This window comes from Macadamia integrifolia, chromosome 14 (genome assembly GCF_013358625.1).
Source record: "Macadamia integrifolia cultivar HAES 741 chromosome 14, SCU_Mint_v3, whole genome shotgun sequence".
Lineage (NCBI taxonomy): Eukaryota > Viridiplantae > Streptophyta > Magnoliopsida > Proteales > Proteaceae > Macadamia > Macadamia integrifolia.
In genome coordinates this window covers 4,756,384-4,967,708 of record NC_056570.1, presented here as the reverse complement: position 1 = coordinate 4,967,708, position 211,325 = coordinate 4,756,384, and the positions used below count along the sequence as shown (strand labels likewise).

The 211,325-nt window shown below is 40.5% G+C and overlaps 6 protein-coding genes and 2 long non-coding RNA genes across 13 annotated transcripts; 4 read left to right on the top strand and 4 right to left on the bottom strand.

The window, feature by feature from the left end:
* Positions 1-21,336: 21,336 nt before the first annotated feature.
* Positions 21,337-124,742, bottom strand: LOC122061708. Its single transcript, XM_042625126.1, is given in 28 exon segments — positions 21,337-21,714; positions 21,918-21,977; positions 23,520-23,638; positions 36,572-36,673; positions 37,050-37,239; positions 37,329-37,425; positions 40,692-40,750; positions 40,850-40,973; positions 74,037-74,164; positions 74,238-74,380; positions 74,617-74,863; positions 75,434-75,561; positions 88,715-88,769; positions 88,858-88,953; positions 89,140-89,340; positions 89,447-89,770; positions 90,676-90,846; positions 90,849-91,080; positions 103,513-103,585; positions 117,192-117,295; positions 117,407-117,498; positions 117,999-118,052; positions 118,258-118,342; positions 120,271-120,380; positions 120,382-120,408; positions 122,148-122,203; positions 123,726-124,564; positions 124,630-124,742. Coding segments are annotated over 28 exon segments (4,134 nt in total). The 3' UTR covers positions 21,337-21,609.
* LOC122061783 lies at positions 124,618-147,439 on the bottom strand. Of its 6 annotated transcripts, none has more exons than XM_042625249.1 (6): positions 147,044-147,420; positions 145,587-145,782; positions 144,912-144,991; positions 142,542-144,293; positions 142,238-142,406; positions 139,438-140,264 (listed from the first exon to the last, which is right to left on the bottom strand). In XM_042625249.1, the coding sequence occupies exons 2-6, from the start codon at positions 145,657-145,659 to the stop codon at positions 139,627-139,629; spliced, it is 2,712 nt and encodes a 903-aa protein (XP_042481183.1). In that variant the 5' UTR covers positions 145,660-145,782; positions 147,044-147,420; the 3' UTR covers positions 139,438-139,626. The 6 variants fall into 6 exon arrangements, with proteins under 6 accessions (XP_042481187.1, XP_042481183.1, XP_042481182.1 ...); XM_042625248.1 differs by having other exon boundaries at positions 147,053-147,420; XM_042625253.1 differs by lacking the exon at positions 139,438-140,264 and adding an exon at positions 124,618-124,811 and having other exon boundaries at positions 144,912-145,782; positions 147,309-147,439.
* On the top strand, positions 126,987-127,580 carry LOC122061784 (metallothionein-like protein 4A). The gene is made up of 2 exons (XM_042625254.1): positions 126,987-127,121; positions 127,218-127,580. Exons 1-2 carry the CDS (start codon positions 127,036-127,038, stop codon positions 127,396-127,398), a joined length of 267 nt encoding a protein of 88 aa, XP_042481188.1. The 5' UTR covers positions 126,987-127,035; the 3' UTR covers positions 127,399-127,580.
* A 20,060-nt stretch (positions 147,440-167,499) lies between the features above and the next one.
* Positions 167,500-169,291, top strand: LOC122062082 (trans-resveratrol di-O-methyltransferase-like). The gene is made up of 2 exons (XM_042625724.1): positions 167,500-168,285; positions 168,720-169,291. The coding sequence occupies exons 1-2, from the start codon at positions 167,536-167,538 to the stop codon at positions 169,029-169,031; spliced, it is 1,062 nt and encodes a 353-aa protein (XP_042481658.1). The 5' UTR covers positions 167,500-167,535; the 3' UTR covers positions 169,032-169,291.
* An 11,119-nt stretch (positions 169,292-180,410) lies between these two features.
* On the top strand, positions 180,411-184,523 carry LOC122061334. The gene is made up of 4 exons (XR_006134625.1): positions 180,411-180,448; positions 181,012-181,083; positions 181,940-182,093; positions 184,396-184,523. It is a non-coding gene; the product is annotated as an uncharacterized LOC122061334 (long non-coding RNA).
* Positions 184,524-190,887: 6,364 nt separating this feature from the next.
* On the bottom strand, positions 190,888-191,493 carry LOC122061707 (cytochrome P450 89A2-like). The gene has a single exon (XM_042625125.1). It carries the CDS (start codon positions 191,491-191,493, stop codon positions 190,888-190,890), a length of 606 nt encoding a protein of 201 aa, XP_042481059.1.
* A 1,108-nt stretch (positions 191,494-192,601) lies between these two features.
* On the bottom strand, positions 192,602-194,137 carry LOC122061706 (cytochrome P450 89A2-like). The gene has a single exon (XM_042625124.1). It carries the CDS (start codon positions 194,135-194,137, stop codon positions 192,602-192,604), a length of 1,536 nt encoding a protein of 511 aa, XP_042481058.1.
* An 11,508-nt stretch (positions 194,138-205,645) lies between these two features.
* LOC122060501 lies at positions 205,646-206,129 on the top strand. Its single transcript, XR_006134429.1, has 2 exons — positions 205,646-205,816; positions 205,900-206,129. It is a non-coding gene; the product is annotated as an uncharacterized LOC122060501 (long non-coding RNA).
* Positions 206,130-211,325: the final 5,196 nt, after the last annotated feature.

The following is a 211,325-nucleotide window of genomic DNA, read 5'->3' as shown; positions in this document are numbered from 1 at the left end:
GCTTGATGCTTCTTGTATCTCACAGATGATGAAGTTCAGAAATGACCCTCAAGTTATAAAATCTCTTGAAGATCAACTGAGAAAGCAAAGTGAGGTGTGTACCAGGCTTGAATCAGAGAACTTAGCCTTGAGAGAGAAAATAGATGTGCAATCTCGAGTGATTAAAAGAGGTAGTGAAATTTCAAATGATTTTAAGAAGTTAAACAAAGAATTAGAAGCAGAGATCATTTCACTACAAACACAGTTGACTGAGTTGCAGATGAGACATTCAGCCACTCCACTTGTGGTTACAGAGATGGATAGACATCTAGCTCAGTCTGCAGAATGCCAGAGACTATCCATCATCAGCTCTAGTTCTATAACAGAGCAGGGTGAGTCATCAGGGAAAGCTATAGAGACAGTTGAGATCAGACCACAGAGACAGACTACAGGAAAAACACAGAAGAGAGCTCAGATGAGACAAAGGAAGAGAGAGGAGATACACAATAGTGAGATGAGATCTCCTACACATCAGGCACAATGTGGAGGTAGTCCACAAGATACAAAGAGTAGAGGTAAAGGCGAACAAACAATCCAAATAGGGAACATAATCAGAGTTGGTGGTTATGACAGAGCTTACCAGCAGAGACCAGTTGAGTATGGCAGGTTCAACAAGTTGAATTATCAGAGACCTATGCAGATGATTCCCAGGCAGAGTCAGATGGCTCCTACCAATAGACATAATGCTTCACCTAGTTTGCATAGACAGTTACCAATGATGCAGTCATATTTTCATGGGTATTGTCACAGGTGCAGTGAGTATGGACATAGGAGAGCAGAGTGTATATCTAGACTAGACTCCAGCTATGAAGGGAGGATTCCTATAGCACCACTGGGTAGACAACTAGTAGAATGTCTTAGATGCCACCATCATGGACATTGGGCCAAGCATTGCAAGGCAGTGCTCTCCCCTCAGCTTGTACAAAAGGAGAGAGACTATCAGATCTCTAGAACCAGAAAGTTAAGAAGTGGTTGTAGAAGGCAAGTCAATGAAAGACATTCTAAGAAGCATCAGTCACAATCTAGTGGTGAGTCTCAGGTGGCTTTGTACAGTGTATGGAAAGTGAAGGATATACAAAAGGCTGAGACAACAGTAAACAGAATCTGGAAAACAAAGGGAGATGTCAGTTCTACAGTTGTGCAGGAAAGATTCAGAAAGGGAAGACCATCAGTTGGAAAAGTAAAAGAGAGGTCTACAATTGGGTTGGTTGGACAGAGGCAGAGACTGAAGAAGACAGTAAGTGAGCAGAAAGAAAAACAGAGTAGTAGGAAAACTTATGGTGAGAAGCAAATGCATAGGACCAAGGCAAGTGGTCAGTTAGTTTGGAGAGAGAAGCACATAGAGGTGTGTGCAGTCACAGTCACCACCCTCCCACCACCTAGACAAGGTATAGGAGTGGGCACACCTCCCAGGCACTAGGTGTACTCTGGTGCACAAGAATGGGGAGCTCACTAGATGGATATTAGTGCCCCCAGCAGGACTTAGATTATGACAGTAAAGTTCCTGCAATAGTGCTTGGATTAGAGACATCAGTTGAAACTTAGTGTAGTTCTCTTGAGTATTTGCATCTTAATGGAGCAATCACCAGATGAGCAGTTCAGTGTTAGTCAGAGGGCAGAATAGTTGAGGCTGTCAGTAATGGTCAGAGGTATGCAGTTGTGAGTATGACAGCCAATATTTCGCTTTTGTATGCATCAGTATGGGTCAGAGATTCAGTTGGTATCAATCTCAGTGGTAGTTGTCAGAGTGCAATTTTTTGTGATCATGGTGATTGTTTGACTTCGACAGAGTTAAATATTTCAGCACTAGTGACAGAGAGAATGATATGTTGACTGGATGAAGAGATTTATGACAGGAAGCTCAAGAAGCCGGTGAGTTGAGCAGTTGCGTACTGTAATTTGTAGTTCATGATGTATATCCAGTCGAGGCAACACTTATCTGATGAGCAGTGTTGAAGAAGATATGAGGTCAGTTGAGTAATTGAGATTTCAACTCATAGGATAGGGAAGATGCGTATGGGCACTCCTATGTAGTTTGAACTCTCACATCTGTAGGATTGGAAAGATGCATATGGGCATTCCTATAGATGCTTGTATCCCACACTGGGAGAGATTACTTTAGAGAGAGATATTATAGTTCTTTGATATTGAAGTCAAAGAGGGAGAGTGCTCAAGTGGAAGGCATTGATTTTGAGAAAACTTTTGCTCCAGTGGCAAGACTTGAGGCTATCAGAATGTTCTTGGTTTTGTCAGTGTACAAGGGGTTCAAGGTCTATCATATGGATGTCAAATCAACTTTTCTAAATGGAAACTTGGAAGAGATAGGTTTACATAGAGTAGCATGATGGGTTTTAACTAAGTGAGGACCCCACTCTTGTGTGCAGATTGAAGAAGGCATTGTATGGTTTGAAACAAGCTCCAAGGGCATGGTACTCCAGATTGGACTCTTACTTGTGCAAGTTGGGTTTCAAGAAAAGGCTTAGTGGACAGTAATTTCTACATCATAACTGAAGAAAGCAGTTAGCTTGTGGTGGTTGTGTATATAGATGATATCATCTTTGTGGGTCACAAAGATGAGTTGTGCAAAGATTTTGCTATGAGGATGCAAGATGAGTTTGAGATGTCCATGTTGGGTGAACTATCATTCTTCTTGGGTTTGCAGATCAATCAAAAGAAAGAAGGTGTTTTCATATCTCAGTCCAAATATGTGAGGGAGATGTTAAAGAGATTCAGTATGGAGGATTGCAAGCCAGTTAGCACACCTATGATGACTGGGTGTAAGTTGAGCAAGGAAGATGACTCTCCATCAGTTGACCACACCTCGTATAGGTCAATGATTGGTAGCCTATTATATCTGACAGCTAGTAGGCCTGACATCTTACAAGTTGTGTGCATGGTAGCCAGATTTCAAGCAGGACCAAAAGAGACACATGTGGCAGCAGTGAAGAGAATTTTCAAATATCTGAAAGGGACTAGTGAGTTTGGGTTATGGTATCTGAAAGTCAAGAGTTTTAGTTTGTCAGCTTTTTCAGATGCAGATTGGGCCGGATGTGTAGATGACAGGAAGAGCACCAGTGGTGATGCATTCTATTTGGGGAGCAGCTTGGTGGCATGGCATAGTAAGAAGCAAGAGTCAGTCTCTCTTTCAACTGCAGAGGCAGAATACATTGCAGCTACATCTTGTTGTACACAAGTGTTGTGGATGAAGCAGATGTTGAAGGATTTGAGTGTGGAGGTTGAGCAGGCAGTGCCACTATATTGTGACAATACTAGTGCTATCAATATCTCCAAGAACCCGGTGATGCATTCTAGAACGAAGCACATTGCTATCCGGTATCATTTCTTAAGAGACAAGGTGATGGAAGGTGAAGTAAGGATGGAGTTTGTTCCCACAGCAGAGCAGGTGGCTGATATCTTCACTAAACCGCTTCCCAAAGATCAGTTTGAGTTCCTCAGACAGAAGCTGGGAGTGGTGGTTCTTCCAAAGCACTAGTAGCATTGGGAGAGGGGGAGCAAGTTGCTTGATGTTGCTACCCCCATATTGGACTCAGGGGGAGTCCATTGGTTCCACCCTTTGTACTTGTTGTCAAAGGGGGAGAGAGTTACTCATCGGAGCTTTAGAGTGTATTAGTGATGAGGTGGTTGCCAACAACTCCAAAGGGGGAGATTGTTGTTTTATGGTTGTCCTTGTTGGCAACTCGGCCACGTGGCGGTGATGACGTGGTCAGTTTGGGTGACGTGGATGAAAATGATGACATGGCAGTATCCAGTGTTACCGATGAGATAACAGAGCAGCTTGGTATGCATGGAGTGGTTTAATACATCATTAATAGGTGGTGCGGGTTTCTGGGTCAAAACTGGCAAAATTGGCCTATTTACGATTGAGGGCATTTTCGGCAATGAAAATGACATTTTTGGAAGATCGGTTCTTCATGAAAAATATAGATTGTAATTTTCCTAGTCCAGTGCATTTGATTTCGTCACATTCCGATACCGTATGAAGAAGTTACGGCATTTATGGCAGTCAAGGGCAGTTTCGGCATTGAAGATGAATTTTTTAAAGGAAGCGTTCTACATGTAACAATACGACAAAAATACAATCTTTCCAACGGTTCTGATTTCATCGCATTCCGATTCCGTATGAGAAAGATACGTCATTGGAAAGGTGTAGGGGCATTTTGGTCTTTTTACATGGATGATTCAGATGATTGAGTCTTCTGAAAAGTCGTAGAGCATCCAGTTACGATTCCAACGCACTTCGTTTCATCTCGATCGGATATCGTATGAAAAAGTTATAAGCGTTTCCGTAAAGTCGGTTCGAAAATCCAAACCGAAAATCCATCAGTTGCTCTCGGTGTTGGGTGGATTTTTCGGAATTTATTTTTGAAATTCGAAGGGCTTTTGTGTAATTTAAAGATTTTGAAGGTCTGAGTTGCAAGGGGTCTTTAAGCACTGAAACATATGGAGGCAGGGGCTTGATTGTAATAAAGAGGAGTAAAGGGAAGTGAAATGGACGGCCAAGATTCGACCACGTAGGCTTGATGCCCATCCAAAGGCTGCTGAGATTTTGGTGTGATATGGACGAGATAGATGCTTGCGCGTGGGATTTGATTGGTTAGATGCATAATTCTTGATGCACTGGCACTACACTATATCAAGGTATGTTATTGTGTTTCGCGCGTGTATAGAAGGTATAAAAAGGATTCCGATCTAAATGATATCATGAAATCTGATTAAAGCCATCATGGAAGATTCGGATCCAACGGTCAATATGCATTTTCACTTTTGTGAGTGGGAGACAAGCTCCCTTAAAATCCGGAAAAGCAACCAATTATAGATCGACAACACTTCTGACGATGTCAGCTCCTACGTCATGATGACGTCATCGAGATTCAAATCTAACGGTTTGGATCTGTTGTCCGTTGGTTTAATCGGACGGATTGGATTATAAGATCTCTTATATGAGATCTACGGTCAGATTTCGCCCCTGTTGCGCGCACCGCCGGTGTAGCCTACGCCACCCGTACGAAGATTCCATTTCGGGCTATCTCATTGCTCCAACTTCAAAAGGTCATATCTCCCTCATTTTAAGTCGGATTTGAGTGATTCAAGTTGGAGATTCTTCATCTCTCCGAGCTCTACACATCTGAGGGAAGAAATCAGGCAGAGAGGTTTCTGAGGTGGTCGGAAAAACGAGTTGAAGCTCGTGGAAGGCTAAATGTTTGAATGAAACACTTCCATCCTCTTGCACTTCATCCATAGCCACCATTAGAGGCTTAGGAAGCTGCTGGAAACCAAGGTAGAAAGTCCTATTGGTTGTTGCCAAGAGAAAAGAAAAGAAAATAGAAGAGAAGAGAAGAAGAGGGAAATAGAGAAGAAGTTTTTTCCTCTCTTTGTGTGTGTGTGAATGTGAATGTGAATGCCATTGTTACTCCATGAAAGTAAAGACAAGGAAAAAAGAAAGAAGAAGAAGAAGAAGAACCTAAAATTTGGTTCTTGTGAGTTGCTTCAAGAAACCCAAGTGCCAACCGGGGTTGAAGCATTGGCGGCACCGAGACAACGTGATTGTGGTCCGCATCAAGTGGAGATCGACATTATTGCATCTCCGACGGTTACTCCTTGCCAAGGTAACCTCACTTTTGCCAAATTTCCATTATTATAAATCATTGTAGGCAAGATGTTTGATAAAATGCCTAAGTGATAGTTGTAGTCTATTTGGGGGAAATTTGCATGTATGAGTGCTTCACTATAGGGCATTGTTATAAGACCAACTTTATTTTATTCGTGTTCAGTGGGTGCTGGACACAGGGGCTATGTGTTCCTTGGTAGGTACAACTACCTAAACCTATTTGCCGTGGGTGCGGCCTCTCAGATCATTCTGAGAAAACTAGGGTGAAGATCTAGCCATTGTATGTCATTGGTGGAAACTGGGAATGTGTTCCCTTGACTGTGGGTGCAGTCATAATTAGTATTGAGTAAATGCTGAGCCCGACAGTGGGCATTACTCCGTGCATGTAGGCAACTGGCCGAAGCACGTATTTCTTGTGTTGTGGATGTGTATGCTCGTATTTGTATTGTGGATTGGAGTGCTTGGCTGCAGAATGGGTGTGTACATCTGGTAGACCTGACCACTTGGTGGTGCAGTGTGGATGTGCATACGACTGTGTATGTATGTGACTGTGATTACTGTGTGAGGTTTATAAGACAGCTCTGAGCAGCAATACATGTTATGTGAGTAAGTTTCATGCAACAGTAAGAATGGTCAGTAGTATACATAGCAGCTCTGGGCAGCATCAATAGACTGTGCTATTGAAGTGAAAATAGTGATTGCCACATCAGGGGTACAGTTGGAAAGTGAAAAAATATTTGGCACACTGATTCACCCCCCTCTCAGTGTCAATCGGGACCTAACACCTACTAGTACATGTAGTTGTAGGAAGTTTGAGACTTTTGGAATTCTATGCTAACATGCTTTGAAAATATTTGAGATGTTTGATATCAAGTAGTTCAATCCTGCAAATTATTTGTTGAGGAGATGGACACAGGCATGATAGTGAAAGGTGATGATGGAACCCGAGTTTAAGAAGATGTTAACCTAGATTGTACACAATGTTATAGGCTTTTTTGTCCTAAACTAGTGAGGATAGCCTCAAAAGCATCAAATTTTTCTGAGGGATATGCATTGGTTGCCAAAGTTGCTAATGATTTGTGTGCAAAACTTCAAAATCTTGTAGTCGATGCTCCTCCAATAATTGTCTCAAGTGAGTACTCTAATGTGAACAAAGTAAAAGGATAAAGAATAAATTTCCTTGCAAAGGTGGAAAGCATCATAAGAGTTGGGTGGAAAAGCAAGGAAATAAAAAGAAAATGGTTAAAGCAAATACTTCCCAGGCTTCTCATTTAATCCAACCAAGTGTACCATCACATTTAAGTCACTGGAATCCACCTGGTGGATCACATGTAATGGATAATGACAACATTTCTTGCACTCACCTATTAATGGTAAAGAGTTTTGATTTTTTTTTTTTAGACATGTGTATGATTTTGATAATTGCATTGTCAGGATTGTGTAGGAATCTATTGATTATTCTCAATTCTCATTGTTCTCTTCCCAATTCTCAAGCAGAATATGGTTGGGTTTATTTGCTTCAAGCTGAATAAAGAATATCAATTAATGTGTGAGGGTTAAACATTATCTCATTTAATAAGTTTAACCTTATTTTTCTTGAAATCCAAAATTAGTGAACATCTTTTAGTTTATTTACTTTACCTGGTCTCTCACATTGTGGTTGTTCCTTGTATCTATCCTTGTTCCAATGTTTTTGTTTCATTTATTTTTTATATTTGGATTAGACTAACATGGTTTATGTTAATAGGTAAGTCTTTTAGCTCAAAATGGAAGAGCAACTGGGGTTACACCCAATAGATGGCGGTTCAAATCCATCAAGATTTTTCCATGTGATGCTTGGCTAAATTCAGTTTGGTTAGAGAAAGATAATGAAGGAACTGGTTTTTTAGGATTGGCTGCCACTCATCTATACCAACCAATTTGGATAGACATGTTACTAGAGATTGATGTTTCTCTATTATCAAATCTCTAGAAGCTTAAAGTATTACCAAGCCATTATCAGTTAAATGTATTATTGTTCTTATTTTGTTCTCTTGGATTTGAGGAGTACTAAGAATTTATATTACCATTGCTTATTTGAAAGAAAAAAGTAAGACTAATCTTTACATTTTAACAGTTAAAGATTAGTTGAATGTTCTAAACATTGTTGAACAGTAATCATACAATGAAGTTTAGGAGGAAAAAATCTAGTGGGAACCTATAATATGATTTATGTTTTCGACCCACATCCAAAATCTATGGGCTGCCACAACTGAATATCAATGACACAAATCCTTACTGAGGTTATCTTCTGATAATGCTATGGCATAATCAGTTTTGTTTAGGCAGATCTGCAATGACATTGAAAATAGGTTCAGCAATGAAGGAGCCATGTCAAAAATAAAATCCTACAATCAGATCACTTTCTACTTTTTAGCATGGAAAAAGGCAAGGCTGAGCCTAGCTTCATGCCTATGAGGTTGGAGGTCAGTCCAAGTTTAGAGCTGAGAAATAGAGGAGAAAATTTATCCTTAAAGCTTATTGTGGCAAAAGGAATTAAATGGGTAAAGAGCTTGAAATTTCTGGCCTTTTTTCCCCTTATGTTTTCAGTACTTGATCTCAAATTAGTAAGAATTGAAGATATTCAATGGAAACCATTGGGTATACATTAACCAGATAGCTACACAAGATAGTGCAACCTCCCAATTCACAATTTCTGTAATCCCATTTAACATGAAAGCCTTAATGGATTTGAACCATCATTGCCTAGGAACAAACCCAGGTGCTCTTCCTTATTGAGCTAAAGACTCACCAACCTACATAAACCATGTCAATTTAATCCAAATACAACAGCCAAGCATAGAGAAAGAGATAGAAAGAGAAGAACAAAGTGAGTTAGAGAGAAGAAGTAGAAGAAGAATAAATCTGGAATATTGTATTAACAGATTAGGCAGTTGGGTTATTTAGCTCATGGAACAAACAACACCAAGTATAGATTTTAATTCAAATCGGCCAATTTGACCCCTCTGCTCCTATCTCTTGAACGATGCCTGAAGTACCCCCACCCCTCCTTTATAGCTTTTAAGATTTAGCTACAAAAGCCATGTCTTCTGAGAGTTATGCTAGGGAAGTACTTGTGAATAAAGGATGGAAATGCATCAATTTCTCTTGGTAAGTAAGCTAAATTAGTTGAAGTTAAGTAATGACCTTCGACGTCAGGTTGAATAGTTTGGAATATAATTCTTTCATGTGATTGGTTAACCTTGGCATGCTCTCTCTGTTACACCCGTGCCCTAATCCGGTCTAATTTAAACTATTGTGACAGACCTCGGATCGAAGATCGAAAGTACAATCGGGTTTTGGCTCACTGCTACGCATTGTCGAAGGGGTAAAGATGACCCCCACATGTTCGTGCATTGCGTGCCTATCTAACTGGAGGGGATTCGTACCATTCGATTCTAAACAATAAGTGACCCAACTCCCCGGACTTGAATTCTGGCACGTATAAAAAATTACCGAAAGGCCTTGAGCATGTCTGAGGGCAACCACCCGTGCGAGACCTGCCATGGGACAACAAACTATCTTGACCACTGGAAACAAGCCACCGAAAGTAGCCTAGGCCTAGATCCAGTGCCTGTTTCCCACAGGCTGCTGTCAGGGTTCCGATGCCCGTGGTTCTTGCCACTCGCATCGTAAATGCTTCCCGATGATCCCAAATCATCATCCACACCTTCCTCATGGTGTGAGCACTTTAGGGACCTAAATAGTCGGGTCCTTGTGCCTCGAAATTCATTTTAACCCGATTAGTCCAAAAGGGGTCCAACGCAAACGGACCCTAAGCTCCACTTAAGTTATAAGTTCGAAAATGAGGATTCATTTCCTCATTTTCCTTATGCTCAACATAGGAGAGGAGAGAAAGAGGAGAGGAAGGAAGAAGAAGAGGAAGAAGGAGAAGGTTGGAGGCCTACCTTGGTGTCGACTGTCGCCTTGTGGTCAGAATCGTTGTCAGAGGTAAGTACAACCTCCCATACCATTCTCTCTCTTCATCTCAACCTAGAAAAAGCTAGGTATGGGTGGAATCTTAGTGTGCAAACCATGTTAAGATTGTAGAATGCGTGTTCTACCCTCCCGGTGTTGTTACCGAGCTCGAACCAAGCCCAATGAGCTATAGCAACATGTATTGCCAAAAGACCAAATAAGGTTTCGATCGTTTGATCAATGTATCTCCCAAATGGCTCTATGGAATTAAAATTTTATTGGCTTAGAATGATGCTAGGAACATCCCCTACAAACTCCACGGAATAAATCCCGATGATCGACCTCGAGCTGAAAAGCTCCAAAATGGGTGGACTATCCTGAATCACCACTGGAAAAAGCCCACCGGATCCACTAGGTCTGCTTTCGGTGGCATATTTTTGATGGACATATGGACCTTATGCGCTCTCTGACTTCTCCACCGGAAACAGGATTGAAATTTTCGATGGAAATGCCCTGTTTTGGGTGGGTGACTCCAGTGACAGTACTGTCACTTGGGGACAATGTCTATATCCTTTGGGGGTGACCTGTGTGGGTCCCTCCTGATGTTTCCAATGCATACTGATGTACAATTCCCTTTGTGTCTAGGACAGTGATGCGCACGTGCCCCGAAGCCAGAATTGAATTGAACGATCGGTGGCTGTACTTGAACCCAAACACACTTGATCGTAAACCAAGTGAGGGATGGACTGTGTTTATTTTTAGAATGTTTATTATTATTAAATTGCTCACATGCTTAGAATTATATGTTTAATTGTAATTGCTCAAATACGATAATGATATATTACATTTGTCATTTTACAATCATGATATGAACTGTATGGAGATGTATGACGGGATCCGGTGTGGCCGAGGTGGTGCCAGTACCGTGATCACCTTGTGTTTGATTGTGCATGTGAGACGGAATTCGGCGTGGCCGAGGTGGTACCGGTGCTGTGATTGTCGAATGTATGTTGCATTCATGCATTGATTATGTGCATCAGAGTTAGTTGCAGTTGCGGGTTACACTTTGTGGCCAAAGTCTCACTGGTATCGTGTACCCCAAAACTGCATTTGGAAATGGATATGCTTCGTGGCCGATGATTGGTACCAATGTCACATAGTCCATATTCAACTGTGATATGTATGCTAGATTAAGTAAATGGTCTCGGGTTTCACTTTGTGGCCAAGGTCTCACTAGTATCGTGTACCAAGGACTGTATTTGGAGATGGATTACACTTTGTGGCCGAGGTCTTACCGGCATCATGTAATTCGTACTAACTGTATCACTATGAAGGCATGTAGCGTATATGTGATTAGGTATCACTCCCTATGCTACAAACCCTTACCAACAAGGGTTGAGGTGTTGGATAACCCATTGTGGTATGTTTGATGTGCCTTTCCAGAATGCCACACCCACGGTACGATGTTATTGTAGCTGAAGGCGGGAACCTGTTTGGTGTGGCCGATGTGTTACCGGTGTAGTGACTACTAGGAGGGGTTATTAGGGATTTTCTGGGTGACCCATGGACTCATATAGGGACCGACAGGCTTTTATTCATGGCTAGGGTTTGTATCCTTGCGTAGTCGATGGCGGCTCCAAGATGAAGGATACAGCCTAATGCACCGTAGTTTCATTTACCATACTTAGTTTGTATTGTTAGGTGGATAATAAATAAATGAACTGCATCACGAGCATCATAGACTATGTGATTAATTTCTGCAATCATGTGTTATAAATTATTACTATTATTGTCTTGCTTGGATGTGCTTGACCCCACCCCTCACTAAGGGAGTTGGAAAGCTCACCCCACGTTTACACACTTTTTAGATGATGATGCAGGTATGGTCGTGCCTATGGCTAGTGACTCTTTTTCCTCCTGATCTGAGTACGGAGTGAGCAACTAGTGGATGTCGGAAGAGGAGGAACATGGCCATGACTATGCTTGTGACTTTTGTGCATACGTGGCGCCATGAGGTGTTTGGCGTATTTTTGATTATGTTGATACAGGTTTGTGAATATTATATTTTAAACTTGATATATATAGGTCTTGAAGGATTGTAAACAGAATAACTTGGTTAATGATATTATGTTTATCGTTAGATGTTTCCCCATTTTATTTATGATTCCGCTGCTTATGTTGGTTTATGATGTAAGATTGTAAAAATGTTAAGGTACTGCTATCAGAGATCCTGGTAAGTTTGTAAGACAGGTACGCGTCTTACTCACACCACCGGTATTCCTAATGGTTAGTTGGGTCTACTAAAATTGGGGTGTGATAGCTATGGTATCATAGTGCAATGCTCTACCTTAACTCACAATCTCAGCCTAACCATAACTTGGGAAAATTAGGATTTAATAAGAATCTCAAGACAACAATAATAGAAATTGCACAATTAGGAGACATGCATAGGTGTTAAAGCTGTTTCATTATAATAGAGAATTTGAATACACAACTTACACTTTTCATAAGAAAATAAAGTACTGAAAGTAGAAAATCCTAACTAACCTAAGTCTAAGAAATTAAACAACTGAAGCAAATGACATAATATAAAAGTTTAACTAAACCTAAAACATCAAAATCAAATAAAACATGGATAGGGAAATCCTAAAAGCTACAATGGCAACCATGCCACTACTCTTGCTGCTCTTACCACTACTATTGCTAGTTCTGTCCCTAGCCCTGAGCCTGGTTCGGACCATGCGTTCCTGGAGGAGGCACCGGAATACCAAGATGAAAGACCATTGCCTGCATCTGTGCCTCTAGGGAGGCCACTCTATTGTCCATAAGACAATAGGTCATGTCTATGCTGTTGAGGCAGCCATCTATGCTCATCATCAGAGATGTGGTGTCTAGGCGGGCCATAACATCATTGGGACCGTAAGGCCTAGTGCCGCTAGTGCCTCAAGAAGTAGAAGCAGCCATAGAACCCATAGTCTGGGGGGATCAGGTGGTGGAGCCCCACCAACCCCAGTAGCTTCTCCTCCTGCACCACCAACACCTACACCAACATCACCAACACCTCCACCAATATTACCGGCACTGCCACCCTCTACCTCCGTAGGCTGCTAACCCTCTCCTGGAATAGGAGTCACCTCCCTTAGATCTTTGGTCATCTTCCTCAGAGAATCTTGGTTGAAGTTTGTGACCTCTTTACCAAAGCGTGCCTCTCCCTCCAAGTCCACCCCAAAGTGGCGAAAGATGCTAGTAAGTATTCTTCCATAGCACAGGCTTCCAGCTCGGCAGTCCACTCCTTCAGACCGAAGTACCATGGTCCACATAAGGAGGTAAGGAAGACGTATCTGTGCCCCTATGAACATGCAATAGGTCATATAGGCTTACTATGCGGATACCTCATCATAATGTCCACAAGTGGGGAGGACATTTAGCTGAATCGCACAACAGACGACCTTTGGAGTAGCCAATTAGTTGACTGAACGGTTCCATCCCTTGGCCTCCTTAGTCAACATGTCGATTATCTCCTGAAAGGTATCGGGACTCTAAAATTCATATGCTGGAGTCTGAGGTGGGCAGTACACTAGGTCACCAGCATTGCTAACCATCAGGATATTGGCCAACTGCCCATGTCAAAGGAGATCTCCACCCCCTTCACATAGGGGTGATCCGCATCTCTTCGGTACCCCACTTCACGCATTGCAAGTTAGAGCAGAACAACTTGACCAATGTGGGGTAGTAGTACTTGTTGGGTTTTAGATACGGTACCACCCAACTTCGTCAAACCATTGATGGAGACGGAATGCATGGAAGTCATTGGTCTTCACATGGACTCCTGGGTATACATTGCAATGCTTGAAGAGTTCCCAACGGTCTCGCTCAGCCACAGAGCGGAACAAGATGGGGTTGAACTGAGCAGCGGCATCTTACTCCTCTGGTTCAATGGCATGTCGGGTACGTATACAACATCTAGACATCGTTGCAATATAATTCCTAAGGATTTAAGATGAAAAAACTAGATTTAATGGCTGAATGTAAAGCTCACAGAGAAGAAAATCACAAAACTAGGTTACAGAGAGGAGGAACATACCTTTGGTGCGAATGCGGTGCCTATTGATCACGAAATAGCGAGAGGAAGGTAGGGAATGGGTTGCAAAGTCCTCCTTGGCCGTTTCCATAATTTTTTCACAAGTGAAAATAGGGTTTTGTACAATAAAACCCAAACCTGAGCCTATTTATAGCCATTTTGGTGCCACCGGAAATAGCCTACCAAAAACACTGGGCATGCTTCCAGTGCCTGTTTCCGGTGAAGTGAAAATTTCATATTGGCTCTCTATTTTGCCCATCGGAGATAACACCGATATTTCTGGTGGATTAAACCATATTTTCAATGATAAGTCTCCCTGTTTTCGGTGGACTAATTTGAAAAATAAATTATTTTTGTTTTCTCAAATCTAATTTTTATTTTGTGACTTTAATGGTGTGCCCCTTTGGGATACTTATGTGATCGGATCCTAATATGTGTGGACCCCACTTATGCATGCCCTAACCCTAATTTTGACTATCAAATACATGTGGGACCCACTATGCATGCATGTGTTCCAGTTACATGCAACCTAGTATATGTATATGCACTAATCGGATTCCTCTACAGGAGTCATGTCACACCGGAACACCCAATCCCGATCCCAATCATGCCCGTCACCTCCCGCTTCCCCTACACAGAATCGGGGTAGACCCCGTAATGCACCTCCAGCTCCACCTATACTTGCAGCCCAGGATGTAGCATCTATCATGAATAACATGATGCGGGGAGTTGAAGAAAGGTAAAATCAGTTTATGGTCGGGATCGATAATAGAATCCAATCGGCGATAGAAGCTCGTAATGCACCACCCATACCTCCTACTCCATGGCACCCATTCCAATACCCGTTGGATTGGCTACCCTTCAAACATCTAGTGGGGCACAAGTGCATGGGCAGGTGCAAGACCCAATGTCGGATCATGCCCAAGCCCATGTAGAGGGATGGAAAATGATGGAGAAGTTTCAACAGCTTAGGCCCCTATGCTTCTCCAAGGTGGGCCAAGACCTGTTGTTTCCATCAAGATGGATTGGTGGAATGGAGAAGGTTTTTAGACTGATAAGTAGAAAATTTTGTGTGCAGGTTATCAGTTACAGAATGAAGCTGATGATTGGTGGAGTGCCACCGAGCCTATTCTGAGGGCTAGTAACCCAAACCCCACTTGGGCAGACTTCAAAGGGGCCTTCTTTGAGAACTATTTTCCAAAAAGCTTCCAGGATAGGAGAGAGAGTGAGTTCTCTTAGTTGGCTCAAGGTTCTCGGTCTGTGCTCGAGTATCAGTAATACTTCGAGGAGCTATTCCATTTTGCTCCTGAGCATCTCAGAGGTGATAGAGCTAAAGCAAAGAAGTTTGAGAAAGGGTTGAGGCCAGGTATTGGGTCAATCATTGTGGGGTTGAAACTGCAAACCTATACTGAGGTGGTCTAAGTGGCCAAATCTATTAAAGATCGACATAGAGATAACTTCATGGCCTAGCAAGGGACTGGAAAGAGGCCAATGGGATCTACTAATTCTAGGGGAGGCAGCAAACCTTTTCGAGTGCCCTATGTCAACCCAACTTTAGTGTAATTTAGGAGGCCGATGCTAGTCAGACTTCCTAGTCCTCCTGATCTAGTGCTGTATCTCAGTCTTCGGGATCGAACTCGAGATGCTTTTATTGTGATCAGCCAGGCCATATGGAGAAAACATGTCCCCACCGAAGGCCAGGTGATGCACCTACACTATGCCACCCAGGCCTCAGCAAACATATTCAGCCCCTAGACCAGTACAGCTCCTACAGGGCCAGAGATCATAAGGCAGAGTGTTTGTTATAACTGCAGAAGATGCCGAGACTGCACCCGGTGTAGTAACAGGTACATTGTTGATATCATTATTACCCGCACATGTATTATTTGACTCAGGAGCCTCGCATTCATTCGTGTCATCGGCATTTACGAAGAAGATGAGCATTTCACCCAAGAGACTAACTTAATGTTTGGCTGTGAGCACCCCTACAGGAAGTGTAGTGGGCTTGAACTATGTTTATAAGCCTTATCCAGTGACCATAGGTGATCATAAGTTGAATGCTCACTTGATCGAGTTGGATATGACCGACTTCGATGTGATTTTAGGAATGGAATGGTTGTCCGCGTACAGAGCCAGTGTGCTATATGTAGAGAAGATTATCATTTTTAGACCTCGTGATGATGATGAGTTTGTGTTCCAAGGGGATAAGCCCAAGAAACCCAAGAAAGTTATCATATCCACACTCTAGATAAAGAAGCTACTGGATAAGGGATGTCAAGGCTACTTAGCATCTGTGATGGATACTGAGATAGAGATTAGGTCATTAACTGAGCCAGATGTCGTGAGGGAATTTCCTGATGTATTCCCAGATGACTTGACAGGCTTACCCCCGGACCGAGATAGAATTTGCTATAGACCTACTCTCAGCTCGGCACCAGTGTCAAAGGCCCCTTACCGCATGGCCCACATAGAGTTAAAGGAATTGCAAGTGCAACTTCAAGACCTTCTGAAGAAGGGATTCATTAGACCTAGTGTGTCTCCATGGGGAGCACCAGTATTGTTCATCAAGAAGAAAGACGAAAGTATGAGATTATGTATTGATTATTGGGAGCTTAATAAGCTAACCATTAAGAACCAGTATGCATTGCCAAGGATAGATGATTTATTTGGTCAGTTACAGGGTGCCAAGGTATTGTCCAAGGTCATCCTTAGATCGGGCTACCACCAACTCAGGATCAAGGATAGTGATGTCAGTAAGACAGCCTTCAGATCAAGGTATGGACATTATGAATTCTTGGAAATGTCATTTGGGTTGACCAATGCACCTGCGGCATTTATGGATTTGATGAACCGGGTATTCCAGGATGCCCTAGATAGGTTTGCAATAGTATTCATTGATAACATTTTGGCCTACTCCAAGAGTGCAGAGGAACATGCCGTTCACCTAAGGTTAGCACTGCAATGGCTGAGGGAGAAGCAACTCTATGCCAAATTCAACAAGTGGGAGTTTTGGCTATCACAGGTGGCATTCATAGGCCATATTGTTTCAGACAAGGGTATAGAGGTTGACCCAGGCAAGGTGAAGGCAGTTCTAGAATGGGAGACTCCCAAGAGTGTAGCAGACATACGTAGTTTTCTGGGATTGGCCGGATACTACAGGAGGTTTATCGAGAACTTCTCTTACATTGCTACTCCGATGACCTGACTCACATGAAAGGGTGTAAAATTTGAGTGGTCTGAGGCTTGTGAGAAGAGCTTCAAGGAGCTAAGGCAAAGGTCAGTATCAGCTTCAGTTTTGACTATTCCGACCTGTACAAGTGGTATGGTTGTGTATAGTGATGCCTCCAAGCTTTGATTGGGTTGTGTATTGATGCAGCACGAGAAGGTCATTGCTTATGCATCTCGTCAGTTGAAGGATTATGAGAAGAACTACCTAACCCATGATTTGGAGTTAACAGCTATGATTTTTGCACTGAAAATCTAGAGACACTACCTGTATGGTGAGAAGAGTGAGATATTCAGTGACCATAAGAGCCTCAAGTACTTCTTCACCCAAAAAGAGCTCAACATGAGACAGAGGCGTTGGTTAGAGCTGATGAAGGATTATGATTGTACTATCCACTATCACCCAGGAAAGGCTAATGTGGTAGCTAATGCATTTAGTAGAAAATCCTAGTCACTGACACTTGCATCACTGACCACCAATGAGTTTCTCCTAGAGGAGGCTAGGAAACTAGACTTGGAACTATTAGAAGAGGGTATCACTTTGTCACTATCAGCATTAGTGGTGTAACCTAGTCTGGTGGATAGAATCACTGCAACTCAGGTTACTGATGCAAATTGCAGAAGTTGATAGCAGAATGCCAGGAAGGAACCTAAAAGGACCCAGATTTCTCTGTAACTGAAAGCAGAATTCTCAAGTTCAAAGGGAGGTTGTGTGTGTCCAGTGATGGTGATTTGAGAGACAGTTTTGAGATAGGCACATTGCCCTCCATACTCCATTCACCCTGGCAGCACTAAAATGTATAAGGACCTCAAAGGCTCCTACTGGTGGAAAGGAATGAAGAATGATGTGGCCACGTATGTGTCTAGATACCTCACATGCCAGCAAGTCAAGGCTGAGAGACAAAGGCCCCATGGGTTATTATAGTCCCTACCTATTCTAGAGTTGAAATGGAAGAATATTACCATGGACTTTGTCATAGACCTACCCTGTACACAGAAGGGTATGGATGCCATTTGGGTAGTTGTGGACCACTTGACCAAGGCAGCTCACTTTATCCTAATCAAGATCACATTTTCTATGGACAAGTTGGCCAAGTTGTATGTTGATAACACTATCAGGTTGTATGGTGTGCCAGTTAGTATTATCTCTGATCGAGATCCCAGGTGCACTTCAAAGTTCTAGACATGAGTGCAGAAGCCTATGGGCACACAGTTGGCTTTCAGCACTGCCTTTCACCCTCAGACCGATGGTCAATCGGAGAGGACTATTTAGACATTGGAGGACCTACTTCAAGCATGTGCCTTGGATATAAGTTATAGTTGGGATGAGCACATTTTCCTTATTAACTTCTCCTACAATAACAGTTATTAGGCCACCATCGAAATGTCCCCATTCGAGGCATAGTATGGCAGGAAGTGCCAAACTCCACTCTATTGGGATGAGGTTGGTGAGCGGCATATTTTGGGTCCAGACTTGATATAGGCTACTAGTGAGAAGGTGAATATAATCAGAGAAAGGATCAAGGCATCTCAGTCCAGGCAGAAAAAACTACGCAGATGTTAGGAGGAAACATCTGGAGTTTGGTGTTGGAGACAAGGTGTTTTTACAGATCTCCCCAGTTAAAGGGGTGATGCGGTTCGGCAAGAAGGGAAAGCTTAGTCCAAGGTTTATGGGACCGTATAATGTACTGGAGAGGATCAGACGAGTAGCTTATCAGATAGCTTTACCGCCAGAGTTGGAAGGTACACACGATGTCTTCCATGTTTCTATGTTGAAGTACATTTCGGACCCCACTCACGTCTTGACTTACATACTCCATGAGTTGGATGAGGATTTTGCCTACGTGGAGTATCTAAAGAAGATTTTTGATCGGAAGGACCATGTTCTTTGCAACCACACTATTTCTTTCGTCAAAGTGAAATGGATGAATCAAAATGAATAGGAAGCATCCTGGGAGCGAGAAGATGAAATAATGAAGCAGTATCCTGGATTGTTTGATTTACCAGGTATGTTCAATTTCGATGATGAAATTCTTGCAAGGTGGGGGGAATGTTACACCCGTGCCCTAATTCAGTCTAATTTGAACTATTGTGATAGGCCTCGGATTAGAGATCGAAAGTACTATCGGGTTTTGGCTCACGGCTATGCATTGCCAAAGGGGTAGAGATGACCCCACATGTTCGTACATTGCATGCCTATCTAACCAGAGGGGATTCGTACCTTTCGATTCTGGACAATAAGTGACCCAACTCCCCGTACTTGAATTTTGACACGCATAAAAAATTATCGAAAGGCCTTGAGCATGTCCGAGGGCAACCACTCGTGCGAGACTAGCCATAGGACAGCAAGCTGTCTTGACCACAGGAAACAAGCCACTGGAAGCAACTTGGGCCTAGATCCGGTGCCTATTTCTGGTGGGTTGACAGGCTGTTGTCAGGGTTCTGATGCTCATGGTTCCCACCACTCGCATCGTAAATGGTTTCGGATGATCCCATATCATCCTCCACACCTTTCTCATGGCGTGAACACTTTACGGACCTAAATAGTCGGGTCCTCGTGCCCTGAAATTCATTTTAACCCGATTGGTCCAAAAGGGGTCCAACCCAAACAGACCCTAAGATCTACACCTCTCTTTTTTAGCCTCACTGTTCCCCTTAAATCTAGACGTTGGTCCTCTTACATGCTTGAGGTCTCTTATGTTAAAGGACTGAGTAAATATTTGGGCTTACCAATGTCTTTCGGGGTCTCCAAAACTATGCTGTTTTAGGACATTACAAAGAAGACTGGCAAAGAATTAGTGGTTGGAAGAATCGGTTGTTATCCCATGCCGATAAGGAGGTTATAATAAAATCAATAGCCTTTTCTTTATCCAGTTAACTTGTTCCCACTTCGAGCTTCCTGAGTCACATCACAATCATATGAGGATTGAGGAAGGCTGCAACAAATTTCTTTTGGGGAGATGGTACAGATGAGAAGAAGATACATTGGGTCTCTTGGAGATGACTTTATCAATTGAAGAGTAAAGGAGGGCTGGGGTTTAGGGATCCGTCCCTTCATAACCAACCTTTGTTGGCTAAGGTAGCTTAAAAGTTGTGGAACGAATCAGAGGTTGCTTGGGCATGTTTTCTTGAAGCCATCTATTTTCCAAAATTGTAACTTTTTGGAGGCCTCAATAGGCTCTAACCCATCATAGGCATGGAACAACATTATGGAGGGATGCAAAGTGCTTAAAGCTGGTTTACTTTGGCGTGTTGGAACGGGAGAAAGTATTCAGAATTTGGGAGAGATACATCATTGACTAATACTTCCATCCTGTAAACCGAGCTACTTCTATAAAATCCAATTGGGGTTGTTTCCACCCCAAGACCAGCAGGTGTGGGGAGATTTGAAGCATGGAATTTTTATTGTTAAGATGTCTCAACAACAGTTTCGAAGGAGATTTGGAGCTGCAACACCTAACAAAAAATCAAGGGTTTCATGTGTAGGGCATCTGTTGATAATTATGCATGTTTATTTCGATGCAAACCAATTACTTTTCCCATGGCGCAAATTCTAAAAATGAATGGTGAAGTTGGTGAACTTTTTTTCTAATCCACGAGTATATAGAAGACTTGTTGGAGGATTAATTTATCTCATAGTTATGTTGTGTTGTGACTTCATGGTCAATTTGTGGCAAAAGCACGAACACCTTATTTAGATGTTGCATGATGGATTTTCCACCAGTTAAAGTCATGCTCAGGGAAAGGTTTTCTAATGTTGTTTACTAGCAGTCTTCATGTTTATGCCTACAGTGACTTGGATTGGGCTAGTTGTGCAACCTCTGCAACCTCTCTTCATTCTACCACAAGGTACTATGTCTTTATTGGATAGTCCATCTCCTGGAAAAGCAAAAGACAATGGATTTTTTCCTGATCTATTGAAGCCGAATACAATGCCATGGCTAGTACAACTTGTAAGCTTTCATCAACAAGTGAAATATAATGAGATTTACCATCAATGTGGTTCGCAAAAAATTGAAGCTCTACAAATTTGGACAGTCTATGTTTCATCCAACTAACAAGTGGCCAGATATTTTTACCAAAGCTCTTAGTGAAGAACAATATCATTTTCTCAAGTTGAAAATTGGGCGTCCATAATGTTCCCTCCTTCTCTAATGCATTTAAGTACGTCGTACCCTGAGAAAGAAGTGAAGTCAATGAAGTTGTTACTCTCTTTCAAGTTGGAGCATGAATATTTTGAGCAGACGTCTTAATACCCCCCCACCCCCTTTTTCTCCCCTCAAGAAAACCCAAATGGGCCTAAATGGAAAGGGGAATTATACTTTTATTGTGGTACATTTGGGAACAGTCTCTTACACATCCATTAAATTTGTATGATTGAATAAGAAATCCCTGTCAAATCTCCTCAAACCAAACAACTCAGGATCCACTACATTTCCCATTCCATTCTCTCAAGTAAATGGTGAAAACAGGGGAAAAAAAAACTTTGTTGGTATTCTCCTTTAAGACTCGTTTATACTATATATATATATATATATATACCCATGAACATTTACATCCAGAAAAGAACTTAAAAAACAATCGCATGCCCATTAATCAGTCACAAACGGTATACCAAAACAAACCCCCTCCCTCAAAAAAATAAAAAAATAAAATAAAAAGTCAACATCTGTAGGACTTATGAACTCTGCCTATCGTGTTCAGCAGTTCGCAGTACCTCCTTTGCCAAGAGTGAGAAAGATTGAGCAGTATCCTGCATCTCTGCAGTTCGATTGTTGATGCCCTGCCCAAGAAAGCAAGATTCCAGTTAAGTAAAATTGTATGAACTAAAACAATTTTTTCCTCAGCTAAATGAAACCAAAGTAACCCAAGTAAGACGAGACGATGTATCAATAAACATCTATTCAAAGATAGCTGCTCTATTCTCTTCAGCTGGGGAAATAAGACAATCGAAAGTTGTGAAAATTTTAATAAAAAGGGAGTTACCTGCAACTTCTTCAAATTATCCTGGATCTTGTTTTCTGCCATCTTAGCAGCAGTTGTTTCCTACACCAAAAGAAAGTATCTCACTAAGAACGATACCAAAGATAGAGTAACTTTTTTTTTCAAGAAATACCATTTTCTTCTGTGCATTGATCAGTCCTCTATCATTTAAATAGTGTAGTAATTGAATCAAAGTTTCTTCCATTCATATATTCAATGGGAATGGACATGTCTTTATACAAAGATAGACTACATCAACAAGTGGATATTTATTCACGTTAGGAGGTAATGTTGTTTCTTGATATTCTAAGAAATAGACATATATTGCATTATCCACTATGGAAGCTAAGTAAATTGCCATGTCTCAAGTGGGGATAGAATTGCCATTGTTGAGGGGATATTTGAGACATTCCTTTTAGCAAAACTCTTTTACAACCAATGACTATTTATTGGGATAATAAAGTGGCAATACATATTGCAAAGAATAACAAATTCCTTGGTAATACTAAAATATTGCAATGAGATATAATCACATCTATAAGCTAGTTGAGAAAGGTAAAATGATTTTGAAATATATTCCTGGTGATGAAATGCTAGAAGTCCCTTCACAAAAGGTTTGTCGGGTGAATAGATTTACAAAACCTTGAGAGGAATGGGATTATTACCAATCTAAAGAGATCATCTTGATTATAATCCACTCTAACTTCTAAGTTTCATTTCAAGAAAATCAAGTGAGTGAGGTATCTTACAATTGTAATAAGTGTTTACGAATGGGCTGTATTCAATTTTATTAGAAACATGTGGGAATGTTGAAATTGTTCTTAATAAAATCTCATTCCTATAGGTTAATGCACCTTATTTTTATATATGGGAGGTTAGAAAGTTTTCTTTTAACAAATCCATAGATATTTTGGAAGGTAAAATGAAATCCTATATTACATAAACCGCATCTAGTATTGGATCAGTTCCAGTCACAGCAGATCACTGATGCCACATGATTTGAAGGTTTGGAAATCAAAGAGAAAGACAATGATGAAGAAAATGACCAGCAGATGCATGGTTTATGGAACATTTAGGTCCAATTAAGGTTTAAAATCTCTGCCAACTGCCACATCATGTCATACTGTGGGTCTGGCTTGTAATGTTTGAACCAGAATGAGACCAATGGTTTATAGGGCAATGAATATTATAACTTCCCTACTTACAAAACAAAGACACCATAGTTTTACATTTTCTGGTCATGTCCAATGCATATGAACACAGATACAAGTACTAACAAGCCAGGACACCACGACAGCATTTTTCCTCATAAAAAAGAGATGAATATACATTACTACAGTATTTTTCCTCATAAAAAAAAGGGATGAATTAATATTGGACATTGGCACACGAGTGTCCAATTCTTAATTGATATATTGATCCATGGAGTAGATTTCTCTAAGTGCTCATTCCTACACTTGTTATGTTCTTCAACCCCCTACCCCCTACCCCACAACCCACACCCCCCCACCCCAAAACCACACCCACCCAAAAAAAAAAAAAAAAAGGGTACTAGAGAAGCAATGAGTAGTCTAAATTGAGCAAAAGCATAAAGTATATACTTACCCCATACAAAGGGAATCCGTACTTCTTTTTAATTTGATCAACTGTACCAACCTTCTCATCTTCATGCTCCTCGTTTGCTGGAGTTTTATCAGTTCTGACTTTGATCTGTTTCAATTTACCTGCAATTTGAAACTTTAATCCAATGATGGATGGAATAGATAAAAGGCATAACTTGAAGTTCATTGCATCATGGACAATGATTCATATTTCAATATTGGACGATGAACCATATTTGAATATTATCTGCTACTTTGTTAGGAGGAAATATTAGGTTTGGGGCTTCTAGAATGGAAGTATTAATGACAAGAAATGAGAGGAGGAGGTCCATCAGTACTTTTGTTCCACCTATGAGGTAGCGTGCACTGGAGTTCCAAACATGTTGAGTTTGACCAATAATATACTCTAGGTAGAGACCAGGTCAAGGTGGGCCACCTGTGTTGTATGCATAGTTGTCACGGCGTCAAGGCGAACCAAGGTGGCGGAGGGTTGTCTAAGCGCTTAGGCGCCCGCCTTAAGGCGAACTACGGCGAACAAGTGTTATTTTTTATTTTTCCTATTTTCTAACATTATTTAGTAAGTTATATATACCTTGTATCATAAAAAATCAAGATTAAGCCACATCAAGTCATTACAAATCAACATTTAGCCACATCAAATCATAAAAAATTAACATTAAGTCATATTAAGTTATAAAAAAATCAACATTTAGAGAAATGCTCTTATTCTATAATAAGTTTGACTGGTCAAATGATTTTATTTTTACATGAGACTTTTTGTATTAGTTATAATATAAAACCAGCTTTCTAACAAGTCTAAGATTACTTAAATCTGAGTTGCAATGACAAAGTTATGCTTCAGTCAAACTTATTTTTAAGTGCGCGAATACTGTTAAAATCTCTTGAATGAAAATAATTTTATGAATATCAAAACAAAATATTTTTTTACCGGACTTTTGGTTTTTAGCAATGTTTTAACATGATAGAATTTATAAAATTTTCATAATTGAGAAAAACCCTAGCATTTAAAAGCTGAAAATCGTCCCTATAACCAAAATCTAGTTTTTGTTCTTAGACTGGGGGGTTGACTTTTTATCCTTTTGGAATTTGATTTTTAAACTATTTTTATTGGATTCAAATAGGAGGTATTTGCTTATTTATGAATAATATCTTAAGTAAATGAAATAACAAATATTAAAATGAAATAACATAACAAATATTAAAATGAAATAACAAATATTAAAATAACAAATATTAAAATGAAATAACAAAATATTAAAAACATTTACTTGAATGATATTTGGCATAAATAAGTGCCGAAACATAAGGTGACATGCAGTGCAACAAGGCGGCTGTCGCCTAGGCCCCAGGCAAACCGCCTGGACGCCTAGTCGTCGCCTAGGCGACGCCTTGACAACTATGGTTGTATGTGACCCTTAAATACATCTTTATAGACTACATTGGCAAATGTAGTCTATTTAATTATCTTCTTTAACTGTCTGAGCTGAGAATCTGGTTTGCAAGTGAACTGCCTATCAAGGATCATTTCCAATTCTTTTCTTATGGCAGAGATTGAGCACAATCTGTTTTTGATAAATTATGACCACCTCCTAGTGAAAATGGAAAGATATAATTATTATAGTAATTAATGAATTTTAATAGAAGTCTCCTTCTCTCTCTAAAGTATTTATACTCACATCCATGGTTTAAAGTATCTCTGATACCGATACGATACCCTCAGATACGTATCTTAAATTTTTGATACGCACAAATTGACAGCCCAGTGAGATATTGACACGTGGCATCCAACTACGTACCCAAATAGAGGAGAAATTTGAGACATCATAGGAAGACGAGGACTTCCGATGCCAAGTAACGAGGAGACTTGAGCCCTCCTTTAGTAATAGTCATAATAGGACTCTACCCACCTGAAGGAAAGATGATCCCTAAAGGATGGGATTATTCCCTATAGAAAGAGGAGATGTGTGAGATGGGATCCTCCAAAACCGCCCCAAGCTCATCAAAAGCAAAAGGACAATTCCTAATAGGACTCTACGGGATTCGATCCTATAAAAGAGAAATAAGGGGGTAGCCAGAGGTAAGTTGACTAACTCGCTCACCATTGCTCTTTGAATACTGTTGCACGGGTCTCTAACTTGGGCGTCGGAGGACTAATCCTGGAGCCATCTCCGAGCCTTTGCCTTCTGTGCTATTGCAGGACAGACGCTCAATCCTTTCAGATTCTCGGCAGCAATAAATTGGCAGATTGGCGCCGTCTGTGGGAACCGTTAGAGTAATGGTGAAGAGAACCTACCATAGGAAGACAACACAAGCACGAAATATGAATGTAGGAGAGCCTTCGGCACCCCAGCCGCCCCTGGTTGCCGAAGATGAACGATGGAATGATAATCAGGATGGTCCCCTAGGCAATCAGCACTCAACTGGAAAGCAAAAACATAGGGCTGCCAACCCACCGCCTGTCCCGGCTGAAGGACAAGAACGTCACCAAAGCTCAGTTTGACACGCTCCAACAGAAGTATGACTGACTGGCCGATATAATGCGAGATGTCTCGAAGGTCATAACCCAGATGAGTAACAGAACGGCAAGAGACCCTAGTATCCAGTTGGAACAGGCTTGGGATGAAGACCAAAGCAGCTCGGGGTCGGTAAGGTTCGGGAGAAACCCTCGGAGCCGAGTGGCAAGAGAGAAACCAGTACCCAAAGAGGGGGCGCGACATGCCACAGAAGCAAGACAAGAGGAACCACGCTGGGGGGATGAGGATCAGGAGTGGAAGTAGATGATCCTCGACCTCAAGGATGAAATTCCAAAATGGCAGATAATCAGGCAGGAACGTATGAGCCAGATCTCACTAATGACACGGCCTTAGCTGACGAAGTCATGAGGGATCCGTTCCCTGCTGGGTTTCGCGTGCCTAAATATGACACTTATAACGGAATGGGAGACCCTGCTGATCATCTGGAAGGAGTCAAGGTCGCGATGCAGTTCTATCGAGTCTCGGAGAACATTATATGTTGTGCGCTACCCCTAACCTTCAGAGCTACCGTAAGGCTGTGGTACAATCATCAGCCGCCAAAGTCGATTCATAGCTTCAACGAATTAAGCCATGTCGTTGTAAAGGGCTTCTCAAGTAGCTAGCCCCTTTAAAAGACCACATATAATTTGCTGAATGACAAGCAACGCGCGGGAGAATCCCTACGGGCCTATATTAAATGCTTCCACAAGGAAAAGCTTGAGATCAGAGGCCTGGATGCGAAAGAAGAGTTCACGGCCCTCCTGGGGGTGTCAAAGATAAAGAATTAAAGAAATCCCTGAAAAAAGCGCCCCAAGGAACTTGGCCGAGCTAAAAGTCCAATGTGAGAAGTACATCCATATGGAAGAGACCCTGGAAGCCGACAGAGAAGTCGAGGAAAAGCCTGGAAAGAAATGGACTTCAAGAGAGGAAAATAGAGCTTTTGAGGAGAAAAGGCAGCATTCGGAACGTGACCGTGCACCCAGTCCACCAAAGAAGTTCAAAAGGTATGCACCCCTCACCCGAAGAAGAACTGATGTATTGATGCAGATAAAGGGTTCTTTGGACACCAGGGTACTCAAGTGGCCAGAAGAGATGGGATAATACCCCAAGAGGCGTAACAGGGACATGTACTACCACTCCCATAAAGATCATGGTCATAACACTGAGGATTGCTGGCACTTGAAGGGAGAGATAGAAAGTATGATCCGAAGAGGATACCTGGGTTGATTCACTTGGGAGAAAGAAGATGCCCAGGCTGATATTGGCGCTGACAAAAGAGACCGCAAGGACAATCGCTAGAGAGAGAGAAGGGGTCGTCGTGAAAGGAGAGAACCAGGTCATAGAGACAACCGAGAAAGGTGAAGAGGACAAACACCTGAGAGGGCAGAACCTCATCCTTAGGATAATCACTGCAGCCCAACTCGAGTTATAGCCACTATCAGCGGAGGACTGGCCGCAGGGGAAAGCTCCCTCTCAATAAGAAAGGCCAAGGCCTACGACAAGAGCGTGCATGTTATTGAATGGGCGAACAAAAAAGCAAGAATAGGGGCAGTAATCTCCTCCTCGGATGATGACTTGGAAGGTATACAGACACCCCATGACGATGCTCTAGTGATAACTATGACAATAGCTGATTGAAAGGTGAAAAGGATTCTAGTGGATAACGGCAATTCAGCTGATATCCTGTTCCTTGAAGCTTACCAGAAGATGGGCCTGAGTAAAGAGAAGTTAAAGAAAGTTGAGCACCCTTGCAAGGGTTCTCTGGGGCCTTGGTAAAACTCGAAGGGTCAATTGAGTTGCTGGTAAGAGTTGGAACAGGAGATCGCCAAGCTAACAGTTATGATAAACTTCCTGGTGGTTAACATTACCTCTACCTATAACGCCATACTTAGAAGGGTTGACTTAAACCTGCTAAAAGCCATTGTCTCTATGCCCCACCTCAAGATGAAATTCCCAATGAAAAACGGGGTCGGGGAATGCCGAGGTGACCAAAAGATCTCTCGAAAGTGCTATGCTACCACATTATGAGGAAACAAAAAGGCAGGCAGGGCGTTACCTATAGAAGACCTACGTGATGACACTAATCGCCAAAGAGGAGAACCAGCTGAGGACCTTATCTAGGTCGACGTCTAAGAAGGGGACTGTACCCACCAAATCCATGTCGGTGCGTCGATGCAAAAGAAGCCACGTGACGAGATCATCTCGTTCCTCTGAGACAACTTTGACATCTTCCCTTGGTCAGCCTTAGACATGCCCGGGATAGCCCAAGAGGTAATAGAGCATCAACTGATCCCACGAAGAAGCCTATACATCAGAAAAAGAGGACCTTCGCCCCCAAACAGCAGCAGAAGATAGACAAAGAGGTAGAAAAATTGCTGAAGGCTAAGTTCATCCGTGAAATCCGGTATCCCGAAGGGATCTCCAATGTGGTGATGGTTCTGAATGAGAACAGAAAGTGGAGAATCTGCATAAACTTCACAGATCTGAACAAATTCTGCTCTAAGGATAGCTACCCTCTCCCGAAGATAGACTTGCTAATTGATGCTACTTCAAAACACGAAGCATTGAGCTTCATGGATGCCTATTTAAGATACAACCAAATCAAAATGTGCAAAGATGACGTCCCAAAGACCTCCTTCGTAATAAAAAGCAGATTGTATTGTTATGAGGTGCTGCCCTTCGGGATGAAGAACGCAAGAGCCACCTATCAAAGACTGGTAAATAAGATCTTCAAAGAAATGATCGGTAAGACCATAGAGTATGGGGATGATATACTAGCCAAGAGCTTAAAGGCAGAGTACCACATCCGGGACCTAGACCAGGCCTTCCAGGTACTGAGGAAATACGGTAGGAAGCTGAACCCTACAAAATGCGCCTTCGGTGTCACATTAGGAAGTTTCTGGGCTTAAAAGTGTCAAAAAGGGGGATCGAAGCAAATCTGACGAAAATACAAGCCATCCAGGAGATGATATCCTCGGGAAATATGAAAGAAGTGCAAGAGCTAACGAGGAGAATTGTCGTATTGGGCCACTTCATGTCTCGGTCGGCCAACAAATGCCTCCCATTCTTCAAAAGCTTGAAGGGTTCAAAGAAGTTTGAATGGACAGAAGAATGTGAAAGATCCTTCGAGCAGTTAAAAGAATACTTAACGACATCACCGCTGCTAACAAAGCCAAATATAGGGGACACCTTGTAACTGTACCTGGCCGTGTCCGCCATGGTAATAAGCGCAGTCCTATTAAAGGAAGAAGGGAAGCAGCTTTGTCGATCGAGGGCCAGTGATGGCTTTTTCTTTCTTTTTTATGCTTCTATGCAGCTGCCCTTGTTGGGTCTCTTTTCCCTCCCCCTCCCCCTTCTTTTTTTTTTTGCAATTATGGCCCTTCGGCCCCTTTTTGGCTGTACTTGCCCATTTGGGCTCTATTTTTTTATGAAGTGTTATTTTTGTTTCTTTCTTGAATGTCGTCTCTTCTTTTTTGGCTAAGTGTGTTATTATTGTTGGACTCCCTATCCGAAACTGAAGGTAAGCCTTGCGGTCCATTATCTTAGGTTTTGGCTTTATGAAGGTCTTTTGGGCACTCCCATCCATCAAGACCCTGGCTTAAATGTTCTTGTTGGGGGCGAGTTCTCACTTTGGTTGGCTGCTTAACCAAGGTGGACCCTTCGGTCGTGTTTACTCGGCCTTGGTCTGAGTTCCCACCCAAGGGAGGACCCTTCGGTCAGGTCTGCTCAGCCTTGGCTTGAGCCTCCAACCAAGAGAGGACCCTCCGGTTAGGTCTACTCAGCCTTGGCCAGAGCCTCCAACCAAGGGAGGACACTTCGGTCAGGTCTACTCGGCTTTGGCCTGAGCTCCTAACCGAGGGCGGGTGCTTTGGTCATGATGTTTTGGTCTTAACTTGGATCTCCCTTGTCCAATGATGAGTTATTTCGACTATGTCCCCAGGATCTTTGTTTGGGATTTCGACCTCTAGGTGCCATACTATAGTATGAGAGCTAAGTTAGTCGAAAACCAACTTTTAACTCACTAAGATCCTCTGAAATGTTCGGGGAGAAGGAATTACAACCTAAAAATTGAAAGTCCTAACTATGAAACTTAAAAAGTACTGAATACGAAAAGTGCTAAAACTACAGGAAGTTATAAAAGTATTAGTTGCTACTGGTAGAACTTCCTCAGGTTCTTGGAGTTCCAGGACTGGGGTACCCAACCTCCCCCCATAGTCTTTAGGTGGTATGAGCCAGGTCGTATCACTTTGGGGACTATATAAGGCCCTTCCCAATTGGGTGTTAACTTCCTTAGTGTCTTGGGTTTGATACCTCCGTCTTTCGTAGGACTAGATCACCAACCCTGAACTCATTTCTTCGGACATTGGAGTTGTAGTACCTTGCCATTTTCTGTTGATAAGCTGTCATCCTCTCTTGTGAGCTCTCTCTTATCTCATACAGTAGGTCCAGGTTAGCTCGAAGGCCTGTCATAACTCCAATCTCGAATGGTAGTATAGCTTCAGTGCCATAGGTCAGAGTGAAGGGTGTCTCTCTTGTGGCCGACCTGTCTGTTGTCCTATACGCCCAGAGGAAATTATGCAGTTTGTATGCCTAGAGTCCTTTGGCATCATTTAGCCTCTTCTTTATTCCTTGTAGCAGTGTATGGTTGGTCACCTATGTCAATCCATTAGTAGGTGGGTATTCGCAGAATGCCCCAAAGGTTGGGTTGGCGACCTGAGTTTGTTGGTGACTACTATCTTGGGTATCTCGAATTGGTAGACCATTGCTCTTTGGAAGAAGTCCCGGATATTCTTCTCTGTTATCGTGGCTAATGCTTCGGCCTCCGGCCACTTTGTAAAGTAATCAACCATTACCACTGTAAATTTCCTTTGCCTTGTTGCCAGCGGGAAAGGCCCTAATATATCCATTCCCCATATGGCAAAAGGTATTGGGCTGGACATGGACATGGACGATAACTCTGTTGCATGCTGACGAGGCACCGGTGCAAACAACTAGCATTTCAAGCATTTTTTGACGAACTCTTCGGCGTCCTTCCTCATCGTTGGCCAGAATAAACCTTGTCGTAATACTTATTTGGCCAACACCCTGGAGCCTAAATGTTGGCCGCAGATCCCCTTGTGCATATTCGGCATCTGCTGGATCGAGGCATTCAAGGTAAGGTACAATAAACCCTATTTTGTACAAGGTTTCACCGTTTAGCAAAAAGTGGGTGGACTTGACCCGTGTTTTCCTTGCTTCATCCTTGTCTTCTGGGAGTATCCCTTCCTTTAAACATTTTATTATAGGGTCCATCCAGCAAGGGCGGCCTTCTTCTATTGGCAGCATCACTTGGCATCCTTCGGTGCTTGGATGAGGCAACACTTCGAAGTATACTGATCGTCCTAGTTTTATGAAGTCCAAAGTTGATAGCTGTGACAGTGCAACTGCACTGGTTTTCTCTGTACGTGGTACATGTTTTACCTCAAAATCCTTAAAGTTTATAGCTTTTTTTTGCACTTTCTTCAAATACTCTGCCATCCTGGGCTCTTTTGCTTTGTAGTCACCATTTATTTGGTGTACTATAAGCTGCGAGTCGTGCACTATCAACCTTTGCACCATCACCGCTTTCGCCAGATTCATTCTAGCTATCAGGGTCTCGTACTTTGCCTCATTATTGGAAGCATTAAAATCGAACCGTAAGGCGTACTCAATTTTAAATCCTTCGGGACTGGTAAGGATGAGTCTAGCTCCGCTCCCTGCTGCATTAGAGGCGCCATCCACATTAGTGTCCACGCTATGTCCATCACCACTTCAGGAGGCTCCTATTCTTCTGGGAATATGGTTTCAGCTATGAAGTCGGCTAGTGCTTGAGCCTCATATAGAGGTTCTGGGTTTGAATTGGATGTTGAACTCTCCCAACTCTATAGCCCAATTAACCAGTCGACCTGATACATCTGGTTTCTGCAATATCTTCTTCAAGGGTTGGTCTGTTAGTATGCAGATTGTATGTGACTGGAAGTAAGGCCGTAACTTCCTTGCTGCTATTACAAGTGCATACCCGACTTTTTCCACTCTCCTGTGCCTTGTCTCCACATTGAGTAATATCCGACTAATGTAATAGATTGTGAAAAACCATCACTGGCCCTCGGTTGGCAGAGTTGCTTCGTTGTTGACATAGGAAGGGGCATCACGATCAGAACAGCTGTGATCCGGGGTAACAGGCAACTCACGAGTCTGCTCAACCCCGTCCTCGTCACTGTCCTCATCCTTGGCCACCTCGGTCTAAGTAGAAGTCGCATCATCTCCCATATCATCGTGGAAGATGATACCACTCCCCTCAAAGGAGATCTCTGGATGGTGCCCACTGATCCAATCTCGAACCCCAATAGCCCCCGCTGCATACCCCAGGACAGCTTTAGTGGCCACCTCCTTCTTGAACTCATCCGAGCCCTTGTACTTCTTGATGACCCTCTCCTCGACACCCCGAAGCTTGTTGGCCACCTTTGCCTTTAGTTCTGTAAACTTTTACTCGTACCCCTGGCAAGTTTGGTTGAACGCGGCCTCCAGATGCTCCACCTTCTCCATAAAAATCATGCGCTAGTTGTCGAGTGCATACCGCTCACGCTCGGACCTTTTAAGGTCCCTAGCCAGCACCTCAACGCGGATCATGAGCTGGGCAATGTGATTGTTTGCCTGCAAGACGATCCAGCACTTAGCCATTAAAAAAGGAAAGAAAAATAGAAGGGGCCAACCAAATCAAAGGGAATAAAGGTTACCCTCGCCATGAAGATGTATATGTTGGTGACCACAGCCAAGGTCCCCTGGTCCTGGACGTCCCTGGCATCCCTCGGAAGCATGCCCTTTTGTATAAGCTCGCGGGCCACCCACCCGACAACGTAAAACTCATCGTCCTTGACGGACCAGCCAAGGTTGATGCCAACCTCGGTTCGGCCCCAGACCCCACCAGGACTTTGGAAGTGGGCCTCAGTAGGAACCTGAGAGGGGGTCGACAAGCCTCGGCTAGGCGCAACAAGTGCTTGAACGGTATCTGAAGTAGGATCACTTGTCCTTGACCACCTTCTTCTTCTTCTCCTTGGAAGGATCAGAAGTAAAAGCCTTCCTCTTCTCTCGCTTCTCTCGCTTCTGGAGTTGCTCCTCCAGCAGCTGGGCCTACCTTTTAGCGACAGTCGCCTTGAACTCCGCCCTAGTAGGTTGCACTGAAAACAAAAGCAAGTGATCAGCGAAGGAGCAAAGATACCAAGTCAATAGGAAATTCGGAAAGACCTAGGACTCACCCGGGCTAAGCCCGAATCTGAATAGGACAGAATCTAACTTGAGACTATTGGATTCTACCGGGGGATACTGCATTTTTTGCTTAGCCATCTCCACCAACTCCGCATCTATCCCAAAGAGGGTAGGGGCGGAGTTCACCGTCTTCAAGTCGGGAAGGTCCCAAATAGTGCTAAAGGGAAACCCCTCCGACGACCTCACGAAGAAGTATTTAAACTTCCAACTATAGATCGACGAAGGGTAACCATTCAACAACCTAATTTCCTTTCGAGGGCTGAAGTAGTACCAGCCTGAATCTCCCTTCCTTGAAATGAAGAAGGAAACAGTTAACAAATAGAGCCAAAGAAAGGGCCCTCTAATGCAAATAGACAAACAAGATGAAGCTCAAGATCTGCTGATACCCATTAGGTGTAAGCTGGGCAGGGGAGATCCCGTAGTGCCGAAACATCGAGGTGAAGAATTCGTGGAGGGGAAGTCGAAGCCCTACCTAGAAAGCTTCCTTATAGAGGCATAACTCTCCAGGATTCCTATAGCTAGCCCTATCGGTAAGAGCGGCAAGCCGAAGGACGAGGGAGTTTGGAGCCCCATAGTAGAACCGTAGGTCCTTGAGCTCAGACTCGGTTATGGTGGACACAATTTCCCTAGCCTTTATGTCCAAAGGCATCGTCATTCTGGGATCGGGCGTAAAAAATCTCCTCCTTAAAATCCTCGCCATTCGAGTCACCGTCAGACCCTCGAGGAGTAACTAGGGAAGAAACATCTCGGGAAGATATAGAATCAGGGGTTGAGTTCGAAGACATCCCGAGTTCTTCCCTTGGGACATGACTCCTAGGGTTTGACACCATCCGCTCGGACGAAGAATCACTACTAAAAGAACTAGACATTCAACCCAACAAACACTTACTTCTGAAACGAAGGAATTACTGGTGAAAACAGAAGGGCGATGATGAATAGGACAGCCAAAGGGTAATAGCTCTACAAGACTAGGAAGAAAAGAAGTGCCAAAAATGAAGAAGACCCACTATTTATAAGTGAAGTAGAGATGGTCCGACTGCCCCTGCATTTATAATAATGCCACGTCACAAAAGGGGGATTCCCGAGGCTCCCACGAATTGACCACACGAGTGAAATCAAGGACAGAAGGAACCTTCGGTTGCTTTCGATGGGTCAGGTGTCCAGGCTAAGGCCACGCAGACCTGACTGAAGGGTCCTCCCTCGGCTAGGGGCTCAGGCCAAGGCCGAGCAGACCTGACCGAAGGGTCCTCTCCCTCGGTTGGGGGCTTAGGCCAAGGCCGAGCAAACCTGACCGAAGGGTCCTCCCTCGGCAGGGTGTCCAGGCTAAGGCCGAACACCCCTGACCGAAGGGTCCTCCCTCGGTAGGGTGTCTAGGCTAAAACCGAACACCCTTTACCAAAGGGTCCTTCCTCGGTAGGGTGTCCAGGCTAAGGCCGAACACCCTCGACCAAAGGGTCCTCCCTCAATGGTAGGGTGTCCAGCCTAAGGCCGAACACCCTTGGCCGAAGGGACCTCCCTAGGTTGGATGTCCAGGTTGAAGCCAAACAAGCAAGACCAAAAGAACCAGGTCGAAGCTAACAAATAAAAAAAAGTAAATTAAAAATAAAAAAAAAGAGAGAAGAAAGAAGAAGACCCGAGCCACCTCATGGAATATTGTTACTCCCTCTGGAAGGATTTCTCAGAGGAAGGGGGCTTCTGATATGCACAATCTGACAGCCCAGCGAGATATGGACACGCGGAATCTAGCTACGTGCCCAAATACAGGAGAAATTTGAGACATCATAGGAAGCCGAGGACTTCCAATGCCAAGATAACGAGGAGACTTGAGCCCTCCTTCAGTAATAGTTATAATAAAGGACTCTACCTGCCTGAAGGCAAGATGATCCCTAATGGATGGGAATATTCCCCATAGAAAGAGGAGACGTGCGAGATGGGATCCTCCAAAACTGCCCCAAGCTCATCAAAAGCAGAAGGACGATTCCTAGTAGGACTCTACAGGATCCGATCCTATAAAAGAGAACCAAGGGGGTAGCCAGAAGTAAGTTCACTAACTCGCTCACCATTGCTCTCTGAATACTTTTGCACGGATCTCTAACTTGGGTGTCGGAGGACTAATCTCAGAGCCACCATCTATGGGCCTCTGCCTTTTATGCTATTGCAGGACAGACGCTCAATCCTTTACAGATTCTCGGCAGCAACACTGATACATTTAATCTTTGATCTTTAGCATATCTCAGTGTATCTCTGATACGATACGATACCCTCCGGTACGATCTTAAATATAGTCGATAGATATGACGACAAATACCGATACTGTAATCCTTGTTCACATCAACATGGGAAAAATAAATTATAGAAGTTCAGCATTTTTACATAGAACACTGGAAAGGTTTTATGGGAGTCCTTCCTCTAATTACTGTAAAAAAAAAAAATCAATAGTAACAAACAGTAGATCCATAGTCTGTCTCCTTGGAAGATGGAAAAAAAAAATTATGTAAGTTCAACATTTTTACATAAAACACGAAGGGTGTTTATTTTGTGAGTCCTAATAACAGCAAAATAAATCAAGAGTGACAGAGTAGATCCATAGTCTGAGCCTCCTGGGCAGTGATTACCATCTATTAAGTGCAAAATTAATATTTAGGGAACATGGTTCAAATGCATTAAGTGCAAAATTAATATTTAGGGAACATGGTTCAAATGCATGGCTGGGAACCACCACTTTATCCATTCCACCTGAAAACATCTCCCAGCTCAAAATTGCATCCAATCAGATGGTCACAATTGTGGACAGTATGCCAAATTTTCTGGACAGTCAAGGAATGCATCTTTTTTTTGGGTGAATAATAAATTCATTACCATGAGAAAGAAAAAAGAGGGAATATACAAGCCCTAGGGCCAGAACAAGAAAAGAAACAAGTTGGCTAGCAAGCCCAATTATATGGGGGGGTTCCTTGGGGTGTCTCTCACAGAGCGAGAGGGGCCCATTCTGAGCTGGGAACTGACATCAAAGAGGAAGGCATTCCAAATCTTATCCATAAATGCATTATCTTTATTTGCATTATTTGATCAATCTGATTGAGGTGGAATTCACCAAGTGATGCATTCCAATGTCAATACAGATTTACCCAAAAGAGAAAGCCGGGACATGGTCATAAAGGGTTAGATTTGATAAACGTAACGAAGTATACACTCACTATGGAGGAACGCAGATAAAAACCTACAAGTTGGTGCTTACCTTTAATTGCTTGAAATTTTCTGGTCAGCTTCTGCTTGTTTAGAGCTGGAATCATGCCATGGGCCTTCGAACTGTCTGCTGGATCTTCAAGGTCAATATCATCTTCACAGCCAGAAAAGTCGAACCGTCAAATATAAGGAAAGGCAAAAAATGGCTAGGTGTTTGTGTTTATGGTTTTATTCAATAGAGGTAACCAACATGCATAAATTAGCCGTTAAACAGAATGAATAAAAAGTGGTTATTTCACTGTCATAATGTAGCAACTAAATTGGATGTTTAAACATAAAAAGAATGATATTCTCATTTCTTGTGCTAACATCCAAAGGTTCACACCTATCAACCTGAACAAAGCTTAGATCAGCCATACTTATGCCACAGAGTGAACAAAAAACCTTATTCTGCTCCATGATACAGAAGACTATTCGCCAAAATAAAATATGATAAAATAGAAAAAGCGGCATGATTGGGGCTTGCATACCTATATTCAGCTCAACGTCATCTTCATCCACAGCCAGGCTGTCTCTGTTCTCTACGACCGTTGGAAAATTAGCATGTGAAAATACGGTTGACAATGCTTCAATATTTTCTTTGGAGTCTTCCACTTCTGCATTTAGTCCCTGCTTCACTTTATTTCCTTTCAAATCTTTAATTACAGAGCTCAATATACCCTAGAATCCACATGTTTAAGCATTTAGTTCCCACACAACATAATAACATAGTAATAGCACAGTCCAGACAGTTTCAACGTGGTGCCTACCTTTTTCTTTTCTTTATGGATGACAGGTCTACAGACAGGACCATCTTGTAAACACACCAGATCCTTCTGGTAGACGTGGCTTATAAGGTCCAAAAGCCTGAAATGGAGGAAAAAGAATAAATACAAAATCAACTGGCCTGCCAGATATCAATAAAACTAATTCAGCTAGGAACTTTTTTTCTTTTTTGTCATTGTAATAAAAGAAGGCATAAAACATGGTTGCATATGCATCCCATGTACATGCAACAAATAGGCTGATTGTTATGATTCCCTAAGATTAGCGAAAATCCGAACTCCCACCCCAGACTGATGATTCTGGTCCCATTTTCTGTGATATAATATTTGAAACAGATTCAGACACTAGTAACCAATGCCAGCAGAAGGAAATATAAGGTGTAGATGGAGATTAGAGGAGAAGATGAGACTCACAGTTTCACTAGGGTAGAGAACTCTAAGCCATTACCTTTCTATTTATGATCCAAATATTACAAATAAGGACAAGAAATAAGTTACACAAAAACAAGAAATATAAAAACTTTAATTGGGAATCAACTCCCCCTGCTCCTCTTTCTTTCTAGCATGCTTTATTGCACGCATTTGGTGCGCTATTGAAGGTACCCCCTGCGCTACACACTTCAACACTCCCCTTCAAGCTAGAGCATGAATATCACCCATGCCCGGTGTTAAAGACTGATATCGTGAGGGGTGTTTGTTATTGTTACCGTGTGGAGGAATGTCCCTGTTTGGTTGTAATTGTTAGGCTATGAGTAGTTGTAGTTGTAGTTCAGTTTCCTTGTAATTAGATCTATATTCTTAGTATATTCCCTACTAAGAGTCAATTACTTAATGTTATAAGTATTAAGTACTGGGGATAGAACATGACAGGAAAAATACTGATTCCTATAGTGGCCTAGGATTTACTCTCCCCTTTTCTCCTATCGTCTCTCTCTCTCTCGTTTCTCTTCTCTTCTGGTTGTTAAGATCAAGTTTTGTCACATGGTATCAGAGAAATGAAGAGGAAGAAGAAGAAAAGGGCTAGAAACCCTAGTTTTAGAAGGAAAAAAAAAAAAACTAGGGTTACTGCAGTTTTGATGGTACCTTACTGTGTGTTTTTCCTGTTGCTACTGCTGATCATTCACTACCTTGTGTGCCCCTTCCTTTTATGATCATTCTCTTTCGAGTTTGGACCCACTTCACGAATCAATCCTAACTACTAACAAGCAGAAAGGAAAAGAACAGCTGCAAACAAACCCCACAATGTACTAGTCTCAAGATTCCTGAAGAAACCAAGTTATGTAAAATTTCAGAAAGAAGAGAAGATGGACCTGTTGTTTTGGGTTTAGTTCACTTTCTTGGGTCAAGTTAGGCTTCTTTTGAATTCCCAAAGGGTTATATGGGCCATGGTCTTAGTATTTTTTTAGTTCTATAAAGTAATGGGCCAATTCTATGTGATCAATTAGTTTCTAATTTGTAGTAGTCTAGAAGCTTTCTACTTTGTTTTCTCTATAACTTCATGCTTGAGCATGTAGAGTTACTATTTCTTGTAATAGTGTACAGTTAATAAAGTAGTAACAATTCTATGGCTATTATGCTGTTTCTCTCTTGTGTGAAGCAAGAACTTCTGCGAGATGCAGAAAGAACCCTAGTAAGAGATTAGCGGTGGCTGGAAACAAGCTAGCAAGGCTTGAAGGAGAAACCCTTGCCGTATATATCCTTATCATCTATTGGTTCGTTTTTATCATTTCAACTCAGTTTCTGCACATCCAAGTAAGTAGTGAGATTGTTATTTTGATTCAAAATTTCTTGAAGGTTGACTGAGGTTATAATTGGTGGTGCTACATATCTATTTGAAGGCTGAAGTTTCTGTTAGCCAGAGACTTACTGGTGATTCTCTTTTTCTGCGGCTATTTGGATGCAACTTTGAGGTACTGTTGTCATCTCAACATCTGGCCATTGGACTGCTGATGTTCATCCCCAGCCTTCAACCCAGGTTGGGGCTTGATCTGCCATGTGGATAGGAAACTACTGGTGATTACTTAATTCTGTTATCTAGCTTCTATTCTGTTGGGTTGATGAACCGTGAATTCTGTCCATTAGTTTAAGTTGATCCGTTCATATTGTATTCTATATGATGAGTGGAGAATGCGATCTTTGTTTGATGTTGCTCTATTGTGTGGTTGTCATGTTATAGTTTTGTTTCTTATTCTGAAACATAGTTTCTATTTTGATTCACCTGCCCATATCTTTGTAGGTAACCAATTGATGGGAATAAAATTAAAAGAGTTTGAAGTACTAAGGGATACATAGTTTCAGTAGTTATTTGAGACTGATCTGAGTTCTATTTTGGGAGTTATCGAAGATCTCCTACTGCTGGTTGAGTTCTGATTCCACTTGTAGGTGGGATTCTGAATTCTACTATGGTGTCAGATTGAAAATCTGTCACCCGGAATCTGGAACCACAGGCTCAGATTTTGGAATCTGGCCTTGTCTTCTTCTTTCTCTGGTACTGCCGCTGGTACCTAGCTTCTGCACCACCATGTTACATGCCAATATGGGAATGTGACAATCCTGTTCAAATGACACCCTTCATTCGATTATAGATTGTATGATCAGTTGTGAACAACTGAACTTTGGGCTACAGTATATTTGATCGACAGAGCAGCATCAGGACATTGCTGATTGGTGGCTCTGAATACTCATGAATGTTAGTGTGCAAGTGTGATGCAAAGACGTGGGATGGTTTTCCTATATTTTTTTCATGGGACTGTTCACAAGTGAAATGATGAACAAAACTAAAACCCAACAGCTAGGAACAGTGCCCATGTTGATTTTTGTGTCTGGATCCAGACCATAAAGAGCAGAATCTGGTCACCAGGGCCCATAAGCAATGTCCTACAGGTCTGGATAAGATTGGCTGATCTACAGATGATCTCCTAAATGGTTTCCTTTGATCCTAATACCAGGATTGTACATAAACCAGATCATACCTAGAACTATTTAAATCATTTATTTACTGTTTTGCCACCAATGATTCTATGCTTATATAGGTATTCAATCAGCCAACTGCCTAGATGCAATATCACAGCAATACACGTCCATCCAAGCACAAGTTATATATGCTTGATGTGATATGGTGCACATAGCATGTCTCAGGTCCACTGCCTTGAATGAATAATAATGCACTGGAATGCCGCATGCTGGAAATAGTTATCAGAAAGGGGTGCATCAATCATGCATTGCCAGTGCGCTCACATAAAAAAACTTAAGCTGTCATACGTGCCCTCTCCCCTACACATGCACAGAGGGCCTCTAGACATAAAAAACAAAAAGTCACTACTAGTTGTGCCAAGCATCTGTCTGTACCTATAGATTTCATTGCCAGAAAGAACAGACACAAAAAGGACTTCTTGATCTCCGTTCACCTGAAGCCAAAGGAAAAAGGTTTTTGCAGTTTTGAGACTTCGAGGAAACAATCCAATGAAATTAGGTACATAATAAATAACATGTAATATTGATTTTACCAGAATAAGTTCTCCATCAAATGAAGAGCATATTGGAATCTCTGTCCAAGGTGTTGACTTCGAATTTGAAAACGAGAAACCTCTTATTGAAGTTTCCTTAACAAGGGATAATTCTGGCAGAGACCTGACATTCAGAATAGAAAGTCAAAATAAATATGTAATTAACAAAAGGGAAGATGTTTTCTGTCCGGGAGCATGTCCTATGCCAGCTTTCCCTGGGCCTCTCTCCCCTCCCCCGATAGGGGGCAGAGATGTCATTTCATAGGTGGAGGAGACAGAGAGACAAATGGAAGTGCTGGCGTAGGCCACGATCTCAGACAGAAAACATTTCCCCTGAACAAAATATAAGAAACAAAATGTATCAAGCAAATAGCAGAAAAGATTACACAGGAGAAGAGCAAGAAAATGAACTGATGAATAACAAACAGATAAGTAATAAAGGGCACCAATTTGCCAAAAGAAATATAATTTAACAAAACATATATGATAGGACATAAATGTGTGATATGATACTATGGCCATTACGTAATTTTGTATTCTGTTGGCTTTTATGTCCATACGAGTATTAACATGCACTCCATTCATCTATTTTTGCTTCTCTTCTTTACCTTGAAACCTCAGAGTTAAACATATAAACTTACAACTCTAACTAAACAGAGGCCCAAATCATGCTTCCATGTTTTTCAAGTTTATAGCTGGATGCCTTATGCAATTTTTTGAATGCATGTGTGGGGGTGGTTGGGAGAGGAATGTGGGCAAGACAACCACATCCTATAAATAATGAAATAACAACTACACCTACAAAATGGAGAGGACAAAGCAGTACCCTGAAGAAAACTACATAAAATCAAATCTTTTTCGGCAGGGGAGACCAAACCATCTAGAACAGAATATGTTAACGTTTTCTTTACTTATTTGATTTTGCAAGCTAAAGACTCCCATGTAGCACATGAAGCTGGTAGATATGCCATGTGGTTCCCTTCTCTACGATTAAACTTGCATCGAGGAAAACAATATGTTTGATAGCTTCTATCCACATATATTGTAACATCCATGGAGGGTATGCATGTGGCTTAAACATATTGACAATGATAATAGAATTACATTTCTCTGAAAAATGGAGTCCATTAAACTAAAATTTCATTCTGGCCAAGTTGTTTATGCGATCCACTTTATTTAATTACACTATATATTTTTGCTCCTTTTACGTTCGAAACAAAGTCATAGAATCACATATTGACAATGATAATAGAATCACATTTCTCTGAAAAATGGTGTCCAACAAACAAAGTTTCATTCTGGCCAAGTTTTTTATGTGATCCACTTTATTTAATTACACTATATTTTTGTTTCTTGTTAGCGTATGGGATCTAGGATGTCGGAGTCTTCTTCTTCTTCTTCTTCTGAGAGGTCATCAGAGTCAGTAGGTGGGATGCCCCGTGAAATTGTTAGGGTTATCAGTGGTGAACGCCACGTTCCAAAGAGGAAACCTGCGCTCTGAGAAGACCTCGATCGAAGTTTTCAGGTTGGCCACGAGATCCTACTGTCGGTCTTTCCATCGGGGAAGTAGCTTCTCGGGTATCCCCAACGGATTTAGAGAAATTCCATAGGTTGTACTACATTCCCGCCTCTGTGCAACTCTGTGTTCCAAAAGCTTTATGTTGGGATTTAAAATGTAACCGCAAGAGTACGGATCAGTGTAGCTACGGGTCGAACACAGGGAGAGCAGCCACTTTATTTTTTTTATTTCTTTTAATAATGTGAAAGTGAACCGATTAATGGTTGTGATCTAATTCTAATTACGGTCCTAAACATATGTATCTAAAATAACGTCCTCACCATTCGTCATCTAAGAATTTATAGCGCAAGCCACGCAATTAAAATTAAATAAATAAATAACTCATGCAATTTAAACCCACGCAATTAAAAAAAAATAAAGGAAAAAAAATGCTGAAATAAAAATAAAGTAAAAGAAAGGGGAGAAAGCTAGAGAGAGACTCACAAGTAGGTTTCTCTACTTAGCCCGAGGGATGCATCATAATATGAGCTTCCCTACTTGACCAGAGAGTCACTCTTACAAGGGTTACTCTACTTGGCTTTAGGGAAAGGGGGACAATTAAAATAAAAACAATAAATTGATGGTTCTATGGCTAGGAGGGACAAAGCCAACACATACACTAGCCATGAACCTTGGGGTAAAGGGATAGCAATAATGTAACGACTGAAATGCTTGAACTTGAAAGCTTGGACTTGAAAGCTTGGGTGATTTGAGATACTATCAGTACTAAAAACCAGATCTGGAATAAACCAAATCTGAAATTTCTAGTACTAGAGAAAACAAATCTTAAAAACAAAAACTGAACTTGCAAAAAAAAGATGCTCCATGGCTCGTGATCTTGTCACCTAGATCTAAGCCTAGAACTATAATTTTAAAAATTACAACTCAATTGCATAAATCATAAACATAAAAGACTGAATAAGAATAAAAGAGTGCTTGCATTAATTGACATAAAAAACTATTACAAAAGTGATTAAAGCAAAAATAGAGAAGAACTAAAACTAAAGAGTGAGAGGGAGAGAGAGAAGAAAACTAAGTATAAACTAGAAAATAGACTAAGGGGAATAATAAAATAGGAGGGGGGAGGAAGGGGCATTTATAAGGTTTTTTTCTTGCCTCCTTCCTTCTACAAGTCTTCTTTAAGAAAAAAAAGAAAATAAAATTAAATTAAATATTGGTAAAAATCCTCATTCTCTGAGATATTGTGTGAGGAAAGAGAGAATCTGTTTCCATAATTAACAAATTCTATTCTTTCCTTACAATATTCACCAATATCTTGCAATCTTGATTAAATCAGAAAGGAATCTCTACATAGCATCTTCAAGATCTTGTGAGGCGGCAAAGAGAGAAAATAATCTTCAGGATTTTGTAGGAGAGAGGATGTGGTACCAATGAGTGGGTCCCACCTTTGGACTGGTTCTTGATTCACTTTAAGCACTTTCTCTTGTAGACTTGGAAACTAAAAAAAACAAGAAAAATAAAAGTAGTACTATCCAAAGTGGGGCAAAATGTACACTTATATCCCTAAGATTTCACACATTATTGTGCTCATCACTTTAGAAAGGGTTAACTGTCCCCGCGAAGGGGAGATCTGTGTTTATGAGTCTGCCCTGATAAATGGTTTGCATTTTCCCCTCTATCCGTTCATCTGTCGAGTGTTACGGCATTATGGGCTTGTGCCTACGCAACTTGTTCTAAATTCGTGGAAGAGTCTGCTAGGTTTTTTATTAGGTTGACAGACCTTGGGATTGAGCCTACTCGTCGGCCCTTTATCGCCGTTTACTGCTGGTTGAGCCACAACATGTTCCCTGGGTGGTTTTATTTCCGTCGTCAGAAGAATGAGTACCAAATTACCGACGGGATACCGACCTCCGTGCCTCAGTGGAAGGACGGTTTCTTCTTCGCTCGTCCTTCAGAGCCAGTTGACATCTTGACCCGGTGGTCACTGTTGAACACAGCTAAGGTGAACAAGGGACCTACTCAGCGGCTTGAGGAGAAAGAGGCCATTTCAAAACTATCTAGCCGTGCTCGAGTGGTCCTTGCTTAGCAACTGAGTTTAGACCAATACCTGTTGAGGTATGGTTTAATTCTGGGTAAGTTTTTCGAAGTCTGTTAGGTTGTCATTCTGTTTCAACCATCCCTATATTGTTGTCTTTTAGTGCTAACGCTGGAATCTTCTTTCGTGCAACACAGATGGATCTGAACTTCATGCTCAACATAATGCATCGGGCTTTAGCACAAGAGGCCAATCAAAAGCAAGGTGCTGATCCTAGCGATCAGGGAGGTGGCGGATCGGGTGATCGAGTCGACAATGCGATCCCTCCCTTTGAGGATGACCTCCATATTTCCCGGGTGGCCTCGAGGAAGCGTCGACGCAGGGAAGAGGGCTCCGACCATCCCCTGGAAAGCCAGGTCAGAGGTATTGAAAGGCGGGGGCCGAACCTCAAGGGCACTCCTCATCACATAGCTTAGAGATTATAGGCACGAGTGCTGGAGTTGGGGCAGGGCTGTCCAAGCAACTGGATAGTGGGTCGGAAAACTTGGTGCAGTGTCGTTCGAGGGGGAAGGATGCTGCGACTTGAGAATTGTACGTTCCTCAATATGGGTTGTCCACAGAGCAGTCCATCTTTGATGATCCTGAATATGCTCGCACCGTCGTTGTGGAAGGTGAGCTGCCTAAGGATAGGGCTCATTATAGGGGAACGAGGTTTTATAACCTCCTTAGTCAAGCATTCACCCACGTGGCCGAGGTAAGCCCCCCTTATGTTTTTTTTTTTATTTTTTTTTTACTGATGTTCAACTGTTGTCTCGTTCCCAGAGCAAGCTTTACTTGGGGAGTTTTTCAATCTTGCAGATGAGTGCTATAACGCGATTCAGGATGCCGAGAGGAAGGCTAACGAAAGTTGGGTACAGGCATCCGAGCTACAAGAAGCCTTAAACATTACAGAGAAGGAAAAGCAGGAGGTTAAGCAACGGCTTAGCCAATGGGATGGAGAGGTCAGTGTGCTGCTATGCCGGGTTGACGAGTTACAACACCTAAGGCTCGCTGTTGTGTCCAAGGCTTTGGCTGCTGAAGAGCAGGTAAAGAAGAATGATCTTGAGCTCCATCGATTGCGCAATGAGCTCAATACAGAGGCCAAGAGAGTTATGGTTCTGTCTACTGCTCGTGATAATGAGAGGCGGCAGTTGGCATCTCTCAAGGTGTGGGTTATGGCAGGTGAGAGCAGTGTCATAGAGAGGTATAAGCAGTCAAAGCAATACAAGCTGGATGTGGGCCTTGATGGTGTTCGGCTGTACCTCCAAGGTATGCTATAAGTCTGGGGGGAAGCAAAGCAAGTTAGCCCTGGAATTAACTTGGATGCTTTTGCCGCCGAGTGGGAGAAGGCTAGACTCCTAAAAATTGAGGCTCCGTCACAAGTGTTGGGACCAAGTGGACCAAGCGGACCAAGCGGAAGGGAGGTTACCTCTTCTAACCCACAGGGTGTTGCGTCGAACAACGTTCTTACGGCTCCTTCCTCTGAACCTCAAGCTTCGTCGGTGTTTCCTACTCCTGAGGATACTCCTACAGATGTTCGTGTAACTGATGTTGTTCCTCCTGTATCTGAAGCGATTACTGATATCACGGTCCCTCTTCCTGATCTTCCTTCAGTCGAGCCTGTTGATGAACCTCCTTTTGTTGATGAACCTTCTGTTGATTGATTAAATTTCATCCTCCCCCCCCCCTTTTTTTTTTTTAAACGTATCTTATATAGAGTTTCTTGTGATTGGAAGCAATTTAATGATGCAATGACAAACCATTGTGTACAATCATTGTGTTTGTGTTGAGTTAGATGTGTTTGAGCTTCCATCTGCGGGGGTCTCTGAGTGCTCGAGCCCCTATCTGTAGGGGATGCTCGAGTCTTTGATTGTTTAAGCTCCCATCTGTAGGGGACGCTCATGTCTATGAGTGCTCGAGCTCGCATCTATAGGGGATGCTCGAGTCTTTGATTGCTTGAGCTCCCATCTACAGGGGATGCTTAAGTCTTGGAGTGCTCGAGCTCCCATCTGTGGGGGATGCTCGAGTCGATGAGCATCTGTAAGGGATGCTCGAGTCGATGAGCATCTATAAGGGATGCTCGGAAAGCTAGGCAGAGAGCACATTGTATCCGAAATCCATTGGGACTGATCAGGATCACACCCGCGCCGCAATGTCTCGTACCTGACGAACCATCCACAAATAGATTCCATGGAGCTATAACCTCCTGGTCGGTTTTATCTCTAGCTTGTTCTTACTCGTCATCACTCTGCTCGGCCGTACATTCGACCAGGAAATCTGCTAATGCTTGGGCCTTTATTGCTACCCTAAACCCTAAACACTAAACCTTGTTCTTGGGCGGAATTCGATATCGATCTCTCTCAATTTGACAGCCCAATTAACCATTCTTCCTGAGGCATTAGAGCTTTGGAATATCTTCTTCAGGGGCTCGTCGGTCAACACCGCAATGGTGTGAGCTTGGAAGTAGGGCGGAGCTTGTGTGTAGCGGTTATCATGGTGTATGCCATTTTTTCAATTTTCGTATACCTTGTTACAAAACCAAGATCTACAACCAGTAACTTGAGAGAGTAAGAGAAGAGAGAAAGAGATTAAAAGAGAAGAAGAGAAGAGAGACTGCAAGAGGGGAGCAACCGAATGTCATCTCTAGTCCCCCCTACCATCAATATTTATTAACACCAAAAGTAGTACAATCAAATTAGGAAACTAAGTCCTTGTGCCACAAGCAAGATAAAATAGGAAGTCTATCCTAATTAGTAAGTAGAGATCTATCCTAACTAGGGAAAGAAATAAACTAAAGCAGGAAGGTAAAACTCATCCATGATAGGGACACTCCCCATATTGTGGTACGTATTTTAACACTCCCCCTCAAGCTGGAGTATACATATACTAAAAGAAAACATCCAACTTAGACCAACAAGAATAGAAAATTAAACATAACACCGGTCTTGAGCTGTAGTGGTAGACGCTAGAGAGCACAAAGAGAACTCCAATCATCCACATCATAAAGTCAGTAGCATCAAAGGCACTTCCCAAGGAAGGCAAGTAGTAGGTAGGAAGTAGCAACAAAGGGTTACGGGGGTAAGCATATATTGACATCAGGTTGTCAGGGACCAAAAAGCAACATCAGGGTGCTGAGGTAAGCAAGTATCAACATCGGGTGCCGAGGTAAGCAAGTAGTAGCATTAGGTGCCGAGATAAGCAAGTAGCAGCATCAGGTGCCGAGGTAAGCAAGTAGCAGCGTCGGGTGCCGAGGTAAACAAGTGTAGCATCGGGTGCCAGGGTAAGCAAGTAGCAGCATCAGGTGCCGAGGTAAACAAATAGTAGAATAAAGCAGATAATATAAGAACTGCAATTGAGTAGATAATAACTCCAATCTCCCTCTCACGTGTAGCATTACACGTGGACATACAATGTCCAATAATTAGCATCTCAAAGGATGAGCAGTACATAAAATCCCATAATCAAGAGCAACACAAGAAAAGAATTTCCAATCTCCCCCTGATGGTAGCAAATCTGAATAGAGAACTCCAATTGCCACATATGCAAGTACCAATTTCCCAAAAACTATAAATTCCAAATTGAGGCAATCCCAAGCCGACCATAACAATAATTTGGTAGATATATATATATATCCAATGGTAATTTTGTAATTACTCCATCAATCTCAGGTTTAAAACCCATCACTGACCACAATTATGGATCCACTTAAGTATCAAAAAACCAAATTACAAAGGAAGGATGATAAAACAGTAAAAAAAATGAACTTCACATAAAAGCACAATCCATGGCCAAAGGGTAAATTGGGTGGGAATGGAAAGTAAAATAAGGACATGAGAACTTAGTGGTAATGGGAGGGGTAAACTTGGAAGCTAAGAGCAAGGTGTAATAAAGAGGAGAAATGATGGAAATAAGAAATAAGGGAGTAACGCCAACCCACGATCTCTTGTTGGGGTTGTCTTCATTCTCTAAACAGAAATCAGAATACCCAGGCGCAAGATCAACAAGGCTGAGAGAGAGAGAGAGAGAGAGAGAGAGAGAGAGAGAGTGCTCACTGGTTTGGCCTCGTATTGGCCTGAACTTTCAGGCGAAGGGTCGCACCTTCCAGCTCTATCAAACTCTGCAAAATAAAACCCAAAATATCAAGATTATGTTCAGATTGAGATTCTGAAATCACAAGGGGCGGTAGGCATAGTTCTGGTTATGTTGCTAGTTAAGCTCTCACAGCAGGGATGAAACTAAGGGAAAGAAACACAAGATTCAGGTCGCCCTAGGGTGAGGACCCAATGCCCAAAATATGAGGAAGAAAGAAGAAGGGATGATGGAGATCGGTCCACTCCCAAAAGAGCTGCAACTGCTGCCCAGAACAGGGGCTGATAGAGACAACCAGAAAAAAAAGAGAGAACTCACCAAAACAACCTCAGTTGGACCCGAAAGTTCAGGAAAGGATGAGAAATCTGATTTGGGAGCAGCCATAGTACCGCAGGAACAGGGCTGCAACATTCTTAGATCCAAATTGCAGGTAAGAAATTTCCATGTACATGATAGAAAAAAAACCAGAACCTTGTGCAGAGAAGATTAATCCCAGCTGCAAGCTCAGCACAGGCAGAAATATTTAAGAAGCACATCCGTAGGCCATAGGGAGATCTATCTCAGCAGCAGCCGCAAGGGATAAACAGCAGCAAGCCTGCCTTTGTAAACACAGATACGAAGGAAAATACAAGGTCACAAAGGTTTTAGAAACATGTAGGGTAGCAATTAGGTGGTTGTACACCATAAACGAAGAACCCTAAAAGAGACTCAAAACAGCGAAGAAAAGAAACCATACAAAACTTCAAGGAAAGCCTAGTTCTTTCTTCTTTTTGGATGAACTAGGGTTTCACCGTAAACTAGAGAACCCTGAAACAACTCTCAAACGGGCAATCACGGAGAGAATCAGTAATTACTGGCAACCTGGCTCTGATACCATGTTATATAACCAAGATCTATAACCAGTAACTTGAGAGAGTAAGAGAAGAGAGAAAGAGATTAAGAGAGAAGAAGAGAAGAAGAGAAGAAGAGAAGAGAGACTGCAAGAGGGGAGCAGCCGAATGTCATCTCCAGTCCCCCCTACCACCAATATTTATTAATACCAAAAATAGTATAATCAAACTAGGAAACTAAGTCCTTGTGCCACAAGCAAGATAAAATAAGAAGTCTATCCTAATTAGTAAGTAGAGATCCATCCTAACTAGGGAAAGAAATAAACTAAAGCAGGAAGGTAAAACTCATCCACGATAGGGACACTCCCCATATCGTGGTACATATTTTAACATACCTCACCTCCGCATCTGCCAAGACTTTGCTTACGTAATAAATCGCCATCTGTTGTTTCTCTACTTCTTTCAACAGCACTACACTGACTGCAACCGGAGATATACCCAAGTACAACTGCAAGACATCCCCCTTCAAAGGTTTCGATAGTAAAAGAGGGGAGGAAAGGTACCTTTTTAGCTCTTCGAAGGCCTGTTGGCAACTTGGTGTCCATTGGAACTTCTTGGCCCCCTTGAGAGTTTGAAAGAAGGGGAGGTATCTATCACCTGCACTGGAGATGAAGCGACCTAAAGCTGCAAGTCTGCCTGTTAGCCGCTGCACCTTCTTGACTGTTTTTTGTGGTGCCATCTCTAGTACTGCCGGTATTTTGTCTAGATTTGCCGAATGCACACTTACTCGGGTTGAGCTTCATGCTATATCTCTTTAGGGTCTCAAATGCCTCTTCTAGGTCGGCCACATGGTCGGGTGCTTTTTTGCTCTTTACTAGCATGTCATCAACGTAGACTTCCATGTTCCTTCTAATCATTGATTTAAAAATGCAATTCACCAACCTTCGATACGGTGCTCCGGTGTTTTTCAAGACAGAAGGCATAACTTTGTAGCAGTACAACCCTTTTTCTGTAACAAACGCAATCTTTGGCTGGTCACCTCTGCTCATTTTGATTTTGTTGTATCCAAAATAGGCGTCCATGAAGCTCATGAGGTCATAACCAGCTGTGGCATCGATCAAGAAGTGTGTTCTCGGCAGTGGGTAATCATCCTTGGGACAGGCTTTATTGAGGTCAGTGAAGTTGACGCACATGCAGCATTTGCCACTGGATTTCTTCACCAACACCACATTCGCCACCTACTCAGGATACCAGATCTCCCTAATGAACCCTGCTTTAAGAAGCTTCTCTACCTCTTCTTCAATGGCCATCTGCCTATCTGGTGCACAAGTTTGTCTCCTTTGCTTGATTGGTCAAAACGCGGGATTTGTGTTCAACTTATGCTCGATCACCCGTCTATCAATGCCCATCATGTCCATTGGTGACCATGCGAATAGATCCACATTTTTCCTTAGCAGCTTTGTCAACTCTTCTTGCTCTTCTGTCCGTAAAGACGCTCCCAAGAAGAGTTGCTTGGAGGTATCTGTGTCAGAAAGGCTAATAGGGATCAACTCTTCTACCGGCTCACCTCTTTTGGTCTCTGCCTCCTTCCTCTGGTCGTCAACCTCCAAGATGAGAATGTCCTTCGGTTTCTTAGTTTCCTTGAGGGTATTAACATAGCATCTTCTTGACTCAAGCTGATAGCCTCTACATTCTCCTATTCCCCTTTCAATCGGGAATTTCATCTTAAGGTGGTAAGTAGAAACCATCGCCTTGAGGTTGTTGAGACTTGGTCTTCCCAAATGACATTATATGCTGAAGGAACATTAACCACTAAGAAATTAGCCATAACATATCTTTGTAACTCACCTGAACCGGCACGGACCTGGAGTTCTATCATCCCTTTTGGTCGAACAGGTGATCCTGAGAAGCCGTATAGTGGTGACCGGCTTTAGGTATTTTTCTTCCTTCTCCATCCTCTGGAATGCTTCCAAAACATGATATCAGCCGAGCTGCCATTATCGACCAGAACCCTCTCTACCTTAAACGCTCCTATCCGAAGATTTATGACCATGGCGTCATCATGCGGGAATTCAATTCCCCTTGAGTCTTCATCATCGAAAGTGATGACGTGGCCACTTTTGGACATTTTGGTCGGGTGCTCGGTGTAAAATACTCCTTGGGCATAGTTCTTCCTTCCTGTTCTAAAATCACCTCCTCCTGCGGGACCTCCGGAGATTGTTGTAATGATTCGGGCAGGTTGGTCATCCAGTCGGTCACGTGACCGGGCAATCTTCCTTTCGGTACCTCGACGAGACCTTGTTTCCCGACCAAGGCTGGTTCGCCATCTCTGTTGGTAACAGGCACCATCATGACATGTTTCCCAATGACTTAAGCCTTCTCTCCGCTGTGGAGCCTCTCTTCTCAGCAGAGCCTCTCTTCTTCGATCTCCTTCCTCCGCTTTAAATCTCCTCATTCTCTTTAAATCTCCTCAGATACCCCTTTTGGATGAGCTCTTCCATCGCAACCATTAGATCTCTGCAACGGTTGGTCGAGTGGCCATGGTCCTTGTGATAGTCACAGTACCAATGTTTGTCACGACCCTCGGGAGACTTACCAAGTGGCCTTGGTACCTTCATCTTTGCTCTCTTTTCTGCACTTGCATTCATCAGTACATACTCTCTAGTTGAATTCAGTGCCATGTATACTTCACGGTTTATTCTGGGATCTGCCCGATCGCTGGATCTAGGGCGCTTGTACTTATAACCCTACCTTCTCTCATTCTGCCTGAAGCTCTTTGGTCAATCAACTTGAGGGTTTGTATTGCGTTAATTGGTAGTAAGTTCTTCTGCATTACTATACCTACGAATCTTTTCCCTTAAGTGTGCCAGGGATTAAGGCTCAGACTTGGAGAGGGAGAACTTCAATCGCTCCTCCTGAACCCCTTTTTCAAGGCCATGAACTCCACAGTAGGATCCAGTCTTTTATCTCGAGCTTCTCTAGGTTGAAACAAAGTATAAACTGTCGGAGTCTTGTCGGGTCACTGCTTTACTTCCATAAGGTCCGATGAAGTCTTTTGATGTCCCTTACTCCCATCAAAGTAATCTATGAATTTCTTGCTGAGCTGTTTAAAGTCGCGCAAGGACCCTGGTTCCAAGCATGAGACCCAGGTCGTAGCCGAGCCCTCGAGGGATGCTGGGAACACCTTACATAAATACGCTTCGGAAGCTCCTTGCATGGTCATGACCGATCGGTATGACTGTAGGTGTTGGTACGGATCCTTGGTCCCATCAAAGAGTTGGAACGTAAGAATCTTGAAGCTCTTTGGTAACTGGATACGATCAGCTCCTCAGACAAAGGACTCTCGCCAAACTTTTCTAAGTCCTCCACGTCCTTTCTATCGTCTCCATCAGCCATCCTGTCAACTTTTTCCTGTAGCTCTCTCAGTTGCCGCTTCAGGAGCGTTTCTCGCAGTTCAGCCTGGACTTGGGGTTCTCCATTTGGGTCGCACTGCCCACGGCCTTCCTTTTTCCCGGCTTTTGAACTCCTGCCGCCAGCTCCGTTCCTGCGGATTCATCCCTTTACTACCACCAGAGGGGTTCCTGAAGCTACGTCAATCGGGATCTTCCTCTTTTCTTGCGTCGAGACAACCCCTCCTCTTTCTTCGTCAGAGATCCGGAGCTGCTGCCTCGGCTCGGACTTCCTTCCGACGAACTCGACCTGCTAGCAGCGGCCTTCTTTGAATCTCCTCGATTGCGGTGGCTAGGCTCACCTGCCAGGGGAGGCCTAGAAAAGTTTCTTAAAGCCTCCCGGATTAATTGGGATGCCTTTCGATGCCGGGGACATTCGCCGCATCCTTGACAGTGGGATCCTACTCTACTTCCTCTGCTACCTCCTGGTGATTTTCTGGCGGTATTAGGCCTGAGGACGGTCCTCCCTTCTTCGAGTAAGTCCTGGCAGTTTTCGTCATCCCACACATCTTAATCGTACCGACTATATTTGGACGGCTTTTTGTCTGAATTCCTATAGGCGCCACTGTTGTCGCACGGTTCCAAGCTATGCAAACCTGCACAATATAGATTAGAAGCTGGCCCAGAGGAGGCTCAGGGACCAGGCTCCAATGCTCAAGTCAGGCTCTGGGTTAATCATTCTATCAGGGTTATTCAGACGATTGAGAGTGTTACCTGTGCTGGAGAATAGTTCTTTATATAGAAGATTAGGGTCATCCTTCGTTGGTCCAACTCACCCTTCGAACCTCCATGTATTCATTCCTTGTGAACCAGATCAACCTGGGATTGCTGACCTGGCGCCATATCCTAACGGTTAACTCAACCTACGTTAACCTTTCCCCACGGCCTACCTGACCACAGTTGGATTCTGCAACAGTTAACTCAACCAGGGGTGATGGTGGTTAGTTTGCTTGGTGATCAAGTAAACCTTACCTTACCATAGTTTTGTTGACCTAGAGTTAAGAAACTGTTGGTCAAGTGAGGAACTTCCTTCGAAGTAGGTCATTGATCCGTTAAGTATGAGAGGTCAGGGACGTAGGAAATGCTCGAGGTGCCTTGGCCACCTGACCATTGACTAGCCCATAAGGGTGGTGTATCGCATGTTCGACCACCAGACCATTGACTGGTTAATGTATTTGGTGCGTCGTATGCTCGACCACCTGACCATTGACCGGTCCATGTGCATATATGGTATATCACAGTGATAAGACCCATCAATATCCAGCTTCTCTTTGATGAAGTGTCGATCGGTCTCCATATGCTTGGTTCGATCATGCTGGACAGAGTTGTGAGCAATGCTAATAGCGGATTTGTTGTCACAAATGAGCTTCATAAGAAGGGTGATAGCCAAATATGTGAGAAGGCATGAAGCTATAGGACAGGCAACCACGGCTTGCTTCTTGCTTCGCCATGCAACAAGATTACCACCAACAAAGGTATAATAACCAGCAATAGACCTATAATCATTAAGGGAACCTTCCCAATCAACATCCTAAAGGCCTCCACCAGAAGGTGATCATGAGGAGAAAAAAGGATGCCACGTCCTGGCACAGATTTCAAATACCGAAGAATACGCAGCACAACTTCTATGTGAGTTGAGCAAGGATCATGCATGTACTGACTAACCAGGCTGGAGGCGAATGCTGTGTCAAGGCACATATGAGAAAGACAGATCAAGCACCCCACTAATCTCTGAAATCTCCTCTTATCCATGAGATCACCTTCCTTGCTACTTAGGTGACTATTTGCTTTAGCAAGAGTATCTTCCGACTTACACCCCAATATGCATGTCTCCGAAAGAAGATCAACCACATACTTCCGTTGAGACAAGTGGATCCCACGAGAAGACTTGGGAACTTCAATACCAAAGAAGTAACGAAGCTATCCTAGACCTTTGATCTCGAATTCCTTAGTCATATATCTCTTGATGCGAGAGCTTTCTGCTAAATCATCACCAGTAACAACGATATCATCTACATAGACTATCAGGATAGCAATTTCCCACCAGATCTCTTGATGAATAGAGTGTGGTCGGCATTGCTTTGAGAGTAGCCTATAGAAACCATAGCCTTATGGAAACGCCCAAATCAAGCATAAGGGGATTGCTTCAGCCCATACAATATACGCTTCAGCTTGTATACCTTCCCTTAGGTTTTGGAGCAAGTGAACCCAGGAGGAATATCCATATACACTTCCTCCTCAAGTTTCTCATGGAGGAAGGCATTCTTCACATTTAGCTATTTGAGATCCCAATCTAAGTTGGCGGCACAAGCTAAGAGAATACGAATCGTGTTCATCTTAGCAACTAGAGCAAAAGCCTTCAAATAGTCAATCTCATAAGTTTGGATGAAGCCCTTGGCAACAAGTCTGGCCTCGTACCGATCCACTATACCATCAGCCTTCTATTTTATTATGAAGACCCACTTACACCTAAGTGTCTTCTTTTGTGAGGGAAGACGCACCAAATCCCATGTGCCATTCTTCTTTAGAGCCTGTATCTCTTCAACCATAGCTGCCTGCCATTATGAGTCTACATTCCCTTCCTGCCAGGTATGAGGAATGGACGTAAGGAAAGAGAAGACACAAAACTATAGTAAGAAGGAGAAAGTGAGTCATAAGAAACAATTTAAGCAATAGGATGTAAAGTATAAGACCTAGTGCCTTTATGAACAGAATTAGGAAACTCAAGAGACGGATCAAGAGAAAGAGAAGGATAATTACCTGGGTCCAAGGGGATAAGATCAGGCTCGAGAGGACAACTAGTATAGTAGGGTAGATGCTGGATGTGTAGTGCTTTGAGCCTGTTGTCAACGACTATAAACACGTATCTCTAGCCGAGGCAAAGTAGGAGTGTCAGTCTCCCCCTAATATAGGATCCTAGAAGGGATAGCAAGTTCAAGAGGCAGTGGCACATCTTCCACAATGGAAGGAGACACCCCTGAAGAATTGTCGTAGTGTAGTATGACACAGATTCATAAAAGACAACATCCATAGTCACAAGCCAACACCGAGTGGGAGGATGAAAACACCGATAGCCTTCTGAGTAGGAGCATACCCCAGAAAAATGCACCGGAGATTACGAGGATCAAACTTTCCATAAGGATGATCGCGAGCATATAAAACACTACCGAATACCTTGGGCGGAATAGGAAAAGCAACGAACCGAAATGGACCTAAGAAGGCATTTGGTTGATAAGAAAGGCAGCACTGAGAATCACGTCACTCTAGTACTGGGGAGGAACATGCATCTCAAACATAAGAGAGCATGCCACCTCATAAAGGTGGTAATTCTTCCGCTGAACAACCCCATTCTGAGCCAAGTATCCACACAACTAGTCTAATTGATCATCTTATGATCGGAAAGGTAAGCCTGAAAGGACCTTTTAAAGTATTCACGACCATTATTGCTTTGAAGGATCTTAATGGTAGCACCGAACTGAGTCTGGACCACACGATGAAACTGGTGAAAGCAAATAGAAGGTCCCGCCCTTGGTTCGCATCATATAAACCCAAGTGGTCTGAGATTGATAATCAATAAAAGAGACAAAACACTGATAACCATTGACAGACACATAGCGAGCTGGACCCCAATATTGGAATGTATCAATGAAAAAGGAATAGCACTTTTATTTCCAGAAATAGAATAAGTAATTCGAGTTTGTTTTGCCAAAACATATGCCTCCAAAAAACCTGACTCGAATTACAGTTTTTTAAAGAAGGGAAACCCTAGCTAAAGTTCCTAAAGAGGGATGTCGCAACTGACGATGCCACTGTAGTAACTCAGAGATGGGAAGTAACATAAAAGAAGTCTGAAGAGCCTGACCAGAGACCAATGTCGAGTCATCATCAAGCAGATACAGACCCCCACGCACCTTACCAGATCCAATCGTTGCCCTTGTCATTAGATCTTTAAAAATACAATGAGACGAGAAAAATGTGACTTTGCAATTAAGACTGAAAGTAAGACTACTAAAGGACAAAAGGTTAGTGGGAAAAGAAGGAACATGTATGGCCACAGAAGGAGATACCTGACCCAGAAGGGGTGGAATGAGCAGAGCTCACAGTTGTTGGTATAGGAGAGTCCGAACATGTCAAAAGGTGTGGACGGCAGTAAGCTCATCCGATGATAGCGAGGCTCCTAAGGTGCTAGGAGCAAAGTCAGAGTCAGGGCTCACATTATGGTTGGCCTTCCCAAAAGTATTAGCACGACCCTTCCCTTGCCCTTTGCTAGATGTATCAACAAGACAACCATAAAGTTTCCAACAGTTCTTCTTGGTGTGATGCTCCTTCCCACAATAATCGCACTTCAATGGAGTCTTGGAAGAGTCACTTGGCTGTGGGGCTGCAATAAGGGACTGAGTGCCCAAAATAAGTGCATATCTCTCAGTACGAGTGGCATCAAGCTGTGGAAGCATAGTGGTACATCAGTTGTCCTTAAATTGGATCACAACATAGGCTTGATCTAAGGTAAGAAAGGGGTCATGACTCAAAACCTGGGACCGTAGCTGATCAAACTCCACATTCAGACCTGTCAGAAAGTCATAGACCCGGATCTTGTCCTCTTGCTTCTGAAAACTAATGACATCTGCAGGGATGGAAGGAGTATACTCCTCATTGAAGTCTAGCTCAGTCCACAGTTTCCGCAACTCATAGTAGTACTGTGACAGAGTAAGCCCTCTCTGCTTCAGATCACGAACCTTTTGGCGAATCTCAAAGACCTAAGCATCATTCCCCGCATGGGAATAGATATCCGGGACAGACTTCCCGATCTTCACAACAGAGTCAAGGATATAGCAACATGAAAGCTGTGGCAACATAGAGTTGACAAGGAAGGCCATAAACAAAGAGTTGGCACACTCCCACTTGTCAATCTCAGGACTGGTGGTCGAAAGCTTCGTGGTTCTAGTGAAGTACCCATAATATCCACGGGACTTGATAACATGCAAACCGAGCATGACCACATAAGGTAATGTGTGCCATCAAGCTTGATAGCACAAGGAGGAAAGGTAGGAAAAGTTGTGTCTCCGCCAATAAAAGCGAACGAGTTAGTAGACATGGTTGCTACTCAAGGGGATGTGAAAATAAAAGAGGCACTAGCCAGAGATGGGGAAAGCACCAAAAAAACCAAAAATGGCTAGAAAACCTAAAAATTAATAAAGGGAAAAAACTATGAGAAATCAATTTTGGGGGAAGCTCAAGAACAGAGATCTTAAATAGAAAAGTGGTTGGTACATACCATTACAAGGATTAGGAGCACCAATCGCAACAAACATCAAGACGATTGGATCATCGAGTAGGGAAAAAGCATCCTAGCAATAAAAAATGATTTTAGGGAAAAAACCCTGAAAAAATGATTAAAAAAAAAGGTTATGGGTCTCTCAGATCATTGTAGAAGAGAGTCTGAGAGCCCAGGGGAAGGATGGGTGGAGGCTAGAAACCCTTTTGGTGGTTTAAGAAGCTCCCACCACGAGAAAGAAGTAAATGAAGAGAGATGGAGGCACTGGGAGAGAGAAACGAGAAAGAGGGAGAGCCCTTAGGGTTTCAGATCCTATGGCTCTGATACCATTTTGCATGGGGTAATGACTTGTGTCAAATATGACACCAACCCTCTTTATAGAAAGTTCTAGAGTATTACAAAGACCATTAAACCCCTTAGGGTCAGTTTGGCAACTGACACTTTCCCTAAAACCCATTGTTACAATAGTTCAAGTTTTGATCTAATGAATTCTACCAAAGAATTGTGGGATGTTGTGCAACAAACACCCAAATCAATAATTATCCCAAATTAATGAGCTCTGCCGCCAAATTCACGAAACTTCTCAAAAAGGAGTAAAGGATTACCTCTTACTATCTATTATGCCACCTTGAATGCTCTCTAGAAACAATTGAACTTTAATCATCTGGCCCCAAATTCTTGTACTACCGATGCCACAACCTTTCAGAAAGAGCGAGAAATGGAATGTCTCTATAACTTTCTTACTGGTCTGAATCCGGAATATGACCAGGTTCGTATTCATATTCTCAGTAGGGATAAGTTCCCAACATTACTTCAGGCATATAACATTAGCATGACGAGCACCGCCACTCTATCAGGACGCCTACTCTGCTTCCTCCTCACTTAGCTCCAGTTTCTACACCTACTAGTATGGACTCATCTAAGTCCATTCTTGTTGCCCATAAGGCATGAGCCAGTTAAATGTGATTATTGTGGCCACAGTTGCTATAGTCACAGGACCTATTGGAAACTACATAGTTACCCTAAAGGGGAAGGTTTTGGTGGGAAATAGGTATGTGTACGCTCCCAAGCTCATCTCTCTAAGACTACTGACAACTCTATGCTTGGACCTACTCCTCCTGTACCGGCTTTTACCTCTATAGTGCTGATGCAGCAACACTCCGATGGATCGACCCAAGCCTGCTCCAGAACCCGGATCAAGACCCAAATCCAATTTGGGTTCCAAGTTACTAATTTGGATTCTAAGTTTAATAGAATATTTAGGATTTTATTTTTATTTGAGAATATTTGTTCCCTATTTGAGTCCTTAATTGTTTCTTTATTTTGTTAGCTTAGGTGTAGGAGATTTTATTTCTATCTTAGTTTTTTATTTTTAATTAGAAGGTTTTTAATTTTATTTTATTATATATTGGACACGTAATTCATGGGAAGAATAGTTGATAAATGAAAAAAAATTAAGTTATGAAAAAGCCCTTGCGTGGCTGTCTTCTTCCCCCCCTCCCTCTTCTTCTTCTTCTTCTCTAGCCGACCCCTCCCTGCCTTCTTCTTTTCTGGACCGCTGTCTCTCCTTAAACTTCTTTTCTCTTCCTCTTCCTATTTCTCTTTCATCCTCTATTCCGAGTGACCTAACAGCATTCCAGAACTGATATTCACCCTACCGTAAGGTGCCCATTTGGATCCAAATCTGAACCTGCAACTACCGCTGGTTCCTGTTTCGGCAGCGCTCTATTGGTCTTAAGATTCTTAGAAGACGCTTGGAACCTCATGGTTCAAGCCAAGATTCTGGTCGAAAGTTATTCTCATATGGGCGATCAGAAACCCCAAGGTTTCAGTTCCTGTGTTCGACTCTATTGAGAACTCTAACTTTGATTCATGGCTGATCCTGCTACTACTGCCTCTGTCGCATCCCTATATATATTCTGAAAATCCAGCTTGCTGGTTGGTGCTCTTGTGGTTTAGAAACAGTGTAATTGAGGGTTGAAGAACTTCTTCCAAAAGAAAACCTGGATCGATTGGGGCTGAACAAAAGGGAATCCTTTTAGCCTTCAACCTCCACTGGTTTCTTCATACTTGGCTATTGGAGGTTGAAGACAACCTAATCGATGGGTTTATTTCAAGTTCTTCATACTGCCTTTCCCATTATACCCCTGTGAAACCCCTTTAAGCCATTTTTCCGTTTTGTCCTTTAACTTCTTTGGTTCCAAATCCAGCCTTGACAATAATTTAAATTCCCACTTGGTTCCTCTCCCCTAATCGACCCATTGAAACACTAGAGATTTCTGGTTAATTACAATAGTGCCATTCCACCCTAATCCTTGCTATTTCAATTGAATTACAAGTTTGCCATTACATGAGTATTTATCCCTTGGATAGGACATTTATTTACCAAATTGCCACTACTCCTAGTCTTTGATCTCTAAATATTTAATTGGGCCCACATCCAATCGGGTTGGTTCTCATGGGGCCCACCGGCCCCGCATTATTTGGTATCAGAGGCAGGTTTCTTGTCAACTCTTTACCATGGTTGCTTACACCACCTCCTCATCTGAACAGTGGACTCAGTCGCTTCAACAGAGCGAAGAAATCTTAAGAACCCTCCAAGCTATCCAGGCTGTACAGGAAGCACAAGCTGTTATCCTCCAGGACATTAACGCAAGGCTTGATGCCCTAGAGGCACGTATTCGGAAACCCGGTGGACAGCAAGGTCACGTTACTCATGATATCGTGATGACACCTCGAGAACTGTGCCACCATCTAGAGACCATTACATCAAGTTTTGTTGTCAATGTTGAAGATGAACGGGATGACCTGATGAAGGATGTTTCTGAAGAACTGATTGATGGGCCGATCTCCTTTGTGAAGCCCCACCATCCGATTCCGATCAAAGTCATATCATTTGTTGACGATGATCAGAAGATCGTGACCGTTGATCGCGAGGTGTGCTGGATCTTTACCCCTTTGGAGCCATTGATCAAGGATGGTGATCGAGTGGTGTTAATTCTCTCCTATAAAACTCGTGGACGAGTTTTTCTAAACAACAGGGGAGTTGATGCAGCAGCACTCCGATGGATCGACCCAAGCCTACTCCAGAACCCGGATCAAGACCCAGATCCAATTTGGGTTCCAAGTTACTAATTTGGATTCTAAGTTTAATAGAATATTTAGGATTTATTTTTATTTGAGAATTTTTGTTCCCTATTTGAGTCCTTAATTGTTTCTTTATTTTGTTAGCTTAGGTGTAGGAGATTTTATTTCTATCTTAGATTTTTATTTTTAATTAGAAGGTTTTTAATTTTATTTTATTATATATTGGACATGTAATTCATGGGAAGAATAGTTGATAAATGAAAAAAAATTAAGTTGTGAAAAAGCCCTTGCGTGGCTGTCTTCTTCCCCCCCTCCCTCTTCTCTTCTTCTTCTCTAGCCGACCCCTCCCTGCCTTCTTCTTTTCTGGACCGCTGTCTCTCCTTAAACTTCTTTTCTCTTCCTCTTCCTATTTCTCTTTCATCCTCTATTCCGAGTGACCTAACAGCGTTCCAGAACTGATATTCACCCTACCGTAAGGTGCCCATTTGGATCCAAATCTGAACCTGCAACTACCGCTGGTTCCTGTTCCGGCAGCGCTCTATTGGTCTTAAGATTCTTAGAAGACGCTTGGAACCTCATGGTTCAAGCCAAGATTCTGGTCGAAAGTTATTCTCATATGGGCGATCAGAAACCCCAAGGTTTCAGTTCCTGTGTTCGACTCTATTGAGAACTCTAACTTTGACTCATGGCTGATCCTGCTACTACTGCCTCTGTCGCATCCCTATATATATTCTGAAAATCCAGCTTGCTGGTTGGTGCTCTTGTGGTTTAGAAACAGTGTAATTGAGGGTTGAAGAACTTCTTCCAAAAAAAACCTGGATTGATTGGGGCTGAACAAAAGGTAATCCTTTTAGCCTTCAACCTCCACTGGTTTCTTCATACTTGGCTGTTGGAGGTTGAAGACAACCTAATCGATGGGTTTATTTCAAGTTCTTCATTCTGCCTTTCCCATTATACCCCTGTGAAACCCCTTTAAGCCGTTTTTCCGTTTTGTCCTTTAACTTCTTTGGTTCCAAATCCAGCCTTGACAATAATTTAAATTCCCACTTGGTTCCTCGCCCCTAATCGACCCATTGAAACACTAGAGATTTCCGGTTAATTACAATAGTGCCATTCCACCCTAATCCTTGTTATTTCAATTGAATTACAAGTTTGCCATTACTTGAGTATTTATCCCTTGGATAGGACATTTATTTACCAAATTGCCACTACTCCTAGTCTTTGATCTCTAAATATTTAATTGGGCCCACATCCAATCGGGTTGGTTCTCGTGGGGCCCACCGGCCCCGCATTAAGTGCCTTTCTCCTTGGATTAGTTACAGGCTCTTCAACACATAATGTCATAGCTTGGGAGTTGGGACTCTATCCTCTACATCTAGCTCTGCTCATACTTCGCATCTTGCACAGTCAGGTATTTTTCATGTATCTTCCAGTTCTAGTCATTTTTGTCTTCTTGATTCAAGAACCTCAAACCATATAACAACTTCCTTGGACTTATTCTATTCCTACCTCCCTTGTTCGGGTTGCTGATGGATCCCTATCCTCCGTTTCTGGTAAAAGTTCTGTCAAATGTTCCCCTACTATATCCTTATCTTCAGTTCTTCATGTTCCTAACCTTTGTCCTAACTTACTTGTTATATATCTTATTGTTGAATTAAACTTTTATGTCTCATTTTATTCCACCCACTGTCTTTTCAAGATTTGGTGACGAGAGCAACGATTGGATATGGTAGGGTATAGGATGGATTGTACTATCTGGATCTAGCTCTCTTATTACTATAACCCCCCATCATTTTGCTCATACTCTTCGGACTAACAGTGTTCTCCAGCAAGTGCACTAACGGCCACAATGTCTTGGTTATCCCTCTTTTCGCTCTTTAAGTTTAATGTTTCCTGCTTTAATAAAATCTTGTACTCAACATCGCACAAGTCCCACTCCTAGACACAATAATCACATTTAACCAACTCATCAAGGTAGGTCCCCTCTCCGGATAACATGTCGAGATCTCATGTTTCTGAACTGTCCTCTTTAAGCTTCCCTTTGAGATGAACCCATCCCTTTGCCGTTAGTTTCCTACATGCCTTCCAACCAGCAGAAGAGATCCTCATAAAGGAAGGTCCCTTCTCTGAATAACACTAAATCTAGTAGATCCAATACCCTCAAGGAATACCGAAGGCGCCTGAGAAGATCCTCCTCTAACAATGCCAAGGCTTCGCTCAGCTCCTCTAAGCCTTAATTCTTCTCATGCTGATCTTTGCAGTTTACCGAAAACCAGAGTTCCGGAATCTAATGCGGCTCGTATTGCAGCCTCTATAGCCCCCTCCTGGTCTTTCATCTCTAACTATAATCACTCCCCCTTAGCCATATTTGAATCCACTGGAACCCCGCCAAGCTCCAAGTCTCCACTTCCTTTTCCTCTCAATGTATCCACTCTCCATCTTTACCCGCTCTCGTCCTTTAGCCTTTCTTTCTCTGTGATTTATGCCCTCAACCCTGCCTCGGATAAAATCCATCTTTGGAATGATCTCCACTCTCTTGCCCGCTCTTTCTACTTCTCTCCCTTGGGCCCTTAGGGGAGATTTCAATGTTGCCAGATCAGCCCTTGAAAAGAAGGAAGGTTCCCCCATCAACATCCAGTCAACGCTTTTAATGATAAAGTTGAAGACATTGGCATGAATGATCTCTGTTGGTCCGGTGTCAGGCTGTCTTGACACAATAAGAGATTGAGGCCCCACAGAAATTCTTCCAAATTAGACAGTATCCTTGTAAGTAAGGATTGGTTATCCTCCTTTCTTTCCCCCTATGCCACTTTTGACCTTCCCAATGTCGATAATCACATCCCTATTGACTCCTCATTCTTCCTTATATCTCTTTGGCCCCAAACCCTATAAATTCTTTGATATGTGGTCCTCAAACTCCGATTTCCTTCCCCTTGTCATAGAAGCTTAGTCCAAGCCAGTCCATCCCTTCTCTTTCCCTCTCATTGCCTATTTTAGGAAGTTAAAGAACGTCAAGTCGGCCCTTAAGCTTTAGAATTTCTCCACCTTCGGTAATATCTCAACCAGTATCTCAGAGTGCAGAGCCAAGTTGGCTTCCATCCAATCTAGTCTGTAAGATGATATTCATAATGCCTCCCTTACTTCGGATGAGCACGCCACTTCCTTTGAGATTTCCACTCCATAGTTGTCGCTACATATGTTGGCTATGTTTTGACACTTATTTTTTTATCTTTGTTATTTCATTTAGTTCAGATATTATTAAAAAATTAAGCAAATACCCCCTATTTGAATCCAATAAAAATAGTTTAAAGTCAGATTCCAAAAAGATAAAAAGTCAACCCCCCAGTCCAAGAACAAAAACAATATTTTTTGTTATAGGTGCGATTTTCAACTTTCAAATGTTGGGGTTTTTCTCAATTTTATAAATATTATAATGGTACAACATTTCTAAAAACCAAAAGTTTGGTAAAATAATCTTTTTTTAATGTCCATAAAATTATTTTCATTCAGGTGATTTTAATAGCATTCACGCACTTTAAAATAAGTTTTGACCAGAACACAACTTTGTCATAACAACTCAGATTTAAGTAATCTCAAACTTGTTGGAAAGCTGGTTTTGTGTTCTACCTAATATAAAAAGTCTTATATAAAAATAAAATCATTTGACTAGTTAAACTTATCATAGAGCAAGAGCATTTCTCTAAATGTTGGTTTTTCTCATGACTTAATGTGACTTGATGCTGATTTTTGATGATTTAATGTGGCTTAATGTTGATTTTTTATGACTAGATATGGCTTAATATTGATTTTTAATGATACAAGGCATATGTAGCACACTAAATAATGTTACCTTAGATGCCTTGTTCACACCGCCTTGTCGCTTCAGCGCTTAGGCAGCCCTCCAACGCCTTGGTTCGCCTTGTCACTATGACAACTATGTTCTACTCTTATTTCCCAGGAAGAAAGCTTCCTAAAGCCAAAATCCAAAATCAAATGGCTTAAGCTCAGCGACTCAAACTCGACATATTATCACCATTCCTTCAAAGCCAGAACCAACTTTAACTCCATTCTTAAGCTCATTGCTAGAGATGGCTCCCCCCCCCCATATTCATCCAGATGCCATCAAGGTTGAAGCCCCTGGATACTTCTCTAACCTCTTCAACCTCCCTCATCCTCCTCCTTCCCTCCTATTGCCTTGGCCTCCTCAACAAGTCCATTACCCCTTCACCTCATAAACCCTCTCTAAGCCATCCCTTCTGATGAAGAGATCTCTGTTATCCTATCCCACACTTCAAACAAAGCCCCTAGCCCTGATGGCTTTAATATGGGCTTTTTCTTCTCCTGTTAGGACATTTTCAAGGATAACCTCTTTAAAGCTATCCGAAACTTCTTCTTTAACCCTTCTCAAATTCATGGGATCAGCAAACCTTCCTTTGCCTTATCCCAAAGATAGATGGAACAAACACTATGTTTGATTTCAGGTCAATCTCCCTCTGTAATCTCCTCACAAATTTATTGCTAAAATCCTTCCCAACACGATCCAGGTGGTCGTTGACTCCCTGTCAGCCCCAACCAGTCTACATTCATTGCTAGTAGAAATATCTTGGATAATATCATCCTTTTCCAAGAGATCGTTAGCGGTCACTCTGGTCAAAATTGATCTTCATAAAGCCTTTGATTCCATCAAATGGAGGTTCATCTCCAAAATCTTTTCTGCCATGTCCTTCCCCTCAATTTCATCCACTGATATTATTACTTTATCTCTGGTCCTCCCTTCCTCCCATCCCTCTGGGTCACCGTGGAAGAGATGATAAGATCATTTGGATCCGCTCCCTTATGGGAATTTTCACTTTTGTTTCTGCTTGGAACCACACCTGCTCAGTAGGGCCAATTGAACCCTGGCGCAGCATCATTTGGTTCAAAAGCTATATCCCTCACCACAACTTCATGGCCTGGCATGCTATCAATTAGAAATAAGTAGTACCAAGGTTAGAGATGAGGGAAGAAGATGGAAGAGAGGAAGGAAGAAGAAGGAGAGAAGATGAGAGAAAGAGAGGATACAGTGGGAGCAAAATCGTGAATGAGCAATAGCTCATCTCACCCATATTAGATTCAAATATCAGTTTAGGGAATTACATATTCCTCCCTTAGGGAGGTGAAAGAGAAATAAGGAAAATAATGGAAATTACATATAAGGACAACTTAACATAAAAACATTCCTAATGTATCCCTAATACACATATTCTAACACTATCTCCAACTTCCTTCCCACACAGTTTTTCCTCATCTCCAGGCACATTCTAGTGACCTAGTCCCCTCGTATTGCTGCCTCTGCTGGAATGGCACAAAAGATACTGACCGCCTTTTTTTCTCCTTCCCCTTTTCCTCTTCTATTTGGAAAAATGTCCTTAAATCCTATTGGCCCTCCAGCAAACGTCCTCTCCCCTTAAGCAAAGTATGGATCTGGGTTCATATGACGTTTGGTGGGTCCTCAACACTGCGAGCAAGCTCACCTTTTGTGCAACCATTAACCACCTTTGAATGGAGTGCAACCTCCGTAGATGACTTCCAACTCCTGTTCTTTCAATTAGATTTGGAAAGCCATCTACTTCGATGTAAGCTTCATGCTTTGCTACCTTCGTCATTGTCCTATTACTGACAACCCAAGGAACAGGCCTATTGTTGTCTCCTCGAGTCTCCCCCTCCCTAGGCCCCATTTTGATATATCCCACCCCTCCTCATAGATCTTGTAGTCTAGCCTTGTGCTTTATTTTCCTTTGGTTGGCTTTTGCCTTATCTCTTCCTTCCCTTCTTCCCCCCTTATATATTCTCCACTTCATTGGTGATGAATTTATTTATTCATAAAAAAAATATATATATATATATATATTCACCAACTAGATTCATTCATTATTTGCTCCCCCACTTCTCTATCCTTGTCAACGGTTTCCCTGCGGGCTACTTCCCCTCTTCGATCAGCATCAGGCAAGGCATGCCCTCTCTCTCCCCTTTCCTCTTTATCCTCTCCCTTTAAATCCTCTCCAGGTCTATTCAGTCCTCCACGGACTTCCATCTCATCTCCTCCTTCCCAAATACAAAGCCCTCAATCTCACTCACCTTGTCTTTGCTAATGATCTTATGAACTTCTCCAAAGTGAACCCCCAAATCCATCAAATCCATCCTTTCCTCCCTCCTCATTTTTGAGAGATTTTTAGGCCTTAGTATCAATCTCCTTAAATCCCACCTCTTCCTTGCGAGTGTCTCGAACGAAGTCAAACCTCCTTACTTGATATCTCTGGTTTCTCCTATTGTTTGCTCTCGGTTAAATATTTGGGTCTCCTCCTTATTGCTGCCAAGCTTACTACCCATCATTGTACCCCCATGTTTGATCTCATTTGAAAAAAGTTGCAACTTTGGAAAGGCAAACTCCTTTCCTACGCAGGTAGATTGGAGCTTATCAAATCCATCCTCCAATCTTGCTACATCTATTAGTCTGGCTCCTTTAGGCTCCCCAAATCCACCATCAAAGTTGTTGAATCCCTCATGTGCACCTTTCTATGGAAAGGCATTGATTCAGCCAAGTTCTTCCATCCCATATGATGGTCCTCTATCTGTCCCCCCGAAATCTGAAGGGGATTTAGATATTCGCAGAATTCGCAATGTTAACACTGCAGGTACCTTTAACGTCATCTAGAAGCTTGTTTCCAAGCATAATAGCATTTGAGTTTCTTGGGTCTATTCTCCTCTTATTCTCTTATCTGTATAAACTCCCTCTGGAAAGCATTCCCTCGCTCCAATGCCTCTTGGATTTGGTGTAACATTCTTAGCCATTGCTCTTTAGCCCTCCCAGCCATTCGTTCCTCTATTGTTGACTGTCTCTCCACTTCCTTTTGGATGGACAATTGGCACCCTTCTGGAGTTATCCTCCATCTTGTAAGGGGCAGGTCTACATACTCTTCGAGTCTAGATAACTATGCCTTCATCTCCTCGATCATCTCAAATGGCATTTGGATCTCCCCCCTTCTTCCTCCCCCCTATTTCCTTAATCTGGCCGACCCTCCCTCCCCTCCCTCTGTGTGGGAGTGGTGATAAGGTCATCTAGTCCGTTGACCCTACTAGCACTTTTAGCTCTTCCACTTGTTCTGACCTTATTGTCATCTAGCTCCATGGCTTAAGATTGAATGGTTCAAAGGTCACATCCCTCAGCATAACTTCACTATCTGGAGAGTCCTTTCCAACTATCTCCCACCCAATCTTTCCTCTTCTCCCGTCATACCAATGTGTCCCCTTCCTGTTGTCTCTGCTGGAATGGGATTGAAGACTCAGTGTATCTTTTCTTTCAGTGCCCCTTCTCTCCTTCATTTGGAAAAAAATACACTTCCATTATTGGCCTGGTAGGTGAAGAATTTTGCCCCCCTTAGAGAGTGGATCTAGGTTGACATGACCTTTGCTGAATCTTCTATTTGTGACATTGATGGTAAGCTCGTTTTTTGCGCCACGATCAACCACATCTGGATGGAACAAAATCTTTGTAGATAGACTTCCAGCTCTTTCAACATAATTTGGAAAGCCATCTATGTTGATGTTAGTTCCAAGCTTCGCTCTCTCCCTCATAGGCTTGGACCAGTTTGTGATTGTCTTCATTGATGACATACTGGTCTACTCAAAAAGTATGGAGGAGCATGGGGAGCATCTAAAAATTGTGATGCAGATTCTAAGGGAAGAAAAGTTGTATGTAAAGCTCAAGAAGTGTGAGTTCTGGTTAGACAAGGTTATCTTTTTGGGCCATGTAGTATCGGCCAATGGCATTTCGGTGGACCCTAGCAAGGTTGAAGCTGTTAGTAATTGGGCTAGACCCACTAATATGACTGAAATTAGGAATTTCTTGGGTTTGGCTGGCTACTATAGGAGGTTTATGGAGGGTTTCTCTCAGATTGTTGTACCACTGACAAAACTAACGAGGAAAAATGCCCGATTTGAGTGAACCGATGAATGTGAAGCGAGTTTTAAAGATTTGAAGCGAAGGTTAACAACTACCCCAGTGTTAACAATCCCCTCCAATACTGGAGGATTAATGATATATAGTGATGCATCTCGACAGGGGCTTGGCTGTGTTTTAATGCAACATGGCAAGGTAGTGGCTTATGCATCTCGACAGTTGAAGCCTTATGAGCAGAATTATCCAAAAACATGACCTAGAATTGGAAGTTGTAGTGTTTGTATTGAAGATTTGGAGGCATTATCTGTATAGAGAGAAGTGTGAGATATACATCGATCATAAAAGCTTGAAGTACATCTTCATTCAAAAGGAGTTGAAATGAGGCAAAGGCGATGGCTCGAGTTGATCAAAGATTATGATGTTGCCATCAATTACCACATGGGTAAAGCTAACGTTGTGGCAGATGCTTTAAGCAGAAAAACACAGGGATACTCTGCAGCCCTCATAACTACATAATAGCATATACTTGAGGACTTAAGGAAGATGAACATAAAAGTGAGGGTGAATCAGGTTACAAGGAGATTGGCACACCTCACTTTACACCATCACTGATAAGATCAAATCCTCTCAGGATGAGGATCCTAAATTGATGAAAATCAAGGAAGGAGTCAAGGAGGGTAAATAACACGGTTTTATTCTATCGGATGATGGGACCTTGAGGTATGGTACAAGGCTTTGTGTGCCTGATGATGCTGACCTAAAACGGGAAATTATGGAAGAAGCACACAATACCCCTTATTCTGTACACCCAGGAAGCACGAAGATGTATCAGGACGTGAAGGGTGTGTATTGGTGGAACAAGATGAAGAGGGAGATTGCTAATTTTGTAGAACATTGCCTAACATGCCAGCAAGTGAAGGCTAAACACCAGAGGCCATTGGGACTGTTATAGCCACTTCCTGTACCTAAGTGGAAGTGGGAACACATTGGTATGGACTTTATCACGGCATTGCCAAGGACGAAGAGGGGATGTGATGCGATTTGGGTGATTGTGGATCGGTTGACAAAAGCAGCACATTTCCTCGCTGTAAGGATGACCTATTCCTTAGAACAAATGGCTCAGTTGTATATTGATGAAATTATCCGATTGCATGGGGTACCAGTCTCCATTGTGTCTGATCGGGACCCAAGGTTCACATCACATTTTTGGCATAGCTTACAGAATGCCATGGGTACCAGAGTGAACTTTAGTACAGCCTTTCACCCACAGACAGACGGACAGTCTGAACAAACTATACAGATCTTGGAGGATATGTTGAGGGCTTGTGTACTAGATCTCAAGGGTAGTTGGGAAGATCATTTACCACTTGTTGAATTCTCTTATAACAATTATCAGACTTCTATAGGAATGGCACCATATGAGGCCCTTTATGGATGTAAGTGCAGATCTCCTGCCCATTGGGATAAGGTGGGTGAGCGGAAGATCCTTGGTCTTGAAATACTAAAGAGGACTTGAGAGAAGATAGATTTGATTCGAAGACGCATCTTTGCAGCACAAAGTAGGCAAAAGAGCTACGTTGATAGTAAAAGGAAGAGTTTTGATCTGAAGGTACATGACATGGTGTTTCTGAAGACTGCCCCTACAAAGGGAGTAATGAGGTTCAGGAAGAAGGGTAAGTTGAGCCCTAGGTACATTGGACCATTTGAGATTCTTAAGAGGATTAGGCTACTGGCATACTAGCTTGCTCTACCGCCTGCCTTATCTAGGGTGCACGACGTATTTCATGTATCCATGTTGAAGAAGTACATATCAGATTCTTCGCATGCTTTAAGCTATAAGGCACTCCAACTGAAGAAGGATTTGACCTACGGTTAGGCACCGGATCGGATAGTGGAACACAAGGAGCAAGTGTTGCGAAATAGGGCTATACCATTGGTGAAGGTAAAACGGGGAAACCATTCGATACAAGAAGTAACTTGGGAGCGTGACGATGAAATGAGAACTCATTAATCACATCTCTTTGACAATTAAGGTATGTGAATTTTGAGGACGAAATTTTCTTTTTAGTGGGGGAGGATGTAATGCCCCAAATTTTGGAACCTTAGATTATATATCTTTTTATGTTATTTTCTAAGCTTTGTTAAATATGTAAAGTTAGGCTTTATGTTAATGACTTAATGAGTTAGCCTAGTGGTTAGTACCTTGATCAATTAGAGGTCTTAGGTTTAAATCTTGTTAGTAGAGTAAATAAGAGAGTTTTATTAATTGAATTCTTTTTCTTTTACTTCTAAGATTCTTTTCTTTTAATTTTAAGATTCTTTCTTTTATTTTTTTTAAAACATTCTTTGTGGACCCCAATCCCATTTAGACAAAACGTGAAGTTAGAAGAGTGAGAGAGAGAGAGAGGGGAGAAATGGAAGAAAACCGTGGGAAGAGAGAGAGACATGGGCTATAAAAGAAAGAAAAAAAAATAAAGAAAGAGGAAAGAAAACAGAATCGTGAGAACGAAAAGAAGAAAGAAAAAAAAAAGGAGAGAACATAATCGTGAGGAAAGAAAGAAGAAAGAAAGAAAGGGAAAGAAAGAAAGAAAGAAAAGAAGAAAGGAAAAAAGAGAGAACAGAATCATGGGAAAGAAAGAAAGGGAAAGAAAGAAGGAAAGAAAAGAAGAAAGGAAAAAAGAGAGAACAGAATCATGGGAAAGAAAGAAAGGGAGAGGAAGAGGGATTTTGGTGCCTACTCTTCTGTTTTTCTGCCTTCTTCAAGTTGTGTTTGACTTGAGCATTCAGAGCTCAGAGGATGGAAGTAGGAGACTTGCAGGTTGAGGTAAGTGGATTATAGTGGGGTTATACCACAGGTGTGTGGTTTGATTGTGTGATGAGATCTTTTGTATGCTTGTATTTTATACTTATTCTGAATTATGTTTACGTGTGATATGAGTTCATGAGAGTGCTTGATAATTGATGAAGCTGTTTATTAGTGTGATATATATTGATGTGATTCTTATATGAAGATTTTACCTATGTGTTTTTGTAAAGAAAGTGATTTTATGAACAATGATTTTGTGAAAGTGTGTGCGGGAAAATAGACTACTCCGTACTAGAGCAGATAGGGGTGTCTCGTTGAGCCGCGGGACTTACACCCACTATGCACAGTGGTGTATATTTAGTCACAGAGTGGTGACAACAGTGTGGTTGTGTGATTGTGTGATTGTGGGGGCCATGTTTCCCTCTCGTATTATGAGCGGTGGTAGCTTATTTCCCTCAGTGCCAGCTAAAGTGTGATAAAAATAAATATTATTTTTTTATGATTTCATTTTTAATTAAAAGTGTGGTTTTAAGAAATTAAAACTATTTGCTTTAACCGTTGTTTTTGTCTGATGGTTTGCCCTGTGATGAGCTTTACTATTTTCCCTTACTAAGCTGTTAAGCTTAACCCATTATTTGAACATCACAGATGATTGAGAGGATGGTATGCGTGGAGCAGGAGTTCGAGGGTGACCTGAAGTTATTATCAGTTTATTTTATTTTGTTAGATGATTGTAGTAGGATGTGGATTTAAGTAAACTCTGACAGCGCGTTTTTATTTTAATTTGAGAATGCACCTTAGATTGCCACCAGTAAGTAAGGCTTGGGATATTTTATCTGTGAGTAGTTGTTTTATTTTGTTGACATTTGAATACTATAAGTTCTCATATGCCTATTTGTTTTGGTGAATGTTTTGGATCGTTTGATCATTGCCCGTGAGGGCTGTACCCTTACCTGTATCTAAGTTTAGGTCATGATATTTTCGTTGTATCTTTCATGGCTATTTTGCCTCTCAAAAGGCTAAGTGCTACCATCCTCCCTCCCGATGACTCTTTGTTACCATGGATATTACCTCCCATAAAGCAAAACCATATTACGAGTCATTTCTTGAGGGTGAGAATGTAATGTTAGAGCTTGCCTCAAGTCCTTTAGTTATCAACACGGTTCATCTTGAGGGGGAGAGGCCTCTCAAAGATACTAGTAAGGGGGAGGATGGTAAGAATGTAGAGATTAGAAGAGAACAAGAGAAAAAGAGAGAAGAGAACATTATTGGAGAGGATGGAAAGAGGAGAAGGAGAAGAAGAGAAATGATGAGAGAATGTTTTGTGATAGAGAATGTTCTCTACCACACCTATATTACTTCACTAATAAGATATAAGGAACTACATACATCTCCCTAGGGAAGTAAAAGGTAAATAGAGAAAATACAATAAAAGACAACTAGACAATGAACTAACTCCAAAAGTACCCTTGTTACATAAACTCTAACAAGAATATCCCCAAGATGAACTTGCTTAATACGCTCGCTGGAAGAAACAACCTACGACCGACCAGCCAGGTCCATCAGTGCTTGCTGATCCACCTCCTATGTCAAGTCTATTACTACCTTCTGAGATCTCTCTGGTTTGGAAATATTTTAAATTCAGAGAATCTGAAAATCACTAAAGTCTTGGAACATTACTCAACTGTTTAGATTACTCGACACTTTTATTCTCCAACTATTCACCACCAAGTGAAATCAGAACTAAACCTCCGTAAGTTGTGAGATGACTCGGACCATATTACAAAAAAATGTTGCTATCCTTCTAGCTTTTCTTTTTTTTTTTTTTTGGGGGGGGGGGGTGGTGGTGTTGGTTGGTGATCTGTTAAGATCTCAAGATTTTCAGCGTTACTAACCTCTTCTGATGTACATAACTAGGATACTAAGAAGATTATCCAAGAAATTGGAGATGCATGCAGGTACTTCTAAAATTAGTATAACATCTCTTTCGCAAGCAGATCTGGGTTGCAACTTCAATATTGTCAAAATGAACTTTTTGGAAGGTTTCTTTTTTATTTCAAACTGCAAAGTATCATTCTTATTACTTCCTTCAAAGAAAAAGGAAAAGAAAAAGTCCTACCTTATTTCGATTTTACCACTACTGAAAAGGAGTATGAGACCAACATCATTGTGGGGAGTACAAAATGTTGATGCCCAGGAACATGAATTTCCATGAAATTTTTTCTTGTAATTCACCTTCTTGACTCCCTGAGGCAATACCAAAATTAGGAAGCACCATTTCATAAGAAGCAGTTTCAATAACCACTGATGCTAGGTTTACCTGAACTGCATGTTCTAAGGAATACAGATAAACAGCTTTCTCAGAGCACAACAACAAAAATGATTTCTTTGGAATCATATCCTCAACACAGTTTCCTTTACTTGAATCAACACAATCAGATGGAGCAGATCCTTCTTGTCCCTCTGTATACGAATATAGGTCAGATCATTTAGCATTCTCATAAAATAAATTTATTCTTTGGAAGGATGAAGGGGTGGGGTTAAGCTTCTTCATTTGCTTAAATATGCAATCATCTTGAATAAGGAGGACAATGGTAGGCATCCTCATCCTTTTCGGGGAAAACAATTATGGAAGCTACACATATGTAGCCCATACAGTAGTACACATAACAGATAACTGCTTAAGTGAGTATAATTACCCAAAATCTGCATGAATAGAGCTCTGGATGGCTTCTTAGGATGGACCATCGTATTGCTCAATGTGTTCCCAGAGTCGCTCTCAAGAGCTATTACTGATGAGTCTTTTGTCGCTACAAACAAAATGTTCTTCTCAAAACCATGACAGCTGCAGATACCACACTGCAGAGATATCACATCTGCGCATAGTTCACTCATGACTTGTTTTTGATATAATAGAGTGGGTCCTTCCATGTCAACTAATGACACCTGTAGACACCCCCCCCCAAAAAAAAAAAAGATGTTAGCACTCATATCGTCAAAACTCAATTAGGAAAAAAAGGAGAAAACAATTTGTAGATGCTCTAACTATTGCACATGAAAAATATTCAAGCCCTCTGATCCTGTTTTAGTATATCATTGGTGACCTGACATAGAGAGAATGCTCCACAGGACCTCTTGAGACTATGGCTGACAGATCTAATGTACTCTCCAAGTTCACAGGATTGAGAATAATATTTAATGAATTAAAACTAAGAAAAATCATATATTTGAAAATGGATGGTAACATAAAAGGAATATTTAAACATAAATATAGCCTTGGTATGAAATCATTTAAGCTTGCAGCATCAAGACCTATTAACTTCATTAACTAAAGTATAAGAAATACGATAAGCATTTGCTAGCGCACAATAAGACCGAATTGCTCATTTAAACTCACATTGTTACTGAATCTTAAACATAAACCCAGAACTATTTGCAAGATGTTTTCTAAACAAGTATTGGAAACATATGTGCCTCAATAAATCAATGCTTAACTAAACAAACCATTCAACTTACATATCCTTTATCAGAACCAACGGCAAGATGTCCAGAGCCATGGTTAATGTTGATAGAAAGTACAGATCCATTAACCTTAATAAGTTTAACCTTATGGATGATGTGGCTGAACCCTTTCTTTGCAGTTCCTGTCCAAAAATTGTGAAAGGGTCACTAAGAGAGTTCTAAAATTTTATAGAACTGAGAATATTAGCGGGAAAAATCATGATGAAATTTATATAACCAAAAAACCAGGGCCTTGACCATTGATCAAAGTCATGGTGGGTATAATAGTCACTAAAATGGTGTTTTACTCACCGCATTTAATGGTTTTTTTTTAAAACGTTCCCAAATATACTATACTGTATAGAAAAACAAACCAAATAAAATTCATAAAAATTCTTCCAATAATAAAAGGGCAAAACATATATGGTCAGCCTAAATATCAGCCACTTGGCCTATCGTATGGGGACCAAAGTTTGTGGACAAGTAGACCCCTAGGCACCTTGCTCACATGTCAAGTTTCAGAAACAACAACAACAATAACTCAGCCTTATCCCAACTAAATGGAGTTGGCTACATGGATCCTTGCCGTCCAATCAGCTCTATTCGATGTCATATTTGGATACAAGGCCTAAGCTATGCATGTTTTTCCTCACCACTTCTCCTATGGCCATTTTAGGTCTTACCCTAGCTCTTTTAGATCCTTCAATATGAATCAAATCACTCCTTCGTAGTAGAGCATCCAAAGGCCTCCATTGAACATGACCATGCCACCTCAAGCAACTTTCTCATAGCTTATCATGTGCCGGAGCTACTCCCAAACCAGCTCTAATATGATCATTCCATACTTTATCCTTCCTAGTTTTATCACTCATGCATCTCAACATCTTCATCACCGCTACACCGAGTTTATCTACATGATGCTTCTTACTACCCACCATTCCGCATCACATATCATAGCCGGTCATATGGCTGTCCTATAAAATCTTCCTTTAAGTTCAAAAGGAATACGTCAGTCACACAACACTCACAACGCACCAAGGAACCTAATCTTGAACGTCTCTAGTTAATTCATCCATGTTAAGCGCAAACAAATAGGCGCATAAAGCTGATGACGCAACCTAATTGTAATTGGGAATTTACTACCTTGATCCCACCCATAGTTTTTACATTAGTCACCACACTATCATAGATATCTTTAACCATGTCCACATATTTACTTGAAACACTTCTCTACTCTAGTACTTTTCAAAGTAACTCTCTAGGGACTCTCTAACATAAGCTTTTTCAAGTTTCAGCCCAACAGGAAATTGTAAAGTGGCAAAATAGAGCTTTGAAAATCCAGTACTGTGGGAGAGTGCAAATTAGTGGTTAGAGTACCATAGGCATGTATGGACATACATGGGGATGGATGCCTAGTATACAGTGGAGTATATCGTTGAATTTGAGTATGAAATTTGACGAGTGGCCTATCTAGACCGTCCATTGTCAATCTAATGACTGAAGTAGCCACATCATCTTGTCATGTGAAAAAATTTTGTGGACCGAAGGGAAGCTTTTGATGGGGCCATTTAGTGGCATTTTTCCTGTGATACCCTACTTTTTAAAACCGGTCTAATTACACGGTTGATCCGGTTTTACCATGCAGGACCCGAACCAGAGAGGGTTAAGGCGGGTTCCTTATGGACCATGATGGCAAGGGTGACTTTGAACATAGGTTGGCCAGACAAATCCGAGTCAGTGCCAGAGGAGACGGGTGTACCCAAGCCGTGCACATGCACATATCATAAGGCCATGTACGGATAATGCTGGTATGTAGCCGTATCCTAAAGCGCATACGTATAATATACCTTGTGCCGAGAGTGAGATACATGCCGAGAGTCGAATTCCATCAAAATCCTACTTGTTGGCCAATTTTCGGCCCTCAGGTGGGCGGTCACAGCCCACCTGAGTGACCCACCTATGTGGTTAATAGATATTTTAAAAAGGTATAAATAACATTTATTGTGTTTTTCATTTTCTCATTATTACACTAAAGAGTTGGTGAGAAGAGTAAAGAGGAGAGAGAAAAGAAGGGAGAAGAGAGAACGAAGAAGAAGAAAGGGGAAGGAAGAGGAAGAAGAAATGGATTTAAGCAACGCCAAGGTTTGATCTTCCCATTCCGACGCCGGAAGAGTGATCCCCAACACGAGATCTACGATTGGAGGTGAGCAAAGGCTATGTTTCTTAAACTTTCACCAAACCCAAGTAAAACCCTTGATTTGGGTAGAGTTCTTTGAGGTCTTGTAAATCCCCGTTGAGATAGTGAATCTAAGGTTTAATAGATGGTCTATGTGTTGATTTTGAAGGATTTGAAGAAATGTTTACAAGATTGGAGAAGCATTGGTGATTTCTTGAGCTAAGAAGTGATTTTTGGGGTTTTGATAGAGTTCTTGAGCAAAGAAGGTAAGATGGCTTCTCAATCCTTAAATCTAACTTAGATCTAGGTTAAAATCATCTTATAAGACCTTGAATGTGTGGAAAATGTGATTGAAAGAGCCCCATTTGATTTCCCAAAAGTTGGGAAAAGTTTCAAGGAAGAAGGCAAATTTCCACCCTCTCAGGTGGGCCGGGACCGGTGGGCCAACAGCCCGCCTGAGAGCACCCGCCTGAGAAGGTAGGCCTTCGGGGCCAACCGGTGGGCCGACCTGCCCGCCGGTCATAACCCAGCCCTCGGTCCCTACCGACTGGTCGACCTGCCCGCCGGTCATAACCGGTGGGTCGACCGGTGGGCCGTGACAGGTGGGCTGTCCGACCCACCCGAGTGGCCCCCAACGTGATTTTTGTGTCCGAATGGACCCAAAACGGATGTGCAACCTTATTTTATGATTCTAAACATGATTTAACCATCAAATCTTGTTATTTTTTACCCCAAGGGGATGAAATGCTAACCCCCTTCACTTATGATAGGTTCACAAAAATTTGTGTTTCTTGCGCCGGATCTCACTTGTACCGGGCGGGAGTCTTTGTACACAACAAGTAAGTGGGGAGAGGACGTTTGACTTTATTTTAAAGCTTATTTGGCATCATTCAATTGTATCTAGACTAGCCATGTCATCATGCAAATTATGTGTAGCTTAGTCATCCTCATATGATTATGACATGTGTGTTGTGTTTTACTTTCTCAATACTAAATGATTGATGTGCTTATGTGATGAATGATGGGATCACTGTGTATGATGCATTATTAGACTAGATGCCGTAGTCGGCTTGGAAACGAGTGCATTGGTGGCCCGTGGAATGGGACGCGGTGGCACTATACAATCTTACTATGTCATATAGGAGCATGCGGTTTAGGATTATCATCTTCCCATGCTACGACCCTTCCCAACAGGGGTTGAGGTGTTGGGTTATCACTTGGGGGAAGCAGTGGTCGCGGGTGTCGGGTCACTGTGGCTGTTAGACATACGCCCGACTGGTCATTAGGACAGTCGGCAACCTCAGTAGTATATTCAAGAGGGCCAATTGTACTGCTTTTAAATTGCTGGAGTCAGCACCTTTACTTTCTGTCATTTAATTTTATGTTAAGAGCCGGTAGTCAGCATGCTTTACTTTTTCGAGTACTCACGGTGGGCCTTCTCCGACAGCCCTATGGGCGTATCGCGGGATGGAGTTCGCGGCTCGTACACGGAGTATACGTGCATTGTGGTTGTAGTAGCACTAAACCAAAGACTTAGTAATGTTTAGGTGGATGAGGTTTAAAATGAATTGCATAGCATGTAGTGCATATGGATGTGATTGTTGTGTGGATTGTTGTGTAGTCCTTCTTTTCACTTACTGAGCTAGTGAGCTCATCCCACGTGCGCACCTCTTTTAGATGATTACGCAGGTCACCAGCCTGAAGATCAAGGGTCGGGCCCCACAGTTGAGTTTCCCGATGAGGATTGGTGGGTCCCCAAGGAGTATGAGAACGGTACGGATTGCACGTGCGAGGGCTGTGCTGCGGGACCGCAGTATTGACGCCGTACAGGGTTTTACTTTTTGATTCTTTTGATGACCCCTTTTTGTGTACTTGATATGTGAATTGTTATTCTTTTTGTGTAAATATCATCCCTGCGGGCCCACATGTATTTATCTATATACTACGAATTGGGTATCAAGTATATTGGGGGTATTTACAAGTAAATTAAGTCTTCCGCTGAACTTTTGAACGATTATCTTAGTTGTGTGTATGCTGTGGTTGGGTACTGTATCAGATGATCCTGGCAGGTTTGGGTTAACCGGAGTTAACCCGGTCACCGGTCCGGTTCTGTGAGAACGAGGTGTGACATTTCCCCATTGAAATGATCCTAAAGAAGTTAAATCATATTTTGTTAACAGCCAAATTGGTAGAATGCTTGAGTGATCTAGCTGATCACACAAGCCCTTTATTTATAATAAGAAAAAGAGAGTCATAAAAGAACATCAAGTTATACCCCAACTACAACTATGGCCCCCATCCATCTGCCCCACTCTAAATAGGGTTGGTGGAATGGGGAAAGTACCCTAGTGCCCATGTGGTACACTTAAATCTATATACTAACACTCCCCCTCAAGTTGGTGCATAGATATCACACATGCCCAACTTGACTAAATAAGTATGAAACATCTTCCCGACTAACCCTGTAGTGAACACATCGGCTAACTGATCACCAAACTTCCACAAAGGGTACACTTTAAACCAGCATCCAAATTTATTTATGAAGTGTTTGTCAATCTACACGTTTGGTACAGTCATGCTGTACTAGATTTTGAGCAATACGGATAGCGGCCTTGTTATCATAGTAGAGCACCATAGGAAGAAGAACAAGTACACCAACATCATCTAACAGCGTGTGTACCCACAACAACTCACAAATTCCTTGTGCCATAACACGAAACTCTACTTAAGCACTGGACCTAGCCACCACATTTTGCTTCTTGGTGCGCCAGGTGACAAGATTCCCACCCACAAATGTAAAATAACCTAAGATGGACATTTTGTCAGGTGAACCAGCCCAATCAGCATTTCTATAGGCTTCAACTCTGAAATGATCATGAGGAGATAAAAGGATCCCTTTTCCTTAAGCTGACTTTAAGTACCTCAAGATACATGTAACTGTCGTTTATACCCGTACCCTAATAGATTTTTCCTTATGTGACTGAATGCTAATGAATCATAAGAGAGTGCCAATACAAATGACCATTGGTTGGCATCTGTGTTCTACCACGAGGGAAGGACTGATCCCACTTGCAAGTGTTACTCATGCCAGGACAAGTGGAAGGGCTTTAAACCACTAAAGAAGAAGTCAGTGTAAGTCCTTTACCATTGAAGAGAATTTTTTTTTTTTTTTTTTTTTTTTTTTTGGGTGAATAAATAAATTCATTACCAAGAGAGAAAAATTACAACCCCAAGAACAAAGGGGTGGAGGAGAAGAGAAAACAAAACTCAGATGAGGGTCAATCCTAATGATGGAGTTAGGCAGCTCCCAGGAGTTTACAATATGACAATTTCTAGGGGAGGGGATACATGAGGTAGAGGCCCAAGAAATTTTTGCCTTGACATCAAAAGAGATGGAGCCCCAAATCTTATCCAAAGAGTGAGAGTTGGAGGTCCATTTCATATGGTTTCTTTCCATCCAAATCTGATTGATGGTGGCGCAGAAGGTGAGCTTTCCCACTAGGTCACATATTGATTTCCCCTGAAAAGTCACATCCATCTAAATCCACTCCCTTTGGAAAGAAGGATTTTTCTATTTGCTGGCCAACATTTGGAGATAACACCTTTCCAAATGGAGTTGGAGAGAGGACAAGCGAAAAAGAGACGCTCAATATCTTCCGGCTTATTTCCACATGAGATACACATAGGATCAACAAGGATACCTGTATGGATGAGGAATGATTTCGTGGGCAAGGCGTTGTTGAAAACTCTCCAGGTCGTCAAGCTCTGGCGGGGGATGTGGTGCAGGAACCAAATGAGCCTGTGCCAAGGAGTGATAGGTCTATGGGTCCTGAAAAAATCCCAAGCAGATCTAGAGGAGATCTTTGAAGCAACTGGCAACCAAATGATAGTATCCTTTCTTTAACTCTGGGATGCTTGGATAGGAGGGAGGTCGTTCCAGATGTCAGCAAGTTGGGCCATAGAATGGCTTGGCGGGGACCAGCTCCCTAAAGAGATTATATCTGCCACAAGAGCATACTTGGATAAGCCTAAACTGTAGATGTTTCTAGCAGAAATGGTGTGATGGAGGATTCCTTTGGGGTGCCAGGGATCAAGCCAAAGAAGAGTGGAGGCTCCATCTCCAATTTTGGTGGAAATAGCTGGGGAGATAGAGAGCCGGGTGTCCAAGATCTTCCGCCAAACCCAAGAAGCATCAATATGGGTTTTCACTGTCCAGAAAGAGTCCTTTCTGAGAAGGTTTGAGTACACCCAATAAATCCATATACTTTTCTGCTTAGTGATTACTCTCCAGGCAAGCTTGATAATACCTGCAAGGGTAACATCCTTGATTCTTCTTAATCCTAGACCTCCTTCAGATTTCGAGAGACAGACACCAGCCCAACAGATGGGGTGGAGGAATCTGGAGCACTCACTTCCTTTCCACAAGAAAGCAGCAAAGATGGACTCAAACTTGGCAATGATGGATTCCAGAAGCCCATATATACCCGACCAATAAATCTAGGAAGCTTGGAGAACTGATCTAATGAGCTCTAGCCGACCCGTAAAGGATAGGAGCTTTCCTTTCCAGAGATGAAGCCTCTTCCTAATGAGATTGAGTATAGGAGCACAATGATGAGTAGATAACTATTGAAGGGAATTACCCGAACCCCAGTAGTGAAATACACCAAGAAATGGCCCACACTTGCAAACACCTATGGGACCCTCCACACTACCAACATGTCCTATTCCACCCAAAGGGGACCAAAATAACCCACACCGGCTGATGGTGGATGGACACCAACCAGTGAACACCCTCCGATGAGGGTACTGGCCAAAATCGGGTTATTTGGTTGTGGGAACCGGGCCCTCGCACTTGTGCACCTCAAACCACCTCCAATAGCTGGTACAACCTACCAAGGAGTGGATTAATGTATTGGGTCACCTCGAGGTGGGCCCGCTAGTGCCAAATTAAGGATTAACCCGATAATGAGTGAAAACTCATTATTTCCCAAATAGCACTTATATGACTTAAGTAACGATAAATACAACCTCTTGCTCACTCATTTTCATTCCTACCAACTCAAGAGCTAGAGAAGAGAGAAAGGAGAAGAAGCAGAAGGTGAGCAAGAGAGGGGAAGAAGAGGAGAGCAAGGGGATCACCAACCCAATTAAGGTGAGTTCTTCTCTCTCTACTTGCTATGTAGCAATCTCTCTCCTACCCCATTTTAAGACCAAAGCTAAAGTAGGCAAACCCTAATCGATTTCCCTCTACCCACCTACCCAACCTACAAATTGGATGGGGGAAATGGTGTAAGAGACCTAACCTAGCATGTTGGTTGCTCACATTGAGTGTGTAGACCTTCCCTATAGATAACCCCATCTCAAGTCCCCAAATTGGGCAACCCAAACCCTAGAGTGGTGACCATTGCCCAATTTTCCTGAAATTAACCCTCCCAGCCTAACATTATGTTGGGGAAATGGGATTATACATATATGTGGAGGGTTTAAGGTGATCATAGAGGGACTTGATGGCTATTGTATGTGCACTAACCAGACACCCTAATTTTAAGGTAACCTAGGCCTTTAAAATGGGAAACTAAGTAAACCTTGCACTCCTATAACATCTAAACCACCAATTTACTAACCTTAGACTAAATGAGGTGCATGATGCCCTCTAGTTGTAAACTAAACCTAGGACTAAACCCTAGTTGTAAGCCATGAAAAAGAGGGAAAAATGGGAACTTTAGATGGAATAGACCCCCTTATGGGATCAACCACACACTTAGACACTCAAGGGGACCCCCATGACTTAGGGAGCAAATCTGTGCAGAGAAGTCCCAATTTGGCTCCACCGGATGATGCCCACTGGTTAATCACCACTACCCATTGATTAGTGATTATCCACCGGTGGACATCTTGTATGTTTTGAAACCTCTCGGATCTATCCCCCAGTAAGATCATCGGTGGATCACCATCACCTGATGAGCATCCACCAGTGAAGCCTGCAGAGATTTTTGAGTTCTTTTATGAGCTCTCGGATTAATCAACCGGTGAGCTCACCGGTGAACCGTTTGAAACCTTATTTTGACCTTTTTTATTATCCTTTGACCTATAGGAAGACCCATCCCATGCTTGCCAATTGACCTAAAAATCCTTTGACTTATAGGAATAGAACTGGCTAACGGTGGAGCAGCACGGCAAGAGATCATCAGCTTTCTGCAATCAATAGAAACACAAGGTGAGTTGGTGTTATGTATGTTTTATAGAGTGTTTATAACATGTGTATCCATGCGTATGGTCATAAACATTTTAGATATAAATCTGTTACTATTGGTGAATATTGATTGTGCACAATAATATGTTTGTGTACATGTGTGTTGTGGGTTAATGGGATGCAGGGTAGCCGAAGGTTGGGTTCCGACACTGCATGCCTAGGGTGTGGATGAGTGTGTGGAGGATTGGGATGCAGGGTAGCTGAAGGTTGGGTTCCAACACTGTATGTCCATGGTGTGTGAGTGTTGGGTATAGGGTAGTCGAAGGTCTAGTTTCAGCACTGTATTGCCCACAAGGGGTGTGAGTATGATTGTGATGTGACATGTGTGACGATAGATTGCATCGGGCTAGGAAAACAACCAGGCTGCTACAACCCTTGCCAATAAGGGGATAGGTATTGGCTAATCCTACCATTCGATGGACTGATGTTGGGTACCGACGTCGTGACAAACCCTTCACCAATGTTAGATACCAGTGTTGTGGTATAACCCTTCACACGAAGTTGGATTAGGTGTTAAGGTATATATGGGGGATTATCAATAGGGGTTTGCTGGGTAACGATGTTTGGTACCGGAACCAGCACACTCCTGTCTCGCAACTAGCTTGTATCCTTGTAAGAACGATGATGGGACCTTCGTAACTGAGGATACCACCTATGTTGTAATAGACCTAAGACCTAAAATGAACTTAGAAACTCTTGATTAGCTTGCATCGGGCTAGGAAAACAACCCAAGTGCTACAACCTTTGCCAATAAGGGGATAGATATTGGCTAATCCTACCATCCGATGGACCGATGTTGGGTACCAGCATTGTGACAAACCCTTCACCGATGTTAGATGCCAGTGTTGTGGTATACCCTTCACACGATGTTGGATTCGGTGTTGAGATATATATGGGGGATTATTAATAAAGGTTTTCCAGGTAACGATGTTTGGTATCAGAACTAGCATTTTCCTGTCTCACAACTAGCTTATATCCTCGAAAGACAGATAATAGAACCTTCGTAACCGAGGATACCATCTATGTTGCAGTAGCACTAAGACCTAATATGGATCATGTCATTACATTCATTTAACCTTGGTTGATTCAATTCTGTTGTGTCATAATTGAAATTAATTAATCTTGTTGATATTATTTGTTGTATCCATACTTGTTTATGCTTGCTTGCATGTCCACCCCTCACTGGGCTTCGTGGAATCTCACCACATTTTATATATGTTTTTAGATGGTGATCCAGGTATCCCTTCAAAGGCCATAGCAGAAGTGTCAGCTCTGTATAGGGATGAGGTGTGGGCTCAAGAACTAGCTGAACACTAACCTGGTTGTGTTTGTAAGAGCTGTTGTACCTACAGGGCACTTTGAGGATGATAGGACTCATCCTTACCTTTTGATCCTTATGTGCATATACAGATTATGGTACAATACTTTAATATGTAGGATATATTGAATGGTTGATCACTCCTTTTTGTATAAATATATCAAATATCAATAGAGGTTCGCCAGTTGTAATTATATAAATGTCTATTATATACTTGTTGATTTTAGTTTAATTAATAACTTGTGAACTTAAAGTACTGCATCAGAGATCCTAGTTGGATTGTTGGATGCAAGTGTGTGTCCAAGTCACCCGCCCCTAGAAAAGTGAAGGTGAGGTGTGACACTGCCTCCATGTGGGAAGAATAGGGATCATGCATAAACTGACTTACCAAGGTAACAACCACAGCGATATCAGGCCAAGTGTGGGAGAGATAAATCAGCTTTCTAACCAACCATTAACAACGGCCTTTGTCCAATGGCTCACCCTCCTTTTCCTTGAGCCCAGTATTAGCTTCCACGGGAGTATCAGAATAATGACAATCCAACAATCCAGTTTTAGATAACAGATCAAGGATGTACTTCCTCTGAGAAAGAAAGATCCCTTTAGAAGGCCGAGCAACTTTAATCCGAAAAAAGTACCTTAGTTTTCCTAGACCTTTTATCTCAAACTCTCGACCAAGAAAGCTCTTGAGGCGACCAATCTCAATTCTCAACACTGTCGTTTCCGATTACCACAATGTCATCCACAAAGACAATGAGCATAATAACTCTATCACCCAACCTCTTAATGAACAATGTGTGGTCATTGCTCTGCCTATAACCCACAGGGACCATTGCTTTGTGAAACCTTCCAAACCATGCCCAAGGTGACTGTTTTAACCCATAGAGAGCACGCTTCAACTTAAAGACTATGCCATGAGTTCCCTTATTGAAAAATCCTAGTGGAATATCCATGTACACTTCCTCGTTGAGCTCTCTATGAAGGAAAGCATTCTTAACGTCAATTTGTTGGAGATCTCATCCCAAATTTATAGCACATAAAGGTAAAACTCGCACAAAGTCAACTTAGCAACAGGTGCAAAAATCTCCTGGTAGTGGATACCATATGTCTGAGTGAACCCTTTAGCCACTAGCCTAACTTTGTACCTGTCCACTAAGCTGTCAAAATTTTTTTCTTTATCACAAACACCCATTTACACCCAATTGGTCTCTTTCCAAGAGGAGAGTCACAAGTTCCCATGTATCATTCCTTTTTAGGGCTCCCATTTCTTCCACCATTGATGCCTTCCATTTTTCATCTGCAAACTCTTCCTGCCAATTATGGGGAACACGAACAAAAGAAAGAGCGGACACAAATGCACGATAGAAGGGAGAAGGGAATCATAACAGACAACATGAGATATTGGGTGTTGAGTACAAGTCCTAACATCTTTCCTAAGAGCAATAGGTTGGTCAGAAGGAGTTGTACTAGATGACGTGTTAGGCTCAATAGGCTTTAGATCGAGAGCTGGTGAAGGGATGTGTAAACGTGATGTAGTAGTGGTGGTGGTCTGAAGTTGCTTGTGTTCATTTTAACCGTTTCTCTTTCATCAACACCAATGTGTGCTATGATAACACATGCCATGGCCAAATTTAAGAAAAGAATTAGCACTACAGTCATGGTTTTAAGTATCAGTGAGTATCGTGCCGTTTCGGCCGATACATATTCGGTAACGGTATCGGTATCAGTATCGGTAGGCATAGGCACGATATATACCGATACGCTACAGAGAATTTTTTAACCCTCTTTGTGTATCGGTGTATGGGTAGTATCGTATTGTGCCGTACCGTATCAGTACGTATCGGTACCGATACGTACGATACTCCACGATACGAACTTTTGAAAACCTAAAAATTCCTAGGAGTATCGGTACGTATCGCACTGTATTGTACAGTATCGTACCAATAAGTACCGATACGGTACGATGCGGCTTCTTAAGTGTGGAATGTGCCTTTTTTGTTTGAAACAAACACTTCAAACTCTCTTACCATTTACCAACAGTTTTCTATATTTCTCTTCTTTTTTCCCCTTTGATTCACACACCTTTTTGGAGACTCAAATGGTAGATTGAAGAAAACATTGTGGAAGTGAATGGTTCAAACAAGACAAGGATGGTGTAACTCAACCAGATAGTGATGATGATGATCAAGACAAGGATGGTGTTGCTGATGATGATGATGATGATGATGATGACGATGGTGGTGGTGGTGGTGGTGGTAGTGGTGGTGCCCAAACTTATGTACCAGTACATTTCACAGAGGAGACTCCATTTACACATGCAACCCAAGATAGTCATCATGGTGCTCACACACAACCAAAGTCTTATAGTCAGAGGGGTAGGCGATCCCACAATCCGAGTACTACTAATGCATTGATGAGTAGCATGGAGTCAATGAGCATTAGTTCAGATCCCGCTGGTTCTTCATCCAGACATGGACACCATGTATCTTCAGATGCATCTTCAGGCTATGGAAATGGGACTTATGCAGGACAATCATTTGCCAATCCAAAGCAGTACAGAAGTTCAGATCATACTGGTTCCTCATCTGGACATGGACACCATGTTTCTTCAGGTGCTTCTTCAGGCTATGGATATGGGACTTATGCAGGACCAACATTGGCCACTCCTGAGCAGCACAGAAGATTCTACAATGAATGGGAGACCCACTACCATAAATATTTCGATTGGGGTAAATATTGTGCCTATATTCGACAAGTGCAGAACATCATCTTAGTTGCTCCTATTGAAGAAGAAGGTCCTAGCCAAGGATTTGAACCACCACGACACTCTTCATGACACTCATCACAGTGGCAATGGCAATGAGGAAAGAAAAAACTGTAAGAAACCTCATCATTTTGAACATTTTCAACTCAATATATTTGTCTATCAATACGATACCCTCTACTTAAGTATTTATGCATTCTACATGTTATATATAGCTTTTTTTAACTGTTTGCTTATGCAAAAGTGCATAAAATTGTGTTCCCTATCCATTTATGTGCGTATCTTAGCGTATCTCCGATACGATACGATACCCTCCGATACATATCTTAATTTTGACCGACCGATACAGAGACCGATACCGATACTTTAATCCTTGACTACAGGTGATATAAAATCTAGCCATAATGGTTGAAACCTGATCACAACAGTTCAATTTTTTTATTTTTTTTTGTGGGGCTGGGGCTGGGGCTGGGGCTGGGGCTGGGGCTGGGGGGAGAACATAATGTCCAAATTCAAGAAAAGAATCAGCACTACAAGTGATATAAAATCTAGCCATAATGGTTGCTCTGGGCAAACAAAATTTTTTTTTTACCAAATCTGATCACAACAGTCCATTTTTTTTTTTTTTTTTTTTTTTGGGTGGGGTGGGGAGATTGATTCACACATTTCCATACAATCACGATGTCATGAGATCTCTCCCCAAAAAAAAAATTCATAAATCTTGGTCATTTCTCTCTTAAAATGCAGGGAGACATTTGTAGAATGAATTGTGCATCTAGGCATACCTAAGAAATTGTTTTCTGAAGCAAAGGGCTCTGGATTGAATTGAAAGATACGAACCTGCATGGAAGATAAATAATGATGCGTTATATAACCACCACACAGAAATGAACCACAATTTATCCTGGTACAAAATTTAAAACTTCACCATTCCACTTTGATCTCCAGAAACAAGAACCCGGGAGTTGCTATCAAAATACAATGCTGTCACTGGAACACCACTCAAAGAGTAATCATCTTCACTCTGCATGATCAAAGCAGACAGGAATAACTATAGTCCAAAGATACTGGCCAAATAACAAGAAAGGAGTGTAATGTGGAGAGAGATCATTGATGAACCGGTATGTGTCTTCTTTACTGCTCTGGTACAGTCACACATTTACAGGACTTAACTAGAAAAAGAAAGTTATTGCAATGACGAAAAAATTACCTGTTGATTTACTGATGAAATCGGAAGGAAAAGGGGGAAAGATAGATCCCAAAAATTTATAGCTCCATTGCTGTGCCCTGTTATATACAAATTTTTAATCTTCGCAAACCCGCTGAAATGTGTTGAATATAAGTTGTTTGCATCTTTTCCTTTCACGTAAGGAAGCAATGGTATGGAATTTTTCACAAGAAAATTGTAATCCTACAGAATCGGAAAAATTATTAGACTACAATATCAGATAGTCAACCAAGTTCCAGACGGATGCAAGAGTAATGGATTAAGTAGCAAACATTCTATATTAAATTACCTCATCAGTAGAAGTTAACGGAATTGAATCATTTGTAATGATTTTTGCTATGGTGATGCTTGAATCCGCAAATGGCAGCTTTACCACTACCTCCTTTGGAACTGACATAGGTGACTTTGACTGGCACTGTAATAGATACTTTCCAATCGTAGAATCATCATAAACATACAGCTGGCCCGATTTTAGCAGGATGAGAAGAAAGTCTCCTTTTTGTTTGCTTTGGTCACTGGTGCTTGAAATGATCTCCATATCTAAACACGGTTCTGGAAGAGGAAAAATGAACTTAATTGTACGGGATTCTGTATGTTCATTCATCATAATTACCTGACACAACGGAACCAAACGTTAAGTTCTAGAAAAAAGATGACAGGGTTACAAAGTGGGAATAAGCTAGATTCAGGTAATGACATAATTGACCCATTTATGTTCTAGAGTTACATATGTGGTATCTGGTCTTTCCTTAGATCTCTGTGACTTTCCCTTTCTTTTTAGTTCTTTTTCCTCTCAGCTTTGGAGTGTATTGGATCAAACTTTTATTATCATATCATATCATATATATATATATATATATTCAACAACAACTCGGCCTTATCCCAACTAAAAAGGGTTGGCTACATGGATCCTTGCCCTCCAATCAGCTCTATTCAATGTCTTACTTGATACAACGCCTAAGCTATGCTTGTCTTTCCTCATCACTTCTCCTAGGTCATTTTAGGCCTGCCCCTGGCTCTTTTAGTTCCTTCAATCTGAATCAAATCACTGCTATATATATATATATATATATATTATCCCTTTCCTTCTGTTTAATAAAAAGTCGTACAAGATTATGCTTTTGTGTTAGAGTAGCCGTTTGTATTCATCCAACTTTACTACATTCTACAGAACATCCATATCTATATTGGAGAAGGATGGTAGAAGATAAAAACAGAATGGTGTGGTCATTCCCAGTGAAGACAGAAAGCAGACCAGATAAGATTATCCCTGTAATACAATTAAAGAGGAATGTATGCGTATTTAATAAATAGTACCCAATTGAAAAGTTCAGCTACATCAATACAGATTCCAATTTCTCAAGTATCTACGACAAATGATGGTAAAAATAAAAGATGGATAGTGGCAGTGATATGAGTCATCATGAGAGAAATTATGTTTATGAAGCAAGAGCACCTGTAGACTGTTATTTATTGAAGCAAAACATTCAAATCAAAGTAGCATGACATCCACAGTACCTGTAACAAGTTCGAGGACACAGAACTAGAGGCACCATTAACATATAATCGACTAGACTTTCCATCTGCATAAACCCATTTCAATGAAACTATAGGGATTTGGTCCATCTTATACCCGAGATTGAGTTTACAAATAGGAACATTTTGAGCAGCACACTGACATCTTTATCAGTTTGTATTTCACTTTTTGGCTCTGAAATGGGCGGAATACTCCATAGGAATATCTCTCCATTGCTGTATCCAAGAACTACTTTACTTCCAAATGGGCATGCCCAGCATGCAGAAGTTACTTTCTTTGTTTCGTTACATAATGACTGGAGCATGCTTCCACCAGTTACAAAAATGACTTTACTTTCTTGGATTCCCCAAAGGATGATAAGACCATCTCGAAAAATTAAAAGGACCCTGCAAGGACAATAAAAAAAAGAAGTAATAATTAGATGGATTTAAGAAGAGATGACAGACTATGTGCCAAGACAAAGGCAATTTGCAAAAACTAAGAAATTGGGCAGTTCGAGTATTATGGCTTCATTTCTTTTCAAGCTCAATTTCTGGGCCAAGCATTTCCCTTTCTGCAGCTATAACATTCCCCCAAAAGAAAAATCCACGATTAAAAAGAGGGGGAAAAAAGAAAGAAAAATGGAGAGACTCCAATAGTTATGTAGGTCTAATAAGGTTTGTGTTGACAGTAAAAATTGGGAGAATGCTTGAGTGATCTGACTGATCACATAAGCTCTTTATTTATAATATGCAAAATAGAGTCCTAATAGGAGTACAAGACAAAACATAACCCAAATTACAAGTATACACCTCCATCCAGCTGCCCCACTCTAAATAGGGTCCGTAGAGGGGGGAAGCCCCAATGTGCCCCTGTGGCACACTTAACCCCTATTCTAACAGTTTGTCTAGTGGGGATTTGTCCAGAACTATTTGAACAGACATAAAAGCCCCAAACTGCTGACACTCCTACAGTTCCTGGAATAAATAGACCACTTTCATGCTTTAGGTTTGAAAAATTATAGGCTTGGAAATGAATTCAAGAAAACGGCATGGCCTAAAAAATCTAAACTTCCTAGGGACTATGGATAGGGTTTCCCAGCCCATGCACCCACCCTGGACCAGCATTTGACCAACGTAATTGTTGTAAAATGGGTAAAAGGGTAGAATTGTCTTATAGGAGTATTTAGGTCATGTATTCATTCTAGATTGTTTACCTCCATATTATAAATAGAGCTGGCATTATTCAATTCAACAGTAATCAACCAAATGTTTTTAAGGCTCCGAAATGATCACATGTGAATTATTTGGGAACTTTCTTACTTGGTATAATCTATCACAGTTGTTGGGAAATAACACCAACAGATAAAACACAATTGCCCATCCATCGGTAGTATGCCTAACTGTTCCTAGTTTTTACTTTATATTTACTAGTCTCAGCCTTAATAGGAGAGTGCATGATCCAGGTGGATCACAATATGGTCACGGGATACTGGAAGTTGGCAAGGAAATTCTTGATGCATCGAGAAGATATTGACAAGATGTCAAGGAGTACCAGTCTACAAGAACAACAGACTATGGTGGCTACTTGAAGTTGTTGACCATTGCAAATCTGTTGTCAAAGAGAAACTTATTATTTATGCAAATAACTGATTACTAATATATAATACTTAAATCAAAGTGAAAAGCAAAAAAAATGCCCCCCTCCTGACCGTATGCCCCCCTCTCCCCTTCTCCGACGGCCTCTGCCGTCGGTTTGCTCCCTGCCCCCCCTGTTTCTCTCCATCCCCCTGCTCAACCACCTCCTTCCACTGCTTCTCACCTTCTGTTTCCTCCTCCCCCCCTCCTCCTCCTCCTCCTGTCCACTCGGTTGAATCTCGTCCTTAGGTCTCTGTAGGCTCCTCTGCCTCCCCTTCCCCCCTTCTTCCTCCTCCCCTCTCCCTCCCTCAGCCGGCCATTCCTTATTCTTCTACCCTCCGACCATCCACAACTCTATCCCTGTTGGCCTTTGTCCTCCTGGTCTCCTTGCTTCTGAAATCTCTCGTTGGTCTAACTGTGTTGTCAGTTCTTTTCCCCCTTCGCTGTTGTCAAAGCTTCTCTTCTGAACCAACGGAAGCCCTCTGGTTCTCTCTCCTTTTTCATGCTTGAAAATGGCCTTTGTGTTCAACTTTGCTGCCACCTCTGACCGCAGCGCTGCCATTGACGGAGGACCATGGTATGTTGGTAAAAAGCCCATTTTCCTCCGTCAGTGGGATGAATACCTTTCCTTCTCCATATCTGAACCCAAATCCATCCCCCTTTGGGTCCTTTTCCCCAATCTCCCTCTCCACTTCTGGTGCGTCAAAGGCCTTAGCCTAATTGGTTCCATCATAGGCAAACCTCTGTATTCTGACAAGAGAACCAAGGTTATGGATCGTTTATCTTATGCTTGTATCTGTATTGAAGTCCAAGCAGACAAAATTCCCCCCTCTTCTATCATTGTTATGGATGGAGAAGGTTTTTCCTTTGAACAAGAAGTCAAATACGACTGGCTACCTCCAACGTCATCTGTCAAATGTTATGGGCACAATACAGCCTCATGTGCCAAATCTAAGGCCACTGTTGATGACTCTCTCCAACCTTCAGCCGCTGTTCCAGTTGAACCTCAATTCACCATGCAGACATACAGAAGGAAAAATTGAAAGAAGAAAAATACCACCGACTATATCCAAAACATGCCGTCGGCGAATGAAAATACTGCTGACCATATCCAAAACTTGCCGCCGGCAACTGGTCTAGTCATGGCTGCCGCTAAAACTGTGCTTGGAGCTTGGACTGCTGGTCTGTTGAACGATCCTTTAACCATTGGTCACAATGTCTTCTCGATACCGTCGCCTGATGCTCTTGATGGAACTGATACGATCCCTTCCTCTGTTGACTCTGCAGTTTCCCCTTCTATCTCCCTTTCTCTACATCCTTCTGATGCTCCTCCTCGGTCCTTGGTCTCTTCTGGCTCTGCCTTACCTCCGCTGCACCCTCTCCCACCTGGTGCTCCTCCATTGGATGCCCTAGCGGTTACTTCCTCTCTCTCTCCTCCACGTTGCACTTCTTTTCGGTCTTCGCCTGCATTTATTGACCCTTTTAAACCATCTGAACCAATTGAACCAACCACATTGCCTGAACCACCTTTCTACCCTCTGAATTCTTACATCCCGGTCCAACTTCTGAACACCTTCTCCAAATTCCCCACAGATCACCCATTATATCTGGGTAATCTTTACCACCTGAACCAGGCCCCTCCATCTTGCTGCTACCCAACCTGACCATCATTCCCCAAACCAACCCTGCCTGCCCGACCCTATACCTCCTCCCTGCTTACCTGCTTGTCTTGCTGCCACCACCTCGTCCATGGATAACCCTTGTTCGCTGCTGCCTTCATCTCTGGTTTCCATGGCTACCCTGAGCTCTCTGTCGGCAACTGTGGTCTCTGACGACCCCCGTGAAGACTCCTTCGATCTGCGCCTCTTATTGCTGTTGTCCTCTGCTGTCCTCTACTGCTCCCACGAGCTGCTCATCGCCATCGCCGCTGCTGTCCTCCGCTACTCCCATGAGCTTCCTGTCGCTGATTCCTGGTGTCATCTCTCACTTGACTGGACTTCCTGTTTCTGCTACCACTGAACCGATCATCGCTAGGGATCTGCTGATCAATTCCACTATGATTGACGGCTCCCATGCCTCTCCATCAGTGCCGCTCGCCCCTACTGTTCCACCCAATGACAATGCTCCTACCACGTCTTCCATCCCTGATCCCTCGATCAGGCCTGAAGTTGGTATTTATGATGCCAGTGTCAACCGTAGTCTCCCCTCCTTTGTTAGCCATTCTCGGCCTACAGAAACGTTTGCTCTGGCCTTGGAAGGCTCGGCTGACCTCGTGACATCCATAAATAATTCCCTGGTATCGCCAATTGCTTCACAAGGATTAGTTTCGCATGACGACCCCCTGGGTCTCTCCACAACATTGAATCCATGGTTCCTACGACAAAGCTAGAAGATACCCACACTGTTGCTCAGACCTGCCCCTCTCTGGCCATTGACGATGTTGGTTCTAGTCGACCCATTGTTGTTCCTTCGTTGCCTACCCCCCAACCCCAACCCCATCCTCTAAATCATTCCCTGTTCCTTCCTCTAATATCATTCCCCATACCTCCTCTCCACCTAATCCCCCACCCCTTTCTATCTCCTGGGGCTCTAAGAAGAAAAAGTCCTCCACCTCTGTCTCCAAAGCCTCTTCACGTTCCAAATCCACCCACCATTTTAAGTCCACTCCGGCTACCACCCCTAAACTTAGAAGGAACACCCCTGCCAAGCAACCTCTTCCGGTCCTCCCTTCTGCTCTTCTAAGCATTTTATGCCCTCTTCCTCTAGTTCTACATGACTCCTTGGACTATTTGGAACGTTCGTGGCCTCAATTCCCTATCTAAACAAGCGGAGATCCGTTCCCATATCCGCTTCACTAAGTCCAACCTCTATTGCCTTCTTGAGACCCGAGTCCTCTAGGCTAATGCCTCCCGCATTGCCTCTTCCATTGCTCCATCTTGGTCCTTTGCTGCCAATTATCTCCATAGTCCAAATGGTAGAATTTGGATTCTCTGGAACCCCTCTTACCTCTTCACCACCCCTCTCTCCTCATCGGATCAAGTCATTCACCTCTCTATCTCCCACTCCTCTGGTTCCTTTATTTGCTTTCTCTCAATTATTTATGCCCACAACCTTGCCCCCCTTAGACTCCCCCTTTTATCTGACCTCCTCTCCTTTGCCCCCTCCATGGGCTCTCGACCTTGGGGGATTGGAGGTGATTTTAATGTTCTCCACTTCAGTCATGAGAAGCTTGCTGGTAACCCTATTGACCCCCTGACTATTGATTCCTTCAACAATAGTATTGATGATCATGGTCTCAGTGATCTTAGATGGTCTAGTACCAAGCTTTCTTGGCATAACCGAAGAGCTGGTAATTTTCGGGTGGCCTGTAAGCTTAACCGTGTCCTTGTCAATGAAGCTTGGCTTGATACCTTTCCTTCCTCTCATGCTTGCTTTAATCACCTAGGTATTTTGGATCATAGTCCAATTGACATCCATGTTTTCCCCTTCCGCTCCTTCGGCCCCAAGCCCTTTAAATTTTTTTATATGTGCCCCTCGCACCCTGATTTTCTCCCTTTAGTTCAAAATGTCTGGTCCATTCCCATTCCACCTTCCTTCTCTCTTCTTACTTTTTCCAAAAAGCTCAAATCCGTCAAAGTTGTTCTTAAGAAATGGAACTCCTCCACCTTTGACAATATCTCCTCCTGTGTCTCTTCTTACCGGGACAAGCTCCTCTCCATCCAATCTAAAATCCAGTCTGATTTTCTCAACCCTGACCTTGTATTAGAAGAAAAAGCCACTGCCTTTGAGCTTGCCTCTCTCCTTGCCCAAGAAGAGAGTTTCCTTTGTCAGAAGGCCCGTATCAAATGGCTTGATCTTGGTGATTCCAACTCTGCCTTCCTCCATTGCTCCCTCAAATCTAGCCACAATGTCAACACCATTCCGATCCTCATCTCCCCTTCTGGTTCTGAGCTCCTTAATCCTGAGGAAATCAAATCTGAAGCTCTCACTTTCTTAGTATTTTCTCCCAGCCGCTCCTCCATCCCCCTCCTATTCCCCCCCCCCATCTTCTCAATAAGCTAGTTCCTGAGGATCTTCTCCCCTCCCTTCTTTCCATTCCCTCTGTCATCCTCTCCCATAAAGCTAACCGTGCCCTTGGCCCTGATGGTTTCAGTATGGGTTTCTTTACCTCATGCTGGAACATCATTCGCAATAGTCTCATCCTTGCTATCAGGAGTTTCTTCTTTAACCCGTCCCAGATCAATGGGATCAATCACACCTTCCTTTTCCTCATCCCCAAGAAAGAAGGTGTTGAATCCATGAATGATTTCAGGCCTATCACTCTTTGTAATCTTCTCTATAAGTTCATTGCCAAAATTTTGGCTAACCGGATTGGGAAAGTCATTGATTCTCTTGTGAGTCCCAACCAATCTGCTTTCATTGCTGGAAGGAGCATTGCTGATAATATCATTCTCTGTCATAAGATTGTCAAAGGATTCGATAAAAAAAACCACTCTCCCTCTACCCTCCTCAAAATTGATATCCACAAGGCTTTTGACTCCATTAGTTGGGATTTCATTTCAAAAGTTTTGCTCCAAATGTCCTTCCCCCTTCCTTTGTCCACTGGATCTTTTGTCTCCTCTCCCCGCTTCTCTGTTCTAATCAATGGCAACCCTACGGGTTACTTCCCCTCGAGTCGTGGTATTTGCCAAGGTTGCCCTCTCTCTCCCTTTCTCTTCTCTCTCTCTTAAGGTTCTATCTCGTTCCATTCAATCGGCCTCTGATCTTCACCTCATCTTCCCTATCCACAAGTGTAAAACTTTAGGTCTCACCCACTTGGCTTTTGTTGATGACATCATAATCTTCTCCAATGCCAACCCCTTTTCCATCTCTTCCATTATGTCCTCTATTCACTCCTTTGAATCCCTCTCTGGTCTCCCGTTAACCTTCTCAAGTCCAATCTCTTCCTCTCGATGTCTCTTCTGAGACTCAATCCCTTCTTCTAGGCATTATATGCTTTTCCTTGGGATCCTTGCCTGTTAAATACCTAAGCCTCCCCCTTATCTCCTCTAGGCTCTCAGCCCACCATTGCTTCACTATTCTGGATCTTCTTAGAAAGCATCTCTAGCTTTGGAAAGGCAAGCTCCTCTCCTATGCTGGCCGGCTTGTTCTAATCAGATCTGTACTCCAATCTCTTTATCTTTATTGGTTTGGGATCTTTATCTTTCCTTCCTCTACTATTAAATCCATTGAAAGTCTCTTCTGTTCCTTCCTCTAGAAGGGCTCTGACTCCTCTAAGTTCCTTCATCCTCTGTCTTAGGATAAGGTTCGTCTACCCAAATCTAAGAGTGGCCTTGGTATCAGAAAGGAGGCCAACTCAGTGGGCATTCTGAAGCTCATCTAGAAGCTTGCCTCCAAGCATTGGAGTATCTGGGTTAACTGGGCCTACTCCTCCCTGCTTTCCTATAAATCCTTCTGGACTTACCCAAGGATTAAAGTATCGGTATCAGTCGCCGTATCGGTCGGTCAAAATTAAAATACGTATCGAAGGGTATCGTATCGGAGATACGCTAAGATACGCATATAAATGGATAAGGAACACATTTTTATACACTTTTACATAAAAAAACAGTTAAAAAAAGCTATATATAACATGTAGAATGCATAAATACTTAAGTATAGGGTATCGTATTGATAGACAAATATATTGAGTTCAAAATGTTCAAAATGATGAAGTTTGAGTTTCTTACAGTTTTTTCTTTCCTCATTTCCATTTCCACTGTGATGAGTGTCCTGAAGAGTGTTGTGGTGGTTCAAATCCTTGGCTAGAACCTTCTTCTTTAATAGGAGCAACTACGATGATATTCTGCACTTGTCGAATATAGGCACAATATTTACGCCAGTCGAAATATTTACGGTAGTGGGTCTCCCATTCATTGTAGAATCTTCTGTACTGCTCAGGAGTGGCCAATGTTGGTCCTGCATAAGTCTCATATCCATAGCCTGAAAAAGCACCTGAAGATACATGGTGTCCGTGTCCGTGTCCAGATGAGGAACCAGCATGATCTGAACTTCTGTACTGCTCTGGATTGGCAAATGATTGTCCTGCATAAGTCCCATATCCATAGGCTGAAGATGCATCTGAAGATACATGGTGTCCATGTCCAGATGAGGAACCAGCAAGATCTGAGCTAATGCACATTGACTCCATACTACTCATCAATACATCAGTAGCACTCGGATTGTGGGATCGCCTACCCCTCTGACTATAAGACTTTGGTTGTGTGCAATCACCATGATGACTATCTTGGGTTGCATGTGTAAATGCAGCCTCCTCTGTGAAATGTAGTGGTACATAAGTTTGGCCACCACCACTACCACCATCACCACCACTGCCACCACCACCACCACCACCACCATCATCATCAGCAGCAGCAGCACCATCCTTGTCTTGATCATCATCATCACTATCTGGTTGAGTTACGCTATATGTAGCACCTAATCTCGTCCTCCTAATATCGCCATCATTAGAGCTATCATCATCCTCTTCCATAGCTGATGGTGCTTGGGTTTCATCATCAACAATATTTTTAAAATCTTCATTTATATCTCTAATGAGGTCATCTATAATGGGATCAGGTGTGGTTTCTCGTCGATCTTCAGATAATTTGTCCAACACTAAAACATTTTCAGTCTCCTCAATCCATCCCCTAACTATTCTGCTATCCATTGTTTTTCTTTTACTTCCTTCCTTGAAATATGCATCGCTCGTGCAAGCTGTTGATCTTCATCCTCTGCCTCCATATCAGATCCTTCATAATCCTCATGATCCCTTAGAATCTCAACCAATCTATCACCTTCTTCAACAGCTTTCTTTGTTTTATCTCTACTTCCCCTTAAGTGCTTCCTCATTGCTTTGCTTATTTCATCTGGGCACTTGTTACATTTGGCAACATTAGAAAATCCTCCAGCCAAATGTTTTTTATGTCTGGTTATTCCACCTCCTAGGTGGATAGTATCACAGTAATTGCATTTTGTACACAACCTATTGTCTTGTACTTTCTTGGCTGTAGCCCATCCAATATCCTTAGTCCATTCTTTAGGCGCCATCTTCCTACAAAGATACATAATGAATCTTAATATGCATATTTATTGATTTAGTATTTAGTACATAATAGCATTTTTTTAGAAACTAAAATGAGATGCATCCAAAGAAAAAAAAAGATTTTTTTTGTATTTTTCCAAATTTACATAAACTTGAAATGCACACTTTTTTTGGAAAAAATTGTGCATCTAATTTTACATCATGGTCATTGGCCAAGTAGATTATATATTTTTTTTAAACTAAAATGAACTGAATTTTATAAAAAAAAATTGTATTTTTTTTAGTATTTTTCTAATTTTTTAATTAATTTTTGAAATAAAAAATACAAACTATTTAGAAAAATTAAATTTTTTTATAGAAGTTGTAGATTAAATGTTTTTAAAGAACATATAAAATATCAACAAAGTGTGGACCAATATATTTGAGTAGATCTAAGAAATAAAAAAAAATTTGAAACCCTCACTTTTTTGGGGAAAAAATGTGGGTTTCATTTGAAATCAAGTATTTAGTAATTATAAGTTATGACATTATTTTTAAGAGTTGAATGAACTAAATTTTCTAAAAAAAATAAAAAAATTGGGATTTTTCTTTTTTTTTTTAATTAATTTCGGAAAAAAAAATTAAGAAAATATTTTTTTTTGAGAAAAATCAAAATTTTCCATAGAAGTTGTAGAACACTTGTTTTTACATAACATATAAAAAAATCTAAACATTTTTAACCATTGAGCATGAGTAGATCTAAGAAATTTGAAAAAAATTGAAACCCTCATTTTCTCTTGAAAAAAGTGTGTAAATCCTTATAAATCCAATGATTTCATGTAATAATGATGCACAAAATGTGATTCTAAGTATGATGAACCTTAGATTTGTAAAAAAACTTGAAAATCTAAGGTTAAAGTTGAAAAAAGTGAGTAAAGATTCAAGAACTTACTATTTAAAATTTTCAATTTTCAAGTTCAAGGTTCTTCTTGGACTATGTTTCTCTCCTTCTTTGAACCATTCACTTCCACAATGTTTCTTTCAATCTACCATTTGAGTCTCCAAAAAGGTGTGTGAATCAAAGGGGAAGAAAGAAGAGAAATATAGAAAACTGTTGGTGAGAGTTTGAAGTGTTTGTTTCAAACAACAAAAGGCACATTCACACTTAAGTAGCCGTATCGTACCGATACGGTACGATACAGTTCGATACTGTTCGATACTGTACGATACAGTCGATACGTACCGATACTCATGGGAATTTTCATATTTTGAAAAGTTTGTATCGCAGAGTATCGTACGTATCGGTACCGCACGATACGATACTACCGATAAGCCGATACACAAAAGAGGGTCCAAAATTCCCTGTAGCGTATCGGTATGTATCGTGCCGATGCCTACCGATACCGATACGTATCGGCCGATACGGCACGATACACACCGATACTTAAAACCATGGACTTACCCCATTCCTTCTTATGCCTCTTGGATCTGGCATAAAATCCTTCATCTCAGGCCTCTTGCCCTCACTTCCATCTCTACAGCTATTGGTAATGGGCAGTCGACCTCCCTTTAGATGGACCCTTGGCACCCTTCTAGCATCCTCTCCTCTCTTGTCACTCCGAGGATCATCTACCCTTCTGGTCTGCCCAATTCCTCTCTTATCTCCTATATCCTCTCCCCCAAGGTTGGTCCCCCCTCCCTCCCCCCTCTTGCTGATTTATGGGCCTCTCTCCCTCCCATCCCCTGGGCACCATGGTAGGGATGATAAATGTGTTTGGCTCCCCTCTTCCAATGGGATGTTCACCTCAGCCTTTGCTTGGTCCTTTGTTAGATCATATGGCCCCACTGTTCCTTAGCGTAATCTCGTCTGGTTCAAAGGCCATATCTCCCACCATAACTTTACTACCTAGAGATGTCTCTCCAACTGCCTCCCCACAAAATCCTTCCTTCTCCACTGTCACATCCCCATCAATCCCTCATGTTGCCTCTGCCCTCTCGGTCAAGAGGATATCTCCCACCTTTTCTTCTCCTGCCCCCTATCTTTCTTGGTTTGGAAAACCGTTCTTGCTCGCTGCTGGCCTTCTAGTAGGCCTATCCTTCCTTTCGATAGGGAATGGATTTGAGTTGACATGACTTTTGCTGGATCCTCCATTTGCGATACTATTGGTAAGCTAGCCTTCTCCGCTGCCATTAATCACCTTTGGATGGAGCGCAACATTCAAAGATGGTCATCCAACTCCCGCTCCCCGGACAGGATTTGGACAACCATCTTCTTTGATGATTCCTCTAAAGTCCAATCCCTTCATTCGATCCACTCCCGCCCGATTCCTCATTCCAGTAGAAATTCCCATATCATTTCCTCCTGGAACCTTATGCCTGTCCCCTCTCCCACCCCTTGACCCTTCTCTCCTTTCCCCTTTGTTGCTGCAATGGGTGCTGGTCTCTCCTCCTTGGATGCTTGAAGTTTTGCTGTTTTGATATTTTGTTGCTTCTTGCTTTGTTCCCCCTTGGGATGGCTTTTCCTTGTTGGCTTAAGCCTCCCCTCCCCCCTTATTCCCCTTGTTTTTTCTTTCCTCTTTGGGTATAAATTTATTTATTCATCCAAAAAAAAAAAAAAATTTTACTCGCAAGGTTTTGCAGCAGCGTCAAGATAAAAATTTGATGCATTTATCAGGTAGAATATGGGCAGTAATATTGTCAAGGTATCCTTCTTATATTTCTACTTATGTACTTGTCCTTACTAGTTACTACCAAGATATGAAAACATAACTTTAGTTCAGAATCTAGAAAAGGCCTACAATCATAAAGGGGGGGGTGCCCTTGTAACTTTTTCATTAGTCAAAGGAGCAAAGAAGCCAGAGAAGGGGTGCATGTATAATGTTGTTCACGTCTTTCTCAGTTTCTCTGATTCCATTTTCTTTTCCAAATTCAGAAATTTAGAGGGATAACTTCCTCTGCCCTATGCTTCGTCCTATAAGCACCAAATCCTGAGTAGATTCTCCCGGAAAACCTAGTGAATGGCCTTAAAACAAAAGCTATAAATTTTTTGCTAAAAAAAATTCTATGATCTTAAGAGAAGAAAAGAAACAAGGTAAATATGGCTGAAGGATGAGTAACGTGAAATAGCAACTCGCTACTAAAACTGACCTACTGTCTAAATTGGTACAACTTCACTATCGTCATCAACATTTGCCGTGGAAATGAGCAGCACGGCATATTTGACAACAGCTACTTAAACAGACCTACAGTCTAAATTGGTACAACCTCACTATCTTCATCAACATTTGCTGTGGAAATGAGCAGCACAGCATAATTGACAACAGCGACATGAAGGTAACTACACCCTACAGAATACTAGCAGTGAGGCAGTCACACATGAGTCTCAGTTTCAATCCATTAAAACAGTGAGAAATCAAGATTCTTGTTCATGATGGAGCAGTTGATGTAGAAAAATTGAACAATTAGTTGGATAAAAAAGAGCATACCCACTACACGAGGCTCCCACCACTGCGGGATGTGGGGAGGGTCATAATGAACGCAACCTTACCCCCACTTGGCAGAGAGGCTGTTTCCTTACTTGAATCGGTGACCACTTGGTCACAAATCACAATGGAGCAACCTTACCACTGCAGCAAGAACTGGATAGCTGTAGTACTGGCAGTTGACAGACCCCCCACCCTCCCCCCCCCCAAAAAAAAAAAAAAAAAAAAACCTCTCAAATGAACACTGATTCTTTGTCCCAAGCTCAGGTGAAGGCAAGGGGAAATGAAAGCAAAAAAGGAAAAGAAAAGGCCCTCTCTTTGGAAAATAAGCTGGACTGAACCCAAAACCTTCTGGCTCAAATATAGATCTCTATCCAATCGAAATATAATACATTCCAGATTTCATAGTTTGATGTGTTAGTGAAACTAAATGCTTTTACCCCATTTCCTTGATAAAATTTATTGCAGGAAAACTGCACAAGGCAGGTAAGATTCTGGTAAAAAGGTGTCATACAGCACATTAAAGTAACACATGTATGATGCACTAGGCTAAAACTTTTCATACACCCAAAGAGATACTGTCTCTTTGAGTACTACATTTTATTTCCAGTCCAGAACATCATTTTCGGAGAACAAACATCAGCTTAAAGAGGATACCTCTTACTCTCAGCCATTGGTTGTGGTAATATATGCAATACAGCAGCATTATCTCCAACTTCGGTCGTATCCCCTGAAAGATAACAGCCATCAAGTTAGAGATAATGAATGTCATGGCAAAGAGAATGAATAAATGAAGTGAAAAATTCAGTTAAAATAACAAGTGTTCAGAATTTAAGAATATGAAAACAGGGTTTCCTTCTCAAATCTCTAAGTACATCAAGCAACTCTTCACTATTGATACAAACCAATTATTATTTGAATAAAAGCCACATAAAACAAAAAGACGGCATAAATGTTTTTCACAGCCCACATAGGAAGGGCTTCCTTGATGCCTCACCTTACTCTGTCATGTGGAATGACGATGTGGCAATTCTGACCATTGAATATATTATACATGGTATGGAGTTCTCGAACTAGTTTTGCCGTTGCTCTGATACCACTTAAGTAATATTGTAATTGAAGACTCAAAACAGTACCAAAACAGAATCTGTTCTAAGAGAATAGAATCCAGAATAGGGAGAATAATGATAAGACAAATCAGGTGGTCAGATTGGACCAGAACTCCAATTGAGTTCTATTCTAAGGGTAAGGAAACCTTGCTGAAACTTTCAGGCTAATCTGTTGGGTGGATCTGAAATTATGGATCAAACCTAGTTGCAATAGGATAGGGGTATAACGGTTAAATCACAGCTCAAAAATAAACTCAGGAAAACAGAATTATGATGGCCACTCGATTCTGATTATAAAAGACATCAATAGAAGCAGTAAATTGGTTCAACAATCAGATTGGTGGTATTGGCCGAAATTGAATTCTCAATTATACCCAGATCAGCAGAACTGATCAAGGTCAAATTATGGTCGAAGTTCTTTTCTATGGTGAAGAACAACCCTTCAAAAATTGAGGATGATCTGATGGCCAGATTCCGTCAAATTAATTTCAAGTCAAAAAAGACTGCATACGAATTCCAGATCAGAATATGAATTGCAGTAAAATAGAAGAAAACTAACTTGATTAACGGAGGAGAAGGAGGAGGAAGAAGATGAAAAAGGATAAAGAAGAACACCTGGGCACTCCAAAAAAAAAATTTATAAAATTTATATGTATAATAATCCAAAATGAGATTTACCTTTTTCTTAAAACCGAAAAAAGATAAAAAGATGTCCCCCTCTTCTTCTTCTTCTTGAGCATTACCAATAATATTTATGCCTTGGATTTCATATGTATTTATATGTATAGATTATTTACTATTCTATTGTATACTGCTATTATTTATTATTAAATCGATAATTGATATTTTATATGAGACCAAAAAAAAAAAAAAAAAAGAAGATCCCCTCTACACAGATGCAGAAAGCCTTAGCTACTTGTACTAAAAAACAAGGGCCTTTGCTGTTAGTCCACAGTTACAGTCTCCTTCTGTCCCCCACCCCCCCATCACTTAAAGCTCCCGTTTTGTCCTTCTGTAGGAAAAGGCTGAGCAATCAACAGTTCAAAGCAATACCATTGATGCAGTCGAGATCAGATCGGCATAGATAAAGATATATCACAATTAGAGATTCTCTTTCTATACATCTAACAGTCATATCATCCTCCGTTCTTTGCTAGCTGGTCCCATCGCAAGAAGCAGTCAGGATGCAGAGACACAGAGTAAGGACCCCTATACTGTACTTTGCCTCAGTGAGAGACCACCACCTGTACTATACCAAGGCATAGGGCCTTCTAGTCAACCGGCGTGAGCACCCAGGCTTTACACCACAAGGTGGTTGGAAGGATCAAATACCAACCAGCCTTGTCAAACACAAGGTGCCTTGATCAAACACGGGGGATCTCCATGCAAGGAAGAGAACAGCAGCAGCTTGAATTTTGGTTATTAAAATCATTGTCAAGAATGAGCCCATTATTTTCTTTTATTGACAATTAAAAGAAAGAGTTTGAGATGGAGTTGGCTTGGGAGATCCCCAGATGACTCCACATTACACAGCACAATCACTTTTAAAGTCTAAATAGCCTTTGTTGACTTTAAGAGTGATGTAGACTCTAAAAAACGTTTAGAAAAAAAAAAAAAGGACTACTTAAAAGCAAAGAAACTAAACCAAATTGAACCATAACTTACAATGACCCAAGACAAGCCAATTGCTTCACCAAGGTCTAAATAAAAACAATTAACATTGAGAAATAACTTTAAAACAACAACAAACTCAGCCTTATGCGAGGTCAGCTACATGGACCTGAGCAAATACCAAAAAAAAAAAAAAAAAAAAAAAAAAAAAAAAAAAAAAAAAAAGAACACGCAACAACACCACTACTCGGCAATATGGATCCTATCCCTCCAAACAGTTCTATTCGAGATCATATTAGGATCAAGACCTAAACTATGCATGTCTTTCCTCACTACATCTCCTAGGGTTATTTTCGGCCTGCCCCGAGTTCTTTTATTTCCTTCAACTCAAATCAGATCACTCCTCCATATTGGTGCATCCCAAGCAAGGACTAAGTATTGGTATCAGTCGGCCAAAATTAAGATACATATCGGAGGATATCGTATCGGAGATATGCTAAGATACGCTAAAGATACGCACATAAATGGATAGGAAACACTTTTTTATACACTTTTGCATAAAAAATTAATTAAAAAAAGCTATTGATAACATGTATTATGCATAAACATTAAATTGAGGGTATCGCAAATCCTTGTTCCCAACCTTGATTTCCATTTTAGTTATAGAGAGAAATATGGCTGGCAGCAACTTTGGAACAAAAACCCCTCAAAAAATCCTATTTTTCTGAAAAATGATCCATCTTGGCCATTATATGATTGTAGCGCACTGTATCGATACGTATCGTACCATATTGGTATGTATTGACCGATACATACCGATAAATACTGATATGCACCGATATGTAATTATGTATCGATACATAACGAAACGTACATTTCACCCCGATTTTAGATTTTCCATAGAGTATCGTTACATATCGGTACGTATCAGTGCGTATTGGTGCTCGTATCAGTGTGTATCGATGTGTATCGGTATGTATCGTAGGATACATATCGATATGAAAGGATTTTAAAAATTCCATGTATCGTATCGGTAAGGGCCGATACAAATACATATCGGCCAATACAGTACGATACGTATCGATACTTAAAACCATGATCCCAAGGTCTCCATTGAACATGACCATGTCACCTTAGATGACTTTCTCAGAGCATATCATGTCTTTAGTTTTGCCGCACATCCATCTCAACATCCTTACCTTTACTACACAATTTATCTATATGCGCTTCTTAATTGTTCAACATTCTGCCTCATACATCATAAGACAGTCGTACAAGAGTTATAGAATTTTCTTTTAATCTTTATAGGAATAAATTGATCACACAACACTCCTAACACACCTCTCCATTTCATTCAACCCAATTTAATTCTCTGTGAAACGTCATCCTCTATATCACCTTCTTTAGTTATGATTGAACCCAGATATCGAAAACAATCACTTTACGGTATCTACCTCCTCAATTTTCACCATTTCATTATCCATCTTAGTGTCACTAAAGTTACATACCATATACTCGGTCTTTGTTTTTCTTATCTTATAATCTCTAGATTCCAAGCCATAACTCCAACTTAGTCGTTGTTTTTGTCTCATCCACAAAAACTATATCATTAACAAAAAGCATACACCACGAAACCTCCTCTTCAATGAACCTAGTTAAATCATCCAAGATAAGCCGAATAAGTAAGGTCTTAAAGTTGATCCTTGATAACTCAATTATGATTGAGAATTCATTACCTTGATCTCCCACAGTTTCACCATGCCGTAATTCATATTTTTAATCATTCCACACACTTACTCAACACCTTTCTCTTCTCTAGTACATACCAGATGGAGATCCTTTTGCAAAATTGAAATCTTTCCATGAGCCTTCTCAATAAGTAAATAGCTTATGTCATGGATCTACTTGGCATCAAACCAAATTGGTTCTCTGAGATAGTAGTTTCTCTTCTCAGGTGAGCTTCAATATAACCTTCTCCCATTACTTCATAGTATGACTTATTAGTATTGGGACCTCATCTGGGCCAAGTGTCCTGCCTACTTTCATCTTTTTTAAGGCTTCTTTAACTTCAAACACCATAATCCTTCAAATATATCTATGGTGTGTGGCGTCTTTATAAGTAATCTAATCTTTTGGGCCACTATTACTCAAAATGTCTCCATTCGAAAGGCCATAAAAATACTTTTACCATCTCTGCATAATGTCCTTATCCCTTACTAGCACTCTATCATCATCACTTTTAATACATCTTCCATAGTAAAAATCTCTACTCTTCCTTTACCTCATTTTATCTATCTTAAGATATCTTTTTCTCCTTCTTTTGTGCTCAGATGGCTATAGAGATCTTTATACTTATTTTCCTATACATATATGGGGACAAAATAGTTAAGTTTGGCTGAGGATGAATGTTTTGGACTACTGTATTTTTCATGCTCACATTTAGTGCCATGTAACTTACCCATTATTTATTCTAGACATATTTCGTATTCCATATTTGACTTTCTATTAAAAAAATTATGACAAAGGTAGAGAATTTTGTTAGAGAATATGTACTAAGGGCAGTTTGGGAACTAGTTATGTTCCTTGTTTTCTAATATTGTAATTCTTCTTTTCCCTTTAACCTCCCTAGTGAGGTGTATGTAACTCTATGTAATATATTAGTGAAGCAATATATGTGTTAGAGAGATTATTCTCTCAACATAACATTCTACCCATTATTTCTCTCCTTCCTCTTCTTCTCCAACCCTATTCTCCCATCACTTCTTCTTCTCTCTTGCTTTCTTGGTCTCTCACAATGTTTGCAGTATAACTTGGTATCAGAGTGCACAGTCTTGGTTTGAGAGTCGAATTACAAGTTTTTCCCTTTCATTTCCTCTCTTTGGAACCCTAGGTTACAAAAGGGTTCCAAGGAAGAGATCATTATGTGAAAATCTTGCAAAAATCATGAGATGAGCTTGAAAGAAGGTCAAAGCAAACCCAAGAAGAGATTTCATATGAAAAAATAGAAGGTTGGAGCTGTTTGGAGTTCACAACAACAAAAACAAGGTTTCCAATGGCTACTGCTAGCTCTCTCTCTCTCTCTCACATCCGATAACTATTGAAGTGTTAGAGATTATGCTCTAAGGGTAGTTTGGGAACTAGTCATGTCACTAGTTATATTATATTGTAATTCTTATTTTTCCCTTTTTACCTCCCTAGGGAGGTGTATACAATTACTTGTAATCTATTAGTGAAGTAATATATATATTTATGTGTGTGTGTGTGTGTGTGTGTGTTTGAGAGGCAATACTCTCACACACACATTCTATGTTACACACGTGCCCTAATCCGGTAAAATTTGAACTTTTGTGATAGGTCTAAGGCCTAAGGTGGAAAGCACCAATGGGTTCTAGTTTGTGGCAGGCCATTGCAAAAAGGGGAGGATTGACCCTACTTGCCCGTGCATTTCATGTCTGTCCCACTGGAGAGGATTCAAGCCTTCCAACCCTAAGCAATAAGTGATCTAGCACCTCCCCACTCGAGTCCCTGCACATAGTGGGAATTGTCGGAAGACCTCGCACGCACCCTAGGGCAACCCCCGGGGGGTGGCCACAAGTGGACAGTAGACGGTCAAGGCACATCACTGATGTGGACACCGGAAGCAGCAGGGCTGAATCCGATGGCCCTTGTGGTGCTGAAATGGCTTCGATGCCCGTGGGCTCTGCTACTTGTATCGTGGCCAGCCCCGACTAACCTCCCACACTACCTTGCACCGTTCCCCATAACTTGTACACCCTATGAGTCTAAGGAGATGGACCCTCGTGTCCCAAACGATGACTTAACCTATATGAGTTCCAGACAAGTGCCCAACCAAACAGACCCTAAGGTCCTCACTTACTATAAATAAGAGAAGTGAGTTCATTTCTCACTTCTCACTTGTCCAAAACGTGGGAGAGGCAGAGAAGAGAGGAGAAAGGAAGAACCAGAAGAAGAAGAAGGAAGAGAAGGTGGGTGAGCTCCTGGCTTCGCACTTGGTTGCCAATTGTTGCCGGAGGTAAGTACTACCTTCCCCAAAACCCCATATCTTTCATTTTTTAGCTTTTACCCTTGAGCAAGTTGGGGAAATGCCGAGTTGGAGGGGTGAGCCTTGGCCCTAGTGCTTTCCAACCATTAAGATAGTGTGCAATGCACTCCCCCGTGTGTTTTCCCAACTCAAACCAAGCCGTATGAGCTCCGACAACATTTTTTACCAAATGTGGAGTTAGGGTTTCAACCGTTCGGTTGCCGTATCTCCCAAACGACTTAGTGAAAAGTTTATTTCTTCAGTTTAAATAAGAGGTGGGAAGACCCCCTACAACCTTCACGGAGCAAATCCCGGCAATCAGGCCAAAGCTGGCAAACCCCCAAAATGGTGGCACATTTCTGGGTTTACCACTGAAAATAGCCACCAAAGGTGACTTATTTCCGATGAACCAGGAGCTCTTAATGAGCTTCTGCCCAAGCCACTAGAAACAACAATCCTGTTTCCAGTGACTCAGGCCTTGTTTCCAGTGCCTGTTTCTGGTGAACAGTTTTGGACTGTCAAAATGGATTGTTCCCATGTCTTCTGGGGCAGACCTTATGGGTCCCCCTTAGGTGTTTCCAACACTTGTTGACACCCGCTTACCCTTGTACCTAGGACAGACACAAGCATAGAATGGTGAGGCCTAACGTGATTTGATATCGGGTTTACAATTTGGAATCTCACCTGTCCGACCGACAACTGAGGTGAGTGGTGGTTGACTTTGTTTTTCGGAGTGTTTAATATTATAGAACTGTGTACATGTTATAGCAATCTTGTGTAGATATTCTAAATTCTAGAATGATTTATATGAATTATATAACATATCGTGATGTATTTGAATTGTATAATATATATGAATTTGGAACTGTATATATGTTGTGAAATGTGTGACAGAATCCGGTGTGGCCAAGGTGGTTCTGTTACCATGATCGCCATGTGGATGATTTCATCATGCACTAGGTGCACATTAGAGTTAGCTATAGTTGTGGATACCTTTGTGGCGAAAAAGGTAATTCCGGTATCGTGTACTCCACAACTATACTTGGATAGGGTGCACTTTGTGGCCGATGGTAATTCTAGTATCGCGTATCCCATACTTAACTGCTTGTTGCTAGATAGGCTTGGTCATGGATGCAATGTGGGCGATGGTGGATTCCGGTATCATATTCCATACTACCTGTATCCTTATGCAAGGCATGTAGTATTTATGGTTAGGTTATGATTCCCTATGCTATGTCCCCTTGCCAACAGTGGGTAAGGTGTTGGATAACACAGCTATGTTACGTTCAATGAACCTTTTCGGAATGCCACTTCTGCGGTATGATGTAATTGTTATGGGAGGCGAAAACTAGTCCGGCGTGGCCAATAGTAATTCTGGTGCCGCAACTTCTAGGAGGGGGTTATCAGGGGTTTATTGGGTGACAGATGGTCACATTCTGGGACCGGCAGGTTCCTAATCACGACTAGGGTTTGTATCGTTAGGAGACCGATGTGTGAGTTCCGGGATCAGGGATACAACCTAATGCGTCATAGTAGCATGAACCCAACTTAATTATATGTAAGGTGGTTTAGTATAAAATGAATTGCATCACTCGCATCATGGATTATGTGTTTATTCTTACATCATTCGCATCATGGACTATGTGTATATGCTTACATGAACCCCACTCCTCACTGAGCTAGTTGGAGTTCACCCCACATATATGTTGCTTTAGATGACGATGCAGGTATTGTAGTGTCACTAGGCAGTGAGACTTCTTCCTCTATGCCCGAGTACAGAGTCGGTGACTAGTGGACACCGAAAGCTGAGGAGCATGACCCCAACTGTGCCTGTGATACCTGTGCATATGCAACACCGTGAGCCGGGTGGTAGTCTGCTATCATTTTGATACTGTATTATTGGATGGTATTCTTTTTTGGAGTTATTATATGTACGTCATGAATAAATGTACTCTTGTTATGTAATATACTAACATTAGATGTTATCCCCACTTAATTTTATGATTCCACTATTATACTCTGATTATGCTGTAATTATTATTTTGTTTGGTGATGTGTGATTGTGATGGTTAAGGTATTGCTATCAGAGATCCTGGTAGAGATGTAAGGCGGGTAAACATCTTACTCACACCGTTGGTATCCTAGTACTGGGAGCGTGGTGTGATAGTTTGGTATCAGAGCGAGATGCTCTGCCTTAACTCACAATCTACACGGACTTTCAAATTTTGGGGATTAGGATAAAAATAAAAACCTCAAGACAATCAATCATAATAATCCACAAAGTAGGAGATAAACATAGGTGTAAAAGCCGTTTCATTGATAAAGAACTTGAATACATAAGCTTTTACATAATTTTCCAAATAAAAATTTAAACGCAGGGAAATCCTAAACTAAACTCCTAACAAGCTCATAACTGACATAAAGTAAAGATAGGAGATAGAAGTCCATAAAGTAAACCTAGAACATCATAACTAGAAAGTAAAGCCTGCTATGCAAGAAAGCAAGTAAACAGGAAATCCTAAGGCTAATGGGGCACTCTAAGGCCACTACTCCTTACGAGATGCTGGGGGTTGGTCTTGTGCTCTTGGTTGTGCCATGGGAACCCCGAAGTAGAGAGCCATGTCCTGCAGTTGTTGCTCCATAGCTGCGACCCAACCATCAAGGAGGCAGTAGCTCCGGTCCACATTCTCAAGGAGGTTGTCCATCCTCCTAAGAATGTTGCTAGTGGCATTCAGACGCTCCATCACATCATTCAGTCCATACTCTATACCCCCGTGGTCCCCTAGAGGAAGAGGCCACAAAAGTCCCCATTGTTCTCAGAGGTGGGGGCGGAAAGACCCTGGCAGTGGGAGGAATGACATTATCCTGACCTCCAGGTTCATCCCCTAGCTTGCCCTCGACATCCATGGGCTGCTGGTTGTCCTCCTCAGTTACCTCGTTGAGGTCTATGGTCATCTTCTTAAAGGACTTCTGATTGAAGTTGGATCATATCAAACCCCAAGGCCTCCTCCTCAAAATTTACCCACAAGTGGTCAAAGACAGTGGTCACAGCTTGCCATAACAAAGATTTCCAGCCCGATGATCCTCAGCCTTCACCACCATGTTGCACATAATATAGGGAAGGTTGAGTTGAACTCCCATGTAAGCATAGTAACATAAGCCTACAGTATGGAGGCCTCGTCATAATGACCCCCAGTAGGTAGGATGTTCATCTGAACAATCCTGCAAATGACCTTGGGAGTAGGGTTCTGGAAGTCGTAGGAAGGAGTCCTGGGAGGAAAATAGGCTAGCTTCCCGGCATTTAACACCCTCAGAATATTCCCCAGTTCAGCCATGTTGAAGGAGATGTCAATCCCTTCACCCTCAATATGATGCGCATATTTTCGGTGCCACGGTTCTCACACCTGAGGTTGCAGTATAAGTACCTCAAAAGCCTGGGGTAGTAAAGCCTGTCCGGCTTCAAGATGCGATACCAGCCTAATGCATCGAACCTCTAGAGGATACAGAACCGATGAAAGTCCCTCACACGGACATACTTTCCAGGGTCGACATTCTTGTCCTCGAAAGCATCCTAACTACATTGTTGCAAGAGAACAAGCACCTAGGGTTTTGAATATCAAAACTTAGGTTAGAGAATGAAAATCCAACAAAAATCAAAATTTCTAGGTTAGAATCGAAGAAAAACTCACCATAGTCGATTGTGCGGCGAAGATCAGATGCAAAAACGTGTGAAAAAGAGTTCCATTAGCTGTTTCCTCTCTTGCTCCACAGAAAAGAATAGGGTTTTGTAAGGGAAGAATGAGCCACTCTATTTATCGTGCTTTGGAGGTCACCGGAAATAAGGCACCAGAAACATTGGGCAGGATCCAATGGGGCATTTCCGGTGGGAATTTTTATAGAGTTAAGCCCCTGTTTGTGTCACCGGAAACAACAGACCTGTTTCCGGTGGACATTCTAATGAGACTTTGATTTTTATTTTTATTTTAATTGTACATGTGCTACTATGTTGTGTTCCTATGTGGGTCCCTTATGCATAATCAATGGTATGACATGCTTATTGCGTATGTGTTGGCTAATGGGAATTCCTTAACAGGAATTATGTCGCATTGGAATACCCGATCGAACTTAAATTCGTCCCCTCCCGCTTCCCCTACTCGGAACAAAGGCAGGCCACCCAATATATCTTTGCCCCCACCAATTCTCACTGCACAAGATGTTGCCACAATAATGGCCAACATGATGCAGGGGATGAAATAGAGAGGCACAATTTATGGCCGCAATTGATAACCGGATCCAGGCTGCTATGGAAGCCAGGAATGCACCTCCTGCATCTCCCACTCCCCTGGTGCTAGCTCCTGTACATGCTAGCCTAGCTACCCCGCCCACACCTGATGGGCCACAGGGCAAGTGAATGTGTGGATCGACCTTACAAAGATGATGGAGAAATTATAAAGGTTCTAGCCTCCGCATTTCCCTAATTCGAGCCAGGATCAACTTCTACCATCAAAGTGGATCCAGGGCATGGAGAAGGTCTCTACGGTAACGAGTTGTACGGATCAATAGAAAATATTGTGTGTGGGCTATCAGCTCCAAAATGAGGCGGACACTTGGTGGAGGTCCACTGAGCCTATTCAGAGGGCTACCAATCCCAATCCCTATCCCACTTGGGCGGATTTCAAGGAGACATTCTTTGGGAACTACTTCCCCGAGAGTTTCAGAGATAGAAGAGAGAGTGAATTCTCGACTTTAGCGCAGGGATCCAGATCTGTATTGGAGTACCAATAGAGGTACAAGGAGATGTACTACTTTTCTCCTAAACACATTAAGAATGATAAGGCTAAGGCCAAGAAGTTTGAGAAGGGGCTTAGGCCCAGTATCATTTCGACAATTGTTGGGCTTAAATTGCAAATTACGCTGAAGACGTGCAAGTGGCTAAGTTGATTGAGGACCGGCATCGGGATAACTTTACTGCACAGCAAGGTATGGGAAAGAGACCAATGGAGTCAACGGAGTCTAAGGGAACTAGTAAGGTTTTCAAGGGACCATATCTCAGCCCAACTCCAGTTCAGTTCAGAAAGCCAAAGGCAAGTCAGACTTCCCAATCTTCCCGATCCAGCAATGTGCCTCAATCAGTGGGGTCAAACCCTCGATGCTTTCATTGTGATCAGCCAGGCCACTTGGCTAGGACATACCCTCATCGTCCGCTAGTTGATGCACCATACACACTACCCCCTGGACCACAACAGACTTACTCAGCCAATCGACCAGTGCAATCACAACATGGCTTCAAGTCTCAGGGACATGTGTTTGCTATGATAGCAGAGGATGCAGAGGCTCCTCCAGGTGTGGTGACAGGTACCCTGTTGATTTCATTATTGCATGCACTTGTATTGTTCGACTCTTGAGCATCTCGTTTATTTGTATCGCAGATATTCACTAGCAAGATGGAGATTCCACCCAAGAGCTTAACTCAATGCCTAGCAGTTAGTACACCCACAGGAAGTGTGGTGAGTCTGAATTCAATATATGAGTATTGTCCGGTAACTGTTAGTGGACATGACTTGATTGCACACTTAATCGAGTTAGACATGACTGACTTTGATGTGATTCTAGGGATGGATTGGTTGTCCGCTTACAGAGCTAGTGTACTATTTACTTGTCAGAGGCTAGTTGGGAAGCTTATCTATTTTTCTTTGACTCGTCCTAATATTACTTATGCAGTGGAGGGTGGTGAGTCAGTTTATGTATGCCCCAAATAGTGGGCCCTTGCATGCTATCTACCGCATCCTTAGGTACTTGAAGTCCTCCCTAGGGAAAGGATTGCTCTATGCCAAGCATAACCACATGAGGATAGATTGCTACTTTGATGTTGATTAGGCTGGTTCAGATTCTAACAAAAGATCTACATCAGGCTATTGCACATTTGTGGGTGGTAACTAGGTCACATGGAGGAGCAAAACACAACCTGTGGTGGATCGATCTAGTGCAGAGGCAGAGTTCAAAGCTATGGCTCATGGAGTGTGTGAACTCCTCTGGTTGAGAAGGCTAGTCCAAGAGTTGGGATTTGATACTGAGGCACCCATGAAACTTTATTGTGACCACAAGGCTGCCATAAGTATAGCCCAAAACCCTGTGCACCTACTGCACCATGACAGGACAAAGCACATAGAGGTGGATAGACATTTAATCAAAGAGAAAATTGATTCTGGTTACATATGTACACCTTTAGTGAGGACAAGAGATCAGCTGGCTGTTATCTTCACAAGGGGGCTCATCCTTCACCAGTTCACTACTCTGTTGTCCAAGCTGGGAACGTATGATATTTATTCTCTAGCTTGAGGGGGAATGTTAGAGATTATATACTAAGGGTAGTTTGGAAACTAGTTATATTACTTTTTATTATATTGTAATTCTTATTTTTCCCTTTGACCTCCCTAGGGACGTGTATGTAATTCCATGTAATATATTAGTGAAGCAATATATGTGTTAGAGAGATTATTCTCTCAGCACAACATTTCTACCCATTATCTCACTCATTCTTCCTCTTCTTCTCCAAACCTCTTTCTCCCATCACTTCTTCTTCTTCTCTTTTGCTCTATTGGTCTCTCACAAACTTTGCATTTTAAGTAATCCATGGTCTTAGAATTTGCATGCTTCTAAGTCACTCCTAAATGTTTGATTTCAAATAAATATTTTTCCTTTTTCTGTATTCAGGGGGTGGGAGTACAAAAGTATCCAACTTTTAACTGTTTATTACAACTAAATTTTTTAAGTTGCATTTTCCCCCAACAACATGAGCTATTACTTTTCTCGATTAGGGTAGTATTGAGTAAAAATTGTCTTAGGCTTTGATATTCTCATCTACTTTGATTAGTACAAGTGGTGTATAAATAAGATCACTGAACACTTACAAACTGCAAGAATGGTAAGCTCATGATATGTTTCTTGTTCCATCACTTTGCTGGTTTCAACGTCAAATTATTCAAACAAGTGGGAATTGAAAAAAAAAGTCACATTCCCTTTTCCATTTTATTTTATTTCTCCCCATGAATTTTTGAGTTCCAACAAAATATTTCTTCCTCCTTCAGTTCTTTCTTCTTCCTTCACACACACACACAATGATGGAAGCTTGGAGAGAAAGGGAGAGATGCATTTGTCCAACTGATTCAGGTACGGTAAAGAGCCCCTCTAACTTCAACCCAACAATTAAAATTCGATTCTTCATGCGATGACACCCTCATTAACCAGGAGCCTCCTTGGGGAAAGAACTCATAACAATAACAGTAACAACGAGTCAACGACAACGACAACAATGATAATGATAATGATAAGGACAATGATGATCATAATGACAACAAAAACAATCATTCGAACCTCCACAATTAAGTACTTCATCAAAAGACTATCCTTAAATGCATAATATGCAAACCCGAAGCTTCTCGTCCTCATACATAAGCATGGCAGTATGGACTACCAAACAAGCACATGCAAAACAGTAACACAATGAACAGTGCATGCCCGTACTGCAATCATTTGATTAGAGTAAATATTAAGGTTCAGGAAATGTTTCTCACCATGAGATGCTGAAAAAGGAATGCTGTATTTCATCTGTATGAAATGACATAGTTCTTGATCAAGCATCCAAACAGAAACATTTCCCAGAGAATCTCCAATATACCTGCATTCATTTGATATTACCTTATCACACTATGATGATTCCAATACTCCCCTATACTTCTGTTAAATCACCTAATGAAGTTGATGTGGCCAGAGATACACATAAACTTACACATAGAGACTCTGTTGGAGGACTGTGAAAGAGGTAATTTCTTCTTCAAAAATATGTACATAAGATAATTGCTTCGTGTATATGTCCCATACCTAAAATACAATAATCGCAAAATCAAAACTCAGAATAATGGGAAAGAAAAAATCAAGAATTCAGAAGTAATCTTCAAATACAAATATCTTCTATTACGAGCATTGTCAGAATATACAAAAAACTATTGAAATTCTCTCATGGCAATGCTCAAGTGTGAACACCCTTGTCTGGTGTACACTTATTCCAATCCGACTGTACTTTGGGGGTTCCCATGGTAAGAGGGTTCCAACAGGAGAACAGCTCTAAGATATTAACTTCCAGTTACGTTTTCCATTTTCGCTGCTCTCTCCACCCCCCCCCCAACCATTTTCCTTTTTGCGTTGCTAACTCCACCAGACAACGAAAATATTAGAATGCACAAACACAAAGGCATGCATGCATTCGAACACTCACTTCCTTTATTTGTGTTTACATGGGCTTTCTCATGAAATGAAGGGAGAAATACACACAACATCAGAAAACCGAGAGCAATAGTGATTGGCTTATTAATATGACTTACCTCAATGTGGTTTTGGGCAGTTACATTCAGAAGGATGCGTTGGTTCTCAAGAAACTGCAAAATCAGAGACAATGGAAAATTTTAGACAATTGAAATATGAAGAAACCAAGAAGGAAAGAGAAAACAAACATTAGGAGATATTGATCCAATCTTTCATTGTCTCAACAAAGAGAAGTGCCACAGAAAGGATTTTGAAACCAATTAATGATTCCCAGGACTAATTACGATGGAACAAGCTACAATCAAACAGTCAGAAAACCTGTAAAAACTTGCTCGGAACTGCATCATTAGACTCCAGTAAAGCTTGAGTGTTATCTTGTCCAAGTAGTTTGATTCGGCCATCTCTACAAAAATAATTAGTCAGAACCATTTTTCCAGGCATAGATGTTTCCGTCAGGATACAAACCAACAGAAGTAAAAAGATCTCATTGACATGATTGGTCACCAGTCATCACAATACAACAATGCTAGAAGAAACTTAGATATGCCGAAAAGAAACTAATGAGATAATCATGTAAACAGAGCTGCAAAAGTATATACCAATTGAGGAGTGAAAGTCCAAGGTGGCAATGTCGAACTACCAACCTTACATGGATTCAAACAAGTCAAGGCTTGCCAACATATAAGAATCCTTACGCAAGTGTAATGGGACAAGTGTAAAAAATAAATTGCACCCAGTGGAAGCAGGTTGGTTCACAGAATGCCAAAACCCTGAATCAGGCTGGGATTAGCCAATCCATAATCTCGAACAGGGAAATCCACAGGTTAGTGAGTTGGGCGCTTCTATTCTTGAACCCACCCACCCACAAATCTACTCCTTTCTCCCTCTTCCAGGTAAGAGGTTGAGCAACAAGAATTTACTGGACTTGGGGACTGGATTGCCACTGCCAATTCTGACATCACACGTCAATTCAGCTAATACTTGCCTGGATGAGCCGAGTTTGGGTACAACAAGCAGGCTTGGTCAATTGAGTGATGGAAGTAATGTTTGAAATCTTGTCTCGTTTTGTTGGCTTCAAAACCACCAAAATACCCAAATTTCAGCGAGATATCATCGAGTTCTTTTTTTTTTTTTTTTTTTTATATATCAAATTTTTGCTTCGGCAGTCAAATGGCCATATTATGATCTAAAACTCGGTGGGAAACTTGTTTTAAGATAATTAAACAAATTTAGAACTTCACTTTGCAAAGAAAGTAACACATGGTGGTGTTAGAGTTGCACCCTTGTTTGGCAATAACTGTCAAATTGTTCTGTATACATTATGTAATATTGCCTATTCTACACATTATTTTACTATTATAAGACAAGTATGATAGTAAAACAAGTAAATAATGCCATGAAGAAACATAATATTGATTAATTTATCCTTCTCCTAATCAGACTGGGATTCCTTAATGTTGACCAATGCCACACTTGAATGTAATGTGATCCTTTTACCCTTCTCCTAGTCAAACTGGGGATTCCTTAATACATTCCTGATCCGATCATTGGATCCGGCTAAAACTTTCTGCAAGGACTTCCTTCACTAATAGGAGAACTCGACTTGAATTTCAGGCCCATCTGTTCGCCGGATTTTCTTATATGAAAATCCTTCCAAAATCTACTTGCTTGTATGACAATACTTGGCCAACACAGCCACTATGATCCCAAATCCCTAAAAGCATGTTGACCATTTTGGATCCAATTTTAGTCAAAGTTAGCCCAATCCTATCTGAACCCTATTCAGACTTTCATTGGTAACTTTTGGGCCCCAACCCAACTCAAACCAACATGGGTGCAACACAAAGTTGCAGATTAAAACCTGCCAACCCCCGCATGGACTTTTCAAGTTATGGATTGGCTAAACCAAATCATATTGGTTTATCCGAGGTTTAGGAATCAATCATTATCCTAACTAATCCGATAATACACAGGCCCAGCCAGCTGACCCATTGCCACCTCTTAGCAAAACACCACAAGTGAGATTCAGGGATTTGTGAATTAGTCACATTCAAGAGAAAGTCAAAAGCACACATACTTTGTCATTCTAACTCTGGAGAAATTCAACCGGTATGGTAAAATTGAAATTGAGTTTTCATATGCGTTGTGTAATTAACTATTTCTCATGGGAAATTCTCCCATATATAATGTCAAGATTTATTATACTTTTCGCTGTGAGCAGGAAAATGCAAATTATGTAAGCAATCACATTTTGATTATTAAAGAGGAGAAATGAATGGTATCCAAATTAAGTGAGCAATCACAAGTAGCTGGTGGGTAGAAGGTACTTACTTTGTAGAAATTGCAAGTATTTTTTGAATCGAGTCATAAGCCAATAATGTGGATCCAGCTGGGATCCCATAGTGAAAAACTAGGCGGGGATTTATGTCATCAGCCATCAGGTCTCAAACCATTCCGATTTCCTACAGGCTGCAACAGAAAACAGTTGCAAGACAACTACCTCAGATATGAGTAGAATTTTGTAGTGAGAGGCAATTATACAAAACTAATTATTATACAGATTAAATTTTGAGTAATATGGATTCCATCCATTGCTTCAAAATGGATTTTGAGTAGCATAGTGGTAGTGCATAGTGGTAGTGCGTTCGCTTCGTCAGCTAAAGGCCGCGAGTTCGATCCTCGCCGGGAGCTTTAGTTTAAATCGATGAAATTCTTAGAAGCAGGCCTATCCCCAAAACATCAAGTGGTTTACAGGAGGAAAAGAAAAAATATTTCTGACGAACCAGGCATTTTCCTCTTTTACATTTTTTTTTCCAGATATTTATTTATTAAGTTGCCGGTCGTTTCAGTATATAGCAGACACTCAGCACCGATTCAAGGGTTTTGAATTTTGATCCAAAATTCCAAATAACACCCAGTACCCCACTTTATGGCCCCACGAGCCAGGCTACCTCTCACATACTTTGGGCCAGCCTTATTGCAGATAGAATAGCCTAGTATCCTCAATTTTGTTGTACTTAGCGGGAGTTCTACAGTTCTACCCAGTTAAAAGACCCTACATCATGTGGAAGTGATCATGTGTTATGATTTAAAAATTTCAGATGTCATCGACTACACGTGGCTATACAGCAGATTGACACGAGGACTATTCTTAATTAACTTTTGCAAAAGTAAAAGTAGCCCGGGCCCGTCCCATGGCTACGCCAAGACATTCCATTGGCCCTTCATAATTTTATATATCCTGTGTCCTTTTATTCAGGAATCTGCTTCTGGGCAGGTAACACACTATGCCACTATTTAAAGCTTTTATGATTTTACGACCACTAGTCTACATTCACTTACCCCCCGTCACAAGGAATTCTATGTTGGTCGGTGGTGTGGCCCTAATGTGGTCTTTCAACGACTGAAGGCGAAAGCCGTACGAGTTGATTATCTAATTTAAAGAACAAAAATCCGGTAAGGCTTCTCTAATTGTATTCGATACTTATCCAATGGTTCAACCAGAATGTAATACTTACCAAGAAAAAAACAGAATGTAATAGGATAATGCTAAATAAGTGAGAAATCCGATACCCTCGGTATTAATTCTTAAATTTTTGGTGGACCCAATCATACGTGACCATTTAGGATTCGACAGGCTGAGATGTTGGGGGCGGAAGAAACGGGAGCGTCCAATGTTGATTAAGGAATCGTTTGGGAAACAGAATCTGATTTTTATTTATTCAATTTCAAAAATTAATTAACTGCTAACTCAAATCAATTAGCTACCGAATTTGTTCGTTGGATTGGAATCGGAAAAGCTTCCTATAGATGTAAAGAAGTTCGTATCTTATCTATCTATTCTCAACCCTGGAACTTTCTAGCCGCCAAATCACTGTCTATTCTACATTTCTACCTCAAGAGACTTACTTCGAATGAAATATTGAAATTCTAACAAAAAAAAAAAAAAGAAGAATGAAGGATTGAAATTCTACCAAAAGAAGAACGAAAGATTGAAAGATTCACAGAGCTAGAATGGCAGATTAATCTTCTTTCAAGAGAAAGACCAAAGAAGATGCAGAAATCAAACTCAAACAACATCTTTTAGAAGATCCTAATATTTTAGCATTACGCGATCATTACTCTTCCAATGAATAAAAAGTTAAGAAAAACAAATGAAATTAATGAAGATTGGAAGAATAATACAATTAGATCGATCGGTTGCTTACCTTGAAAGCCTTTTCCACGAACTTTTTGACGAACATCTTAAGAGCACGAGTAACGCCTACAGAGTACAGATCTCACACTTTGGGAAGCAGATTGAAGAGGATCGAAGATCGAGAATCGAAATTACACAATAGAAATCTCAAATCGATCTGAAGTCGACGGCCGTGACTGTTGAGAAGGAACGAACTCTGCCTGAAAACGAAGTGAAACGGTTGCTGGTTGCGGTTTTTATTTAAAGATGAAGAAGACGAATGAGAGGATTCTCAGTGACGAACTGTTGGACAAGTGGCATCTCTGATTGGGTGATGGGGACACAGAGATGTAAGAAAGGGTCATTCAGAACAGGAATCAGCGAACAACGACGAAAAGCAAAGAAGTAGAGCTATAAGGCAAGCAACTGAGAGTCACACTCGATTGCCAAATGAAATCACACCACATGGATTTATAGTTTTCTCTGAGTTGGACCCACTTAGGAAAGTTGCTACTTGAAAAAGACGCTTCTGTTCGGTCATAGTCTCGTAGACTCAGGTGTTGATTATTGACTTTAGCTTAACACTCAAAATTACACCTACATCTATAAATAACTACACCTATGCCATCTAGCCGTTTCCTAACTTAAACTAACGCAACCAGCCCAAGACATCACATCTGCAGCGATTTGAACGGCTGGGATCTAAGCTGATTAGTAAGTCCCACATCCGAAAAAAGGTGGGTCCGCTGTGACGGCATATCTGGCCGTTCTAAAAGCTCGTGGCTGACGCTGCTCGTATCCTGGATGAATCATCCATAAAATACGGGCCCATCAGACCGGCTAGATGAGAATTGAGAACCAAGATTTTGGATCCATCATGGCATCATCCATCAAGAGACGAAACTGTAACCAAACATGAAACATGGGTGGACAAGGCTTTTACGTTTTGCCCTACCACCGACAATTTGACTTTTCTTTCTTGGCGGTAAAATTAAAAGAAGGGTTTGCTATTCTAAACCGATGGTCCTACCAAAAAAAAAAACTACACGAATAACAATTACCAAAAAAGAAAAAAAATCTACATCAATAGCATTGGAAGCAATTCCAGCACTAACAATCATATGGCTAAAGTGGAAGTATTTGGTGTGGTCCAAACTGTATGGACATACTGTCCATGTCGTTTTCGGAAAGCACAAGATAACTCTAAATTATCTATTTTTATGATTTTTCAATCTAAATCGTATTTTCCATTCAAAATTAAGAGAGCATAGTATTGTTTTGAATATTGACATATATATATAGGTATTTGATTAAATTAGACTTGAAAATTTGATACATAACTAATCTAAAATATCTCTAAGTCATATTTTCTCTATCCAACCGTTGGAATATACACATCATATGTCTATGTGGCAAAATACATCCCTTGTGAAGTTAAGGGCAATGACATACATTTCATTATGATAATAATTCACCTTCTATTTGTTTCAAAAAAATTAAATCTATTTATAAACAATGATCCTAGAAAAGCAAGAGGTGAAATGTGGGTTAGATGACTATAATGGGCCACTAAAATTTAACATATGACATATTAAACAAAGGCGATGACATGTCTCTGGCATTGTAATAGCAACAGCTTTCCCTATAAAATCCTGTTGATCTGTAAGAACTGTTTTTGGTGTTCGGCCAGACATAGCTTTTAAAAATGTTTCGAATAACCATACAAAAGTATCTGTTGTTTCATCCAAAAGCAAAGCAGCACCAAAAAATACAGTTTGTCTGTGATGGTTTACACCAACAAATGGAGCAAATGGTCGACCATACTTGTTTGTTTTATATGTTGCATCAAAACAAACAACGTCACCAAATCTCATGTAGTCTTGGATTGCCCTTCCATCAACCCAAAAAAAAATTATCATTTTTTCTTCTTGGTCAATTTGCATACTATGAAAGAACATTGGATCTTCTAAATGCTTATTTTCTAAATACTCCAATAGAGTATGAATATCTCCGCCTTTAAGATCCTTCGTACGCTTGGTACGCAAAAGATTTTTGTAGTCTAATTTTATGAATTGAAGACTTTCATGCCCTCCAGCTTCCTCACATAAAAAGTCATATCCCTCAGTAGGTGAGATCCCAGAATTATCTAAAGTTGCAATTTTAATCGCTTGTGCAAGTTCGATAACACTCTGTGACCTAAGCAAAAATGCTTTTGATTCAATTACAAGAGAATGATTGTGCCCTAATTCAATTTCACTAACCGACCATACCTCATCTTTTGTAAGTGTTACCACCATACGTGTTTTACAACCAATTCTTGTAATGGCACGACGCTTTCTTAGATTAAGAGTCTGACGATCAAATTGTCGAAACCCTTCTTTTGAACAAACAAATTTTCTTTGGCGTATAACACCTTTCCGTGTTTTTTCTAATTTGCCTTTTTGGATGCTAAAACCAAATTTTTGTGCATACAAATTATACAAATTATATTCTTGTTCATCAGAATCAAATACCTTGCATACCCTGACTCTTGAGGTTCTTTTGAAACATGTGCATCACTAACTTCTTCCAATTCTTGTTTTCCTTTTGTAGACACAGAATCAACAATATTGCCTTCTTCATCCATTGAATATTTACTATTGGAGTTATTGTCACTACTCGACTCCATTGCAGTATTCATAACTATCAAATATCACTGCAAAATACACAAGTATTGATATTTGAAAGTGGATGAAATTAAAAAAAAAAAAGTATTTACAATTGAAATAAATTTTTAAGAAAATATTCATCGGTGTACAGAAATAAAAAATAAAGAAAACACATATAACAAAAATGAACTATATATCTGTACAACAATTCTCATAAGACGATCAGACACAATAATAATACAACCAATCCCATATAACCAATCCATATTAATACCTAAGGGTAAAAGACACCTCTTTTAACCATGGGTTGGTTGTTAGCCCTTAAAAATGGTTATTAATTGAAAATTTGACATGCTAAGAGAGGGTCATGTGGTAGGAAACACTTCAAGCTATCAAAGTATCACTGAAATCAAGAAATTCTAAAAAATCCATAAAAAATATCCAGATGGAAAATGATCATACACAACTGGAGAATAACAATCGAATATTGGGTGAAGCAACTAGAATTAACTACAGAAACCAGCCAAGACAAACATAATATAATTAAAGAATAAGCAGTCCATGTTATTCACGGCAAGTTATATTGACAGAAATAAAGAATTGCAATCTTATGTACTAAGAGGTTTGACAGTCAAACCCTAGTTTTTTTTCGTGGTGAGCAAGCCCCCATCTCTTTTTTCTTTTTTTATATATCCATTTGGGGTCATTGCATGAAGGTTTTGTAGGTTACCTAAATCGGGGTTCATCCTAGTAGGTGTTGGGCTCTATGGATACCCATTCTGCAGCAGTAGGAGATGCAATGGGCATGGGCCATATATACTAAGTTCAATTTGAACTGTTAAAAGTTTAAGAGTGCTTGTAGTAGGAGATTCATCGAGCATGGCCAATACATACATTTTACTGATTTTCACTTTTAGTTAATGAAAATCGGAAAATACTCCACTATATACTTTGCTTCTATGGTGATATTATTGTTAAAAATGATTCCCAACAATATTAAAGAGTGATTATGCTGATAAATACTGTTTTTTAAAAATCCCTTCTAATATTTTCTTCCTTCTTGATTTTATTAGATTTGTTCTGCAACTTCAATTTTAAGTTTCTGGATATGCCTTTGCAGATCCATCAGACATATATTTGTGGCTAGAAATAAGCTAGATGCCGTATTTTTATTCCAAGATAAGAATTGACACTGAGTGATCTAATTCCTCTTCATGAAGATTTTGCGTACCTTTAACAAATTCTTCTCTCAAATTTTTTATGCTTCATTGTAGATAATCTTCACCCACAGAGACAATGATCAGAATGCACTCAAACACGCACATGATCCGCTACTCCATTGGAAATTTTTGGTTACTAACAGGATTGAAATTGAAGAAAACTAGGAAAAATGATACTCAAATTACTAAAAAGGTTTAAAATTGAAGAAAAACGAAGAGAGAGAGAGAGAGAGACGTGGATGATACTACTCCATTTGAAAATTTTGGAGATAAAATTGAAATATATATATATATATATATGAAAATCGGTAATAGTTTATCTTAAGAGATTGTTTTTCTAATGTTCAATTTCAATTCTAATTCCAATTAAAGTGGGATAAATGAAGGGAGATGGGTTAATGAGTAGGATTACTACAATATAAAAAGATGTGGAAGATAAAAAAAAAAAAAAAGGAGATATGTGGAAGATTAAAAAAAAAAAAATTTGAGATAATTGGGATACATATCTACGATTTGAAACTCTTCCTAAATAAAGGAGATAAAATAGGTTAATAAAATCTGAATAATTTGGAATTTCTTAAAAATAAGAAAACAAAAAAAGGAAAATTTTGAATAAATAAATTAACGGAACGTTACCTCCGTAAAGAGGTTGGACACATGGCATCTTTAAACCGTAAGACCAATTTAAATCATCGATCCGCTCTCATATAGAGAGTTGACGAAAGAACAAGGCCAGCATGCGTGGCCTTATACTGCATCAGTTTCACCCAGAAGAAAGGAGTAAGCTATACAAAATATATATAATAAGAGGTTGAAAGTGGAGGAGAAGTTCGTGTCACGCTTGGCCGATGACAAACACATACAGAGATGCCATCTGTCAGTGGGTGGTAACTAACCTGCATGTAGGAATTTATCGTGTCATTCATACCAGTGTTTGCTCTGCTTATAAAAAGGGTTGCCAGCGTGCGACAGAGAGAGATAGAGAGAGGGAGAGAGAGATTTTGTAACCACAGAGCCTCACACAAACGCACAGCGAGAGAGAGAGGGAGAGATGGCAGATTTAGCAGGAAGCAGGAGTGGAGGTTGCGACAACCAGTGCGGGTGTCCAACACCTTGCCCTGGTGGCGTAGCTTGCAAGTACGTACAGTCTTTCAGTTTCGCTTTCTTTCTTCACTTTTTATTATTCTGATGATCGTAGGGCATGGTGATGATGGTGGTTGTGTTTGGTTGCAGGTGTCGCTCATCGGGAGGGGGTGGTGCTGTTGAGGGGGAGACGCAGCACATGCAATGCTCTTGCGGGGATCACTGCGGCTGCAACCCATGCACTTGTCCCAAATATAAGGCTTCTAGCGGCGTCGGCAAGGCTCACTGCAAGTGTGGTCCCGGATGCACCTGCGTTACCTGCGCCTCTTAATCCTCAGAGAGAGAGAGAGAGAGAGATTGGTGGTCAGCATCTGGTCGCAGTACGTAGTCGATGGCTTAGTATGTGTTGTAGCATGTCAGATGTATGTGAGTGAAATACTAATGGTATAATTACGAGAATAATACTAAAGGTATAGACTTTAGACAGAGGCGTCTTCACCTTAATTATATGTATGTGTATGGATTGGATATTAATTTAATATCGGATAAAGGTAGCATAAATTGAGACCGATCCCAATTGAATTTGGATTTTCGATTATTCATTTACATCCATTAAATATGGATCTTCATCTCCTCCACGGATGTAGTTTGTTCTTAATTCATGTTTCTAGTATTGGTTCTTTTTAGATCGGATCTGGTTTGCGTAGGAGATATTTTCGTTGATCTCTGGTTCTGATATATAAAATTAGATATAAAATTGGATCAGGAGACTTCGTACATGAACCTGATGTGGCTTCTAAAATTGGATCAGGAGAATCGGTTTTGGTCTAAGAATGTATTTGTGCGCATATTGTGGAGTCATCTAGAACTAATTGGGAGTGGTTAATGTGGATAAAATTTAGCCATGTGTACATCTCTAACATTTAAGGCTGAAACCCAACCTAACACAACAAGCTCTTTCATTGATATCGTTAACTAATATTTAATTTATTTTTTATCTTTTTGGATAAAATAAAAATTAAACCTTATCTTCTTTTTCTCCACCTATTCGCCTCTCAACAGGTTCAGAAGACATCGAAATCGTAAGATCATTGGACTTGATCAATCATTGTTCATCATCATCATCAATACATTGTTTTAGATTCCCACATTTTTCTCAATTACGATCATACCAACAACCATAGTAAGTTGGGGGAACGGTAATAATAAGGAAATAGATACATACGGTATTTAAATGGGTCATACAGAAATATTATTTTTCAAAAATTTGGTGTAATAAAATACGCAGGGCAATGATATGGATACGATTGTTATACAACTAGTTGTTTACAACTACATTCCAATATCTCATTGCTTTCATGAACACCTAAATCCAGTTTAGCTTTATAATTGGGGATCATTTCTTAATTTTGTTTTTTACATCTAATATTGAGTTTAATCATGTTTATCTATCATAGCCAATGTTGATAGTTGATCCATCAACCATTTTCTATCATAGTAAATAATAATAATAATAATAATAATAATAATAATAATAATAATAATAATAATAGCATGTGGATAATTATTTAACAAATTAAAATATCACCATCAACCATTTTCTATCATAGTAAATAATAATAATAATAATTATTAATTTCTGATCAAACAAGAAAATCCACAGCAACCCCTACTAATGTGAATCCATATTCTAAAATCGGAATCAGATCGCGTATAGGTCCATTCAGATATCCAATAATTCTATCTAATAACCAATGGTAGATTCATAATTAAGGTAAGATTTTAAATTGGGTGGAAAATTTATAATTAAGTAGATTTAATAGGCGAATGGATAGGAATAAGAGGGTGGACACATAATGTTCTTGATTAATATATTTAAGATAAGCTTGAAATGAAGTTAAATAAAAGGTATAAGGTAATAAAGGAGAGAGGAAGCAACACTATGGAAAGATGGGTTCTTGATTAATAGATCTAGGATAAGCTTGAAATGAAGTTAAATAAAAGGTATAAGGTAATAAAGGAGAGAGGGAGCGACAATATGGAAAGAGGGGTTCTTGATTAGTAGATCTAGGATAAGCTTGAAATGAAGTTAAATAAAAGGTATAAGGTAATAAAGGTGAGAGGAAGCGACAATATGAAAAGAGGGGTTTGAATAATAAAATAAGAAAGGGAGACGCGTGTCATCCACATTTTTCTCAAATTTGAAGAACCTACGGAAAGGGAGAAGTGTCATTTTGACTTTTGGGGGGGTTTTTTTTTCCCCAAACTAAACATATTAATAAGAATAAAACTTATTTTTTAGATTGATACGTCAAATTATGACTTTTTTATTGAAACATTCGAATACAGCAAAAATCCGTGTATTATACACGAATTTACTAACTATGCCAACAACTCGAACTCCATGTCAACAATCGTATTTCCTCTCACATGTCCCTGATTTCCCTTCAACTCAGGATGCGCATTTCAATTGAATATTGAATAAGACAATCAGATTAGGACCCATCTCAACTGGGCATTAAATAAGACAATCAGACCTTCTATGAGGCAGATGACAAAAAGGACGATATGGAGCTGTTAATAGAATTCTAAGGTTTGTTAGAGTTAAGATTGGAAGAAGATGAAAAATGAGAGATGATTGGTTAATGGAATTTTGGTTCATGATTTTGTGTGAGTTATTTTCAAAGTTTGTTGGGTGAAGGGATCCAAACATGAGAAACAAATGGAGGGATTGGATGGATGTATTATGTAGTTAAATGATGCTGGGAACTCTTAGAAATAAGGTACCTGATCTTGAGAATCACAAGATTGATATTGTTGAGATGGATTCCTTAGCAAGTTGAGGGATCATTTGCCCATTTCTTCAAATCGAAAGGTATCATTTTCCAGTATACACTTCCTGGTACACTTAAATAAAATGGAGTTGTAAAAAGGCGTAATCGTACTTGTAAGGATATGATTCGTAGTATGATAAACAACTCATCACTGTGTGAGTTTATGTGGGGCGAAGCTTTGAAAACAACTATGTGTATATTGAATCGGGTTCCCAATAAGTCAATTCCTAAATCTCCTTATGAGTTATGGATGGGAAAGATACCTAGTTTGAGACACACGTATATGGCTGTCCAACTGAAGCTAGATTGTGTAATCCACATAAAAGAAAACTCGACCTAGGACTATTAGTTGTTACATTACTATAGAGGATGTGCCACTCCATGAGGACGTTGTCACTGAGAACATTGTGGATTTACCTCCACTCAACCGAAAGTACAGGGTAGACCTCAGAGAGTGAGGAGGTATGTTATTTCAGATGATTATATAGTGTATCTCCAAGAGTCTGAGTTTGATATTGGAATCAAGGATGACCCTTAAACTTTTCACAAGCTTTGAATGATATCGATTCTAATAAAGTCTAGGAGCTCGTTAAACTACGTTCGGGATTGAAAGTGATTGGTTGTAAATGGGTAGTGAGGACTAAGTGTGACTCGTAGGGTAAAGTTGAACAACATAAATCCAGATTAGTCGAGAAAGGTTTCACTTAAGAGGAATGCATTGATTACCATGAGACCTTCTCTCATGTTTTTAAGAATGACTCACTTAGGATCATTTTAGCATTAGTGGCTCATTATGACCTGGAGCTTCACTAGATGGATGTGAAAACGACGTTCTTGAATGGGATTTAGAGGAAGAAGTCTACATGAATTAACCAGAAAGATTTAGTGTACAAGGAAAAGAAAGTCTGGGGTGCAAATTAAAGAAATCAATCGATGGACATAAGCAAGCTTCTAGACAGTGGTATTTAAAGTTCAACCACATCATTGTGTCTTTTGAATTTGTAGAGAACACTTTTGACAAGTGTATATATATGAAAGTAAGTGGGAGAAAGTTTATATTCTTGGTCCTATATGTAGATTTTCTTGTCAGCAATGATCTTGGTTTGTTAAAGGGTACGAAAACATTAATCTCTAAGAAATTTGAAATGAAGGATATGGGTTTGACATCTTTTGTTATCGGCATTGAGATATTTTGAGATACATCTCATCGGTTGCTTGGTCTATCACAAAGATCCTACATTGATAAAGTCCTTGAGATATATGTTATGAAGACTTGCATGCCTAGTGTTGCTCTCGTGATTAAGGGTGACAAGTTTAGTTTGAGCTAGTGATCGCAGAATGATCTAGAGTGAGAACGGATAAAAGACATTTCCTATTCTTCAACTGTGGGAAGTCTTATGTATTCCATGACTTGTACTCATCCAGTTATTAGCTTTACAACTGGGATATTAGGCAAGTACGTTAGTAATCCTGGTATGGATCACTGGGTGTCTGACAAGAAGGTGTTGTGCTATTTATAGGGAATGAAAGACTACATGCTTACTTACAGAGCAATTGATCAATTGGAAGTGATCGATTATTCAGACTCTGATTTTTTTGACTGCCTCGACAATAGAAAGTCTACATCTGGTTATGTCATTTTACTACCTGGTGGGGAAATTTCTTGGAAGTCAAAAAAACAAACTTGTTTCTCCACTTCTACCATGGAAGTAGAGTTCGTGGCTATAGACACTCAATCTTGTCACCCACCTAGGCAGTGATGACATACAGGGAATGATTGAGGTTGTGCTTCACATTTGAAGGGAATCTAGGCCTTTGGAAATGATCCAAGTAATGGTAGTGATTCGAGAATCAACGCTAAACCCTAATCCTATCTGAAACCCAAAAGTGGCCCGAATCAGCTTAAAACCCTAATATAACCTGAAACCCTAATCCGGCCCCAGGCCAATTTGGGACCCAATCTTGTGGCACTCAATACTAGCATGTTATATATTGACGAATTGGTTCTAAGTACTCTCTGATTGTGCGGGAACAACATAAATAAGGATTGCTAGAAAAACCCCCAGTTGGCAAAAGGGAAGAAGTCTCCACTTTGCTATTTTTGATTTTTTTTTACGATTGAAGGAGCTTCATACCCATACCATTGATTAGTACTCGAAAATATGATTTCGACGATATATCGTACACAAAAATCAGACCATCAAATCTCTCAGAATCGATTATGGAAGTCAAACAAGGATCGACAGACCCGATTTTGACCAGATTTGACCCAGACCTGTAGGCACACCCATGGGCATGTCCAGGTCCCCATGGGCCCATCCAAGCCCTCACGGACCCGCTAATACCCTACCCAAAAAGGAAAGAAAAATTAAAAATAAATGGTTTTTAGTAATAAAAATACTTTTTAGGAAAGTTTAATATTGATGGACCAGCCAAATTGAAGTAAATAAGGCAGTATTTTGGCATTTAAAACATGGAAAATTCATTTTTGGAAGAAAAAAAATTGGCAGGCCCATGGGAGCATACCATTTTTGGATAGCAGGCCTGTGGATTTATTTTAGGGACCCTAAGAGGGCGGGGTTGATACCTATAAATAGTGTCTTTCTCTCACCCATTACACACAAGGAAGAAAGGAGAGGCAAGGCCGAGAGAGAGAGAGAGAGAGAGAGAAAAGAAGGAAAGAGTGGGAGGAGGAATTCTTTCACCTCCAACCCTCAAGAAGTGTGCCAGAGCCTGGAGAGTCACTGAAGGCCTAGATTCCCTGAAGGAGAGGAGCAAGCAGTCGAGGTCAATCCAGTCTGAGCCAGGGATCCACACCAGAGCTATCGAAGCATCAGCTGGGGTCCTTCCCCTCTTAGCCCGGAATAGGGGTCAAGGTTAGGTATATTTTCTAACAGACTAGCCATAATGTAGATCTTACATTATCATGTGTATAGTATTGTATATTAGTATTATAGCAATGCATGTGTGTTAGGACATAGAAAGGGGAATATTTGAAACCCAACATCTAATAGGAAGACCGGTTCAACTGGGTGAAGTGGGTGCCTAAAACCTTCCCAACTTCATGACATGACACTTGCCCTACTCTTTGGACCCGATCAAATTAATCTCGGGTCAGCTCCAATGGATCGGGCCCACATACCAAGTCCCAGGTCCTAACCCTAGGTGACGACTCCAAATATTTATTTTTATTCTTAAAAGATACCTGAGGCGGATAGGCCCGCGAAATATGCCCCCTACATATCCTCGAGTGAGGATGCAGCAGCGCAGCGGCCCGTTGGAGCGACCCCCATCCCCTCCACAGTGTCAACTTTGCTAGAGAGTGCCAAGCTTCCAATGTTAGATGCTACCTTTAAATGCAAGAATATTCACCTTATTGTATTTATATAAAAACATGTTTTGCTAATACATGTTTGTAATTGTATGCACTAACCGCATCATGCATCATGCATCATGCTCGAAGTAAAATCATATGGTGAGAATACTCCCTATCGTGTCCGTACCCTCGAGGAGGTCAATGCACGATATAGTAAGTATTCTGAGATCACATGATACTCGCTTCCTGTACAAGAATTCTTAGAGCATAATTGTGTGGTGAGGATGACCATACCCTCAGGGGGTACGCGCACCTTATGGCATTCTGAGATCGTATGGGAGCACTTTTTGTATTACACTTTTATACACTCACAGCACGGTTCCGTTCACCCCTGTAGCCAGTTGATTAACCTCGTGTGTAGTTACGAGTAATAGGCAAGGACGCTACCCCCTTGATACCGTACCCTTGGGTATATCAAAATGATCATGTACCTTGAGTATATAGATCCTGTCAAGGAAGCCTATATGGTCTTATTCCATCCACTGCATCCTCACATCATGTAGGAAATAGATGAAGAACCCCTAACAATGCCACAAGGTGACTGAGTAGGTTTGTTTGAGATCTAAGTTGGAGTGATCTTATAATGCATTCGAATTATCAAAAATATGTTCTCTCGCGAGTGGGTTGTCAGTTAAAGATTCTTTCTCGAAAATATGGAATGACGCCTCGATGATTTGGTATGTATGATTCTAGGACGATTCCCACCAAATTGTACGGAATGTCAAATCATCAAGGAGGTGCATTTTATGAGCATCCAGAGGGGAAAGAATCATCAAGTGGGATAAATAACAAAGAGTAGAACCCAACAACGTAGGATACCTCATAAGACCACTTTTTGCTAAGATAGCCCATGTTTGTACTAACCTTGTATGAAATGCTTGTTTGCAAAAAAAAAAAAAGAATAATATATATATTATATAAAAAAAATCATAAAAAATTTGAAGCCAAACTTCCTTTGTGGATCAAGCACGATTCCAAACCCAATAGATCCCCTGTTGTCCATGTGGACTCATCAGGGTAGCCAGTTGACCCACCTAAGTCCACTATCACCCTGGTCAGACAGTCCTTCTTCAGAGAATCAGAACCCAGTCAGGATGGAAGCGTTTGCTAGGGACCCAGTCAGTGGTGATGCACCGAAGCCAGCATGGGCTCATCCCTTGGAAACTATGCAAGTTGAAGTGGAAGAGTTTAAGAAGAACTTGGCACAGATCATACAGGAGATTAGGAACCTGTCTAGGGCTGATCTTATCCCGAATCAGAATGAGAATGTTGCTAGAAAACTGATAAGAGTGGACCCTATTTCAGGAGAACCAAAATGGTCTAGATAGCCACGCCAAGAGGAACCTCCATTATGCCCAAGGCCCCACCTAGGATTGTTATTGATGAAGAAGAAGAAGATTTTGCTGCCCATATGCAAAATGAGCTTCCAAAAACAGAAAGGGAAAAGAAGATGAGAGAGAAACTAGAAAAGTTAGAAGGCATGATATGGAGTAAGAGCTAGGAGGGGCAGTCCACGGATCCCAATGAGATAAGTTTCTTCTCTGGGCACGGGTTCCCGAAATTAAATAGCAGACGGATCGTATTGATGGGTTAGGGGACCCCAAGGCACATTTGAAGATATTAGTGAGTATCACTAAGTCATGGCATCTTACGGATGGGCAGATGGCGCAAGCATTTATGCTGACTTTATCAGGGTCAGCCTTGAGGTGGTTAACACAATTGGAACCCGCACAGACTCAAATTTGGGGAATAGTTGTGCAAGCCTTTACCAAACAGTACTCTTACAATACAGAAATTGTTGTCAAAGAACGTGAGTTGGAGACCCTGAGATAACAACCCAAGGAAGGGTTTACGACATTTTTGATGAGGTTTCGGGATAAGGCCACCAAAATGGAAAATCATCCTACTGAGGCGGAACAACTGGAGATGCTGATTGAGAATCTCTCCAAGCCTTATTATGATGTCCTTTACTACTAGCACTTGCAGACCTTTGATGCCTTAATAGCCATGGGCACTTGAGTTGAAAATAAGTTGCTAAGAGATGCCCAGTATCAGGTAGTACCCCATGACTTAAAAAAGAATATACGATTTGGGCGAGGCAAAATTTCAAAAACAGGCACAGTGAATGCAGTCCATCAATCAATACCATCAATGATAGTATTTTAGTCACAGCCGTTTACTATATAAACGGAACCTGGAACCTAAGGGGCCTTGCGGCTCAGGAGGCAGTTCACAGATTTGGGAAGATAAGGAATGTAATAGTACACCAATTGTGATAGTGTAGCGACATGGCAACGATCTCCATGTCCAGGGAAGATAAGGAATGTGAAATTTCTTGTAAAATTGTTAGTATTGAGGGGAGAGTGTTATTGTTCATGTGATACCACCTTGTTGTTTAGTGAGATATTTTGTTACCCAAGAATAGGGTATTGCTCTTGATGCTTATTGGTAGCCTTTAGTGTACCTAAAGAGAACTTTGTAATCTCATTATTTACATAGTAGAAGTTTAATCTAGACTAGGTCCCGTGGTTTTTACCTTTCTCATTGAGAGGATTTTTCACGTTAAAAATTGGTGTCTCCTATTGTGGTTTGGCTTGATCAATTTATTTGCATTAATAATTCTCTACATATTGTTGTTGTTTTGTATCTCTATTGTTTTGCACATAGGTGGTGGGAAACATATTTGATTTTTTTCCCAACAACTGCTGGCCCAGCAGGAATCCAAACAACCATAAGATCCAGCGAGGATGGTGATCTACGGGGCTAGTGGCCAAGATGTAACTTCAATCGAAATGTAGTTCCTGCAAGAGATGAAACAGAGAAGGAAGGAGAGGAGGAAGAAGAGAGAGGGAGAGAGGGGCAAAGAGAGGGAGTGAGAGGATGAGAGAGAAAGATCAAAGAAAGAGAGGCGGGGGAGCAGCCTAGCCATAAGGCTAGCTAGCTAGATTGGTCCAAGGCAGTGACTTCACTTAGGCTTCCCTTCACTTAGGGTTTCCTCGAGGGAAAGGGGCTCCACCTTCAAAAACTGTACTTGGAGCGTTATTACAAGGATTAAAAGGGTGAATGAGTAGAATATTTGAGATGATTTTTTATCTTATATGTTTTGGGAACTTAGGGGATAGAGGCAATCAATTACAGTTATGGAGTCCATTTCAACAATAAGTTTTTGCCCACAGAAGCAAAAGACAAGGAGGAGATGGGGTTTAATTTCTATTTTACCATTTTTCACACTAAGATAAGGGTAAAACATGAATTAAATATTAATTAAGAGATACGAGTGAAGGAGTTTGTTCCGTTATATTGGGCTTCAACCTTCTATATTGGACGTGTACACATGACTTATTGAGATAGCAACGTAAAGGTAACAACCACCCATTAAATTTTATCTAGTTAATGTAAGTTGGTTACATGTGTAAATGGTTAATAGTGGAGAAAAATTAGGGAATGGATAGTTCCCATAATAAGGCAAAAGTTTTTTTTAGGCTGGTTACTTTCCAATTAGTCAAGACGTATTAACGTAAAACTATTTTTTTTATTTTTTATTTTTTTCCGATCGCCTGGAAGGGAGAAAAGAAACATCTTGTTCTTTCTTCAACAATTTCTGATCTCCAGTGGAACATTCAATAGGATTCGAACCCAAATGAAGTTCTGACCATCTGTCAGAGAAAAAAGAACGAAACCCAATGCAAGTTTTTCTATTTTAACTTGCTCCCCCTCCCTGATCAAATGAGAATGGATAAGAAGCTCGTGGGATTGACATTGGGGGGCAGGGATGACTATATTTTTGGGAGCAAACTCCAGGAGAATATGATAACTATGAGTAGCTATGATATTATAAGTTTATTCCTCTTGATTGAAAATGTAACCTTCATTAGCATATTCATTTTCAGTGGTTTCCCTAATCAAACTTTCCATCTCCGTCTACCAAAACTAATGGAAATGTTTCAAAAAAAAGTAGGCATACGGCATACAAAAAGCTCACGTCCTTCTTTGTCTCTAAAGACGGGATGTCCTAATCATTATTTCTTGTTTCTCTCTCTATCTAATGATTCTAATTTCTATTCTTCTTCTTCTTCTCTCTTATTATTATTTTTTTTTTAACTAACTTACCTTGTCAACATTCTAAGAGGAAATAGATAATGCACACATTAAAATGTGAGATCGAAATTAAATAATTAGTTTTGGTATTTTGGATGAATAATCAGTTTGGGTTTTAATCTGGTACAATTTTGGTTTATTTAAAAAAAAAAAATTGGTTTTTACGATTTTTCATGTAATGAGGAAATTTGATAAAAACATTTTAAATCTTTCCTAAACAAAATGGGTAAACAATCAGGAATAGAAATTTAATAAATTTGATTTGATTTGACGTGTTTATGTTTAATTGAAAGAAAAGAAAAAGAATAAATTGTAAAGGGAAGGATAACTAATTAGTGAGGACAAGATGACACACGGCTGTAGTTCTGTTGGTCCAAAAGCATTTTATCTTAACAGAGTTTTATCTATTACAAAGGTTAGGTGTGCTTGTATGTAATATTAACCTTTGAGTTTGAATTGTAAAACATGGCAAGTTTGAGAAGTTCTTCGTTAGTTAAAAAAAAATGATGAAAAAATGAAATTTGATATTTTAAGCCAAACACTAAATAAGAGAGAAGGTTAACCATAAAACAGGAGAGGATGAATATCTAAATCCTTAAGTGCTTGTGCTTATGTCAATTTTTTACTAGTTTGAGCCATTGTAAGTAGGATCAAATCAAATAAATTAATGCAAATAATAATAATATAATACATGTTTAAACAATATGAGCATGTATTCATTATGTAACAATACATGCACTACCTAATAAACAAAATAATAGCATGAATCTTTATCATAGCTTATATGTTTTTTTGAAGCAAGTGTAACAGATATTCCTTCCACTACTTAGAATAATCAATCTCATCTCTAATTGAATACAAATCCCATTACAAGTCAGTCCCCATTGAACTAAAATCATTTTTTTTTTTTAAGGACCATTGGAGCTAACCCTAAACATTCCATTCAAACATAATCTATCTCATGCAATTGGTCCACAATTGATGCCACAATAATCATTCAAGACACAGAAAAAAAATAATAATAATAATAGGACTCTCATGATACCTTCACAGCAAGACATAGGAAAGGATCTTGTCCTATTCTAAAACCTGAAACAAAAATGGAAAATACTAATAAAAAGGAAAAACTGAAATAGCCTTCCATGGAGTTTTATACTCGGAGACTTGCCGAAAAAGAGGAGCGGTAGTCAGCCTCCGCTGCTGCAATTGCCTTGATGGAATTTTTCACTATCGATCAAAATTTAGGAAGAGGAAGGGAGAAGGGGTATTGAGTCAAGAGCGAAACAAAGACCGATAAGAAGGGGGAAAGGGTGTAAAATACTTTTACTTTAGACGTATAATATGCATATAATACACGAACTTACTAAAAGATTTGACCTAGTTGGAACTTGTCTGTGGGTGAGAATACAATTGTACATTCTTATGGGCAGGGAATTAGGGTGGTGGGAGAGCAGTAACCCAGCCCATAAATTAGCTTCTCTCCGAGTCTCTTACCTATTTGGTGCCCACGTCACGATTAATCTCATTTCCATTTTGGGAAAAAGAATATTTTGCTTATATGTTTACCACAAACGTTCCCCACGTTCAAACTAGGTAACACTAGAAAACTCCAAACGGATAAGTTAGCATTACTCTAATCATTCATCAGTTCAAAGTCTTCAGACGGTGGTCAAAAGATTCCCTCCCCCCACCAAAAGTTAAGTCACGTTTGCTGGTTTGAAACCATTGATTTTTCTCCCCTGCACATAAGGTTGTCAATTGATACGGTTTCGATAATTTGATATAATTTCAATATGATACAACAGACTAAGAGTAAATACTAACATTCTTATATTTCAATACCAAAACCTTATCGATTTGGTATGGTTTTTATTTGATATAAATATAGTATCTTATTTGAAACAAAGATGATTCCGATAGGATTTATATTTGATATTTTTATCATCTTTTGCCTTTTACGAGATATGTCATATATGATATATGTTATCAATAATTCTGTATTCAATAAGGGTGTCAACCGATATAGTTTCATGTGGTTTTGATATTCGATACGATTTTGGTATTTCATGTAATAAATAAGAATTCGATTCCATATGTCAGGAGAGCCATTTAATTGCGACTCTTTGACTATGAGAAAAATTGTACATTTCGTATACACTACTAGAAACCCAAGCTCAAATAGAAACTATGGAGAATGAATTTACAAACCACAGTTAACAAAGCCATTGTGTTCAAAGTAGCCTAAACTGCACTATGAGTACATGGTCCTCACAGTCTCCCCAATCAACTCGGATAGAATCATCCGCTCCACCTCTCTTTCTATTGCCTCAACATCACGATCCATCACCTTGCACCACCATGGTGTCACCCCTATATCTCGTGCCACCATTGAATCAATCGTATAACATGAATCATCCATTGGACGATACGAGTACCCACAGATCGTTTCAATTACACTATCCAACAATTTCTCCCCACAGGGTTGTGGAACCATGCTAGAATTAACTGTCTTCCATTTTAATCTTGAAGTCATCCTTGAAGAAGGTCTGAGCATGGTAGATAGTGCTTCATTAGTCAAATCAAACAGTAACTTCTGGTCTAATTCTTTGTCACAATGATCATCTTCTTCCTCCTCCTTGTCCCTTCTTCTATAAGATTCTCCCACTTCTTTGAAAATCCAGTTGCTTATGGGCATCCCAAGGGGGTCCCATCTAGAATAAGAACCATCATCAAACAAACCATCATAAAAACCAGAAGCAACAAGGAGATCTCGTATGTAAGCTTCTGCTGGGTCGTCTAATTCCTCAACCTTGACCTCCAAGGGCTCCTCTTTCATCACCATGTCTTCGGAGCAATCATATTCGAGCTCATTCAACTGCCTTCGCAGCTCTGGATAGTCATCAACAGAGTGTCAGATGCTTGAGCACAATGCCAATTACCTGTGAAACTGAAAACCTAACCATGAAGCAAGAGAGAAAAGAAACACATAAAGGAAACAGCAAACCACCACAATCTAAAGATATACATGGTTCAGCAAGATCCCTATTATGTCCATGGTCTGATTAGAGTCTTTATAAGCGATACGCAAAAATAGGGTTATAAAGTGAACTCTATGCGTCGCGCCTCTCTTTCTTGCAAGAGTTTTTCTGTAACCCATCAAAACCCCCAAAGTTAGCCCTAAATCCGTATGGGCTTTTAATGACCCTTTTGAAGCGGTTTACAACCCCATATGCACAAGAATGTCCATAAATGGCTAAACTGTTTCCTAAGAATACAAGGCATCAATCCTCAACACTAGCAACTCTTTCTTGCAACTTCAATAAAAAGGAAGACATTCTTGAAGACATGCTATGATACAAGATATATCCTAATATCCAAGGATGTTCTAGAAATAATCCACAGATGCAAATGAGAGAAGTCAGCACTCAAACAAAATGGAGTGTCAGGAAGGGACTTCTTGCAAATGTAAAAGTTCAAGTGGAAGGGTTCAAACCCAAAAAGGTGTTGAAAAATAAGTTGTAAAGTAAGATCAGATTCAAAATATTTCGAAGTTAAATTACAATCATTTAAGGAAAGGATTACAAAAGTTTCCACTTTAGTATTAATTTGATTTTACTTCCCTTTCTTTCATTTCCCTTGCAGTTTTCCTTTATTTCCTTTGCAACCAAACGGAGTCATTGAAATTTCATGACCATCTATAATCTATAATCTTCCCACCACTCCCCCCCCCAAAGCGGTTTCTAGTTCATCCATCCGACTTCCTGGAGGGTTTAATATGAAACAGAAGGTCACAATCATCAAAACAGGTCTACTTTTACTGTTGGAGACATGTTATAAGCAGAACAACTCAGATGTATCCCGAAAATGACACACAAACACAATATAAACAGCTCTATTGTGTATACATTGCGTTTGTAAGATGTAAAAGAGTTGAGAACTTTATTTCCTACCTCTAGAAACCACCTACTGCATATTTTCTTCAGTGTATGCATATAAACAAAACAATGTTTAACATGAAATAAGAAACTATTCCTCAAGGATTTAAAGATGAAATAAAACATTAATAAAAATCAATCTAGCTTGTCAGATTAGTTATGATGCACAAAACATTATCAGTTGAGTCCATTTTTTAATGACACACACTTCTGTCTTTAGACATACGAAGCTTATTCACTCCAAAATCTACGAAAATATCAACACATATTAGAAGACCATAGTTATCAATTTTTATGGAGACCATTGTGTCTTGACACCTCCAATCAACTTGTACTTCTATACTTTTGTGAAATGAAAGGCTATAGTTATCATGTGCGTGCGTGTGCACACATTTCATTATGGTTAAACATGCTTAGCCATATATGCATTTCATTATGGTTAAACACACTTCTGGTACATATAAATATAGATGGTTATGCCAAAAATGATGTTTAAAAGGAAACAGGAATGTTAACAGATATGTCTATGTAGCATTGATAAGCTCATTATCTCCACCTACAATACTAAATAGTTCATGCAATATAAAAGGAAAAAATCATTTCATGCTACGCCCTTTCCTCTGTGTGCAAACATGGATCTAAATTTTATTTATTTACTTATTTTAAACTCTTCCATGTATAACTTCTTTTAGGCCTTGGGCCAAAGGCAGCAGGTATACCTATATTGACCAATCATTAGTCCTGATCTACAAGATCAATATACCAACGAATGCATGCATCAAATGATTGACCAATGAACTATTATGTATTGAGCAATAATGCATGCACCATGTAGAAGGATCAGATATAAAACCAGGCACTTATGACATGACGAAATAAAACCGTGTAATATGTCTTTCTGAACCTATAAACATTGATCAATCATACCGTGAAGGTTGGAGCTTATCTCTCTGAAAACCTGTGGCACAGGACAATCATCTATCAAGGGTACATCCAATGTGGAGATTGGGCTTGGATGGTCTACTGGCCTACAGAGTTCTTCATGAGCACTGCTACATACTGATGCAGGGCTCGGTGGCACCTCAGTTGAGTTCTCCTGAGACCCAGAACATAAAGTCATAAACTTGGACGGAAAACGGAAGAAAAAGAATGCTGAAATTCAGAATGACTTTTGTTGTCATAGTATAAGACATCAAATTTATCAACTAAATTAAAGAACAACAGCACTTACATGGGGATTGCCAAAATTCGTCCCAACAGAAGGCCCACTCATGATGTCTTTCACGGAATCAGATTCACTGCTTCCTGCTTCGTCGTCTGATTGGATCTTTCTGCCAAATAGTTTACCTCTCAGACTGAAACTGGATCTGAGATTTGAAACTTTCCCTCCGAGGCTGAACCTCTCTTTCCTTATTTTTCTCACTTCCACTGAAACATTTTCAGCAGCTTCATGCTTCCTCCTGATGTGAGCCCCAGTTAAAATGTGCCGATCCTTTAAAAGTAGCTTGCCAAAGGAAGTTCCTGAAACTGGAGCTGACAAAGATCTAACTAGGTTCCTTGGGGACACTATCCCTGCATGGATCTTCTCATTGGTCTGACCATGTCTGAAAGATCTGGTTTGCTTTTCAGCTTCATCTTTCACATTTTTCAAACAGCTCCCCTTGTTCCCAGTTTTCATGACATCTCTGCTTGGTCTTAGTCTCCTCCCCTCATTGTCTAAAATAGAATCTCTTGAGTCATGAAAGCCAATTTTCAGGGCATTCACATCACTTTCTGGTTTGAGAACATTCCTCAGCCTCTCCGACAAAAATTTCCTGGTGTCTCTGTTGATGAACTCTGGAGAACTTAACCCATTGACTTGGATTTCGCTTCTACATGATCTGCTTGATTCTGATCGGAGCAAATTCACCCCAAGGTCCTTTGTAACATTTTCTCTTACCTGCTTAGCAATACTGCAGGAAATTTCTCTTGGATTTGACTGCTTTTCCCTGAAAGGGGTCTCAATTCCACCCCCTTTGACCACCATATCCCCTTCAGCATTCTTTCCTTGTAATTCACATCTCAGCCTTTCCTTCACCTCCTCAAGAAAATCTTCAATACTGCCTTCCTCTTCAACACTATCCGATGAACCAGCCCAAGAGTCTTCACTGCCTCCATTTCTATCAAGGCCAGGCTTCAAGATCACTATCTTAGTGGGTACAGAAGATTTACCAAGTTTTGGATTACAATTAATTTCGGGGACATGCTCCAAGTCTATGGTGCAATTTTGCAAATTCACATGTTCCTTTTTGCTAGTTTGGAGAGCTTCCTTCTTAAATCCATGATGTTTTGAAGCACAAATTTCTTGGCAATTTGTTTCTTGTATTGGCAGTGACTTCTGATGCTTTAGTTCTATAGGTTTCTCATTTGATGTGGATCTCCTAGAACCTGTGTAGAGAGCCATCTTTTCCTTGTTGAGATTCTCTTGAGCGAGCCATTGAGGAGGAATTCTGCCAAGTTCAACAAACCTTTCCCAAACCATGGCTGCTTGCCATGCTTCAAATTCTTTCTTGAATTTCTGTAGTTCCTCCTCTTGAGGATGTTCCCGAGGTCGTGGTTTTTCAAACTTTGGGACACAACTGGACCGGTCAAATTGTCTTATTCTACGACGGGATATAAACTTTACTTCCCTTTGTTTTAAATGTTTTGATTCTAGAGGATTAAATTCAACCAAGACATTTTGTAGTTGTTTTTCTCTTTGGGTTTTCTGTCCTGTTTTTTCATTCCTTTTCTCCTTTTCATGGATTGTCAATTTCGGGTCTGATGGTAATGCATCCATTCCCATCAAGCGAGCAACTACACTCGGCGCATTGCGTCTCGTCTCTGGTCCTTTAGATATCTCCCCGTCAATCAAATTCTTCATGGATTTCTCACTTGGATTTTCGGAGGAATTCTCACTTGGACAACTTGTTTCAGAGGAATTCTGCTTCGCGTGAAATAAATACTGAACAGCATATAATCATTTCTCAGTATCAGAGAGAGAGAGAGAGAGAGAGAGAGAGAGAGAGAGATTTTCAACTTCTAACAGAAATTGTATATTGCTAAACCATCAAAGAACACGATTGAAGAAGCTGTGCTCCAAGGTGCAGAGCTTCACATGAAGCACATCAAGAAGGTTGGCCCACCACTTAATAACCCAATTAGGAGTGTTATGTGAGAATTAACTTGGATGAGATGATAGGAAAAAACAGATACAAATTTCTCCCCACAATGCACCTATAACCATATTAATTATGTCCCCCAAAAGGACGAAATATGGAAGATGGTATCGTGCACTGTGGATTCAACCCTCTTTCCTGTGTGCCTCAGAGATAGCTCTGCCAAAGGTAGACCAGATGCATGTTTGGCTCTTTTCCTCAAAAGGTAAATTTAAGAAATAACACATCAGAAATTTTAATGTAGTTAATAACTGAAGAAGATGAAAAATGGATTCTTTTAAAAACTTTTTACTCATCTTTAAAATCCAGAAATGACATGCATAAAGGGGCTTCTTGTCAACCATAAAAAGGTGCATTTTTTACTTCCCTAAAAACTATAATACAGCACATGATGGAAAAATTACCAATATGTTGCTTCCCATAGCAGAAATGTTCTGAGAAGCTTCCGTTGGTAGTTCCATGCTATTCCAAGGGGCTTCAAAGCCTGAAGAAGAGGCAATTAACAGTATTACATTTCTAAATAGTATAGCCAAAAGAGAAATCAGATAGAGAAAACTCATTGGGCTTATTTTTCTGTGCAGCTGTCCCTCATGGGTGGATGTAGATGTCAGAGGTGGCTTTGGTGATTCAAGCCTGTGGTATTGTAATCCATCACGTCCTAATTGCATGAACTTCATGATTTTTTTTTTCTTCTTCAATGAAAGGTAAAGCTCCGTATCAGTTACAAAAGAGAAGTCCCACAGGACTGCAAGGACACAACCCTCGACATTGGTTGAATCCATTATCAGAAATGAAAGCATTAAGTTGCAAGGACTTGGAAAAGGTTCTACTCAGAGAAGGTCTTGAAATTCAGATACAACTACAGGGTTGAAATTTTAAATAGAAATTACAAAAGTTAAACAGGGAGTCACATAGGTTGATAGCATTGTCCTTTCTAAGATTCATGGATTTTTCACCTTCTGTGCCTTGCCACCATACAGACATACCAAGAAACAAAACAAAAACTGATAAGCAATAACAGACAACAGGAGCTTATAACTTCAAAAAATAAGAAATATAAAAGTAAATAATCAACCTACCATCGACATGTCTCTTACGTGTCCACAACATGCTGGACTGGCTACACTCAAATAGGTGCAACAGGCCTACCATTGTGCCAGATGAGTCCTATTGAAAGCCTGGTCTGATTAGCAGTACATCAATAGTTTATCCCACACAAATCTTAGAAGATTGTGCTTTCTACAATATAAATACTTCCAAACACCATCCCAGAACCTGCAAATCGACAGCAAAGAGTTTATAACAGTAACATTAAAAGTCGGTAAATCAGTTAAGAAAGCAGATTAGTAAAGTGGGTATTAGGGTCCAACTTTGCACCCTCTCTTTGATACTTTAAGCATGTGTGATGGATTTGAACATTTCAACTTGCATCTGTGACACATGTACTTAAGATTTCCTCAATCAGAAAATTGAGCAAATTGTGTCATTATCTCAACTGTGCCAAGTTGAAACGTCAAGTTTACACTTTTTTTCTTGGGTTGGGGGCGGGGGGGATTATGTATAAAATGTATTTGATAAAAGACAAGAGATAGCTACATAAATAAAAAGTTAAATGAGGGAAAAGCATAAACAGAAGAAGATTGACAATTTCCCACAAAGATATGCATCTTATTAACTAATGAAACAATGAAACCAACCCTGTTTGAAGCCAGTAGCCTAACTTATCAAACTCATGAGCCTAAATTATATGGATTAGATCCACAAAATTTGACTTCATTGATCCAGAACATTTGTTTTAGCAAAACATAATTTGTCTCAATATGATGATTTACTTTGTTCTGAACCATCCCGATATGGTTCTCCTATGAGACAAGTTGAGTTTCAAATCTCAGCATCCCAATTCAAAAGATGAGTCTTTCAGTCTCTTCTATTTCTGGCATATCAAACAAGACCTAGAAACTGAGAACACCAGGTTAACAGAAAACCGACAAGTATCCAACCCAGACAAGATGGTAAACCACGCTAAATTTCACAACTAAAAGGAAAAATAAAATGAAACATCAATTTAGCCAGCCGCCATCACTAACCCAGAAAGCGAATGGCCCAAAACTGTTGAGCAACCAATCCTATTGGTCAAGCCTGATTGCAGTCCTGAACAACCAGCACTAACCAAATAGAAAGAAAACTTCGAGTCATGCTTACCCAAGTAAAGGAACATTAGAAGGGGGGAGAGATTAAATTCCAAACTTTATATGCCATGCAAACCCAAGTGAAGGAAAATTAGTGAACTGTAATTATTTCATCCAATTCTCCCTACAATGTCTAACAAATCTATAAACCATACACATTCAATTTGAATGCTCTTTTGACAATTACATCTTCTTTTAGGCATAGCTTCTGACCCAGAAAAACAAATAATAAATTTCAACTATTCTGGTCACACTTGATACGATTCATTAGAGTCAGAATTCAAATATCCAATGCCCCAATCCAAGCATACAGAATCAATCTACATGAATCATGAAGAGAGCTTAACCTAACATACCATCCAGAGAAAACAAAAACGAGCGCGAACCCATCACCAGGAGCTTATCCTCCACTGCATTGATGAGTATAAAAGAAGGAATTCACAAAGAGTTGAATGGAATTCAAAGAAGTGGAGATATCGTCGAACAAATAGAAGTCGGTACAGAGTTGAAATTTAAAGCTAGGAACAGCAATTGTTTCGTGTTGGGACCCTGGAACTGGCGGAAATGTTATACTTTTAGTGCGAGAAGAATCCATGGATGGAAAATAACTACCAGAAAGTGAAAACCTCTCCTCAATTTTCTGTTACTCTTTGGTCAGCCCACTCCTTTCTTCGTGATCTTTACAGTGAAAGGGTTTTTTCCTTTTTTTTTTCTGAGACTTTACAGTGAAGGGTAACAGAAACCATCCTCCGGATCTATGCCAGCCCAGGTGTTGCCGTATTCATTATTAGGACCCACAATTCATTGGATGGCTATGATCATTATCATCATTGATTATCACAGCTGATATCTTTCACGTGTACAGAATCGATGTAGAGGACAGTTCGTTTTGGCCCTCCCTCTTCGTTTTGGAATTTCTTTAATTTTTCCTTCTTTTACATCCTAAAAAATATAATAAAAGCCAGCTCAGAAGTTAGTTTTGTATGTGCGCACGAAGCATCAACTTGGCGACCTTTTAAACCACCTGTATATAAATTTGGAGTTTCTTATTGATGGTTCTATAATGAACGCAGTGCGCAATACCCCACGTCTCATAACTTCGTTAATCCTTGATAGTCACTCCTCCCACGCCATCATGGTTTCGGTATCGTAGTAGTGGTTTTAATCGTATCGGTCATATCATATTAATTGTATCGGTTAAGACAGAACATTCAGGGATAAAATAGTAAAATAATATATTTTTCAAAAAAATCAATAACAAAAATAATCGATACATACCGATCTAGATTGATACCTAAATCTATGCACACCATAGGATAAGAGAAGAGAAGCATAATAGGAGTGTTAAGATCAATGGGACCCGAAGGACTTATCCCTATTTAAAGAAAAATATTAGTACTTTAGATCATTTTATATCTTACAAGTGAATTAATATCAAATACATAGAGATTGAGGATCAGTCTCAACTGATAATAATCGATATTGGCATTCTGATCGATCCGATTCAATTTTTAAAACTATTGTTCCACTTGGCTACTAGAATTGTATCATTAGGAACAACTTGTCTGCTTTGACTTTTTGCATCTATTGCTTAACTTTGATGCATGATTTCATAAATCACCGAGGTTAAGATAATAGGGCCGGTTTCATGTCAAAGAACTAAGATTAAGAGAAATAATAAGTGATTATCTTATTATAATTCAATATTAAGGGAACCCACTTTCTTCCATTTCCTGCCCGTGATTTATTTTTTATGTGATGCAAACGATGACTTAAAATATAAACATCCGACTCTGGAAGACAAAGGCTTGAACGTATGGATATAGTGATTTGTAACAAATAGTTCATTTTAAGTCCTTGACCAATTTCTCCATGATTAGCAATCTAGAATACATAAGTCAAATTGCAAGAGTCATGATATATTTTAATCCCATCTCTTCTAGGACTTTCGGTAGCTTCTTTTTTTTTTTTAGGCATACCAAAGTGCATGTTGAGTGTTGATGTCTTGTATTCTATAATTTAGATTGTGTTCCCTCTAAAGGGTTGTTAGGCCCGGAGGAGTAGACCCACTCCATTCTTACCTTCATTTATTGAGCCACATTGATTTAGGGGCCCATGCGGGGAGGATTCAGGGTTGGGCCACTCCCGAGAAAAATAGTTAGGCGGGTTTACATGGAGGTCAATTAAAAAATTGCATTTCTTTGTTCCCTTAAATTGGTAGCGATGAGGATTATTGAGGTCACATGGAATTCTTTGTAAACATAGAGAGGTGAGAGGAAGAGAACTTTTGACCATTTTCTCCATTGGTAGTGAAACTGTTCCTGAGTTGACGAGATCGAAGTAGTAGGTTTCCAGCCCAGCTGTTTACATAGAATACAAGGAAAAGTGTCTTCTGATCTTACAATTATACTCATCGGTCAGCTTAGATATCTCCGAATGACTTATACCCCTAGAGATCTTTGACTTCAATCTTGGAGTAGGATGATTGCTTCTTCCACCTTTAGCAGCATCCATCTGACTTCTCTGTGAAGACAATTCCCAATCCAGGAGGAGTCTATGCAAGCCCATGTTAGCCTGAATGTCTTGTTGTTTAATGTAGAACGAGAATTCTCTTAGCAGCGTAAAGTACCGATCTCTTCTCCAAAGAAGGGGAACTGAACTCGATCAATCTCTTAGGCTTTCTAGTCCTGGTCTATTATCTCAATCTATAGTGGAAGCAACCATTCGCGGAACGCCCTTGAGTTTATCCATTGATCCTCGGGGTATAGCGAACCCAAAAGAGTGATGATTTTCCTTTTATGGGAAAGGTGATGGATGGCCCGATGGACTAATGCAGCTTGCTGCTCTGCTGAGAATTCCTCTCGTGGGTGGGGGCATTGTACGATGCTTTCGAGTTCCTTCTTAGGCAGCCGTTGTATGCTATTGAGTTCCGTAGATGTTGGCACATTGTGGAACCAAGTATATCCTTGTGTTGTGGTTTCTTAATTGTTTTTCTTTCTATCATATTGTATTTTCTACATTGTATATACGGTTTCTACAACCCAAATAGGAAAGCATATAAGAATTAAATAGGTAGATTACCTAGCTTCAGTATATCAGCAAGAAAACTATCTAAAGAACAAGAAAACTTAGAAGATACTTGATGTTGTGGTAAAAATATGTGGACAGCAATAACACGGCATGTATCAAGCTATATGAAGTTGCGGGGCTAGATGAACGGCTTAGGCCCAACAAGGTCATCCATGATCCACCCAACCTATGGCAAGTGTCCAAGACAGAAGCCGACTAGCCAAAACCGTTAAGGGAGCATCAGTGGCTGAATGACTAGGCCGGTATCAGGGCAGAAGGGACATCACGTGCGTGTCACTCATATGGCTGCCCGAATCATTGAACAGGCCAAATGCATGGTCCTTGAATGAATGACAGGTTCCTAGGAACTCTACCCATCAGGCAGTAGATGCATGATTTGTCACTCGGGGCAAGTAACTCGACAACCACGCCATTTATCCTTGGCCATTTGACTCATGACCTCGATAGATCACCGTCAATATATGCCCCAAAAGAGAGATGGACAAACCTAGCTCACAGGCCATAAATTATGGAATGAATCCTAATGGGGAGTCTCACTAGAGCATCAGATCTTCCCTCAAAGGAAGGGAATCTCATCATATTCTTTGGGATATGGTCAATATGAGGGGTTCCAATAACGGCAATGTCTATTGTATTCACTTTCCTACTAGATGCCTACTATACCTAGACTCTTACCGACAACAGAAAGCTACCAAAGCGGGACTCTCAACCAATAGTCGACATCTTCAACTATAAAAACCCAGGTAAACCTCTTTCCAGAGGACTGATCTTTTTCCATTCTTACTGGAACTATCTGTTTGTGGAAAAATTTAACTTAGGCATTAGAGAGTCTCTCACTAGATTAGTTTAACGCTTACTCTCTCATGTTTATTCCTCTATGCAGGATACGAAGACCACCTAGGTGTATTTCCTGACACAACAAATTGGCACCGTCCGTGGGAATCTCACTACTAATCAAGGAATTTGCTCGAAAACATGAACTTGCACAATGGATGATCCCTGTCTCTTCCCCCTACAGCACAGGGAGGACAAGGAAAGTAAGGGGTTCCACTTGCAGGACAAGAGGACATCAGAACCCTGCTAGCAGGGTAAGCTAACATCAAAAACCTTCCAGCAAGACAGCTAAACTTTGAAGCTTTTTCCCCACCAGTAAACCATGCTTTCTTGTCTCACTCATAGCTAGTGGAGAACCAACCAACGGCCAAGCACGACAAGCGAGAGGAGGCTTACGTCCCCCTCCACCAGTCATTCAGTTGAATCCTGAGGGACCGGTAATGAATGCACAAGTAAATGATATGTTTCAGAGATTCATCCAATAGTTTGGACTAACTCTTCCCCAGGGGGGATTATCCATCATACTTCCAGAAAAAGTGTCACGACCAAAATCGATGGTCTGAAGATGAAATGGGTAGGTAGGATCCACCAATGGGCGGTGTTAGAGCCCCAAGCATGCTAGCATACAAAGAGACAAAGGAAGTCGAAAGAACCACCTAGCGGGCATCAGGGCCACAAGCCTTGGCCCTCTATGCCCATAGGTTTTCCATCAACAAGCATTCATAAGGTGAACACAGGAGCGGTCGATCGGTGGAGATGCAAATGCCACGTGGTTTCACCTAGAGATCTGAATCACGAGCTAGAAGCCCCACGCACTGGACCAATCCTCCGGGGGCTAATATCAACAGAGGACCAACCCATCACCAATGTCCAGTCCTAAGAGAACAAGTCGTTTGGGACGAAGATCACCAAAAGGTTTCGCACAGGGATGTGGGGATGGGCAGCAACACAAGCAAGAACCACACCGACCAAGTCCGCATCACTTGCCAAAAAGACTTCACTCCCCCAGGATTCCACGAGAAGATGTGCCAAGTTATGAGCGATGCGGGACATCAGGGAATGGCCACGAGAGATTTCGATCTCCCGAAGAGTCCTAAAACTCCAGGGATGTTTAGACAAGCCCCCTCCTTCCGAAGCTATCTGTCCTAGTACGGAAACAAGTCTAGAGTGTCGTGCTTGTGAACTGGACCAGAAGGTGAACAATATGAAAAAGTTGTGGCAGGAGTCTCGAACGTCCCTACTACACACAACTAATTTGTCAATTAAACTCATAGATATGAGATCCTTACAAAATTCAAGATGCCTACCTTCATTCTATACAATGGGAAGACCGACTCGATGGACAACCTCTGGCATTACAACACGGTAATGCCCATCCAAACTTATATAAAAGCAGCTCTCTATCGAGCATTCCCTATCTCACTCAAGGGAGTGGCACGGAAGTGGTACTCTACCCTAAAGCCCCAGTCGATCCATAACTATGACGAGCTAAGAACTGCTTACATCTCCAGGTTTCAGACCAGCATTTGATAGCATAAGACTATGCATAACCTATTCATCATCAAGTAGTGTCATGATGAATCACTCCATACCTATGTCTGTCACACCCTGTTCCATACAGAACTGGATCAATGACCGAGTTAACTCCTGTTAACCCAAAACCTGCCAAGATCATCTGATATAGTAACCACAACACAACATACACACACACTAAGTCAAACAAATCTTGTATTTCAGCGGAAGCCTTACATGTACATACCTATAAATACCCCAATACTCTTGATACCCAAATTGTGTTACATAATACATTTACATTTGGGCCCATAGGCATGATATATATACATATACAAGAAATACAATTTAAACCTCAAGAGCATAAAAGGGGTAACATTTCCAAATTACTCAAAAGAATCCTGAGTAGGTATTAGTGTTGCTGACTCACAACACAGCTATCGCACGGGCACTCGGCCCCATGCTCAAGATCTTCAGGGACCCACCAGTCCTCAACTAGAAACTTCACAGTGGGTCCTAGCTCTAGCTCTTTAGCCGGATAACCTGCAAGATCATCTAAAAAGTGATGCACACATGGGATGAGCTCACTAACCCAGTAAATGAAAAGAAAGACCAAACAAGTATGCACAATACAAATGAATCTATATGCATGCAGTTCATTTTATTATCTTAGTCCACTTAGACAATAATTCTAAGTTATAGGTCATGTGCTACTCGTAACCATAGTGCACGCATACTCCGGGTACGAGTCACGAACCCCATCCTGCGATAAGCCCATAGGGTTACCGGAGAAGGCCAGCCGTGGGTACCGAAAAATTAAATGGGTCTTACCCTACATTAAAGTAAAATGGGTCTTGCACTGCATTAATTTAAAAGCAGTATGATTGGCCCTTTTATTATATCAGCAAAGTTGTTGACTGTTCTAATGATTAGCCGGGCATACTTCTAACCGCCACCGTTGGTACATAACCTCAGGCTTCCCTTTAGTGATATACCCAACACCTAAACCTCTGCTGGGAAGGGTCGTAGCACAGGAATATGTCATTCCTAACCACATGCTCCTATATGAGATAGTACGACTGCATAGTGCCACCGCGTCCCATTCCACGAGCCACCAATGCATTTGTGTCAAAGCCGACTACGGTATCTAATCTAGCAAAACATCATATTCAATAGTTTAAAGTCATCCATCTCATATCACAAGCAAGAATAGGCATTTAGCAATTAAAGATGTCAGTATGTCAAATTATAATTAAATTTCATAATGCACACGTCAATGCATGCAATGGCACTCGTGGATGACTAGTCTACACAATAATAATATGATGACATGACTAGTCTACAACCAGAATGATATAATGCAAAGTCATCTTCCCACTTACCTAGTTGTGTACGAAGATCACCCTTGGTACGAGGAAGATCCGACGTGCGTTGACACGAGTTTCTAGTACAACCTATCATAAAAAGAGTTGGGTTTAGTATATCTCCACTTTAGGGTCATAACTAATAAGGTATGATGATCCCAATGTGTTTAGAATCACTAGAGAAAGTTACCCGACAATTTGGGCCAAACTGAGACCCAAGAAGTCGGATTGGTGGGTCAACCGACGGGCAAGGCACCCACCAGTCCTTGCTCGCCGCTCGACCCAGGCACTCTGCTTAGACCGATAGGCCAGGAGCGACGGGTCAGGTTGCCCACCTATCTTGCTCGCCTGTCAGGCCAACATCTTTGCTTGGACTAGCGGGCCAGGAGCAGCGGCCAGGTTACCCACCAATCTTGCTCGCCGGTCGAACCAGCAACCTACCTAAGACAGGCGGGTGGTGGATTGGTGGGTCTGATCATTCCCAGGCACCCACCAATCAGAATAGAGATTTTGTTGTTCTCTCCCATTCTTCATCCCACCTTGGGAAAACCCCCACAGGTCGATTCGACTGCATTTTTCACAAATCTAAGGCTCCAAATCATGATTCAAACCTAGATCTAAGGTCGATCCAAAGTCTTGAGCGTGGATCTTACCTCTTTGCTCAAGAACATCTCAAAACCCCAAATCTTCTCTTTAGCTCAAGAGATCAACAAATGCTTCATAAATCCGAGATCAACAAATGCTTCATAAATCTTACAAGTCTTCCTCTAAATCCTTCATAAACAATATATATGACCTTTATTAAACCTTAGATTCACATTCTCAAGAGATAATAACAAGATCTAAAAGATTCCTACCTATATCATAGGATTTCACTTAGGGTTTTGTGAGGGTTTAAGGAATACCGTCTTTACTCACTTCAAACACATAGATCTCGAGATGAGGGTTGCTAATCCGGTGTTGGATTCAAGAGATCTGACCCTGGCGACGTACAACGATCATCTTTTTACCCATTTTCTTCTTCCTCTCTCCTCTTTCTTCTTTTTCTCTCTCTTCTTTGTTTTTCTCACCCACCGTATAAAATCCTATAAAACAATAAATGAGGTAAAAGAAAGGTAATAAATACTATTTATAGTGGGGTCAAAAATATCTAATGACCAGAGTGGTAGGTCACACTGGTGGGCCTAACCCACCTATGTCCACCCACTAGTCTGTCAATACTTAGCCCAAACATTGGGATTTTTTACGGGGCTCGGCCCTAACACATATTTCACTCTTGGTAATCGATCAACACGTGTACTTGGTATAAAATATGGTTACTACCTTTATTATGCGTATATAGCCTTGTGATTCACACAAGTGCATGACTTGGGTACACAGACTTCACTAGGCACTGACTCCAACTCATTTGGCCAACCTGAGTTCAGAGTCACCCTTGCCATCATGTTCTATAAGGTACTCACCTTGGCTTGCTCGGGTTTAGGTCCTGCAAGACCAATCTGGACCAATAGGGTAATCAGACCAGGTTTAGAAAGTAAGGTATCACAATGTCACCCGCTTCACTAAAGCAATTATAGGAATTTAAGACCTAGAAGATGACACAACCTTCGCCGCACTTTACCGGGGAGTAAACCATGAGAAACTAATTGATTCCCTATCCAAGAATTACCCAACAAACCTATCAGAACTTCTAGGTAGGTGCCAAAAATATGTGACGATGGACGAAAATCTAACAGGGCATAAAGTGATGATCTAGCTGCCTAAAAAGAAGAAAAGGCAATCGTGCGACGCAAAGATGGCGCACGGGATGCAAAAAAGACAAGGGACACTAGCCCCAAAAACTCGTCGCTTGGTCAGCTTAATGGACGCCCCGTAAGGTGTTTTTCGAAATCAAGGATAAGAAGTGTTTTCATTGGCCCCATCCAATATTGTTCAAATCGGAAGAGCGCACCCAAAGAAGTACTATGATTTTCGTAAGGAAACTGGGCATTACACAGATGACTGTCGGGTGCTGAAGAAGGAGCTGGAGGAAGTAATTAAAGAGGGCTACCTCAAAGATTACCTCTAGAGCCCCAACGCCAATCGAGAGAAACACAAAGAACCGGTGGAAGGTCAGCAGTATGGTGATCATGCAAGGAATATTCAACGGATAAAGGATAACCGAGTGACAGAAGGCTAGAATACATTAACAAGTCCACTAGTCCTACTACACATGCCATCGTAGGTGGTCCGGGAAGCAAATATATAAGGAAAGCTAAGGCACACACTTATTTTGTCTTCATGGCAAAAGAACCATTAAAAGTTGCTCAGAAAAACCCAGTTATCACATTTTCAAACGAGGACCTAAATTGGTCCTACAACGATGCCATCGTAGTTTAGTTAGTGGTTTTAAATTTCCCATTCCGTTGAACTTTGATCGACTCTAGATCCTCTATGGATGTCATGTCTTACAATGCATACAAGAAGCTATTCGACTTAGGGAGACAACAAGTTTAAACATGCCACGAGCCCCTGTATAGCTTCGTTGGAATGACGACGTACATCAAGGGATGCATTGAGTTACCAGTCACCATCGGAGAGGGCCTCATTCAGCAATAGTACTCGTCAATTTTACAGTCGTTAAGATGGCGTCGACCTATAATTCCATCTTAGGCTGACCTGCTTTGAACGACCTAGGAGCCATAACCTCTACCAAGCATCTTAAAGTTAAGTTCCCCCACCAATCAGGGAATTGGGGAGTGTTGCTCGAGTCAGAAGTATTCATGTGAATGCTATGCCAACTTCGTCGAGAAAAAGTCACCAGTTCATCCCAAGCGTGTAGCATTGAATCACTAAGGCGACCAAGCAAAGAGTGTGAGAAAATCGGCGGTGGGTCTACTATATGTTGTCTTATCTTAATTTTATTCTGTCATTTTACTATTTGCAATTCTATTTTGCGTACTAGTTTCAATTTTGAACTACCTCTTTTGAATCTTTAAATGGAATTGGCATTGCGGGAACTTAAAAGACCAACTCTAAGAGCCCGTTTGGTATAGTTCATAAAAAACGTTTCTAGCGTTTTTTGGTGTTAATAGAACGAAAAAACGCTGAAAACCGTTTGGTATGTTTAGGCTTCGTTTCAGTTTTTTTGAAACTATCAGTGTCTAAAAAACGAAATTGGGTCGATTTGTCGAAACTCTCGGAGGCTGTTCTGTCGGCCATGTTTCGTTTCAAATTAATATAATTTGAAACGACCGTTCCCGATTGTCCGCGATAGAGAGAGGAGAGCAGAGAGGAAAGAAGAGAGAACCCAGCTCACATCCATGCTCGAACTGCGATTTCTCCACCTCAGGTAACTTCTTCGCCTCTTCTCCTTCTTCTCCTTCTTCTTCTTCATTTCTTCTTTTCTTCTTCTATTCAACCTCTTCTTCTTCTTCATCTATTGTAATCACATAGAGGTATTGGAACAAATTTAGGGTTTTTTTTTCTCCTTCTTCTTCTTCATTTCTTCTTTTCTTCCAGAGACAGAGATCGATAAGCTTCACAAAGTTCTGGTTTCGAATATCTTTTGGAACTCGCACAGGGAGAGGAGAGAAGAAGAAACAGGAGCTCGCCCCCTTGTGAAATCTCCTCTGCAGGTAACTTCGATTTCGGCTCTTCTTCTCCTTCTTCTTTTCATCTCTTTTAACCTCTTTCTTCTTCTATTCTAACCTCTTCTCCTTCTTCTTCATCTATTGTAATCACAGAGCAGGTATTGGGACAAATTTTAGGGTTTTTCTAGACCACCTATCGTATAGCTCATACAGAGAGGTAACGTCTTCTTCTTCTCTTCTATTTCTTCTTCTTCTATTCTCGATCTTGTATAGCCTCTGTTGATTCCAAGATGATGCTTTTCTGACACTGTTTGACACTAATCACTCATCTGAAAACCACAAATCAGTACCAATGAACCCCAACAGTAAATATGTTGGATCCATATGAATATATTCAAGTGTTTCTGATTCATCCTGCTCTGTGATTACAACTACAGAATTATATCAGAGCACAACCAGTGAATTTTCCCTGACTACTACTAAAACAATCATCAGATTTAACAGAGTAATATCGCATCTCTTTGGGGGGAAATAAACACTATATTTAGATGGACAATATGCTAAATCAAAAGGGAGAAAAATTCCCTACTGTTTAAAAGTCCTACTTGTTGAAGTACAAAGGAATGAGATTTCCTTCAACAGTGGTATTAGAGAAGGGGGAGAGAGTAAGCAGAGAACTAATACCTCTCAATGATCAAACCAAGACTGAATTCTCTTGCTCTCACCACTCAAGATCTGCAGTCGAATATCCAAAAGGAAAACAGAAATTTTCCGAAAAAGAAAGAATCATTGAACAAAGAACTAAGGATTGTCCGTATAGCAAGGGTAGGATTTGGCTGGGGAAGATGTGAGCAGGAAGACATTGGAACCACAATGTTTAAAAAATGGACACTTTTATCCAATGATTAGAATCACCTTCATCTTGAGTTTTCTTCACATTTTCAAAAGGGTCTCATCTCACTTTTTCATTAAGTACTTTTTCTTCTGTGGTTGTTATTGTTGTGGTTGTTGTTGTTGTTGGGGAGGGGAGGAGTTGGGAAGGTCAACTTTAAATTGCAAAAGATTTTCCAAAAGTACCAATGAACCCCAACAGTACCAATTGGCTAATGCTTATGTTGTAGAGGGAAATTGGAATGAGATGGGGAGGATAAGGAGGAAGATGAGAGGGAGAGAGGTCAAGAAGCTGGCTGGTTGCAGCTGGATCTATGTGGGAGACAAAGTGAACATATTCATCTCTTTGAACCTAACTTTACTCATAAATTAATTATCAACTTCTGTGGTAATTTTTTGCTTGCATGTCTGATGTGAAAGAGCTTCTGAAACATCTGTAATAGAAGTTAAATGACATGGTTCCTTCTCTAGTTTGTTTTCCTGCTCTTTTGCATGGATTGTGTAGATCTTAACAAACATTTTATAACCTAAACTATTGCGTGAGAGGTCAGATTCCATTTTTTTTTGAAATAACATTCTTCATCCACACTGGATGGAAGGCCACATTGTGAGCAAGGTATCTGTCTCTTTGGGTTATTCAGTTTGCATTATGTCAACTGTCTTTCTTCAGGAGGTCCTTCCTGGTCTCCTTCTCGTGTTTCCCCTAGCATAATTTCCTTATCATATAAATCCTTCATGGGATTCGAATCAATTATTTCAGAAGACAGTGGACATCATGACATCAGTCCCTCTTATATGACTCTGCTTCCACGCACATCGTGATTGGATTCCTCCCCCCACCAACTGTTCTCAAACCAAATTTTAATGTTAGCTCCTATGGTACTGTCCAGCTGGTATTGTCTGAATTTTTAGAGACCATGAAGGTTATAATATGTGTGTTTCCCTCCCCTGGTCCTGTTGGTGTCTATGAGTCAATCTCAACAGATCTGAAGGTGCTTATTGAAGGCCTGGAAATTGTATCTTCTTAGGGAAGGTTGGGTATTATGATTTGAGAGTGATTCTGCTCTGGACATCAAGTGGCTGAATGCTGGTTCAGGTGTTCCTTGGAGATATCTGCATGTTATTTGGAAACCCAAGAACTTCAGCATGTATTGGATTTTCTCTAGTGGAGGATGATATCAGTAAATGAGAATCTATTCATATTTTTATTCTTCTTGCTGGTTTTAGTTTCTGAGCTCAATAGGGAGTAATGTGGTTATGTTAGAAGGTTCTATCTTGTGCTTTTATTTCAAGTTTGTTCAAGACACATGCATAAAAGGTGTTAACACAGAGTACATGAACTTGATTTTCAGTCTTATTGTGAGCTATAAAACTTCTACCTGTATAAATTTTCCTTGTCTCTGAATATTTTGATAATTGACCCAAAATTTATCTGTGAATTTAGTGATAAATTTATGATAATTCATCCTTAATTTGTTATGATGAAAATTATGGTGAAATTGTAGGGTAAATTTACGATGCCTAAAGTTAGGGTTAGTCTTAGTGGTTGTTTTAATGTATAAGCCTCTAGTAGACCCTATAATTTCATAATTATTGGTGCTTTCACTGAATTTTTATGGCATTTTGAAGTATACTGGTTTTCTGAAACTAATAAGGGCATAATAGATTGGTGGTTTTTTGGTTGGCCTGAATTTGTCAGTTTTAGTGAGATTTGTTGTCCAGTCTATCATCCTGTTAATTCTAGCGAAAATTACATCTCATTGTAGTATACAGGTCACTTTGACAACTGTTGAAATTTTGTTTGTTTTGGATTCTTGTTGAACACTTTTGTGCTCAGCATATATGAGTGCTATATTTGAGATGATTTTTCATCAACCTCAGTCCCCAGCAAAGCTACCTATGTACTTCTCCAGTGTGTAATATGGGTGGAACCCAGTAATTCCACCTGTGAGACTGATTTTATATATTTGTGGAAAATCTGTTTATAGCTCATAGTGTCATGCACGTTTTTCTATTCTTTTATCAATGAAGTTTGATTAGGACTGATTCTCGCTCTCAAACTTTGGCTTCTTCCAGAAGTTTATGTTCTATTTTGAGTGTCTTAGTTTGAGGAAAAAGATAGATTTAAGAGGCAATTGCCCAAATTGCTCCTCTCTGCTAACCCCAATTGCCCAAATTCCTATCGAAAAAGTAAACGATGAGTAAAGAAGAAGCAACAGCTCATGAAACAACATAGATCAAAGGGAAGAGACTCATGAATCAAAATTAAGCCTATTGCTCCATTCTTCGCCAGTTTGACCCAAACTATGGCCTGATTTGTTGCTAGCCTTCTTGTTATTCTGAACTACATTAGGCAGCCAACACCTACTAGGGTGGGTATAGCCTTCTTGTTATTCTGAACTTATATTGTATAGCTATTATGTCTGGAAGTAGCATCCCTGCCGTTAAGTGGTCAAAATTTGAGACCACTGTTTTCATTGAAGCAATGAAAGAAGCTGTAAAAAATGGTCACAAATCCGATAATTCATTTAACAAAACTGGATGGGGGAACATTACAAAGCAATTTCAACAGGCTTTAAATCTTCCAGGTGGGAGAGAACAGTTAGCAATAAGATGAACAAGTTGAAACACGAGTATCAACAATTCAAGAGACTGCTTGACACAACTAGATTTGGGTGGAACTCAATGACAAAAGCAGTCACAGTTGATGATGAGTCCGTATGGGATAGGGCAATACAGGTACAATAGATTTCACTAGCTAGTTCAATTATTTAAAAATTAGATTACAATGAGTAGTACATCTAAGTGATACAATTACTGCTTATGCAGGCAAATCCAGGTTGGTTGAAGTACAAGAAGTATGGACTAAACAATTGGCCAGATTTGAGCATGGTATTTGGGGATGCATATGCTAGAGGTAACTTAGGGGTTGATAGTGCTCAAGATTTGGATGGCATCGAAGCTATTAATACAGTTGATATTGAGCAAGTCTCTCACTCCCCCAGTACCCCAGTGCATATAAGCATGACTGACCCCTTTCATGAGGATACTCATACTCCAACTCAGACCACCACAAAACGAAGTCTTAATAGGACACCTACGGGATGAAGAAAAAGAGCGCCAATAAGAGAGATAGCCACGTGAAGGACTTGTATGGGAAGTATTTATCTATTAAAATTGATAAAGCATCCAGTACTTCTGTTACATCTCCTGTTCGTGGTGGGGTAGGTGCATCTTGTCCTCGAGATTTCAGTGTGAGTGCATGTGAGGCGGTGATATCCTCCATACCGGATATATCAAAGGAGATATATTTGAAGGCCACCAGTCGTATGTGTACTGATCCTAGTTGGAGGGAGTTGTTTGTCTGTGCAGAGCCTGTGAAGAGGACTTGGCTTTTAGATGCGTTGGAGTAGTTGAGGTTGTGTTTGAATGCTACTTTTGATAATTTTGGATTCGAGACTCTACTTTTGATGTGTGTAATTTTACTTTTGGAGATACATTGCATGACTTGGATTTTATTTCTTTTGTGTTTTTTTCCTATTATTGATGTGTGTAATGTTGAACATGTGGTTTGGGTTGAGACGATGTGTCAGCTTGTTATGTTTTACAGATATTTGTTTCCAATTGTGTAGTAATTGTTTATTTATTACAGTTATGTCAAATGCATTATGTGAAACTTCTAGTGATGAAGAAGATATGATCATTCACATGGGAATGGAATTACTGAGTGAGGCTGTATATATTCGAGAACCATGTAGGGATAGTGTATTTCCAGGTGCTGCCATGATGCATGAGGTATTGAATGGGCATGCCAACAGATGCTATGAAGAGTTTAGGATGGAACGTCATGTCTTCCTTAACCTATGTGACTATGTTAGACATAGGGGGTGGTTGAAAGATACGACCAACATCCGAGTGGATGAACAGCTTGGAATGTTCCTATGGATTGTTGAGAAGGGTTCAAGTAATAGGGACACCCAAAATCATTTCAACCACTCAGGAGAAACAGTTAGTCGAACATTCAATGTTGTCTTGATTGCAATGCAACGCCTGGCTAAGGAGAAAATCAGACCGCCATACGTCAATATGATACCGATAGAGATTGCACAGAACCCGAAATACTACCATTTTTTCAAGGTAAATATGTTAATATGATACATGTTTGTAATTAAATATATGAATGTTTATATTCTTATATGTATTGGCCATTTAATTGTCAATATATGTCATAGCATTGTATTGGCGCCATAGATGGTACTCACATCCATGCGGTAGTTCCAAGAGAGGATCAAATTCGATATAGGAATCGGAAGGGGATCACAACTCAAAATGTGATGTGTGCATGTTCATTTGACATGCGATTCACATATGTGTATGTGGGATGGGAAGGTAGTGCAAACGATTGTCGAGTACTTGAACAGGTAAGAAGTGATCCTCGATTGAGTTTTCCACATCCACCTCCAGGTATTAACTTTAATCTAATATATTAGATTTTCATTTGAGTGTATACACAATAATATATATTATTTTTTGTCTGTAGGAAAGTATTATGTTGTCGACTCTGGGTATGCTAGCCAATCTGGATTTTTGACACCATTTAGGGGTGAGAGATACCATCTACCGGACTATAAAGGGCGTAGAAGATCCCCAAGAACAACGAAAGAGTTGTTCAATTATAGACATTCATCACTTCGGAATGTCATTGAACGCACATTTGGGGTATTGAAGAACAAATTTCAAATTTTAAGGCTAATGCATCAGTTCCCAGTGGAAGCCCAGGCATCAATCGTACTGGCATGTTGTGGGCTACACAACTATATTCGAGAAGAGCATATTGCTGATGCAGAATTCGTGGGGATGAGCGATGATTTAAAAGTTGCAGAAGATGACTTGAATCCGCCACATAAAGATTTCGTTGATCATTCTACAATACAATCAAGTCAACGAAATCGAGCAAAAGAGATGAATGCCACTAGGCTAAGAATTACAAATGCAATGGCTAGACAACAAAGGATGCCAGAACTAGTTGAAAACTAAAACCGATAACTATTTTGCCAAACTGAAAACCTAAATTGATGTTTTAACCCACGTTGTACTTGTTTTATGGTACATTTATATATGTGGTACAAGTTGATATATTATTATGAATGTCATATATTTGGATGCTATATTAATTTTTTTGATAAATAAATTTCTGTTACAGATGACTTCTTCTATACCCCCACTTATGATAGCAACTTGTGAAATTTGTGGGAAGAGTTGTGGTAAATATACAACCAAGTCGGGTAAAAATATTGGAAGAGAATTTTTCAAGTGTGAAGATTCATGTAATTTTTTTATGTGGGTGGACCAACTACGTCTATGTAGATGTGGTAAAGGTCAATGCAAAGTACGAATTGCGATGAAAGGTCCAAACAAGGGACAATATTTTCTATGTTGCCCAAGTTCAACTGGGGTAATTTATTTCTACGATTGACCTATACCTATAGATAATTTATGATTTTTGTTTAATTCGATGTTAAATTTCAACAACCCTAATCACATCTATTATTTGATATAGGCTGATAACCGTGGATGTGGTATGTTTGTATGGTTGAAAGATGAAACACATATCTCTACCATACAACATACATTATGTTCAGAAAGCTCAAGCTCAACATCAACATCATCCAGACCACTTTCCGTTTCGAACGAGTACATGAAAGGATATCTGGAAGGGACACTTAAAGGATTAGAGGACCAAACAAATAAGATGAAAGACATCCTCCATGCATTCAAGTCTTTAGACTTGGAAAAAAGTGAAAATTTGGGGAATTATGTAATAGTTAACTTGCACAAGGCATTGTTAATACTGTATTTTATTCATCCTTTGGAAACCATGTTTTTTTTCGTTGGTGTGTAATATTTTATTGTCCCAAAAAAATTTATATGCTTATAGTATTTTAATGTTATTTTTGTAATTATTGACTTAAAAGAAAAGAAAAGAAAAAAAAACCGTTTCTAAAACAAGCATTATCAAACGGTAGAAATGTCGTTTCTTGGTTCTGAAACTGTTCTAGAAACAGATTCACCAAACATCCCTAAATCGTTTAAAAACGGCGTTTTGACACAGAAACTGAAATTTCCGTTTCCACTACAGAGAGTTCATAGCTTTTGGCTGCTAAGCGTCCAGTTGTCTGGCATCCAAGTCCCCCTCCAATGCCTTGGGTTGCCTAAATGCTGTGACAACTATGCTATATTTTCATGTTTTTTCCTGCATATTTCCCGAGGCTCCGTTTGGTTGGGATGTGTTGAGGAAGGAAAATGAAATTTAAAGAAAAAAAAAATGGACAATTTTCCAGTCATTGCTGACAATAAGTATGTAAGGTAAAGGAAATGTATTAACACAAAAATAAAGTGGAAACTTTTCTGATTATTGCCCATGATTGTGTAACTAACTAAAACATTTTCCTCGTTGGAAGTGAAGGTAAGGAAAATGAAATTAAAAGAAAAATAAAATGAAAATTTTCTCTCTTTTGCATACGGCAGGAGTCCGATGAGAATGGGCTAGGGAAAGATTGAACCCATTTCCTATAGTGATGAATATAAGCACAATTGAAATTATAGGGGAGTCATAAATTTGTGTATTGATAAGACCATTCATTATTTCTTGAAGCTCAATCTCTCTCGGGTGAACAGCCAAGAGAAACCATGGACCCACACCCATGATTAAATATTTATCACTCCCGACAATGATTTTGGAATTAAAGGGAAGGAAAAAAAAAGAAAAAAAAGAAAGAGGAAACTTCTCTAATCATTGCTAACAAATTCTTTGGATTTGAATTGGAAAAAGATTCCACTTCGGAACTTTAATAATTAAATTCTTTTAATGGAGTTATTTTAGCTGGATGACCGGCATTACAGATTTTGGTTTGAGTTTTGAAATTAGAATTAATTAATTTCAAGTCACAATGTAGGAAGAAGTTGGTTCAATTCTATGTAAATGGTTGTATCTTAATGTTTTTTAGAGGACAGAATGAATAGAACTTAGAAACACAAATTTCTGTTGCTGTGACTGTGAATATGGATTTTTAGGTTCTTCTTTGTTATATTTTAATTTTCCTTTTCATTTCTTCACATGTTGCTAAAAGCCTACACGTCCAGCCATTCGAGGAAGCTGAACCCCCACCCAATCAATCACCCTGAATACATGCATACAAATGCATTTGTTGTTACTTCCAAAACTAGATGACTGCCCATCCAAAATCTTTTAGTTTATTTTTTTTGCCAACGATGGGTATCCAGGCCTTCGGCATGACTAGTCCTATGGGTTCATATTGACCCCACAACCGTACAGACCGGATCATACCGGGTTGAATAAGAACCATTCAACTTTTACTACAAGTGAAGTGCACTTAACAACGTGTAAGTATGACCCCTTTAAACCCTTATCCCTTTGTGTTTCTCCTATAAGAACTCAATTTTTTTCACAAGAACCTATCACCATCCATATGTAATTCATCAGCCTGTAAAGAAATTAGTCTCATAGCTACAACTTATTTCCTATTCCATGCACATGTTTGAAGTTATGAAATCCAAGCCTTGAACCCCAATTTCTTGAACTTCCCTTTCAAGTCTCAATCTATAACTCATATTTCCAATTAAAGGGACCGGCTAACTTTCCATGATTCCTAGAGTTTTATGGGGATGGTCCTCGCAAGTATTTGGAGCTGTCAACTAACTTTGAATTTTGAGATAAATGATAAGACTGCTCACCTGTTGTAGGGATGGATGAATCAATTATTATCTCGTGTGGGGCGAGAAACTCTTCTTAAATCTAAAGCTCTCTTTATGTCAACGTCATTTTAAATTGTCAACAACTCACCATCAGAGACTAAGTAGGGAAGCAACTTGTTTCTTTTGGGGGACAAAAATCAAGCACCTGAAAATTCAATAGATGTCTGAAAGCGCTTGTGCAGACCAAAATTCAATGGGATGTGGATTCAGAGAGCCAAAGCTTCATAAATTTAGCATTGTTTGGCCAAGGTTGAATGGATGTTATGGAGTGAGTCGAATACTTTTGTGGGCGTTGTTCTTAAAATCGATTTACTTTCCTCATACAGATTTCCTCCAAGCTAAATGCGAACAACCACGTTCATGGGCGTGGCGTAGTATCGTTGTTAGTCGGATTGTTGTTCTTGAGGGTCTTGTTTAAAGAGTGGAAACAAAGGAATGCATTAAAATTTGGGAAGACAAATGGGTGCTGGCCTCTCCGGATTTTAGGTCCAATCCTAGATCGGATGTGCCATGGCTTCCACACGTTCTCATCAATAAATTTTCTTTTACCAAGAAAATCCTTCTTAGCTTACATGATGGGTGATCCATGTTAAACCTTTAAAACTTGTAACAGCCATGGATAAAAGTGAGAGACAACAATGGCCACCATTCCTCCATGCATACCACCACAATTCCGATCATCACTTGGAACCGGCTAGAATTGGTTGAAAGCTTAGAAACTTGAATTGAGAAGAAGAAGCAAAGATTTCCTAAAAAGTCTATATTTTTGTAGAATTTTTTGATTTTCTGACTAAAAAAATGAAAATGAAACATGAAACTAGGCAATTCAAAAGATGGTTGCAGAAATCGGTTGGAATCGTTCCAATTCGAATTGGGTGATTCACCTGATTGGATTCTGATTCTTCAAATTTTGGTAGAATTAGATTTAGCAAATCCAATTGACAAAGACATGCAGTATAGTTAAATTTAACAAATTCAATTGACAAAGGCCCGCAGTATAATTAATTTAGCTATACAATTGAAAATGACACCTTTATCATATTTTTAGGCTGTAATAATATAATTAATTTAGATATAGAATTGAAAAAGACACCTTTAATCATATTTTTAGGGTATTATTATCTACAATGCACTGACAACCCTAAAGAAATTGCACCTTTTCGGATAGCACCTATTTCTATTTATAAATTATGATACCTTTCCCTTATCTTTATAGAATGTTATTTTATGTGTAATGTGTCTTCATGCAACTCAATTTTTTCACACTAGAACGTGGGTCACAGGCTGTTATTAGTTTTATAAGATCATTATTGGGTAGGTTCTTGTCAACTCAAGGAACTCATCGCCAGATGATATAGATCGCATCACCGGATGAAACAGACCGCAATAGTCATGGTTTGGAATCCATGATTTCTCTCAATTGGCATCCAGCTTAGAATCATGTACTTCTGCTCAACACCTGAATCTATCCAATTAGGTGGACCATCATGAGGCCCTGTTGCCCTCAATGTACAATTAGTGGAAAAGCAAGTGGCCCAAGGCAAAATATTGCATTTCTCGGCCCTTATCATTATATTACATGCTAGAAAGAATTGCTACCATACCACAAGCAGGTAGTGTTATCTTTTCCACAAATATCATATGTTAAACTTAGCTATAATACGAAAGGTGTAATAACGAGATAAACATGGCATACCTTTTTCCACTTTGAACTCCTATATATATGGGCATCAGTCTCATCTCTTAGACAGAACCTATAAGTGGTAAGAGCTGGGATTTCTTGAAATAGTGAGGAAATCAATGGATCACATTGAGAAAGAGAGTGCTGAAGAGTTGTTCCATGCTCAAGCTCATATATGGAACCATATATTTGCCTTCATAAACTCTATGTCACTTAGATGTGCAGTTGAGCTAGGCATACCAGACATTGTCCACAACCATCACCAACCCATCACCCTCTCTGAACTAGTCATGAAGCTTGCCATCCCAAAGACCAAGACTGCTTTTCTATTCCGCCTCATGCGCTTATTGGTGCACTCTGGCTTCTTCTGTCAGCAAGAAGAAGGATATGTGCTCACACCCTCTTCTAGGCTCCTCCTTAAGGATAATGGCAAGAGTGTATCACCCTTCTTGCAAGCAATGCTTGATCCGATCCTGGTGACACCTTGGCATTTCCTTAGTGCATGGTTCCGAGGGGATGGTCTCAATCCATTTGAGACTACACATGGGAGGACCCTCTGGGACTATGCAGGAGAAGACAATGAGCTCAACAAGTTCTTCAATGAGGCAATGGCCAGCGATGCTCGATTGGTGATAAGTGTGGTTGTTACAGACTACAAGGTTGTGTTTGAAGGATTAAGGTCATTGATTGATGTAGGGGGTGGCACTGGAACTGTGGCAAAGACCATTGCAGAAACCTTCCCAAGCTTGAAATGTACAGTGTTTGACCTACCACATGTGATTGCTACTTTGAAAGGGAATGAGAACCTAACATATATTGCAGGTGACATGTTTGAGTCCATCCCTCCTGCAGATGCAGTTCTTCTCAAGGCAAGTGAATTCTTTTTTTTTTTATTTTTTTATTTATTTTTGTTTTTCTTTTAAAAATTCTATGTTAATAGGTTTTCTTTCCCATCACTATGGCAAGTATAAGGCTTCACTATGTACTCCATGACCATAAATGGATTAGTCCATGTGATAAAGGACTACATAAAAATATCATTGGTACTATTTCAGCTTAAAATGAGTAGAGGAATGAGCTAAAATTACAAATGATGCCATTTTGTATATTATTTTCATCTTCATTTGATAGCATTTTGATAATTTTACTAAAACTTTGGCTATTGAGATGTATGTGGGGTCATCTATCACATGGACTAACCCATGTACTATTAAGTGGCAAATAGTGAAGCATTGTACTTCATTAGGAATAGTGACACCTTGAAAGGCCCATAAACTAACTTTATATGAACTTAATATGACAGTGGATTTTGCATGACTGGACCGACGAGCAATGTATAAAGATATTGAAGGGATGCAAAGAGGCGATCTCTAGCGGGGATCGGAAACGAAACCTGAGGAAGGTGATCATCATAGACATGGTGGTGGAAGATAGGAAGGAAGAGCACAAGTCAACAGAAACACAACTCTTCTTTGATATGTTAATGATGACTTTGGTCATTGGAAAAGAAAGGACCAAGAAAGAATGGGAGAAGCTTTTCTTGGAGTCTGGATTTACTCACTATAAGATCACTCCTCTCTTGGGTTTGAGATCTCTCATTGAAGTTTACCCTTAATGGCTACATGAATTGGTGGTTATAAGGTTCATCAGTAAACCATTTTAGATATTGTCATGTAAGTGATCTCTGTGATCAGTTTTTATTGACGCTCCACTTCAATAATGGACTAGCCGTTCCAGCTTTTGTTTTTGGATTTGGTGGGAAGTACTGTTTGCTGGAGTATTTCCTTTTTGATGGCATGGACCCGGTTTAGTGCTGTTAGTTGTTTGTACTTCCATTTAATTAATGTGTGCTTAAATACCAACTACTACCAAAAATAGCAATAGCATTTCTTTTCTGTTTTTTTTTTTTTCGGCCACGACAAAGAAGATCATCCTTTTGGCATGGAAAAGATATTTTGGCGGTTGTGGATTTTTTTTGGTAAACAGAACTGTAGATATTTTAAGTTTTACATAAGGTCAAATGATGGCCCATTGTTGTGAAACCTAAGAAAATCACTTCTATTTATATTTATGTGCATCCACTCATGGGCCCTCATGCTGGCGAAGGGGTTGCACGACAAGGAAACATTCTTCTTTCAATTATATAATTATAATTAGGGTGGATTATAGAAGTCTGAGCAAATAAACTACAAGAAACATGTTAAACGATTATGCCTAATCCTCTTAGCTTTTTATCATTGCTTTATAATGCATTATTGTTGAGTGTTTTTGAATGGAGGAGAAGGCGTCCAAACCTGTACTTCATGTGAAGAAGTATTAGGGTTCAAATCAGCATTCACATGACTAATTGAAGGGGACCACTGAGATTGGAGGAATTCCTGGTGAGCCCTTTGCGGAGCTTTAATTACATTGATAGGAGTCTAGCTCTTACTCTCAAAGATCAATTCATTTTGTGCTCGCCATAAATACCATGCAATGAAAACACATACGCCTGCAAAGATGGAAGAATCAATTATTATCCCATGTGGGATACGATGAGGAAATCTCCTTAAATCTAAACCTCCCTCTATATCAATGTTTGTCTCATCCCATTTTAAATTGCCAACAATTCACCATAAGAAACTAAGACTGCGTTTGGTAGTCATTCGAAAAAACGTTTCTGGTTTTTTTTTATTTTACGGGAATAAGAAAACAGAATCTTTCGTAAGGTGTCTATGGTTTGTTTTGCCTTTTTTTTTTTTTTTTATTTATCCAGATAAAAAAAAAAAGGCTAGAATCGGGAAATGTTGGAACATGGTTAACATTTGAGTTTCATTCCAAAATCAAATTTTAATACAAAAACAAAAAAAAATTCTATTTTTGACGAACATAATGACTACCAATCGTAGCCTAAGTAGTGAAGCAACTTATTTATTCTGGGGAAGGAAAAGTTCAATAATTCGGTGGCTGTGCCAACCAAAATTCAATAGGGTCCGGTATTTAGAGACTCAAAATTTCATAATTTACCATTATTAGCCATTTGAATGGATGTCATGGAGTGAGCCGAATGCTCCGTGGGAGTTTTTCATAACATGAATTTACTTTCTTCATACAAAATTCCTCCAAGCTAAATGTGGACAACTACCTTCATGGGGGTGGAGTAGTATAATTGCTGATGGGACTGTCTACACTTTTCAAAGGGTCTTGTTTTGAGAGTGGAAACATAAGAATGCATTCAAATTTGGAAAGATAGATGGTTGTTATGCCTCTCCAGATTTAAAATCCAATATCCTAGATTAGATGGGTTGTCCCTTAACTCATGTCCTTGAATTGTTTGATCACGCTGACAAAGTTTGAGATTGAGATTTATTAGTAGCCTATTTTCATCCAACGGATCAAAAGGGAATTAGTGATATCCCTATTTACTATGATCATCAATAAAAATTTCAGGAAGAAAACTTTAACCATTATTAGGCATCATCATGACTTCATCTACTATGGTTTGGAAGCAAATTTGGAAGTTTCGATGATGTTAATGGGAGAGGCATGATTCAGGCAATTAAGACAATTTAGATCACATTATTATTGAATTAGATAATTATTATCATGATTCAGGCAATTAAGACAATTTAGATCACATTATTATTGAATCAGATAATTATTATAAGGAAACAACAACTACAATCATAATCTTATCTCAGCTAAATGGGGTTGGCTACATGAATATTATCTCACTGGTGATCCTACGTCTCTCCAAGTTCAATAGCCTCTATTCCTCATGAAATTATCTACAAAGCATCATATTTGGAGCCATGTAGTTTATCTATTATTTCAAGGGAAGGAAACCATTTAGTTGATTCCCTTGTCAAGAAGGAAAGATCCTTGACGTGTAGGACTGATTGGCCCATTACCGTTCCATGAATTCTTAATGTTGCGATTCTTCATGTTTGTAACTTGGCTTCTACATGTTCCCATCAATAACTAGCTTACATGATGGGTGTCCGCGTGAAACTTTTAATCTAGTAACGGCCATGGACAAAAGTGTGATAGCAATGGCCACCATTCCTCCATACAGACCACCACAACTCCAATCCCATTAATAGCAGTTGGAAACAGTTGAAAACCAAGAAAATTGAATCAAGAAGTAGAAGTACAATTTCCTACAAACTTATGGAATTTTTTACTCAACAGGCTTGGGGATTGCTACTGAACATAAGTTTATTAATTTTTGTCTTCAAAATGAAACCATGCAATTCAAAGACAGCTGCAGAAATTGGCTGAATCGTCCCAATTTTAATTGGGTGGTTCACAAGATCAGATTCCGATTCCTCAAACCATGATGTATACAAAGGTATAATTAGATTTAGCAAATCAATTGACAAATAATTGCAGTATAAATAATTTAATCAAATTTTTAGGCGGTTATGATAGCTAATTGACAACCCCAAAAATAACCTCATGACCAGAACTATTTATCAACTTCTGCTCCTTCACCGGAAAATTTTCGATCATTACATACTGAAAAGCGGTAGTAATCGCGGACGGAAGAAGTGGGGAGAGAGAGGAGGGAGAGAGAGAGAGAGAGAGAGAGAGAGAGGCGATCGTAGTTGCAGATCAGAGGCGATCGTAGTTGGGATCAGTTGGCGATCGTAGTTGCGATTGCAGTTGGGATCAGAGGCGATCGTAGTTGGGATCAGAGGCGATCGTAGTTGGAGGATCAGAGGCGATCGTAGTTGGAGAAAAAAGGCCCAAACCTGAACAGAGGCGATCGTAGTTGGAGGATCAGAGGCGATCGCAGTTGGGACAGCGACAGATCTCAGGAGTTCGGTTTCTGAGTTGCAGATCATACGAGTTGGATCATACGAGTTGCAGATCAACGTTGAAGTTCGGTTTCTGAGTTGCAGATCAGAGGCGTGGATGGTGTTGCAGATCATACGACTTATTTTACAAGTCCCTACTGAAGTTTCAACATAAGAGTTTTCTGAAGTTCGGTTTCTGAGTAGCAGATCAGAGGCGTGGATGGTGTTGCAGGAATAGAAACAACCAACGGCAGATCGTAGCTGCAGATCAGAGGGAGAGAGAGAGAGGCGATCGTAGTTGCAGATCAGAGGCGATCGTAGTTGGGATTAGTTGGCGATCGTAGTTGCGATTGCAGTTGGGATCAGAGGCGATCGTAGTTGGGATCAGAGGCGATCGTAGTTGGAGGATCAGAGGCGATCGTAGTTGGAGAAAAAAGGCCCAAACCTGAACAGAGGCGATCGTAGTTGGAGGATCAGAGGCGATCGCAGTTGGGACAGCGACAGATCTCAGGAGTTGATATGAGAGTCTCATGTTAGGCAGGTGAAGATTGAATCCTCTGGAAGAGAGGTTTTCGGAGATCTGTCTGGGGCTTGTGATGGGTGAAGGAGATCGAGAGACCTGCCTGACAGGGGAAAGAAACGATGGCTGGCTGCCGGACAGAGGCAAACAACGATTGATCACGGACTTTTTGCGCCCTGCGTGTCCCTCCACTCCTGATGTGGTGTCTGGTACTGCGGTGGAGCAAGGGGAGGAGAGGGAGGGTGAGAGAAATAATGAAGATGGACAGCTTGTGGATCGGAAAGCCCGCAAATCTTATGCTACGGTGACAAAGAAGACTCTCCCTGACGTGGAGGATCTCCCAAATCCGATTCGTGTTGGATCTCTGACGAGGATAGTGATTCCACAGGAAGCGTATGAAGAGAAACTGGATACTTTTTCCTTTGCGCGGATAGGCAAAGTAAACATCAGGTTTGTATCTATGGATGATATAAGGCGCGAGGTGGTTGCGAGTTGGAGGCTAAAGGGGAATGTGAACCTTTCTCCCCTAGGGAAGGGTTTTATTCTATTTCGTTTTGAGAAGGAGGGAGATATGGCCTCAATATGGAGGAGAGGACCGATCAAAGTAGGGGGACAAATTATTCGCTTTCAGAGATGGCGCCCAGAATTTAATATTAATGATAATTACTCTCACACTAAGCTCGTTTGGATCCGATTCCCTGAGCTTCCCATGGAGTATTGGCATGAGAGAATCCTATTGACCATGGCAAAGGTAGCAGGAAGGCCTGTTGCCCTGGACAATAAAACATTAAAAGCAACGATGGGTAATTATGCAAGAGTCCTAGTTGAGATGGAGCTCAATGGCGTTAGAGTTGAGGAGATGCAAGTGGAACGAAGACAACCGGGAAAGGAGACGATATTCTGGTTCAATCAGCGAATCGTCTACGAAGACAATATGGTTCGATGCTTCTTGTGCAAAAAACTGGGACATCATGCGAACCAATGCAGAGGTAAAACGGTGGGAAAAACTGCTGTTGAGCAGCCTTCTCATAAGGTCGGTGGCGGCCAGGAAGCTGGCAGGGACGACAATCCTTCCCAAAAGGAAAGGAATATGCGGTCTCCTACCAGAATGGTAGATGCAGCAAATGGGAATACTTCCCAAATCTGTAATGAGCCAAATGTGGAGGGTTACCTTAAGTGCCAAGATTTAGTGGTGGACTTAAATGGTGAAGAATATTTCCCAATTGAGAATATTCCTCACAATGCTAAGGCTGGGGTGGATCTGATGGGTGTTGGGCAGAGAGTGGATAATATTTTGGACGTGGATGGTCTTGGGTCGACCCGGTCTTCTAACCCGTCTGAGAATGAATTGCAGGCCTCAGGTGAGGAGAGCGATCACAGGGAGGGTGATATTCAGGTCAGGGATTCTCAGACACAGAGGGAGTACTCTCAAATGGTGCGTGCTTTACGACCACGGCGCAAAATTAACTACAAACCAGGTGGTAGGGGTGGCAGAGGGGGAAAGAGTGGCAGGGGCCAAGTTTGGGAGGGGGCTGAGAATAATTTGACTGAGCTTTCTCAATCGTGTCTGGTGGAAGGCCGAGTAGTTATTCATCATAAGGAAGTGGAAGAAATAGATATGATCATGCAGCGTGTTGAAGGGTCGGATAGACTTGGTAAGCACGTTTCCGAGACAGAGCAGAATGATGAGGCTGCTCACTACTCTGCCTCCATGTAACTGATCATGAAGGTTTTCTTCTGGAACATCAGAGGAATTAAGAAGGCGGCAGGCAGGAATGCCTTACGACATTTTATTAAGGATAGAGCTCCGGACATTATATGTATAGCAGAGCCGATGATTGAGGTAAGTGCTTTTCCACATTTATTTTTTAATAAATTGGGATTCAATAGTTCTTTCATTTACAATTGTAGGGTTGGGAAACCCTCTAATTTGTGGATTTTATGGAAGAGAAATTTGAACACCCCAGCTGTTGTCTCTGAGTCTGAGCAGCACATTTCGATTATAATTAAGTGGGAATCGAAATGGTTTCAGATTTCTTTCATTCATGCCAGCAGCTTTAGAGTAGGAAGAAGGGATCTGTGGTTGAAGCTAGTGGCTGATCTCCCCCAGCCTCTTCTCCCTTGGGCTATAATTGGGGATTTTAATGCGACTTTGTTCTCCCATGAAAAAAGGGGGCCAGGGAATTTTAGTATGGGTTCAGCTGCTGAGTTTGGTGCTCTGGTGGATGCTTGTGGGATGGCCCAAGTGCCATCATCAGGGAGGAAATTCACCTGGTCTAACAATAGACGTCGTGGTAATGTTTTGGCGGTTCTGGACAGATGTTTTTGTAATGAAGAATGGATTGACTTTTTCCAGGATTGTGGACAACGGGTCCTCCCTAGAATTGCTTCGAATCATTCTCCATTATTGTTCACCTCAATTTTATCTCAACGGCCCGTTAATTGCCCCTTTAGGTTCCATAAGTTCTGGATGGAACATGGAGATTTTGAGCAGGTAGTTGCTACATCATGGGAAGAGTGGGTCTCAGGGAATCCGATATTTGTTCTCATGCTGAAACTCAAAAGGCTGAAGGGTGTGCTCCGTAATTGGGGGAGAGAGGCTTTCCCGAATTTCAATAAAGCCCTTGAGGAAGCCAAGGATAAGCTAGCGCAGGTGCAACAGACTATTGAAATAAATGGCATGGATGATCATTTGTTTGGGTTAGAAGTGGATGCGAAGACTTCTCTAATAAAAGCAATGGAAAACCATGAAAAACTTTGGGCCGAAAAAGCCAAAGTTAGATGGATGAAGCAAGGGGATCGCAATTCTAGGTTTTTTCATTTTTCTGTTAAAATGAGAAGACTCAGAAACTCTATAAGAAGCTTCAAAACTCCTGATGGGACTTTGGTGGAAGGTAACGACCAGATAGGGAATTATACAGTTCAGTCATATGAGCAATTTTACAAAGCTGTGCCTTTAGTGGAGTATGTGGAGCTTCTTGAATCCATACCTATGGTTCTTCATCAAGGTGATCACTATGTGCTTGATGTTTTACCAGGGAATGAAGAAATCAAAAGAGCTGTTTGGGACCTGGACCCAGATAGCTCTCCTGGTCCGGATGGATTTTCTGGAGCTTTCTTTAGAAGATGCTGGAATATTGTCGAGTTAGAGGTGTGCAATGCAGTTAAGTATTTCTTTAGTACTAGTCAATTGCCCAATGGTGTGAATAACAATTTTTTGGTACTTATCCCTAAGGAGGAGGGAGCATCTTCTATAGATAAATTCCGGCCACTGTGTATGGGGAATTTTTATTGTAAAATTCTTTCCAAAATAATGGCAATGAGGCTTGCTAATTTGCTCCCTAGGCTGATATCTGAAGAGCAGGGGGCATTTCAAAAAGGAAAGTTAATCCATGACAACATCAGTGTGGCCTCAGAACTGGCCAATATGATGTTTGCTTCTATGAGAGGGGGAGGTCTGGGATTAAAAATTGACATCAAGAAAGCATATGATACTCTTTCGTGGTCCTTTATGTTTCAGGTGCTGCGTCGCTTTGGATTCACAGAGAAGTGGATAACATGGCTGAACCAAATTTTGATATCCTCCAAGATATCGATTTTGATTAATGGAGGTCCACAGGGATATTTTGGTGTGGAGAGAGGGCTGAGGCAAGGGGACCCAATATCTCCCATGCTTTTTATTATTGCGGAGGAAGTGCTATCGCGAGGTTTAAAGCATCTGATCGAGATTAATCAACTGAAGCCAATTCATGGGCCTCGCGGTGTCAAAACTCCTGCCCATATTATATTTGCAGATGACATATTCATCTTCTCCAATGCTTCTATGAGGTATGTGAGGACTCTTAAAGAATTTCTTCTAAAGTACCAAGAGTTTTCTTGGCAGGGCATCAGCTTAGAAAAAAGTAAACTTTTTTTGGGAAAAATAACACCTCCCAGGAAGCATCGAATATCTGAAACTTTAGGCATTCCCATGTGTACCTTCCCTACAAGGTATCTAGGTGTGGAAATCTTCAAGGGAAGGATTAAAAAGATACTTTGTTGCCGATTATGGACAAGGTTAAGGGGAGACTGGCGGGTTGGAAAGGGAAATTGTTGTCAATGGCAGGTAGGGTGGAATTGGTTAAATCGGTGCTTTCGGGGATGCCGACTCATAGTTTCTCTGTTTATTGGTGGCCTGCATCTCTTGTGGCGATAATGGATAAATGGATGCGAAATTTTATTTGGACAGGTGATGTAGATACGGTTAAGGCTGTCACAGTGAAGTGGGACTCTATGTGTAAGCCCAAGGATGAGGGAGGGCTGGGCCTTAGGAGACTGCGAGATTCCAATAAAGCAATGCTGTGCAAATTGATTTGGAGGATTCAAACGGAGAAGACAGCAGCGTTAACCTTTCTCAGAGCTCGATTCCTAAAGAAGGATGGAAGATCCTTCAAAAATTGCAACACCTCCACTATTTTTGCAGGTCTCAGGAAAATGTGGTCCTTTGTGGATGACAAGGAGCGCTGGATCATAGGGAACGGTCAGCTTGCAAATTTCTGGAAGGATAAATGGTGGGGTCCAAAATCAATTATGGAACTTCTTTCGCTGGATAGTGACCATACTCTATCTACGTCAGCAAAGGTGGGGGAGTTTATCATAAATGGAGAATGGCGTCTACCTGAGGTAGTATCTCCTATGCTTAATGAAATTTTTGGACAGATTAAAAAGATTGACATTCCGAGTTTGCAGATGGAGGATTTCAGGGTGTGGTCGCTAGTTCCTTCAGGGTATTTCTCCTCAAGGTCGGCTTGGGAGGCTGTTAGAGTGAAATCCTTGAAGGTGAACTGGTCTTCTTTGATTCGGCAGAAGAATCATCCTCCAAGATACTCCATTTTTGGATGGAGAGTGGTGCATGGTAGAATCCCAACGGACGACCTGGTTTGCCAAAAAGGTGTTTATCTCCCATCCAGATGCAACCTGTGTGGAAAGGCTGAAGAAAGTATGGTTCATATTTTTTTACACTGTTCATTCTCCATATCAATATGGAAGAGTTTTTTAGATTTTTTTGGAGTGGCGTGGGTAAATCATCCAAGCATTCAATCATTGTTCCAGTGGTGGAAGAGGAAATCTCAAGTGATTCAGCTAAAGAAGCCATGGAAGTTGGGCTTGATCATCACTATCAACCATATTTGGTGGGAAAGAAATAAAAGAAGGCAGGAAAATAAAGAAAGGGCAGGGCGGTATGTCTTTCAAAGTATAAGGCAAGAGGTTCAGCTTTGCTGTGATGGATCAAGTGAAGAAGTTCGTTCGATTTCAGACTTGATGACCTGCAGGAAGATAGGTTTAAGTATTAGAAATCCAACTTCCCCTTCACCTCTTGAGGTTCACTGGTGTAAGCCTTCCAGGGCGTGGATGAAGATCAATGTGGATGGAAGTTCGCTTGGTAACCCAGGTAATGCAGGTGCTGGTGGTGTCTTACGGGATGATAAAGGCAAGGTAATCGACTCTTTTAGCATTTTTCTGGGAGTCAAACAAATATATGAAGCTGAATTTGAGGCAGTCTTGGAGGGTATTCTGCTAGCTAGACACTATCATGCTAGGGGTGTTTGGATTGAGTCAGACTCAGCGTCCGTGGTCTCAGCAGTTCAGCGAAGGGAGATTCCATGGTTTGCCCTGCAGAAATGGAGATCTGTTATTTCCTTTTTGGAGTTGGTGCAATGGAAGATCACTCACTGTTTTCGTGAAGCTAATGTAGTAGCTGATTTTCTGGCTAGGAAAGCATCTAAATCTTGTACTTCAGAATTCTCAGTGGAGTTCCCGAGACATGTACTTGATGAGTTAGCTTCTGATGCGTTGGACAGGCACCGTTTTCGATTTGGCTAAGCCCTTTGCTTGTTCCCTCTGCTGATGGCCATGCCGAAGGTGGAGGTTGCAAGTGGGTTTAGTGGGATCGGCCTGCCCTTTTGTATTTCTCTTTGTTTTGCTTTGTTCTCTTTTAATAAAATGACCTTTTAGCAAAAAAAAAAGAAGGGGGACTTTGTCTTTCGAAGCACTTCTTTGTGCTAGACGGCTGGGTATTTCTAGAATTCCCTATAAACCCAGGGAGATCTTAGAAGTTTTCTGGTGTCCTCCCCCTCCAGGATGGGTAAAGCTTAACTCTGATGGGTGCTCCCTAGGGAACCCAGGAAAGGCAGGGGCTGGTGGAGTCTTCTGGAATGATAAAGCTGAAGTGATACAATCCTTCAGAAAATTCTTGGGAGTGTACACAAACTTTGAAGCTGAAGTCCTAGCAATTATTTATAGTTTGGAAATGGCTAGAGCGTTGGATATTACCCAATTATGGGTTGAGTGTGACTCGGTGGCCATGGTTCTTCTTATTTCTCAATTGAAAGTCCCGTGGTATGTGCTTCAGAGGTGGATGAGCTTAGGCCAGTACCTATAGTCCATAACCTGGAAGATTACTCATTGCCTACGTGAAGCTAACCCAGTGGCTGATTTCCTTGCAAAGTCTGCTGCAAAATTGGAAGAGTCCTCTCCAGTAGCTTCTTGGCCTGCGCTAGTTGCCATGGAGTTAGATGTTGATAGGCACAATCGGCCTAGATACTGTTTTAAATAATGGTGCTTTTGTTGCTTTGTCTATTTTTTGGTTTGGCTGGGTTTTAGCTTTGATTTCTTCTCCACTGATGGCAATGCTGAAGGTGGATTAATTTTCAACTAATTCCATACAGCTTGTTCTTTTTCCATGTACATTCTTTTTCTTCTTTTCTTTTTTTAATACATATGATCTTCTAGCGAAAAAAGAAGGGGGACTTTGTAGTAGCGATTTCCTTAGAAACTTATTTCCAAATTCCATATCGCCAAAGAAAACTTTGAATTTGAGCCCAATGAGTACAATTGTGATACCCACTTTCTAAATCCGGTCTAATTTTTTAGTTGGTTCGATTTGGTCTTGTAGGACCTGAACCCGAGCGAGCCGAGGCGAGTACCTTATAGAATATGATGACAAGGGTGACTCTGAACTCAGATTGGCCAGATGAGTTGGAGCCAGCACCGAGTGAGGTTAGCGTGCCCAATCCATGCAGTTGCATGTATCACCGGGCCATGTACACACAATAAGGTACATAGCCGTATTTTATGATTAAGTGTACATGTTAAACAATTACCGAGAGTGAAATGCGTGTCGGAGCCAAGAGTCATAAAAAATTCCAATGATTTAGTTAAGTTTTGGCCGATTGCTGGGTGGTCTTGGATGGGTCGGACCCACCAATGTGACCTATCACTCTGATTTTTAGATATTTTGACCCCACTATAAGTAACTTTTATTATTTTCTTCACCCTCATTTATTGTTTTACACGGTGGGTGAGAAAAGTAAAGAAGAGAGAGAGAAGAAGGAGAGAGAAGGAAAGAAGAAGGAAGAAATGGGGAAGAAGATGATTGTTGTGCGTCGCCGGGGTCAGACCTCTTGAATCCGAAACCGGATTAGTGACCCTCATCATGAGATCTACGTTTTGAGGTGAGTAAAGTCTATATTTTTTAAACCCTCATGAAACCCTAAGTGAAATCCTATGATTTGGGTAGAAATCCTTTAGATCTTGCTAATCCCTCTTGGGAGTGTGAATCTAAGGTCTAATAAAGGACCCACATGTTGTTTATGAAGGATTTTGAGGAAGAACTTACATGATTTGTGAAGCATTTGTTGATCTCTTGAGCTAAAGAGAAGATTTGAGGTTTTTGAAGTGTTCTTGAGCAAAGAGGTAAGATCCAAGCTTGAGACCTTCGATCAATCTTAGATTTATGTTGGAATTATGTTATGGAACCTTAGATTTGTGAAAAATGCGGTCGAATTGACCCATGGTGGTTTCCCCAAGGTGGGATAATGAATGAAAGAGAACATAAAAAATCCCAGTTCTGAGTGGTGGGTGCCTGGAAATGGTCAGACCCACCAATCCGGAGCCCTCCTGTCCTAGTTGAGCTACTGGCTTAACCGACGAATAAGACTAGTGGGCACTGGCTTGCCACTCTTGGCCAGTCGGTCCAAGTAGAGCTGCTGGCTAGACCGATGAGCAAGACTGGTGGGCACTTGGCCCGTCGCTCCTGGCCCATTGGTCCAAGCAGAGCCTTTGGGTCGGGCGACAAGCAAGGACTGGTGGGTGCCTTGCCCATCGGTTGACCCACCATTCCGACCTTTCGGGTTTCGAATGGGCCCAAATTTATCGGGCAACCTTCTTTAGTGATTCTTAATGTGTTGGGATCATCGCACTCCATTGGTTGTGAACCTAAAGTGGAGTCATACTAAACTTGAGCTCTTTTCTAATAGGTTGTACTAGAAACTCACGTCATCACATGCCGAATCTTCCTCGTATTAAGGGTGATCATTGTATACAATTAGGTAAGTCAGAAAAGGACAATGAATTTATTTTTGAAATGTTTTTATATCATTCCATTATTATTGTAGGCTAGCCATGGTATCGTTTCATTATTGTGTGTGGACTAGTCATCCACGAGTGCCATTTGCATGCATTGACGTGTGCATTATGAAATTTCATTTATGACTTGACATGCTAAAATCTTTAATTATTAAATACTTAATCATGCTTTGAATTTTGAGATGGATGACTTTAATTATTGAATATGATGCATTGCTAGATTAGATGCCGGAGTCGACTTGGAAATGAATGCATTAGTGGCCTGTGGAATGGGATGCGGTGGCACTATGCAATCGTACTATCTCATATATGAGCATACAGTTAGGAATGACATAACACTGCGCTACGACCCTTCCTAGCAGGGGTATAGGTGTTGGATATATCACTGAGGGGAAGCTTGAGGTTGTGTACCAATGATGGCAGTTAGAAGTACACCCGACCGATCACTAGGACGGTCGGCAACTTTGGGGATATAACAAGAGGACCAATCGTACTGCTTTTAAATTAATGTAGGGCAAGACTCATTTTACTTTAATGTAGGGCAAGGCCCATTTACTCTTTTGGTGCCCACGACTGGCCTTCTTTGGTAACCCTATGGGCGTATCGCGGGATGGGGCTTGTGGCTCATACCCGAGGCATACGTGCACTGTGGTTGTAAGTAGCATATGATCTATGACTTAAATGTGACGTGTAGGTGGTCTAACATAATAAAAATGGACTTGCATACATATAGGTGCATTTGTATTGCGAATGATTACTTGGTCTTTATTTTCACTTACTAGGCTAGTGAGCTCATCCCACATGTGCACCACTTTTTAGATGATCTTGCAGGTTATCAAGCTAAAGAGCTAGAGCCGGGACCCACTGTGGAGTTCCCAGCTAAGGACTGGTGGGTCCCTGAAGATCTTGGGCATGGGGCCGAGTGCCTGTGTGAGAGTTGTGTTGCGTGACAGCAACACTGATACCAACCCAGGTTTCTTTTTGAACATTTTATGATGTTACCCCTTTTGTCTTCTGGACATTTAAATTATAATTCCTGTGTATACATCATGCCTATGCGCCCACATGTATATGTACTATGCAATATAATTTGGGTATCAAGAGTAATGGGATATTTACAGGTATGTACATGTAAGACTTTCGTTGAAATACAAAACTTGCTTGATTTAGTGTGTGTGTATGCTGTGTTGTGGTTACTGTATCAGATGATCCTGACAGGTTTTGGGTTAACAGGTGTTAACTCGGTCACCAGTCCGGTTATGTGTAAATGGGGTGTGACAACAATTTGTGCCATCCAAGATTGTCTGGATAGGTTCGGTAATGTTATGAGTTTCAATGATAAGTGGCTAGACTGGTTAGGATTGAGCTAGATTGAGGAATAAGAAGCTTGGTTTGGTTTCTAGAAGGTGGGGTTGAGGGTTAGTTCAAGAGGACTTGGTTCAAGGGTTGATTCAAGTGGATTGGGTTTAATGGGGTTGGTTTGGCTTAGGAGTCAATATGAGTGCATGTTGATTATAGAGAAAGAGCTTTTCAGGAGGAATGTTCAGAGAAATATTTTCGGGTAAAAGTCATTTACAGGAGAAATGGTCAAAGAGGGGGCTAGTTTGAGGGACCAGTGGGGGTTTCGTGGACCTTTCCTTTTGAAAAGAGAGGTATGGGTTCGACAATCTCTATTGATTGAGAGTAGTCACTTAGATCAGGGTCTAGGACCCATAACTAAAAGAAAAAGAAATGATTCCATCCAATTGTCTAACCACGAGTTAGTGTTCATGTCAGTTTGCAATATGAGGAAGGGGTTATGAACTTTGGTTCGTCAGGAAAAAATCGGACTTCAACCATAGGTACATAAATAGGTCAGCTAGATTTGGTCATATATACATGATATCACACATAATAGAAGAAAACATACCCAAACGAAATGGAAAAAGAGGGATTAAATTCACATACTTGTATCCAGTTAGCTTTACATGGTTAGTATATTGAATGTAAAAAAATTATACTGATATATAGTGTGATAAGCAGTGTAAAACCCTAGAATCTAACATTCAATACGTTGGGAAGGTAAGGTGAATAAAAAAGGAAGGGTAAAATCGACATATCTTTGTCTAGCTATGCTGCATTGTTATTATAAACAATATAAAGTAGACATGCTAAATGGTAGAAAAATTAAGACAGAACTATCCCTAACATTCAATGCATTAGAAATATGATGAGACTATCCCTAATATAGCATTGTGAGGGTGGTGATCGAGATTATGGAATCTTATTCTACAATCATCAGACATATCATTCATAATTTATAATTAGGATAAGATTGGATTTTCTACTGTACTTAGTATCCTTTCATCCCTTGAGTAAATCGATTGCAAATTTTTTCCTGATGCTTTTCAACTGGAACAATTGTTCTGTATTTTCTCAATTATGCCCTCGATGCAACCTGATCAGCCCCTTTTCCTTTTTTTGTTAGTTGTTTTTCGAGGAACCGGGTCTATTCAGTTTGCAATTCAATTGTTTGGCTTCTTTCCTTGACCAATGGCATTGAAAACTTCGTCTCACTTTGATGCTGTCCATGTCAAGATGTGTTACTAGAACCATTTTCCATGATTGGAAATTAACTCATGTCTTGGATTTTTGCAGTTGGCGATAGATCACTGACAATACTAGCTAATTCAAAGCAACCGACTTCACTATTGTTTCACCACTAGTTATTGGTAGTCGACACCATAACTAATAAGAATATCCATCATGCTTAGACAATTTTAAATAGTTTTGTATTTTTGCTATTAATTATTACGGTGTCATTTCTTAAAAAAATCATATACGTACTCTCCCTTGAATAAAGTAGACTAAATAATAACTTACCTAATCATAACATCTTCTTTCTCTTTTATTTATTTATTTATTTTTGTGTGTGTGTGAGAGGAAGGGGTGTTGAGTATTTGAATGAAGCTGGGTTTTGAAGTTGAACAGACGTCTATTATACAACAACAAAATTACAACCTTATCCCAACTAAATGGGTTCGGTTACATGGATCTGATATGGAAATAAGAAAATAAAGAAGCACAAAAGAGTGGTTAAAATGAAGAAAAATGGAGATAAGAGAAGAAGGTAAACTAGTAGTCAAAGACACGTCACGGGAACATCCCCTGTACTTGGCTGCAAAAATCAGCTAACATCCCACCCTTTTTGTCTATAATTTTGATTTTATGGTTTTCAATCTTTTTTAATTTCTTAGCATTCAAACACAACATAAGTTAATTTTTCTAGACTGCAGGATATTGTTAAATCTGATGCGACAAGGCAAGGCTATGAAAAGTAGTGGATATTCTTTGGAGGAGTATGCAAAACAAACCTAATCGATGAAGAATGCAAAGTCTGACATTTGATGCATTGATTGTAGGAATTTTTCGAAAGTGAAATGAAAACAATGACTTCTTAATTATGGCTGTAAGACTCTTTGAAAGTGAAATGCAAACAATGAATTTTTTATTATGATTGAAAGACTTTTTGGAAGTTGAATGAAATTAATTTATTCTTATATGGATGCCTAGGATGATCTCATTTTCTAAATTGGACAATGTATATTGATGTAATAATAGGGACAATTTACCGATAATATGTAAAATTTACTAATATAAATATTTTATTTTTTTATTTATATTTGGCGATCGGTTTTATTATACTGTTGCTATAAATAAATTATTATGAGGATTAGGCGACGGATAATTACTGTTGGCATATACATTTTTTGCGACGGATTTTTTTATATTGTTGCTATAAATAAATTTTGTCTATTATTTATATAGTTATAGGCGATGGTATTTGCTGTCACTAAAAATATATTTGGCGACGGAATTATATTTTTCGTCGCTAGTATTATTTTTCCCAACATCCCATGTTTTTCCATCACCTATTTTTAGCTGCGGCAGTATAGGCGACGGAATTGACGACAGAAAACTAATCATCACCTCTATATTTAGCGACGGTTTTTAATTTTTTGCAATGTTTTTTTTCCGTCTTAAAAAATGTGTTTTCTTGTAGTGAATAAAAAATTCGAGCGCTATGCAGGGAGGCCTTCTGCCCCCCTTGCAACCCCCATGGCCCACTAACCGGTTAGCGGGATTGCCATCCTACCTATCAAGGCGCCTGCACCAATACTTCCTGGATTAAACTGTGATGGAATACAACACCAAACACTCTTCCAAAACAAAAAAAACCTTGATGGTTATCTTCAATTTATAGACTGAAGATTATATTTGTAGACTAGGATAAATATAATGGAAATATGATTGGGTCGGGGTGGGTTGGGCTAGGCTCAGCCCAATGCATCAACCTAGGCCCAGCATCAGACTTCAAAATCCTAGCACAAGCCTGCCAGGCCCTGTCCGACCTCAGAGCGGGATTAGGTTTTTTTGACACCCAAAAAATACCCTATACAAGATAAGCTTCCTTATACACAGTAGGTTGATTATACAAGATAACAATAAAAAAGGCACTCAATACAAGACAATGACTGCAGCTAACTAGTCCAACACAGCATACACATAAAACAATGGCGTTGCACCAAGGAAACAGACCACTTTCTTGGATATGGACTCAAAAGTCAAAGCGATTTGGATTTTTTTTTCCCCCTCATAAGCTGGTGGTAGAAAATTTTCCAGGGAAATTAGAGTTGAAAACTGAATTGGCATTAGTGAGATTAGTCAGGCTTCAGAACTGTAATTTTTCAACAGGTGTGGTTGAAATCTCCTTATTGTCTCCTTTCGATGAAAGCACTTTCAAAGCACATGACCTTATCCAATAGACCGGTAGTTGTTAAGAACAAGAGACCGCCAAGAAATTCGAAGAAGCGTATTGACTTTCTTGTTTAGAAGAAAGTTTAAAAGCATGCATGGATGCCAACTCCCACTGTTATGGTATGGATAAGAGGAAAATTCAGCACCTCTGATGTGGTTTCAAGAAATTAATTTTTGGTGTCTACTTTCAAAAGGATTGAAAACAAAATGATCAAACTTCGAGAACTTGAAAAAAAAAAAAAAGAGATCAAACTTTGATAAAAAATAGACAAAGAAAAAGAAAGATGGTGATGTTTCAGAGAAGATCATCACCATTCCTAATGGTTTTCAAGTTATTTGTTTGTGAACGAAGACCGAGAACTTGAAAATTTGAGTGCAAACATTAAATAATCAGACAAAAGACAAGTCAAATTGTATGTCTATGAGGTGTCGACAATATTCTGGAAATAAGTGATAAATTGCTAAGCCACAGTTAAATGCATATAATAAATTGCGTACATTATGATCCTCCGTAGACCTTGCACTGGTGAAATGTCAATTTCATGACCGATTTGGCACATTTGGATTATAAATAGATAATACATGGTGCACAGCGTAAGCTCGACGAACACCTAATATGCTTGACATGTTTACAAGTCAAAATTGCCCCAATTTATTAGCCTGTTTATATGGTATATTTTGATTTTTTTTTTTTTAGAATAAGGTGTATATTGATATTTTTATTAATTATGGAATGTAATTAAGTGTAAAGTATTTTCTAATTTGTTGATAATTTAATAAATATTAAATTTCTAAAGTTTAAGACAAGAAAATTAAGTCGGCTTAAGGTCCAATTAAGGCTTGATTAGTAGAAGATTGATAAAATCTAGAATTTGATCAAGTTCTAGCTTGACTAATTTCTTAAATAGACAATTTATGGTGCAAGTCAAAAGTCCCACCAAACCTTGACAAAACCAACTAAGCCGTGCTATTTGACACCCCTACCTCATGCATTGGTATGCCCTTTTTATATAATATATTGATGCTCGAGGAATGGAAGAAGGATAGCAAGGAGTGTAGCATATTTATATAATTTTCCTTTGAATCGAACCATTGGTATCAACTGGAATTGGCATCTCACCATTGATTGCAGCTGCAAGATCAGATGCTTATTGGATGGGTTCTATGATTGGACAATAAAAATAAAAAAGCTAAAGACATCTTTGACTTCCAGCAAATATTTTTCTACCAAACGCAGGCTCAACCACCTGATAGAAGTGAATGAACACACGCGAAAAGACGCTATTGACTTAGTGTGGCGAAGGGTCCTTCTCTATAACTGGTGCACCTTAGTGGAATTTCTCTCATTTTTTGTTTATGACCTCTAACACTTTGTGAGTCAACCCTCTCACACTCCCGAGTCCCAAGTAGTGATAGACATGATCTTCAGCATCACCGAGGGCACTTGACACAAGGAACTTTCACAGAGACAATACAACCAAAGGGGATTTAACCTACCCTACACTACAGTCAACACACACATACATATGTATGGGATTTTCTTATTGACACCCTTGAAGGTGTCAAATAATTTGTAATTTTACTCTTTGTCATTTTAGTATGACACATGATTTTGTATAATAAGGGTAATAATTTCATTTCACACTTGTATTCAAAAAAATATGTATGATAATGATACCTTTTGATGATGACATCGTTCAACTTATTTTTGAAAACCATTTTATACTCATATCTTAAATATTTTTCAGAATAAGATAAGGGCAATTAAAAGGTGTGAAGTTCTAAATACATTAATATCGGTGCCATTTAGACACTCCCTTTATATTGGGGCCAGTTTTCCAATACCATTTGGAACACCCGGCCCCATTAACCTTAGACAATATTATCCTTGTTGGCCCATAGAAAGACGTTGTGCCATGTGAAGGAAGCTAAAAGTTATTAATTAATCCAATAATCTCTCCTTAAGTGAATTGGGACTAAAGTTTGTACACCCTCACCGATCTCTCAAACCCCTGGTACTTGTTGTATTCTTAGTGGGGATACCTCACCAATCTCCCAGGCGGGTCTAGTACTATGGAGGATTTATTTTTTTCAGTGGAAAAGAAAAGCTGGCGTTGTGTCCTGTAATGGATTATGGCAGTACCTCTGTGTTATCATTCCCATGCATATTTGGAATGAAATAAATAGAATAAATTTTGATGATATACACAGGCCTCCTTCTTGTGTGGATCAAGAAGTTTTAAAGGATCTTTAGGATTTCTTAATCCTTGCTCCTATCCAGGTCTCCTCTATGGCTGATCTAGTTCTGTAAAAAAAATTTCCAAATTACTAATTCAAGAGTGCCCTCTCAAAATATTTTGGAATTATTTTGGACTTTTCTTTCTCCCCTTTATTGCAAGCTTAATATTGATGGTTGTTCCCTTGGAAACCTGAGATGTTCTAGTGCAGGAGGAATTTTGCGAGATAATAAAGGTAACCCTCTCCTTTGCTATTCGTACTATGAAGACATTGGACTAGTTTTATGGCTGAGTTCGATGCCTTCTTTCATGGCCAGCATCATGCGGAGATCTTGAGCATTGAAAATCATTGGAGATAAATTGGGTAATTTCACATTGTTACATGAAAGTTAACATCGCTGCAGATAAGCTGGCAAAGCATGGAGCAAGATCAAAATCTTCTGCTTCATGGTTAACAAATCCTTTTGTTTTATCTGATGTAAGCTGTGACTTTCAGAGAAGACCTAGATTTCGGTTTATTTAGATTGTGATTGGGCTAAAAATCTGCTGATGGCCATACCGAAGGTGGAATTTAGTTCAATGGATTTTGATTTTTCTTGTATCTCAATTCTTTGATTATTAATGACATTCTTTGCTATCTTTAGCGCTGCCCCCCCCCCCAAAAAAAAGAAAGAAAAAAAGAAAAAAGGATCTGTTAGAGCAAATGGCCCGACATATTGAGGATTGGGGCGTTCTCTCTTATATGCGAAATATTCTTACAAAATCACCACCAGTATTTTGCAAATATTACCATCATGTGTGAGAGTTCGTGTCTACAATAATCATTCAAGAATAATTCATGGGGCAAGCGTAATGACTTTCTCGTGTTTAGGGGTGGGGGGGAGGGGGGGGGGGGGAGGGGTGGGGGGGGGGAGGGGGGGTGCCAGAAATTATATAAAAAAAAAAAAAAAAAAAAAAAAAAAAGAAGAACATTGGATGAGGTTGGACACTAGTGCATTAAAAAAAAAAAAAAAAAAAATGCATGGATGAGATTGAACAAAATGACCAAACTTGAAAGAATTGAAAAAATGATCGAAATTGGAGAAAAATTAAAACAAAGAGGACGAAAGATGGAGAAAGAAAATGAAGTGATGTCTCAGACAATTTGATCACCGACTACTTCCTAATGGTTTCCAGAAATTATTAATTGTACTTATCAGAAAAAGAAATTATTTGTTGTTTATGACGGCCAAGAACTTAAAAATTTAATGCACATATAAATGATTAACCAAAAGAAAGTCAAAAGAAAAAAAAAAGTCTGATTTTAGGTCAAATTATGAGCAACGAAGGAACCAAGTTACCCAACAGCCTAAGAACAACAGAAGAGATATACATGAGGGAGGATCAATATTCTAACAAGCATAAATTAAGTTGACTTTTTGAGCCTAAAGATGCTAAACGATCCGCTACAAAGTAATTAGCCTGTTGAAAGACATGACAAAAAAAAAAAAAAATCTATCGAACTGAGGAGTTAAAAGAAAAAAAACAATAACCAATAAGGCCTAAAGTCTTCTATAGGATTGAATTTGACTGTTGGGAATGAATGAGTAACAACAAAAAAGAAATTAAGTAAATAATTACATATAAAATATAGAACAATTTAATATAGTTCGGCAAGAACATTTACCAATATGTGAGAGAACTTGAAATTTTATATTAACCTGAAAAACCTCATACATCACTTTTCACCTCACAAAGTGATAGGGTTTTTCTATATAAACAATATATATGGAACCCAAAAACACTAATTCCCAGGCAATACAATTTTATCTCGTACTTGTAATAGATCTCAAACTGGACCCACGAATTACAAGTAGAAGCCAAATAATAATTATGTGAACCATCATAGAATAGAAGACATATCCAACTCTAACAACTTTCACCTTAATCTTTAAAAAAAAGGCGTTCCTTGGACTAGGTCCATTTATTAGAATGCAGCAGGGGGAGGTGGGCATCCTTAGTCCAGAGGTGCAAGGGAGGTATGATAAATTGATCCAGATTGGAATGGAACTTAATAAGATCTCTTCAAAGTAGTTTGTGGAGTCCATGGGCGGAGGATGATGGGTTTTATCTGAATACGCCAAAGCCCTCCCACAAGAGCTCGGAGCCTATCCTCTTTAACGATGAAACGAAATAAGAAATGCCACTCTCCATCAATAAAAATCTTTTCTTATACAAATTTGAGTGTAAATCATAATGGACCAAGTTCCCGGCCCCCATGGTGAATCCATTCACCTCTAAGGATCTAGGTCACCCAAGGGTTGGGGCAGGAGGAGGTGGCACTTCCTACCTTTCAATAGCACCGTGCTGTTCACCATATGGCAAAGAAAAACTACGTCCAATCTTAGTAAGATTATCAACAACTTCTAAGATGATGAACTCATAAATATTACAAGATAAATCCAACAAAAAAGACTCATGTATATCTATATTCAATTCAATTCATCACAAATTTGATGAGCTTTTTTGTTTTTTAATCTTTTTTGACCAACAACAGCCAAATAATTTATTCAAAAACACTAAAACAGGGAAAACCCCATCTAAGATGTTTTTTTAATAGAGAAATGAGGTGGGCAAAGCCACAAAATCCGAGAATTACTATTAGAAAGAATTACAATATCATCTACTACAATCCTAGCAGCCCAAGGGACGAAACACAAAATCATAACTAGTAGAATTGACAATCTTCTCTAATTACTTTGCCCTCTGGGACACATGGGCCTGCAATGAGGTTTTCATCACCCTTGTAAACTCTTGCGTCTTTGACATGTCAACGTCTTGTCCATCTACAGCCACCCATTTGTAATTTCTGATAAAATTTGCTAGAAAATACTCCAAATGCAATGTCCCTAACCCAAGTCCAGGGCAAATCCTCCTCCCCACACTAAATGGCATCATCTTAATCTCCATACTCCCTGTGATATCCACTACTTCCCCTTCACCCAAGAACCTCTCGGGCTTAAACTCCATAGGATCTTTCCAAACTTGTGGGTCCCTCCCCATCCCTGCCACCATAAAATTCACAATAGTTTTCTTGGGGATGACGTAGCCATTCAACACAACATCTTCCTCGACGGTATGTGGCGGCACAAAGTGACTAGGTGGGTGTATCCTCAGCCCTTCTAATACCACTGCCTTTAGATATGGCATCTTCTGCAAATCATCTTCTTTGATCTCTTCTTCTGAACCCACAACCTCTTGGATCTCAGAATAAAGCTTTTCTTGGATGGTTTGGTCCTTCACAAGGTGGGCCATGATCCATTCAAACACAGTTGATGTTGTGTCACTCCCTGCATCCATAACTTCACAGATGAGAGACTATTTTTTCATCACTATTCTAAAATTGGATAAGACATGGCATATCGGAAGGGCTCATCAAGTTTGATGACTTTCTCATCAAGTTTCTCACCAAAGCACATGAAAAGCAACAAACAAAACATGGCATATCGGAAGGGCTCTACCACAGGCACAGGCTCACCTGATTCAACAGGGTATTTGAGCAACGAATCCTTGGACTAGGTCCATTTATTAGAATACAGCAGGGGGAGGGGGGCATCCTTAGTCCAGAGGTGCAAGGGAGGTATAGTAAATTGATCCAGATTGGAATGGAATTAAATAAGATCTCTTCGAAGGAGTTTGTGGAGTCCATGGGCGGCGGATGATACGTTTTATCTGAATGCGCCAAAGCCCCTCCCACAAGAGCTCGGAGCCTATCCTCTTTAATGATGAAACGAAATATGAAATGCCACTCTCCATCAATAAATATCTTTTCTTATACAAATTTGAGTGCAAATCATAATGGACCGAGTTCCCTATCCCTATGGTGAATCCATTCACCTCGGAGGATCTAGGTCACCTGAGGGTTGGGGCGGGAGGAGGTGGCACTTCTGACCTTTCAATCGCACTGTGATGTTCACCATATGGCAAAGAAAAACTATGTCCAATCTTAGTAAGATAATTAACAACTTTTAGGATGATGAACTCATAAATATTACAAGATAAATCCAACAAAAAAGACTCATGTATATCTATATTCAGTTCAATTCATCACAAATTTGATGAGCTAATTTTTTTTTTTTTTTTTAAATATTTTTTGACCAATAACAGCCAAATAATTTATTCAAAAACACTAAAACAGGAAAAACCCCATCTAAGATGTTTTTTTTTATGGAGAAAGGAGGTGGGCAAAACCACAAAATCCAAGAATTACTATTACAAAGAGTTACAATATCATCAACTACAATCCTAGCAGCCCAATCAAGGGACGAAACACAAAATCATAACTAGTAGAATTGACAAAACTAGTACAATGATGATAATATCTTATTTCGATCCTACTAAAGAAACATGGTAAAAGATGTGATCCCCACTTATTCTTAGTGACGATTAGGATTAATTTCTTCCCTAATTACTTTGCCCTCTGGAACACATGGGCCTGCAATGGGGTTTTCATCACCCTTGTGAACTCCTGCTTCTCTGACATGTCAACATCCTGTTCATCTACAGCCATCCAATTGTAATTTCTGATCAAATTTGCCAGAAAATACTCCAAATGCAATGTCCCTAACCCAAGGCCAGGGCAAATCCTCCTGCCAACACTAAATGGCATCATCTTAATCTCCTTACTCCCTGTGATATCAACTACTTCCCCTTCACCCAAGTGCCTCTCTGGCTTAAACTCCATAGGATCTTTCCAAACTTGTGGGTCCCTCCCCATCCCTGCCACCATAAAATTCACAATAGTTTTCTTGGGGATGACATAGCCATTCAACACAACATCTTCCTCCACAGTATGTGGCAGCACAAAGTGACTAGGTGGGTGTATCCTCAGCCCTTCTAATACCACTGCCTTTAGATATGGCATCTTCTGCAAATCATCTTCTTTGATCTCTTCTTCTGAACCCACAACCTCTTGGATCTCAGAATAAAGCTTTTCTTGGATGGTTTGGTCCTTCACAAGGTGGGCCATGATCCATTCAAACACAGTTGATGTTGTGTCACTCCCTGCATCCATAACCTCACAGATGAGAGTCACTATTTCTTCATCACTGATCTTCCTTCCTCCTCCATCTTTGAATTCGAGATCAAAGAGTGAATCGATGTAGGAGACAATATTCTCATCTTGGTTTTGTTGTTTGATCTTCTCCTTTCGTTCTCGACGGGATTTGATCAAAGGAAGTAGAGCAGATTTTTGTCTGTGGCGCATATCAATCAGTTGAAGCCAACGATTTCTGAAGATGAATTTCCCGAAGGTGGGGAACGCTTGGAACACAGAAAATCTTCTAAAATTGGCTAAGACATTTCTCTCCATTTCTACAATATCTTTGATGACTTTCTCATCAAGTTTCTCACCAAAGCACATGAAAAGCAACAAAGAAAACATGGCATATCGGAAGGGATGTACCACTTGCACAGGCTCGCCTGACTCGACATGGTATTTGAGCAACGAATCAATTGTTTCCAAGAACCTTCTGCGGGCGCAACCAAAACACTTATACCGAGAAGGGATAAGAAGTTCAGAAGTGAGGTTACGACGGAGGAACCTCCAACGAGTGCCAGAGGAGGAACCGATATCGGGATGGGTGTTGTCAAGGAGGCAGCCGGGTGTGACAGCTCCTGGGCGGTAGTTAAAGGCGGTACCATTCTGGATGAGAGCTTGATGGGTTAATGAATGGCTGGAAATGAATACTTCGAGGATAGAGCCAATACGGATGGTGATGATTGGTCCGTATTTGTAGGACAGGTCAAGGAGGAGTGATTCAGCATCGATTAACAATCTTTTGAGCAAGAAGATGCTGCCTACTATGGGCAGTGAAGGAGGGCCTGGTGGTAAAGGGAGTTTGGTTTTCTTCGATTTACTCTGAGAGAGGAGAATGAAGAAAATTTTGGTAGCTGCTGCACAGAGACAAAGAGAAAAGAGGATCCTGAACCAAGAGTACTCCATTGGGTTTCAAGGACAAGAACCCAACAAAGGAAGGAAATGAAGTTGCTAGCTATTTGCGATAAAGCTTCCCTTCTTTAGCTATGGCTGAGACAGGCAAAAGTGTTTATGCGTGGGAGTGGCAGTTCTCGAGCAATTTTATAGACTTTCTCAACTCCCCATCTCCATCCCATCCCCCTTTTGTTTATTTATTTATTTTCTCTTCATTTGTTTCACATTTCCTTACTTCACATGTTTGACGTTTGGAAATGTTGAATTCTCAGGTCAAAAGACATAAAACTTACCCCATACACCCATCTCCATAGCAATCCACAAGAAAAGGGTAAACAAATCGTCACCACCCGCTGGGACACTAAATGAAGCATCCAATGGCTAGGGGTGCTTGAGGCACGTGTTCTTGTGTTGAGGTGAGTGTCGGGTTCTTTCAGTCATCAGATGCCTCACTTTTTTATTGCCATGGGAATAAGGAGAAATCCTATTCCTATTAACATAGGAATTCAAAGTGGAAGCAATGGTATGATCCATGCCTAGTGATATGTATGTTTTATAAGAAAATTAAAATTTTTAATTCTTATTAATTATTTCCGATTCGTCAGCTCTTATCTATTTTTGAAGGAGTTTAAAAAATCAAGAAATGAAAAAGTCCAATGTCCAATGGCTAGAGAGGATCTTGATTTCAAAGATTCTCTTTTTGGTTTGATTTTGATTTGCACTAAAAAATTGACAGTTCTAAATCGAATATGAACAGAAAAAAAAAAAAAAAAGAAAAAGAAACTAGTACCACTCACTCGAATACTAACCTATTTATGAATTCAATTAATTGATACAATAATAATTAATTTAAGGCGAAAAGAACACTGTCAGACTAACATTTCCATTCCCAAATACAGTCGGGCGTGAAAATACCCATTTGGGTCTATTCACACCCAGCTATATCTAGACTACCCTAACATAATACTTTTCTCAATTTAATAAGCAATAATTGTTGCATTTATACGTGAAACATGAAATATATAAAATTTATGAGGATTAACACAAGTAAGGTCCTTTCTATTTCTGAGCTTATTTGTGCTCGAATTATTGGAATTACTCTTCCTCTTCGCAGGCCTAGAGACCTTTTTGAAGATTTCTAGTTTCCCTCGCTGGTTGGATGGATTAAACTCAATGCAAATGGTTGCTTGCTGGGCAATCCGGGAAGGGCTGGAGCTAGGGAAATTTTCAAGAATGATCAAGAAGAGATAATAGCAAATTTCAGGGTCTCTCTTGGGGCGACAACCAATTTTGAGGCAAAGTTTTCAGGGGTTATTTTTGGTCTAGAGCAAGCTATGTCTCTAGTAATCCAGCGCATTTGGATTGAATGTGACTCAGTTTCTATGGTCTCTTTGATTCAAAAAGGCATCATTCCGTGGATCTTCGGCAAAGATGGAGAATCTAGCTAATTACCTTCAAGCTACAGCCTGGAAGATTACTCACTTCTACCATGATGCAAATCAAGTTGCAGACTTCCTTGCTAAGTCAGCTGCGAAATTATCCATTTCTACTCCAATTCTTCACTGGCATGCCTTGGTCAGGATGGACTTATAAATGGATGCTTTGCGTCGTCTGAGATTTCGCTTCTAATAATATGATGTGTTGTTTGTTTTCGAGTTTAGAGTCCTTTGGTTAGCTTCCCTGCTGGTGTCAATGCAGAAGCTGGGCAAGCTCTCATAGGTCACTAAGCTTTTGAGAGTGTTCTTTTTGTACATTCTTTTTTTCTTTTCTTATTATTTTAATCCATGCAATTATCTCTTAGCGAAAAAAAAAAAAGGTGCAAGGACCTTGCCGTCTAGTGTAGGAAAAGTCAGATGTGCGAGCCAATGGAAGAGTGCATGGGAGCATCTCCAAGGCATAGTAGTTTTGGGGGGGGGGGTAAACGTGATCATTTTGTACCCGGCTCATTCCGGGCATTTTCTATGCTAGATTGATAGGGTTCTTTTTCCCATAATATACATGTTAAATACAAATTGAAAAATTATGGGTCATGCTAAAATGGATTAAAAAAACCCTACTTCCTAATGGAAGAATTAACTTATTTATTATGTGAGAGTGGAGAAGGAAAAAAATGGAAAACAGGAAAATGAAAGGAAAGAATCATAGGTGAAAAGGGATTTTTTAGGATTTCTTTTTATTTTTATAGCAGTGAGAGATAGATATTTTTTGAAGACGGGAAAAAAATGAGTGGAAGAGAGAGAAAGTCTGGTGTTCTGGAAGGGGGTGGTGCATTGGCCACGGAGGATGCAGATGGGGTGCTAGAGAGGCTTTGGATCTTGGACCAGGGCGTGTTGGCCCTGGGAATAATCAGGAAGTAGGACAGAGGAGTTCATATGAGAAGGGGGTAGGAAATGCAGATTGGCCAGCCATTGATTCCCTTCCCGAACCTATTTAGGCTAGGAATATCCAACGAATTGTTATACAACAGAAAGATTATGAAGTAAAGAGGCAACACTTTCGGTTTGCCTTGATTGGTTGGGTTGGTTTCCATCTGATTTCTTTGGAGATGCTGAGAGTGGAGGCTCGAGAGAAATGGAACCTTAGCCAAGGAGTGAAAATGCATCCTCTAGGGAAGGGTTTTGTCATTCTCCAGTTCCAGTGTGAAGGGGATAAGGCAGCGGTGTGAAGGAGGAGTCCGCTCAGGGTAGGAGAGCAGCTGATTCGTTTTCTGCACTGGAAACCCGATTTCAACATCCATGAGAAGCAGTCCTTCACAAAATTAATTTGGATGCGTTTTCCAGATCTGCCACTTGACTACTGGCATGATAATGTACTGTTTTCAATAGCAAAGGTAGTAGGGGCCCGTGGCCCTAGACAAGCATACGAGGCAAGGGCTTTTATGCTATTTTGCAAGAGTCCTGGTGGAGATCGATATCTCCGACCTGGCTGTGAAAGTTGGTGAAGTGCAAGTTGAGAGGCTTGAACCAGGCACGTCTCAAGTGTACGTCTTTCGTCAAAAAATTATTTACGAGGACAATGTGAGTCATTGTGGCTACTGCAAGTGATATGGCCATCAAGTTTCTGCTTGTAGGCAGAAAAAAATGGAGGATGAAAGGCAGAGTGCCAGGGATAATGCTGCAAAGGTTCTAGGGGCTGTGTCTGAGGAAGATAGAGTCAAATCGGAAGGGGTTAACTTGTTGGAAGAAGTTGAATCTGGGGAGCGATCTTTGCCACCTCAGCCCATAAAGGAAGTTTCCAATTGTGTTGCAACATCTCTTTCAAATTCAAATTCTGGTGGGGGGCGATCTTTGCCACATCAGCAAAATAATGTTGTTACCAATCGTGTGGCAAACTCTCCTATTATATCCCCCAGTAACGGTTTGGTGGAAGGAGGGGAAATCCAGGTTGTTTTGGAAACTGAAATTTTGAATCCTATTTTTTTCAGAAAAGGAGAAGGACGCTACTAATGTAGAGGTTAACTCGGACGATGGGTCTGGATATGAGTCCGACCCATACCCGGATGATCATTTGGATCGTCCAGTTCAGATTTCTGACCCGACTAAGACCCACACGGTGGTGGGAGCTCGAGGCTTGAGGCTGAGGACGCCTCTGAGGTTCCTGCAATCTCTGAGGCTCGTTATCCCTCTCGTTTGACGTGGGGGAGATGGGATCAGCGGTGTTCTGCGCCCTGGTATGGCTGTGTTTAGGGAGGAGCATGTTGTCTCTTCCTTGCCCGTGGTGGAGTCTACAAGGGGCATGGTGTCGGTTGTTCGTTCTGAAATTAATAAGGTGGATAAGGCGGCCGCGGCGAGGGAAAACGTGGGTGGTGGTACGGTGGTAAGAGGCAAACAAAAGAAGAAGCTAGTAGGTCAGACAAAGAAGTCTTGACAAAGGCCAATCATCCAACAAGTGATCACTGCGTGTTCTACATTGGGACATTTGCGTGTTGGGAAGGCTGCTTGTACCAAAGCCTTACCATCGATGTTGAAGGAGCATGCTCCATATGTGTTATGCTTGGCTGAACCAATGGTTCAGGTATGTAATTTTCCTGCTTTATTTTTTAGTAAGCTGAGATATGTCAGTGGATTTTATTTATAATGAAAGAAAGGATAAAGTCCCTAATTTATAGATTATTTGGAAGTTTGGGATTCCTTGCCCTGTAGTCACTGCGATGTCTGATTAGCACATCTCCGTTGTTTTCGAATGGGTTGGAAGTAAGGTGCGTATGTCTTTTGTGCATGCCAGTTCTTTTAATGTTTTTCGTCGCCAATTGTGATTGGATTTGGAGACGCATGTTTCGGTATTGGTCCCTTGGTCAGTAATGGGGGATTTTAATGCTACTTTTCTCTCTCATGAAAAGAGAGGGCCTAGTGTGTTTAATCTTAGTTTGGCTGCAGAGTTTCAGGCCATGGTCGACGTTTGCATGTTGCTTCCTATTCCTTCACAGGGAAAGAAATATACATGGACAAATAATAGGAGAAGGGGCCACATGGCAGCAGTTCTAGATCGGAGTTTCTGTAATGAAAAATGGTTGGATGTTTTTAAGAATATTCAGCAATGAGTTTTGGTGTCATCGGTATCTGATCATGCCTCATTATTAGTTTTTTCTGATTCAGTTCCTAAACGAAAAAATATCCCTTTTTGGTTTCATGGATTCTGGATGGAAAATGCTAATTTTCAATCAATTGTAGAGGAGGCTTGGGCTGATCATGTAGGGGGTGACCCAGTTTTTGTTCTTGCTCATAAGTTAAAGTGGGTCAAAGAGAGGTTAAAGGTGTGGGCAAAGGCAACTTTTCCCAATTTGAATTTAGAGGTAGAGGAAGCTAAACTGGAGCTTCAGAAGGTGCATGATGAGATAAAGATGGTGGGAATGTTAGATGAATTATTTAGTAAGGAAGCTGATGGAAAGACAGTGCTACTGAAGGCTATTCAGATGCAAGAAAAACTCTGGTCTGAGAAAGCTAAACTGAGGTCGATGAAAAATGGTGACTGTGACTCTAAGTTCTTTCACCTATGAGTGAAGCTGAGGAGGGCAAATAACTAGATTTCATCTCTCAAAAAGGAAGACGGTTCATGGTCTCAAATCATCAGGGAATTGCTTCTTATGTGTCTGACGTTTTTCAAAAGTTTCATGAAGCTTCTTCTATCTCAGTTCATTCTGATCTGTTGAATTGCATTCCAAGGGTGCTGGTGGCGGAGGATGTGGAAGCTTTGGAGGCTATTCTTGGAAGGGAAGAAATTAAAAAAGCTGTTAGGGAGTTGGACCCTGCTAGCTCGCTAGGTCCTGATGGTTTCCTAGGTAGTTTTTTCAGAAATTGTTGAGAGACAATAGAAGGTGATTTTTGTAAAGCTGTGAAGAATTTCTTTATGATTGGGAAGTTGCCTAAAGGGATTAATAATTGCTTTATTTCTCTCATTCCTAAAGTGGAGGGAGCCTTCTCTCTAGACAGGTTTAGGCCTATATGTATGGGAAATTTTTATTCTAAAGTTTTAACAAAAAGCATGCCTTCAAGAATTATTTTCTTACTCCCTAGATTGAAATCTGAAGAACAGGGGGCCTTCCAGAAGGGGAAGATTATTTCAGCCAACATCAGTTTAGCATCTGAATTATCAAATCTTATGCATGCCATGGTTAGAGGTGGTGGCATGGGCCTGAAGCTGGATGTTCAGAAGGCGTACAATTCATTGGCGTAGAATTTTCTTTTTGCTACCCTGGAAAAGTTTGGCTTTTCTTCGGTGTGGATTTCTTGGGTTCATCACCTTTTGATTTCATCTAGAATAGTTTTGGTGAACAATGGGCCAATGGGTTTTTTTGAGGTTGGTCGCGGGTTGCGGCAGGGTGACCCTTTATCTGCTATGTTGTTTATTCTGGCGGAGGAAGTGCTGTGCAGAGGTCTAAGGAGTTTGGTGTAGAAAGGGTAGATAAAGCCTCTTCCAGGTCCGAGAGGTGTTTATTCTCCTTCTCAACTACTATTTGCATACGATAATTTTATCTTTTATGAATGCATCTGCTAAGTATGTGAAAAATCTCTATGATTTTCTAGTTAAATATCAAGCTTTCTCAGGCCAAACATTTAATCTAGAAAAAAGCAACCTTTTCTTTGGGACTGTGGTTCCTCACAGGAAGTAATATATAAATGAATTCTTGAGTATTTAGTCTGCGAGGCTCCCTACAAAATACTTGGGGGTGGAGTTATTCAAGGGGAGAGTAAGGAAGGATCATTTGCTTCCGTTGATAGGTAAAATCAAGAAAAGGCTCTCGGGTTGGAAGGGGAGGCTTCTATCAATGGCTAGTAGGGTGGAACTAGTGAGATCAATGATCTCTAGTATCCCTATCCACAATTTTGGGATTTATTGGTAGCCAGAGAGTTCTATTAAAATGGTGGAAAAATGGATGCGCAATTTCATATGGTTAGGATACTTAGAAACAATGAAGAAGATAGTGGTGAAGTGCGAAGAGGTTTGTAAACCTGTTAGGGTGTGAATTTTGCTGGTTTGGCCAAATTAACATGGCAAATAAGGTATGAAAATTCGATAATAAGCAATTTTCTTTGTGCTCGTTTCCTCAAGTCAGATGGGTCGCTGAAAATAGGTCAATTATCTTCATCGGTATGGCCGGGTATTAAGAAGGTCTGGAGATGGGTTGAGTCTCAGGAGCAGTGGACTGCTGGGAATGGTCGGAAGATCATTTTTTGGAGGGAAAACTGGTTGAGAAATAAATCAATTGAAGAGCTTTCAAGGCTTCAATCGGATCTATTTGATTCGATGCACACAAAGGTTGCTGATTTAATTTCTCATTGTGAGTGGAATTTTCCCCAAGTGGATTCTAATTTTATTGCAAATATTTTTGTGCAAGCAAAAAAATATTGTTATTTCAAATTTGGAGGATGAGTGTCACTGGGGTTTAACCTCTTCTGGAGTGTTTACCATTAACTCAGCTTAGGAGAAAATGAGACGGGATTCGCCTAAGGTAGGTTGGTTTTCTTTGATTTGGAAATCTCAACTCCAACCTAGGCAATTAGTTTTTGGATGGAGAATGATGAAAAATAGATTTCCCATGGAGGACAATGCTAAAAAGCGAGGGGTCGCAGTTCCCTCGCTATGTGTTTTGTGTGGTAGAGCAGAGGAATCCAAAAACCACTCTTTCTATGAGTGTTCTTTAGCGATTTCTCTATGGCAGAAATTCCGTGGCTGTTTTCAAATAAATTGGTCTATATTTGATGGGATTGAGAGGTTGGTGGCGTGGTGGAAGGCCTAGGTGAAGAATATTGTTTTTTAGGGGGTTTGGCTGAAGGGTTTTATCCTGGTTCCTTATTTTCTCTGGCTGGAGAGGAATGGAAGAAAGTTTGATGATATAAGAAAATCAGTTGAGCAATGCTTTGGTGCTCTAAGAAGTGAAATAAGTTTACAATCTCTGATTCACACAGGGTCGGCCATCTCAGTCTTGGACCTATTGAGTGCTAGAAGATTGGGCTTCTCAAGGGTTAGGAGAAGACCTCGAGAAATTTTTGAAATTTTCTGGTGTCCCCCTCAAGTTGGCTGGTTGAAGCTAAATATTGACGAATGCTCAATTGATAACCCAGGGAAGTCTGGAGCAGGTGGTCTTATTAGGAATGATAAGACTGAGGTAGTTGCTTACTTTAGAAATTTTCTTGGTGTGCAAACGAATTTTGAGGCAGAGGTTTTGGCGTTGATGATTGGGATTGAGGTTGCTCAGAATCTGAGAATCTAGCGCCTGTGGATAGAGTGTAACTTTGCTGCAGTTGTTATTCTTTTTCTTAAGAGGAAACATCCGTGGAAAGCTTGTCAAAGATGGTTAAATTGTTTGTCTTTCTTGGAAGCGGTGGACTGGAAAATTACTCACTTCTATTGGGAAGCAAATTCTGTCGCTAATTACTTGTCAAAATCAACAGCTCGGTTTGAAGTCTCTTAGTTGGTCTCAGTCCGGCCGTCGCTGGTGAATATGGATCTAGAAATGGATGCATCTAGTCGTTCTCGTTCTAGATCCAGTTAGGTGATTTCATTGTCTATGTTTGGTTGGTTGAGTCTGTGGTTAGTCTTGTTCTACTGATGGCAATGTCGAAGGTGGAACTTGTACTTTCCCTTCTCTTCCTATTTTGAAAGGCTTTGGTTGTTCTGCTCTTCCTCTTCTTGATGTATTATAATTTGTAATTTTTTCTCCTTTATATTTAATATACATGATTTTCTTGCAAAATATATATATATATATATATATATATTAGTGAGAGATAGGATAAGTGGGGGAGACTGGGAAATCATGTGGAACATGTGAATAAATAGGATTTGAAAAGTCGAGATTGTCTTCATTACTATTTCCCAAAACTAGCACTACAAAGTACAAACTATATATAAATTTATTGTGAATTTAAAAACTAATAGAAACCGGTAAAAACAGATCGAATGCAAAGCGATTCTAATTTTGGTTGATTCCTATTCAGTTTGATTTTGATTTCACCTTGTCAAAATGCTAAAACACCCCCGATTTTTTTTTCTTTTGTAGAAACCTAATGGGGTACCACAATTTTTATTTTTTTGATAGAAGGGTACCTCAAGTTTCAAAAGTGACATTTGAGATACCTTGTGAGCCCCTTTTTTCCTTTTTTTTTTTTTTTTTTTTTTTTTTTTTTTTTTTAAATCCAACATATTTCCAATTTTACCCCTCAAATCTCCTCACCGTTAGCTTTGCACAACTCGCCACTACCACCACTGGTATCACCACCTCCCCGCATCAACTTCCTCTCACGCTCTCATTGCTTGACCACTGGCCCCCACCATGCTCTCTGCACCCAACTCAACCCCTTTGCACCCACCCAATGCTCTCTCTTCCCCATGCAGCCACTACCGCCACCACTCCACCCCAAGTGCAACCGCACTCCCCCACCCTCTCCTCTTCCTCGTGCAACCACTGGCCCCCTTTCCCTCCTCTTTCCTACAACAACCTCCACCCATCCCCTACTGCATCTCTTTTTCCTCCCCCAATACCCACCCTGTCACAATCCCCTCTCACCCCAACATGTAAATCCCCTTTCCACACCATCTTTGTCCCCAGACCCATCTGCAGCCAACCCGAACCCAACCCCAGCCCAAATCAACTTCTTCCTCTGTTATCTTCTGCAACTTGTCACTCTGTTGGAGGGGGTGGCTAAGGTTCACATGATTTCTCGCAATTCACAGTTCAGACTAAGGAGATTAAAGTTGACAACTGAATTGGATTTAGTGAGATTAGTCAGACCTCAGAACTGTAATTTTCCAGCAGGCGTTGCTGAAATCTCCCTATTGTCTCCTTTGTGTTAAAGCACTTTCAAAGCCCATGACCTTATCCAATAGATGATGGCAAGACTATACCTTTTTTGATCAGAAGATAATGAAGGAAGCTAGTTATTAAGAAATTCCAAGATCTCTTTCAAGCCCAACGAGAAAGTTCAAAGCATAAATGGCCACAAGCGTATTGAATCTCTTGTTTAGGAGAAAGTTTAAAAGCATGCATGGATGCCAGCTCCCACCACTGACATGGTATGGACAACAAGACCCTTCAGCAACTCTCTTGTGGTTTCAAGAAATTAATTTTTGGTGTATACTTTCAAAGAGATTGAAAACAAAATGATCAAACTGAAAAAAAGAGATCAAACTTGGAGAAAAATTAGACAAAGAAAAAGACATATGGAGATGCTTTAGAGAAGATGATCATCACCATTCCCAATGGTTTCATGTTATTGGTTGTGAATGAAGACCAAGAACTTGAAAATTGAGTGCACACAATAAATAATCAACAAATAATCAGATAACAAAAAAGTCAAATTGTAGGTTCAATTTTATTTGTTGTGAATGGTAGACCTCGTAGTGGGGGAACTCATGTTAGGGGTGTCAATTTCAGCCTGACACAATTCTTTTATAAATAGGTAGTAATGATGCACTGCATATGCTTGACGAGCGCCCGATAGACTTGACATGTTTATAAGCCTGACTTGGCCTGACCTATTAGCGTGACTGTTTATATGATATATTTTAATTTTTTACTATTATTTTTATTATTTTTATTATTTTTTTGTAGAATAAGGTGCATAGTCATATTTTTATCAATTATTGATTCCATTTTTTTTGGCCTGGAAATTTTTCTCTGTAAAATTTTACCGTAAAATCAACTTTTCTTTTATTTTTCAGTTTGGAAAATTTTACAAAGGACTCTTCTCATTAAATCTCCTCAAATCTTCTTCTTCTTCATTTCTCTGTTTTCAAGTTCCAATTGCTCAAGGTGGAATGGCGGTTCAATGGCTTACAATTCTTTTATTGTAAATTTATTCTTTCTCCTATATTAATATAATATATTTGCTGACTCTTAGCAAAAAAAACAAAAAAAAGTTCCAATTACTCCGCATTCATGGAAAATATAATATTCATCTTCATCATCATTTGAATTGATAAGGAAAAACGACAATTTCTGAGAATTTACACGATACATATTTGTGGCATTAATGATGCATATTTTGACATTTTTGTGGTCGTGGCTTCTGGGCAATGGTCAAAAGCCAATAATCCCACTTACATAGGGATATTTTTTTAATGCATAAAGGGAGAATGATTTCAAAAGGGTTATCTATTTAAATGGATGCGGATAATCCTTTACTTGCAAATTAAACAATTGAACAATTCTTTTGTCCAATTGTTCATGTTAGAGCAGTTGCTCTTTCCTCCAATTTTAGCAGCAAAGCTCCGACCTACCATTAGTGGCTTTTTTTTTTTTTTTGGGTAGAGATTAATGACTACTTTACAACTTTATTAGAGAAGGTTGAGCCAAGTTAGCTAAAGCACGCGCCCTTAGGTCTTAACCATGCCGGGATTTTTTGATAAGGCAAACCCATAACATGGAAATATATTAACCCAATTTTCTATTTACTTGGAGATGAAGATCCACAAGGGCTCACAGTGGGATGACTCCTATAAGCTTATCAAATCCAACACCCAGTGAAGTGATCTGATGACTCCCATTGCTCTACACTGTTGTATCCGGGGTGGGCTTATCCATTCCCCCACTCTAATAGCTTCAAATGGATAAGGGATTGACATTAATGGATGTTTCATGCCTTGGGCTTGGAATATTTTTACTTGGATAATGATTATTTATAAACAAATGGGAAGAAATCACAGTCGTTTGAATCAACTTGAATTGATATCTCACCATTGATTTCAGCTTCAAGATCAGATGCTGATTGGATGGGTTCTATGATTGGACTATAATTACCCAAAAATCAAAGACATCTTTGACTTCCAGCAAATATCTTCTACCAAAGGCAGGCTCAACTACCTCATTGAAGTGAAAGAACACACACGTCAGGACACTATTGACTTAGAGTGCTGGAGGGTCAATTGAGTATTTCTGTATAAGAACAAAACTTATTATTACCTAGGTTACAATCAAGTAGTTGCAACTCCATGGTAGCTAAGGGAATGGAATCTCAAGGGTGTAGGTGAAAGTATTGACAAAATGATCGAACTTGGAGAAAAATTAAAACAAAGAGGTTAAGTTTCTCTTCTAATCCTGAATTGGGTTCAAGAAAATCTCTTTCTGGGCCAACCCTTCTCACTTTGTTTCTGTTTCTTAATTCCAGAGGGTACAACTGAGGATTCTAAGCTGAAATTCTCAGAGGATGAGGAAGATCTCATTGCTCGGATGTTTCGATTAGTTGGAGAGAGGTTTGTTGCAGTTTCTGTTGTTGTTTTCCCTCATTCAATGTATAGTCAATTTGATTCTGAAGGTCTGGTCTTGTGGTTCTCAGGTGGTCTCTGATAGCTGGAAGAATCCCAGGTAGAACAGCAGAGGAGATTGAGAAATATTGGACTTCAAAGTATTCTTCCTCTAGTAATTGAAAGATTAGGCACTTCAACTAGTTCTTAGCTCTTGTTTGAAGTTACCCATCAATGTACACAAAGTAGATGTAAATTTAGATATGGCCATGGAAGTAGGAATTAAAATTGTTTTCTGTAATACCAAGTTCTTAGATTTTTATTGCTTGACCTTGTTTAGATTTGAAACAAAAATGGAAGACTATTTGGATAAAAATGCGTTCTTGGAAATAATAGAGAATGATGATTGTCAGGGTTGAAAGGATAATAAAGAGAACTGATCCATTCATATCCACAAGTGATCTCAAGGTTCAACTCCTCATTTTTTTTCCTGGTTGGAGGTGTGTCACAATCCAACCCAAACCGATGGGACCGACCAAAAAATCAAACCAAATCGAACTGATTCCCTTATCGAAAGATGAAGAAAGAAAATGAAGTTATGTTTCAGAAAATTTGATCACCGGCAACTTCCTGATGGTTTCAATTGTACTTATCAGAAAAGAAATTTTTTGTTGTTTATGACGACGAAGAACTTAGAGTGCACATATTAATGATTAAACGAAAGAAATTCAAAAGGAAAAAAAATAAAACAAAAGAAAAAGTCAAATTATCGGTGAAATTATGAGTAACGTACGGACCAAGTTTCCCAACACTCTTAACAACAACCAAAAAACGACGAGATATTTATAAGGGAGGATCAATATTCCAACAAGCATAAATTAAATTGACTTTTTGAACCTAAAGACGCTAAACGATCAGCTACGAAGTGATAGGGTTTTTCCATATAAACAATATATATGAAATCTAAAAACATTAATTCCCCGATAATACACTTTTATCCTATACTTGTAATGGATCCCAAACCGTACCCACCAATTACTAGTACAAGCCAAATAATAATTATGTAAACCATCATAGGATACAAGACATATCCAACTCTGAACTTTCACCTTGATTTGCAAAAGAGAGGTGTTCCTTGGACTAGGTCCATTTATTAGAAATCAACAGGCGGAGGGGGCATCCTTAGTCCAGAGGTGAAGGGGGGGTATGGTAAATTGATCCAGATTGGAATGGATTTAAATGAGATCTCTTCGAAGGAGTCTGTGGAGTCCATGGGCGGAGGATGATAGGTTTTATATGAACGCGCCAAAGCCCTCTCACAAGGGCTCAGAACCTATTCTCTTTAGTGATGAAACAAAATATGCATGAAATGCCACTTTCCATCAATAAAAATATTTTCTTATACAAATTTAAGTGTAAATCATAATGGACCGAGTTCCCTGCACCCATGGTGAATGGGAATCCATTCACCTCGGGGGATCTAGGCCACCTGAGGGTTGGGAGAGGATGGGAGGGGAAGGGGGAGGTGGCACTTCTGACTTTTAAATCACACCATGATGTTCAACATATGGCAAAGAAAAAACTATGCTCAATCTTAGTAAGATTATAAACAAATTTTAGAGTGATGAACCCATAAATATTAAAAGACAAATCCAACAAAAAGGATTCATGTATATCTATAATCAGGTCAATTTATCACACATTTGATGAGCTAAATTTTTTTTAAATCTTTTCTGACCAACAACAGCCAAATAATTTATTCAAAAACACAAACAGGAAAAACCCCATCTAAGATGTTTTTTTTATAGAGAAAGGAGGTGTGCAAAGCCACAAAATCCGAGAAATTTTTTTTTCGCTAAAGGCTCGAAAAATTTTCATTAATAAAGGGGAAAATAAAAAATCAGCGAAAGAGATTTTTTCCCCACCTTTGGCATGGCCATCAGTAGGGAGAAAAAACTCAATTAAATTAATCTAAATCTAGGTCTAGATAATGCATCCAAGGCAATTTCAGAATGTATGTGCATTGGGAAAGTTGCCGGGTAGCTTGAAGTCTCTGATTTAGCCGCCTCTCTGGCTAGATAGTCTGCCACAACATTAGCTTCCCAAAAGCAATGAGTAACTTTCCAAGGAATAGACTCAAGGAAAGAAATACACAAGATCTAGTCCTAATAAATATACCACGGAATGGATCGTGTCTGAGCTGCCAGTACAACTGCTGCAGAGTCAGCTTCAATCCACAGGGAGATCGCCTTTTTGTCCTTCGCCATCAAAATCTCTTCAATAAGAGCTCTACATTCTGCAACGTAATTTGTTTGAACACCTAGGAATTTTGTAAATGACCCAATGATACCTCCCTTGTGATCTCTGAGGACGCCTCATGTTCCAGATTTTCCAAGATTTCCTAAAGAGCAACTGTTTGAGATTTTAAATATAACCGTAAGTGGACAGATCAGTGTAGCTACGGGTCGAACACAGGGAGAGCAACCACTTTATTTTTTTTCTTTCAATAATGCGAATGTGAACTAATTTATGGTTGTGATCTAATTCTAATTACCGTCCTAAACATATGTATCTAAAATAATGTCTTAACCATTCGTCATCTAAAAATTTAAAGACGCAAGCCACACAATTAAAATTAAATAAATAAATAACTGAAAATAAACAACCCACGTAATTAAAAAAAAATGCTGAAATAAAAATAAAGTAAAAGAAAGGGGAGAAAGCTAGAGAGAGACTCACGAGTAGGTTTCTCTACTTAGCCCGAGGGATGCATCATAATATGAGCTTCCCTACTTGACCAGAGAGTCACTCTTACAAGGGTTACTCTACTTGGCTTTAGGGAAAGGGAGACAATTAAAATAAAAGCAATAAATTGATGGTTCTATCGCTAGGAGGGATAAAGCCAACATATACATTAGCCATGAACCTTGGGGGAAAGGGATAGCAATAATGTAACGACTGAAATTAAAATCCTAAATTAAGAAAGAAAGGGTAGTCAGAAGAAGGAATGAGAGGGGCAAGAGAAGATTACTGAAGGAGCCAACTTACTTGAATCAATGTTTGAACTTGAAAGCTTCGGTGATTTGAGATACTACCAATATTAAAAACTAGATCTGGAATAAACCAAATTTGAAATTTCTAGTACTAAAGAAAACAAATCTTACAAAAAAAAAACTGAACTTGAAAAAAAAAATTGCTCCACGGCTTGTGATCTTGTCACCTAGATCTAAGCCTAGAACTATAACTTTAAAAATTACAACTCAATTGCATAAATCATAAACATAAAAGGCTGAATAAGAAATAAAAGAGTGCTTGCATTAATTGACATAAAAAAAATATTACAAAAGTGATTAAAGCAAAAATAAAGAAGAACTAAAACTAAAGAGAGTGAGAGAGGGAGAGAGAGAAGAAAACTAAGCATAAACTAAAAAATAAACTAAGAGGAATAATATATTAAATAGGAGGGGGGAGGAAGGGGCTTTTATAGGGCTTTTGTCTTGCTTCCTTCCTTCCTTTTTTCGCTAAAGATCAATTGTATTAATAAAAAGAAAGAATATACAAGAGGAATGATACACTCAACAATACTTAGACGAAGGAAATGAAATCAACCCCACCTTTGGCATTGCCATCAGCAGGAGAGGACCTCAGACCTAAGTCTAACAAAAACTTTTAAAAACAAATAACTAAGTGAATCAGAATCTTGGCCGTTGGGCCCCATCCAATTCCAGCTCCCTGGAGGTGAGAAGGGGCCAGGTTTCGACAGGGGAATTTGATTCAAATCTTGCTGCTGTTTTCGCTAAGAAATCGGCTACCACATTTGCTTCGCGGTAGCAATGAGTGACTTTCCAAGAAATTGAACCCAACTGCTTTTGCTATTGAGAGCAAGACATTCTCATGCCAATATTCTAGGGGAAGGTCAGGGAAATGGATCCAGACCAGTTTAGTCCACACCTGTTTCTCATGGATGTTAAAGTCCGGTTTCCAGTGTTGGAAGCGGATTAACTGACCCCCGATCTTCAAAGGGCTCCTCTTCCAAACGGCAGACTTATCTCCCTCACATCCGAATTGAAAAATTACATACCCCTTGCCAAGAGGGTGCGTCACCACTCCTTGGTTCAAGTTCCATTTTTCTGCTGCTTCTTGTCTGAGTGCATCTAGGGAGATCAATCTGAAATCAACCCTCCCTATAAGAGAAAATCTGATTTTTTGCCTTTTTAACTCATAGTTGCACTGGGGGATCATGATTCTTCGGATATTACCTGCTTGGATTGGTTTTGGGAGAGAGTCCATCGCTGGCCATGAGGCATTCCCCACAGCCCTTGCATATGATCTTCTTGGAGCGACACCATCAGTAGCGGCAGCTTGATTTGGAGGCACTCTCTCATTCACCTCCCTCACAGATCCCTCACCATTGTCAGTCTCATCACCTCCACCCTCCTAGCTAGGCCTTGACTACCGGCCATGACGTAGCCGCCGTCCAAAAAAAGAGAAATCAGGCAGAAAATCACCTTCCCAATCGTCCCTTCCCAATCAGGCTCACAAAAAGCTCCCGAAAAAAAAAAATACCCTTTCCTTACATCAATTGCTTCCTTCCTTCCTTCCTTCTACAAGTCTTCTTTAAGAAAAGAAAGAAAATAAAATTAAATTAAATCTTAGTAAAAATCCTCATTCTCTGAGATATTGTGTGAGGAAAGAGAGAATATGTTTCCAAAATTAACAAATTCTATTACTTCCTTGCAATATTAACCAATATCTTGCAATCTTGATTAAATCAAAAATGAATCTTTGCATAGCATCTTCAAGATCTTGTGACGTGGCAAGGAGAGAGAATAATCTTCAGGATTTTGTAGGAGAGAGGATGTGGTGCCAATGAGTGGGTCCCACTTTTGGACTGGTTCTTGATTCACTTTAAGCACTTTCTCTTGTAGATTTGAAAACTGAAAAAAAAAAACAAGAAAAATAAAAGTAGTACTATCCAAAGTAGGGCAAAATGTATACTTATATCCCTAAGATTTCACACACTATTGTGCTCATCAAATTCCCCCATACTTGACTTCTGTTCGTCCTCGAGCAAGACAAATAAATAAAGAAATGAAAGAAAAAAAGCCTAACTCACTTTCGTAGGAATCAAGGTTGCATTTAGCACGTGCAACAAGCCTTTAAACCCCTAAGTTACCCTAGTGGACGAGTTGTGTCTCGTGGGTGTTTGCATTGAATATACATCCAAAATTCAAATTAACTTGAAAAATTACCATTTAAAGTTTCCAATAACTACAAAACACACACTCTCTTTCAATTAGAGCATATCAACCGAGGAACCCCTCCACTTGAACTTTAATACTCCATCTAGTTTTAGGAACAATCACACATCTCAAATAGGGACGATCCTTGTATCTTCTAAAGCACGACAAATCCTAAGGCAAACCACATTGTAAGGTAGGGACCATGAACTAGGGTTTTAGAGCACTAAGCAATCATAAAAAACAAGGCATAATGGTATCTTTTTTTTTTTTTTTTT

Excerpts from the sequence above, each read along its gene's own strand:
- LOC122061784 (XM_042625254.1), top strand. The coding sequence starts at position 127,036 with ATGGCAGATTTAGCAGGAAGCAGGAGTGGAGGTTGCGACAACCAGTGC. Across the intron at positions 127,122-127,217 it reads CCTGGTGGCGTAGCTTGCAA|GTGTCGCTCATCGGGAGGGG; the intron begins GTACGTACAGTC and ends GTTTGGTTGCAG.
- LOC122062082 (XM_042625724.1), top strand. The coding sequence starts at position 167,536 with ATGGATCACATTGAGAAAGAGAGTGCTGAAGAGTTGTTCCATGCTCAA. Across the intron at positions 168,286-168,719 it reads CAGATGCAGTTCTTCTCAAG|TGGATTTTGCATGACTGGAC; the intron begins GCAAGTGAATTC and ends TTAATATGACAG.
- LOC122061707 (XM_042625125.1), bottom strand. The coding sequence starts at position 191,493 with ATGGATGCAGGGAGTGACACAACATCAACTGTGTTTGAATGGATCATG.
- LOC122061783 (XM_042625247.1), bottom strand. The coding sequence starts at position 145,307 with ATGCTTTCATTTCTGATAATGGATTCAACCAATGTCGAGGGTTGTGTC. Across the intron at positions 144,294-144,911 it reads CTATGGGAAGCAACATATTG|TATTTATTTCACGCGAAGCA; the intron begins GTAATTTTTCCA and ends TATGCTGTTCAG. Across the intron at positions 142,407-142,541 it reads CGAATTTTGGCAATCCCCAT|GAGAACTCAACTGAGGTGCC; the intron begins GTAAGTGCTGTT and ends TCTGGGTCTCAG.
- LOC122061706 (XM_042625124.1), bottom strand. The coding sequence starts at position 194,137 with ATGGAGTACTCTTGGTTCAGGATCCTCTTTTCTCTTTGTCTCTGTGCA.